At 40.6% G+C, this 288,358-nt stretch overlaps 4 protein-coding genes and 2 long non-coding RNA genes across 8 annotated transcripts; 5 read left to right on the top strand and 1 right to left on the bottom strand.

Annotated features, from left to right (window-relative positions):
• The first annotated feature begins 10,861 nt into the window (after positions 1-10,861).
• Positions 10,862-13,946, top strand: LOC307162875. Its single transcript, XR_013821984.1, has 3 exons — positions 10,862-10,940; positions 12,683-12,880; positions 13,841-13,946. It is a non-coding gene; the product is annotated as an uncharacterized lncRNA (long non-coding RNA).
• Positions 13,947-13,953: 7 nt separating this feature from the next.
• On the top strand, positions 13,954-15,479 carry LOC307162876. The gene is made up of 4 exons (XR_013821985.1): positions 13,954-14,000; positions 14,075-14,170; positions 14,936-15,257; positions 15,327-15,479. It is a non-coding gene; the product is annotated as an uncharacterized lncRNA (long non-coding RNA).
• A 13,522-nt stretch (positions 15,480-29,001) lies between these two features.
• Positions 29,002-38,229, top strand: LOC307162951 (uncharacterized protein; the record flags this gene model as incomplete). Its single annotated transcript, XM_079878721.1, has 13 exons — positions 29,002-29,078; positions 33,463-33,536; positions 35,657-35,858; positions 35,966-36,274; positions 36,367-36,426; positions 36,520-36,570; positions 36,675-36,746; positions 36,850-36,927; positions 37,019-37,138; positions 37,222-37,305; positions 37,447-37,667; positions 37,835-37,994; positions 38,084-38,229. The coding sequence occupies exons 3-13, from the start codon at positions 35,657-35,659 to the stop codon at positions 38,227-38,229; spliced, it is 1,503 nt and encodes a 500-aa protein (XP_079734847.1). The 5' UTR covers positions 29,002-29,078; positions 33,463-33,536.
• Positions 38,230-55,110: 16,881 nt separating this feature from the next.
• On the top strand, positions 55,111-256,939 carry LOC307163116 (cytosolic 5'-nucleotidase 3-like). 3 transcript variants are annotated; one of them, XR_013822019.1, is made up of 10 exons: positions 55,111-55,260; positions 130,547-130,645; positions 152,634-152,703; positions 153,937-153,983; positions 202,507-202,592; positions 224,979-225,068; positions 225,342-225,504; positions 249,309-249,509; positions 249,595-249,912; positions 249,987-256,939. XR_013822019.1 is itself a non-coding variant. In XM_079878998.1 (9 exons), exons 1-9 carry the CDS (start codon positions 55,258-55,260, stop codon positions 249,700-249,702), a joined length of 867 nt encoding a protein of 288 aa, XP_079735124.1. In that variant the 5' UTR covers positions 55,111-55,257; the 3' UTR covers positions 249,703-256,939. The 3 variants fall into 3 exon arrangements, 2 of the variants coding, with proteins under 2 accessions (XP_079735124.1, XP_079735125.1); XM_079878998.1 differs by having other exon boundaries at positions 249,595-256,939; XM_079878999.1 differs by lacking the exons at positions 152,634-152,703; positions 153,937-153,983 and having other exon boundaries at positions 55,144-55,260; positions 249,595-256,939.
• Positions 159,293-164,250, top strand: LOC307163108 (uncharacterized protein). Its single transcript, XM_079878974.1, has 2 exons — positions 159,293-161,480; positions 161,675-164,250. Exons 1-2 carry the CDS (start codon positions 159,578-159,580, stop codon positions 161,695-161,697), a joined length of 1,926 nt encoding a protein of 641 aa, XP_079735100.1. The 5' UTR covers positions 159,293-159,577; the 3' UTR covers positions 161,698-164,250.
• On the bottom strand, positions 225,965-238,776 carry LOC307163114 (uncharacterized protein). The gene is made up of 2 exons (XM_079878996.1): positions 237,032-238,776; positions 225,965-231,339 (listed from the first exon to the last, which is right to left on the bottom strand). The coding sequence occupies exon 2, from the start codon at positions 230,564-230,566 to the stop codon at positions 229,562-229,564; it is 1,005 nt and encodes a 334-aa protein (XP_079735122.1). The 5' UTR covers positions 230,567-231,339; positions 237,032-238,776; the 3' UTR covers positions 225,965-229,561.
• Positions 256,940-288,358: the final 31,419 nt, after the last annotated feature.

The following is a 288,358-nucleotide window of genomic DNA, read 5'->3' as shown; positions in this document are numbered from 1 at the left end:
CGATCTGAAGTACAGAAAAGGCCCCGATCTCCCTGCTGCACTTCCTTAAATAGACTAACCTTTTCACCTGGTACCATGTGCTAACAATAGAAATTTGCATTCAGAGGTACACTGTAGCACCTCTTGGGGGTGCGTGACCATTTGCTTGAGAGACCAACCCCTCCTTGTATGCTAGTTATCCATAAACCTTCAAAAACCTTATTACCTTGTGTTTTACTTATTCTGGAAATAGGACATTTGTACCAGTCGCACTGTGACATTTTAAATGATACCAAACATGAAAATACTCTGTGATAATCATTTACATTAAACTATACATTTTCTTGGGAGAAATCAGGTGATCATCTGAGCATAAGAGAGAGGGGGTGAGGGGAGAGGGAAAGATATGTAGATTAGGATGATTCGGAGGTGAGACTTTCGTCTCAATGGTGCACGAGGGCCAGTTCGAATGGTAATCTCCAGAGAGGTCCTTTTGTTCTCTCAGGGTCTGGTCACCCCCAAAACAGACTGTCTGGAATTTCCTAATTTATCAATTCTTACACTGTCGACTACTTTGGGTTCTTTGATGGCTGATTGCAGATTATTGCAATGAAATGAGGTTGTTGGGAGAAATGTTAAACCTGCCAAAAAACCTTGAATGAGTCCAGTTATTAAATAATGCACAAAACAGCGATTGGGATGCTTTTTTAAAGCTTTGTCAAGTTCCGGAACGTTGACAGGTGTTGAAGGCTTTATTTTTTCTTTTTTAATATATGCATTCTCCGAGGACACACGGACTTGGGATGACCGTCTCCGCAATAACTGCAAGCGTGAATAAACTTACAATTAGAAAATCTACACACATTTTCATTGAAGTTAAAGCACATAGGGGTATGAATCACTGGGGTAACCTTTTCGGCTGCTTCGTCTTTGGGAACACGGCCTGTCTGAGTTTTAGCACTTCTCGGGCACAGAGAAGAGGTATGCGCTAAAGAGCCGCACAATGAACAAGATAAAGCGCGGTGACCTGTAAAATGCCTACTGTCTGAGTTTTAGCACTTCTCGGGCACAGAGAAGAGGTATGCGCTAAAGAGCCGCACAATGAACAAGATAAAGCGCGGTGACCTGTAAAATGCCGACTGTTCGGACGCTCTTGCTTACTGCTCCGCGCTTTGCTCTATCGCTTTAACATTTTATCTCCTATATTTTTATATTTTATTTCCTTTTATCACCTAATTTTAACTTCAGCAAACAGCACAGTGCTCAGACAACAAAGTTTGGATTACTACAAAAACGCAGAATTCTTTTACCCGACCAGCTTACATTCCGGGAAAGGAAAACAAAACTGCCTACATTCATACGGATAAGAGAGAAAATGCCTCTTCAGGTTCAAGAATCTACTTGCTGCACTAACTGCCACAGACTTTTACAAAGGATTGCAGTTCTCGAAACAAAGTTACTTACGGGACCATCAAACCAGACGGAGCACACAACAGAGCTTCGTCATGGACACCCTCAGCATACCGGTGAGTCCCATGAAACTAGTGCTCCTCGACAGGTAGAGAAACAAGCCGATCGACTTACTAATCGATGGCACAAACAGGGAGCGAGACCAAAAGGCACTCGAGACATCAGATTGTCACGACCATCACATATTGCCGCAGTAGCATCCTCTACCCCAGATACAGCTCTGACAAGGATTGCAAACACCGGTCTTCTACCACCGCCTATACATCTTGAGAACAGATTTGAAGTGCTAATGAATGTAAATGAGGAATCCCCAAATGTGATGAATGTGATCGAACACAGACTGAATGGGCCAGTAGCTAACACTGATGCTAACTGGCGCTCAAGGTCGAGCAGACAGCGGCACTCAGCTCAGAGCGCAGCCGAGCCCAGGACTCTGATAGTGGGGGACTCCATAATTAGAAACATTAGCGGCAGGGATACAACTACATGCTGCCTTCCACAAGCAACAACTTCTGATATAAACAGGGAACTTCAGAACATTCTGATGAAACATAAGACTGCAAATCGACTCATCATTCATGTGGGGAAGAATGATATTCATAAAGAGCAGTCAGAACTCCTTAAGAAGGATTTCAATGAACTTTTTGAAACACTTAAAAGACTGAAAGTTCAAACATTCATCAGTGGACCACTCCCAGCAAGAGGAACAAACAGGTTTTCACGGCTGCTTGGGCTAAATACATGGCTGCAAAAAACCTGCAATATAAAAGGAGTAAACTTCATTGACAATTTCAATCTTTTCTGGAGTCAGAGACAACTGTTTCATCGGGATGGCCATCACCCAAACAAACTTGGTTCAAGAGTGTTAAAGGACAATTTCTACTTCTCCCTCAATCATCCTTCTGCAGTTTGTGCCAATCCACTCAATCTGAGCGGCACACACACACCTGGACACAGTATGAATGACCACGGGACTTCACTTCAGCAGCAAAATGGACATGCGGTTGACATATCACACAAGGACAATGATAACACCACTCCGCCACAACAACCTCTGCTCACGGACACAATCTCAGCTGAGCCCTGCCCACAGAGAGACATATCAGAACTGCTTGAAGTTTCAGCACCCAAGGACGACTTCCTGGAAAACAGCCAGGGAAGCCAGGACAGCATATCACAGCCTCCTATAACACCAGAGCAACAGCCCCTTTCACCAGACACGCTATCCCTCTCTCCAGCCTCGCCTCTTCTGTGTTTCTCACAGAAAATGGAAGAACTGGTGTATGCTGGAACCAAACTATCCCACTCTTTTGCTGCAAGCCCCCAGATACCAACCAAAAAACGACAGGCACCATTACCACCCGCACCAAAGCCTGCGGGCCCAGCTCGCCCTCCCCCTCCTGTGAGAGCTCTTCGGCCTCTGCCACAACGCCAGGGCCCACACCCACCTCCATCTGCTCGAGGTGAACCAAAAACAACTGATACCAGCTCTCAGTGATGTGTTTTGGGTCCCCGCTCTGATAACAGTAACTTTCTCAAATGTTTACAGAACAAGCGGGAACCCAGTGTGCCTGTATCTTTCTCTATTGCTGTTTTATTACAAGATAGAAAATCTAAGGCCTTCAATAGCCGTGCAGCAAACCTAACTAATCTGGTGCCTATTACACGTCAAAGTAAGATTGATGTGGGGACAAAAAGTAAGACTGTTAAGTTAGCACTTTTAAACATTCGTTCACTTAAAAATAAATCACTTCTAGTCAACGATTTAATAACCACAAACAACCTGGATTTTATGCTTCTAAATGAAACCTGGCTAGAAGACAGCTTTAGTGCAACAATCCTCAATGAAGCAGCCCCTCCTAACTTTACTTTTATGAGTGTCTGCAGAGCTGTTAAGAGAGGTGGGGGTCTAGCTGCTCTTTTTAAAGATATCTATCAATGTAAGCAAATATCATTTGGGAATTACCCTTCTTTCGAATATCTGGGTATTGTGTTAAAAGGTGCTCCACGCATTTCACTTATCATTATTTACAGGCCTCCAAAATACTCTCCAGCCTTTGCTGAGGACTTTACAGAACTGTTATCAGCAATTACCTCAGAGTTTGACTGTTTTGCCATTGCTGGAGATTTTAACATCCACATAGATAGTGCAGAAAACAATATGGCAAAAGAAATCAAAAGTGTTTTAAAAACTTTTGATCTGACTCAGCATGTACATGGACCCACACACAATCGTGGACACACTCTAGATTTACTTATCAGTAAGGGTCTAAACATTTCATCGATTGTTATTAAGGATGTAGCACTGTCTGATCATTTCTGTATTTTCTTTGATATATTGATCTCTCCTGCCACTGAAGCTAGATCTGTGTCTGTCAAGAAGAGATGCTTAAATGAGAACACTAGTGTACTATTTATGAAGGCTATATCCTTAACACCAAGCATATCTGCAGACTCTGTTGATTTTCTCCTTGATTCTTTTAACTCAAAAGTTAAAGGTATAATTGATGATATTGCTCCTGTGAAAGTCAGGAAGAAGAGTGGCAGACAAAAAGCACCTTGGAGAAACTCAACAGCAGTGCAAACTATGAAAAGACAATGCAGAAAAGCGCTCTGCATGTGGCGGAAGACTAAACTTGTAGTCCATTATAACATCTACAAAGACAGCCTTCATGCTTTCAATATGGAACTAGGCAAAGCTAGACAGACTTTCTTCTCAAATATTATAAACAGCAATTTAAACAACACACGCACTCTTTTTGCTACTGTAGAGAGACTGACAAACCCCCCAAGCCAGATTCCCAGTGAAATGCTCTCAGAGAACAAGTGTAGTGAGTTTGCTTCTTTCTTCTCTGAGAAAATCAGTAATATCAGAAAGGTGATCAGCACATCCTTGAGTTGCACTGAGGTCAGACAGATCAAACCACCTGAGAAAGTAGTTACTATGTCTGATTTCAAAGAAATTGATGGCAAAATTTTGGAAGAAACTGTACAGCACCTTAAAACATCAACATGCGCTCTTGACACACTTCCCACATCATTTTTCAAAAGTGTGTTAAACAGTTTAGAAGCAGATCTTCTAGAAGTGGTAAATGTCTCAGTTCTCTCTGGGAGTTTTCCAAACTCCCTGAAAACTGCAGTTGTCAAGCCCCTCCTGAAAAAGAGCAATCTGGATAAGACCATATTAAGCAACTATAGACCGATCTCAAATCTTCCTTTCATAGGCAAGATCATTGAAAAAGTTGTCTTCAATCAGCTGAACAAATTCTTAAGCTCGAATGGATCCTTTGACAATTTTCAATCTGGTTTCCGACCGCACCACAGCACAGAGACAGCGCTCATAAAGATAATAAACGATATTCGCTTAAATACTGATTCAGGCAAACTATCAGTGCTAGTGCTACTCGACCTCAGTGCTGCATTTGACACTGTCGATCATAACATACTTCTTGACAGGCTGGAAAACTGGGTGGGGCTTTCTGGGATAGTCCTAAAATGGTTCAGGTCATACTTAGATGGGAGAGGTTATTATGTGAGTATAGGAGACCATAAGTCTGAGTGGACATCCATGACATGCGGAGTCCCTCAAGGCTCAATTCTTGCGCCACTCCTGTTCAACCTGTATATGCTCCCAATGAGCCAAATAATGAGAAAGAACCAAATTGCTTACCATAGCTATGCAGACGACACACAGCTCTACTTAGCCCTATCGCCTAACGACTACAGCCCCATTGACTCCCTGTGCCAATGCATTGATGAAGTCAAAAGTTGGATGTGTCAAAACTTTCTTCAGTTAAACATAGACAAAACTGAAGTCATTGCATTTGGAAACAAAGATGAAGTTCTCAAGGTGAATGCATACCTTCACTCTAGGGGTCAAACAACTAAAAATCAAGTCAGGAATCTTGGTGTGACACTAGAGTCAGACCTTAGTTTCAGTAGTCATGTCAAAGCAATAACTAAATCAGCATACTATCATCTGAAAAATATTGCAAGAATTAGATGCTTTGTTTCCAGACAAGACTTAGAGAAACTTGTGCATGCTTTCATCACCAGCAGGGTGGATTACTGTAACGGACTCCTCACTGGCCTTCCCAAAAAGACCATAAGACAGTTGCAGCTCATACAGAACGCTGCCGCCAGGATTCTGAGCAGAACTAGAAAATATGAACATATCACACCAGTCCTCAGGTCTTTACACTGGCTCCCAGTTAAATTTAGGATTGATTTTAAAGTATTATTACTGGTATATAAATCATTCAATGGCCTAGGACCTCAATACATTGCAGATATGCTCACTGAATATAAACCCAACAGATCACTCAGATCATTAGGATCATATCAGGTAGAAATACCAAGGGTTCACTCAAAGCATGGTGAATCTGCTTTTAGCTATTATGCCAGCCGCAGCTGGAACCAGCTTCCAGAGGAGATCAGATGTGCTCCTACTGTAGTCACATTCAAATCTAGACTCAAAACACATCTGTTTAGCTATGCATTTACTGAATGAGCACTGTGCCAATGTTCGTCCGACTGTTTGTACTGTACTGTATTTTATTTTTTTATTTTTCTTAACTGTTTTAATTATTCTTATTTCTTTTTATTATTTTAATTTCTTTTATGTAAAGCACTTTGAATTGCCATTGTGTATGAAATGTGCTATATAAATAAACTTGCCTTGCCTTGCCTTGCCTACTTATTAAAGCCAAATCTACTACCGACCAGTCCAGTCTTTGGTTGAACCGTTGAATGTACATTGCTGCCTTAGCAGAGAAAGATTTATGGTACTCGTAGAAAAGAGTCCCACCGTAGGTCATAGCGAGGTCTGAGATAATGGCTAAATAAGTGTCTAGTTCTAATCTGCGCTCTGGATTGACTTCACATATAATGTCTCTGAAAACTCCGAAAGCCACGTTAAACTCAGGCATGGTTAGACAATTAGACAGCCGCTGGTCATTATCTTTTAACATGACAGATACATCTCCGCAGTCAACAATGCGCTTATCTTGGTTCTCTGAACACAGCAGGATTTTGACCAGATTGATATCGTTACCTGCGAGGAAATGGGCGCACAGCTGGGAAGAGATAGCAGCGGCCGGTGGAAAAAAAGGAGTTCCGGTGGTGGATGCTGGAAGAGCCGTGGCTAGGGATCTGCGCGGTAGTAGGAGGTCAGCAGGTCCAGTGAATGATGCTAAAAGAGAGCTGCATCTGCAGCAGCAACGGGAGCCACGGGAGCAGCAGGCACTGATGAAGTTGAAGGCTGATTTTCCAAGGCTTGGATCCTAGTGTCTAAGCTAGTGAGGGAAATTTGAATGTTCTGAAGCGCTGAAAGCACGGGATCCTCTGTAGATGCGGTGTTGCTGGAACTCTGATCCATCCTTTTCTTCTGGGCCTGTGGGTTGGTGGAACGAGAGGGGTGCTTTCGTTTGGCAGTAGCTTTCCTGAATCCAGAGGGTGTTGGAGTCGATGGGGTTTTCCAGGAAGAATTGGAAGAGTTCTTCATGACTGATTCCAAGAGGAGACTGAATGTTGTGGTTGTACAGCGTCGTGAGAATTTTTTCAACAGGCCAGTCGGCTATAACGAGCAGAGGAGTAGTTTTGTTGGCCAGACGCGAACTTCTCCGTATACTCGGGGCGTTGTCCGGATCTAAATCCTCGCTGGCGTTTTCTAAGAAAACTTGTTCTTCGTCTGAATCCAGATCAGACATGGTGAGTAATGTAACTACAAATGCTAAAAATAGCAGTTTCCTCATTGCCGAAGTTTTTATTTTAATTTGCAGCCATGCAAGTTTAGATGCGAGCAGCAAGCTATGTGGGAAATGCTGAAGGAGTGTGAGATTTATGTGTGCCGCTGAGATAGATGTCAACACCGGATTGGACCACGTCATGAACAGCTGGCTAACAGCTGATGCGGGCTTGGCTGACGTGGCCTGCCTGAACTAACGCGATGCTTGATATCTGTCAGTCCATCCTGCCAGAGCACAAGGCCAAATTCCCTGATGTTATTGACTCAGTGCACCGTCTTGGCCAACTAAAGAAAGGTGCCACCAAGCCTCGAGGGATAATTCTACAGTTTGGTGCTCGTATTTACGGCGACACTGTCTGGAAGGCTGCAAAGAAGTCCACCTTCCTGCAAAACAACAAGCTAAGTTTAGCCGAAGACCTGTCCCCAGCAGTCAAAGAGCGAAGGATGCAACTGTGGTCACTGGTGGCTAAAGTGCGAGAACAAGGGAAAGCTGCTTACTTCGTGGGAGGTCGAGCCTTTGCCAACGGGGCTGAACTGTTTCCAGATACCTGAAAGTGGTAAACGTCACACCTGTCAACATGTGCCTTAAGCCAAGTTAAGCTATAATTTCCTAAATGCTTTTCATTCACTGTGTGTATGTTTTTTTTCCTGAGAAACGCTATATTTTTCAATTATTTGTATAAGGGTTGTTGAGCACTTTAAAGGGGGGGTGAATTGCTGTTTCATGCATACTGAGTTTTTTACACTGTTAAAGAGTTGGATTCCCATGCTAAACATGGACAAAGTTTCAAAAGTTAAGTTGTACGTTTGAAGGAGTATTTGTGTTCCAAAAATACTCCTTCCGGTTTGTCACAAGTTTCGGAAAGTTTTTTTCGAGTATGGCTCTGTCTTACGTAAGATAGAGCGGAATTTCCTTATATGGGTCCTAAGGGCACTTCTCCGCGGCCGCGCGCGCACTCGCAGACCAGAGAGAGAAGAGAGCGAAAGCAGTACGTTACCTCAAAGCGCTATGCTCGGCTTTTAGGGAAGTCAATGTCACCAAAGAAGTGGGTTTTTGGTTGGCAGGGCAAGACAACCCTGCACAGATTCCCAAAGAACCCAGCGCTAAGGGACCAGTGGATGGAGTTTGTTTTTTCGAAGCATCAACGGAGGTTGTGCACGACTCTTTGTTCCCTGCATTTCGACGATGATTGTTTTATAAACAAAGCCCAGATCGACTTATTTGCAGATCGTCTAATGCTTAAGGATCGAGCAGTAACGGTGAGTAAACTACTTCAAATGTCTCTCTGTGTTGTTGTTAGATCAGTTAGCACAGCTATAGCACACCGCCCACACGGCCCGCCCCCAGCCGCTCGGTTTTTTCCGGAAAGACTCGGTACAGCCAATCTTTAACTTATAAATATAATAAAACTAAAGACGTTTTGGAGATATGAAGGATGCAATACTACTCTATAGGTACTCAAGATTAACAGGAGATTGAGTGAAAATGAGCATTTCACCCCCCCTTTAATGACACTCAACTGAATATGTTTACAAGACAACTTCTATTACATCCTGTTCAATTATTTGCAATGGCTAGCATTTTATGTCTGTTAATTGCTAATAACTGGTATGTGTTAAGCTGTCGACTGAGAACCTAGGTATCTCCTTAGTTTTCACTGTTTCACTAAGTTTCGCTATGCACCTTTTATTTAAGTTAATTGGTGCAGCTCCTTTCAGTAAGGTTAAAATCTAATTTCATCCGAACTTTACTTCTTACATTGTTCTATCTGTTGTTGTTACGTCTGTTACGTCTATCTGTTGTTGTTACGTCTTACGTCTTAAATACGTCTTTATCTATCATTACTCTCAATGCCAGGGGGATAAGGAATATTGTTAAGCGCAAGATGTTATTTTTGTTTGTCAAGCAGCACAAATCTAAATTTCTTTTTCATTCAAGAGTCACAATCAGTTCCAGACGATGGTAGATTATGGAGATCCCAATGGGGAAATGATCTGTGGCAGGCTCATGGGTCTGAACATTCTGCTGGTGTTGCGACTCTAAAATATAATTTTCCAGGGACTATCCTTTTATCTGTCAGTGATACATCAGGTCATCTTCAACACGATGAGGTTAAATCAGAAATAAAAAATCTAATACTGAAGTTTTGGAATAAAGCAAAGTCCGAGGATGCTTTTGGTAGCAATTGGGAACTTCTGAAATTTGAAACTGGCCAATACTTGAGGAATTATGGTAGTATCTTATGCAAAATCATAAATTGGAGGAAGAAAAAGTGGTCTCTAAAATAATTTCCTGGTACCAGAAGGACCCTGCAGATATATCAGAAGAGGAATGACTAACTTTAAAGGGGCTATATGCTTTTTTCTGAAATTTAAACTCGCGACTGACACCTGTGGCCAAAAAACGGAACTGCTCTTCCTTTCTGCTCGCTCTCGTACGTGCACACTTCACAAGTCATCCGCTGCAAAGAAGTCAACATTATGTTTACAGAGGTAAGAACAGTCAAATACATATATTGTTTGAGAAACTAAGTTTGTTTGCTGACTAGCGGTGGTGGCAGAGTGATCTGAAACGTTTAACATGAACGCGCTTGACATCACATCCGGAGACAGCGCGCGAAAAATCCGACCCGACAGAAAATAGGAAAAATAGGATACAGGCTTATAGGTGCACCCACTGTGAGCTGACAAGGTGTCAGTATGCTCATCAGGAGATGTTTGAGTCATACATGGTCAAATAAAAAGGCTATTGTTACGTTTATTTTGGGGAAAAAGTTGCATATAGCCCCTTTAATTTCAGAACAACTTAAACTAAATGAGATTTACTCCAACAAAGCAAAAGGTGCCTTTATAAGGTCAAGAAAAAGGTGGATTGAAGAAGGGGAGCATAACTGTCATGATTCTCGTAGAAGCAGAGACGGTAGTCGGATCTAAATGCAGCAGTAGACTTTAATTGACTCAGAACAGGATAAACTCAGAATTGACTCAGAACAGGATAATCTCAGAACGGGCAACAGGTACACACAGAACCTACATGCAACCACTGAAAGCAACTACAAACAATCACTGACCAGGAACAAGAGCAAACACAGGGTTTAAATACACAGAGGGAATCAGGGAAACGAGACACAGCTGGGGCAAATGAGAACAACGAAAGGAATCATACAAACTAACAAGACAACACACCTGAAACCAGGAAACTAATGATTAAACAAACTAGGGATAATTAAATACAATCAACACCGACAGAATCAAGAAGACTGAAAGAAATAAAACAAAATCCAAACACAAACAAACACATGACAAAACAGACCCTGGTCATCACAATAACTCTGCCTATTTTTTCGGCTTAGAAAGATATCATGGGAAATTTAATTTAATCCAGCAACTTAATATTAACGATACTGTAACTGATAATTCAAAGAGCATGTAAAATGTAATTGATGAGCTTACTAAAATGATTAAGTAAACTTAACTTACTTTATTAAGTTTGTTGACATTACTTAGTTTAACTAAGTAATTCCAACTTTTTCCCCACACAAAGTGCTTAAACTCAACTTGTTCATTTAGCTCAACTTAAAAGTTTAAGTATTGTGAATGCACCAGATATACAGTAGGTGGCGGTAATAATCCAAAGGAGTGAGAGCTCATTAATTGGACGAAGAAGAAGACTACACATGCTTAGTTACTTGGTTCAGATAGCCGGTTCATTAATTTGCACGTGGCTGGATGAGAGCATGATGAGGTGAGTCTCTTTTTTTATAGTTTAACTGCTACATTTTCATTACAAAATAACAATATACCAATCAAAGTTCATAAACAGTAGTATTTGTTAAAATATTGATATAAAATCGATGGATGACGTTGGATTGCTCTTAGCAATCTAACAATTGGTAATCGTCTCGCTTTAAAGTAGGGTTGCCAACTGTCCCGAATTAGGCGGGACGTCCCGTATTTTGGGCCTAATTTATTTGTCCCGTGCGTGACCTCCCGTGTCCCGTTTTTTGACAAGCTGATCTAACCACTGACTGATACAACAGCAACAGCAGCAGTGCTGACCACGACACTTGAGAATGATCACCGACACCTGTCATCATCCAATCACAGCTTTTTTTAATCACTGTTTTGAGACAAATCATTGTTTGATTTGCGAACATAATCCTCTGCCGTCTGGTCGCTTCCGCTTCAAGCCGGACTCGTCTCGCGCTAACGGTAATTTCCTTTTACTGTCCACGTTTTGATTTCGGCAAAACAATTTTGGCGAATGCAAACAACGTTATTATTGTTCATTAGTCTAACATCCAGCCACGCAAGAAAACATGTAATCTACCTGAAGGAATAATATGCTCAAAAAACATTTCTGATTATTATTAATGTTTAAAAAAAGCCTTAGAAAGTAAATAGAAAGCTTTTGTAACATTATAAATGTCTTTACTGTCACTTTTGATTAATGTAATGCATCCTTGCTGAATAAAAGTAGGCAATTACTTTCTTTAATTTTTTTCCCAAAAAAATAATCTCCCAAACTTTTGAACTGTAAGCCTATATAATGTTAAAAAGCTTTCTATTTTAGATAAATGCTGCTATTTTGAATGATGGTTTGTTTGTAATGTGACATTTTTTTATGTATGACATTAAAATTATTTTTAGAATTAAATACATAAATAGGTAAAGCAATACAAATGTGTTTATGTCTGATAACCTTTTAAACACATATTTAACTGCAGACACTGAAATGACGTACAGTTTTGAGTGTCCCTCATTTTCCTATAAATAACCACGATTGTCCCGTATTTTCCTTTTCTGAAGTTGGCAACCCTACTTTTAAGATAAACGTGTTTTAGGTCAACAGACAAGTTACAGAGGTGGATAGAGTAACAAAAACTTGTGTAAATTATTAGTTGAAGTTACAGTCTTAATAATTACTTGAGTAAAAGGAAAAGGTATGCAATGGAAAAGTAACAAGTTTATAATTAGTGTTGATGTTTATATATATAAACAACTCTTTTCAGATTAGTGATGGACGAGTGAAGCTCTTTACATGAGTAACGTTACTCATACCTGCAATTGAACATTTGAGCATAGTATACAGGATTTTTGCCTTCTGTTCTAAAATACATACAATAACGTGTAAGGTTATATAGGCCTATTCTGTAAGCACGTGTGTCTAAGCGACATTGTTTTTGTTTTTTCTTAAGACTAAAAACTCATTCTGATTTTAAACACCTCACGTGCCTTCAGACCATACTGAACAAATTAGTGATTCGTGAGCCAGTTTAGATCGCCTTTCTCTGTTTTCAAACGAATCAACCCAAAAACCATTAATTCAATGCCTTAAAATGCAAAAGAATGTTAAATAAGAGATGTGCTGCAAAGAAACCAATATTTTATGCAAGTTTTTAAAGTGGATGCTAAAAATAATGTTTTTACAAATTGCTTGTTACCATTAATCCATATACTTTGTTAACTCGGTTATCTTTTTTGCAGAAGTTTGTTTCTTTGAAGAGTGCAGTGGACATGCAGTGGAAGTGTAAGTTCTGTGTTTATTTCTGTGAAAAGAGTTCTACACTGATAGCACAGTACATGGACATAACTTTTTCGCTAAGAAGAAAAGAGTTGGTTGAAAAGGAGCCTTCAGTAAAAGAGACTTTACAAAGATGGCCAGCACTCTTCAGAGAAAGTCAGGTAATTAAGACACATTTTATCTAGGGCATGTAAAATGTTTTAAGTCTTAGGGCCCTATCTTGCACCCAGCGCAATTGACTTTGTACACCGACGCATGTATCATTCCTATTTTGCACCCGCGCAAAGCGCGTTTTTTCCTCCACAGAAGCACGTCGCTAAACTAGGGAATGAACTTGCGCTCCCTGGGCGGTTCAGCGCAAAAAAGGAGGCGTGTTCCAGCGCAAACGTTCCTTCATGCTATTTTGCAGGTTTAGAAAACAGTTGCGCCACTAACCAGGAAAAAATGGTTTAAAGTCAGTGGCGCGTTGCGCATGTTATTCATATGCTATTTTAAGGGCGCATGCTTGGCCATAATCAATGTAGCGTGTGCACAACGCGCATACACTTTGATTCTCTCATCTACACAGAAGCAGCAGTTTTCATTTTTGCAAATCATACATTATTACGATAGATAGATAGATAGATAGATAGATCATTTATTATAAAAGCATACATCTAGCTTACACATTTACCCAAATTATCATACGCCTTTTTAACCGAAGTTAATTTGGGTGGGTTTCTCCATCCCCAACGTCCCTGACGAGAGCGTTGCTCTCCTCGGCTGTGAACCGCTCCTCGCGTGCGTCTGGCAAACCCGCCGTTATAATAGGAATCCGCTTTAGAACAAGCGCGCCTGCTCTTAAAGGGAATGTGAGATGACGCTCTGATTGGTTTATTTCACGTTACGCCCAAACTGGTTTATTTCACGTTACGCCCAAACCACACCTATGAATAATGAAGCTCTTCAGACCAACCCATTTTAGATTTGCGCCTGGCGCAAGAGTCATTTATCCCGCCGGGAAAATAGCAACAGCGCCAAGACCCGCCCACAAAGTTACTTGCGCTTTGCGCGTTGACACTTGCGTTTCAGATCGTTAAAATAGGGCCCTTAATGTGCTTCTTTTGTTCTCCTTTTCGTAGATTATTGCTGAGTTCAACCGGATCACAAGCAAAAACCTCAAGCAAGAATTCTTCTCAGCCCTTGATAAACATACTTCTCGTTTTCTGGAAGTTTTCGAATCAAAGAAAGGTACAGCTGGAAAAAAAGCTCTCGGAGTTTCTAATGCAAATGAAGTCTGCAGTAAGTGTTTTTTGTCAAGTTTAAAGTGATCTGTTTTCACTGCTGAGCTTGATGTTTTATGTATTATTTCTTAGAACATCACTGATGTCACTGCTCGACGGACAGCAGTTCTCCGTGGTCTTGCGGTCCTTCTTGGGGAAGACACTACAGACTTCTTCCATACATGCTTTGTAAGTATTCTTCTAATTTAATATCTGTAAAAAGTGCTACAAGAAGAATGTCCCAATTTTTGTGTCAGCATTACGTTTATTTAAGAGATCTTATATAAAGCACATAGAAGATAGATAAAATGCAAGTAAAATATATTCTTTGTTTTCCATAACATTTGATCAAATAAATCTTAATGTGGATGAAACCGTTTTCAAAGTATAAAAATCTCATATAGAATAGTGTCTTGAATTTTTCCAATTCAATTTCAATCCAACTACTCAGCGCAAAGAGGTCTGTATATATAGCCATTCTTTACCTATGTCCCGTGACAGTTTTAGCAGCATCCCTTCTCCACCCTATCGCCTCACTCTGCTGGTACAGACGGTTTAAGCAGTAACAACAAAAATGCCTTTCGATGACCAATAATTAGTGTTAAATAAGTTAAACATTAAAAGGATAGGGAAAGGATCTCATTTTGTTACAAACCTGTATAAATTTCTTTGTTCTGATGAACACGAAGGAAGATATTTTGAGGAATGTTTGAAACCAAACCGATCATGGGATGGATGTAAATGTTTTACTAAAGACATTGCTATTAAATGTTTCAATGATTCTTTTGCTGAAAAGATCCAAATTATCACTGACAATTCCCACTGAAGCCCTGTTACAAATTTGCTAGTTACTTAACAGCACCTTAAGCAGTTTAAATTTTTAAAAGGAACATGCACTTGTTTGCGTTTGGAATATAAGAATGTATTTTAATATTGCTTTTCTGTCTTTCTTAGGACATTGATATTGTTGCACCTCAAGTATCAATAGGAATTCTCACTGTGGTGCCAGAGGACAGCCCCATGTCTCCACAAGGTTTGCCATTGGAGGTCACTGATACAGCAATAATTTTGGAGGGTGTTATAGCAATGGATGGACTTGAGAATGTTCCACATGCCATGTGTTTTGTTTTTGGGCTGATCTATGCTTTAAATATGGAGTACCCTTCACAGCTTAAAAACACTTTTGAGTTCATTCAAAGGGTTTTTCTTTCCCTGGGGCACAAATCTCTCAAGCCAAAACTGCAATCACTAAAAAACCTACTGTTTTAATGTATTTGTTTGTTTCTGATGGCAGAAACAAGACCATGTTACTGTAGGTCTGTTGTTGCATTTTTTTTTTTTTTAGTTTTAATCAGTCACCTGCTAACCTAGATACAAAACCAAAACTCCAGTCACTAAAAGCTTTGTAGTCAAGAATTTGTTCAATATGTTTTTAATAGCAGAAACAAGACTGCCTTAGGTCTATTGTTGCCTTTTGGGTGTTGTATCCAGATTGATGGGTGACTGATTAAAAATCTCACAAGACCGTGTTGCAGTAGGTCTGTTGTTGCATTTTTTGGTGTAGTTTTAATCAGACACCTACCAACCTGAATGCAAAACCAAAAACTTTATTTAGTCAAGATGTGTTTGTTAGTAATAACAGAAAGATTTAGTCTTGTGTCTGTTATTGGATTTTGGGTGTTGTATCCAGGTTGATAGGTGACTGATTAAAACAAATCCAACTAAAAAAACATCTGTTGTTTTAATCAGATTTGAGCTGATTGCAGAAACAAGACTGTTGTTGTAGGTCTGTTTTTACACTTTGGATGTATAATTTTGTCATCCTGGATACAAATCCTAAAAAGCAAAACTGTAATTGTTGCAATTCTGACGTAATTTGTGAGTTTTATTTAATCAACTGTCAGCCTGGATACAAAAACCAAAACTGCAGTAACGAAACTTGTTTTTCATATGTTTGTAATAGCAGAAACAAGACTGTCTTAGGTCTATATTTGCATTTTGGGTGTTGTATCCAGATTGATGGGTGACAAATCCCTATACCCACAACAAAAATGTCTGTTTTAATCAGTTATCTGTGTGTTTGCAGTAACACAAATGTTTTATTGTAGGGTTGATTAATTGGTTGTTTTAATCACTCACCATCAACCCTTTTTGCTTTAAAAATGCTTTCTTAAAAATGTGAGGCAATCGGTTTCCTTAAATTTACTAGTAAAGTGAACACTAATAATAAGTTACCTCAACTAATGCTTTTGAGTCACCAGTACTTAATTGTACTCGATGATTAAGTTTAGTCTACAAATACTATTTAGTTTTGCCAACTTAAAATGGATACTATACTATACTTAATGAATATGTTTAATTTACAAATACTATTTAGTTTTACCAACTCAAAAGAAATGCATTACTTTACTTACAAATTTAAGGCAATCGGTTTCCTCACTTTTTTAAAGGAGTCATAACCTAGTATTACCTTGTATACCTACTGCTGTATTATAGTCTTTCAGGCCCTTCTAAAAAAGAAAAGTGGAAAAAAAATAAACACAGAGCTCCTCAGACCCTTATTTCTGAAGACGTTATTGTCTCGCGAGATCTGATGCGATATTTTGGCTGTCGTGGACGGTCATTTTAATAATGCAAATGAGGGGTGCGTTGATTGGTTGCAGGAAGGAGGGGGGTTGACACCGCAGGTAATGCTTTAGCATATCATTCCAAAATGACATCATGGTGCAAGTTGTGAATGAACCCGACCTGGCCGCGACCGGCTTCCCGGCCAGTGTACAATAATAGCCGAGTTCATGATGATCTCAGTCATTTGTTTTTTGCAAAGTATGTTAGCAGCCATTCCCCATGTTTACCTCGAAGCTAATACTCCCGCCAGTGTTGTGCCTGAACGCGTTCATTGAACGATAGTTCATGAACTCGTTCATATTTTGGGCGAACGTGAACTGAACGCATTACTGCCTGATGAACGTTACTGTGAACTCATTCATTCTGGTGTCTGAACGCCACGCTCTCTCAGTTTAACTTCGTTCAGTAGGATGCCGGATTTCTATAAAGCCTTCCAGGCGAAAACACACCTAAAACACACCGTAAACCGGCCTCAATATGTACCGGAAAAACACCCAATCTGGCAACACCAGCCACCAGTGTCCATTGACTCTCTTGTTCGATATCGTTCATCAAAATGAACAAATCTTTTTTCGAGTCATTTCGTTCATTTAAGGGGCTTTAAATGTTACTATTAACTGGCAAATTCCCCGAACACATCAACCTACGCAATCTTGATCATATTCTGAATTAAGAAATCATTATAATGCAGTCAAAAATCGTTTACAGGGAACATAAATAATTACTTCACCTCGAGTCTTTCGTTTATTTGTCTAGTGACAGACGCAATAGCATACAATAGCCGCATTAGCAGTTAGCTGCTGTTTGTAACACACAGAAGAGCAATAAAAACAGTCTTACCGTTTCAATTGCAGGCAATTTTGTTGGAATGGTGCTTTTCCCGAGCTTCGATGACAACTTTGCCTGATATTGCCCCAAATTTGTGAAGGATTCCGGCGTACAATGTTTAGCACAGCACAAACACCTAACGATAAGCCAGTGGGAAGGGTTGAAGGAACCGCGTCATTAAAAATGAATTTAATCCACTGGTCCCTGATAGCTAGGTCCGTTCTTGGTAGAGAAAACACATTTACATGTTGATTCTGACAGTCAACAACAGAGCAACTCACGTGTGCACTACGTTTCTGCATCTTTCGCGACTGAATATGAGGGGGAGAGGGGAAGGGCGGGCTTCCTGCTGCGGTGTCCATATATGGTATATCCTGCCCCGTCTTGACGTCAAGACGGGGCAGAAATCAAAATCTCGTTTTTTAGTGCGCATGCACGTGGGCTATTTTACAAACCCTGAGGTAAACAAACGCTTCACTTTTAAATATCGGCTTCCCGGCCAGTGTATAATCATTATGCAATCATAACATACATTGATTCTCGTGGAAAAGTGAAAATTGCAGGTTATGACTCCTTTAAGTTAAGTTAACTCAACTCATTACATTTTACAGTGTAGCTGTTTTCTGTGGGGACTTCTATAGAAATTTATACAAGTCCAAATATTGCCATCAATCAACCACTACATTCTTGAACTCTCTTATCGTCACTCCAATCTCTCAAGATGATAGGAAACTCTGCGATGACCCTATAACCTTGCAGGAAATAACTTTTGCAATTGAACATTGTAAAACTAACAAATCTCCTGGTGTTGATGGTGCCAAGAGTTTTTGATGTACTCTGCAGAGTTTTATCAGGCTTTTACAAAAGATTTAGCTCCCTTTCTACTTGAATAATATTAGAAAGTGTTGGAAAAGGTTCTCTACCTCCTTCGCTGACCCAAGGCTTAATTACGTTAATCCCCAAACCCAAAAAGGATCCACTGTTTATAGATAATTGGCGACCTATTTCATTGCTGAACACCAGTGGTGGAAAGAGTACTAAATATGTCATGTATTGTCATGTCTTGTCATGTTATGTCTTGTTCTTGATCTTTCTCTCTACTCTGTCTCCCTCTGCTGGGGTTTTGACGTTACTGTTTCTTTTCGCTTCTCCCTTCCTCCAGCTGTTCCTCATCTTCTCTAACTACCTCGTTTACTCTCTTCCCACCTGTTTCCTCTCCCCTCTGATTAGATCCCTATTTCTCTGTCTGTTTCTGCTTCTTTCCTTGTCGGATTCTCACTTGATTTTCTCATGAAAGAAACGAACACAGTCCTGTCTGTCTTGTCCGAGTCCTGTCCTGTTGGCATCTGCCTGGTGAGCGCTATCTGTACCATAATAATCATCTTGATCTTTGTATTCTGTCCAGTTCATCTGATGCTGAAAGAGATCTGCTAACTACTGTAGTGATCTGAGCCTTGTCAACACTGAGAGACCCGCAGCCTTTCGCCGTTATCAGTCATCTCTGTCTGCCGTCAAAAGAGACTCTTATCTTCTCTGATTTTTCTTGCTCAAAAGTATTTTTGTTTTGTTTTTTATCGCCCTCTCTGCGGGTTGCCTGTTTTACCATTATCTCTCAAGAAGAGGATTTGTGTTCTACATTATTGCCACCCAGTGTTGCTACCCTGTGTTCTCATTAACCCTCTGAGGTCGGCAAACGCGCGGGCGCGTTTTGCTGGATTTTCTCCACATTGTAGCACTATAAACTTAAATTACTCCGTCATTTATGGTCATACAGAAAAAAGAAATATAAAAAAAGAATCTGTGATATTTCTACTTTTGTATGTGTCCACTTACAATCAAATCAAAACATTGTGCTTTTGTAAAATAAAGAAAATAAACAGGGTGTGCGTTCTGCCTCTCAGTCGCGGTGAACTTTTTTTTCTTAAGCACGTCTATAAACTGAAACAAAACTCAGCGAATACTTGTCACACATTTATGAGCCATACACCTTTATAAACATTTAAGTGTGTACTTTTAAATGATCTGGTTCAAAACGAAAACAAATATTTTCTGTTTAAGTAATTTGTATAAAACCAACAAGATGTCCAGCTTCTCAAACGCTTGCTCATTACAGTTAATTTGGCCACGCCTACTCGCGCAAAAGATATTCACATTCAAATCTCCACATGGAACGCGAACGCGCTCGTTAACTCAACAACAAAACACCAAAACACTTCACTTCACTTTTCGTCGAGTTTGAAAGACGCGCCTGAGCTTACATTGGATTTAGGCTACCTCAGAAGAAGAACGCGATTTGAAGACAAGAAAGATTTAAGGTAAGAAATTCTTACATATTAGTTTGTTATTGTTGCATAAATGTCACATTGCAGTTGAACTGTTGCTAGAAATATGGGGAATATTATAATGTTTAGACCCGTGTTTACTGTTAGGCCTACTGTGTTTGTGGATATCTGGTCAAACGTAGATATGTATGGTAACCATAATGTTTTATATTTGAGCGCGATCGCGTTTGAATGTATCAGATTTTGCAGCGCGATCGCGTTTGAATGTATCAGATTTTGCAGCGCGATCGCGTTTGAATGTATCATTTGAAAATTTGAAAAGCAAAACACACCAAACAGCTTAATGTTTTTACTATTATCTCATTTCATATCATCATAACGAATGGAAACATTTGAAGTAACATGATAATCAATATATTTTTCTCTAGCTTGGTTGTTACTGAAATATTTTGGAAGATTTATACTGCTATCTATTGTTATTATTATTTTACCCAGCACTGCACATAGCCTATGCCTACAAGGCACAACAAACCTGGTGTTCATTATATTGTTGGAAACATTTGTGTGTGTGTGTGTATTTTGTGAATTTTAAAAAGCAATTTTAACCAGAAAAATCTAATATTTATTTCCAAAATCATGCAGGCCTTTCTCTTGATATCAGTATGTTCACTTTTTTTTCAGGGCCCAGATGCCACTGAGTCCTGCCGACTTCAACATTCACATGAGTCTCTGGAACATGAACATGGTAAAGTGAAAATCAAACACCTTGGAAATTAAAGGTAGGCCTATGTACAACGTTTTTAGGAATGGCACAAAGGTCTCTGTCTTTCAATAAGTGCTTTTTTGCCATTTGTTGTGTCTATTTGGATTATGTTGTGTAAATAAATCCAAATAATCTAAAAGCCATTATTTTTTAAATCTCCTCATTTACAGTATTGTGCAAGGTTGCTCAGAATGATAGGGGCCTGATAGCTCCTAATAGGGCCGTTAGGGGAGGTTCTTTGTCTTTCTCAGGTGAGAAAAGCCATAACGTACACTAACCATGTTCCGTACACTAACCATGTTCCGTACAGATGACCTTTTACCGCCGATCGCTGATTAAATAATTCCGGTTCATACATAATATATATATGTGTGTCATCATCATTTCTCCCTCTTTCACCTCGGAACACGACAGAGACCCTCCCACCATTTGTTCTCGTGAGATTTCAGTAAGTTTGTTAGGTGCGCCCCCTGCGCTTTAAAATGGATGGTGGGCAAGCTAAACGTGAGGCTGCCGCTTGGGTGGGGAGACAACTAGAGCAGCGAAAATGTGCATTTCTATTTAATTGATGCTTCTCACAGCACTATAATCTTTATGAAATGAATGTTATGTTATCACAAATTGTTAAATAAATGACCTTTTGTTGAATAAATGCTTTGAAATGGGAATATTTAAACGTCAATTGTGGGCGATGACCACTTGGCGCCACCCTCCACCTGAGACGTGCAGCAGGCGCTGTTTGCCCATCATCCTGCGCAGAGATGATGTTTATATTCATAAAAGATCAATTAAGTTAGCGTTACTGCATTAATTTTGTTCTTTACATTTTTAATCGTCATGCTTTAATAAATTAAACGAACTTAGTTAAAACTCAATTGATTGTGTTATTTCTTTGCCAAAAGTTTTTAACATTAACAAAGTTACACACAAGGATAGGATATTCAGACATTCAAGTTATTTATTTAATAAGATTTCATACATCAAGTTATCTAATATAATAAAAATACTTTGTGAACATAATTTTATAAACAATCACTTGAAGTTAAGGTTAAATTAACATTACATGATTAACATAATATCATATTTCAAAGGAAAGTCAGTTACAACAAAAGAAAGATGTCAGGAAAGAAAAAACAGTACACCAAGGAGAAGTTACAGGAGGCAGTTGAGGAAGTAAAGGCAGGGGCAAGTCTAAGAGCAACAGCAAAAAAATTTGGCATTCCCCACACCACTCTTCAGGACTATACAAAAAATAAATATGTCCACAACCCTCATCCTAATTCGGCCCTGACACCTGGAGAGGAAGAGGCTCTTCTTTCTTTTATATTCTGGATGGCGGACCATGGCTTCCCAGTGACAAGATCCCTTGTCAAGGTGCTGGCTACTGGGATCATTAAGGAGAGTGGCAGAACAGAGACCACCACTGTAAACCTGGAGAAGGGGCCAAGTGATGTGTGGTGGTCCAGGTTCAAGGCCCGCCATCCAGAATTGGCCTCAAGGACGGCAGATTCCCTGGACCGAGCCAGAGTCCATGGTGCTACACCAGAGGCCATTGAAGGTTTCTTCAAACTATACGAGGCCCTTTATGAGAAGCACAGTTTGGAGGACAAGCCACATCTCATCTATAATTGTGATGAGACCGGCTTTGGAGACAAACCTCGGTCCAGGGAGAAGGTCCTATGCCAGACTGGGAGAAAACACATTTATCAGCAGCAGCAGACGACAAGGGAGCACATCACGGTCCACTGCTGTGTGAATGCAGCCGGGGACAGCATTCCACCCTTTGTCATTTACCCCGGCTGCCTCCCAAGCAACGCCTATAGGCTGGATGGGCCCCCCAACGCCCTCTATGGGATTCAGGAAAAGGATTACATGGACTCGGAGCTCTTCTTGAAATGGCTCCACCATTTTATCAGGTATGCTCCTGAGGAGAGACCACTAATTTTAATCATGGACCAACACGAAACGCATGTTTCCAGGGAAGTAATCATGTTCTGCAGAGAAAACAACGTTGAAATTCTCTGCCTACCTGCCCACACCACACACATACTACAGCCCCTGGATATTGCGGTTTTCAACCCACTGAAGACCGCTTTCTCCACCATGGCGTCCAGGATGGGTCTGGTGCGAGGGGACATCGTTGTGGGGAAGAGGCAGTTCCCTTTCAGTCGCTCACGTTCGACGTAACGTCGACGTGACAACGTAATTGGGATCACTTCAGGGAGCCCTATCAACTTCGAGTGTCTACAGAACGAGCCAATGAACGTTGGCGTGCGTGAATCGCGCCACGCGCCCCCGCCCCGCAGCGCGGGTATAAACAGGAAGCGGGCGCACGCACACATTGTCTTTCACTTCGGAGCCGAGTTTCTATGAGACTTTTTGTCTATCAGAATCAGCCTTTGAAGACTTCAAAAAGAGGATCATCTCTCTGTTCCTGTGTTGGTGTGACGGCGCGATCAGCGGTGGCCGCGAGCATTGCAGCTCTCAACTGCTGTTTTCACAGCACTGTGTTTGTGTTTGTGTGTGTGTGTGTCGGTTCGGTGGGCGTTTCCCCTGTGTGTGCATTCACACTGCGGCTACCCCTGGGTGCCTCAACACAAAAGAGAGTTTTCTAAATCCTTTTTTATTTTTACTAAAAGAGCAACACAAGCGTGACCCTGCGTCTTTTTCAAGATGTCATTCCGCTTGTGCGTTTCTGGATGCCGTCGTTCCCTGGCGCCAGCAGATGGCCACAGCAGTTGCCTCTCGTGTTTGGGCATTCAACACGCTGAGGCAGCTTTTGTGGATAGTTCATGTTCCCATTGCGGGAATATGACTATCGCAGCGCTGAGATCGAGACTCGCTTACCTCAAGGGAGGTGCAGTCCCCTCGCCTATGCCCCGATCTAGTGTCTATTCTGCCTCGCAGAATAGACCTACTTCGGTGCATGACCAGGGTGATCTGAGGATTACCGTGAGGGCTTCCCCGTCGAGTCATCCTCCGCGGGCCCCTCACGCCTCACAAGCGCTGTCGCCATTGGGGCTCCTTAGTGAACGTCTTGGTCCTTCTCCGGAACGGCCAACCGTTTCCTTTGGGGCTCCGGCTGACGATCAGATGTCGATCGCAGCATCGGAGGGGGAGCTGTCCTCTGGAAATGACGACTCGGCTGCGTTGCCCCCCTCGGGGTGTGTAGCGTTGTCCGAGCCAGATCCAGAATGGACTGCTATGCTTTCCCGGGCCGCCGAGAAGGTCGGGCTTGCGTGGAATCCTCCACCACGTCCCGAACCTTCTCGGTTGGACGATTGGTTTCTCGGGGCGGGCCGTGCTGGTTCTCAGTGCGCCGCCCCGGTACCTTTCTTTCTGGAAGTGCATGAGGAGCTCTCTAGGACGTGGAAGGCACCGTATAGTGCCCGAAGCCGTTCTAGTGGCTCCTCACCCCTCGCCACCCTCGACGGCGGGGCAGCTAAGGGGTATGTGGATATCCCCCCAGTGGAGCGGGCCGTCGCGATGCAGTTGTGTCCGGCGTCCGCTTCCTCTTGGCGGGGTAATCCACGCCTCCCGTCCAAGGCCTTTAAGTTTTCGTCCGGCTTAACGGCGAAGGCTTATAAGGCCTGTGGACAGGCTGCTTCCGCCCTCCATGCCATGGCGCTTTTGCAGGTCCACCAGGCCCAGGCGCTCATGGACATGAACGAGGGTGGTTCTGACCCAGAGCTCCTCCGGGAGCTCCGTGTGGCAACCGACCTCGCCCTCCGGGCGACGAAGGAAACCGCACGTTCGGTTGGTCAGGCGATGTCCACTCTGGTGGTCCAGGAACGCCACCTTTGGCTCAACCTGGCGGATATGAGGGACACCGATAAATATCGGTTCCTGGATGCCCCTCTTTCCCAGGTTGGGTTGTTCGGCGACGCGGTCGAGAGCTTTGCCCAACAGTTCTCGGCCGCACAGAAGCAGATGGAGGCCATCCGGCACATCCTGCCCCGGCGGACCCCTGCTGCTCCCACCCGTCCGCCGGCCGCAGACCCTCCGTCTACTCGTCGCCGTGGTCGGCCTTCTGCGGCGTCCTCCACTCCCGCCAAGCCCCAGCAGCAGCAGCCATCATCCAGGCCTCAGCGTGGAGCAAGCCGCAGGAAGCCGACCCCGCCCGTCCAGGCCGCTGCCAAACCAGGAGGCAAGCGACGGTGCAAACGACCCTGAGACGGGCGGCCCGGAGGTGGATCAAGTTGCTCTTCAGGAGATGGCGAAGGCGCCACTCCTTCCCCCGGTGGAGGGCCGGGCGGAGAATCTTTTGTTTCCTTTTCTTTTTGTTCCGCCACTGACCCACGGGTCAGTGGTACCCACATTTTCAAAAAAAGAGCAATTTCTGAAACCTCTGGGCCCCAAGAGGGCGCGCTTGGCAGTCGACGACGCCGCCATGCCTTGTCACTCCCGAGCCCCTCTTTCATCGCCAGCGAGCAGCAGTGGCTGTGTTCCGGACGTGCTGTCGCCTCCACACACTCACTCTGCCCTTCGACGGAAGCAGGTATGTGCTGCACCACACACTCAGACCCCACTTCGGGCCGCTGTGCCGTCCGAGTCGGGTCCCTGCATTCCGCCGTGCTGCCCCACCCCGGGTACGTCTGTTAGTCCCGCTTGCTCGGTCTCTGGGAGCCTGGTTAACGCTTCCCAGCCCGTCTCGCTGGCTCATCCGTACCATCAGACTCGGCTATGCGATTCAGTTCGCCCGGCGCCCCCCTGCTTTCAAGGGCATCCTGTTCACCCGTGTTCTGGCGGACAATGCCCCCGTGCTCAGGGCGGAGATCGCAGTCCTACTGGCGAAGGACGCGATCGAGCCGGTCCCTCCAGCCGATATGAAAACCGGCTTCTACAGCCCGTACTTCATTGTACCCAAGAAAGGTGGTGGGTTACGACCAATCTTGGACCTGCGCGTCCTGAACCGGTCCCTTCACAGGCTACCGTTCAAGATGCTTACGCAGAAACGCATTTTCAAATGCATCCGTCCCCAAGATTGGTTTGCAGCGATCGACCTGAAGGACGCGTACTTTCATGTCTCGATTCTCCCTCGACACAGACCGTTTCTCCGCTTTGCGTTCAAGGGACGGGCATATCAGTACAAGGTCTTACCCTTCGGGCTGGCCCTGTCACCCCGCGTCTTCACGAAAGTCGCGGAGGCGGCCATTGCTCCCATGTGCGAGCGTGGTGTTCGCATCCTCAACTACCTCGACGACTGGCTGATTCTGGCCCAGTCGAGAGAGCAGTTGTGCGAACACAGGGACATGGTGCTCAGTCACCTCAGCCACCTAGGGCTAAGAGCAAACTCACCCCCGGGCAGAGGATCTCTTTTCTTGGTATGGAGTTGGACTCGATCAACATGACGGCGCGCCTCACCGAGGCCCGTGTCCAGTCAGTGTTGAACTGCGTGAGCACGCTCAGACACAGAACAGCGGCACCACTGAAACTGTTTCAGAGGCTCCTGGGGCATATGGCATCTGCAGCCGCGGTTACGCCGCTCGGATTGCTTCATATGAGGCCGCTCCAACACTGGCTCCACGATCGAGTCCCGAGATGGGCGTGGCAGAGCGGCTCGTGCCGGGTCCAAGTGACTCCGCACTGTCGCCAAACTCTCAGCTTGTGGTCGGACCCTTCGTTCCTGCGGGCAGGTGTTCCCCTGGAACAAGTGTCCAGGCACTCTGTGGTCTCCACGGATGCCTCTACCACCGGCTGGGGGGCCACGTACAACGGGCATGCAGCTTCAGGTCTGTGGACGGGGCCTCAACTGCATTGGCACATCAACTGCCTCGAGTTGTTAGCAGTACGTCTTGCACTGAGCCGTTTCAAAACGCTGCTACTAGGCAAGCACGTACTGGTCCGTACGGACAGCACTGCGACCGTTGCGTACATCAACCGCCAAGGTGGTCTACGCTCCCGCCGCATGTCACAACTCGCCCGCCATCTCCTCCTTTGGAGTCAGAAGCATCTGAGGTCGCTTCGTGCCGTTTACATTCCGGGCCTGCTCAACCGTGCAGCCGACGAGCTCTCACGGCAGCAGGTGCTACCGGGAGAATGGCGACTCCATCCCCAGGTGGTCCAGCTGATTTTCAGGCGCTTCGGGACCGCTCAGGTAGATCTGTTTGCCGCCCCGGACACGTCTCATTGCCAGTTGTTCTATTCTCTGACCGAGGGGACCCTCGGCACGGATGCTCTGGCACACAGCTGGCCCCGGGGCCTTCGCAAGTATGCGTTTCCCCCAGTGAGCCTTCTTGCACAGACCTTGTGCAAAGTCAGGGAGGACGAGGAGCAGGTCTTGTTAGTTGCGCCGTATTGGCCCAACCGGACCTGGTTCCCGGAACTAGTGCTCCTCGCGACAGCCCCTCCCTGGCCCATCCCTCTGAGAGAGGACCTGCTCTCTCAGAGACGGGGCACCCTATGGCACCCGCGTCCAGACCTCTGGAAACTCCATGTCTGGTCCCTGGACGGGACGCGGAGGTTCTAAGTGACCTACCCCCTGCGGTAGTTGACACCATCACTTCCGCTAGAGCCCCCTCTACGAGGCGCCTCTATGCATTGAAGTGGAACCTGTTCGTTGACTGGTGCTCCTCTCATGAGGAGAACCCCCGATCTTGCTCGATCAGAGCCGTGCTTTCCTTCCTGCAAGAAGGGCTGGAGCGAAGGCTGTCTCCCTCCACCCTTAAAGTGTATGTTGCCGCTATTGCCGCACATCACGATGCTGTTGATGGTAAGTCTTTGGGAAAGCATGACCTGATCGTCAGGTTCCTGAGGGGAGCGAGGAGACTGAATCCTCCTCGCCCACTCTCTATACCCTCTTGGGACTTGTCTCTGGTCCTTTCGGCACTTCAGAGACCACCCTTTGAGCCTCTGCAATCAGCTGAGTTAAAAATTCTGTCCTGTAAGACAGTACTCCTGGTTGCATTGGCCTCTATCAAGAGGGTAGGGGACCTGCATGCATTTTCGGTCGACGAATCGTGCCTAGAATTCGGCCCGGATAACTCTCACGTCATCCTGAGACCCCGGCCCGGATACGTGCCCAAGGTTCCTACCACTCCCTTCCGGGACCAGGTAGTGAACCTGCAAGCGCTGCCTTCGGAGGAGGCAGACCCAGCCCTGGCTTTTCTCTGTCCCGTTCGCGCTCTGCGTCTGTACGTGGACAGAACGCAAAGCCTCAGGACCTCAGATCAGCTCTTCGTCTGTTACGGAGGCCAGCAGAAAGGGAAGGCTGTCTCCAAGCAGAGGATGGCCCACTGGATAGTGGATGCCATCGCCTTGGCTTACGAAGCCCAAGGCGTGCCCTGCCCGCCTGGGTTGAAAGCCCACTCCACTAGGAGTGTCGCTTCTTCCTGGGCGCTGGCTCACGGCGCCTCGCTGACAGACATCTGTAGAGCTGCGGGCTGGGCGACACCTAACACGTTCGCTAGGTTTTATAGCTTACGTGTTGAGCCGGTTTCTTCCTGTGTGCTCGCTTCTACTAGCCGGTAACACCGAAGTTCCCGCTCTAGTGTCGGCTTGCTGCGCCACTCCCTTCCTAGGAACGGATACGTGCGCTTTTTACTCCAGTCGAGTTCCCCATTGGCGAACCCTGTGAGTTCCTCCGCACCCCTTCGGCAGTCGGACGTTGCGGAGCGTCCGACGCCAGGCCTAGTGCTCGTATGCTTGTGTAACTTGTGCTAGGCTGGGTTCCATATGTGGTGATCCCTGCGGCGATCCCATATGTGTATTCTTCCACGACCAGTTCCCTGCGGTGAGCCCGTGTCTTCCCTTGGCAGAGTCTGCTCTGCCGTCACTGTCCGGTGTGTCTCCCCCTTCGGGTGGAGCCACCCCAGTGACATTCCATATGTCGCACTGCCCCTTCGGCCAGTCCATATGTGTATTCTCCACATGTTACCTCCCTTCGGGCAGGATGTGGCTCCGCAGCGTTCTTTCCCCTGGAGAGGTACGCTTTCCCAGTGTTATCCAAGAGTTCCGCTGTGTGGGGTATAATGGAACAGCAGTTGAACTCCCTCTACGCAGATCTTCCGCCCCAGCAGTTGGGGGTCTGAGAGTCTTGCGTAGGGCGCTGGATGTCGAGCGTAGGGCGCTGGATGTCTTGCGTAGGGCGTCGACGTTACGTCGAACGTGAGCGACTGAAAGGGAACGTCTCGGTTACTGATGTAACCCTCGTTCCCTGAAGGAGGGAACGGGAGACGTAACGTCCCGTCGCCACCGTTGCTGACCATCGCTGCATGGCCGTCACAAATCTCGGCTCCTCAGCGAAAAACAATGTGTGCGTGCGCCCGCTTCCTGTTTATACCCGCGCTGCGGGGCGGGGGCGGGGGCGCGTGACGCGATTCACGCACGCCAACGTTCATTGGCTCGTTCTGTAGACACTCGAAGTTGATAGGGCTCCCTGAAGTGATCCCAATTACGTCGTCACGTCGACGTTACGTAACCGAGACGTTTTTCACCATTGCTGTGTTCAGGATTTTTTTGGGCGGGGCTAAAACGGTGGCTCGATGACGCACTGGAGCCACTGAGCTCCTGGCCCCTCCCCAAACAACATAACTAGAGCACACAGTCGCATCAGTTCGCCGCTCAATCGCGCGTTTTGTGGACTACCATCGTTTAAGTAAGTACATGTTTCCTTTTTGTGTAACGCAATATTATGTTTACATTGTTTTTAGTTTATCTTTGTAAAATCTGTAGTCATCTTTGTTCTTGCCTTACTAGTCAAGCTAAAGTAAGGCTAAAGTAAGTTAGCCTTGTTTACAAAGTTGCCGCCATGTTACAATTAACTTTCTGTAATAGCTACTTTGTTTCTTCCAGGCGTTGAGTTTTTCTTTTCTTCTAAGATACGTATGTTTATACGAGTGTGAGTACGTATGTGTTTTAAGTTAGTTTTGGTCAGTCGAATTAACTACGTAAACAGTTACTTGTATGGACAATTATGCCGCCGCCCATGTGGTAATGTGGTTCCAGCTAGGGCTGGGACGGTTACCGCATTACCGCAATACCGCGGTCACGTGACGCCTACCGCGGGTCTGAGCTCGTCACCGTCATCACCGCCAAAAAAAAAAAAAAAAAAACACTGGCCTTCACATGTGTTCACGTTGTGTCTAATGACATGGATTCATTGATTCTAATGACATGGATTTTGTCTAATAACATTGTGTCTTACATGGATGGATTCAAGGTTTTCTAAACAAAACTTATCATCAAAAGATGGAGCAAATCCGACCTTTCGCAAGTTGTTTCATGACACATAATAACATTCCATTCGTAGGCTATTGACTATAACCCCTTATTTACACTCTGTGGCGTGTTACGGCTACCGGAGCTGCTCGCGCCCACTCTAGTCAATGCTTGTGTTTACAACAGCCACGACGCGGCGCGTTTCAGAAGCCTCTCTCCGCGCCGCTTCAATAAAGATAGGCGCCTATAGTCTATTTTCGACGGACGCCGCGTCCAAGCCGCACCGTAAATAAATAAAAAAAGTAAAAGCAGGACCTCAGCTTTTAATTGCACGTGCTTATTTAACAGAATTCTCTCACATGAAGACCGCATTTGTCAACCCTCGCGGAGTCGCGGCAAGTGCACACTCACAGCACCAGAGAGGAATCTTGATGGCACTTGCAAGAAAATGTAGTAGGCTACATAATCAAATTCACAAATATTACACCATTTAAACATTATTAAAAATACATAGGCTACTGAGTTACTAAAACAGTTACACTTGTATGTTCACAGTTTGAACGTCTTATTTCCATCTGTTTAATTTGAAGATCTGAGGTGAATTATCCATTGTTGCTTTTACAGCTACAAAGCTGGAGCACTAAACAATATTCAAAGTCACATTGCATGCTTTTAACATTAAATAAAGCACATAAACACTACCTGAGATTATCATTGACACACTTTGTTTGTTGTTCCAGCCGCAACGTCGCAAAAAAAAAAAAAAAACTGGGGGAGGGTGGGGAGGGGGTTGAGGTTTAAAGCGGTTTACCGCAATACCGCGGGAATTTCTTGCTTTTCAACCGCGGTAAGAAAAAATCCATACCGTCCCAGCCCTAGTTCCAGCAGTAGGTAGCAAAATCTACGACAAGACTGATCAGTATAACTTGTGTTGTTTTCTAACTAAACCGAATGATGATACCAGTAACGTTAGGTTGTTTTCATTTGTTTGTTCCGACATGCACGCTGCTAGTCAAGTTCAGAGTGTTAGCTAACACATGCTGTTTCGCCTTTTTTACACTGTTCAAGCATGTTGAAATGTGTCTAGCTTCAGTACGTAGCCAAAGCTTTACATCTAGAAAGACTAAGTTTAACTTATGGTGTTTTCTTACAAAACTAACGTTGTATATAGGTTGTTTAAATGATTTTGTTTGTCTGAACAAGTAGCTGCTAGTCCAGTAGCTAGAGTGGCTAGCAATTGTTAGCTAACACATCAGGGTTTTTCCTACATTGAAAATTTTTTGGCGGCCGCCAAAACGATTTTTTGTCCCGCCAAAGCCTTATTTGATCTGTAATTGGGTTTTGTGAGTGAAGCAGCTGCCTAAGCTACTGACGGAGTGACAGAGAGAACGATCACATCGCCCCACCTCCGCGCGGGCAAACACTCTCCGTCTTCAGTTCTGTCTTTGCTCTCTCCCTCGCATCAAAATCAACTGATCCTAAAGGTCGGAAGACTGAATCCATGTTTCACGCGGTGCATTCGGAGAATATTTTTGCTGAATTAGCGCTGGGTGTGAATTGCAGTCAAAAATGTTTTGCCTTATCTTCTTACAACTTGTGACAAGCATTCCGCACATGCAGCTGACATAACTTTAAATAAACGCAAAAAAAAAAAAAAGTTTGAAGTGTTTTTGTGTGTGTTGACAAATCTTTCGTGATGTCCTAACAGCCAGGATTCCCAATTTCCCACACAACACGTCCGCTAAAGTCCGATTCGCGACCTAATGACTCCTTTGAACCGAGGGACAGGACACTGCAGTTCACAAAGGTTCATAATTTGCATGTGCTTTAATGCCCTGTCGGTTAAACATTTAATTCGCGTGCTGATGCGCTGTTCTCAACGCGTGCGTTTCTCAGCGCGTGCATGTGAAGCTCACATGCACTAAAAGCCTGTCTACCAGCGCCTGGATACTGGACTAAGTTATCTTTCGAGTCTTATTGTGCTTATACTGTTAAATACACACAAGGTTTACATAAAGTCAGTTATGTCTAAATTGAAAGCAAACTTGAGAAAATTGAGTAAATCTGCTTGTCAAATGCTTAGACGCGTCGCGCGCAGCTCTTTTAAAGAGACAGTAGCATCAGTAAACAAGCTGCCACTTGTCCTTAAAGGGATAGTTCACCCAAAAATAAAACTTATCTCATCATTTACGCACTCTAATGTTGTCTTGTTCCAAACCTGTATTAATTTCCTTCTAATATTTTCTAATATTTTTCTAATATTAATATTTTGAAGAATGTGGCTAAACAGTAGCTGGTCCCCATTGACTTCCAAAGGAGAAAAATATACTATGGTAGTCACTGAGGTACATCAACTGTTTGGTTACCCACATTCTTCCAAATAACTTCTATTTTTAACAGAAGAAACAAGCTTATTCAAGTTTAAAACAACTTGAGAGAGTAAATTATGACAATTTGAATTTTTAGGAGAACTATTCCTTTAATGTTAATAAAACAACAAAATGCAAAGAGAAAATCACTCACTGCTATTGACTGATAACTTTAAGTAGCTTTAATAAGTATCAATGCATAATTTATACAGTGAAGTCTATGTTTTGTTTTATTTTCATATTTGTTCATTTAATTACTTTCTTCAATGCTACTGTTAAATACACCTACTGTAGCTGAAAACATAAAGCACTGTTTATTTAATTTGTATATTAAGTTGTGTATGTGTAATGTGTATCTTTGATCTTAATATTTAATAACAAAGAAAATAATGACAAATATTTTTATCTTTGCCCCTGTCTGTCATTTTGTTTTTTTGTTGTTACCTAAGGCTTTGTTTTTTAAAATATGGACATTAGTTTGGCTGTAATGCTCAGTCACAAAATAGTAAAAACAAAATATAAAAAGAATCGTGATAAAATCGTGAATCATGATTTTCCTGAAAAAAAAATTGTGATATGATATTTTTGGCATATCGCCCACCCCTATGATGCCCCCCCCAAAAAATAAAATAAAAAGAATGAACAACCAAATATTAACAACGAGGAACAAAAGAAACAAACATCAAGGTATAGATATAAAATAAGTTGTAATCGCTTTCTTTTACTAGCCTGACAGTGATCATTTTTCATGAATAAATAGGATAAGAAAAAAAAACACAAACTGTTTCTTTGTATTTATTTTAAATTTAACATTTATTGTCAATATTGGGCTTGCGGATCATGTGGGTACTAGGGTACTCTTTGCTGTGTGTGGATGACCATGTCGGTCAGCCACCACCGAAGACCAATTTTGACCCAGGAAAAACCCTGCACATGCTGTTTTGCCTTTGTTACAGTAACTTACACACTGAGGTTAAGCAATGTTGCTAGTTACGTTACATGTAGAAATGTAACTAGCTACAGTAGGTAGCCAAAGCTTTACATCTAGAAAGACTTAAGTATAACTTAAATTTGGTGTTTTCTAACAAAGCAATAGTATAGGTTGTTTAAATTATTTTGTTTGTCAGATCAAAGTATGCTGCTAGTTCAGTTCACAATGTAGCTACAGTGGCTAGCAAGTGTTAGCTAGCACGTGCTGTGTTGCTACTGTACTTCTAGGATTTAAGGGGATTATGATGAGTTATATTTATCTGAAGTGCTGTACTTTTTATGTTTGAGGACAGTGCTGTTAAGTTGAATCACTACACTGAATGAGTACATTTTATTTTTTAACAATTTCACTGTTCCACGTTTGGCTGATCTTTTTTTTTATTTTTATTTTTTTTTTTATACAGCATAGCTACTGTATATTCCTAACGTTAACAATGTGGTTTTGTTCTCATTTTCTTGCAGATACCTTGACCGGCGCATAACTGGTTAACTTCACACAAGAGACCTACTGTTGGACAATCGTTTTGGCTTTAAAGGTAAATGCATTGTTAGTTACAATGTCTAGTTACTGGGCCAAAAGGAGACGAATATTGAAAGGAGTTGAGAGGGACAAACAGGAAATTGCAGCTGCAAACGATGCTCTACTTGCTGTTATTCCTGACTTTGACCAAGTAAATCCTCCTGTTAATGAACATCAACATGGAATGGCTACAACAAGCCATGGACAAACTGTAACCCCTGAAGCACAGGAAATAACTGTTGATGAGGTGTATGAACCTGGTGAAATTTTTTCCTCAAGCACAGACGATAGTGAGGAGGAAGAGGATTGCCTAAGGACACAATTGGCAGGGTGGGCTATTGACAACATGATCCCCCATGTGGCACTGGGTAAGCTTTTAACCATTTTGTCCAAGGATCATCCAACCCTTCCTAAAGATCCAAGAACCCTTCTGAAAACAGTGACTTGTGTTAAAACAACAGAACTCTCAGGTGGTGTATACCATCACTCTGGAATTGAAAGTGGAATACTATCGCAGTTTTTAGTGTCTCCTGAATTGCAGAAGTTGACGTCAGTTTCAATGCAAGTTAATGTTGATGGACTTCCACTTTTCAAAAGCTCAAATGCCCAGTTCTGGCCAGTTCTTGGTTTAATTGAGCAATACGTGGGTAATGTCCAACAAAACAAACTTCCATTTGTCATTGGTCTCTATTATGGGAAGAAGAAGCCAAGCAGCCTTCACTTTTTGAATCCTTTTGTAGAAGAGGCACAGCGACTTGAAGCGGAAGGAGTTCTGTTTGAAAGGAGAGCACTTCCTTTCAAAATATCAACATTTATCTGTGACGCCCCTGCTCGTGCACTTGTTCGAAATGTGAAAGGTCACAGTGGATATTATGGGTGTGACAAGTGTGTTCAAAAGGGGGTCCACTACGAGAACAGGATGACCTTTCCTCAAACAGATTCTGCTCTAAGATTAGACCATGCAGTCCGTGACGAACTTTCTGATGACAGTCATCAGTGTGGAGAAACGCCATTGGCATTGTTGTCTGTTGGTTTGGTCACCCAGTTCCCACTGGATTATATGCATCTGGTATGCCTTGGAGTGACAAGAAAGTTGTTGCATCTTTGGCTAAAGGGACGGCGGCTGACAAGATTTTCGCCCAGCATGGTAAAAGAGCTCTCCAGAGTACTCCTGACCTTCACACCTCATGTTCCGTGCGAGTTCAACAGGAAGCAACGATCCATGGAAGATGTTGAGCGTTGGAAAGCTACAGAATTCAGGCAGTTCCTCTTGTACACTGGACCAGTCAGCTTAAAAGGCCTTGTACCAACTCAAGTGTACAACAACTTCATGCTGCTTTCAGTTGGCATCACCATCCTACTGAATGTGTCCCTGTGTGCTGACCTTGCAGACTATGCACACAGAATATTGGTTCTCTTTGTTGATCACTGCAGCAAGCTTTATGGAAAAGAACATGTGACATACAACATGCATGGATTGGTGCACCTCAGCCAAGATGCCAAAAAGTATGGTGTCCTTGATAACATCTCATGCTTCCCATTTGAAAACTTCCTTGGGCGTCTGAAGAAACTGTTGCGCAAGCCTACACAACCACTGGAGCAGGTTGTTCGCCGATTGTCGGAGAGAAGTCAGCACAGAAGAACAAACATCTCCAAAACAAGGTCCTTGAGAGAGCACAACCATGGACCACTCCTCAACGGTCTTTCTGTGAAAAAGCAGTATGAGGAGTAGTACTTTCTAGACTTTGTTGTGAAACGTTCAGAGGGAGACAACTGTGTCCTGTTGGAAAATGAGGACATAGTTGTTATACAGAATGTCGTCGTTGATGAAATGGACAACACTTTGGTCATCTACAAGAGGTTCCGGAACATGGTCGATTTCTTCACTTACCCTGTGGAATCTTCCAAGCTAGGCATTTTTCATTTATCTGGCCTATCAGATACACTCCGCTTTACCCATATAGCAAATGTGCAGAAGAAATATTATCTTCTTCCTTGCCCGGATGGAAAGGCTGGTTTTCCGTTGATCCACTTGTAAAAATGACTGCTTTTTTGAAGGGGTGAGAATTTAATTTTATTTATTTTGCCTTGAAATTAATAAATTTTTACTTTATGCACGTTTTTCTTCTATTTTAGATGCTGTTTGCCATTGTTCAGTTTATTGATGAGGAGGATCAGCCATTTGCAGTGGTTCCGCAAGTGTGGCTCAGCGAGGGCATGTGCTATTGGCCCCCATTTAACCTCCGCAAAAAAGACAAAGGCAACAATTTAGCCATCCGCTGCACGCCTCCACACAGCACCTGGGAGAAACATCATTTTACGTTTATGAAGGGAGCAGGTAAATGGGTCTGACTTGTGCATTTGATTTTCCTGCATTTCATCTGTGTATTTTCTTTGTCTGTTTATGGTGGATAACTGACTTTCATTCATTATTCCCTGCTCTAGAATCTTGGCAAGAGGCGATGAGATATTTGGTGCGCTTCCAAACAGGTTCTAGCGTTGAAACGACGGACGATGACAAGAAGAGAAAGAGAAAGAGAATCTCAAATTCCAAGTACAGACCCCAGGCCTCTTCTGATGAAGAGGAGTCTAGTCTTCCAGATGCACCAGCAGTGCTGTCGTTTGGACAACCTCTTTTGAGCTTTGAAAACATTGTTCCTGGTAACAAGGTTTCAGTGCTGCCCGATGCTCCAGAAGTTGCATCGATTCCAGAAAACCAGGAAAATGTTGTGCCATCTGTAGACTTCAGAGGTGGTATGTAAAATTGCTGTGATGCTTGATTTGTGATCCTGCCACTAAACTATACCCTTTGTTAGATTTTCAAATTTCTGTTTCCTCTTTCTCAGAACCAGGTTTCTCCCCAGAAATCCAGACTCCACTTCACAGAGCCAAGAGTTTGAGTACAAGTAAGTGATGTTATTTGTGACGTTTTTTGTCTTGGAAACTATTGCTTCTATTTAAGATAAGGAATCCTTTAATCATAATCTGTTTTTCATTAGGACACTTGACTGGTTACTCGCCGCAGCAGTTTCTGGATGAAAGGTGTCGAGGTGTGTTGTACATTCCATTAGCATTGTACAGTTCAATTATAGTTTCATTACTGAATATGCAATACTCTGCACTGAAATTAAAGCTGTTATGTTTGCTCTTCCAGCTCGTCAAGTACTAAGCTTTACACCCCCAGCAGCAAATTTACCCTGGCAGCATATGGGTGAAAACGCTGGAGGTATGTAATATGTTGCGCTAAACTAAGTGTTCCATTTTAAGTCCAATTCATTAAATGTATGCACTAACTTCAAACATATTTTTACGTCAATGATTATCAATAGGAGAAAGTCATCGCTCCGTAATTGGCCCTTGGACTCCCCTGGCATCTCGTGTACAGCATGAAGTTTTCAGCTATGAAGGTATATTCTAGGCCTATGTCTTAGTGTCCAGTGTTTTAAAAGTATTGAAAATAGTGCCTTTAGGTGTTTTTTGTTTTGTTTTTTAATGTAGATTTCCAGAGACTCCAGAATGAAAAACAAGCCGTGATGGATGAGAACCAAGCCCTTAGGGAGGAGAACCAAGCTCTGAGGGAGGAGAACCAAGCTCTGAGGGAAAGCACTGCACGAGCAGGTAAGAACATGCACAAAAAAGTCAAACTTAGGAAAGAGTACGTGATGTATGTCCAAAATTACCATATGCCTTTCATTTTGTAGCTTCGGATGACAGCGGCTCACTTCAAGAGCAGGTGAAGCAAGTTGGGACAATGTTGAAGACGTTTGCTCGCACTGGGCAATCAGGTACAACTTGCAAACAACACCTGTGGTTGTTGGTTTAATTCCCACTGGGGCCACCTATACATGTAGTAGACCTAGATATAAATGTCATAGTTTAGTAGTTGAGGGACCAGGACTGACTATTATTTTATTTAATCCCTGTAGGTGCAGATCAGACCTTAATGCTGCGACGTCTTGGAGAGTTTGGCGATGTTGTGCGTAGCATGGACAACAAAATGGACACTATGCTGCAACATTTCAGTGCCAATGTGTCTGTTGGAGAGTTATCCCTGCCAGGGGATCTGTTACTCCCCCTAGACTCCCAGGAAGATTTGGCGTTGCTTGACAACAGTTTGAGGCAGGATAAAGAGCTGCAGGAACGATTTGTAAGTGTGCTGATTTCGTTTATAACTCCATAGGGTAATCTAAAAAGTAGAATTAAGATTGTACACTGCATATTCTACAGTCTGAATCCACAGCCTGTCACATTTTATATTTATGTATGATAAGCTTCAGAGAAATGTAATTTGTAACACTTTTTTTGGATTTTCAGCTTCGGTTTTTAGCAATCAAATGTGGGAGGGACCTAAAGACAACCGTCTGGCGGATGCTTCAAAGTATCTTCTCTAATCACCTTTCCATCAATACAACCTGGACTGGAGTTGGGGATAAAGCATGTTTTAGAGACATGTTCCTGAAGACCATTGTTCAAAGTAAGTTGGATGTAAAAAAAAAAAATGTTTAGTAGATGTGTATGGCATTATGCCATTCAAATGGAATGACAGATCTGTATTTTCTACAGGAGCCATCCGGAAGAACCCGGCAACCCAGGATGCCACTGATGAAGCCGTCCAGGTTAACGTTACGCGTTACCTGAAAGGAGCATCTGACCGTGAAGGCGGAAAAAGGCGCCGCACAGCTGAGAGGGACCCACAGCCGACCCCTTAACCCTCTAAGCGCCAAAGTCGCAAAATTGCGACAAGACGTCATACTTAATAAAACAGGCTGTAGATCCTAATATGGTGTAATATCTCATTTGTATTCCCTACCACTAGATGGCAGACATGTAATACTTCGATTCAAGACCAAAATGACGTCATGTTCCTATTCAAAGTGTTGGAGGAAACAGCAGAGCAAGTGAGCGATCGTGTCATTGATGCGGAAGCAGTTCAGTTCAGAGCGTCTGAGTAAATTGTGAGATTTGTGAGAGAAAATGGCTAATAAAAACTTGTACCGTGGTCCGTGAGGATGTGTTCAAATGTTATTCGCCGATTCTGACTCTGAAGAGGAATATTTGCCTTTCGGAAATGACGATCGGCCGTCTAATGATCGCGCTTCTCCTGGTACATCTTTGCCGCGCAATGGTGCCGCCCGCGCTTCTCCCAGTACATCTTTGCCGCGCAATGGTGCCGCGCGCGCATCTCCCGGTACATCTTTGCCGCGCAACGTGCCGCGCGCGCATCTCCCGGTACATCTTTGCCGCGCAACGTGCCGCGCGCGCATCTCCCGGTACATCTTTGCCGCGCAATGTTCACGAAGCACAAGCAGATCATTTTGACCATTTGTCCAACGGGGATGGGGGTGGCGGGGGTGGACGTAAGCTTAGTGTACTCTTTTCCTGATCATTTGGAATGAGGATAAAAAGACAAAAAAAAAAAAAAAAAAAAAACACTCCATATATTTTTTTTCCTGAATATTACTGATGAACTGATCCAAAAGTAGGCTACTGTTCATGTGTTTTACTACTAAAGTATTGTAATATAGTAATAATTTAGTACTTTCTCCTATTTTATTGTTGGTTTCCTCTTATGTAAATAAATTCCAACATCAATTCAATATCTACTATTTCCTGAATATTACTGATGAACTGATCAAAAAGTAGGCTACTGTTCACATGCGTTTTACTATATAGTATAGTAATAATTTAGTACTTTCTCCTGTTATTGTTGGTTTCCTCTTTTCTCATCATTTGGAATGAGGATAAATAAAAATAAAACATGCAAATAAGTTCAAACATCAGTTCAATATCTACTATTTCCTGAATATTATGAAATTCAAGAGGGCCGCCCCCTGATGACGTCATAATATGCAAATTAGATTAGTATATTTACACCCCACATAAACTTTCAGTCATCCCCAACATTTTTCTAATTTACAGTAGATCTCTATATTTAAGCCCTTTCAAGCCACAAGCTTTTGAAATTTTGATGTCAAAATCCAGCATTTTTTCAAAAAAAAACTTGGCGCCTAAAGGGTTAAACCTAGGCTGACTACTGACACCCCAGCATCACTGACAACTGGAACCCTTTCTTTATCCTGCAGTCAGTAACATCAAGACCCCTAAAGAAGCCAGAAGTGTCAGACTGCATTCACCCAATCCACACTGTTCACTGTGGATATTATCATAGTGCTTAACTCTTATTATATTGTTAAATATAGCTTGTAAATCCATGTGCCACAGTTCAGCATTGCAGTTATTTCTGTTCTACTACTGTTTTTACCTCAGTATTTTTTATATATATGTGAAGATGTTTATCACAGATACAAGAGACATAGAACTTATTGCAGCACAGTGAAATCTTGTACCCCAGGTCAGCAATGCCATTATAATGGTCTATTCTACTCCAGAGCTTTATTCTAAATTATTACCACTTATCTTATTGTTAGAAATGGCTTGTAAATGTGATGTTATACCTGAATTTATTTGGTGTCCTGCACATTCTTTGGTACCAGATATACTCATTACTTATGTTTACTGGTAATTCTTTTCATCCCAGAGCTGACCTCTTTATATTATTAACAATTATTGTAAGTGTTATAATTTGCTTGTAAGCTAAGGCTGTTTTTTTTTTAAACAATTTAATTGGAAACCTGCATGTTCTTTTGTGTGTGTGTATATATATATATTTTTTTCTCTTTTTTTCTGTTATTTATATTTCAGTGATCAGACATGTTTCAATGACAGTTACTGTACTTTGAAATGTGGAATTAAAACGTCAAATGGAAATTTGTCTGGTTTGATCAATCATTATTCTTGATAAACTGCATGATAGATATATATATATATATATATATATATATATATATATATATATATATATATATATATATATATAATATATATGCATATATATGCGGCGACCGATCGCTCGAAAAAAGCGTTTGCCTCCGACGGGCCGCGGAAGGGCCGCCTTTGATATAACGGCGGCGGGACGGCGGTTGGCCCGCGGGCCGGCCGCGGAACGAAGGCGGTAGGAAGGCGGCTGCCGCTGGCGGTGCACCGTCAAACGTGTTTGCGATTACGCCATTCTGACGCTTCTACTGCCGCCGGAGCGCCGCCGGCGGTCCGCCGACTCATTGCTATCTGGGGTTGCAAGCATCAATCCGGTTCGTTTTTTTTTTTTTATATATAGACAGTACTTACAAAGGTATAACGATCAAGATTAACTTAAAAATTGCCCGGAGTTCTCCTTTAAGGGGATAAAACAATGTCTAAGAGAAAAGTGTAAATTGCCCAGCCCAATGAGAGGAACTAGTGAGTGAAATAACCTTAAGAAACCAAAAAAAAACAAAAAAAAAACAGCAAACACGTTACACCCACTTTGGATAGATCTGGCAAGCCGTCTGTCGAAACTGGTCAACACACCTAGGTCTGAGAAGAAAAAAAAAATGTTAGTGATTATATATAGCACATGGCAAACGATACTTATAAATAACATTGCACACACTTTTAAATTAAACATAAAATGAACTGTTTAGTAGATGAACGCAATTAGAAACTTAAAGGGATAGTTCACCCAAAAATGAAAATTACTCACTCTCATGTCGGTCCGAACCCGTAAGACCTTTGTTCATCTTCGTAACACAACTTAAGATATTTTTGATTAAATGAAATTAACAGCTATTTAATTAACACTTTGAAGGCCCAGAATGGTAGGTAAGACAGCGTTAAAATAGTCCATGTGACTACAGTGGTTCAACCTTAATTTTATGAAGCGCCGAAAATACATTTTGTGCGCAAAAAAACAACAAAATAACGACTTTATTCAACAATTTCTTCTCTTTTGTATCAGTCTCCGACCCACGTTCACAAGAGCACCATGGCACATGCATAACCTTGTAATCACATGGACTATTTTAACAATGTCTTTCCTACCTTTCTGGGCCTTCAAAGTGTTAATTAAATAGCTGTCAATGGAGCCCCCGCCCTGAGCCATCGGATTTCATCAAAAATATCTTAATTTGGGTTCCGAAGATGAACGAAAGTCGTACGGGTTTGGAATGACATGAGGTTGAGTAATTAATGACAGAATTTTAATTTTTGAGTGAACTATCCCTTTAAGTAAATAAATGAGGGTGTAGGTTTGTTACCGTAGAGAAAACAACAAAATATCATCCTAACAGAAACGGGGGCCAAGACATGACAGTTTAGCTGTGTGTAAAAGGAATTGATTTTCCAGTTAGCCAGAGAGGAGTGAATAATTAAGTGATTGAGTGCGTGTCTGTAAACTATGGGTGTATTCGGTATGCTACTGGAAACATGCATGTGAATTTGCATGTGCCTCACAAATGCATAAATGGTACTGCATGTCATGTGTGTGCACAAATTTTATACAGGACTCTGATCATACAAAATCGGAAATACATCCTATAAAAGAAAACCAAACCACTTGCAATATTACCTCTTTATATTGTTCCAGCTGTTCCAGGCAGGTCCAAGTAGTTCCAGGCATCTTGAGGATTTGGCTGCATTACAGTTCCATATCACGCCGCCAAACGATTTCAGTTATCTCAAAGGTCTTTAGGGCCTAGAACAGCAAAATAACCAAAACCCACAAAAAATGTATCAAGCAAATAAATATAACTAACAACAGGATAAAAATTACAAACCTTTTCATGTTTTATCATCTATGGAACACATACTCTCTTTCTCCCACTCTTTATCCCATACAAACGCACAAAGATATAATGCAAGCACACACTCGCACATAGACCATAAACGGTACATTTATAAATAAAATAGTTTTAAAATTAAAAAGCGTACCATTTCTCAGTTGCATAGTAATGTCGCTGTTCTTGAATCACTTATCTGTTATAGTCCGGTGGCGTAGTGAAAATACCGTTACCGAGGTGATAAAAGCACCAAATTTTGTATGGTGTTTCCTTAGGGTCTATAGTGTAATTTTGGCCTAGGAGCCCTCGGAAATAAATATTGTAACATGTCATATTAGAAGTATATCATTATCAATGAAATATGCTTAAAAACACAGAGATTTTCAAGTTCCTGCACAAGATAAAGTATTCAAATGAATCCCAAAGTTAACATTTTGATATGTTTATTTATGTTTATGAACTTTTACATAACTAAAGCTTCAATACATGTTCAAGTATTAGCAATATGGTCTTTATTGGCCCTGTAATTGATAATTATGAGTCGTTACAGTTGCATTTGCAAAGAGGTGAGCAGTCTAGACTTGCTTTACCACATTTGCAGGTGGAACAATCCCCCTTACAGCAACATTTGATAAGTTCTCTGGAGGCTGTGGGAACTTCTGGAAGTATCATCCAAACTGGTTCCCAAGACCCTGATTCCTTGGTCCATCCATAGTCCCTTGGAGAAGGAATACCTTGCTGTGAGAGTCTGCTGGTCGCCCAGATTCCAGTCTGGTAAACTGCCCGTCTGATGTGCTGCAGTAGAGTATCTTGGGTGGGTGGCAGTTTCTCCATTGTCCTACTCCCATGGCAGAAGAGTTCTTTCCTCTTCTGGACAATGGAGCTTGAAGGACTGGACTTGTCATACAAGATGACAGTCAGCCTCTCAAGCTTTTGGAACTGCCATGAAGCAGCATCTAATTTTTGGAATGGATTTCTGGCAAGGGAAGCAAATACTTTATCATAGGCTTGCCAGGCCTGCCAAACTGACTTTTTACCCTTCCCAGTGAAAGTAGATGTTATATCACACCCTGGATAGGCATGGAACATCAACAGTGCTTGAAACTTGTCCTTACCAAGACTTTTACATATGCTATTGATATGGTAAAATCTCTACTTTTTGCCCATGCCAAAAGCCACCCAGATGTCAGTCAAAGATTGAATCACAAGTAAATCATGGAATAGACCTTCAAGAATCACAATGACATCAGTGTCCACAGTACGCACATGGACAGTTTTTGCTCCTTGCTCCAGGGCATGCTGTATATGAACCACAGTCCAGGTGTCTGCCTCTTCATGATTGCAACTGCTCATGGTGCTGCTGGAACCAAAGGAAGATACAGCTTGCCCTGATGTGAGATATAGCCTGTGTCTTCTAAGATGAACTCTATTTTAGCTACAGATTCATCTGCACAGTTATGGCTGTCAAGAGTGACTAGATCTTTAAAATCATCCAAGAAAGGGTTGCTCATTCTTTTAATAGTTTCAGACAGGTTGGCCACATGTCTTTGAAATGTCTTCTGTGTGGAAAGACACTGTTCATGATGCTGGAAGTTCTTAGGATTATCTATGTCATTTTCAGGAAAAAATTCCTCTTCAAATTCTTTCAGCAATCTTCCCAACTCTGGTCCAGAGATCATCCATCGTCTGAAAGCATTTGGGTTTTCTGTGAGACCAACTGCACCACCGCAACCTTTCACAGTCGTATTCTCTTGTTTCAACATGAGCTTGGTCGAAAGGTATTGCAGAGAACTTGTTGTATGTCTTTGAGAGAACCCAGTGTGAATGCTCTTCAAACTCATCCTTGATGGTGCTGGGCAAAGACTTCATGTCCCTGATGTGGACAGACACCCATCTTGCATAGTGTGTATGGTCCAAGGCAAAAAATAGAGGGATGAGTTCTTCTAAAATTTCTACATATAGAAGGAAGTTCTTCTCACTGTGAGCTCTGACAAAAATGAGAATGAGGGTTTCATATCTTAGTATTAGATCCCAGTACATGAAAGTTGGACTCTTCTTCAGCATATCATTTCTCCTAATGATAAAGGTATCTTCATCTTTGGGTCCAGCAATAAGCCTAAAAGCTTTCTGCTGTAGATTGTGAAGTGAGAGTAGAGTGACTTGGTCTCCATGACTCGCACCATGCCTGGTGCGAGTTAGGTGTGCTGCTTTCATAAATGAGTCAGCCTTTCCAGAAGATGATACTTCTGCTTCAGTGAGTGCTGTCGTCCAACCAGAGCACTCTAAGAGGTCGCCAAGTGTATTCCAAGTGTATTCCTTAGTTGGACATTAAGCATAAAAGAACGAACGAATTCTGACCTGCAACACATCTACAATAGGCAACCAAAAACTGAAAGTACATCTAGCAATGTACTGTCACACACATATAGGATTTAATGTGATGTGATGAAGCCTAACACAAAACTAATGACCAAACTATGAACTCAGTAGATCACTATATGAATGACCTAGCCTGGGAAAACCCAGACAACTTCCGGCAAATTTAGATTTGCTCTGCCAGTAGTCTGGCAAAGAGCTCATTCAAGCCCATTTCCATGGCCTCGAAATCGTGGCACCAATCAGAAACGTTGAGGCGGGCTTTACAAGATGACGATCGCTCTGATTGATTTTAAGTCTAGCTGTTACGATCTGCTCCGAGACTCAAAGGGGAGATCCAAATGCAGCTTTATTAAGAGGCAATCCAGACACGTAATACAATAAACAGACAATGGGTCAAAACACAGGTAGGCAGTCCAAACAAACAAAACAAAACAAAACAAGACAGGCAGGGGTCAGAGGCAAGAGAATAGTCCACAGAACAGGCAAGAAATCCAAAAACCAAGAAACAGGAAACCAGGGAAAACGCTCAGAGATGCAGTGTGACACAAACAAAACTTTGCAGTGAGTGAAGGGGTGAACCAGGCTTATATGGGGTGAACTAAACAAGATAATGAGATACAGATGAATGTGATAGTGTTGATGGGTCTGGGCAGTGAGTTCTGAGAAATGTAGTTTGTGAGTGAACGTGAGAGTCTGGTGTGGAGTGCCCTCTGGTGGCTCTCAAGGGCACTCCAGCTGGTGACCGTTACACTAGCCTATCCAATTGCGCCCAGAGGCATTTGAGCTTTTAAACTATTAAACTTTTAAACAACTTTTAAATGCATTATTATATTCAAATTGCAAACACATGAGGACAGTCTCCATGAAAGACCCACTGGCAGATGAACGTGCTACTACATTTCTCTCTGAAACGGTAGGAAATTAAATTAAATTTAATAGAGGATTTTAACTGTGACAAGATGATTGACAGGGCAGTTTAAGTGACAGGGTGCACGCGACAGATCCGTCCGATAAAGATGACGAAGTAGTATGTCCCAAAGCTTGCCTACTTTTTTGCTACACATTCAAAAGTAAATACATTTTCTTCACAAAAAGAGTACATACTTTTATGGCGTAGTGTAACTTTGGGACACCGCATATGGCTTTACACGATGCCGATCGCTCTGATTGGTTTTAGGAGTTTTAGGTCTATCCAATTGCCCCAGAGGCATTGAGCGACGTCCGTTGGTGACGCCCCTTTGGAAATGAGTTATTAAAGGAGTTTGCCAGACCATTACTCAGTTACTACTGAGAATGGTCTGATTTTAACCAGGCTATGAATGACCTAGTTGAACTGAAAAATAAAAGAGAAAACCAAGATCTCTTAAAGGTCCCATTTTTCGTGTGTTTTTGAAGCTTTGATTGTGTTTACAGTGTGCAATATAACATGTGTTCATGTTTCGCGTGTAAAAAAACATTATTTTTCACACAATTTACTTATCTGTATACCGCTGTTTTCACTGTCCTAAGAACGGGCTGATGACTTCCTTGTTCTATGAAGTCCCTCCTTCAGAAATACGTAACGAGTTCTGATTGTGCCAGCAGTTCCTGTGTTGTGATTCGACAGCAGCTTAGCGCACGTTGCCCGGAAAGGTCACGCCTCTTACCATAACGTGGAGATACATGCGCTCAGTGTTATTGTAAACATGTCTTAAAGGGGGGGTGAAATGCTCATTTTCACTCAATCTCCTGTTAATCTTGAGTACCTATAGAGTAGTATTGCATCCTTCATATCTCCAAAAAGTCTTTAGTTTTATTATATTTATAAAAGAAAGATAGGCTGTACCGAGTCTTTCTGGAAAAAAACGAGTGGCTGGAGGTGGGCCGTGTGGGCGAAGCTAAAGCTGTGCTAACGCGCCGAGCTAACAACACAGAGACATTTGAAGCAGTTTTACTCACCGCCCGGTTCCAACCATGGCCGCGAACCTTTATCATTGCGACTTGCTCGATCCTTAAGCATTAGACGATCTGCAAATCCGTCGATCTGGGCTTTGTTTATAAAACAATCATCGTCGAAATGCAGGGAACAAACAGTCTTACACAACTCTGTTTATGCTCAGGAAAAACAAACTCCATCCACTGGTCCCTTAGCGCTGGGTTCTTTGGGAATCTGTGCAGGGTTGTCTTGCCCTGGCAACCAAAAACACACTTCTTTGGTGACATTGACTTCCCAAAAGCCGGGCAGGGCGCTTTGATGGCGAACTGCTTTCGCTCTCTTGCTCTGGTCGACGAGTGCGCGCGCGCCCGCGATCTTATCGGAGAAGTGCCCTTAGGACCCGTATAAGGAAATTCCGCTACATCTGACGTCACACAGACCCATACTCGAAAAAAACTTTCCGAAACTTGTGACAAACCGGAAGGACAATTTTTGGCACAGAAATACTCCTTCAAACGTACAATTTAATTTTTGAAACTTTGTCCATGTTTAGCATGGGAATCCAACTCTTTAACAGTGTAAAAAACTCAGTATGCATGAAATAGCATTTCACCCCCCCTTTAAATATTACCCTATCAATTTGAGCCGGAATCAGACCCGGAGAACATCTTCCTCTTCTCGGAGAAGAACATCTTCCTCTTCTCCGTGGGAGCGCAACAAGACCACGGCCCCTTTTTTTGTGTATTCCTGTGGGCGGAGGATAGTCAAAAAACTGTTCTAGTGACGTCATTAAAGAAGGAAGTAGAGGGATGTAGTCCAAACCGGCCGTTCGATGTAGGCGACTTCTGTTAAATAAAATATCTCGCTTGGCATTGAACTTTGAGCTTTATAATTTTACAGATATTATTTATACTCTAATAACAACATCACACACTAACTAAAGTTTGAAACATGGGATCACGAAGAACGGGACCTTTAACATTTAAGCATTTTTGCTGCCTTTTTTAATAATTCCGCCTATATTATACAGGGCTTTTTGAGGGGTTTTTTATGTATAAGGTGTCTTGGCACTCTGTTTTACACTTATAATTTGGAAGATCTACTGGCCTGAGCACAAATTAACGAAAGGAAGCTTATTCAGTGATCTTAAAAGGCCATTACCCTGAAAGTTTTACTTGAGAGGAAAAAAAACAAAAAATGTTTTTCATGAATATTGTTTTTTTAAGTGATTTGACACTAAATTTCAATATTTCAGCTGGGCTCCTAGGCTGAAATCATTTAGGAGGTCCTAAAGAAGCTTCATGTAAAATTTGGTGCTTTTATCACCTCGGTAACGGTATTATTTAATATGTGCACTACCCAACTGGACTATTAGCTCTAATGACGTTTTGAATTAGCAACTGAGGCTTGGTAGGTATCTGTTAATAAGAAATACCTTGAGGTGTGGTCACCGAGGAGGGATAAATATGACGAGCCGTTGAATTGCACTTCGAGTCGTGGCTGCCTGCATTACAACCTCGTATGTGCATTATTCAGTGTTTCCCCTACAATGTATTAAGCAGCGGCGCAGCGCCACCGCTGGATTTTCAGCGCCGCTGCAAAATCTTCACATGATCAATAATATCACGACATTCACTTACACACGTTGCCATAAAAGGGGCCGTTCACATTCACGTTCACATGCAAATATTTCAAATGTGGGCGCGCGGCAAGCGCGCTCATAATAGAAGCGACGCGGCGCGCACGTTTTCAGCATGGACAGATCAAAAGGTTTTCAGGCGCGCCTCTGTTCATGGTTGGCATAGCAACGACAGACGCCACGGGAGAGCGAGCAAGCGCTTGTGGCAAAGGAGAAAGCGGTACGAACTTTTCTCCGTTGAAGTCTATGGGGTCGCTGTGTCCATTTTTTTACTGTCTATGGAAAATATGCCGTCCCGCCCCTCCGTGTTCGGCGATAAGGTTTCATTCTCGCGCAGCTTGTTTTAGTAACTTCACATGCGAGTCTTTTCCGCTCCGTGTTTGCGCCGCGCTCTCGGTTCCGTGTGTGTGTGAATGTGTGTCGGCCCGCTGCGCTCTCTGCTCAATGTTCCACTCCGTGTTTGCGATGCGCATTCTGCTCTGTGGTTAACGGCCCAAACGCTCCAATCATGTACCGATCACGCACTGGAAAAGCAAAGTCCCGCTCAAATAACGTGAAATTTCTCAGTAGTAGACTTCTGTTTGCTGAGCTGGTATAGCCATGCATGGTAAAATTACCTGCTCTGATCACATACTCTGGTAATAATAGCTTTGTATGACTAGGCTATACTTTATTTTGATAATTAGTCAAAAAATAAATCTGTTAAATCTGAGTATGTTACATAGAACTGAATGAAGAATAATATATTGATGTTTTATATTTTAATATAGGGCTATTTTCTGTCCAATTTGTGTGGACATTTTTCTTTTTTCCCCCTTTTTTGTGTGTTTGATTTAATTAGTGATTCTACATTTAAATATTGATGATTACAAGTTTGGAGGAAATGCAATTAATTGCGATTAATCACAGCAAATTGTGCGATTAATTAGTTACTTTTTTAATCGATTCCCAGCCGTTATATATATATATAGGCTATTTTTTTTTTTTTTTTTTTTTTTACATAGTGCCCCTTTCTTACATTTGAGCCTCAAAATGTATGTCTCAAAATGTCCATTTCTATCCACAAAACTTGCCAGAAATCATGGTTTAAGGGGTTATTAAAAAAAAAAATCTTCCGGGGGTGCATGCCCCCGGACCCCCCCGCGAGCGGCTTGGTAACAACTTCCGGCACGTAACAGCACCGCTGCTGGAAAAATTTATAGGGGAAACACTGTTATTTTTCAAATAATTCAGCAGCCCTTCATCAATTATTCCCAAACCTAGAGTCATAATCTGATGGAGAAGAACACTGACTAGTGAAATGCCTCACCCAAGAACGATCTATCTGGCTGCAAACACGCGATTCGCGCCAAGTAACTTGACGTTGGTACAGTCAAAAAAAGGCGAAGTTGAGTGCAACATAGTAAAATAAAAACAAAGAAATAAACTTACCTTGAACAATTGCCGTCTTTAGACGCAGACGGTAAGAGTTTTGAAGAGATGCCGTTGACCGCTTTCTGCAGACGAGCCGAGAGAGCTCGTGCCTCGTGTCGTGTTGAAGTAGCCCCGCCCCCATTGCTGCTTTTTTACAGCGCACGACCGTTTTTCACAGAAACAAACTGGTTTACTGTTAAATGCTGTAAATTTACTGCAAGTGCTTAATTTAACGACCATTAGCTGTAAATTTACATAATTTAGCTGTTTATTGAAATAACAGTATTTTACTGTTGGAAATTGGCTGTATTTTTACAGCAATTTTTAACAGTGTAATTCTAGTATCCCAACTATTAAATGATAATGGATCATTGCTGAATTATTCTGAATTCCTTCACACTTTTGTGTGAAGGAAACCATCCCATCTGATATTTTAACTCTCTTAAAAGGGGCTGGAAACCAGATTGCCTACCAGATTTGGACCCTAAGTTGACCTCAGTTGGTAATATTTGTTTCGCAACCACAACGAGGAATAATAATCGTAATATTCGCACTTTATTCCAGAGAGATGTCACCAGCACCCCTAATGTTGTTCCCTATTGGTCTAAATTTGTTGACAACCTGAATTGGGGGAATATATGGAACCTTCCTTACAAATACCTCCTTAATAAAGTAAGAGAAGTCTCTTTCAAAATCATACATAGGTATTATCCTGCTACCCAGCTAACACAGTTACGTTGTGAAGACGTAACCGGACCGGACCATATTCGTCGTAGCGACGTGCCACATAACGTTCCAGCAACGTAACTTTGTGATTCCTGTATTCGTCGTGGCGACGTTATAGTGGAACGTCGCAAGAACGTGATGAGTACGTCTTTATGACCAAACTGGCACGTTGCGAGGACGTAACATTAAAGGACCATATAAGTCGTTGCGACGTGCCACATAACGTTCCAGCAACGTAACTTTGTGATTCCTGTATTCGTCGTGGCGACGTTATAGTGGTACGTCGCTGGAACGTGCCAGGTACTTCCTAACGACCAAAATACCACGTCCGCATTTATTTTTAATATACTTCTCACCTTTAGTCCTGGGAATTAAGATGTGCTTGATCGTAACCTTGAAATCCACATTGAACTGATAAATTCAAACATTTCATTCTCTGTAAAACCTTATAAATTCTAATAGGGAATTGTGTAGTTTTCTGTTAATACATTTAGGGATCAATACAGATAATGGAAACCAATACAAACCCCTATTAAATTCTAAATAGAAAATGCCCCAAAACCACACTGCATTAATTTATTAATCAGCATTTATTCAGTGTTTCTTTGTACAAACTAAGCCAATACATTTTGAACATTAACGATTTTTTAACCATGTTAACAAGTAATGAGTACATAAATGTAACATCAATTAATTAAGCAAAAAACATAATCAATGAATAATGTAACCAACTATTAAAATGTTTTATTCTTTTTACTGAAAAAAAGTGTTTGCTATTCTTATTGATACTGCTCTCTATAACTGCTCGCGGAAAAACAATAAAGACCTTAAAAAAAAGAAATGAAAAGATTCAAAATTTTCTTTATTATTAATTTTATTTGCAGAAATAGGTTCAATTGTTTCCTCTAGTGTCCTATGAGGCACCTGCTACAAATGCCTGGTGGTGATGTGCTTCATTGCTTCACTACCAGTAGCTAAACCTGAACAATGCGACAATTATCAAAGTCTATAGTCCTTGAGCTTCTCTGAAGACAAATAAAAAAAAAAAATTTTTTTAAAAAAAACATATCGTTCATAAAGAGTAAAGATATGTAAAAGGAACAATATAGATGTCTAGCATTTTTCCTATTATTTCACCCACCAAAATATACATAAAGAGTTTTTTGTTCATGAAAATGAGCATGATGACTGCGTCCCAGCTGTGGAAACCGCTCTTTCAGACAGTGTTGAGGAGGCAGAAGGAGATGATGGAGAGCTGTGGGAGAAGAGGAAGAGTTTCTTTCTTACCCCACCAGCGGAGGGCAGGGTCTTTTGAGACAAGGAGAGGAGGATGGTCTCTGTTGTCTAACTTACGTATTCCTCCTCCTCCTCCTCTTCCTTATCCCGAGCTGCACTGTCACCTCATCGTCCTTCTTAAGGTAGCTAAAAACAGAGGAGTACTTTATTAATGTTGCTAATCTACGGCTTTTAATGCAGTTTTTCGAAAATACAGTAAAAACTGTAATATTGTGAATATCATTCAAATGTAAAATAGCTGTTTTCTATTTTAATGTATTTTAAAATCTAATTTATTCCTGTGATCAAAGCTGAATTTTCAGCATCATTACTCCAGTCTTCAGTGTCACATGATCCTTCAGAAATCAGTAATATGATGATTTGATGCTCAAGAAACATTTATGATTATTATCAGTGTTGAAAACAGTTGTGCTGCTTAAGATTTTTTGTGTAAACCATGATGCCCTTTTCAGGATTCTTTGATCAATATAAAGTTCAAAGAAAAGTTTGAAAGTTAAATCTTATAACATTATAAAAGTCTTTACTGTCACTTTTGATCAATTTAATCCATTCTTGCTATTAATGTCTTCCAAAATCTTACTGACCCCTAACATTTGAATTGTAGTGTACACAAAAACATGAAACAGCATAACTGTTTTCAACATATTAGATAATAATCAGAAAAATGTATTGAGCATCAAATCATATTAGAGTGATTTCTGATGGATCATGTCACTGAAGACTGGAGTAATGATGCTGAAAATTCAGTGACGTCATCGATTAACAGCACATTTATGTTAAATATCAGTTTAAATAAATTAGTCAACTTCCAATCACCCATTGAACTGCCAGCAAAGCCTTTACAAAACGATCATAACCTCTTATCTACACAAAGATGTGATTATAAGCCCAAACTTTTGTAAACAAGAGCTAGGTTAGTTAGCCTACGTTAGCAGTGCCTCTTCTGAAAACGGTTGAGATGCTAACGGACTTTTTTGAAGACACTAAACCATTTCTATAAAGTAAATATTCAACAGATGTGTGTCAATACCACGTAAGAAAAGTGTCAGGAACAGTTGTGTATATTATGTGTGTGATTTTAGAGACTAAACTCACCTGAAAGCAATCGAAAACAACAGCAAGAGAGGGAGCTTTGCTGCTTATCAGGCATGTCGCTGCGCCGTTTCCATGGCAACTCTGCGCCGCTCCAGGGTTTGAAAGCTAACCCGCACGCTCATAAAACACGTCAGTCACGCAGCATTTACATAAATAAACATCTAGAATTAACATTAACAGAAGTAACATTACATAAATACAAATCTCATGAATTTAAAACTCATTTTGAAGTTATTCAAGTTTGAAGTTCAGTTTGAAGATTTTTTTTTTATTGTTGTTTTTACGAACACCCAACCTCCTTAATAATAATAATAATAATAATAATAGCAATAATAACGATTATATACAACGTTATGACAACGTTGTGAGGACGTCGTGGTAAAGTTCCATTTTTTAGAATCTTGGCTAACGTTCCAGAAACGTGGTGGGCACGTCCTCAAAAGACGTCGCTGGTTTATCCCATGGAGAACGTTGTAGAGACGTGGTCAACTGGTCTCCAGATAACTTTCCAGATAATTTCAATTATATAAATAAATGCATTACAAATATTATCCTAGTGATACTATGCCATTTGGATATTATATGGAACATTTATTTAATTCATCAAAGATTTTATTAAGTTATCTGGTGACCAGTTGACCACGTCTCTACAACGTTCTCCATGGGATAAACTAGCGACGTCTTTTGAGGACGTGCCCACAACGTTTCTGGAACGTTAGCCAAGATTCTAAAAAATGGAACTTTACCACGACGTCCTCACAACGTTGTCATAAAGTAATGTCACGCTAACCAAATGACGACTAACTGACGACGTCGTCACAACGTACTGTGTTAGCTGGGGCTAGGCATTATCTCCTTAGGTTTAAGCTTGACATATGTGTTAACTGTTCTTTATGTGTAATATGTCCAGAAACAATGGTACACCTGTTCTGGCAGTGTCCCTACACCATCACTTTCTGGAAAGATCTGTCCCGATACATTACTGTTAAACTTATTGCTGATTTTTCTTTCTTGTGGAAAGATGGACTGTTTGGTTTCCATGATAATAAAAGTAAATAACAGAAAGAAATATACCTAATTAATCTATTGATCATTTTAGGGAAATATCATATTCACAAAGCCAAATTTAGTAATTCTAAACCTTCTTTTATTGCTTTTGGTAAGGAGACGGAACAGTACATCAAATCCATCCATGATTCAAAAAATAAGAAGGCTGCTAAAACCATTCAGTTATGCTCTATCTTTAATGTATTTATTTGAAACTCCCCCTGGCTCTGCTCGTCTATATATACAGGTGCTGGTCATAAAATTAGAATATCATTAAAAAGTTGATTTATTTCAAGAATTCAACTTAACAGGTGAAACTAATATATTATATAGACTCATTGCATGCAAAGTGAGATATTTCAAGCCTTTATTTGTTATAATTTTGATGATTATGGCTTACAGCTTATGAAACCCACGAAATCAAAATCCCAGAAAATTAGAATATTACATGAAATCACACAGTAATTACACAGCATGGTCATTGAACCAGGTTTTGGTTCTTTTGGCAGTGTGGGCCGGTGCAAATCCTGCTGGAGAATGAAGTCAGCATCTCCATAAAGCTTGTCTGCTGAAGAAAGCATGAAGTGCTCTGGAAATGTCCTGGTAGACGGCTGCGTTGAGTGGACAGCACAGTGGACCAACACCAGCCGATGACATGGCTCCCCAAACCAACACAGACTGTGGAAACTTCACACTGGACTTCAAGCGTCTTGGATTGTGTGCCTCTCCATTCTTCCTCCAGACTCTGGGACCTTGGTTTCCAAATGAGATGCAAAATTTGCTCTCATCAGAAAAGAGGACTTTGGTCCACTGTGCTTTATTAAATCCAGAGTCAACGCAGTCGTCTACCAGGACATGTCCAGAGCACTTCATGCTTCCTTCATTTTCCAGCAAGATTTGCACCTGCCCACACTGCCAAAAGAACCAACACCTGGTTCAATGACCATGGTATCACTGTGTAATTACTGTGTGATTTCATGTAATATTCTAATTTTCTGGGATTTTGATTTTGTGGGTTTCATAAGCTGTAAGCCATAATCATCAAAATTTTAACAAATAAAGGCTTGAAATATCTCACTTTGCATGTAATGAGTCTATATAATATATTAGTTTCACCTGTTGAATTCTTGAAATAAATCAACTTTTTGATGATATTCTAATTTTATGACCAGCACCTGTATATATATATATTTTTTCTGTATTAATGACTCTATTTGTGTGTTCTTACTGCTTGTATCGTAAAGATTTAATAAAGATTTAAAAAAATAAAAATAAAATAAAATAAAATAAAAACACTGTGCACGAGCGTGAACCGCCCCTGCCCCTAGCAAGTTATCTGATTATGAGAGAAACAGAAAATAAGTATTTTTTTTACTTATTGAGGCCTATTTTTTTAGTCTATGATTGAGGCTCCTGACTCCAGTCCAGTCGGTGGCGGTAACGCAACCAAATATGTTTTGCCGACCGTCAATAAACACAAGAAGAAGAGTGAGCGGCGCGCGCATTTATGTCACATAGTAATTACATTATTTATTTAATTCAATAATAACCAAGATCACCACCGAGTCTTAACATGGTAAGTTATTACAGCATTACTGACAATTTTCTCTCAGTCACGAGGATTTGACAGTCTGCCACGAGTATTTGCGTATTTGCTAAACATGTTTACGGTTGAGAAATTGGTATAATTTATAATCCTTTTCACAACTCTATTGCATTGCTGACTTCTGTTTGCCTGTGTTTACTAATGCCTTCTTCAAGAGAACATCAAAAAGTTAATAGTATGCGTAAACACTTTAGGTGGGCGCAGTTTAATGATTACTGCTGTGGCATTTATGAACCAACCCAAAAAGCGCAGAATGTTTTGTCATAAAGAATGAAAGCTGAAGGCTCATACTACTAAACTAATAAACAATTAATTAACGGAACAAATCAACAATGAATCCGTTGCACATCAGTCAGTGATAAAGAAATGGTCATTTAGCAATGATTTATTCTAATAATCTGTAGCTTATAAATTTGATGTATACACATTTGGTGGGCTGTGTTTCCCTACAGCATCCTAAGCAGCATTGGTGCCAGTGGTTCGATGATTTTAGGAAACGCAATGAAACTTGTAAAGTTTAAACTGCAGAATATATCCTTTATTAACGAGCTGGTCTCTCCTGTACTCTTACAGATAGCTAGGATGGGTTAACGTTACATCTAGAATACAAAGCATTTATTCAGTAAAATAACACTTAATAGAACACACACACACACACACACATAAACTTTTACAAATGTTTACGCTATATCATGAGGCCTCCTGTTTTTACCCCATAAACTTTGTATACCATAATCTTCCTCTCTGCATCCCATAATTACTCTATGCAAGCAGATGTCTTTGGTAGTAAAATAGTTCTCCACTCCCTAGTCTCTCCCAGAACATAGCCTACTGGCCTTGACCAATGCTGGACAATGAGGACTGCCTGATGGCTCGCTCGGGGTCATTGTGAAAGATGCTTCAGACAGTTGACGGAATTTTCACTTTAAATGTCCGGTAACCAATGTGCAAAACCAATATTATTGCAGCGGCTTCTGATTTTGATCAATTTCACCTCTACAACAATAAAAAAACAAAAAAAACAAACAAAAAAAACCCAGCATGTTTTCTTATTTTCGTAGCAGCATCAACAATAATAGGCAGAATAATTAACAAAGTCTAATGTAGAGGATTCAATCCAAATTAATCACTTACTTTACTCTTCAAGGGAAAAGTAATTGAATTACAGTAATTAATTACTTAGTAATGCATGCATTACACCCAACACTGATTGGCAGCAGTGTTTCCCACAGGATTTTGTGAGACATGGGAGGTGGACCTCAGTCCTTCTAGGTCCCCCCCACCCCAACAAAAGTAAATTTTGTATTTTAAAGTTAAATTCATCAATCTGGTCCACCTTGAGAGTTAAAAAATAAGAGCTCCAACCCATGTTCAATGTGCAAAGAAGTACAAGGTGAACTGAACCTGAACTTAAAACTCTTTTTAGATGCGATGCAGTGTCTCAGTCTACATTACATTAAAACTGGTGCTTTAGGAAGCCAAACAAATATAATATGATAATATTATTATAATTATTCCTATGACAGTAATGGTCATATTGTAAAACAAATTAACTGTAAAATAAATGGAAATGAATAGCCTAGTTCATAATATATTATTTTACTTATACAGTAGTGAATTTACAATACTATACATGATCTATGTTGGAAATGATGTAAGTGTGAAAATAATGCATACTAAATGCATGCTAAACTCCAGTGTGCACTTCGCTTTGAAACACGCAGTGCAAACAGACTATAAGCTGTTTCTTGTTTTGATATATATGCGCACACACACACACACACACAAATGCGGTCATTCCGTGTCAACCAGACGTCCCCGGCTAAATGTTTTGATTTTGCTAATTTAAAGAAAAAAGCCAAAATATTAAATATTATGAATGTAAGTGGGCAATTTGCAAGATGAATGAATGAATGAGGCATTTATTTAGCGTTTTCATATGTACTAATGTACACCCAAAGCACTTTACAAACATATCAGGGAATCTCTCCTCAACCACCACCAGTGTGCAGCATCCACACTTGGATGATGCGACGGCAACAGTACAACGGCGCCAGTGCGCGCTCAACACAGGAGTGAGAGTGATAGAGCCAATTCAATAGAAAGGAATTATTAGGAGGCCATGATTGGCAAGGGCCAATTTTTAATGACCACAGAGAGTAAGGACCTCGGTTTAACGTCTCATCCGAAGGACGGATGGCAGCATCATTATTTTATTTTTACACATAGATTGGTAGTTCTATTAGTAAAGTCTGTTTACTTTAGCAATCTTTGTTGCATTATATGGCAACAGTTTGCCCTGAGTTTGCATGCCTGGCTGTAACTCAAGAAGTTACAAGCATTAAGGAATATACTTAATATCCTTTTAGATGCTAATTCTAAAAACAAGAATTTTCTATTCCTGAATAGAGGAATAGAAAAGAGAACTAGACTAATACATTTAGTCTAGTTTCAATGTTATTTGTTGTTCAGGGCTGGGTTTCCCGATAACGTTGTCTCTTAGCGTGCTATGAAGACTCTTAATGTTGACTCTTAACTTAACTAAGGTATAGCCTACCATTACTTGGTGTGTTCCCCGAACTATACCTTAGAAAGCTGCTATACCTTCTTACGTGCGATGTTACCAGGTGCTGTCCGTGGCGATGGTGCTGAATTGGTTGATATCCATGGCTCAAGAATCAATTATTCTCCCGTGCAGGGGCTGCTTCACTGCGTTATGTGAGAAAGTGGTGTTGTTTATAAAAGAAGAACTTCAGAAATAGTTGAAATTGCAGGACTCATGGGATATTATAAAAAATAATCCAAACTATAATAGCCTATAATAGCCTAGCCTACATACTTTAAAATTGTATCATATATTGCTACCACAAAAGCCATTTCAAAAATTTTACATGTTTTCATCTCTTTCCCATTTTTGTTCGCTGAGGTGGAGCTGCGATGCAATATTGTTCTTGTAAATACTTTAAAGCATTAAAAAGTAATAAAAGTGTACATCTTATATATGGTACTCGGTAGTGATCAAAAAGGATTTAAACAGTGAATTTTGAATCTCTTCTTGTAAACTCAGAGATGTGGATTCAGACGGCAATTAAATTCCCACACGACCTGTTTGTCAAAAAACAATTTGGCCAGGGATTTTTACGCGGGTTGGGTGAGAAAAAACACTGACATTATGGATTCGGACAGCAATAAAATCACTTACCCCTGAAAATGTTTAAAATACCGTGCGAGCCCATGATAAACAATTAGCGTCCGAATAGGACTTAACTGACAGTATGCTTTCACTGGCCTTTAAAAGCGCTCCGCGGACGGCGCTGTCTTTTAGAACAACTATTCGCTGTATCGCTGCCATGGTTTGAGCAAACTCATCACCACAATCATTCCCTTTAAATAGACTATTAAGCCTTTAATGGTTCGGCAGCTGATGTACCTTTGAATAATATTAAAAATCTAACAACAATCCGTATTATGACAATTTTATTCTTTGCATGAAAACACTTGAATTAGCCTAATTGAACACTGTTTGGGTGTATTAAAACTTCAGAATTATATTCGTATAGACCTGCAACAGTGATAAAGTAAAGCTAAGAGTGGTCCAGACCAACCTTCCGAAAGTATGACTTACAGAAGGTATACTTAACTAAGAACGTTTCGGGAAACGCGTATTAACGATAAGGTACAGCTTAAGGTGTAACTTAAGAACGACGTAGCGTTAAGAAGGTTTTGGGAAACCCAGCCCAGATGAACAACAAATAACGCTGAAACTAGAATAAATGTATATTTTTCTATCAACCCAATTGCATAGAATATGTAGGCTATATAGTCTGTATAGTCTGTATAGAAGATAGCCTAGTCTGAGTGCCATAAATATTCTTTTTCCAAAGTTTGTGTGCCTGTAACTCTACAAGTATTAAATATATCTTAATATCCTTCAAGATTCTAATTCTTAATAAACATTGGAATCTTAATTTTTAAGGCCCTATCCCCCAGTTTTACAGACAAGGGTCAAGCTTAGTCCCAGACTAAAATGGATGTTTGAGCTGTTTTAACTGAAAGCAACTTGCACTGTCATATCTTAAAATATTTACTGCCATTGTTTTGTCTCAAGATGCACTCCAGTAAGGTTTTTTTTTTTTCTAAGGCATGTTTATAAAAGCTACTTAAATGTCCTAATTGATCTAAGGCCTAACCTTGGCTTCTCCAAAGGTGGAGAAGGTCTGGCTTAAATACACTAAATCCTCACCAGTATAGGAACTGGGCTAAACCAACTCTGTAGCCAGGTAGCATAAAAAAAATAAAAAAATAAAAACATTGATCTGGGGCCGTATTCACAAAGAATTTTAAGCCTAAAAGTAGCTCCTAACTGGTGAATTTAGGAGCAACTCCTAAAAATAATGGGCGTGTCACTCGTAACTTTAGGACTCCTAATTTTTTTTGACTAAGAGTAATTCACAAAGCATTTTAGCCCTAAAAGTAGCACCTAAGCCTGGGACAGCTTAAAAGAAGTCGAGAGGACTCCTAACTCACTAAGACCTATTCACAAACCGCTTTTTGTGGCATTTCACGTTGCAATGTTTTGAAATACGTATGCGGCGGCTACAGGAGCTTCCAATCGCGAGGGAACAATTTTGCATTGTAGGCATAACTTGGGATGCAATAACGCCACCAACAACAACCAAAACTAGGCTACTCATTGCATGTAAACTAATTGTAATGTTTCATTGTGAATCAAATTAAAATGTTCTTCTCTTTGCAAACATAGGCAGAGGCATATAGTGACAGATTAATTCAATAATGTTGCGAAGATATTGCATCAATCCATATGTTTCATTAGGCTACTAGGCTATTTGTTTTGCCTTACTCTTTATTCATTTTGACTATTTATTCAGTTATTCATCATCTTCCGTCCTTCGCACTACTTGTGTAGCGCACGCATTCTCAGACCTGTCACCTGTCACTCATCATCGTAGGGGAGGTGTTTGGAATCATTCCCGCGTTACAATCATCAGCCAATCAAGGTGGTCACTTCAGTCAAGCTCGTGCATGAGTAATGACGTCATCCATAGCAACGAAGACTCACTCTTAGTTTAGGAGTTGTCATTTTTCTTTACTAAGAGTAGGTCTGAAAGGTGTTGTGAATAACTTTTAAGAGAAAACTCCTAGCTAAAATCTTTTAGTGCGATTTAGGAGTACTCCTAGTGGTAAGATAAAATGCTTTGTGAATACGGCCCCTGATGTTTAAAGAAGACAGAAAATAAACAGATACAGAATATGTAATTAATAAAGAATAGTTTAATAGTTTTATAGAACATAGCATAGCTAATAAAACGACAGAGGAGATAATCTTTGTTCATCAAACTTACAAATAAGCGGTATAGTAAAAAAACAAAAAAAAACAGAAGAAAACACAAATGTGTAATGTCCTTTTTTTATTGAAAACTGAAAGCCAGATTGGTAAATGAAGCGTGTTGTGATAATTCGTTGATATGTGCACCTATTACTGAAGATACATGTCTTCACTCCCAGTTAATACCCATGCAATCTTACCAAAACAACATAGCAAATGATAAAGACAATTAAACTGCTGCTGAGCAAACTAAGTCACCATGTAGCCTAATGGAAGTTAGGCCATCCTTAAAAATATTTTGGTTTGCAGTAACAGCAAAAAAAAAAAAAAAAAAAAAAAAAAAAGGGTCGTAAGGTAGGTCTAGGCTATTTTTTTTTTTTCAAGATTTAATGTAAAAAAAAATATTTTAACGAAGTACAATTTTGGTCATGGTTGGTGATTATGTAGGTATGAATTTGAACAAATTTGCACATCGTGACGTCACTGAAAGTTTTTCCAGAACTCCGTGCCAAGTTAAAGCGGTGTCGAGAGAAAAAAGAGAGAGATTTTGAGAAAAAATTATATTTATATTAAATAACCAGGGGTTTTCCTGGCTCAAAATGAGGCGGAGGTGGGAAAATATTAATAATGTATTTTAAAGGAGTCATAACCTAGTATTACCTTGGATACCTACTGCTGTATTATAGTCTTTCAGGCCCTTCTAAAAAAGAAAAGTGGAAAAAAAAAAAAACACAGAGCTCCTCAGACCCTTATTTCTGAAGGCATTATTGTCTCGCGAGATCTGATGCGATATTTTGGCTGTCGTGGACGGTCATTTTAATAATGCAAATGAGGGGCGCGTTGATTGGTTGCAGGAAGGAGGGGGGTTGAGACCGCAGGTGACGCTTTAGCATATCATTCCAAAATGACATCATGGCGCAAGTTGTGAATGAACCCGACCTGGCCGCGACCGGCTTCCCGGCCAGTGTATAAGCGTTAGGCAATCAATATACAACAATAGCCGAATTCATGATGATCTCAGTCATTTGTTTTTTGCAAAGTAACGTTAGCAGCCATTCCCCATGTTTACCTCGAAGCTAATACTCCCGCCAGTGTTGTGCCTGAACGCGTTCATTGAACGATGGTTCATGAACTCGTTCATATTTTGGGCGAACGTGAACTGAACGTACCGCATTACTGCCTGATGAACGTTACTGTGAACTCGTTCATTCTGGTGTCTGTGAACGCCACGCTCTCTCAGTTTAACTTCGTTCAGTAGGATGCCAGATTTCTATAAAGCCTTCCAGGCGAAAACCCACCTAAAACCCACCGTAAACCGGCCTTAATATGTAGCGGAAAAACACCCAATCTGGCAACACCAGCCACCAGTGTCTATTGACTCTCTTGTTCGATCTCGTTCATCAAAATGAACAAATCTTTTTTCGAGTCATTTCGTTCATTTAAGGGGCTTTAAATGTTACTATTAACTGGCAAATTCCCCGAACACATCCACCTACGCAATCTTTTATCATATTCTGAATTAAGAAATCATTATAATGCAGTCAAAAATCGTTTACAGGGAACATAAATAATTACTTCACCTCGAGTCTTTCGTTTATTTGTCTTGTGACAGACGCAATAGCATACAATAGCCGCATTAGCAGTTAGCTGCTGTTTGTTACACACAGTAGAGCAATAAAAACACAGTCTTACCGTTTCAATTGCAGGCAAGTGATTGTTGGAATGGCGCTTTTCCCGAGCTTCGATGCCAACTTCGCCTGATATTGCCCCAAATTTGTGAAGGATTCCGGCGTACAATGTTTAGCACAGCACAGACACCTAACGATAAGCCAGTGGGAAGGGTTGAAGGAACCGCGTCATTAAAAATGAATTTAATCCACTGGTCCCTGATAGCTAGGTCCATTCTTGGTAGAGAAAACACATTTACATGTTGATTCTGGCAGTCAACAACAGAGCAACTCACGTGTGCACTACGTTTCTGCATCTTTCTCGACTGAACTGAATATGAGGGGGAGAGGGGCAGGGCTTCCTGCAGCATAGGTCTGCGGTGTCTATATATGGTATATCCTGCCCCGTCTTGACGTCAAGACGGGGCAGAAATCAAAATCTCGTTTTTTAGTGCGCGTGCACGTGGGCTATTTTACAAACCCTGAGGTAAACAAACGCTTCACTTTTAAATATCGGCTTCCCGGCCAGTGTATAGGCTAATCATTATGCAATCATAACATACATTGATTCTCGTGGAAAAGTGAAAATTGCAGGTTATGACTCCTTTAATAAGGTGATTCAATTTGTATTTTTTGTAGATCATTTTTGTCTCCCACATTATTTTTGTGGGTGGGGCTTGGTACCTCTAGGGGGGTCCGGGGGCATGCCCCCCGTAAGAAAATGTTGTACATTTTAAAGATAAATTCATTAATCTGGTGCACTTTGAGTCACCCGAATCCACTGTTAAAAATAAATAATCCACCCGCAAACCGCCCATATTCTTTGATTTAGATATCTGCATCTGTTCATCACATTACAATTAGGCTATTCAAATTCTTAGTATTAAGCATGATAATATGGTAACATATCACACTGAAGTTGGCTGATTTAAAATGAACATTTATTTAAAATAAAAGTTCTTCTTTTTGCAAAATTACATTTCCTTAATAGCCTAAACAGAGGCTTTACTCCCTTCAAACTTAAATTGTCAATGTTTCATTACATCACTGTTTGAAAACACTATTTTTTATTTATTTATTCAGATTTATTCAGAATGAAGCAGTTTATGAATGGGTAATTGAATCTTTGACTCAACCAATTCGTTCAAAACACTGAATCATTCAGTAAAGCAACAAGTGTTGCTGTGAGATGCGCTATGGTTCTGCTGTGAACTTTGTTTGGAACTATTTTCGCTGCTGAAACAGAAAAAAAAACCTGTCATTGCATCTAAAATGTAAGTAACTTAATTTTAACTATTTGTTTATTGAACTGTTATGAAATCAGTCTCGGTTTCAATCTTGATGGCATTCAGGAAAACAGCTCTCTGGTCGTGTGTAGCCTAGGCTATATATTGTTTCTTAACCATAATATGTTATAAATAACTGCGCGTGCCTCAACAGCGCAACATTGTTACCGTCAGTACATTAGGTAGGCCTATATTATTATCAACTATAGGCTATCAATCGCCACTTACATTAAATGAAAAAAAAAACAGAATCTTCCTCACGTTTTTGGTGATTCCCTAGTTATTTTTTATTTTTATATTAAAAATTGTTTTATTCAGGGCATTTGCCGGTTGGGCAAGTAGTAGGCCTACAATTCTCTCTCACTTTTCCCTTCATAAAAAGAAAAAAAAATATGCCCTGATATGTTCTCTTACGAGAGGTCTCTCGTACTGCGTAATATCTTACGCTAGGGGAAAATCTCTTTTCCGCGAGATATTGAAGCCAAAAATTATCCTTAATTTTGAAATAATGTAAAACGCGTTGCAGCAGCATGCAGACCAGGGCTCCAGACTAACTTTTTTCACCTCCGTCCTGGAACCGTCCTTAAAAACAATTTGAACCGTCCTAAAGTGAATGTCAACCGTCCCAAAATAAACATGTTGTTTCTGTACTTTGTTATTATCATCTATAGTTGTTAGTCACATAATAAAAAACACCATTAAAATGTATATATATATATATATATATATATATATATATATATATATATATATATATATATATATATATATATATATTATATTATATTATATATATATATATATATATATATATATATATATATATATATATATATTATATTATTATATTTATTTAGCTCCATTCAAAGTAGTTATCTGTAAACAGGTAAAAAACAGATTTAATTAAAAATGACAGGAGTTCAATGATTTTTTGTATTCATGAAGAACAAATCTTTTTTTTTTAACTTTTTTTTTTTTTACATATACGAAAATTAAGAGAAAAAATACATACAGCTCAAAACGTTTTTGAGTTGGTTGGATTAAACAATAACAAATAAATACTGGTGACTACATATCTCAAAAATATCATTATTTATTCTTTCAAGCAGCAGTCATATTTATTTGTATGAATTAAATATAATGAATCCTTATTAAAGCTATTAACGAGCAGTGAATGCTTTTCTCTTTTTCTTTTGTTGCTTGATCAATATTAAGGACACAGACCGCATTAGTTTTATTACCCACTGTCACTTTAAGACATCAGATCATGTCCAATCACATGCGGATCCAATTGCACTGTCATGCACATCCGATACACTCAAAACTGTTTAAGACATAGCCTAACCAACATAGTTTACGTGAATACTCTCCAAAACTGACATTTCGACATAATGTTGTGTGTATTTGTCCATTCAGACACGAAAGAGAGCTCAATTCAGTACTCGCGCGCTGTATAGGTGTCTGTGCATGGCTGCACGCTTCGGGTCGGGTGTGTGCGCACAGAAAACCGTACCGAATAGAGCTTTTTTTGCGTCGTCACTCTTATTCAGATCTATATGTCTGCTCTACTCATTCTCCCATACGTTTACATTTTTTAACGTTTTATGAGACATGCGCTCGCATGTCAACCCGTGTGCCGCTGGGTAGATCAGCACGTTACAGTACAAATGTGCGCATCTAACGTTACCACAAACGCAGGACATCAGTTTTGACTGGATCGCTTCCCAAATCGTCACTATCTAACATTTTTGCCTAGTTCTTATTCGTTGACGAAAATGTCAATAGATTTTCATCATTGTTTTTGTCATTCAAAACTAGTTTTTATTTAGTTATCGTCTCGTTTTCGTCTGTGAAAATAAGTCTCCGGGTGAGTTGTCGGCCAGTGATAGTAACTATAGTAACAGCATGAGCAGACGCGCTCCGTTCGTAATCAGCGCTTGGTCGGTTAATTTTGGCATTTTCTAAGTTACCCTAATAGGCTAGTAATAAATTAACACACATACAAAAATGTCTTTCCTCCTGTAGGCGTCCTGGAGAATATTTCTGTTCGTCCTAAACACATTTTCTATCGTCCCCAGGACGATAGGACGCCGTTAGTCTCGAGCCCTGATGCAGACATAGGCGAGACGGCTCGCGCACCCATTGGCTGCCCTGCGGCAACTGCAGCAGCCTATCGAGAGAGGCCTCTCGTGACGTCAGATCCAATGGGGGCGCCACTATGTCACGTCCCACCGAAACAGGCGTGGCTTGGGCCTATAAATACAGCTCGACAGGGCTGATAGAATCTGATTTTTCATCTCTTCAGCGAAGCGATTCGGAGAGGAAGAAGCCGTGCCGTTCGAAAAAGCCTTCGGCGGGACAAGCCTTCGCATCTGAAGCCGCTGGAGGATGACAGCTGCTCTATCCTGGCGTCGTGTAGTGAGGATTGGTCGAGCTCTGTGGATCTCGCCCCCTCTGCTCGCGAGCCTTCCGGAAAAGGGCCAGCATTGAAGCAGAGCTGATGCGTCTGCTCACGCAGGCCGTAGCGAGCCTCGGCCTTGAGTGGTCGGTGCCCACGGAACCTGCGCACAACCGGCTGGATGGATGTTTCCTGCAAAAGGACCGCGTCTCGCAGTCTTCAAGACCCACGCCTTTTCTTCCTGAGCTTCACGAAGAAGTCGCGAAGTCCTGGAACGCTCCCTTCTCAGCTAGGGTCCGTACCTCTGTTTCAGCAGCATTCTCCGTGGTGGACGGTGCTAAACACAGAGGGTATCTTTCTCTTCCTCCGGTGGAAGAAGCTGTAGCGGCCCATCTTTGCCCGCCCTCTCCTGGACGGCGTGCCAAGACGGCGCTACCTTCTAAGGTGCTCCGCGTTCCTTGAGTGCTCCGCGTTCCTCGACGCCCCCATCTCTTCTGCCGGCCTTTTTGGATCATCCGTCAAGGATTTCGCGGATAGATTCGCTGAGGTGCAGAAAACGTCACAGGCCATGAAGCACTTTTTGCCTAAGCGCTCCAGCTCCGCAGCAGGCCGCTCTAGACAGCCGTCTGCTTGAAGCTCCCAGCCGTAGCCTCCGCCCGCCGCCGCTTCGCAGCGTCGACAGGCCCGGGACCCAAGACCACATTCTCGCTCTGCTGGCCGCCGCCCCCCGCTGCGTGGGCCCCGGCCTAAGATTGAGGTAAAGCCCGAGGCCTCAAAGTCTTCCTAGCCAGCCTAGGAAAACGACGGTGTTCAAGTCCCGCTGCGGCTAGACTTTCACCAAAACTTCTCGCTCGTTCAGTTCCAGAAAATGCGACTGTTCCAGTGTATTCTGCAGTAAACAAGCCGGTACCACAGCCCGTTTGCCTGCACACAAACGCCGTTTTTACGGCGACCCAGATAAATCCCATAAAGAGTGTATTTTCTGGTATTCCGGCCACGGCCGATGGTGTTATGACTGTAGTAAAAATGCCCACAACCCAGTGTTCATTCCTACACACAAGCACAGCCCGCCACACTCCAGGGCTCGCACACATAAAATCGACTCATGTCAATTTTGCATTAAAGGGGTGGTTCAGGATTTTCGACATCGGACCTCATTTTCAAGTGAGCCTGGTTGTTATTCATCAGTGGAGACAGTGTAGCAACAATGGGTTGTACATTAATATTAATATTAGCTCAAATGATCTATAGGGGATTTTAATAATTAATCATGAATATGATTAATATTTTGTATGTTACAGTTACATTAATTTATCGCAGCTGAACTAGATTGATATATGAACGATTACCATAACGGGTTATGGTTCGTCATTAATACATCAATTGTTCTTATTTCAGCTCGAAGTTATGGGATAACTTTAATGGAATTAATTTAGTTATCAAACAATCTGTTTGTCCAGCAAACATACGTAAGATTAACTTAACTCTCAAGGAAAATTATCCTTCTTACAAACACGAGAAAGAGTATCTTTTCGAGGCCTTGAAAAGACACTCTCGGTGTTTGTAGACTAAAATTAGGTTACTTAAATCGTAGCCTACCAAGATAAAGCATATAGCTAAGATCGAACATTTCAGGGACTAAGTAGCATGGGCAATTAAATCAGAGTCAGTCAAGGGCATATGGAATTTAATAATTGGACTAATACTACATCGAACTAAGGAATACAAGTTCTACAATTTACACGAGTAAATATGTATGTACAGGACACGTAAACAAAATACAAGACTAAACGGATAACAGATGAGAGAGGGAGAGGAAGGGAGAAAGTGAAACTAAAGTTTCAGGACGAGAGAGATCACCGAGATGATCTCAGCATGGCAAAATCACAGACAGTAACCCGTAAGAGACAACAAAGAAATTACATTGTAAGTTCAATTCAATAATCGATACTTGCATGGCACATGGTTCTCTTTGTATTTGCTGAAGAAGAGCTCCTTTAAGAGCGGGGCGTGTTTCCTCGTGTCTTCGGGGCGAGCAGACTCGCGCGCAGTTTAAAGGTTCACTGAAACGTGAAGTGGCCAGAAACATGATTCAGAGTTCAGTTCCCTTTGTGGAGGGAGTAACGAATATGAAAATAAAACTTAGTAAAGAAAATAAAACGGAGATGAGGACTAGGTCCCATGGAGCCAGGAATTTCCTCAGACGCAGTGCTCGTGCACGTCCTCAATGAAGAGGAGCGCGCGCCGCGGGATTTTCAACAGAGTCTTTTCCTTTGAGTTGAAGTTGTCGGCTGAAGTTCGAAGACGAAACAAAACTAAAAGACTTAAAGAAAATAAAATATAAAGCCCCCTAAACGGGAGCCATTGATGGTCTCCCTGATGAGGAGGGTTCGAACAAGCAGGAACAAACAAGACGAAAGAAAATACCGAACTCAACTGAACGGAACGCGGAGTGTTCCGCTTTTCTAGGGTAGCGAAAAATTCCTCCTCCCTGGCGCTTGGGCCAATTGGAACGCGAAATTCCAGGCGGGAGAAATTTCCTTTGTCTCACTTAGGAGTTCGATTTGCATGTTTTATGACAGTCTTAGGATCATGCCATTTCTACTTTAAACACTTATAACTGCAGTAAAATGCATTTTATCATAATTTGGTACCCATATCTTTCCTACGGGTATATGGAGGTTCAATTCAAGACCACATTTGGTATGTTTAAACGCTACGGCATAGAAATTACTTCTTATTCTGTAAAATAAGCATTAAGAGTTCTACTAACAATCTAGGAATAAGATTAACCCAAAATGTGATGTACATTTACAAATGGAAATGAAAATTGGAACGATACAGAAAAGATCCACATGGCATATCTATGATTGCAACAGGGTGCACATCTGAAACATTATTCCTTTAAGGTTTACAAGAATACAAAAACCCATCACAGAGAAGAACAATCGTGGAAAAGAGAAATTACATTCAGGTTTACATATTTCTTCAATGGTTATACATATAGAAAATGTAGGATTTAAGTAGGGTTAAAGATTAACACTAACTCTGCTCCTAAAATCTCTGTCGCTGGACATTCCATTAGGCAATAAAACACAGTTCAACACAGGGGGGAAGGGATTGCCAGAGAATGTTAGTGAACCTTCTCTAACTAAAACACTATTGATTAAAGAATACATTTCAAAACCACACCTCTAGAAAATCATAATTATATGATCAAACAAATTAATAAAACATGCATACAGGAAGGTCAAACCCTAATCTGAGTTACATACATTAAAACTATATTTCTATAGGAGGATGTTTGTGTGTGTGTGTGTGTCTGTGTGTAGAAAGTTTCAAGTTTCGTTATCTCTCTGTGGTCCAGAGAGGGGAAAGGGGGGGTTTGGAATGCAGACTTATCCTCCAAGGTGCAATAAGGTGTCGCGAAGGACCATTTATTGCCGACTAACTGGAGCCAACACAACTGATTTACCTTCGGGGGTTCAGAGTGGGACAGCAAGAAGGAATGTGCGTTTGTGTTCTGATTCAATGAGCCATGATTCATAGCCAATGTGGCTACAACAGTTTTCAAAAAAATTCATCCAGTCCTTACTTTTGGATAGTTCGCCTATGCTAGGCTAGCGCGAGTCAACGGTGCACGCGTTAGCCTGCCATAAAACAGTTTTACCCACTCCACAGTACACCAAAAGCAAATAAATTATAACGCCAGACTATCGATGTAAATGTCTGTTGAGAGAATAATGTTAGAAATCAAACTACCCTTTCATCACATTGTCTGCGGCAGGTAATACACTTGCGTGATTGTTATGTGGACCGGCTCTCTCGGTTTCCTAGGTAACCAAATATAACTCCACAGCTGCTGTAGACTGCTTATAAATACAGGGAACAAATTATAACTAATGCAATGTGATGAAAGGGTAGTTTGATTTCTAACATTACTCTCTCAACAGACATTTACATCGATAGTCTGGCGTTATAATTTATTTGCTTTTGGTGTACTGTGGAGTGGGTAAAACTGTTTTATGGCAGGCTAACGCGTGCACCGTTGACTCGCGCTAGCCTAGCATAGGCGAACTATCCAAAAGTAAGGACTGGATTAATTTTTTTGAAAACTGTCTCCACTGATGAATAACAACCAGGCTCACTTGAAAATGAGGTCCGATGTCGAAAATCCTGAACCACCCCTTTAAATGTAGTGAATGTGCCCACGACCCAGTGCGCACAAACTCTACACACTGCATGTCCCATGGTTTCTGTAAAAAACGAAACCAACACACATACAGTCAGCTCAAGCCGACAGTGTTTTCAGTGTAGTAAATGTGCCCGCTGTCCCGCGCCCACATTCACTCACAGACATGACAAGCCCTACGGGGTTCCCCCCGCTCGCTCTCCCTCGGGGACCCGCTATAGGAGAGTCGAGCGCGGGCAGGCTCAGAGCTCCTGGAACACAGGAGCATATTACTCGAACATCTCGAGAATCTAGGTCTCAAAGTCAATTGGGCGAAGAGTTCACTGTCTCCCAGTCAGAGAATATCTTTTCTGGGCACAGAACTGGACTCGCTGTCTATGACAGCACAACTATCGCCACAGCGCAGACTGAACATTCAGCGCATGACGAAATCCTTCCGCTGCGGCACTATAGTCCCTCTCAGAAGGTTTAAGAAAATGCTGGGTCTCATGGCCTCAGCATCATCAGTACTCCAGTTGGGTCTGCTTCGCATGCGCCCACTGCAGTTCTGGCTAAAAGCGCGAGTACCGCCTCGAGCGTGGGCCTCCGGTCTGTTTTGCCTCAGGGTCGAACAGAGATGCATCTCAGCTCTGAAATCTTGGAGAGCGACCGATTGTTACCGGTCAGGTGTAAGCCTGGGGACTTCCTCGAGTGTGAAGGTGGTGTCTACGGACGCCTCTACCTTGGGATGGGGAGCGCTGCTCGAGGGCAGACCGTTCTTCCGGCCAGTGGTCAGAACGGGAAAGGCTTCTACACATAAACTGCCTGGAAATGATGGCAGTCGACAACACGCTGAGGCGCTTTTGTCCCCAGATAAAAGGACACCACGTCTTGGTCCGTTCGGACAACATGTCGGTGGTGGCCTATATAAATCGCCAAGGAGATATCAGGTCCTGAAACCTTTACAGGCTGACAGAGCGCCTCCTGGTTTGGGCTCAGCACAATCTGCGCTCGCTGAGAGCAGCGCACGTGCCAGGCCACCTGAATCTGGGACCAGACAGACTGTCCAGAAACAATGTTCCGGCAGGAGAATGGTCCCTACACCCACAGACAGTCCAACTGCTGTGGCAGTCATTCGGCAGAGCAAAGATAGACCTGTTTGCGTCTCAAGAAAACGCTCACTGTCTGGAGTTTTTCTCCAAGAGCAGGGATGCGCTGGCCCACGTCTGGCCCGGCTGCCCGCTCTATGCTTTCCCCCTGTCACGCTCCTGCCTCAGGTATTAGAGCGAATCAGGGAAAACGGATGCTCGGTGCTACTTTTGGCTCCGTTCTGGAAGAACCAGGCTTGGTTCCCAGTTCTGATGCAGCTGACAAGCACTGCCCCATGGCCAATACCAGTGAGGAAGGACCTCCTCTCTCAGGCCAAGGGCTCAATCTGGCATCCTCGCCCAGAGCTGTGGTCCCTACATGCGTGGGCCATCATCGGGTACCCGCTAACCTCCTGGTGGGAGTGTTAAACACGATCACGCAGGCTAGGGCCCTGTCTACTAGACGGCTCTATTGTTTTCTAGCTGGTGCACAGCTCGTGGCATATCACCACCGGACTGCGGGGTGACAGGTTCTCTCCTTCCTGCAGGAGCTGCTGGATAAGGGCAGAATATAGCGGTGTTTACTAAACTGACGCTTGGCCAGTCACTTGGGAGAAACGATCTGGTCATCCGCTTCCTTAGAGGAGCTAGGAGGATGAATCCTCCCAGACCTCCCTCAGTCCCCATATGGGACCTTTCTACGGTTTTGGAAGCCCATGAAAGGTGCCCCATTCGAGCCAATCCATTCAATAGATATCAAACACTTGTCTTTCAAGACAGTGTTTCTTATGGCTCTCGCTTCGGTAAAGCGTGTAGGGGACTTGCAAGTGCTCTCAGTGAGCGCAACGTGTATGGAATTTGGGCCAAATGACTCGAAAGTCATACTCAAACCAAGGCACGGGTACGTTCCTAAATCCCTCAACACTCCGTTTAGGGCTCAGGTCATTTCCCTATCAGCCCTGCCGGTCTATAATGAGAAAAAGGACGCAAGCTTCCTTTGCCCGGTCAGGGCATTAAGGGCTTATGTGTCTCGCTCGACTGTCTTCACACAGACAGAGCAGCTCTTTGTTTCGTTCAGCGGACGTTCTAAGGGACTAGCTGCGTCGAAACAGAGTCTATCCAGGTGGATAGTTGACGCTATAGCGCTGGCTTACACTTCTAAGGGCCTGCAGTGCCCGTTGGGTGTCAGAGCGCACTCCACGAGAGGCATGGCCTCGTCGTGGGCTTGGTCTAGTGGGATTGCCTTGCAGGATATCTGTAGGTTTTGAAGGTTTTATAACCTAGAGGTTCCCGCTTTGGAGGCTAAGCTGCTTTCGGTCTAGTAAATCAGTAGTGTCTGCCCCGATGCTATCGGCCCAGAATACTGAAACTGCTTGAGCGTCGCTCGCTGATCGATTAAATAACTCTATGGGCAGGGTGTAAGACCCATAATATTCTTCAGTCCAGACTGAGTTTTTCGCCCTGACTGTGTGGAACACTGTTTATATGATTAGCTCCTTATAGGATGCTACTTATTACGGGAATGATGCTATTCTAGCCCGTCTTCCCGGACTCTCTGCGAGTCCCTGGTGATTATGCACTATATGAGCCCCGGGCACCTGCCCTTGGGACTTTGATGACGGATCTCAGCACGCACAGCGTTTTACACTGTGTTCCCCTAGCGTAAGATATTACGCAGTACGAGAGACCTCTCATAAAGAGAACGTACTCGGTTACTAACATAACCTCGGTTCTCTCTAGAAGAGGGAACGAGTACTGCGTATCTTTGCCGTGCCTGCAACACGCTCTGGTTCGCTTCGGTGATGAAAAAACAGATTCTATCAGCCTGTCGAGCTGTATTTATAGGCCCAAGCCACGCCTGTTTCGGCGGGATGTGACATAGTGGGCGCAAAGCGCCCCCATTGGATCTGACGTCACGAGGGGCCTCTCTCGATAGGCTGCTGCAGTTGCCGCAGGGCAGCCAATGGGCGTTTGTACTACGTTATAACGAGTCATTAATGTATTTTAACCTGTTAACCGTTGCCAGTGCGCCTGCGCACTGAAGCGTTTTTTTTTTTTTTTTTTAGTTCAAAGTTACTATCAGATTTAATGATATACCTTGACAAACTATACATCATTAAAAAGATATAAGACTCAAGTTTCAGTATTTGACCACTATTGTATTCTGAGAAACTTATAGCGACAGTTATTTCTTAATTTATGTCAGGAGTTATGAAATGAAAAAATGAGTCGATACCTTTAATATGAATTATGAGCGTCAGCCGCTCCCATTCAGATAAAAAATCTGTGCTGTTGTCATGAAAGCGATTCACAAAACAACGTCCCTCAGGGCTTTAGCTCAAAAATGTGCAGATTTGGAGAAATATTGATAGATTCTCATAGATTTACATCATATACATTAATGACTCGTTACATCAGACAGGAATAATATTTATTGAATTTATACCCAAATGCGTCAATGAAATCTTTATGAGCATTTGGTACTCTGATTTACTGTGTTTTCAATTCATACCAATAGCCTGAGGGCGCTATATGCACAGTAATAGTCCATATATGGAACATGAAGAAGAGCCATGATCATGTGACATTCCAGGAAGCCTCGAACACACACACAGCTAACAGAGATCGCTGTAACATGCAGATAGTATCTGATACAGATGTTTTGTAGACAATAAACATGATTGCAATGATATTTGATTTACCTGTGTTCTTCAAGCCATGCCAGGTATTTTCATAATAATAGATTATATTTATAATGTAATGCTAATCTATAGACTTTATCATCGTGCAGAATACTATAAAATAATATTTTCTGTCTGATTTTTTTATCTGAAGCCAAATTAGATCACAGAAGATTATTTAAAACACTCGACTTGCGTTATAAAGTAAGTTTGGAGCACAAACATGGTTTTAATCTCATATATTGTCGTGTATTGATGGTGTGCTAAGCTAACATGCTAGCTAACCCTAGGTGCACCTGCCACCTAACTTATTCTTATTCAAAAAAATGATTTTTTTCTAAATAGGAATGCTTACTGAAATGTTTCTTTATTCAAGAAGGGCATTGTATACAGTTAGATACAGTGAGAACTTTGATAAAAGAAATTAGGGATTGAAACCCTATGAATAGCCTGTGAATAGCCAGTCGTTAGTAACTATAATGCAGACAAAAGAAATGCATATTTAGAGCCATAACCAGGCTGGAGAGGTGTGAATGTGTGCATGGGGAGACTGACACTGAATGGGGCTCGTTTGCACCACAAAACAATAGAGACAAAAGACTGAATTGATGCTTAGATGATGACTAAACATCAGTAGCATTTTAGAGTCTAATCCAACTAAAGGCATATGACATGATCTTGAAAAACATTTAACTAAATACAGAGTTTTAGACTTACCATCTTCAGATTTTACATCTAACATTGTCAGACATGTGGCTTTAGCTGCAGTGCATTTCTAGATTGCTACAGTGCCAACTTCAATTTTATTTTCATGAGGATATTTCATAAAAATACATTTCTAATGTAATTCTACATTTACAATAAACTGCCAGGTGTCAGCTTTCAAATGAGATCATACTTGTGCTTTTAGTACAAAGGGTTCATGAACTGTATCTGTTTCAGTTTGGTTATGTCATTTCTGGGGATTTTTCAAAAGTGGGGTTGCAGCTTAACAGGTTAACTTATATGTTTCATATACTAGTATTTAACCGAAGCTATAGATTGTGAAATTAAATATTTCTCGTTGTTAGTGTGTTTTTTAGTTAGCTTAAATAGTAGCATAGCATACAGCTAACGTTATCCGATGATCGTGCTAGCTGAGCTTTACCTGAGCTTATACTGCCCTGATACTGCCTTACCGTATTCACAGCAATTCGTAATGCAATTATAAGTGTCATTATTTTTTATCGTAATAATCAGCGCAATATGTTACAAGTACACTTTGTTTTTTTAACTTTAATTTAATTTACACTTTAATTTTATTTTACATAAAATTATGTTTATTTGTGTATATTACTATTTTTCTTATTAACAGTGTAGACATTTAAATAAATGACAGAATGCTAGCTATGTTTTGTGGGTACTTAGTATAAATATTAATTGGTTGTCTAGCCTTGACTAAAGAACAGTATAATAAAATTAAAGCTGCAAGCAGCGATGAAAGGGCCCTCGCACCCGTGCCATCAACACTCGGTGGCTTTAGGAAGACAGAGCATGGTTGGGAAATGTACATTTAAGGAGGTATATATAGTAAGAGTATGTCAAAGTCAGTTACAAAATGTTTTGTATAATGGTAATAATAGCATGCTTCATGACTCAGCTAAGTGTTGCTAGCATGTTTAGTCTGTTTCTAGCATGCTTAGTACACAATAATTATGTGGTTAGTACTGCATTACTGTGTTAACCATGTCAGTTTCTGTTGCCAGTAGGCATTTTTTTATATGTTATTAGGAGTCAAGAACAGTGTTAAACGTCACTTCCTGTTGCCAGCAGGTGGCGCTATGACTATAACTAAATATGAGCATGGACATGTGTTCAAGAGATAACTCTTATCAAACGTGTGACGTTTGGGGTAGATTGTACATTGCCTTCTTGAGTAACAACAAAGTCCTGTTTCATTGAATTAGCATGCTTTAGCACTTAGCTAAGTATTGCTAGCATGTTTAGTCAGTTTCTAGCATGCTTATTACACAATAATTATGTGGTTAGTACTGCATTGCTGTGTTAACCATGTCAGTTTCTGTTGCCAGTAGGTGGCGTTATGACTATAACTGAATATGAGCATGGATGTGTGTTAAGGACAGAACTCTTATGAAACGTGTGAAGTTTGGTGCAAATTGGACATTGCCTTCTTGAGTAACAACAAAATCATGTTTCATTGAATTAGCATTCTTTTGCACTTAGCTAAGCATTGTTAGCATGTTTTAACATGTTTCTAGCATGTTTAGAACTCAATGGCATTTTTAACATGTTGCTAGAACGGCATCAACGTGTTAAACATGTCACTTCCTGTTGCCAGTAGGTGGCGCTATTACTATAACTGAACATTCTCATGTAGATGTGTTCAGGCCATGACTCTTATCAAAAGTGTGAAGTTTGGGGCAGATTGAACATTCCATGCCTGAGTTACAGCAAATTCCTATTTAATTGCAATAATAGCATGCTTTAGCACTTAGCTAAGAGTTTGCTAGCATGTTTTAGCATGTTTCTAGTATGTTGTTAGCATGTTTAACACTTGCTGGCACTTTTTTATATGTTATTAGGAGTCCATAACAGTGTTAAACATGTCACTTCCTGTTGCCAGCAGGTGGCGCTATGACTGTAACTGAATATAAGCATGGTCATGTGTTCAGGACAGAACGCTTATCAAAAGTGTGAAGTTTGGGGCAGATTGGACATTCCATGCCTGAGTTACAGCAAATTCATATTTAATTGCAGTAATATCATTCTTTAGCACTTAGCTAAGTGTTTGCTAGTATGTTTTAGCATGTCTCTAGTATGTTGGTAGGATGTTTAGCACCTACTGGCATTTTTTTATATGTTATTAGGAGTCAAGAACAGTGTTAAATGTCACTTCCTGTTGCCAGCAGGTGGCGCTATGACTATAACTAAATATGAGCATGGACATGTGTTCAAGAGATAACTCTTATCAAACGTGTGAAGTTTGGGGTAGATTGTACATTGCCTTCTTGAGTAACAACAAAGTCCTGTTTCATTGAATTAGCATGCTTTAGCACTTAGCTAAGTATTGCTAGCATGTTTTAACATGTTTCTAGCATGTTTAGAACTCAATGGCATTTTTAACATGTTGCTAGAACGGCATCAACGTGTTAAACATGTCACTTCCTGTTGCCAGTAGGTGGCGCTATTACTATAACTGAATATTCTCATGTAGATGTGTTCAGGACAGAACGCTTATCAAAAGTGTGAAGTTTGGGGCAGATTGGACATTCCATGCCTGAGTTACAGCAAATTCCTATTTATTTGCAATAATAGCATGCTTTAGCACTTAGCTAAGAGTTTGCTAGCATGTTTTAGCATGCTTCTAGTATGTTGTTAGCATGTTTAGCACTTGTTGGCACTTTTTTATATGTTATTAGGAGTCCATAACAGTGTTAAACATGTCACTTCCTGTTGCCAGCAGGTGGCGCTATGACTATAACTGAATATGAGCATGGTCATGTGTTCAGGACAGAACTCTTATCAAACATGTGAAGTTTGGGGCAGATTGGACATTCCATGCCTGAGTTACAGCAACTTCCTGTTTCATGGCGAAACATCGAAATTTGTCAGGCCGCCGAGGACCCGCCCTTCGACGAAAACTCAAGATCTTCGCAATTTAACGTCGCAAAGGCCTTAAGATTACACTCACCAAATTTGAAGATGATCAGATTAAAACTGTAGGAGGAGTTCGTTAAAGTACGAGGCCTGAAAATGGCAAAAACTGCACAAAAATCTGAGAGGAAGTTCAAAATGGATGACTTCCTGTTGTGTTTAGGGCTATGCTCCAAGAGACTTTTTTGTAGGTATTAGGTCATTACATGTATGTACCGAATTTCGTGCACGTACGTGGAACGTTGCGGGAGGCGCACTCCGTTGAACTTTTATAGGTGGCGCTATCGAGCCATTTTGCCCCGTCCAATTCTGAAACCTATATCAGATGTAAATTTTCGCCAGTTCTGACGCGTGTGCAAAGTTTTGTGAGTTTTCGAGCATGTTTAGGCCCTCAAAAATGCAATTAAATGCGGAGAAGAAGAATAATAATAATAATTAAAGCTGCAAGCAGCGATGAAAGGGCCCTCGCACCCGTGCCATCAACACTCGGTGGCTTTAGGAAGACAGAGCATGGTTGGGAAATGTACATTTAAGGAGGTATATATAGTAAGAGTATGTCAAAGTCAGTTACAAAATGTTTTGTATAATGGTGATAATAGCATGCTTCATGACTCAGCTAAGTGTTGCTAGCATGTTTAGTCTGTTCCTAGCATGCTTAGTACACAATAATTATGTGGTTAGTACTGCATTACTGTGTTAACCATGTCAGTTTCTGTTGCCAGTAGGTGGCGTTATGACTATAACTGAATATGAGCATGGATGTGTGTTCAGGACAGAACTCTTATCAAACGTGTGAAGTTTGGTGCAAATTGGACATTGCCTTCTTGAGTAACAACAAAGTCATGTTTCATTGAATTAGCATTCTTTAGCACTTAGCTAAGCATTGTTAGCATGTTTTAACATGTTTCTAGCATGTTTAGAACTCAATGGCATTTTTAACATGTTGCTAGAACGGCATCAACGTGTTAAACGTCACTTCCTGTTGCCAGTAGGTGGCGCTATTACTATAACTGAACATTCTCATGTAGATGTGTTCAGGCCATGACTCTTATCAAAAGTGTGAAGTTTGGGGCAGATTGGACATTCCATGCCTGAGTTACAGCAAATTCCTATTTAATTGCAATAATAGCATGCTTTAGCACTTAGCTAAGAGTTTGCTAGCATGTTTTAACATGTTTCTAGTATGTTGTTAGCATGTTTAACACTTGCTGGCACTTTTTTATATGTTATCAGGAGTCCATAACAGTGTTAAACATGTCACTTCCTGTTGCCAGCAGGTGGCACTATGACTGTAACTGAATATAAGCATGGTCATGTGTTCAGGACAGAACGCTTCTCAAAAGTGTGAAGTTTGGGGCAGATTGGACATTCCATGCCTGAGTTACAGCAAATTCATATTTAATTGCAGTAATATCATTCTTTAGCACTTAGCTAAGTGTATGCTAGTATGTTTTAGCATGTCTCTAATATGTTGGTAGGATGTTTAGCACCTGCTGGCATTTTTTTATATGTTATTAGGAGTCAAGAACAGTGTTAAACGTCACTTCCTGTTGCCAGCAGGTGGCGCTATGACTATAACTAAATATGAGCATGGGCATGTGTTCAAGAGATAACTCTTATCAAACGTGTGAAGTTTGGGGTAGATTGTACATTGCCTTCTTGAGCAACAACAAAGTCCTGTTTCATTGAATTAGCATGCTTTAGCACTTAGCTAAGTATTGCTAGCATGTTTTAATATGTTTCTAGCATGTTTAGAACTCAATGGCATTTTTAACATGTTGCTAGAACGGCATCAACGTGTTAAACATGTCACTTCCTGTTGCCAGTAGGTGGCGCTATTACTATAACTGAATTTGAGCATAGACATGTGTTCAGGCCATGATTCTTATCAAACGTGTGAAGTTTGGGGCAGATTGGACATTCCATGCCTGAGGTACAGCAAATTCCTATTTAATTGCAGTAATAGCATGCTTTAGCACTTAGCTAAGTGTTTGCTAGCATGTTTCTAGTATGTTGCTAACCTGTTTAGCACTTGCTGGCTCTTTTTTATATGTAATTAGGAGACCACAACAGTGTTAAACATGTCACTTCCTGTTGACAGCAGGTGGCGCTATTACTATAACTGAATATTCTCATGTAGATGTGTTCAGGCCATGACTCTTATCAAACGTGTGAAGTTTGGGGCAGATTGGACATTCCATGCCTGTGTTACAGCAAATTCCTATTTAATTGCAGCAATAGCATGCTTTAGCACTTAGCTAAGTGTTTGCTAGCATGTTTTAGCATGTTTCTAGTATGTTGTTAGCATGTTTAGCACTTGCTGGCACTTTTTTATATGTTTTTATATGTCCACAACAGTGTTTAACATGTCACTTCCTGTTGCCAGTAGGTGGCGCTATTACTATAACTGAATATTCTCATGTAGATGTGTTCAGGACAGAACGCTGTCAAAAGTGTGAAGTTTGGGGCAGATTGGACATTCCATGCCTGAGTTACAGCAAATTCCTATTTAATTGCAATAATAGCATGCTTTAGCACTTAGCTAAGAGTTTGCTAGCATGTTTTAGCATGCTTCTAGTATGTTGTTAGCATGTTTAGCACTTGCTGGCACTTTTTTATATGTTATTAGGAGTCCATAACAGTGTTAAACATGTCACTTCCTGTTGCCAGCAGGTGGCGCTATGACTATAACTGAATATGAGCATGGTCATGTGTTCAGGACAGAACTCTTATCAAACGTGTGAAGTTTGGGGCAGATTGGACATTCCATGCCTGAGTTACAGCAACTTCCTGTTTCATGGCGAAACATCGAAATTTGTCAGGCCGCCGAGGACCCGCCCTTCGACGAAAACTCAAGATCTTCGCAATTTAACGTCGCAAAGGCCTTAAGATTACACTCACCAAATTTGAAGATGATCAGATTAAAACTGTAGGAGGAGTTCGTTAAAGTACGAGGCCTGAAAATGGCAAAAACTGCACAAAAATCTGAGAGGAAGTTGAAAATGGCTGACTTCCTGTTGTGTTTAGGGCTATGCTCCAAGAGACTTTTTTTGTAGGTATTAGGTCAATACATGTATGTACCGAATTTCGTGCACGTACGTGGAACGTTGCGGGAGGCGCACTCCGTTGAACTTTTATAGGTGGCGCTATCGAGCCATTTTGCCCCGTCCTATTCTGAAACCTATATCAGATGTAAATTTTCGCCAGTTCTGACGCGTGTGCAAAGTTTTGTGAGTTTTCGAGCATGTTTAGGCCCTCAAAAATGCAATTAAATGCGGAGAAGAATAATAATAATAAACAGAGCAATTCCAAGAGGGTCCTCACACCATCGGTGCTCGGGCCCTAATAATAAACAGAGCAATTCCAAGAGGGTCCTCACACCATCGGTGCTCGGGCCCTAAATATAGCTGCGAGCAGCGATTGCGGGCCCAAGCCGGTGGCACCGCCACCCTGGTGCATTTAGTTGCACTAAAGGCACCGGGGTGGCGGTGTCATCGGCTTGGGCCCTCCATCGCTGCTCGCAGCTATATTTATATATATATATATATATATATATATATATATATATATATATATATATATATATATATATATATATATATATAAATGTAATATATATATATATATATATATATCGGACAAGTAATATTCTCTGTCTTGTCACTTTAAAATATATATATATATATAAAATTCAGAGGCCGATTTTGCAAATAAATCCACATTCAAACCAAAATATCTGACTTCCTGTTGGTCAGAGCTAATGACTGTAAATTAGAAACTTGTCCGGCTCGATGAGACCAATATATGTACTGATTTTTGTAACTGCGGGTAAAAGTAACCCCCCCATTTTGCCAAAAGTATTTTGAAAGTGACACAGTTCTTGTTGCCAGTTGGTGGCGCTATAACTTTGACTCACAATAGTTGCATCCATCTGACCGGCCTCTTACCATGAACACACTGCTGAAGTTTCATCAAGATCAGTTAATGTGTGCAGAAGTTATAACACTTCGTGTCTCTCTTTTCTCGCCATAAATTCGTTTCCTCGCCACGGCCAAACCGTTCGAGATATCAAAAATCCGTCCGCAATTTAGCATCCTCAATGTCTTGACTTCATGCACACCGAGTTTGGTGAGGATGGGATGAATTTTCTAGGAGGAGTATTTCACATTCCACAGCAAGCGTTTTCCAAACAACCCATATTAGCCGACTTCCTGTTGGGCTGGCGTGAAACTTGACAAAGGGAAAGTTGTTCGGCCCGAAGAGATCTATATGTGTACCGAGTTTCATATTAATTCATGCAAGCGTGTTTGATATATGGACCAAGTTTTCAGACCCCGTTCAAGGGGGCGCTGTTGAGCCCCCCTGCCACGCCCGGGTACCAGCTTCAGCCCGGCTCTGATGACCGTGGGTTCTGACCTGTGTGGAAAGTTTCAAGAGTTTTTGAGCACGTTAAGGGCCCCAAAAGCCCCTGAAACCTTGAAAAACAAAGATTAAATGGAATAGACAAATCCCCCCCCCCCCTCCCCCCCACACACACACATACACACAGACACAGAGAGAGAGAGAGAGAGAAAATTCTCCAGAAAATCCACATTCAAACCAAAATATCTGACTTCCTGTGGGTCTGAGGTTATGACTGTAAATTAGAAAGGTGTCCTGCTTGATGAGAACAATACACCTACCAAGTTTTGTGATTCTAGGAAAAACTAAGCCCCCATTTTTGACTAAAGGTGGCGCTACTGAGCCATTCCACCACACCCGTTTCTGAAACTTTGCACATGTCTACTGGATAATAAATGTGATGTGTCTGTCGAGTTTCATGCATTTTCAAGCATGTGAAGAGTCTCAAAAGCATCCGAAAAGAATATTAATGTTTGATGCGTTGCCACGGCAACAGTATCTAAGATATCAATAATCCTTTCACAGGTCTACATCTGCCGTGTGTCTACATTATACACATAAAGTTTTAAGCAAATCGGGTAAAAATAAGAAAGTGATTTCAAAGCATTTTGAAAGTGACACACTTCCTGCTGCCAGTTGGTGGCGCTATAACTTTGACTCACAATAATCACATCCTTGTGTTCGGCCTCTGAAAACGAACACACTGCTGAAGTTTCATCAAGATCAGATAATGTATGCTGAAGTTATAACACACTTCCTGTGTCCCTTATTCGCCATAAATTCGTTTCCTTGCCACGGCCAAACCGTTCGAGATATCAAAAATCCGTCCGCAATTTAGCATCCTCAATGTCTTGACTTCATGCTGACCGAGTTTGGAGGCGATTGGATGAATTCTCTAGGAGGAGTACATTAAATTCCACAGCATGCGTTTCAAAACAACCCATAATAGCCGACTTCCTGTTGGGCTGGCGTAAAAAGTAAAAGTACGAAAGTTGTTCGGCCCGATGAGATCTATATGTGTACCGAGTTTCATATTATTACATGCAAGCGTGTCTGATTTATGGACCAAGTTTTCGGACCCCGTTCAAGGGGGCGCTGTCGAGCCACCCTGCCACGCGCGGGTACCAGCTTCAGCCCAGCCCTGATGGCCACGGGTTCTGACCCGTGTGCAAAGTTTCAAGAGTTTTTGAGCACGTTAAGGGTCTCAAAAGTGCCCGAAAGGTTGACAGAAAAATAAGAATAATAATAAATATAGCTGCGAGCAGCGATTACGGGCCCAAGCCGGTGGCACCGCAACCCCGGTGCCTTTAGTTAACTAAAGGCACCGGGGTGGCGGTGCCCCCAGCTTTGGCCCTTCATCGCTGCTCGCAGCTATATTTATATATATATATATATATATATATATATATATATATATATATATATATATATATATATATATATATAATGTATTTTTATCATGTTGAAAAAGTTTGGTGTGAATAAATAAACCACTTAGGAGGAGTAGCTAAAAACTCAGAGTCTGACATATCCAAAAAATCCACATTCAAACCAAAATATCTGACTTCCTGTTGCTCAGAGCTAATGACTGTAAATTAGAAAGTTGTCCGGCTCGATGAGACCAATATACGTACTGATTTTTGTAATTGTGGGTAAAACTAACCCCCCCACTTTTGTCAAAAACATTTTGAAAGTGACACACTTCCTGCTGCCAGTTGGTGGCGCTATAACTTTGACTCACAATAGTCACATCCATCTGATCGGCCTCTTACCACGAACACACTGCTGAAGTTTCATCAAGATCAGTTAATGTGTGCAGAAGTTATAACACTTCGTGTTTCTCTTTTCTCGCCATAAATTCGTGTCCTCGCCACGGCCAAACCGTTTGAGATATCAAAAATCCGTCCGCAATTTAGCATCCTCAATGTCTTGACTTCATGCACACCGAGTTTGGTGGCGATTTAATTAATTCTCTAGGAGAAGTGTTTCAAATTCCACAGCAAGCGTTCTCCAAACAACCCATAATTGCCGACTTCCTGTTGGGCTGGCGTAAAATTTAGAGCACGAAAGTTGTTCGGCCCGATGAGATCTATATGTGTACCGAGTTTCATATCATTACATGCAAGTGTGTTTGATTTATGGACAAGTGTTCGGATCCCGTTCCAGGGGGCGCTGTTGAGCCCCCCTGCCACGCCCGGGTACCAGCTTCAGCCCGGCCCTGATGGCCGCGGGTTCTGACCTGTGTGCAAAGTTTCAAGAGTTTTTGAGCACGTTAAAGGCCCCAAAAGCCCCTGAAACCTTGAAAAACAGGAATTTTAAACAAATCTCACTCAAAAGACAAATCCCCCCACCCCTCACACACACAGAGACGCAGAGGCAGAGAGAGAGAGGGAGAGAATTCTCCAAAAAATCACATTCAAACCAAAATATCTCACTTCCTGTTGGTCACAGCTTATGACTATAAATTAGAAAGTTGTCCGGCTTGATGAGAACAATATACATAACGATTTTTGTGACTCTTCTTAAAACTAAGCCCCCATTTTTGACTAAAGGTGGCGCTACTGAGCCCCTCACCACGCCCGTTTCTGAAACTTTGCACATGTCTACTGGATAATAAATGTGATGTGTCTGTCGAGTTTCATCCAATTTCAAGTATGTTAAGAGTCTCAAAAGCATCCGAAAAGAATATTAAAGTTTGATGCGTTGCCACGGCAACAGTATCTAAGATATAAATAATCCTTTCACAGGTCTACATCTGCCGTGTGTCTACATTATACACATAAAGTTTTAAGCAAATCGGGTAAAAATAAGAGGGTGATTTCAAACCATTTTGAAAGTGACACATTTTCTGTTGCCAGTTGGTGGCGCTATAACTTTGACTCACAATAGTCACATCCATGTGATTGGCCTCTTACAACGAACACACTGCTGAAGTTTCATCAAGATCAGTTAATGTATGCAGAAGTTATAACACACGTCCTGTGTCCCATTATTCGCCATAAATTCGTTTCCTCGCCACGGCCAAACCGTTCGAGATATCAAAAATCCGTTCGCAATTTAGCATCCTCAATGTCTTGACTTCATTCACACCGAGTTTGGTGGTGATCGGATGAATTCCCTAGGAGGAGTATTTCACATTCCATTATATGCGTTTTCCAAACAACGTATAATATCCGACTTCCTGTTGGGCTGGTGTAAAACTTAGAGCACGAAAGTTGTTCGGCCCGATGAGATCTATATGTGTACTGAGTTTCATATTATTACATGCAAGCGTGTTTGATTTATGGACCAAGTTTTCAGACACCATTGCAGGGGGCGCTGTCGAGCCCCCTTGCCACGCCCGGGTACCAGCTTCAGTCCGGCCCTGATGGCCGCGGGTTCTGACGTGTGTGCAAAATTTCAAGAGTTTTTGAGCATGTTAAGGGCCCCAAAAGTGCCCGAGAAGTAGAAAAAAAAATAAAAAATAATAATAATAATAATAATAATAATAATAATAAACAATAATCCTACCGAAAACAATAGGGCCTTCGCCCTTTCAGGGCTTGGGCCCTAATAATAATAATAAATAATCCTACCGAAAACAATAGGGCCTTCGCCCTTTCAGGGCTTGGGCCCTAATAATAAACAGAGCAATTCCAAGAGGGTCCTCACACCATCGGTGCTCGGGCCCTAATGACGGAATCACAAATCTTCATGTAATCAATCAAACCCCTTAATTCATATAATAATCTTTTATTTTTATCCTGATTAATGAAATCCATAACATTTTTAGGTATGTTTTAAGTTATTTGTTATTAAGCAATAGGGCATAATATACTTTTTTTATTACAAGCATGTCATTTGTGTGCTAATGCATATGATTTATGTCATAATTAATTCTTAAAACAGAACATCATACAATACAATAACATTTAATGTAATAAAAGTAGTGAACCAAAACTTACACATTAAATTAAATTACACAATACAATACATAATGAATTCAACTGAATTATGATATGTAATGTATGTAATTTTTTTATTAACACAAAACTACAAGCGAAATGCACATTATTTTAGGACATTTATAGAGCTTTTTAAAATACACATCAATACAAAGCAGCTTTAAACAGACATACTGTAGTATGTCTTTAATTTCCTAAATACTTCTGTGATAGTGCTCTGGCTATACATTGTGAAGATTAAAAAACAATTAATGTTGAGTTAGCTGTGTTAAAATATTTAATGAACTGTAAGGTTAAAGTTTTTTTAGGTCCATCCTGCATATGCTGCCATTGATGATGCGTGATATCTTCTCAGATGCCACAGATCTTCTCCCTGTATCACCTCGTTTTTCATAGAGGTTAATTTGTCCCTCACCTTCATTTCTGTCATCTAATCCAATAAACACAGTTGATAAAGTAATGTAGATGTAATACACAAACAAATATAAAAATAAAAGCATTTATTTAACTTACTGTACAAACCAAAACCCCACAGTTGTTAGAGTCAGCCAGCCTCCACTGTTCTGGGTACTCAACAGTCCATTTTCCCAAGTCCCAAGTATTTCGGAATGCATTGCTTTTGTAAAAAAAAAAAAAAAAATTATTAAATGTACATTAGTAAATAAAGATAACAATTTTGTCATTTACAATGCACAAAATACCATAGTATAGCCAGGTCCATCTCAGAAATTGACTTGAAGTTGCTGCAAATCTGTCCCCTGACCCTGAGATTTATTTTATAGATTTTCATTTACCTAAAAGATCTAAAAGATAACTTCTAATTTAAAAGAAATAGTAGATTGCAATAAAATGTTGTTGAATAATATAAGAAGTACATGGGTCAGTGACGTTTTAGAATTTCAAAACAGTAAAAAAATAAAAATGAAAAGACAAATTAAATATAGCATTTTTTGTGTAAATCTATGTGTATATTTTTTGTTTTTATTAGTGCCCTTTATAAAAAATAACAATATATGACATTTTAATGTGTTTCTTTGTATACAGTCCTTGAAAATGTCATACGATAAAACGAAGTGATTTTTAGAAATAAATTCAATTTGATATTCATGACATGGTTAAATACAACCAAGAATGTAATAGTTGATCTGTAAGTATTCTATAACAATTTGCAAAATATAAACACCTACACCACAAATACTAGATATTTTGTTTTTTAACGACTACAGCATGTCATCTATGGACATTTGTTCTATTTCTTTGCTAGAAATTAGTCAAAAATGCCTTGAAGTTATATATATATATAGATCATACTAGCTCTCCTCCATTATTTTCATGAACCATGTAAACAAACAAAGTATTTATTTTTATTTATTTAAAAATTCAATGTTTTACCATATGACATATTTTGTTTTACCGTATGACATAGTACAATTTCAATGTTTCATTGCATTTTTAATGTAATAAATTGATGTAGGCCAATTCAGAATGATTTCAAAGAAACACAAGGCATCTCAAGTGAACCTTTTATTAACAGTAGAATATATTTCCCAACACTTGAACATTTCTTTTAGTCAACTCAACTCTCTTTCAGTACAAGGAACACATAGGACGTGCCATATGTAATACATGACAATATCAGTCAGATTTACAACAGTAAGACGAGTGAGACGAGTACATCTGAGACGAGTACATCTGAGACGAGTATGCCAGACAATTATTTCTGAGACGAGTATATCTGAGACGAGTATATCTGAGACGAGTATATCTGAGACGAGTATATCTGAAACGAGTATATCTCAGACGAGTATTTCTGAGACGAGTATATCTGAAATGAGTATGCCAGACAATTATTTCTGAGACGAGTATTTCCGAGACAAGTATATCTGAGACGAGTATATCTGAGACAAGTATGCCAGACAATTATTTCTGAGACGAGTATATATCTGAGACGAGTATTTCTGAGACGAGTATATCTCAGACGAGTATATCTGAGACGAGTATTTCTGAGACAAGTATTTCTGAGATGAGTACATCTGAGACGAGTATTTCTGAGACGAGTATATCTGAGACGAGTATATCTGAGACGAGTATATCTGAGACGAGTATACCTGAGACGAGTATTTCTGAGACGAGTATATCTCAGACGAGTATGTCTGAGATGAGTATGCCAGACAATTATTTCTGAGACGAGTATTTCCAAGACGAGTATTTCTGAGACGAGTATATCTGAGACGAGTATATCTGAAACGAGGATGCCAGACAATTATTTCTGAGACGAGTATTTCCGAGACAAGTATATCTGAGACGAGAATATCTGAGACAAGTATGCCAGACAATTATTTCTGAGACGAGTATATCTGAGACGAGTGTATCTGAGACGAGTATTTCTGAGACGAGTATTTCTGAGAAGAGTATATCTGAAACGAGTATGCCAGACAATTATTTCTGAGACGAGTATTTCCGAGACAAGTATATCTGAGACGATTATATCTGAGACAAGTATGCCAGACAATTATTTCTGAGACGAGTATATCTGAGACGAGTACATCTGAGACGAGTACATCTGAGACGAGTACATCTGAGACGAGTACATCTGAGACGAGTATGCCAGACAATTATTTCTGAGACGAGTATTTCCGAGACAAGTATATCTGAGACGATTATATCTGAGACAAGTATGCCAGACAATTATTTATGAGACGAGCATTTCTGAGACGAGTATATCTGAGACGAGTATGCCAGACAATTATTTCTGAGACGAGTATATCTGAGACGAGTAGGCTATATCTGAGACGAGTATATCTGAGACGAGTATATCTCAGACGAGTATGTCTGAGACGAGTATATCTGAGACGTATCATATACTCTCAGTTATACCTTTCCCTACTCTTGGCTAGGTTCTCCTCTCTAGCTGCAGGATCTGCCCTTAGCTTTGCACAGAAACGTGCACCCCTCTCCTTACTAAAAAGAGGCATCTGTAATAATGTGAAAAAATGCTTGAAATAGGCAGAAATATATTATATATGTTAATATTAATTCATAGTAGTTGTACAAACTATGTATGTGATAAAACAATTAAGAAATAACTAAATAATTCAGTGAAATGCTCTGTGTCATATGGTATAACAACATGTCATACGGTAAAATCGTTTGTCCGTATGCCATTTTTTGTTTGCCCTTATGACAGTTTCATGCTTTGTCATTTATAACAGGCAGTTGCTTGGCCACCTCCTTCCACCTTTACCCTTGACCTTGACTTTTAAACTTTATATTTCACCTGTAAGTCAATATTTTTTTCAAATTTTTAATGTATTAAACCCTTTTTTGACGTTTGACCATATGACACCTAGGCCTGGGGCGGTATTGATTTTTTCTTACCGCGGTTGAAAAGCAAGAAATTCCCGCGGTATTGCAATAGAGGCAATTGAATATAAGGAACAGGTTTATTTCACTTTTTTTTATTTACATTTAGAACATGAACATTTAGAACAAAAATGGAATAATATCTGAAATAAACATTATGCAAAACAAAATAATAGGCGAGGCAATGATACCTTAGCCTTCATATTTTTTGGGGGCGATATCAGATCAAATCGCAATTCACAACAGAGATCTGAAGATAGAACAGCATAATTAAAGAGAAACAAACACATTTTTATTTATCGTATTGATCAGTAGGCTAATAGATATTAATTTGCATGTTTAATTTGCATATTTTTACTTTCAGATTAAAGTCGTCGTCATCAAACAATCACTTAAACTATAACGACTTTTGCGCACACACCAGAGGCTAAGGCAATTGAGCATAAGGAACACATTTAGTTCACATTTATTATTTCACAGAATAAGAACATTTAGAACAGAAATTATGTCTGAAAAAAAAGTGCTGGCAAAACGAAATATAAGCTATGGTTGACATCCCAGCCTTCATATTTTTTGCTAGAAAAACTAGCATGTTCACTTTGTCAGGTTTAAGGGAGGCCCTGAAAGACGTAACGACGTTACCTGCAGCACTGAACACACGTTCTGAGGGAATGCTTGTAGCGCAAATGGTCATATATTTTCGGGCTACTTTGGAAAGCAGAGGGAATCGGACACTATTGTCCCGCCACCAGACAAGAGGGTCTGCGTGGGAATCCAGGGCTTCCTCCTGCAAATACCTTCTGATCTCTGTGTCTACACGAATTCTCTTGGGGGTCGGAGTAGATGTTTTTTCTTTTTTTTCCCCAAGTAAGTCAGCCAGATTCGTTTTTTTGGGAGGGTTGGGTGCGCTTGCTCCCTTTCCATCACCGTCATCACGCTGCTCGTCGGGGACATTCATCATCTCCTCCATGAGCTCATCCTTCACCTCGTCAGAAATGTCAATGTCCTTATACCTAGGGTCGACAAACGCGGTTTTCGCCAATAGCTGTTGAGTTGAGGGTGCACTGTATTTTTCCATCAAAACGGCAGACATTTTTTCTTTCAGTTTGCGCGTCAATTGGGTGTCCTCCTCAGCGGGGAGCAGCAGATCCTCGGTGACTAGCTGCAGCACCGGTTTCAAAGAGGATGCAGTCACTGCTCGCTCAGAAGACAGTGCATCCGTGAAATCGGCAACCTTTTTCAGGGCTGCATTCACCGATTCCATGACCTCCATGTCCTGCCACGTTGGAATTAGGTGTTGTGTGCGCCGGTCATCCAAAACCCTCCGAATGGCAGGGCCTTGTTCAAGAATGCGCGCAATCATTTTTTGCTTTGTTCCCCACCTGGTGGGGCAATCCTGTGAACAAATTAAAACACCTTTAGGATAGACTTTGCTTTTTTTAACATTATTTAAATTTACATGTTTTTATATTACTTATATATAATATAATATAGTAATTTGCCTATATTTAATATGATTAATATTTTTATATTTTATATTACATATTTGTACATGTTTATATTATTATTTATATAGCCTAGATATTACGTTTGCGCTTTTTGTCTCAGTGGTTAATGAAGGCTATTTAACGAAGGCATATAGATTAATATAAATATGTAGACATATAGGCTAAATTAATATAAATATGTAAAAATATATAATGTATATAAATATTATTTATATTATATATGTTTACATATTTATATTAATTTAGCCTATATCTCGTGTGCGCTTTGGTCTCAGTGTGGTTCAAGGCTATAATTTAACGAATGCTATTTAATTTAACAAATTGTCTCTGCTTACAATACAGTGATTGTTTTTTTTAACTTATAAATAAGATAAATATAAATAATATTTATATGTTAAAAACAATCACGGTATTGTGAGCAGAGACACTTTGTTAAATTAAATAGCATTCGTTAAATTATAGCCTTGAACCACACTGAGACCAAAGCGCACACGAGATATATAGGCTAAATTAATATAAATATTTAAAAATATATAATATAAATAATATTTATATACATTATAGATTTTTACATATTTATATTAATTTATAGGCCTATGTTTCGTGTGAGCTTTGGTCTCAGTGTGATACAAGGCTATATTTTAACGAATGCTATTTAATTTAACAAAGTGTCGCACACTGCGTGATTGTAAGCCTGGATATCTTTTTCGATGGCCTTTTAATGAAATTGGAATTTCAGAATCACATACTTAAATGTTTAATTGCCTACTACAATAGATTATTTATTGATTATATTGAATTAAATTTCGCAGGCCTAGCCTATTGGCCTAGTTGGAAGAGAGTTAAAACTTACCAGTACTAAGGAGTGCTGAGGCAGGTTCAGCTCAGTTTGTTCTTTCTGAAGCCGTTGCTTCTTTTGCCAGCTATGGGAGAAAGCGGTCACCAGCGTTCGACACAAACCCATGGCCCGGGCAGTGCGTTCTTTTTCTCCGTTCATGGAGTTAGTGACGGCTAAATGGAGGTTGTGGCCGAAGCATGGTAGCCATCCCCATCCAAGTTTCCTCACCGCAGCCACAATGTTTGCTCCGTTATCACTAGTGACACAAGCCAACCTCTTCTCATCCAGAGACCATTCTTTAAGAGCTGATTGCAGAGCCTCGGACAGGTTATCACTTGTGTGACTTTCTGGCATGAAGGATGTCTCCAAACACCTTGACTTCAGCTCCCAGTTGGTGTTCAGGTAATGAATTGTCACGCTCATATAGGGCATCATGTTAACGCTTGACCACAAATCTGTTGTGATAGAAAAATGGTCAGCGTCCTTTAACTCGCGTGTCAAACTGTCCTTCATTTTTATATACTTTTCTGGTACTGCCTTTTTTGAAAAGTATTTTCTGTCAGGGGGGACATATTGTTTGTCGAAGGCCTGTAGCATCGCTTTAAAGGCTGGCTTCTCGACTAAGTTAAATGGCAACTTTTCCTCCACGAGGAGGCGGGTCACACTATCCGTCAGGGTTCGCCACTGATGGCTGTCGCGTTGGTACTTAGTCCCTTTAGCAAACGAGTCTGCGATGCCCAGCTGTCGTCCCTGGCCTGAGGTTGTGGGCCGATCTTCAGACGAAGCACTTGTGGTGCTCCCAAGGGCAGCAAATGTTGCCGGATGATGGATTTGAAGATGCGTCCTCAGGTTGGACGTATTTGAACGTGATACCGGTATCTTTTTGTAGCAAATTCTGCAAATGGGCTCATTCAAATTGTCTGGAAGTCCTTTTTCATCAGGTTCAAAGCCAAAATGTGCCCATAATGTCGACGTGACATTTGGCTTTGCCACCAAGTTAGCCCTCTCTGCCATGTTTCGATGGAATAGTAGCTTATATGCGCAATTGTCGGCTGCGCAACAACGTGAGAGAATTGTGTTAAGCAGAATAAGCACGTGCAATTAAAAACTAAGGTCCTTCTTTTGGGGGCTTTCTCGTGATTCATCCGCCTGTATTTTATGCTGTAGTAAAATTAATTGAAATTCAATTTATAGGCTAGGCCTACAAGACAGTACACAGGTACTCTAGCCCTAATAGTCAATACAAATGGAATGCTATTAGCCCCTTTTAGAGGGGTGGGCATAGATACAATTTTTAAACTAGATTAATCTCACTGTAATCCTCGAATTAATCTAGATTAAAATGGCTCAATTGAATTCTGCCGAAGGCATTCAGATGTGCAGGCCAATTTTTTTTTTTTTTTTGCGGTGATGACGGTTACCCATTCAGACCCGCGGTAGGCGTCACGTGACCGCGGTATTGCGGTAATGCGGTAACCGTCCCAGCCCTAATGACACCCAAATCTGTGACACGTGATAACACACTTGGAAAAGGTGAAATTACCTGAAATTTAGGAGCAAAATCTTAAACTTACCTTCAACTTGGCTGGTCTTCAGGGGTCCTCTGAGTGATGTCATCACATGTCACATGACTTAAGTCATTAATATTCAGTTCCAAAATGGTTTCCAAACTTTGTTTTTCCATATGACATAGGGAAAATGTGTCTTTGCGGAACAATTTGTTTTAGATACTAATGACATTTCTTAAAGGTCTATCTTACTGATACTTTAATATGCTTATCTTAAGACTTGAAAAAATATGCCAAATGAAAAATTTGATCATTTTTAAACATTTTTAATCATTTTAAATGCAATTGTCTTAAATAAATTTAAGTGAATTCCGTTTGACCGTATGACATTTGACCACATTAATAGTCTAAAAGTTACCTATTTTTGAATTTTTCACACAATTATGAACAGTGAGGAGGACAAATGATGTGAGATTAAAGCATATATATAATTTTAAACCTATTTTATATAAATATATAATATTTATTGCTTCTGGAAGTGCAAATCAGTGCGGCACGTCACTGACCCACATATAGGAGGTTCATGTACAAACGGCCATACAAATAAGCTGCCATTAGACGCATAATGACTCAGAGGAATTGGGATAACAGATGCCTGTTATTTAATGGTCATTCGGGCCTTTTGCGATCATACTTGCCGGCTCCCCTGAGTCCGTAGCACTAAGTTTCATCCCAAAATTCCTCCAATCTTGCTCTCATCTCTATGTCTCAGCACCCTCTAACAGAGTCCAAGGTTTGGAATTTTGTGAAGAAACTTGGCGCTACACACTCTGGGGGGCCTGCTGAGTGCAGTAAAATATATTTTTTTCATGACAGGAACTTTAAAGGAGACATCATGCTTTTAAATCGTTCCTTTTTACATATAAATCATACATTTGTGGTCTATATAAAGCGGAACTGCAATGCTTGGGTCTGAATTCCTCATTATTATAGCTCCACAGGCCCCTTTTCTACCCCTTTTCTGATGTGCGTCTGAGAGCAACTCGTTTTGGTGCGGTCTTTTTAAATGCAAATGAGACACGTCATACCCTGCCCCCTCTCCTGGTTGTAGAGGTGACACTCGGTTCAACTCCACCCCGTTCGGCCATTTTTGTAGTTTGATAGCAGAGATACGATTATCTAGCGGCACAGAAACTTTTGGACATCCAAGATTTGTGTCAACACAGAAAACATTTCATCATTGGATAGTTTTTTCGTTTTATTAAAGTGTTGTTTTATGTGAGCTTAATGCCCGGAACGCTTTTCAGAAAAGATAAGGCAACTTATTTAGCACAATTCACACGGTAATTCAGGAAAAAAATATCTCCGAATGCTCCACATTCAACTTTGGTCTTCCGACCTTTTACCACCGTGTCGATTTATTTTGATTAATATGTGCGAGGGAGAGAGAGCAAGACAGCGCCTAGTTTGGAGACGGTGAAAGTCTTGTTTACACTTTCACCTGGCTCGGAAGAGAGAGAGAGCGCGTGCGCGACCGGGTCTCTCTCTCTGCTCGTTCTTTCAGTTAAACATGCGCCCTGTCACAAGCGCAGCAGTTCATCTACATTACTCACCGATCAAATAAGACTTTGGCGGGACAAAAAAATCGCTTTGGCGGGCGCTAAAACAAGTTCAATGCAGGAAAAACCCTGTTGTTACTGAAGTAGTTATCCTTGAAGTGCGTCGCGTTCGCGCACACAAAAATGACTTTATGGGTAGCCTACATTTCCGTTAAAAATAAAACTCAACCAGGCACTTCGAAGAGGTTCTGATGCTGGGAGACGGTGTAATGAAGCGTGTGGGTTACTACATCCAACAACCTAACATTTTGACTTACCCTCTCGTAAGTTCTGCATCTTTGAGCTTGGACTACAAAATCGTAGCGAGAAATAAAAAGGGCGGATTGCTCGAAGTGTTGAGCCGGTAGTCGATGTCCTTATTTGTCAGTTCCGCTGCAAATACTGTGACGTAATTGTTCACAAAACGTCATAGAGAATAGAAAAATCGGAACAGGTTGAAAAATAAGGCCAAAACAGAATATAAAGATATCAACGAAACACCTGAAGAGACTAATTTCAAATTTTCTATACTTCTAAACACTAACAATATATAACAAAATGCATTTAAGGACTAAAAAAGTGGATTTAGCATTATATGTCCCCTTTAATTAAAATGTCTACCACATTTCAAAGACAGCTCGATCATGCAGGTTTGCACTGCACAACATCAGGAAGATCAGACCTTTCCTAACTGAGCATGCAACACAACTTCTCGTCCAGGCCATGGTCATATCTAGGCTTGATTAGTGCAATGCTCTTCTGGCTGGACTTCCATCATGTACAACTAAACCTCTTCAAATGATTCAGAATGCAGCAGCTCGTCTTGTCTACAACGAGCCAAAAAGGGCCCACGTCACTCCTCTGTTCATCTCTCTGCACTGGCTACCACTCGCTGCTATTGATCTTTATTGAAAGTGGGTCATATATGTAGTCGAAATGTAAAATAAATTTCGAATTTGGTGCCTTCTTGACCGAAAAAAGACATATGCGGCGAACACTTCACTGCTTTAGACTATGACCCTGGAGACATGCATCGGTTCAGTATGGGTTTTAAACGCCGGGTACGACTTATTTCCTTATTTCGGAAATAATTAATAAGTCGGGTAGGCCTACGACTTATTTCCGATGCAATTCCTTCACGTCATTCCTTCAGTGATGAATTAAATAACTAAATTGTAAACGTACTCGTGTGTGCTGGCTTCAAGAGGACCGTGATACTCTCCTGAAATGAGAGTAAGCTATTCGCAAAACAAACGGGTTCAGGCAGCATGCGTCAAAACGTGAGGCACGTCAGATCTGCCGGTCACGGATTGAGCTGCTCCACTAAACTCCAAAACGCGTTCACCTCACGGCAGCACATACTCTCCACTGCTGATTCCATTGGGTGGCATAGCCCACACAAACACCTGTCAAACACAGCGATAGGGACATCGATCTCTCTTTTTCTTTCTGACAATGAGCATTGCTAATTAGTTGCGTTTTAGCACAGGCAATATCGTGTTCTGTCAGCAGATGCCGGCTACTCCCTCTTATGACGTCATCACCCAGTTACTGTAAAAAACACACAACCTTTGAAGAAACCCCAATAAATGTTATTTAAACGCATTTTAAGATGGAAATGTTTAAATATATACATATTGAGCACTTTAATTTACACATTAATTGGTTGTGGTGGTTAACCTGCAATTTACACTAAACAACTACATTCTCGACTGAAAAACTCTTAAAACTACATTTAGTGCCACAATAACAGTAGTATTTTTTAATTTTGCGGTCTTTCTCCTCTGCCATTGACGCAACTTGAGATTTTAAAATATTAGCTATAGAATATATACAATTTGCATATACAATTTAATTTAATCTTACCTTGCATATAGCAGCGGGATTTAGCATTTGTAGTGTCTGGACCAATCAGACACACACAAATTATTCATTTATTTAATGAATAATCCAGCAAACTCACTCTCCCAACAAATACCTGTGAAACTTCCCCCAAAAACTAACATCCCAAATGAAGCTAACACACTGGCAAAATGCGGTGTCTTGTTACAGGACATACTGAGACTGATAAGAGTTTTACGACCAAAAGGAATTTCCAGAGAGCCGCAACTCTCACTTAAATTCTTGTAGAGGAAGAGAAATAAACCCTGTAATCCTATATATTCTATATATAACCACTTGAGAAATGTGTAAACATGTACAGTATCTAATTTTCCCATCTCATGATTTTCCTTTTATGTGGTGTGGCTTTTGTACTCTTGTAAACTCTATTGGGTTAATGTTTCAGACATTACATATTATGGTTAACCAAAATCATATGTGTGGCATGTTTGGTCTCTATAAAATCCAATCTTCGTCTCCGATTTGTTAATTTACATTACATTTTGCTAACTTTGTGACGCATTAGTATTATAAGAATCTTAAAGATTATTTTCTTAAACACCCAATGAAAGTACATATTCAAATGCCCTGCTAGAACACAATGGGTCTTAAAATTTTCCTCCAAAGGGAAATCTTCTCATTGGCTCACACACTTCCAGAGGTTGTGCCATCTTCACGCTTTAAAGTCACTGATCAGCTCTTAGCTCTCGCTTAGTCCCTTTCTGAAATGCTGATGTGAAGATGATGCTGAACTAGAAGCTTCTAAGGACCCACCAAGCTTGTGCCAGGCTGCGGCCTTGTCTTTCCATTCACCAAAGATACTCTGACTACCGCTGGTTCTTTCTCATCAAGACCACATCAGCAAAGATCAACTGGAGCCTCAACAAATTGCTTCAGGACAGTCTAATTCAAATGGGCGAGACATGCAAGTATCAAACTTAGTCTCATTATTTGATGCATTGAGTATCCTTACCCCTTTTAAAGAAGGGCGTGTTAGAACTAAACTGATGGTTTGCTCAAGGCTGTTGATCTGCTGAATTTCAAACAATGCTATAACTTCTTGCTTTCCTGTATTCTGCTTCAGCTCTCTTTCCCTTGGTAAACTGTATGCATATATGTGTGTGTATGTTAGAGTAGTTTAAGTGTTTAGACTAGTTAATAAAATCTTGTTCATGTCACACGTAAAGTTGTCCGTGTCTCAAGCTCATAATTGGCGTCACTAATCATATAGATTTTTGCTACTGCTCTTAGTAGTACTGTAAATTAAGAAAGACATTTCCCATGCCCCGGAAATGTACATTTCTTAGAGTTAATAAACAATTAATCCTGAGTGTTCACGGGACAAACAGGTTAATTGATTGTATTATTAATTTATGACAGTAAGTTAATTATATTAACTGATCCAAATATTCATAATCAATTATAACCAGTTATAATTGATTATTAATATTTCATAGAGCTAATTTGCTACACATTCTACATAAAGCTACCACATATTAACACTAAAACAGCTCACGTTAGCTACACGTTATCGCGAGAACAGATTTAGATCAGGCATACTACTGGCATACTAATGGGGTCCTAAGCTCGGACTCATCTCTTCAATCGGACTCATTTGTTCACCACAGCGGCACAAAATTTGACAGAGGCGGCCACCTCATAATTCTCTATGGAGAAAAAACCCTGATAACATTTGAAAAACCTGTATAAACTGAACACCAAAGAACAATATTAACTATTGAGCGATGGTGATGCGTTCATGAAACATGTAAGGGTGGCACTGCCAATAACGCACCTAAAAGCTGTCACAAAGAACCGGCAAAAGTAATGATTATGAATATGTCAAATATAGCAAGGAGACATTTCAATTGTTTATTAATAAACAAGTGTTCCCCTTCGAGGGAACTCGCACTGCGTCGTCGTCGTGACGACACTTTGGGGAACACCCTTAGCGTAGCGTATCTGAAGCATGAATGAAATCTGTCCAATCCTGATTGGTGCTGCGTCATGACGTAGTAGATGATGGCATAACCGGAAGATACAAAGGGACGCTGGCACAAACACACGTTAGCTTTTTTGCTCTTCAGCTAAAGCGCTCTGTGTGAATTGTCCGTCCTATTTAGTGTTGTTTGTCGTCATATAATCAGTTACACAAGCAATAATGTCTAGCGAGCAGTTCAGACCATGTGTGCACCCGTGCCCGATCCGCTATTTATCGGGCACGGACACACACCAGCTGTGTGTGCATTGCCTGGGTGTGCAGCACGCTAGGGCGGCTCTCGAGGGAGCCGCCTGTAGCGAATGTGATAAGCTGCCGCTCAGGGTGTTGCGCTCACGGCTGGCCGTGTTTGATGAAAGTGCCCAAGCTCGCGAGCCCCGCGGTTCTGGGCCCGCCGTTGCCGAGGCAGCGCGGCGCCGCAGATCGTGGGGCTCACAGATGGATCTTTCAACGGGACACGGGACTGCTTCGGCATCTTCCCGGTCCTCGTCTGAAGATTCGGATGTTCTCCCGCCTTGTGTGGAAGCCCGCGATGCGGCTTCTTCCCGCAAGGTGGAGGAACCGATGCTTCAGCTATCTGGCTCTGAGGAGTCAGATGCTTTAAGCATCGAGGCGGGTGATGTGGAGTTCGATCCTCCGCTTCACGCACACGCTCAAGAGGAGCTGGTGGAGGTTTTGACCCTCACTGTGGCCAAATTAAGAATTGATTGGCCACAAGAAGAACCAGAAATCCAGCCGCCCAGTAAGCTGGATGAAAGGTTTTATAAGCGCCGGTCTCAACCTCCACGCCGGGGCCTTCTGCTTTTCCCCGACTTGCACAATGAGTTGTGCAAGTCGTGGGAAAAACCATATTCAGCCAGGCTCTCCAACCCCCCAGTGCTTGATTTTTCTAATGTGCTGGGGGCGGCTGAGCGTGGCTATGGGAAAATGCCTCGGGTGGAGGAAGCTCTCGCGAGCTATCTTTCTCCCGAGGCCGCATCGTCCCTTAAGGCCCCGGTTCTGCCCACCAAGCCATGCCGCGATACATCTTCGCTGGTGGGCAGAACTTATATGGTGGCTGGGTGGGCTGGTAGTTGCCTGCATACTATGGCGGTGTTGCAGGTCTATCAGGCCGACCTCCTCAAGGAGCTTGATGAGGGCGAGGGTCCCTCTCCAAATGACATCATGGAGTTGAGGAAAGCCACCGACTTGTCTCTCCGCATCACCAAGGAGACGGCCTGTGCCATCGGCCGCTCCATGGCTGGTATGGTGTGTGTGGAGAGACATCTTTGGTTAAATTTGTTGGGGATGAAGGAGAGAAAAAAACATTTTCTTCTTGACTCCGCGATTTCGCCTTCTGGCCTCTTCGGCGGCGCAGTTAGTTCCGTAGTCGAGAGGTTTCAGGAGGTGAAAAAGCAGTCGGCGGCTTTCCATCAATACCTCCCTCGCCGCTCTGGCTCCTCGGGGAAGGCTGCCTCAAATGGGCAGCCTCGGCCGTCTGCCAGCTCCTCGCACCGACAGGTGCAAAAAGAGAGTGTCGCCGCCCGCGCCCCTCCCGAGGGAGCCTGGCAAAGGAGGCGGCGCTCTCGAGGCAAGCCTTCTGAGCCTAAGGTCGATCAGAGGACCGTCCTTCAGGCAAAGAAGGCTTCCTCCAAGCGGTCCTAGTTGCGGCCAGACCGCTGAGAGCTGTCCCCCCCGGGGTGGAGCGATCGAGGTCGCCTCCCTCCCAGAACTCTCGGGAAATCAGTGCTGTGTTCCTGCCGTCCAGTACGCTTCGGGCCTCACTGATTTCCCGCGCACGCGCGCCGCTCCAGCCACCTCTAGAAAGACCTGGAGGATCTTCCTTTAGTAGATTATCTCGGCGCATGGTCATGCCTGCCGAATATATCTGCGTGGGCCCTGCGTACTGTAGAGCTGGGTTACAGGCTACAGTTCAGCTCCCCTCCCCCGAAGTTCAACGGGGTGGTCTGCACTGTGGTCGGCCCAGAGCAGGTTCGGGTTATGGAACAGGAAGTTCAATCCCTGTTGGTCAAGGAGGCCATAGAACGTGTTCCTCTGCCAGACAGGGAGTCCGGGTTCTACAGCCGGTACTTCATAGTTCCCAAGAAGGATGGGGGGTTGCGTCCAATAATAGATCTCAGGCACTTGAATCGTTCTCTGAGGAGATTCAGGTTCAAGATGCTCACAAATCGTGAGTCAGATCCAGTTCGAGGACTGGTTCGTCACGATAGATCTAAAGGACGCATACTTCCATATATCCATCCTTCCATGTCACAGGAAGTTCCTGAGGTTCGCTTTCGGGGGCGAAGCGTACCAATATCGGGTTCTTCCCTTTGGCCTAGCTCTCTCCCCTCGCACCTTCACCAAGTGCATGGATGCAGCGCTGGCTCCGCTGAGACTCCAGGGCATCCGTGTACTCAACTATATCGACGACTGGCTAATATTGGCCAAGTTGCGCGAGATGGCAGTTTGGCATCGAGATGTCGTTCTGGCCCCTATCAGGTGCCTGGGGCTGAGACTCAACACAAAAAAGAGTGTGTTGACGCCCTCCCAGAGGACTACGTTCCTGGGAGTTGTATGGGACTCCACGACAATGCGGGCACAAATGTCTCCCGCATGCGTGGAGTCCATACGGGCACAAATGTCTCCCGCGCGCGTGGAGTCCATACGGGCACAAATGTCTCCCGCGCGGGTGGAGTCCATACGGGCGATGGTCTCCAGAGCGAAGCTAGGCAACAACCTCACTGTGAAGCAGTTTCAGAGACTGCTGGGGCTCATGGCAGCAGCGTCCAACGTCATACCTTTTGGCCTGCTACACATGAGACCCCTACAGTGGTGGTTGAGAGCCAAGGGGTTTTCCCCGAGGGGAAATCTGTTCCGTATGATCAGGGTAACGCGCAGATGCCTTCGTTCTCTTGTCATATGGAGGAAACCTTGGTTCCTGTCCCAGGGACCGGTGCTAGGAGCATCATGTTGCCGGAAAACCGTTTCAACAGATGCCTCTCTCACTGGTTGGGGCGCGGTCATGGACGCCCGCTTTGCGAGAGGTCTGTGGGAGACCCGGCATTCTTCCTGGCACATCAACTGCCTGGAAATGCTGGCGGTCTACAAAGCTCTGAGGAGCTTTTTCCCGGACCTCCGCGGCCACCATGTCCTGATACGCTCGGAAAACACATCTGTAGTCGCGTATCTGAATCATCAGGGGGGTCTGAGGTCGTACCCTCTATGCAGACTGGCACACCAGTGTAGCAAATTAGCCCTATATGAAATATTAATAATCAATAATAACTGGTTATAATAGATTATGAATATTTGGATCAGTTAATATAATTAACTTACTGTCGTAAATTAATAATACAATCAATTAACCTGTTTGTCCCGTGAACACTCAGGATTAATTGTTTATTAACTCTAAGAAATGTACATTTCCGGGGCATGGGAAATGTCTTTCTTAATTTACAGTACTACTAAGAGAAGTAGCAAAAATCTAAATGATTAGTGACTCCAGTTATGAGCTTGAGACACGGACAACTTTACGTGTGACATGAACAAGATTTTATTAACTAGTCTAAACACTTAAACTTAACATACACACACATACATGCATACAGTTTACCAAGGGAAAAAGAGCTGAAGCAGAATACAGGAAAGCAAGAAGTTATAGCATTGTTTGAAATTCAGCAGATCAACAGCCTTGAGCAAACCATCAGTTTAGTTCTAACACACCCTTCTTTAAAGGGGTAAGGATACTTAATGTATCAAATAATGAGACTAAGTTTGATACTTGCATGTCTCACCCATTTGAATTAAACTGTCCTGATGCAATTTGTTGAGGCTCCAGTTGATCTTTGCTGATGTGGTCTTGATGAGAGAGAACCAGTGGTAGTCAGAGTATCTTTGGTGAATGGAAAGACAAGGCCGCAGCCTGGCACAAGCTTGGTGGGTCCTTAGAGGCTTCTAGTTCAGCATCATCTTCACGTCAGCATTTCAGAAAGGGAGTAAGAGAGAGCTAAAAGCTGATCAGTGACTTTAAAGCGTGAAGATGGCACAACCTCTGGAAGTGTGTGAGCCAATGAGAAGATTTCCCTTTGGAGGGAAATTTTACGACCCATTGTGTTCTAGCAGGGCATTTGAATATGTACTTTCATTTGGTGTTTAAGAAAATAATCTTTAAGATTCTTATAATACTAATGCGTCACAAAGTTAGCAAAATGTAATGTAAATTAACAAATCGGAGACGAAGATTGGATTTTTTAGAGACCAAACATGCCGCACATATAATGTTGGTTAACCATAATATGCAAAGTCTGAAACATTAACCCAATTGAGTTTACAAGAATACAAACGCCACATAAAAGGGAAAATCATGAGATGGGAAAATTAGATACATGTTTACACATTTATCAAGTGGTTATATATAGAATATATATATATAGGATTAACAGGGTTTTTATTTCTCTTCCTCTGCAAGAATTTAAAGGGGACCTATTATGCAAAATTCACTTTTGTATGGTGTTTGGGCATAAATGTGTGTTGGCAGTGTGTGTACACAACCACCCTACAGCGATAAAAATCCACTCACTCCTTTTTTTTTAATCCCCATAAATCATAAGCAGTCTCTCCAAACGACCTGTTTTCAGAATGTGGCTTTAGTGACATCACTAAAGCCACAGGCCCTGCCCACGAGTGTTGACTGACATACCATTATAACTTAGACCCGCCCTGATCGAGTTCACTGCGAGTTGTACACATCAGCCATTGCTGCAGCAATGCACTCACGAGAAGCGTCGAAGCATCTCCCAAGCGTTGATCGTGTTGTAGCTGGATGTATTCATTCACATAGCTCTCTCTATTTACTCTTGAAATCTGCCAGCCACTGAAGTCGAGGTGGATTCATTTTGTTTTCAAAGAAAATGCTCCCTCAACTCTACAGAAATGTATGCAAGTTACTTATGCACTTCTTATACTGTTTACTCAGCTCTAACAGTGATTTTCTGAAGAAAAACTGATGCTTCATCTTTTGTGTGACATACAGTAAACTTTATTAAACTCATCAGTATATTTTGTGTCATCATTCAGACAATTCAGATCGTCAGACGGAGTCCGACAGCAGGCTTGCATTAATAGTGTATACAAGCAATGCCAAATAGGTTATAATCGTAATTAAACTAAACTATACCTTTTCTAACTCCATACAGCATATATTCTCTGACTCTGTAGGCATTTTTATGGTCGAAATGAACACCATTACTGTGACTGTCTGTTTTATTATTATCATCTTCCCTGTTCTGGCTCTGATCGTGGCTGCTTAGGCTCCGCCCCCTGTGCCGTGAACCAGCAGCTCATTAGCATTAAAGGAGAAGCACTAAAACAGTGCGGTTTTCACAGACCCAAAAAATTATGATTTAAACGTGCTGTAAATAAAATTCTGTTGGGTATTTTGAGCTAAAACTTCACATACACACTCTGGGGACATCAGAGACTTATTTTACATCTTGTGAAAAGGGGCATAATAGGTCCCCTTTAAGTGAGAGTCACAGCTCTCAGGACATTCTTTTCGATCGTAAAACTCAGTCTCAGTGTGTGTTCTGTAACAAGACACTGCGTCCTGCAAGTGTGTTAGCTTCATTTGGGGAACGTTTCACAGGCCTTATTTGGGAGAGTGAGTTTGCTGGATTATTCATTAAATAAATTAATAATTTGTGTGTGTCTGATTGGTCCAGACGCTACACCAGATCCTTCTGTGGTCCCAGGGGAAACTGTCGTCTCTCAGAGCAATGTATGTCCCCGGGGACCAAAATCAGGGAGCAGACGTCCTGTCAAGACGGGCTGAGATCGCTCTGCTCCCGTGAGTCTTGGAGCGGGTCTGCCGGGAGGGGATCAGCCTACTTTTAGTAGCACCCCGCTGGCCGACCCGGGTAAGGTTCTCGGACATTGTAGCACTGCAGGACGGCCTCCCGTGGCAGGTCCCTCTGAGGAGGGATCTGCTGTCGCAGGCAGGGGGCACAATATTTCACCCTCGGCCAGAGCTGTGGAACCTCTGGGTCTGGCCCCTGAGGGGGCTCGGTACCTAGAGGCTGGCCTGTCAGCAGGTGTTGTCGAGACCCTACTCAGCTCAAGGGCTCCTTCTACCAGGAGACTGTACAGCCTGAAGTGGAATGTGTTTTCCACTTGGTGTAGAGAGCGTGAGGTGGACCCAGTTAACTGCCCAGTGGCTTCAGTGCTGGAGTTCCTCCAAGGTCGGTTCTCTGCCGATCTTACCCCGTCCACACTTAAGGTGTATGTGGCTGCCATTGCGGCTTTCCACTCGCCTGTAGGTGATGGGCCTTTGGGAAAACACCATCTGGTTGTATGTTTCCTCCGTGGGGCTCGGAGAATGAGGCCTGCGGCTCACTCCAGAGTCCCAACTTGGGACCTGGCGGTGGTACTTGAAGGGTTGGCTGAGGCCCCCTTCGAGCCACTGGAGTCGGCTGAGGCAAAGAACCTGACCTTCAAGGTGGCCTTTCTCCTTGCTATCACCTCTCTGAGGAGAGTGGGGGATCTCCAGGCCTTGGCTATAACGCCAACTTGCCTGGAGTTTGCCCCTGGCGGAGTTAAGGCCATCTTACATCCTAGACCGGGCTATGTGCCCAAGGTGCCGTCTAGTGTGGCACGGTCAGTGGTTCTTCAGGCCTTCCATCCTCCACCTCACGTGACGGCAGAAGAGGGGAGACTTCACCTGCTCTGCCCAGTCAGAGCCCTAAGGGTTTACTTGGAGAAGTCTTCTCAGTGGAGGAAGTCAGACCAGTTGTTGGTGTGCTTTGGTTCACCCAAGAAAGGGCTGCCTGCATCTAAACAGACAATCAGCAATTGGATTGTCCAGGCTATAGCCACGGCTTATCAGGTGCGCAATTTGCCTTCACCTATGACCGTGAGGGCTCATTCCACCAGGGGCATGGCCTCCCCTGTGGCCCTCCTTTCTGGGGTCTCGCTTCAGGAGATTTGCGAGGCGGCTGGGTGGGCCACCCCGCACACCTTCATACGTTTCTACAGTCTGCAACTCCCTGTGACGCCTGGCGCCAGAGTGCTCGCGTCCTAGGTATGCCTGGTCTTCCAGCTTCATACTAGGGCGGGCGTGATTACGGTGTGGCATAGTGGGCATTACGTTCCCCAAAGTGTCGTCACGACGACGACGCAGTGCGAGTTCCCTCGAAGGGGAACGTCTCGGGTTACGACTGTAACCCTTGTTCCCCGATGAGGGAAACGAGACACTGTGTCTCGTCGCCACACCTATCACGGGCAGAGTGCTTGCTTCATCGCAAAGGAGCTAACGTGTGTTTGTGCCAGCGTCCCTTTGTATCTTCCGGTTATGTCGTCATCTACTACGTCATGACGCAGCACCAATCAGAATTGGACAGATTTCATTCATGCTTCAGATAAGGGCGTTCCCCAAAGTGTCGTCACGACGACGACGCAGTGTCTCGTTCCCTTCTCAGGGAACAAGGGTTACAGTCGTAACCCGAGACGTTTTCTGTGTCAGCGTCGGCTGCAAAGATGAAGTTAACAATGCTGACTCGAGATCGCAGTGAACGCGCCAGAGAGAAACATTTCATACGGATTACATAAGCAGAGAGCAGTCTGTTTCCTTTAGTTTTGAATTGTTTTGTTTAAAAGTACACATTTCAAGCTTTCTATATTCCTCTGGTCTGTGAGGCAAGTAGCTTATACGCTGGGTTTCTGTTCATTTATGAGACGAGCTCCAGTTCACGTGCCTGATTATATTGCCTGTTATATTTACTTCTATTTATTAAATCCAGGCAATTGGTTGATGAAACATTGATTACAATTAAGATACAATTAATACAAAACGAAATTAACTTTAAAGAAAAGCTTTCTACAAAAATAAACTTAATGAAGTGGTCAAAATCATGTCTGCCCACTTCATTTGTCTCCCGATACATTGCGCATCTTATGATCTTTCTTATGGTTTCACTTTTCATATAATCAACAGATAAAAAAAAATATATATATATATATATATATATATAGATTTATTTATTTATTTTTTAACCCTCATGTGTTGTTCGGGTGAAGTTCGGAGAAGATTATCTTTTTCCCGAAAATACTAGTTAATGTTATCACTTTGGACTGAAACTTAGTGACTTTGTTCACAAATGGTATAACTACTTCTAAAATGTTTTTTTTTTTGACAATTTTCTTACATTTTTAGGGGGAGTTTTGTCACCTTGTTACACTTGTGCTGTTCCCGGTCAAAAATGACCGGACTACAAAAAATAGCTTATAAATCACTTGTTATGCTATATTTTAACCAAATATTGGATTCAATCTTTTTGTAAACTTGTTCTCTTTCAAGTAGGACTTCAAGTAGGACTATTTCTATTTGCATCTGATTAATCGTAGGCCTCATTTATTTGATAGTAGGCATCTCATTTTTTAAGTAAAAAAAAACATTTTTTAATAATTTTGGAAATATTAAATAAAATCTGAAGAAAATTGGCACTGTTGATCATACTAGTCTACTTTAATTTTTCACCAGTAATTTTGTTTTGAAAAACTTTTATTTTGTACAAAATGGCACAGAGTTACACTTGTGGTGTTCCCGGTCAATTTTGTACAAAATGGCACAGAGTTACACTTGTGGTGTTGCCGGTCAAAAATGACCGGCCTACAAAAAATAGCTTATATATCACTTTTTATGCTATATTATCACCCAATATTGGATTCAATCTTTTTGTCCACTTGTTCTTTTTCAATTAGGAATTTTTTTTTCCGAATAGAATTATTTTCTATTTGCATCTGATTGATTCATCCAGCTCAGGAAACATCTCCACATTACCTTGTTCAACTCGCTCAGCCCATCTTTCCAGCTTTTTCACAAATGCATACATTTTCTCATTCATTGTCAGGATGTTTGTGTTTGGACCTTGTAATGAAAAATTAAGCATGTTAAGCCTTTCGAATATATACAGGCCAAATAAGCAAGTTTTGACAACCAATCTGGATCTACCAGATGATGCGCGAATTCAGATTTAGATTCTTTCAACAACGAGTGCACTTCCTCACACAGTTCGTAAAGCAGTTCATTTTTGACTGAGTGCCTTCCCGCGAGATAACCACCGGACTTCGGTCTGAAACAGCAGCAGTCTACTGTTTACTGGACGTGATTTTATATGATTTACAATTTTGATTGTACCTTTGAGAACACTGTTACGCTCACTGTCAAGTGCTCTGCTTGCAAGAGACTCGCCGTGAAAGATGCAGTGCGTAAACTTAACATGAGGAGCCACATCTAAAACCTTTGCCTTGAGTCCCTTGTTTTTACCTACCATTGCACCTGCGCCGTCAGTACACCAACACAGTTGTCCCATGAAAGTTGCATCTCTTTTAGTCTGGTGTCCAGCTTGTTGAAAATGTCACTTCCGGTACAAATCCTCTCCAGCACTGAGCAGTAGAGCATTTCCTCATGCAGTTTTCCATCAAATGTGTATCTGATGAATGCCAGCAACTGAGAAGAATTAGAAACATCAGTAGATTCGTCAACCTGTAACGCAAATTTCTTTCCATTTAACCTATCAATCAATTGACTCTTATTGTCTTTTGAAATATTATGAATACGGCAAGCTATTGTGTCATTCGACAATGGGACAGTCATAAGCTCACTTGCAATTTTCTCGCCATGCATGGCCCAACACATAGCCTGTCACAATAACGAGTTCCAGATCCAAATGCAAGTAGCTCAAGTTTATTAGACAGAGAAAGTACTCAGATCAGACAAGATGCAGGAGACTGATGAAACTTGACAGACGATACCATAATAGGAATACTCAGGGTGCACTACAAGAGACTGGTCGATGTAAATTCCCGAACTGGTAATCCAGTGCCACACAGGACTCAGAGGAGAATGCGGGGATCAAACACAGCAAGCAGTTCTGATTAGGTAACTGGCAACGAGAACAAGACATGAGTGACGAACCGACACCCATCATAACTCACTCCAGCTAGATATAGGCAGTAACTAGCTGCAGCTGAAGTGACTGGTTGGAGTGATGAGCTGGTCACTAGGCAACAAACAAGCAACACATACATAGACCCAACACCTAACAACACACCAACAGATCCACAAAATGAACACAAGGATTTGTGAACCGTGACAGTACCCCCTCCCCTAAGAGTATCTCCTGGCACTCCCAGGAGAACCTACCTGGCGATTGTAATCATCGATAAGGGAGTGATCCAGAATGTCCCTAGCAGGAACCCAACTTCTCTCCTCCGGACCGTAACCCTCCCAGTCCACCAGGTACTGGAATCCGCGTCCCCTCCGTCTCGAGTCCAGAATACGATTGACCGAATACGTAGATTCCCCGTCTATGAGTCGCGGCGGTGGGGGAACCGGGGCTGGCGGATTAAGGTGAGAACGAAAAACAGGCTTCAATTTGGAGACATGAAAGGCGGGGTGAATTCTCCTGTACGCCGGAGGAAGTTTGAGGCGGACTGTCACCGGACTAATGATCTTGTTGACTGTGAACGGGCCGATGAATTTGGGAGCTAGCTTATTAGACACGGAGCGGAGTGGAATGTTCTTGGTAGAAAGCCACACTTTTTGACCCACGACGTATACGGGAGGCTTTGACCGGTGGCAATCGGCCTTAGCCTTAGTGCGCGCCCCCACCTGGAGCAGAATCTCACGGGCTCTGGTCCATGTGTGGTGACACCTCTGGACGAACGCGTGAGCAGAGGGGACCGCAACTTCGGATTCCAGACTGGGAAAAATAGGTGGCTGGTACCCTACACTACACTCAAATGGAGATAGGCCCGTGGATGACACTGGTAATGAGTTATGTGCGTACTCAACCCACGAGAGTTTCTAACTCCAGGAGGAAGGATTCTGAGAGACCAAACATCGCAACACTCTTTCTAAATCTTGGTTGGCACGCTCTGTCTTGGAATGTGTGACTGAGGGTAATAGTTGACCATTAAGTGAAATGACCGAGATAGGTTGAGAGAGTGTCATCTCCGGTATCATGAGCTTAAGAGCCAGGGTAATGTCTAAAAAATTACCCTCCGCTCCTGAGTCAACCAGAGCCTCACAATCAAAACTCTGAGAAGGTAATCTCAAACTCACAGAAAGGTGAGTAGCTGAAAAAGAGGATTTGTCTAACGTGCCTTCGGAGTATCTGGACCTGAAGGGAGTGTTCAGTAAGTCTTGGGCTGCTTCTATACCTCCGTATCGTCCCTATGACTGTGCTATAGATTTACTGTCAGGTATGTCTCCGCCTAAGGGCAAGCTATACTCACTTTCTGCCCCAGAAAGGGAGGCCATGGAGAAATATATTTCTGATTCTCTGACATCTGGTTTCATCCACCCTTCTTCTTCTCCAGCGGGGGCAGGGTTCTTTTTGTGGGTAAGAAGGATGGTTCTCTGCGACCGTGTATTGACTACCGAGGATTGAACAACATCACGGTAAAGAATACCTATCCTTTGCCGTTGATGTCTTCAGCTTTCGAGCGGTTGCAGGGAGCATCCGTCTTCACAAAATGAACACAAGGATTTGTGAACCGTGGCAGTGCCACAACTGCGGGCTTTATCAAGGTTTCTCCGATCGTGTGTGGCTTTTTGGACTGTGCTATCAGGTATGCAACTTCATAAGATGCCTTCAGAGCATTAGCAGTAATTTGGGTTTGTTGTGCGAGTGTGCATTTTTGAATCTGTAATTCCTTCTCTTTTCTGCGAAAAAAGTCTATAGGTTTTTCAACACAAGTAGGGTGTCTTCTCTCCAAATGTCTCTGCATTTTTCCATGCTTCATACTTTCATGGGCAAGCACTTCTGTACAGATTACACACTGAGAGTGATGTATTGTATGCTTGCAAGTTTTGCATATGAGACAGTAGAGATTCCGTAGTTATAGTGCTGGGAATGTTGGAAAATGTTCGGGAACGCGCGTTTGAAACACAGAGTAAAGTTGTGGTCAAAAGACAGACATTCCGTCTCACGTAGGCATGTGCCGGTATCAAATTTTCATGCTGCGATTAATTGATTGAGCTTTTATCACGGTATACGGTATTATCACGATATTTTAATTGCTCAAGATAAACGGATGGATTGGGGGGGGGGGGGGGATGTAGAAAAAACAACTTGCATCACAATAGGTGTAGGCTAATTGTGATTGTCAAAACATTTGTTAACTAAACAGAATTTTACACAATTTTCACAATTTCAATTCAATTCTTGAGATTTGATTTCAATCTTGATTCAATATTGACTCTTTGGATAAATATTAGGTAGGCTACAGTAGATAGCCTACATGTTAATTTTTCTCAAGAAAAAATATATCTCACATAATGCTGTAAACATACAGAGAGCCCTGTCAGCTGGTATTATTATGACCGCCGCTAGCGTAGCTAGCGAAAGCGGTCATATAGGGATTGTCAAAGTTTTTTTTTTTTTTTTTTTTCGTCATCTACTGAATTTTTTCGTCAACGATACCAGGGACACCGAAACACCGGGGAACATGAAATTTGGTGGGCGTGTAGCCCCACTAGACTTTTACGGAAAAATTTCGTTTGGTCCCCGGGGGCCACTCCCCCCCCGCGCTGGGCCCCCCCAAACCCAAAAAATGCAGTTTTTCCTACATAACTACCTGAACCGTGGCACCGAGGATGAAGAAATTTTTATGGGATGTTGCTCTTAAGGGCCCACATCAACCTAGCCCATAATCACTCATTTGTGATTTGCGCCCCTCCCATAAAAAATGAAAATGCAATATTATTCTGCTTTAATCGCCCCTATCTTCAGTTGAGATGTTCAGAACTGCACCATATTTCATGTGTATGATTAACTTGACATCCTCTGGGGGTATGCTAAGTTTCGTAGAATTTCATCCATGGGGGGGTATAAAATAAATTCATTTATGTGCACATTTAGTGACTGTACACTCATCGGCCTGTAGATGGTGCTGTTGAGCGAAGGGTTGCTGGTTTAGGATGATACTGACACACACACATGCAGGAATACAAACAAACGCAAGCATGCACACACACTGACATCCACACGCACAAACACACACACAAACACACACGCGCACACACATGTACGCACGCATACATACACGCACAGACACACACACACACAGACACACACATACACAAACACAAACACACACACATACACACACACACACACAGACAGACATGCACATAATACTACTTTTTTTAGGTATCAGCCATATACCCGATTTACCAATACCCAATGTGTTATGCTTGGGCAGTATACTAATGAGGTGGGTGGGACATGTTTCATGCCATGTTAGATGCCATGTCATATAGGGATTGTCAAGTTTTTTTTTTTTCTTTTTTTTTTCGTCATCTACTGAATTTTTCGTCAACGATACCAGGGACACCGAAACACTGGGGAACATGAAATTTGGTGGGCATGTAGCCCCACTAGACTTTTACGGAAAAATTTCGTTTGGTCCCCGGGGGCCACTCCCCCCCCGCGCTGGGCCTTCCCAAACCCAAAAAATGCAGTTTTTCCTAAATAACTACCTGAACCGTGGCACCGAGGATGAAGAAATTTTTATGGTATGTTGGTCTTAAGGGCCCACATCAACCTAGCCCATAATCGATTGTCAAAGGTTTTTTTTTTTTTTTTCCCGTCATCTACTGAATTTTTTCGTCAACGATACCAGGGACACCGAAACACCGGGGAACATGAAATTTGGTGGGCATGTAGCCCCACTAGACTTTTACGGAAAAATTTCGTTTGGTCCCCGGGGGCCACTCCCCCCCCCGCGCTGGTCCCCCCCAAACCCAAAAAATGCAGTTTTTCCTAAATAACTACCTGAACCGTGGCACCGAGGATGAAGAAATTTTTATGGTATGTTGCTCTTAAGGGCCCACATCAACCTAGCCCATAATCACTCATTTGTGATTTGCGCCCCTCCCATAAAAAATGAAAATGCAATATTATTCTGCTTTAATCGCCCCTATCTTCAGTTGAGATGTTCAGAACTGCACCATATTTCATGTGTATGATTAACTTGACATCCTCTGGGGGTATGCTAAGTTTCGTAGAATTTCATCCATGGGGGGGGGTATAAAATAAATTCATTTATGTGCACATTTAGTGACTGTACACTCATCGGCCTGTAGATGGTGGTGTTGAGCGAAGGGTTGCTGGTTTAGGATGATACTGTCACTAGGTTGCCAACTGTCCCGAATTAGGCGGGACGTCCCGTATTTTGGGCCTAATTTATTTGTCCCGTGCGTGACCTCCCGTGTCCCGTTTTTTGACAAGCTGATAAACCACTGACTGATACAACAGCAACAGCAGCAGTGCTGACCACGACACTTGAGAATGATCACCGACACCTGTCATCATCCAATCACAGCTTTTTTTAATCACTGTTTTGAGACAAATCATTGTTTGATTTGCGAACATCCTCTGCCGTCTGGTCGCTTCCGCTTCAAGCCGGACTCGTCTCGCGCTAACGGTAATTTCCTTTCACTGTCCACGTTTTGATTTCGGCTAATCAATTTTGGCGAATGCAAACAACGTGATTATTGTTCATGAGTCTAACATCCAGCCACGCAAGAAAACATGTAATCTACCTGAGGGAATAATATGCTCAAAAAAACATTTCTGATTATTATTAATGTTTTAAAGCTTTTAGAAAGTAAATAGAAAGCTTTTGTAACATTATCTTAACTGTCACTTTTGATTAATGTAATGCATCCTTGCTGAATAAAAGTAGGCAATTACTTTCTTTATTTTTTTTCCCAAAAAATAATCTTACTAACCCCAAACTTTTGAACTGTAAGCCTAGTGTATAATGTTAAAAAAGCTTTCTATTTTAGATAAATGCTGTTATTTTGAACTATGGTTTGTTTGTAATGTGACTTTTTTCATGTATGACATTAAAATTATTTTTTAGAATTAAATACATAAATAGGTTAAGCAATACAAATGTGTTTATGTCTGATAACCTTTTAAACACAAACTTAACTGCAGACACTGAAATGACGTACACTGTGTGATACAGTACAAATATTTTGAGTGTCCCTCATTTTCCTATAAATAACCACGATTGTCCCGCATTTTCCTTTTCTGAAGTTGGCAACCCTAACTGTCACACACACACATGCAGGAATACAAACAAACGCAAGCATGCACACACACTGACATCCACACGCACAGACACACACCCATACACACACATACAAATCCACATGCACAGACACACACACACAAACACACACGCGTACACACATGTACGCACGCATACATACACGCACAGACACACACATACACAAACACACACACACACATACACACACACACACAGACAGACATGCACATACTACTACTTTTTTTAGGTATATACATAAACACGCAATACAGCCAAATTGCTCCACGTCATTTATTTTTGTGGAAAGCCAGTGCAGGCCTGAGCGGCGGTCATATTTTGTACCGCCATGCGGTACATCTAGTTAAACGTTAAAAATTAACAAATTAAATTAAATATAATTTGGTTTTCATTATAATAACAATTATGACACAAGTCATGAGGTGATGTTGATTGATAGGCGCGAAGATGGCGGCGCGCGACTGTGCAGCGGCTCCTAGCTCTTCTGTCAGGTGTTTATTTATGTTTCTCGTTTGTGTTCTTTGTAATGTTCCCATGTCGAGGTCTTAAGTATAGCCGCACTGACCTAATCAGGATTGGTATACAATATAATACAGCTGTTACGAGAGCCTTCCAGGACGCTAATAACATCGCGGAGGATATAGCCAGACCATCGGGCGCTCCGTGGATTGTTATCGGCAGCATCAGGCGACGAAGGCGGAGACGGGAGAGGAAGCAAAAGCGAGGATGCCGGTCGGGCCTGCTAACCCGGTTAAGGAAACTACCACACAGACCTCCGCTGCCAAGCCTTCTACTCACAAACGCAAGATCCATTGCGCACAAAATGGACGAGTTGGAACTTAGTATAGCAACTAACAATTACATACGGAACTGCTGCGTAATGATTATTACTGAAACCTGGCTGAATCCCCTCATTCCAGACGCTGCCGTGCAGCTAGCAGGCCGATCTAGCTACCGACAGGATCGAGACACGAACTCCGGTAAGACAAGAGGAGGAGGACTCTGTATTTTTGTGCATAATGAATGGTGTACAAACAGCAGGATCATTGCTCAGCACTACTCACCTGATCTGGAAGCCCTTTCGGTAATATGTAGACCATTTTATTTACCAAGAGAGTACACCGTAGTGACTGTTACTGCTGTTTACATAGCCCCCGATGCTAATGTTAGCACAGGTTTAGCTCACCTGCTAACCATAGCAAACAAACTGCAGCGCGATCACCCAGGGGGAATACATGTTATAGCAGGGGACTTTAATAAGGCATCTTTAAAGACTGTACTCCCCAGTTTTTATCAGCATGTTGATTGTGCTACTAGAGGGAAAAACATATTAGACCATGTATACTCTAACATCAAGAAAGCATACAAAACTGCTCCTCTCCCTCACCTTGGCCAGTCAGATCACTTACAACTGTTTTTAATACCTAAATATATCCCTGTCAGGAGGGCTATAAAGCCAAGTAGTATGACCATTAAAATCTGGCCTGACACCACCCTATCCCAGCTCCAGGACTGCTTCCAACATACTGAATGGGACCTTTTCTTTAATGGCGACTTGGATGGTGACACAGAGGCTGTACTAAATTACATCACTTTTTGTATGGACAATGTTACGATCGAACGTTGCATCAGGACATATCCCAACCAGAAAGCCTGGATGACGAGAGAAGTTAAGAGACTTTTGAGGAAACGTAACATCGCCTTCAGGTCAGGAGATAAAGAACAGTACAGCTCTGCTAGAGCTGACCTGAAGAGGGGTATCAAGGTGGCAAAGCAGGCGTATAAGAGGAGGATGGAGGACCACCTAGCGAACAACGATCAGCGCAGAGTGTGGCAGGGAATACAACAACTGACTAATTATAAAGGCAGTACTGTCAGTAGGACCACCAACATTGACACCTCACTGGCTGAGGAGCTGAACCACTTCTTTGCCAGGTTTGAGGTTGAAAGATCTGAAACAGATCTACTGTCTCTACCAGCTATCACCAGTCAGACTCTCACTTTGCAGGAACATGAAGTGAGATGTTCACTAAAGACCATCAACCCACGAAAGGCTACTGGACCTGATGGAGTGCCGGGCAAAGTCCTCAACTCCTGTGCTGACCAGCTAGCAGGAGTCTTCACCAGAATTTTCAACAGCTCACTGTCAAAGGCCATCGTTCCAGCTTGTCTAAAATCAGCAACCATTATCCCCGTGCCAAAAAAGCCAGCTCCAGAGGACCTTAACAGCTACAGGCCAGTTGCACTGACACCAGTTATTATGAAATGCCTGGAGAAATTGGTTTTACGACACATTAAATCTAGCTTGCCAGCCTCTTTTGATCCACATCAGTTTGCATATTGTTCTAATAGGGCCACAGAGGATGCTGTTGCCATAGCAACACACATGGCTTTGAACCATTTAGAACACCAAAACACCTACGTGAGGATGCTCTTTGTGGATTTTACCTCTGCATTTAATACCATCATTCCGGACATCCTCATCAACAAGCTGCTCCATCTGGGCCTCTCAACCCCCATCTGCACTTGGATAAGAGATTTCCTCACTAACCGCTCACAAGTTGTCCGACTGGGCCCCCACCTCTCCTCCATCATCAAACTCAGCACAGGGGCACCGCAAGGGTGCGTTCTCAGCCCCCTGCTATACTCTCTGTACACCAGTGACTGTTCCCCAGCTCATCCAACCAACACCATCATCAAATTTGCAGATGATATTACAGTTATCGGCCAAATTGTAAGGGGAGACGAGACGCATTATAGGACCGAGATAGAGAGGTTAACAGGATGGTGCCATAATAACAACCTCAAGCTTAATACATTAAAGACCAAAGAACTGATCCTGGACTTTAGGAGAAAGCGACAGATGGACCCACCGCCACTCCTCATAGCAGGGGCTAGTGTCGAGAGGGTCAACACCTTCAAATACCTTGGAGTCCATATCAACAATGATCTGTCCTGGTCCGTTAACACAACCACCACAAAAGAGCACAGCAGCGTCTCTACTTCCTGAGACTGCTAAAGAGAAACAACTTAAGTGAGACGCTGCTGGTGGGCTTTTATCGCTCTGCCATAGAGAGCACACTGACGTACTGCATCACAGTGTGGTATACAAGCTGCACTGTGGCACAGAAAAAATCCCTTCAAAGGGTTATCCGTACAGCGGAAAAAAATCATTGGCTGCTCTCTACTCACATTGGACAGTATTGCCTCATCACGCTACCTCAGCAGGGCAAAAAATATAATCAACGACTCCACCCACCCAGGCCACGAACACTTTCAATTACTCCCCTCCGGAAGACGTTACAGGTCGGTCAGAACACGCACATCCAGATTCAGAGACAGTTTTTTTCCCACAGCCATCACAACTTTAAATACTCGCTTACTGAAATAGGACTATTTCATGATGAATGGTTGTATTATTTATTTGCACTGCATTTGCACTTTATACCATGTGACCTGTCTTATTATGTGTATGTGTTGGTATGATTCTGTGTGAGAGTATGACTTGAGGAAGTGTATGAATGTATTTTTTATATATGCACCAGGAGTAGCACTTTTAATTTAGTTTGTAATAACGTTTTTACAATGTTTTTTACGATGACAAATAAATGACTTGACTTGACAAGTAAAAATATAATACAAATGCAATATAGTGCACATATTTAGCAAAATACTCCTCTCTATAGCAATTTTTTTCTAGTCAACTAACGTGTTTAGTTGGTCATTAAATGGCTTTCCTGAGGTAAATGTAACGTTCTGTGACATAATTGTTCACCTGCAGTTTTATTGACCTCTTTCCGTGGCTGAAAAACACTGATTGATCGATATATGAGGCATAAATACCTTTCGGTAAGTTGTACTGTATCTTTAAATAAAAAGTAACAGATGATCTGTTTACTTGAACTGAGGCGCTACAGCGATCGGTCACGTCACATTTACAGTACAAGCGCCAAAACTGTATTTATTGTCTGAATTTCGTAATAAAATGGACAGAACCTGAGAGCTGAGAATTTTTTTCATATCAAAAGTAACCTGCTCTGTCTAGTCTGTCGGTGTCAGTGTCCTCTTTGCTCCGCGATTTTTCTCTGCGTGAGAAAATGGATGTGTGGCGCAAGAGCGTGTGAAAATGTGTAAATTGTGTGAGTCTCACGCTGAATGCGTAGACCGTAGAGTTGGCAGCTCTGCTTTTAGAAGGGGGATAAATTGTCGGCAGCGTCTTTCCGCCATGCTTCTTCTCCATGTGAGGATTGTTTACATTAGACTAGAGTGCGCACTGCGCACATGCACACAGTGCTTCTACATGTGGGGATTGTTTACATCAGAGTGTGCACGTGTTTCGCGCAGCATATACGCAGTGTTTGTTTAAGCGGTTGATGGAAAATAAGCTAATGCGCGTTCTATAAATATAAATTCTGGTCTATTATTTTTACGGTATTTTGAAGTGCCCGCGATAACAATATCGTGCATATTCATTACCGCGATTTATCGCATTACTGAATACCGGCACATGTCTAGTCTCACGTGTATTCTTTTGAATAGATACATCACAGAAAAATTGGCGACGAGGATAAAGTTTTGCTCACATTATGGCGCTTATTGGAAATATAAGCGAGTTTGTTCCGAAAGTAGAGTCTGGGTCGGTCACAATGTCTTACAAACACATTGTGGACACTTTAAAGAATCATTTTGAGCCAAAGCCGTTGCTGATTGCAGAAAGATTCCATTTTAATCCTTGCAATCAAAGAGCTGATGAGATGGTGAAGGAATATGCAGCGGAGCTGAAACAGTGCGCTGTGAGTTGTGAGTTCTGTAAGAAAAAATGATGTGGACGTCGAAGATCTCAAAAATGAAGTTTATTACAGCATAGCAGTGGCAAGGCACACAAAGCACCTTGGGTTCACCGGCGTCAGAATGAACCCAGAACATCCAAATCTTAAACCTTTTATCCTGTTCTTAATGTAAATTAAGTTGATCTTGTTGCAACAGCTGTGGTCTGTATGTTAATGAAGTTGAGACACCCCATTGTCTGAGAAAGTTCTCTGTGTCCCACACCCAGTCCCATTCTACAATTGACTACCATTTGCTCAGGATGTAATCAACCCAAATGGTCAAGAAACAATAGAACTTGACTGCCTTAATCTCTATGATAATTAAGCCATTTTGGGGATGAGCTTATTCTAAAATATATTTAGGAGTGGAATCTAGGTCGAGGCAGACTACAATTTCTTACAGTTCTGAGCAACGCTGGACGAGGCATTGCGTGACCATTTCGTAAGTGGAATCCGCAATGAAGCCTGCCAACAGCGACTGTTGTCAGAATCTAATCTGACGTTTGCACGTGCATTTGAGATCGCATTGAGTATGAAGACGGCGTAGAATGACACACAGCAGCTGAGAGGGCTTGACTGTGTTGGCAATGTTGGCAGCGCAACATTCCGATCACAGAGGGAAAAAGTGTTATAGATGTCATGGCAAAGATCACAACCCTCAGGTATGTCATTTCAAGGATGCAAAATGCCATAATTGTGGGAAAACTAGCAACAACAAAAGAGCTTGCAGAGGAAAAATGGAAGCTGGGAAAAGTAAACATTATGTGGAGAAAAACACTAAGTATGTGGGGGTAGAGGAAGCTGAGTTGCCCATATTTTCGCTACTAAGTGATGAGAACGGCAAAAAGTTATTCATAGAGGCATTTAAAGTAAATGGCAAAGAAATTATGATGGAAATTGATACCGGCGCGGCCGTGAGTATCATATATGAGAAACTATTTCAGGCTGCGTTCTCAAAAGAGCCACTAGAGGTTGCCGGAGTCAAGCTTAAAACGTACACAGGAGAGATTATGCCTGTGTTGGGACAGTTTCAAGCTAATGTGAGCTATGAAAAACAATGTGACTTGCTACCTGTAACAGTAGTAAAAGGGGAGGGGCCAGCTCTGTGTGGCAGAGATTGGCTACAAAAGCTCACCTTAAACTGGAAAAAATTAAACCTGTTAGTCAAGTGCATCAAGCAAAGTCCCTTGAAGAGGTGCTCCAGGAGAATGGCTTGAGAGTGAAAAAGTCAAAATGTGAGTTTGGGAAAAAGCTAATTGAATATCTATGATTTGTGCTAGACAGCCAGGGCCTTCATCCATCTCCAGACAGTTGCTGCAATCCGGGATGCACCAGCATCCACCTGTGTGAAGGAGCTGAGAGCATTTCTGGGTTTGGTCAACTATTATGGACGTTTTTTGCCCAACTAAAGTACAGTGGCAGCTCCCCTCTACAGACTGTTGAGAGATAATGTACCATGGGAACGGAAGCAGTAAGAGCAAAGAGCTTTTGAAAAATGTAAAGACTTGCTTACGAACGAAAGGGTTCTGGTACATTATGATCCAAGTCCTACCACTCACCTTTGCTTGCGATTCTTCAGCCCATGAGATTGGAGCAACACACCATGCCCACTGGAGAGGAACGTCCTGTGGCTTATGCCTCACGAATGCTGGCGCCGGCGGAGAAAAAGTATTCGCAAATAGAAAAAGAGGGGTTGGCGCTCATCTTCGGGGTAAAAAAAATTTACAAAATATTTGTGGGGAAGGAAATTCAAGCTGGTGACTGACCATAAACCTTTGTTGACTTTGTTCAGAGAGCATAAAAGTCTACCCACCATGGCAGTGGCCAGGATTCAAAGATGGGCAATCATCCTTTCAGCTTATGACTACCATATTGAATTCTGTCCCTCAGAGAAACACAGTAATGTAGACGGCCTTTCGCATGTTCCCCTGCCAGACACGACTGATGTGGGCACAGCCGCCTTGTCAGAAAATATTCATGCACTAATAGCTGAACACTTCGAACAAGCTCCCTTGAATGCGGACCAGGTGGCACGTGTAACACGCAGAGTCAAGGTGTTATCCAAAGTCCTGAAGTATGTCATGGAGGGTTGGCCGATGGATGTGGATGAAAGTTTGAAAGCTTACCACTCACGCAGATATGAATTGTCTGCGGAGAGAGGATGCGTGCTCTGGGGCACCAGGGTGATAATACCTTATAAACTGAGAAAGTGTGCTGAAAGAACTGCATGTCGGTCATCAAGGGATAGTCACAAATATGTATGGTGGCCTAAAGTGGATGCAAATCTGGAGCAGGTTAGCAGAGCCTGTGAGCCGTGCCAGATAGAACAAAAGGCTCCACGTCAGGTTCCGTTACACCCTTGGGAGTTTCCAGGTCAAAGCTGGAAAAGACTACACATAGACTTTGCAGGTTCTTTTCTAGGACACACATTTATGATACTTGTGGATGCATACTCAAAGTGGCTGGAGGTGTTTAGAATGCCTAACCTCACCTCACAAGCTACCATCGCAAGACTGAGGAGGTTGTTTGCGGCATACGGACTTCCGGAGCAAATTGTCACAGACAATGGAACTAGAGTTCTCAACGGGCCTGAAAATTACAACCCGACCCGACCCGGCCCGTGGCTTTTAAAGCCCGGACCCGATGTAACCCGACACAAAAACATGAATTATCTGCCCGAACCCGGCCCGCGGCCCGACGCCGCGTCGGATTTTTTTTTCTCTCATACACGTATTATCATGACCAGCAGATGGGAATTCAAATCAACCTTTAATGTTCATGCCTTTTAACAATACAAACAACTGAAACAATAAACTTTAAATATATAAATAGGCTGTAGTAGCGACGGTGAATTCACCTGTGGCAAGTTTACTTCTCACCAACTCCATCTTCTCCAGACTAAAGGCGTGCACGCAGCGGCGTCAGGTCTGCCGCCGCCCCTCTCCATGATGCACGTTACACGCAGCAGCAAGACTTTCTTTACGGTGAACAGCAGCGATGATTAATAAATGGGTTTTTTTTGTTGTTGTTGTTTTTTTTTACTGAGCGGAAAAGATTAAGCCCGAGGTCCGACCCGACCCGAGTCATTTGATTATATTTTCGACCCGAACCCGGCCCGAACCCGCGGGTCCCGTCGGGTTTGTCGGGCCGACCCGACCCGTTGAGAACTCTAAATGGAACACAATTTACGTCTGAGGAGTTCTAAAACTTCATGCAGCTAAATGGCATTATTCATTCAACGAGTGCACCAGGTCATCCCGCTACCTACGGCTTTGCAGAAAGGTAAGTGCAGACATTTAAAAGCGGAATAAAGAAACTTGCACACTTGACAATGGACTTGGAAGACAAGATCTCTCTTTTCCTAATGCAGTATCGCTTTACTCCAAACTGCACTACAGGTTAATCGCCAGCAGATCTTTTTCTTAATAGACGTGCGCACTCGCCTGGACTTTGTTCATCCAGATGTCACTGTTCGCAGGAAGCAATACCTGCAGAAGTTATATTATGACCAATATTCTGTGGAGAGGTATTTTTCTGCAAAGGATGCAGTGTACCTCCGTAACACCACAGGAGGGGGGAACAAATTGATTCCAGGTGTGATAGTAAAGCAGACCGGGCCAGTGTCTTACAAGGTTCAGTGACGAGACACACATGTCACTTTCAGGAGACATGGTGACTATTTGAGACCCCGGGTTGTAGAGGATGAGCTTGTTAAAGAGACTGATTGTTCAGGGACTGACACTCCGATTTAACCCTGTGCACCAGAGGAAATACAAGCAGTCCCTGAGCCTTCTCAAGAGGACTGTGGAGGGGTTACAGGGGTGGCTCTGAGTTCACGCCGCTCATCCAGAAGTAGAAAACCACCAAAACATGTTTTGACCTGTAATACATGAAACATACACCCATTGCAATAGCACTACGGTATAGGACTGTTATGGTCTTATATATAAATACAAAGCTTATTTTGTTCTATGATGTTTTTTGGAGAAAAAAAAGTAACTGTTATGTTGTTGGTAAAACCAATAATGTTTTGTGCCATGCGCGGATTTCAGTGTGAATCTGAATGTAACTTTGTTTAAAAAGGGGGGTAATGTGATGTATTGTATGCTTGCAAGTTTTGCATTTGAGACTGTAGAGATTCCATAGTTTTCAGTGTGATTTCAGTGTGAATCTGAATGTAACTTTGTTTAAAAAGGGGGGTAATGTGATGTATTGTATGCTTGCAAGTTTTGCATTTGAGACTGTAGAGATTCCATAGTTATAGTGCTGGGAATGTTGGGAAATGTTTGGGGGCACGCGTTTGCGCAGATAAAATACACAGAGTAAAGTTGTGGTCAAAAGACAGACATTCCGTCTCATGTAGGGTTGCACGATTAATCGTATTTTAATTGCGATAACGATACCTCTCTCGATTAATTTTTAAAAACCGTCGCGATATTTGCCCGCTCGTTTTTTATACTGAAAATGCTTTAGTATTATCTTGCATTGTTAACAAGTTCCCACTAGCATTGATGTTTGTGGTTGCCAGATCTAAATAGCTTTAAGGCGAGACACTACAGGTGAATAGGGTAACATTTTTAACTAGCAGATATCACCATGAAACTTTCCCAGAAAATGTCCTACATTAAGATGAGAAAAAAATATATTACAAGTTTTCTGTAATTTAATGTTTAAATATGCAAATTAGGCAATATCTAATTAAATATGCGCTAATTTGCATATATTTTAAAAAACTAAATCTGAGTATTGGATAAAGCCAGGTTCAAAATTATTTTTTCATTGTGTTCACATATTAGATGGGAAACAAATTACAGAGGGATTTATGGATATCTACTTTTGTTATCCTGTAAATCAGAAAATACTGTAAATAGCCTTAAAAAAATGATTTTCACCATGTTTTTTGGAGTAAAATGTTATATAAATCAGGCTAGGAATAATATATTTACAAATCCCTCCGTAAATGTCTTCATTATATAACTAGGTACAAGACTGGAAAGTTTGGTGTATATAGGTGCTACTGAAGTGGAGATTTCGGACTTGGAGAATGAGAGAAAAGTCATTTTGAGAAAACGGGCTTTAAAGATTTATCATCAGCCAATGAGATTGCGCATTCAGCCCTTTTACTTTCACGATTGGTTGCTGATAAAAAGGAAATGACCATATTTGGATCCGACAGGATTGTACAGAAGAGAGAGAGAGCTTCCTAACGGTGTGTGATGACAGGGTGCCGGCAGAGATCGCGGAGTAGCATGTTGATTAAGAACGCAAACTTTTGTTGAATTTATGAGAAATCTACAGACGCAAACAGACAAAGTGTAATAAAATAAAGACCTAAATATGTATTTTGGACTTTTTTTCACCACAATTCTGAAAGAAGACGTTATTGAAGACAAATATCCAAAAATCTCAAAATTGACCAGTAAAAAAAAACAAAAAAAACAAAAAAACGATGTTTTTGCCTGCTGTGTCTCGCCTTAATCTCCCAAATTCCCCAAACTGAGGTTTTCTCTTACATTTTATGCCCAGTGTTTTACGTAATCGGTGCAATCTGTCAACCCTCTCTACACATTTTTCCCTCTCTTCCGCTCTACACTGCGGAAAAACCACTGATCTTCTGTTTGCATGAAATTGTTTTACAGCCAGTCTGTTTCTTCACAAGCTACTTGTGCTGTTTGTGTGACTAAATCTGTTTCACTGTTCTATTTTAAGTTTAAGTTTTTACCAGTTTTCATGATGTGAATCAGTTGAAAATGACAGCCACTGACCGTTTTCAGTGTGTATCAATAAGTAGACTATTTTTCTTTGCAGTATGAATTTGCTGAGCGATCTGGATCTGTACTTTGTCTCATTTGCAACCGAAATGTGTTGCTTAGAAGATCTAATGTGAAGACGCATCACAAAGCGCTCATCTAACGTTAAATCATGCCATTTGTATTGACTTGCTGTCTGAGGAAGTTGTCATAGTTGGTTAAATGAAGTCTGATGGTTTGAAATTAACACCCGCCAACCCGCCAAATTGAGCTAAAAATTAACTTTGGCGGGTAAAACGCTGTCAAATCACTGGCCAATTTGGCATGTTATTACGTTTACTCACTTTGCTGGGGAAATTCGTGTAAGCCAAATCTGCGCGGATTTTGCACAAATACTTGTGAGTCATCATGATCTATACAGTGTATTGCGCAGAATCTGCGCATTTCTGGCTAACTTGAACACACGTCACTACACAACAAATAAAGGTGCGCTTGTTCACTTGCATTGAAGCAATAGCGTAGATTAAAAAGCATTTGATTAACAGAAAAGACATTGATATTTTACAACATCCTACATGTTCTTTGTATTGTATTGATCTGTCCACCTAAAACACATTTTTGGTAAAAAAGATGATAATGAATGAGGAAGGGAGGAGATATCTGGATGACAGGATTTTGTTTGAATAAGAAATGAATGTATGAAATCCAAATTTGAATATAGCCTTAAATAAATAAGCTGTGAAATTTCTTTTTTTTTTTTTGGCTAGTAGAATAATAATAATAATAATAATTCATTACATTTATATAGCGTTTTTCTCGGCACTCAAAGCGCTTTAAATGGAAGGGGGGAATCACCTCAAGTAGAAGTTCTGAATGGCCCGTAACTTAAATTTTGGAACCAAAGTGGCCGGTGGGTGACAGTTAATTTCAAACCCTGTTTTTTATATATATATATATATATATATAAACCATTAACGGTCTCTTCTCTTTCTCTGTGGTTTCTCAAATGAGAATAATCGTGATTAATTATCGCGATTATAATTTTGAGCAAAATAATCGTGATTATCAGTTTAACCATTATCGTGCAGCCCTAGTCTCATGTGTATTCTTTTGAATAGATACATCACACTGAGGATGTTCCACGTCGTTGACAGTAAAGCAAGTGAATCCATACTTTATGAATTCCTCTTGATATTTCTGATGTTTCCTACATTGGTCAGAAGGGGTCTTGCTCTTGTGTTTAGTAGAGGTAGGCCACTGTGTAGGCGATTCAGGCAGACTGTCCACAATTTCCTCAATTTTTGACTTTGCGAATTACAAATTTATCCATTCTTGCAGTTGCAGTTTCCACGTGCAGTTGCGTGCTGTATTGATAACTAGCGATCAGTCGCCTCGTGGTGACGTCATATCTTAGAGTCAAGAAATAGGAAAGAAATCCTATAATTTAAAAAAAAATTTAAATCCTCTAATCACTTCTGTCTTTAGAAATCAGAAAATATTTATTTGTAATCTTAACTTTTAACATTGAAAAATATTTATTGTAATCAGAAAATACAGAAATTTTTCAAACCAACTTCCGAGGGGTCACGACCCCCAGTTTGAGAACCACGGGCCTACAGTACAGAGAAATTTAATGTCGGATTTGAGCGAACGCCGTCTTACCATTGAGCATGTGGGGGGAGAGGTACGATTTTCGAACAATCATCGAATATTATTTTGCTTGATATGCCAATCCTTAACCCTCTGAGGTCGGCAAACGCGCCGGCGCGTTTTGCCGTATTTTCTTCACATTGTAGCACTATAAACTTAAATTTCTCCGTCATTTATGGTCATACAGAAAAAAGAGATATAAAAAAATAATCTGTGATATTTTTACTTTTGTAGGTGTCCACTTACAATCAAATCAAAACATTGTGCTTTTGTAAAATAAAGAAAATAAACAGGGTGTGCGTTCTGCCTCTCCGTCGCGGTGAACTTTTTTTTCTTGAGCATGTCTATAAACTGAAACAAAACTCAGCGAATACTTGTCACACATTTATGACCCATATACCTTTATAAACATTTAAGTGTGCACTTTTAAATGATCGGATTCAAACTGAAAACAAATATTCTCTGTTTAAGTAATTTGTATAAAACCAACAAGATGTCCAGCTTCTCAAAAGCTTCCTAATTATTTTTTAATTTGAACACGCCCACTCGCGCAAAAGATATTCACATGCAAATCTCCACATGGAACGCGAACGCGCTCGTTACCTCAGAAACAAAACACCAAAACACTTCACAAGTCTCTACTTTTCGTGGAGTTTGAAAGACACGCCGTGAGCTTACATTGGAATTACCTCAGAAGAAGAAGAACGCGATTTGAAGACAAGAAAGATGTAAGGTAAGAAATTCTTACATATTAGTTTGTTATTGTTGCATAAATTTCACATTGCAGTTGAACTGTTGCTAGATAGGCTATATGGTGAATATTATAATATTTAGACCCGTGTTTACTGTTACTGTGTTTGTGGATATCTGCTCAAATGTAGATATGTATATGGTAAGTTAACCAATGCCATAATGTTTTATATTTGAGCGCGATCGCGTTTGAATGTATCATATTTGGATCGCAATCGCGTTTGAAAAGCACCAAACGGCTTCATGTTTTTACTATTATCTCATTTCATATCATCATAACGAATGGAAACATTAGAAGTAACATGATAATCAATATATTTTTCTCTAGCTTAGTTGTTACTGAAATATTTTGGAAGATTTATAGGCTGATATGGTTATTGTTATTATTATTTTATGCAGCACTGTGCATAGCCTATGCCTACAAGGCACAACAAACCTGGTGTTCATTATATTATATATTGTTGGAAACATTTATGTGTGTGTGTATGTGTGTATTCTGTGAATTTTAAAAAGCAATTTTAACCAGAAAAATCTCAAATTTATTCCCAAAATCGTGCAGGCCAATAGTTTCTCTTGATATCAGTTTGTTCACTTTTTTTTTTTTTTCTTTCAGGGCCCAGATGCCACTCCTGCTGACTTCAACATTCACATGAGTTTGTACATGAACATGGTAAAGTGAAAATCCAAAACCTTGGAAATGAAAGGTATGTACAATGTTTTTAGGAATGGCACAAAGGTCTCTGTCTTTGGATAATTGTTTTCAATGAGTGCTTTTTTGTCATTTGTTTTGTATCTTTGGATTATGTTGTGTTGTAAATAAATCCAAAAAAATTAAAAAATCTAAAAGCCATTCTTTTTTAAATCTCCTCATTCTTTGTGCAAGGTTGCTCAGAATGATAGGGGCCTGATAGCTCCTAATAGGGCCGTTAGGGGAGGTTCTTTGTCTTTCTCAGGTGTCAAAAGCTTACATATTAATGAGCTCCCGCATAAAGCTTTTTCACACAAAACACGTCGTAAAATTTGTAAATCAATATATTGTCTTATCTGAATGAGCAGTCAGGGTGATTTTCACATAGTTTTGGAGCAAATATTCTAGGCTATGTCATACAATTTTCAAAAGTCTTGTGAAGAAATAATCAGTATGGGTTTCATGACCTTATTTCAGTGAGAATTTTTTTTTTGTATTTTCACAAACCACGCATAAATGTCATTATCTCAAAACTACAAACTTTTACATACATGCTGCTGATATATTATTGTAGCAGAGTTTGTGCTGAATACAGTGTAATTAGACTTTAGCCATGAAAATGTCACAAGTAACAGAAATAAGCACAAATGTCAGAGCATGTCAGAACACCTCCAGGACCCAGAAAACAGCTCAGACCTCAGAGGGTTAATATTTGGTGTTTTAAATGCCTGTTTGAGGTCTCTGTGAAAGTTTTAAAGCAGTCTTTTAGTGCCGCTTTCAGAGCGCTCACGTCCGTAACATTGTTTTTTCCTCATAAATGCGAACACGAAAAATAAAATAAAATGAATATTTTATGTTCTATGGAGAGCCAACCCTTCTTCATCCGGTGGGTATTACTTTTGGTTTGCGCAGTGTAATTCACAGAATTACGCAAAAATAATTTGCCACCTAAAAGCTAAAGTTTTTTGTGTCAAGTAAATTCAATAAATTCAACATGTATTGGGGTCTGAAAATACAAAAATGCACCTGTTTTCTCTACATTTTGCATTTTGTGTGGGTTTTATTATATGACAGGTGGTTGGCTATAGACCTTGGTCAGGGTAGATGCCATATTGAATTTTACTTGGATGAAAACGAGGCTGTGAAGGACAGACCTAGAATCCTTAAAGTGGCATGCAGTGTGTATAAAGGTCATAGGTCGAAATAACTTTCAAAACTGTTTTGGAGTTTTTGTCTATTGAATGTTTTTTGGAAAGATGAGCTGAGCCATTGTACAGTCCATTGAACACACTGTACTTGTATCACTATACAGCCTCGTTTTTCATGTTGAATATTTTGTGGATGAAATATTCATGGATGAATAGTTTGTTTTGGGTCTTCCCTGCCTGCCACACCTGCATAAACCTGCTACACAAGCCACACCTGCATAAACCATATTTCCATATGTAAATTTACCATAGTAAAAAGCTATAGCAATAATCATTATATAAATAAAAGAAAAATAAATAAGTATTATTTTTCACAGTGTGGACATGGGCTCTGGACTCAACACTAAGTTTTTACTAACCCCACCACGTGTGAAGTTAAGTACTGCTTCGAAAAAGTTAGAAACATTATTATTCTTTTGGTCTTGAAATTTGATGGGGCTGTCACTTTACGTTCGAAAATCGTTTGCACAATCGATCGGACCAACCAACACAAGTTTTGAAAACGAAAATAGGGAATCGATTTAAACGGCCTTCTCGGAGCGCGTCCAGCTTGTCACGATACACCTGCAGTGAACGCACGTCTCACATCAACTGCAGACTCTGACAAACACACATAACAGCAAATTATACTTCTGCATAATGTGTCTCTTTTTACTACAAAAATGTGAATTCTGCCGGTATTCAGACAGTCTCATGCATACAGATACAGATTCGGGCTACGGGCTACAATCGCCTACATAGGCGAAATTTGTTTGACATTTATAATCGTAAACACAGCCATGTTGAAGCCTGCAGTAATGTTTTTCATTGATTTTATGGCAGTCCACTCTGCTTATTGTTTTTCGAGAATGTTGCACTCCTGTTTGTCATTGTGCACAAAACTTCACGCCAATAAATCATCGGAAAAATTGCTGACTTGTGTCTCAAGCACCCTCTTTACATTCGTCCTAATGCCTGTTAGTTGTCCGTGGATTTGCCTATATTTGGCATTTAAAATGGAAACGTCTTTAGACATGGAAAATCGATTTTACAATCGATTCAGTGAACACTTATGTCTCAAAAATCCAACAGCCCTATTGCCACCATGTTTTTTTTTTAAAAAATCATTACTTTCATTACCACAGCAAGAAAAGTAGCCTAATGTGAGACTTCTCACAAACTTCTCAAGCTTACTTAAGACAGTTGCCAATTACAAGCAATAGGACAAATAAATACAATAGATCAAAGATACTAATTAAATGAAACGGTGCTTTAGGTTTTTCAGTTAGGTTTATACTAATGAAATACTACTAGATTTAATAAAGTAAAAATGTGCATCGATTCTTATCCACCATTTTCCTAATGAGCCTTGCATTTAAATGCATTCTATGCATTTTAGATTGTAAGTTTTAGATTGAAGTTCCACTTAAAAAGACGGAAACAAATCATTTCAAATTATAAGGTTTGGCTACAAATAATCCTTTTCCATCAGTTCAAACGAGACTGTATTATAAGGATCTGTATTATAATAATCAAGCTTTAGTGGTTATTCATGGTCCGTTGTAGTAATTTGTTAATACTTTTATACTTTTAAATTTCCTTTTAATATTCGATGGTTGAAGTGTGAGTAATGTCATCTCATTGTACCCAGTTTTTGAAAATGCTTATTTGCTTTCATAGAGCGAACATTTCGCTGATTGCTTAGTTTAACGGCAGTTACTCCTATAATTCACACAAGCGTTATGTGGCATAGGAAAGAGGTGGATTAAAGCTACTAAATTATTCAGTCAAGAGCAGTTTGGGATTTCCTCTGTTTTTTATTGTTGTTGTAATTTTATAATCTTAAGGCAGAATAAAACTTAAAACTTTCATCAGTTGCCTCCTTTTTTTAAAAACCTTCTTGAATGGCTTGATAATGCTTAGATTTTTTAATTCACAATTTCACAGATTCCTGAGTTAACAAAAAATTCAGTGAGCATGAGGGACCCGAAGAGGGTGGAACAGATATTGACATCCATGAGAAATGCTGGATCCAGCACACTACAGGTAATTATGGCTTCTTTATAATTGATGGATGCTTTTATGTTTCAATAAATGATATGTCAAATATTGGTAAGGTCAAAGCCAGGCATGAAGGATAAATGACTGGGTAACAACAATGGCAGTGCAACAATGGACGTTAAAAAGACGCTTTTCCACTGTCAGGCTCTCTTTGCTTTATCATTCCATTCCATGCTAATATGGCCCAGCCGGTACTGAGATGCCCAATAGCCCATAAATGTCACATTTAAAATTTTCCTCCACTGTATTTATCATTAAGACACCCTACAAAATCTTTGGATTCTCTTTTAGCGTGCTTAAATTATATTAAAAACTGGATGGCAAACAGAGGTCATTGTTTTCGGCCAGCCAAATGACTGTACTAAGGTCCTTTTAGATATGATCCCATTGTTTTGGCCAGCCAAATGACTGTCATAAGGTTCTTTTAGATACAAGCCCATTTGCATCTTACTTTAAAACGTCTGTAAGAGATTTAGGCTTCCTAATAGATAGGGGTGGAAAGGATCGTAGTTGATCCTTACGGACCAGGCCCCATGGTTCCATGTGATTCGCGGATTAACTGCTAAATGTAACCATCATAGAGTGTAAATTTATAATTTGGACGTGCTTTGTCTTGCCAATTTACACATTCAAACAATTTTAAATGTGGAAGAGGCGAAAATCGGGACTCGCGCGTTATCTTTGCGCACACTCGAAGCCGCGCGTGCAACAAAGACTGTAAAAAAATATGGACGTAGTGTCCGTGACGTCACCCGTAGGTTTCTGAAGACCGTTTTTGAAGCCTAAAGTGGGCGTGGCCGACCATCGCCATCTTGGCAGCGCGTCACTCCCGAATTTATTTATTTTTACAGTCAGACAATGAGCTGAGGTGATGTGACGGCTAACAGGCAGACAAATGGCTAATGATGACTAATGACCACAGCAGCGGGAATCCACCTGTCACTCAAAAGTGGACACCCTTAATTATGCAGAACTTTAAGGCTTAATATAATGTAAACGGATGAGTTATAAAAAAATTCACCCCCCTCACAGTTGTCATGAAGGGAAAAATAAGCTAAAATAAGCCAAAGCCACTTTTTGCACCACGTGTTTTTTTTCTGCTGTAAAGTTGGGTATTTTAACATGAGGGAGATACAGATTTGACTCACTTCTGCACCCAGCCTCAAGCGGCCAGTCGATGAATTGCCATTGAATTCACTTCCGTGTTGGTTTCAAGAGAGAGACAGGGAGGTTGCCGCTTGGCGTGCACACAGAGAGGGAGAGGGGGAGAGAGGCGCGTTTCAGATAGCTTTCGAACACCGTATTGATTCCTCTTTCGCGTTTCCTTGCCCTTGAACGGACACAAACACAAAATTATGTCAAAATACCCGTCTTGGCAAGTATTCTCTCGTTTATATCATAAGTGAACAGTTGAGAAAGTAATGTTTGGATGTTTGTCAGTTTTGTTCGGTCTGTGCAGTCGTTCTTAAAAGTGACAGCAGACACCTAATATTCCTACTGTTTTCTGTGTCATTAATGTTAATAACATGACAAATTTACAGCTTTAACAAAGATAAAACTATATTTAATTTCTACAGTGTTATTTTACATTTTGGCTTAATTATTCATTTCTGTACCTGAATACTATTGTTAGACTTTAAATTTGTTATTTAGTATTCATCTCTGCTTGTAATGTGTGTATTTCTTCTTATTTTGTTCACTTGTTTTAAATAATGTGTGAACTTTATCAGTTAGGCTAGTAGTTTTAGTATCGAAGAACTTCAAGTGAGCTTTAATTAATAAATGAAAAGTAAAGTTACTAACCCCCCCCCCCCCCCCCCAAATATATATATATATAGTTTCCCGTTTCAAGATTTTTTAAAGACAAGATCACAAAAGTTGATAAGGACAAAGGAGCAAGTTTTGAAAGTGCAAGACAGACAGAAACAACAACATGAAAGACTGCTTGTGCCAATTAATAATTGCCGGCGATCTACTGCTCATCAGCTGGGTTTTTTTTTTATTGTTCTGCATTCCAACTGCCTCGGGATTAACAAAATACCCTTGACAAAATACCTGACAGCATTCCGTTTCCTGGTGCTATTTTGCAGTTTTAGAAAACAATTCCGTCACAGACCAGGAAAAACCTAGTCTAAAGTCAGTGGCGAATTATTCAGATGCTATTTTAAGGGTGCATGCTTGGCCATAATGTAGGCATAAATCTAGCTTACAAATTTACCCAAATTATTATACGCCTGTTAAAACGAAGCTAATTTGGATGGGTTTCTCCCATCCCCAGACAGTGTCACTTCTCTTTCTTTTACGGCCCTGACGAGAACGTTGGTCTTCTCGGCTGTGAACTGCTCCTGGCCTGCGCCTGGCAAATCCGCCATTATAATAGCAATCCGCCATGGAACAAGCGCACCTGCTTTTAAAGGAAATGTGAGATGACGCTCTGATTGGTTTATTTCACGTTACGCCCAAACCACACCTATGAGTAATGTAGCTACTTCAGACCAACCCATTTTAGATTTGCGTTGGGCCCAAGAGTCATTTATCCCACCGGTATAATAGCAACAGCGCCCACAAGATCCCACAAAGTTACTTGCGTTTCGCATTTGATACTTGCGTTTCAGATCGTTAAAATAGGGCCCTTACATTTTGTGTTTGCTCCATCCATGCAATAAATGTGTGCCCTTGAATAAGCAGGGTTTTACTTTAACTGCTCAGTAATGTCAATGGTATGACCCATTTCCTTAAAACTTCAGTTAATTATCTTATTGAAAATAATGGCAATGAAAGCGTATTATTTCAACACAGCAGGAGTGATCACGCAATGTCTTGGAAGCTTTATCAATGGCTTGAGCGGTTTGACTCAGCACTATCTGTCTCGATAGAGAGCTTTCATCTGCACATATGAATAGCAGTGGCCGTCCTGAGGAGAGCACAAACGTGGGCTTCTCAAAAATGTCAATGAGAGCTATGGATGGAGCACAACGCAATCCAGTGAAAGGCAGTAAAGAGTGCAGCGCTGCACATAGAATCTGTGATTGATAATTGATTGAAATCAACGATGTACGATTCAAAAATACGTTTCAAGATTGATGCATATGCATTGTCAAGATTTATAATTGAGAAAACGAGTGAATAAAACCGCTAGTCAAGATGAATTGACAAGTTTGATTAGGCCCAATCCCAATTCTAATTTGTATCCCTCGCCTACACTTACCAATTCCCCTTGCTCCTTGAAACAGAGTGGCAAAAGAGTAGGGATGAAAATATTCCCCTAAGAAATGGGAGTCAAGTCAAGTCAAGTCATGTTCATTTATATAGCGCTTTTAACAACGTAGATTGTTTCAAAGCAGCTTTACAGAGATAAGCGTATAATTTAAGGTAACAGAGATTGTTTTGGCTTTATAGCTGTTCTTTAAGTTATTTTCTAGATAAAGTTAGTTTTGATTGATTCGCTTCCGTCGCAACGATCATTTGTTATTAGGGGCCGCTAAGACGACACCATTCTCTCTACATAGACTTTAAAGTCCCCGTGAACCGGAAGTTGCAAACGACTTTTCTCCAGTGTTATGACGTATTTCCAAGTGAAACGGAATATTGAACAGAGGGCAGGGTTTTACTCTAGCGCTCCTCCTCTCCATCTCTGCTCATAGCAGACTAACGGTTTGAGGGGAGTGGTTAAGTGTTTTCAAACCAAGCCGTCAAACCTACGTCATCAGAAAAAGACGCCATTCCAGACCCGGAAGTAACTTTTCAGATTTTGATTAAAGATTAGCATGGTAAATTATTATTTTTTTTTATATATATTTACTTGCACGGATTAATTGTTCACCACAAGACTAGTAATATGCGCTAACAAAGTAAATAGGGTCATTTTGATTTCATGGGGACTTTAACCCCCTGGGGTCGGCGGTATCGCCGGCGATACCAGCTCGCTTTTTTTTTATCAGTTCAAAAGAGATTCATTTTGCTCTGTTGACTTTGATATTACAAACAAGTTTCATACATAAATTGATTCTGTTAAGTGTGTATTATTTTTGTGTATACTCACAATAAAAACAAAGTGTTGTGCTTTTTGCCAAATAAAGAAAAATAAATATGATGCGAGTTCTGATTTCTCTCTGTCAGTGTAGTTCATTCTGAAACGCGTCTGAAAATTAACAATAACTCAGCGAATACTCAGTCAAACAGACATACAGACACACAGGCATGAAGCTTGAATTCTCTTCTTTTAAATGAAGTAATTTATATAAAAAACAAATATTCTCAGTTCATGTAATCTGTAAGAAAAGAGCGAGATGTCAGTCGTTCTCATCTCATCTAATTATTTTTAATGTGACCCTGCCCACGGAGAGCGCACGCTATTCAAACGCAAATGACTGAGGCAATCCACGCAAACCTGTGAACGCCCCCATATCAGCTCGAGAAAACACATTGTACTTGTTTACTCCGTCTCGCAGCGCTGTGAGGAATGATACTATCGTAATAATAATAATGGAAAATGTACCTCAGAAGTGCTGGTATTTCGAGGAGCAACGGATGCCGCTGAGCTGAGGAATACTGTAGTAAGTTTTTTTTCCTTCTCAAGTGAATCGCGTTTCTGTGTGTGAATGAATGAACGGCAGAGATGCACGCTGTTTACCACAGCTCGCAAAAAGACAGTTTAAATTTGAATCGCGTTTCTGTATGTGAATGAATGATGATGTTTTAGCAAACTGTATTGCTATACTGAGATGAGTAAAAATCGACTGAAATATGTTGAAATAAAATGTAGGCTATTTGTATAAGCTACGTATTAAACTGCAAATTAACATTTATATGCCCTAATATTTCATAAAAACAACGTTACAGTCAGGCGAAATATGAAACACAACATTTTGTTGACTAGATTTGGGTACAGTTTTTACTGTAGAATATACTGCCACATCAAATAAGCTTTTGTTTAGCAATTTCTGCTCATATGTTATATATATATATATATATATATTAGGGCTGGGGGAATTAACGCGCTAATCTTTGCGATTAATTTGAAATGTTTAACGCGTAAAAAAAAAATAACGCAATTAACGCAGCACTTTTTTTTGCCTCGTTTTAATGATTTCCTGTTGCGGATGCTATTGAAAAGGCCGAAATATGCCGTCCCGCCTCTCCGTGTTCGGCGATCAGGTTTCATTCTCGCGCAGCTTTCATGAGCGGGTCTTTTCCGCTCCGTGTGTGCGCCACGCTCTGTGTTCCGTGTGTGTGTGTGTGTCGGCGGCTCTGTCGTTAACGGCCCAAACGCTTCAATCATGTACCGAGCACTCTGTCGTTAACGGCCCAGCAGCGCGCTCTCCGTTCCGTGTGTGTGTGTGTGTCGGCGGCTCTGTCGTTAACGGCCCAAACGCTTAAATCATGTACCGAGCACTGGAAAAGTAAAGTCCACTCAAATAACGTGAAATAACGCTGGTATAGTCATGCTGGGCAACAATGGTAAAATGACCTGCTCTGATCACATGCTCTGGTAATAATAGCTTTGTAGGACTATATTTTATTTTGATAATTAGTAAAAAAAAAAAAAAAAAAAATAATAATAATAATAATAATCTGTTAAATTGATTATGTTGATTGATTATTGAAAAAGAATAATATATTGATATATTGATGTTTAATATTTTAATATAGGCCTAGGGCTATTTTCTGTTCCTTTTTTTCCCTGTGTTGTTTAATTAGGTGATTCTAAGTTTAAATATTGATGATTACAAGCTTGGGGGAAACGCAATTAATTGCAATTAATTACAGCAAATTGTGCAATTAATTAGTTTTTTTTTTTTTTATCGATTCCCAGCCCTAATATATATATATATATATATATATATATATATATAAAATACTATTTTTGTCAAAAATAAAGTCATCAACTAAGATGTTAGCTGTTCCAGTGTTGGCTATATTCAAACTAATGAATACATATGATAAAATGTAGGCCTATAATCATTTTTTTACAAACAAAGAGTACAGTTGAAATATTTTTGAAATTGTAATTATTGTTGTAATTGTAACCTTTTTAATAAAATAGCAAAACATATTTACAAGATAGATGTAAGCAAAATCTTAAATGGTCAATATAAGTCTTCTTCTAAATATATATTTTGTCCTTGCATTCATTCTTGGCTCAGTCAGTGTCACACCTGAATGAATGGCTCATTATGCAGAGTCATTACGCATAATGGGTGGGACATTGTATTCTCAGGTGTAAACCACTCCTCGTTCACGCCCCCCTCGCATATTTGCTTTCCAAGCAAAACCTGTCTTACACAATTTAAATCAATGTATTGTTTTATGTGAACGATTAGGCAGGATGATTTTCACATCATTTTGAAGCCAGAACTCGAAGCGACAAGTGAAAAGTCTTGTGGACACATATTTAGTATGTGTTTTGTGGTCTTATTTCAGCAACTTTCATTTTTATTTTTTTCAATAACCTCGCATAAACATTATTCTCTTAAAAATTCAAGTCAAGTCACGTCAAGTCATCTTCATTTATATAGTGCTTTTAACAATGTAGATTGTTTCAAAGCAGCTTTACAGAGATAAACGGATAATTTAAGGTAAGATTGTTTTGGCTTTATAGTGGTTCTTTAATAAAGTTATTTTCCATCTAAAGTTAGTTTTGATTGATTCGCTTCCGTCACAACGATCATTTGTTATTAAATTAGGGGCCGCCAAGACGACACCATTCTCTCTACACAGACTTTAAACGCGATCCTGTGAGAAACGCTGATGGCGTTCACATGCGCATTAAGAATTGGTTCTATAGTTATGTGCGTTTGAATATATGTGCGCAGGTTTGTAATTCCCTACAAACCAGGCCTAAACAAATTACTGGTGTTTCCTTATAGTTTTGATTAAGAATTTAATTTTATTTTATTTAATCAATTCGGGGTAGATAGGCAAATTGAGTTTTCCCGACGATGCTTTATCTGTCGAGTGGGAAAGGGATCCTCCATAGGGAGAGACTAGTTGGCACTTCAGCACTGCGTTGTCATCGGGTCCAGGCGAAGGTCCTTCGTCAGATCTGGATACGGCCTGGATCCGGCAGGCTGCGGGAAGACCTCGGGATAAACAAAGACACTAAAATTAGCGTAGATGCCATTCTTCTCATGATGTAACAAGTACATCAGGATTTATGGGAAGTGTTCCCGGTTCCAGCTGACCTAATCTATGCAGCCTAACATTGAATTATAGAAGTCTATAATGTATTATGTGAATGCTATGTCAAAGAGATGTGTCTTTAATCTAGCTTTGAACTGACAGAGTGTGTCTGCTTCCCGGACAATGTTAGGAAGATTGTTCCAAAGTTTTGGTGCTAAATAGGAGAAGGATCTACCGCCAGCAGTCGATTTTGATATTCTAGGTATTATTAACTGGCCGGAATTTTGAGATCACAATAGACGTGAAGGACTATAATGCGTTAAGAGCTCGCTCAAGTACTGCGGAGCTAAACCATTTAGTGCTTTGTAAGTAATCAGCAATATTTTAAAATTGAGCGATGTTTAATAGGGAGCCAGTGCAGTTTTGACAGAACTGGGCTAATATGGTCATACTTCCTGGTTCTAGTAAGAACTCGAGCTGCTGCGTTTTGAACTAGCTGTAGTTTGTTTATTAAGCGTGCAGGGCAACCACCCAGTAGAGCATTACAACAATCTAGCCTTGATGTCATGAAAGCATGAACTAATTGTTCCGCATTTGTCAATGAGAGCATATGACGTAATTTAGATATATTTTTAAGATGGAAAAATGCGGTTTTACAGATACTAGACACGTGACTTTCAAATGAAAGATTGGTATCAAAGAGCACACCCAGGTTCCTAACCGACGACGAAGACTTAACAGAGCAGCCATCAAATGTTAGACAGTATTCTAGGTTATTACGTGAGTAAGTTTTTTGTCCAATAATTAGAATCTCTGTTTTTTCAGAATTTAGAAGTAGGAAATTACGAGTCATCCAATTTTTTATATCAGCTATGCATTCTGTTAATTTAGTGAATTGGTAAGTTTCGTTAGGTTTTGAAGAAATATAGAGCTGAGTATCGTCGGCATAACAGTGGAAGCTAATTCCATGTTTCCTAATGATATCTCCTAATGGTAGCATGTACAGAGTGAACTGCAGCGGTCCTAGTACTGAGCCTTGTGGTACACCATACTGAACTTGTGATCGATGAGACATCTCTTCATTTACTGCTACAAATTGATAACGGTCAGATAAGTATGATTTAAACCATGCTAGTGCAATTCCACTAATGCCAGCATAGTTTTCTAGTCTATTTAAAAGAATGTTGTGGTCAATGGTGTCAAACACAGCACTAAGATTGAGTAAAACTAATAGCGAGATACAACCACGATCGGATGATAAGAGCAAATCATTTGTGACTCTAACGAGAGCAGTCTCAGTACTATGGTACGGTCTAAATCCGGACTGAAAATCCTCGCATATATCATTTCTTTCTAAAAAAGGAACACAGTTGTGAAGATACCGCCTTTTCTAGTATCTTTGACAGAAAAGGCAGATTCGAGATCGGCCTGTAATTGACTAATTCTGTAGGATCAAGTTGCGTTTTTTTAACAAGCGGTTTAATCATAGCCAGCTTAAAGTTTTTTGGTACGTATCCTAGAGACAAAGACGAATTAATAATATTAAGAAGAGGATCTATGACCTCTGGAAGCATCTCTTTCAGTAGCTTAGTCGGTATTGGGTCTAACATACATGTTGTCGATTTAGATGATTTAACGAGTTTAGTAAATTCTTCCTCTCCTATAGCAACGAATGAATCAAAGTTTCCTCAGGGAGACTACAATGCACTGCCTGATGAGATACTGTAGTAGACGGTTGCATAGTTATAATTTTGTCTCTGATATTATCAATCTTATAAGTGAAGAAGTTCATAAAGTCATTACTGCTGTGCTGCTTGGAAACTTTTGTGTTTGAAGCTTTCTTTTTCGTTAGTTTAGCCACTGTTTCAAATAAATACCTAGGATTATGTTTATTTTCTTCTAATAGGGTTGAAAAATAAGCAGCTCTAGCAGCTTTTAAAGCCTCTCTGTATGCAATCGAGCTCTCTTTCCATGAAATGCGAAATACCTCTAGTTTTGTTTTCTTCCAGTTGCGCTCCATTTTTCTGGCTGCTCTCTTAAGGGCCCGAGTGTGCTCGTTGTACCACGGCGTTGGATTATTTTCTTTAATCTTCTTTAAGCACAACAGAGCAACTGTGTCTAAAGTGCTGGAAAAGAGAGAGTTAAAAGTTTCTGTTGCAATATCAAGTTCTTCTAAGCTATCCGGGATGCTGAGATGATGAAACTGATTAGGAAGATTATTGATAAAGCAATCTTTAGTTTTATTTTTATTTTTTATTTTTTTTTATTTAACCTTTATTTATCCAGGTAAACTGTTTGAGAACCACTTCTCATTTACAAACATGATTTACTGCTTTAGTGGCAGAAGTGATAGGTCTAACATATTTGAAACACGGAGTCGGCTTTGCAGCCTTGGCTAAATGTAATTTACACGACACTAGATAATGATCTGAGATGTCATCACTCTGCTGCAGAATTTCAACGGCATCAACATCTATTCCATGTGATAATATTAGATCTAGAGTATGATTACGACAATGAGTAGGTCCTGACACGTGTTGTCTAACTCCAATTGAGTTTACAATGTCTTTAAATGCCAAACCCAATGCATCTTTTTCATTATCGATGTGTATATTAAAATCACCAACAATTAGTACTTTATCTGCTGCCAATACTAACTCTGATAGAAAGTCCACAAATTATTTGATAAAGTCTGTATGGTGCCCTGGTGGCCTGTATACAGTAGCCAGCACAAATCTCAAACGTGATTTATCATTTATACTATATATCTTTACATTAAGCACTAACACTTCAATAGAATTATATTTAAAACTTGATTTCTTAGTGGTTTTGAAAATATTACTATAAATTACAGCAACTCCTCCCCCTTTGCCCTTCAGACGAGGCTCATGTTTATAACAGTAATCTTGTGGGGTGGACTCATTTAAAGTAATGTAATCGTTTGGTTTTAGCCAGGTTTCTGTCAAACACAGCACATCTAGGTTATTATCTGAAATCATATCATTAACAATGAGTGCTTTTGAAGTAAGCGATCGAATATTCAGCAACCCAAGCTTTAGCATTTGCTCATCTGTATTATAGCTGTTTTTTATTAGTTGAACATCAATTACATTTTTACCCTTAGATGGGTTTGGACGTTTTTTGGATTTCCAAATTCAAGGAACAGACACAGTCTCTATATGATGATAGCTAGGTGAATGAGGCTCTATGTGATGGGATTTATCTGACCTGGGTGACGCGAGGCCGCTAGCAGACGGTCGGTTTAGCCAGTCTGTCTGCTTCCTGACCTGGTGCCCAATTTGTCATGTTTGAGCTCTAAGACTATGAGCCATATTACTAGAGAGAAGAGCAGCACCCTCCCAGGAGGGATGAATACCATCTCTTTTCAACAGGTCAGGTTTGCCCCAAAAACTTTTCCAATTGTCTATGAATTCTATATTATTACGCGGACACCACTTAGACAGCCAGCGATTCAGTGAACACAATCTACTAACTATCTCATCACTCCTGCGAACAGGAAGGGGGCCAGAGCAAATTACAGTGCTTGACATCGTACTTGCGAGTTCACACACCTCTTTAATATTAATTTTGGTGATCTCCGACTGGCGGAGTCGAACATCATTAGTGCCGACGTGAATAATAATCTTAGACAATTTACGATTAGCATTAGCCAGCACTTTTAAATTTGCTTTGATGTCAGGCGCTCTGGCTCCCCGGCAAACATGTGACTATGGTCGCTGGTGTCTCTATTTTCACGTTCCGTGTGATCGAATCACCAATTACTAGGGCACAATCAACAGAATTCTCAGTGGGTGTTTCACTGAGCGGGGCAAATCGATTTGTTATGGTAATCGGAAGGGAAGAGTGGTTTTTAGATCCGCGACTAGAGCGATCCCTCACTGTCACCCATTTGCCTGGCTGCTCAGGCACTACTTCAGCTGGAACCGCACCATCCAAAATAGTATCTAAAGCTCTAGCACTCTTACTATCCTCAATTAAAGTTTGGATGCGTGTCTCTAGTTCTGAAATCTTCTCTGTCAGCCTAACTGACTCCTTGCATTTATCACATATAAATCCTATATTGCCAACAGAGAAGGCTATGCTAAACATGTGACATGAAGTGCAGGGGACAATAACAGGACAAGACATTACTCACCATGTTTGTGGACTGATTCTTACTCACCTGAGCTTTTTATGAACTCAAAGGTGCGGGCGCGCGAGAGAAAAATAAATAAATAAAAATAGCTGAGCGCACGGGTGGCGCGTTAACAGGCTAGCAGTAGCGAATTACTAGCATGTTGTGCTAGTAGTAACGGAAGCTAGCGATGTCAGGTTAATCTGAGATGTTGGGTAAGCAGTAAGCTGTATTTAGTACAAACAACTACAAATTGTTGTAAATGATGGTTCAAAACAAAGAAATACGAGGCTAAGACGGAGCTTACAGCACCGAAGCAAACAAACTCACAGCAGGCAGAGAGGCAGACAGGAGCAATCGATCCAATTTAAACATATATATGCACGTTGATCACATATTATGGTAGCCCTGTTTGTGCTATATAGAGTGAATTTGCACCTTTGCCATTAACATGTTTATAAATAACTGAAAAAAGCACAAATGTCAGAGCATGTCAGAACACCTCCAGGGCCCAGAAAACCCCTCAGACCCCAGAGGGTTAAACGCGATGCGCATTAAAGGGGGGGTGAAACACTCAGTTTCAGTCAATCTCATGTTAATCTTGAGTACCTATAGAGTAGTATTGCATCCTTCATATCTCCAAAAAGTCTTTAGTTTTATTATATTTATAAAAGAAAGATAGGCTGTACCGAGTCTTTCCGGAAAAAAACGAGTGGCTGGAGGCGTGCCTTGTGGGCGGAGCGAAAGAATCACAAATGTTGTTTACTTGCTGTGCTTATGCGATAGCTAACGACACACAGACATTTGAAGCAGTTTTACTCAACGCCTGCGGTTCCAACGCACGACCGTGAACCTTTATCGTTGGGACTGCTCCATCCTTAAGCATTAGAAGATCTGCAAATCCGGCATCGAACTGGGCAGCGCAGCCGATGATTTCCCTAAAGCCGAGCACAGCGCTTTGATGGGCATACTGCTTTCGCTCTCTCACTCTGGTGCGCGCGCGCCGTTCCGGTAGAAGTGCCCTTAGGACCCAAATAAGGAAATTCCGCCCCATCTGACGTCACACAGGCCCATACTCAAAAAAAACTTTACGATACTTGTGACAAACCATGGTCTCGCCATGGTCTCGTCAGCCATGGTCTCGTTCACTCCGGCTCCAACACGCCACCACGAAGCCTGGATGATTCCGCAGCGGAAGACGCGAGTCAGGTCTAGACCAAGACTCTCTCCGACCCTCCCGGTTTTCGAGATATCCACCTAAAATCGTTTCTCCCCTCTTCGCGAAACAGAACGCGATGCTGTCATCATCGGCGATTCCATCGTTCGGCACGTACACGCTACGTCAGGTAAAAGTAAGGTGCACAGTCACTGCTTTCCTGGTACTCGTGTTTCTGAAATCGCTGCTCACGTTCCCGAGATTCTGAATGGTGACGAGCGCGTCGGAACTGTGATCCTGCACGCGGGAGTGAACGACATCAGGCTGCGCCAGATGGAGGTTCTGAAGAAAGACTTCAGGACTCTGATCGATACGGTACGCAGCACATCGCCTGAAACAACGATCATTGTGTCAGGACCGCTTCCCACGTACCGACTAGGACATGAAAAGTTTAGTAGATTATTCGCGCTAAATGAATGGTTAATGTCATGGTGCAATGAGCAGAAACTGCTCTTTGTAAATAATTGGAATATGTTTTGGGAGCGTCCTAGGCTTTTCCGTGCTGATGGCTTACACCCAAGCAGATTCGGAGCGGATCTTCTGTCAGATAACATCTCCAAAATGTTAAATACCTTTTGACTAGTAACCAAAAGTCCAAATCACAGTCTCTGCTGCACCAATTTAACTGATATAAATACTAGTGTAGAAAATTGCATAGAAACTGTGTCTATTCCTCGTTTAGTGAGATCAAATAATAAATCTACTGCAGGATCTAGGAAAAATCTAATTGTTATTAAAACAGAAAATGTTGCTATTAGTAAACAAAAACAATTTCTAAAGCTAGGTCTTCTAAACATTAGATCACTCACACCTAAGGCAGTTATTGTAAATGAAATAGTCACAGATAATAGCTTCGATGTACTTTGCCTTACTGAAACCTGGCTTAAACCAAATGATTATTTCGGTCTAAATGAGTCTACTCCATCAGGATACTCCTATAAGCATGAGCGCCGTCTGATTGGTCGTGGCGGCGGTGTTGCAACAATCTATAGAGATATTCTCAATGTTACTCAGAAAACGGGTTATAAGTTTATTTCGTTTGAAGTACTTGTACTAAATGTTACACTCTTAGATGTTAGAAAAACATCCCTATTATCTCTAGCCTTGGCTACCGTATATAGACCGCCTGGGCCTTACGCTGATTTCCTAAAAGAGTTTGCAGATTTTCTCTCAGACCTATTAGTTAATGTCGATAAAGCATTAATTGTTGGAGATTTTAACATACACGTAGATAATCCAAACGCGTTAGGGGCTGCGTTTACAGATTTATTAAACTCCTTTGGGGTCAAGCAAAACGTTACCGGACCAACTCATCGTTTTAATCATACACTCGATTTAATTATATCACATGGAACCGATCCAACCGATATAGACATCATTCCACAAAGTGATGATGTCACTGACCATTACATGGTAACTTGCATATTATGTATTCCTGTAATATGTCATGCTGCGCCGCGTTATCGATCAGGCAGAACAATCCTTCCATCCACCATAGATAATTTTTCAAATAGCTTATATGATCTGTCTCAGCTGCTCAGTGAACCCAAACAAATAGATGAACTAGAGGAATTAACTAGCACTATGAGCACCATTCTTTCTGGAAAATTGGATATTGTTGCACCCATTAGATTAAAAAAGGTCAGAGAGAAAAGTAAAGCACCCTGGTACAACAATACTACGCATGTTCTAAAGAGAGAAACCCGTAGTTTGGAGCGTAGATGGAAGCAAACTAATTTGGAGGTCTTTAGAATCGCGTGGAAAGACAGTATGTCACGTTATAAAAAGGCCCTAAAATCGGCCAGGGCTGAGCACCTCCGCAAACTAATAGAAAACAACCAAAACAATCCTAGGTTTTTATTTAACCCCCTGGGGTCGGCTATCGCGCCGGCGCGATAGGCTCGTTTTTTTTTCCGTATGAGTGCAAAAAAAATATATAAATTTTTATCTTATATGCTTGTGTTATACATCAATCGATCCTGTTTAGTGTGTATTTTTTTTGTGTATGCTCATAATAAAAACAAAGTGTTGTGCTTTTCGCTAAATAAAGAAAAATAAACATGATGCGAGTTCTGCCTACTCTCCGTCAGTGAAGTCAATTCTGAAACGCGTCCGAAAATGAACTGTAACTCAGCGAATACTCAGTCAAACAGGCATACAGACACACAGGCATGAAGCTTGAATTATCGTCTTTTAAATGAAGTAATTTTTATAAAAAACAAATATTCACAGTTTATATAATATGTATGTAAAGAGAGAGATGTCAGTCGTTCTCATCTCAGCTAATTAAGTTTTAATGTGACTCCGCCTACGGAGACCGCGCTATTCAAACGCAAATGTGAGGCGATCCATACAAACCTGTGAAACGCCCACATCCTCTGGAGAAGGCCGGTGAAACACTGGATGCGTGGCGTAAGCGTCTCAGCTGCGTGGCGTGTCCGTTTTTTTTTCGGCTCCCATGTTAACAGTTTAGAGTTTGCACACTGCCTGTGTGAGACGCGCGTCTCAGGTGCGGCACGAGCCGCGTGGAAAACGCGTGCATTCTAGAAATAGAACCGACGCCTATTTTTCACGCGACACGCAAGCGTCTTGGAAGCGTTTCCATGCAAAATTGAATAGGAAAATCTGTTTATTTGTCATTTTGACACGAATACATATTAATAAATGTGTATTTTGATGTTTAAAAGTGTCTAGGTTTTGACATAAATGCAAATATAAATGTAATTTTACAAAATATGATCGATTTTCAAATACTGCTGTATTGAATGAACAGCTTTTAGCAAACTCTATTGCTATACTGAGATGAGGAATATATACTGTATGTGTTTTGTCAAAAATAAAGTCATCAACTAACTAATGAATCCTTTACTTTGAAATACGTATGATAAAATGTATACTTTAGTTTTGAAAGATGTTGACTAGTTTTGAAAAGATTATAAAGTATGTATGTGCATGCATATATATATGTGTGTGTGTATATGAAGAGTTCAGATGCAAAAGCCTCTAAATGCCATCTGAAATTTTCTCCTAGAATGATCATTTTCATGAAGCTTGTATATTTAAGTTAGCTATAGGTGACACACCTGAATGAATGGCTCATTAAGTATGCAGGGACGTAGTCTCACCAGGTGTGAACTACTAAATATGCATGATGCTGTTGGAGCGTTTACGCCCCATCCGCATATTGGCTTTCCAAACTAAAAGTGTTTCACAAAACTAAAATCAATGTATCGTTTTATGTGAATGATTAGGCAGGATGATTTTCATATCATTTTGAAGAAAAAACACTAGGCGATGACATCCATTAGTCAAAAGTCTTATTGCCACATATTTAGTATGTGTTTTGTGGCCTTATTTCAGAAAATTTTAATTTTTAGTTTTTTCGATAACCATGCATAAACATTATTCTCTCAAAAATGAAAACATGTACATACATGTGGCTCACATATTATGGAAGTCCTGTTTGTGCTATATAGAGTGAATTTACACCTTTGCCATTAATATGTTTATAAGCAACTGAAAAAAGCACAAATGTCAGGGCATGTCAGAACATCTCAAGGACCCCAAAAACACCCCAGATCCCAGAGGGTTAACACCATGGCTAGACTAACAAATAAACAGATGTCACCTGAACAAAATATTCTGTTACAGTTTAGTAGCAATGATTTCATGAAGTTCTTCACTGAGAAAATAGAAAACATCAGAACCACAATTGTAAACGTTCAGTCCTCAATCGCGCCTTATAATTCAGCCTCAACTATCACCCCGCAAGAACAATTACAGTGCTTTACAACTATAGAACAAAAAGAGTTAAATAAACTTATCACTTCATCTAAAACAACAACATGTTTATTAGATCCTATACCCACTAAACTACTGAAAGAAGTGTTACCTGTAGTGGAAGACCTCTCCTCAATATTATTAACTCATCTTTATCTTTAGGTCATGTTCCAAGAACATTTAAATTGGCAGTTATAAAACCACTCATTAAGAAACCACAATTAGATCATAATAACCTAGCAAATTATAGACCCATTTCAAATCTTCCTTTTATGTCTAAAATACTAGAAAAAGTTGTATCCGCCCAACTGGGCTCTTTCTTGCAAGAAAATGACATCTATGAAAAGTTTCAGTCTGAATTCAGACCGCATTATAGCACTGAAACTGTGCTCGTTAAAATCACAAATGATTTACTATTAGCTTCTGACCAAGGCTGTATCTCAATACTAGTTTTACTTGATCTTAGTGCTGCGTTCGATACTATAGATCACACAATACTCTTAGATCGACTACAAAATTATACTGGTGTTCAAGGACAAGCATTAAGCTGGTTCAGCAATTTTCTTTTATTAAATCCAGACAAGACAGAGGTACTAATCATCGGTTCAAAAAACCGCCCACAAAACCTTTCACACTACAACTTTAACATAGTAGGATGTCCTGTTACTTTATCCTCTACAGTAAAAGACCTGGGTGTTATACTAGACTGCAACCTGTCTTTTGAAAATCATATTTCATATGTTACAAGAACAGCCCTTTTCCACCTTAGAAACATTGCTAAGCTACGTAACATGCTATCAGTTTCTGATGCAGAAAAGTTAGTTCATGCATTCATGACATCGAGACTAGATTACTGTAATGCTTTATTAGCCGGTTGTCCTGCATCCTCAATAAACAAGCTACAGTTAATCCAAAATGCCGCCGCTAGAGTTCTTACTAGATCAAGAAAATATGATCATATAACACCGATTTTATCATCACTACATTGGTTACCTATAAAGTTCCGCATTAATTACAAGGTATTGCTACTGACTTGCCCTAAACGGCTTAGCTCCAGTCTATTTAACTGACCTTCTATCGCCCTATAATCCATCGCGCTCTTTAAGATCACTAAATTCGAGGCTTTTGGTCATACCTAGGATATCTAGGTCCACCAAAGGAGGGAGAGCATTTTCACATTTAGCTCCAAAACTCTGGAATAGTCTTCCAGATACTGTTCGTTGCTCAGACTCGCTCTCCCAGTTTAGAACTAGATTAAAGACGCATCTCTTCAGCCAGGCATTCATATAATACTTTTAATCTTACAGTTAAATCCGACCTCTAGTTCATAGACGCCAGAGGAGAACTGGCCCCCGACTGAGCCCGGGTTCTCCCAAGGTTTTTTTTTTTTTTTTCTCCATCAGGTCACCTGATGGAGTTTTTTTTCGGTTCCTTGCCACTGTTGCCTTTGGCTGGGCTCAGTTGGGGATATTTAATTTAATTAATCAATCAATCAACAATACTATTGATCAGCATTACCAAACGTGGACGTTTTCCACTAGAAACAAACATTGATGTATTATTTTAATTTAATACTGTGAAGCAGCTTTGATACAATCTGTATTGTGAAAAGCGCTATATAAATAAACTTGACTTGACTTGACTTGACTTGACAAACCGGAAGGAGTATTTTTGGCACAGAAATACTCCATCAAACGTACAACGTAATTTTTGAAACTTTGTCCATGTTTAGTATGGGAATCCAACTCTTTATCAGTGTAAAAAACTCAGTATGCATGAAATAGCATTTCACCCCCCCCTTTAAGAATTGGTTCTATAGTAATGTGCGTTTGAATATATGTGTGCAGATTTGTAATTCCCTACAAACCAAGCCTAAACAAAGTACTGGTCTTTCCTTATAAATTTTGATACAGAATTTTATTTTATTTTGTCACTTCGGGGTAGGAACGCGAAACGAATTTTCCCGACCATGCTTCATCTGTAGAGTGATAAAGGGATCCTCCATAGGGACGCCACAACTACTCCAACTACTTTCAAAGGAGCAAACTTCCAAAATGCCGTTAATTCTGACATGGTATGCTGTCAAAGTTACCGGGTATGAGATATGAACTTATGTTGTGGGACTATCGTGCATTCAGTTTAACGGTGTAATATTAGCAAACTTAAGCGATATATTTTTTATTTTTTTTTGCAAACGTTTCTTTGAAGAACATGATTGTAAATATGAACACAACATTGAATGTAACATAAACAATTATTTGTTGTTAAAGTCCTTATTAATGCCAAAATACATTTCTGGGTCTCCTTTTTCACTTCGGGAGCCATGTTGCCACTGTAGCCAATGCATTTCTCATACCCCTTCGTTTGCGGGGGGGGTCTGAAAAACTTCAGTTTAATTCTAATATTTAGCTTATGTTAAAGGAGATGTTGAGGTGCTCATTTGATTTAACCGAATTCTCATCACAATGCAGATATCAGTTTTTTATTTTTTATTTATTTTTTATTCTTGTGTTTTCTATTGTAAGCCCGACTCACTTGGCCCAATGGAGGCATCTGGTCAGCGGGTAAAGGTTTTTGCGTGTTACTGTCTCTCCTCGTGGCAAAATAATTTGATTAAATGAAATACTTTTTGTATTTTCTCGTTAGTGATATCTGTGCATCATTAATGTGAGCGAATGTTTGACTATTCTTTTTAACTCTTAACTGAAAATAATGTCTGAGTCCATTAGAATAAAATCAGATGTTTAAAATGTATCATGTCAGGTAAGAGTATCATGCCAATTACATAATCATGTAACAACATTGGCTATCGAATCATTCGTCGTTGGTTTGAATTAACAAATTCAAATACTCTGTGTTGCTAAAAACATTTCTTCCTGAATACAAAAGCTGGTGCACTTTGAACTCGTGAGTGCAAATCAGGCTTTGGCTCCAGCTAGTCGGCCAATTGACTTTTACCTCAGAGACATTCCGAACCCCCCCCTTTCCCCTCTCTGGACCACAGAGAGATAACGAAACTTGAAACTTTCTACACACAGACACACACACACACACACACAAACATCCTCCTATAGAAATATAGTTTTAATGTATGTAACTCAGATTTGGGTTTGACCTTCCTGTATGCATGTTAGTAATTTGTTTGATCATATAATTATGATTTTCTAGAGGTGTGGTTTTGAAATGTATTCTTTAATCAATAGTGTTTTAGTTAGAGAAGGTTCACTAACATTCTCTGGCAATCCCTTCCCCCATGTGTTGAACTGTGTTTTATTGCCTAAAGGAATGTCCAGCAACAAAGATTTTAGGAGTGGAGCAGTGTTAATCTTTAACCCTACTTAAATCCTACATTTTCTATATGTATAACCATTGAAGAAATATGTAAACCTGAATGTAATTTCTCTTTTCCACGATTGTTCTTCTCTGTGATGGGTTGTTGTATTCTTGTAAACCTTAAAGGAATAATGTTTCAGATGTGCACCCTGTTACAATCATAGATATGCCATGTGGATCTTTTTTAAAAAAAAGTCCAATTTTCATTCCCACTTGTAAATGCACATCACATTTTAGGTTAGTCTTATTCCCAGTTTGTTAATCGAACTTTTAATACTTATCTTACAGAGTAAGAAGGTACTTCTAGGCCGTAGCTTTTAAACATACCAAATTTGGTCTTGAATTAAACCTCCATATACCCGTAGGAAAGATATGGATACCAAATTATGATAAAATGCATTTTACTGCAGTTATAATTGTTTAACGTAGAAATGGCATGATCCTAAGACTGCCATAAAACATGCAAATCAAACTCATAGTGAGACAAAGAACTTTTCTCCCGCCTGGAATTTCGCATTCCAATTGGCTCAAGCCCCAGGGAGGAGTGAAATTCCTGTGCCCTAGAAAAGCGGTTACACTCCGCGTTCCGTTCAGTTGAGTCCGGTATTTTCTTTCGTCTTGTTTGTTCCTGCTTGTTCGAACCCTCCTCATCAGGAAGACCATCAATGGCTCCCGTTTAGGGGGCTTTATATTTTATTTTCTTTAAGTCTTATCTTTATTTTCGTCTTCGGACTCAGCGAAGCACACGCAGCAAGCAACTCCAACTTTAAAGAGACTTGAACATCCCGCGGCCGCGCTCACCGAAGCAAGCCCTGTTTTCTTAAAGAAACACAGCACGCGCACGTCTCCCCTCAGACGACTCGCGCTGCTCCCGAAGACACGAGGAAACACGCCCCGCTCTTAAAGGAGCTCTTCAGCAAATACAAAGAGAACCGTGTGCCATGCAAGTATCGATTATTGAATTGAACTTACAATGTGATTTCTTTGTTGTCTCTTACGGGTTACTGTCTGTGATTTTGCCATGCTGAGATCATCTCGGTGATCTCTCTCGTCCTGAAACTTTAGTTTCACTTTCTCCCTTCCTCTCCCTCTCTCATCTGTTATCCGTTTAGTCTTGTATTTTGTTTACGTGTCCTGTACATACATATTTACTCGTGTAAATTGTAGAACTTGTATTCCTTAGTTTGATGTAGTATTAGTCCAAGTATTAAATTCCATATGCCCTTGACTGACTCTGATTTAATTGCCCATGTTACTTAGTCCCTGAAATGTTCGATCTTAGCTATATGCTTTATCTTGGTAGGCTACGATTTAAGTAACCTAATTTTAGTCTACAGACACCGAGAGTGTCTTTTCAAGGCCTGGAAAAGATACTCTTTCTCGTGTTTGTAAGAAGGATAATTTTCCTTGAGAGTTAATTTAATCTTACGTACAATCTGTTCGCTGGACAAACAGATTGTTTGATAACTAAATTAATTCCATTAAAGTTATCCCATAACTTCGAGCTGAAATAAGAACAATTGATGTATTAATGACGAACCATAACCCGTTATGGTAATCGTTCATATATCAATCTAGTTCAGCTGCGATAAATTAATGTAACTGTAACATACAAAATATTAATCATATTCATGATTAATTATTAAAATTCCCTATAGATCATTTGAGCTAATATTAATATTAATGTACGACCCATTGTTCTTACAATCAGTTCAAAGATAATCAATACAAAACATCAAATGCTATGGAATAAAGAAAAGAGATGCAAACACGACATTAGAAAGTACATGACACTGAGAGTCTCGGCCGCTCTCAACATCACGGGCATATAGACAGACACTTTTTTTCACATGGAAACATTTGCTAACAATGAGAATTTGCATTCGGAGTTTACACCTTTCGAGAGCAGGAGGCCATTTGCCTGGAAGACCCACCCTACTTTGTGTGACAAGTATTTCTAAACTCTTAAATACCTTATTACCTTTTGATTTACTTCTTTGGGAATTAGACATTTGAACCAGTCGCACTGAGACATTTCAAATGATACCAAACATGTGCAATACTGTATGATAATTATTCACATTAAACCATATCGATTTTTGGGTGAATTTCAGGTGATCTCAACATGATAGAAAGGGGGAATGAGGGGTCAAGGGAAAAAGATGTAGATTAGGATTGCTTAGGTGAGACTTGCATCTCGAATGATGGTGCTAGTTTCACAAGAGAGACTTCAAATGTTAATTTCAAAAAAGGTAATTTGTCTTCTCAGTGAGTGGTCATTCCTCAAGTAGACTACCTGGCATTTATCTAATTTCTTACACTATTGAGTACAGTGCTTGAATGTAATGACATGGGAATTTGATGGGTTTTTGTTGTTTATGTTGTAGGTGATCTCAGATTTTGATATGACTCTTACCAGGTTTGCCTACAATGGCAAACGCTGTCCTACCTGCCATAGTGAGTACAACCATCACTAATACTTATTTTATTGTTATATGTCTAGGTTCCAGATTTACTAAACAGGGCAAATTAGCGTGAGAACACAAAAACAAAAAAGCGCAGATGGGAGTGGAAAGTTCTGTGTGTGATCTACTGACTACATGCAAATTAAAGGACACAGACACAGTCAGATCTTTTCCATAGTGACCAACACAATCTAACAAGAGCAGCACAAATTATCATCTGGTTAAGACAGGTTTTTTTGGCGGTAAATAATGGCGCAAATACCAGTAAATTGACTTGTGCAAACCTTAGTAAATCACCTTGCGTGATGCATTTAAATACTCTTCTCCCATAAACTTTGCATCTGAAAGGGAAACTCCTACAAATACAAATGCAATAAGGTCAGCTGCTAAAATAACCCTGTCCACACCTTTTCAGCGCTAACTTTTCACTTTGTGTCTTTAGTAAATCCTGACAGTAGTTTTTTAACGCAGTTTTTTAACGTTGGTGCAAGCTGGTTAGTAAATCTGGCCCTAACAGTCAACTAGTCAGTTAGTGAGGTTGAGTAGTTTTAGAATTGTTTTCTTATTTATTGTTGACACTACAGCATGCTAGATGCTTTAGCTATTAGACTATTTGCTCAGTAAAACACTCGGTGTAAAGTTGTCTCTTTAAATTCATAATTTTTAACCACTGGTGCTTCAGCCATACACATTCAGACAAATGTCTTTGGCCTTAAGTTTTGACTCCTGTGTTCACTCTATGCTCCAACCAACTATTTGAAAAATGTGTAAAAAATGTGAAACCATGCATCCTTTTTTTTTTTTTTTTTAAATGTACTTTTTCACATTCCTATTACTAATGCACAATCACAGAAAATGTACGTTGACATGCAAACATTTTTTTAGCTAAGCAAAATTCTTGTCACGTGCATCTCTCATTCGCTCTAAATATATGGTTAAGTGATAAAACATTAAGCACAGTATGCTAGATTAAGGCTGCAAGACTTTAAACACTGGCAAAATGTTCTCTGGACAGTTTTTCTCACTGTCTTGTCTGCTCTTTTTTTGTTTTTTTTTGTTATAATTTCAGTAAAATTTCTCATTTGATGTTTTGTATAAATACATGTCAAATCTAACATTAATGTTAACACTGTAAATAAACTTTAGACAATGAATGTTAAATCATTTAATGTTGCATGGATTGCCCCTCTGTTGATAAAATAGATAATAAATTATCTGCTTTCAGATATATTGGAGAATAGTAAACTCATCAGTGAAGACTGCAAAGACAAGGTGAGAAAGCAGATCTTTTTCAAAATTAACATTTTGAGCAAACATTCAGTTTTCACTTGGAAATTTTTGTGTAATTATAACTTGATTTAACTGTTATGTGTTTGATGTGAGAATTAAGGACATCAGTATAATCCCAAGGGAATTAGAGGCTACGTTGTCATATTTATTTGTTTTAGTCATGTGACTTTCCCCCCACTAATCTGATGTGTTTATGAACATCAAAGTAATAGAAGTAAATGCAAAAACACATGATTATTGATTTTAGTCCATACTAGGTCTCAGAATTTTTTTATATGTATTATTTATTCCGTCCTTCGGAAGAGACGTTAAACCGAGGTCCTGACTCTCTGTGGTCATTAAAAATCCCATTGCACTTCTCGTAAACGAGTAGGGGTGAAACTCTGGTGTCCTGGCCAAATTCCCTTTTGGCCTTTATCAATCATGGACTCCTAATAATCCCCATCCACTGAATTGGCTCAATCACAGTCTCGTATAGGCGGTGTGTGGTGAGCGCACTGGGGTCGTTGTAATGTGACTGCCGCTGCATCATCCAAGTCAGTGGATGCTAGGTGGTGGTGGTTGAGGAGAGACCTCTGATATGATTGTAAAGCGCGATATTATATATATATATATATATATATATATATATATATATATATATATATATATATATATATATATATATATATATAGTGCTGTCAATAACGCGTTAACGCAAAATCATTCATATTAACGGCACTAATTTATTTTCAACGCGCGATTAACGCAGCGCATATTTTCTGTTTGACCCATGGCCCAACCCCTAGTTGTAGAAATGGAAGATACACAGTGTTGCCAACTTAGCGACATTGCAGACCCCTTTAGCGATTTTTTTCCCTTCAAAAAAGCGCCCAAACCTTATTTAGTTCGAAATAAGATTCGCCGGTACTGCCGGTACAGCAGGTACTGCTCTCCCAGCACGTGCGCACACCTGTCTCTCTCTCTCTCTCTCTCTCTCTCTCTCTCTCTCTCTCTCTCTCTCTCTCTCTCTCTCTGCGTCTTGCGCGGCAGAGAGGAGCAGCGCTTTAATTCAGTTAAACACAGATATTATGTTGCTTCTCTAATTTTACATGCAAGTATAGCCGAAATCACAGCACAGATATTGTCTTTATCTTATGTGTATTTAATTTCATCAGACGACGGCTCGATTATCAGGATTTTTGTCCAGATTAACATCTTGGAACTGGAAGGGAGAGCTGGTTATGTTGTAATGGGTCGCGTTTCAGTTACTATTTCATATTCATTCTGTTGTTTGACAACAGAAACAAAATATACAAAATATAAAATATACCAATGAAAACAGTTTTACTGAGAATTTAGCTTCATCAAAATGGGCACAGAGAGAGACAAACTAATGTAATAATACATAATAAATGTACATTTAGCATTTTCAGAAGAGCTGCCCTGTCATGCAAAAATCTAAACATGTTTGTGTTAGTAAATTGCTCAGTGCAAAGAAAGAGAAGTAATGGGAACCTGGTATTTCTTTGTTCTTTCTTCATGTGTCTAATAGACATGAACAAGTTCTTTGAAAAACATCTATGACCTTTGAAACATGTCTCATCTTCATGCTCTATGATGACTATGGTTTCAATAATAAACATACATTTGCATAAAGCATCCATATTTATCCATGCCCATGTTGATTAGAGTATTACAAACTTGAAAAGTATTCATTTAAGGTACATTTAGAACAAATAAAAAATGTGCGATTAATTGCGAGTTAACTCATGACAATCTTGCGATTAATTTTTTTAATCGATTGGCAGCCCTAATATTTTTACATTAAGCACCAACACTTCAAAAGAAGCATATTTAAAACTTGATTTCTTAGTGGTTTTGAAAATATGACTGTAAATTACAGCAACACCTCACCCTTTGCGTTTCAGACGAGGTTCATGTTTATAACTGTAATCTTGTGGGGTGGACTCATTTAAAGTAATGTAATCGTTTGGTTTTAGCCAGGTTTCTGTCAATCACATCTAAGTTATTATCTGAAATCATATCATTAACAATGAGTGCTTTTGGAGTAAGGGATCGAATATTCAGCAACCCAAGCTTTAGCATTTGCTCATCTGTATTATATCTGTTTTTTATTTGTTGAACATCAATTGAAATTTTTAACCTTAGATGGGTTTGGACGTTTTTTGGATTTCCAAATTCGGGGAACAGACACAGTCTCTATATGATGATATCTAGGTGAAAGAGGCTCTATGTGATTGGATTTATTTGACCTTGATGATGCGAGGCCGCTAGCAGAAAGTCGGTTAAGCCAGTCTGTCTGCTTTTTAGCTCTAAGACTATGAGCCAAATTACTAGATAGAAGAGCAGCACCATCCCAGGACGGATGAATACCATCTCTTTTCAACAGGTCAGGTCCGCCCCAAAAACTTTTTCAATTGTCTATGAATTCTATATTATTAAGCGGACACCAATTAGACAGCCAGCCATTGAGTGAACACAATCTACTAACTATCTCATCACTCCTGCGAACAGGAAGTGGGCCAGAGCAAATTACAGTGCTTGACATCGTACTTGCGAGTTCACACACCTCTTTAATATTAATTTTGGTGATCTCCGACTGGCGGAGTCAAACATCATTAGTGCCGACGTGAATAATGAACTTAGAGAATTTACGATTAGCATTAGCCAGCACTTTTACATTTACTTTGATGTCAGGCGCTCTGGCTCCTGGCAAACATGTGACTATGGTGGCTGGTGTCTCTATTTTCACGTTCCGTGTGATCGAATCACCAATTACTAGGGCACAATCAACAGAATTCTCAGTGGGTGTTTCACTGAGCGGGGCAAATCGATTTGTTATGGTAATCGGAACGGAAGAGTGTTTTTTTTATCCGCGACTAGAGCGATCCCTCACTGTCACCCATTTGCCTTGCTGCACAGGCACTAATTCAGCCGGAACCGAATCATGTAAAGAGTTCAATTCAATTCAATTCAATAAATTTATTGCCATGTCAACAAGTTGATAGGAATTTGTCTTGGTACAACTCTCAGACGTAAATAACCTAAAAGTATGCTAGGCACATCCAAAATAGTATCTAAAGCTCTTGCACTCTTACTATCCTCAATTAAAGTTTGGATGCGTGTCTCTAGTTCTGAAATCTTCTCCATCAGCCTGACTGTCTCCTTGCATTTATCACATATAAATCCTTTATTGCCGACAGAGAAGGCTATACTAAACATGTGACATGAAGTGCAGGTGACAATAACAGGACAAGACATTACTCACAGTGTTTGTTGACTGATTCTTACTCACCTGGGCTTTTATGAACTCAAAGGCGTGGGCGCACGAGAGAAAATAAATAAATAACTGAGCGCACGGTTGGCGCGTTAACAGGCTAGCGAATTACTAGCATGTTGTGCTAATAATAACGGAAGCTAGCGATGTTAGGTTAATCTGAGATGTTGGGTAAGCTGTATTTAGTAGTATAAACAACTAGAAATGATAGTAAATGATGGTTCAAAACAGAAAGAAATACAAGGCTAAGACGGAGATTACAGCACCGAAGCAAATAAACTCACAGCAGGCAGCGAGGCAGACAGGAGCAATCGATCAGCGATCAGACTCTGACTCTGGTTTGTGCATGAGAGGGGAGGATGGGCTACAAGTTAGGCTAGTTGAGCCACAGTCGGGCCAAGGACCAGGGGTCTCATTTATAAAACTGTGAGTAGGATTCTTACTAAAAGTGTATGTGTGCCCGAAAGCCAAAAATGGTGTACGGCAAAAAATATTCAGACTAAATTATTCATTTATAAAACCGTTCGTATGCCAGAACCTGCGCAGAATTCACTTTATAAATCCCAGTCAGCGGAAGATTGTGCGCACATGCGTGTCCGCCCCGAAATAACCATATATGGAGCTTACAATGCCTAGTTTTACTATGCAGATCCTCATCTGCATATCGTTTGCATATGATTATTCATCCACGTGATAGCGTTTAACGGTACAAGACATTAGGAAAATATGAAATACGGATGTGCCGTCACATTACATTAATAAAAATCATGTAGTAGCCTATCCTTGCCTTGTTTTTGAATACATAAATCAAATAGTGTAAAATACATTTCAGAGGAAGTTTTTCTCAATCTTTTCCACTGGCCAAATTGTATTTTTAATTGATTTATATTTTTAATGGAAACAGATAGGCCTTGCGCATTATTTGCACGAAACCTTTTTCTCAGACAATCTGATATTATCATGATAAGCAATTATCTCTGTGGTTAAAACATTAAAACACAGCACACCACAGGAAAAGTGTTCAAAAACATCGCATCCACAACAAATATTTCTATTGATTGAATATACAAATGTTGTAACTTCTCAGTAATGATTTCATGTTTAAGTGTTTAACTCCATTAATTTGAATGGCATATTTAATCTAAATGTTTATATCTAGTTTATATCAGGAGAGATCAGCAGTCTGTGAGTGTTTACTTTTCCCAGTAGATTTTAGCGCGGCTGTGTTGCTAGGAAGTGTGTTTTACCGTGTTTTTACTATGGTAAAAACGCACGTGTGACTTTGTTTGTGCGTCGTGACTGGTTAGTTTCGCTTGACTAAACAGGAGGGCGGGACCTAAGCCAGTTAAAGTATTTATTCTAAGAAACTGCTAGTACTTATCAGAAGAAGCAGTCGAACAACAGGAGAGATCAGCAGTCTGTGAGTGTTTACTTTTCCCAGTAGATTTTAGCGCGGCTGTGTTGCTAGGAAGTGTGTTTTACCGTGTTTTTACTATGGTAAAAACGCACGTGTGACTTTGTTTGTGCGTCGTGACTGGTTAGTTTCGCTTGACTAAACAGGAGGGCGGGACCTAAGCCAGTTAAAGTATTTATTCTAAGAAACTGCTAGTACTTATCAGAAGAAGCAGTCGAACAACAGGAGAGATCAGCAGTCTGTGAGTGTTTACTTTTCCCAGTAGATTTTAGCGCGGCTGTGTTGCTAGGAAGTGTGTTTTACCGTGTTTTTACTATGGTAAAAACGCACGTGTGACTTTGTTTGTGCGTCGTGACTGGTTAGTTTCGCTTGACTAAACAGGAGGGCGGGACCTAAGCCAGTTAAAGTATTTATTCTAAGAAACTGCTAGTACTTATCAGAAGAAGCAGTCGAACAACAGGAGAGATCAGCAGTCTGTGAGTGTTTACTTTTCCCAGTAGATTTTAGCGCGGCTGTGTTGCTAGGAAGTGTGTTTTACCGTGTTTTTACTATGGTAAAAACGCACGTGTGACTTTGTTTGTGCGTCGTGACTGGTTAGTTTCGCTTGACTAAACAGGAGGGCGGGACCTGCTGTATTCAATAAAGAGGTATTAGGTGTGTATAAAATTGGTTAGTGCACCGCGGCAGCGGTCGCGGCAGCCCTCGTGTGAAGCCCTCATCGTGTTAAGACCGAAGAGTGTAAAGACCAACGACTCTACCTGTGCGACTCCACCGAGCAAGGACACCGACAAGGCACTTGAGTATTAATTTTTCCTATTTATTCCTTTACTTTCTCGTCTACACAACTTTTTCATCTGATCTATTTGTTTGTGACCTTACACTATGTGTTTTCAAATCCCTACTATTACTAACACACGTAAATCAAATGTCACACGTCAGAGGCAGTCCAATCCTAACAACCTGCGTACTTTTCCGGTGTCTTCTAGTACTATATTCTCTTTTCCTATTGGTCTCTGGAATTGCCAGTCCGCTGTAAACAAAGCTGATTTCATTACATCTATTTCTAGTCATTTGGGTCTCAGTCTACTGGCCCTGACTGAGACCTGGATCAGACCAGAGGACACTGCCACACCAGCTGCCCTCTCCACTAAATTCACTTTCTCACACACCCCTCGCCTGACTGGAAGGGGTGGTGGTACTGGTCTGCTCATCTCAAACGATTGGAAATTTGATCATTTACTAACTCTGTGTGACAACAGCTCTTTTGAATCACATTCAATTACTATCACTAGCCCTATTAATATCCATTTTGTAGTTGTATATCGTCCCCCAGGGCAGCTCGGCAGTTTCTTGGAAGAGCTTGATGTGCTACTCTCGTCCTTCCCTGAGGATGGTACTCCTCTCGTTGTTCTTGGAGACTTCAACATCCACCTAGAAAAACCTCAGGCTGCTGATTTCCACACTCTGCTTGCCTCATTTGACCTCAAGCGAGTATCTACTGCGACTACTCACAGATCAGGTAATATATTGGACCTTATCTACACACGCTACTGCTCCACTGACCATACACTGGTCACTCCACTGCACACCTCAGATCACTTCCTCCTCACTCTCAACATCAACCTGCCACGGAACACAACACACACTCCTCCACAGGTCACTTTTCGGCGAAACCTACGCTCACTCTCACCCTCTCGTCTATCCTCTCTGGTCTCATCCACACTTCCTCCACCTGATCAGCTTTCAACACTAGATACTAACAGTGCAACTGATAATCTTTTCTCCACTTTAACATCCTGCTTGGACACCTTCTGCCCCCTTTCCTCCAGGCCAGCCCGCGCCACACCCTCTGCCCCCTGGTTATCTGATGTTCTCCGGGAACATCGTTCGAAACTTAGGGGTGCAGAGAGGAAGTGGCGCAAATCAAAAGATCCTACTGATCTTGGTCTTTATCAGTCCCTCCTCTCTTCCTTCTCTGATAATATCTCTACTGCTAAAATGACTTACTATCACAACAAAATTAACAATTCTTCAGACTCTCGCATGCTTTTCAAAACCTTCTCCTCTCTTCTCAACCCTCCTCCTCCTCCTCCTTCATCAACACTAAATGCTGACGATTTTGCTACATTCTTTATAAATAAAACAACCTCCATCAGCGGCCAATTTAGCAATCCACAAATTGACACACACACTTTTCCAGCTAACACGCACTCTCTACCCTCCTTCTCTCTACTCTCAGAGACAGAAGTCTCCAATCTCCTCCTTTCCAATCGCCCTACCACCTGTCCGCTTGATCCTATTCCCACTAACCTACTTCAAGCCATTTCATCCTCAGTTGTACCCACACTCACACACATCATAAACACCTCTCTTCACACTGGTACCTTTCCCACAGCATTTAAGCAGGCTCGTGTAACCCCACTGCTTAAGAAACCCACTCTAAATCCAGCACATCTGGAGAATTACAGACCAGTATCTCTCCTTCCATTCGTCGCGAAAACACTTGAGCGAGTTGTTTTCAACCAGATCTCTTCCTTCCTTACACAGAACAACCTCTTGGACAACAATCAATCTGGTTTCAAAAGCGGACACTCAACTGAGACGGCCCTGCTCTCAGTAATTGAAGCTCTGAGACTGGCAAGAGCAGCCTCCAAATCCTCAGTTCTCATCCTGCTGGATCTGTCTGCTGCCTTTGACACAGTTAACCACCAGATCCTCCTGTCAATCCTAAAGACGAAGGGCATCTCGGGAACCGCACTCCAATGGTTCAAGTCATACCTCTCAGGTAGGTCCTTTAGGGTTTCGTGGAGGGGTGAGGTGTCTAAGACACAACATCTAGCTACTGGAGTGCCTCAGGGCTCAGTGCTTGGACCACTTCTCTTCTCCATCTACATGACATCACTAGGATCTGTGATTCAGAAACATGGTTTTTCCTATCACTGCTACGCTGATGACACACAACTCTACCTCTCATTCCAGCCCGACGATCCGACGGTAGCTGATCGTATCTCAGCCTGCCTGACAGACATTTCTGGCTGGATGAAGGACCACCACCTTCAACTAAACCTTGCGAAGACAGAGCTACTCGTGGTCCCGGCCAACCCAACACTTCACCACAACTTCACCATTCAGCTAGACTCATCATCCATAACTCCATCTAGATCAGCCAGGAACCTTGGTGTGGTAATTGATGATCAATTGAACTTCACAGACCACATTGCAAGAACTGCCCGGTCATGTAGATTTGCCTTGTACAACATTAGGAGGATCAGACCCTTCCTATCAGAACATGCTACTCAACTCCTTGTCCAAGCGCTTGTTTTATCCAGACTTGACTATTGCAACGCTCTCCTGGCTGGTCTTCCAGCTTGCACAGTCAAACCTCTGCAACTGATCCAGAACGCCGCAGCTAGAGTGGTCTTTAACGAGCCGAAAAGGGCACATGTCACTCCTCTCCTCACAAAATTGCACTGGTTGCCAGTAGAGATGTGACGGTGATAATATTCTCCCACCGGTTAATCGACTTGTGACAACACCGGTATTACCGGTTTCATCGTGGGGGTGGGGGGCGTTAGAGTGATGTATTTTTTTTTTTTTTTTTACATGGCGTCAATTCATCATTCGTATTGAGTTTGATTGACATGCGATCTGACCAATCAAATTCCACCATTTTTGTGCGATAAAGCAGTCAGAAGAGTTATTGATAAACTTCGGTGGATTTGAACTTGCTTTAACTGAGGCAATCTGTCACGACACATTAAAGAGCCAAAAAACGGTAGGCCTATTTTATTTTTGTTTGACTGACCAAATTTGAAAGTTGAGACTTTGTTTCATATTAAATATTACCTGCTCGGTCCTGTCTTTCAGCGCGTTGTCCGTGTCCTCTATTTTTCACTGCTTGAGATTATGTTGAGAACAATAACGCCCTATTTGAGTGTATAGGGCGCGATTTCGGATTCAACCACAGTGTTTGAATGGTGGGTTCGTTATTATGAAAAACGCATGTTATTATTTCAGCACTTCGCGAATGGACAGCGACTCTTAAGTATCACGAATGCGTTCTCGCGCATTCATGTTAAGTGCATTTTTTGGAAACGCGCGTGGAATTGCGGCGTGTGACGAGCGTAACCTTGCACATAGAGAACGCTCTTAAGATCCAAGATGCATCGTTATCGGGAAACCCGGCCCTGGTCTCCGCACTAGCCTAACTGAAAACTATGAAAGCCGTGTGGCCAACCGGTAAAAAAAAAACTAAAAGAAAAAAATACATTAAAGAAACTATTCCCTCTGATTTTGTTTCATTAATAAAGTTTGACTAATTGCAGCAGTCTCACATTCGTTTAGAGCTCGTGTGAATTGCACGTATAAAATGAAGTTAACGAACAACCTCGTTCCATCAGGAAACGCCACATGAATTTCACTGCGCTTTATGAAGAGTTTTTCTTTTGCGTGAAGAAGCCGTTCGCCGGAGATGTGTTAAAAGATTCATTCATGCACACAAGAGAGTGTATTCATGATTATTAGGCTACCGGTATACTAATTCTCCTGGCGCCGGGTTGAGTGAGTAATTTACTCTCTTACATTTGTTCTTTGATTAACATTAATGACACTCTCATTAATGATTTCTCACAAATCTCTACATTCATTTATGATATTATTTAAATCATTTGCTCTTATGAGAACACTCGACAAAACGGACATTTTGGCATAATTTGTGTGTGTTATGTTTTGTTCAAGGCCGAAAAGAGAACTCGATACTGACGCGCGTCTTTTCCGTGTGTGCGTGTGTGTGTAATAGGCAGGACTTACAGCGCGGTCTCTTGTTTTGTCGCGCTTGAATGGTTGAGCGTGATCATACAACGCTAGTCAACTGGTGACAGAAAATACGGATACTGCGTAGCCTAATTGCTTAAAAAAAAATTTTTTTTTGCGGTGCTGCGGTGGGCAAGTGATGCAACCGGTGTTGCGACTGAACACCGTGTAACACCGGTAACACCGACTATCGCGCCAAGCCTAGTTGCCAGTTGCCGCTCGCATCAAATTCAAGTCACTGACGTTTGCCTACAGAACAACCACTGGTTCTGCTCCCTTTTACTTTAACTCTTTACTTCAGACTTATGTGCCTTCCAGGAACTTGCGCTCTGCAAGTGAACGGCGTCTTGTGGTGCCATCTCAAAGAGGCACAAAATCTCTTTCTCGGACCTTTACCATGACTGTTCCCTGCTGGTGGAATGATCTGCCGAACTCAACCAGAGCGGCTGAGTCCATAGCCACTTTTAAGAAACGACTGAAGACACTTCTTTTTCGACAGCACTTGATCCAGTAATACTAACACTTTCTCTCTACTACTCTATTCTGTTCTATTAAAAAAAAAAAAAAAAAAAAAAAAATGCGTTGATTTAAACTGAGAAGGGTCATAGCACTTGCATTTTGTTGTCCTACTGCTAGTTTAACTGCTTCTATTGTTCTCATTTGTAAGTCGCTTTGGATAAAAGCGTCTGCTAAATGAATAAATGTAAATGTAAATGTAATATCAGAAGTAAAACATAGTTTAAATCATTATTTTATTTATTTAAACTGTGTCAGTTTCACTAAACGGCCCAACGCGCTCGCTGGCGTGGACATTTAAGAATGGATATATACTTCAAGTGATAGGCTTGGTGAGTGAAATTATATTTGTATTATATTTCTGTATATGTATAATTTTCTTTAGATTTGTCTAAAAGTGACCAAAAAGACATGAACTCCAGCTCACCATCAGTGTCGCCGAACTGCTCCATCTCCAAAACGTTCATACGCATGGGTCAGTTTTTGCATGCATGTGCACAAATTTTCCTCTCAAGTTTGTTTTTATAAATCACAACTCATCCATTGGAAGTGGCGTACGCCTCTTTCAGGGCCTGTTTTGTGAGTACGCAACGGTTATAAATGAGGCCCCTGAGCTTGTGCAGCTAAAATACTGTAAGGTGCGAATGTCTGATATGAGGCATCATTGTCAGAGGCTTGATCCTCAAGGCTAGATCTGATGTCTTGTTTTCTGCTCTCAGCATGTTTTATTTATGTTTTGTACAGTCTATTTTGAGTATTTTTGATGATTTGTTTTGTTTATTTTTAACTTTATTTGGAGCATGTGTTCAGAGACAGCTGTCATAATAATTCACTTGGACTTTAATGATTCCCTATGTTGTTCTCAACTCATCAACTTCCATCTTTTCCTTTGCCTGTCGGCAAAACAAATTCACATTACAACTCAGGGTAACTGTATACAACCAGCCATCTGACACCTGGCCGTTGCATTTTTTCGACACAAGATGGCAGTGGTTGTAACTGAGGCCACCAGTTCATCTCCAGCGCACAATGAAATGACTTCAGGTAGTACGTCAGAGCAGATGGCCACAATGCTACAAACTTTTCTACATAGTCAGCAGCAAAGAGAGGAACGGCTGGAAAAGGAAGCGTAACGTCACGAGCACAAATATCAGATACTTATTTGAAAGCTATAAAGACAAGAATGACTTGTCAACAGGAACGTCAGTGGTGAGTGAAACACCAGAGGCTACATATTTGATTTCAGATTCAAATGTGCGTCCTAGGTGACAACAGCGATGACATCAGCAGCTGCAGATGAAGCTGCACCGGGAAGACAAGGTTATGGTTCATCAAGCTTTAACAGCCCAAGGATGCTGCCTTTGGTCAAGTGATGAGGACATTGAGCATTATTTAATGACTTTTGAACGTATTGCTCAAGCGTTCAATTGGCCTAGTCATGACTGGATGTTACATCTCTTACCACTGCTAACAGACAAGGACAAGGGAAGCTTATTTGGCTATGGAGCCTGATAATTCAATGAACTATGACTGTGTTAAACAGATGATACTTGACAAGTTTAAAATTAACCCAGAAACCTTCCGTCAGCATTTCAGAGCGTACAGTTTAGGAGATGAAACGCCACGTGAACTGTATGTAAGACTGAAAGATCTGTACGAAAAGTGGATGGTCCCTTCACGACGAACTAAACAAGAGATTGGCGATCAAATAGTGCTGGAACAGTTTCTCAAATTGCTGAATCCAGAAGCAAGAACATGGGTGAAGCAGAATGGCCCTACTTCATGTAAGCAAGCTGCAGAACTGGCAGAGACGTTCATGGCTGCAAGGCGATCGCTGTATCAGCCGAGATGATGGCGAGGCATCAACCACAGCCCATCCGGTAAGTCTGGGGATGTTAAGGGTAGTGGTCTGAGAAATTTTGAGGCTGATAGACGAACATTGCAAAACAGTTCTACTCTGAGTAACAGTGTGCGGGCATGTGGAGTTAGTCAGTACAACAGAAGGTCTGTGATTTATGTGTCATACATCCTGCCTGGCAGGGCATAAAAAAGCTGATTGTCCAGTGCAAAATATGACTACTACTCGCCTGTGTAACGAGTTAAGATCTTCATTGAAGCTTAACAAGATCGAACTGAACACGGACACAACAGTGGAGGTGATGATTGGAAACACTTTGTTTAAAGCATTGGTCGATTCAGGTTCAAGCCAGACATTAGTGAGACCAGAATATTTGGGAAAGTCAAATGTGCTGAAACATGATAAGCTGAGAATCTGTTGTATTCATGGCGATGAAAAAGAGTATCCTAAAATTGAGACTGTAATTGAAATTGAAGGCCAAGCCTATAAGTTATCAGTTGGAGTAATTGACATATCACCTTATCCAGTGATATTAGGCAGAGATGTACCTGTGTTGGTGGATTTGTTGCAGAGTGATAAAAACGTAGCAGATGCTATGGTCGTAACAAGAGCACAGGCTAATCAAGATGATTTTGAAATAAACAGATAAACAGATTTTGCACGATTTATCGTTTAATGTGGTTTCTAAAAACAGGAAATCTAGGAGGGAGAAACATCACGATAAAGTTATGGGTACTGAAGTAATTGAAAATGTGACAAAACCGAAACACAGACTTTCTTGAGCTAGTACTGTGGGCAGGATTTTTAGGCCAGCAGAAAACAGTCTAGAATCGCTAGTAAGTTTTATTGGCCTAGGCTCTATACAGATGTTGTGGATTTTTCTAAATCATGCCCAGAATGTCAGCTGGTGAAACCAGCTAAAAAGAGTGACAGAGCACCTCTTGTAAGTTTACCTATTATTGACATACCAATTTCTCGTATTGCAATGGACATCATAGGACCTTTGGAAAGGAGTAGATCAGGTAATAAGTACATTTTGGTTGTTGCTGTTTACGCTACACGTTATCCAGAAGTTTTTCCTCTCAGAAACATCAAGACAAAAGGCAGGTTGTGAAGTAGGATTGCCTAAAGAGATAATCACAGACCAGGGCACTAACTTTACGTCTAAGTTAATGAAACAAGTTTGCTCAATGTTACACATACATCCTATACAGACCACTCCTTATCACCCTCAGACTGATGGTATGGTGGAGAGATTTAATCAGACATTGAAGTCAATGTTACGATAGTTTGTGTCTGATACAGGTACTGATTGGGACCAATGGTTGCCGTATTTGATGTTCGCTTATCGTGAAGTTCCACAGTCATCAACAGGCTTCTTACCATTTGAGATGCTATATGGACGTCAGGTTCGTGGACCGTTGGATGTGCTAAAAGAGGCTTGGGAAGGAGGTAGTGCACATGAGCAAACAAACATTCTGTCATATGTTATGAAGATAAGAGAGAAAATGGACTCAATGACAGAGGTTGTGAGGGCTAACATGACAAAAGTACAGCAGCAACAGAAACACTGGTATGACCAGTCAAGTAGGAAAAGAACGCTGACTCCAGGGCAGAAGGTACTGTTATTACTTCCTACTACTGAAAGTTCACTTTTGGCTAAATGGCAAGGGGCATATGAAGTGCTTAAAAAGCTAAGTCCCACAAATTATGAGATTGCTGTACCTGACCGTAAGAAAAAGTCTCATATTTTCCATATTAATCTTTTGAGGCATTGGAAGGAGAGAAAATGCTCAGGGCCAGAGCAGCTGTGAGCAAGGAAAGTGGAGGATGAAGAGGAATTGGAGGAACAATATTTTCCTGTTAATTCAAAGTCAACTTTCCCACTAATAGATCATCTAGCACCTAAACAGCAAAAAGAGTTACAGAATCTAGTACCAGGGGGACAGCTTTGCAGCAGTGTACATTGACAATTGTCATCTGGAACACCTGGCAAAGATGTTTGAAAGAACACAAAGGAATGCCAGATCGCTAAACAGGAAGTTTCGGTGTGAAGTTTAGTCATTTAGGAGTAAGATCGCGTGGGTGTTTGAATCTTTTAAAGATTAATCGTGCAGCTCCACAGTCTTTATACTCTCTCTATGCGTTGATATCTGACACAAAACGTTTATGAGTAGTGCGAGGGCTTTTCAGTGCATTCATTACTATTTTAATATTTATGAGGTGAGACATCGCTTTAAAGGATAAGCTCCAAGTGCTCGCCCACACAGAACTGTTTTCGGAAACGAAACTTAGGAATTCCGCACGGTTTTTTGGTATTTTTCAAAAACACTAACAGTTCTTGATAAGAACCGATTCTCGGTTCCCAACCCTAGTTACAACTCAGGGTAACTGTATACAACCAGCCATCTGACACCTGGCCGTTGCGGCTTTCCGACACAAGGCGGCAGTGGTTGTAACAGCATCCCAACACATAGACAGACTGAAATTCTGTTATTTTCTCTGATGAAGCACTCTTCCAACTGTGTGGGACATCTGGAAAATTGATTATCCAGAGAAGAAAAGGTATACAATGAAGTTTTGGGTGAAAGGACTTTCAATGAAGGGAATGTTCATTGATGTTCAATCTTAAGTTCTAATACATTATTGCTTACATAAGACTCAACATTGAAGTATATGCATATTATTACACCACTTTTAATTGGTGAAACTTCCTGGTAACCAAACACGTGTATTATACCAGGTGAAACACACATGTATGGTGGCGTGGTAGCACACAGCGGCCACTTTGGGTCCACTAATATGGTGCATGTTAAGTGAAGCTTACACCAATTTGGAAACGTTTTTAAATAGATGCACATCGTTAGTACTTGTGAACATGTCTACCATTTCCAAATACAGCTGAACACTGGAGAACAAAGCTCAGGATGAATAAACGATGGACTGCGAGACGAGCTACGCAACCTCTGGCTACTACGCAAACCAGGCCCTGGGACCAGGGTATTGTTTGATGCTGCTGGCCGGAAGAGAGGGAATCGGACACAGTGTGCGAGGCTGCAGAAGCGTGGAAAGTGGGCCAGCATCCGTACTAAGCTAAAAGCTAACCCAAGCCGTCCAGCTTTACCATCCATTCTGCTCTCCAATGTCCGCTCTTTCAATAATAAAATGGACTTGCTCCAACTACAGCGAACTGCCCAGCGTGAAATCAGGGACTGTAGTGTTTTAATTCTCACGGAAACATGGCTCAACGACAGCATTCTGGACGCAGCCATTCAGCTAGTCGTGGTAACTGCACATCGCACCGACAGGATAGCAGCACTGTCCGATAAGACTCGCGGGGGTGGTCTGTGTGTTTATAGAAACAATGAATGGTGCAGGAATGCAGTTGTGTTATCAAGCTACTGTTTGTCTCTGGTGGAGTTTATGACCGTGAAATGCCACACATATTACTTGCCCAGAGAATTTACCACGTGCTTATGGTTGCAGTGTACATTCCACACGGCGGTAAGTGATCTCTACAAGGGCTATCAGTAACCTACTGACAGCACACCCCGATTTATTTTTCATTGTCGCCATTTTCAGATTTAACCATGCAAATCTGAAATCACTGCTTTCAAAGTTCCACCAGCATGTTGATTTTGCAACCCGTGGTAAAAACACTTTGTAACTTGTTTACACCAACATTCATAGTGCTTACAAGGCTGCACCCCGCCCCCAAATCGGCGGCTCGGATCAATTTTCTGTTATGCTATACCCAGAATATAGACCACTTCTGAAACGTGACAAACCGCTTCTGAAAGAGGTGAGAACCTGGTCTGAGGGTGCCATCTCAGCACTTCTGGACTGCTTTGAGCACACAGACTGGAATATGTTCAGAGAGGCTGCTATGAAGGTAATATGATGCCATAAAGAATCGCATGCACAGTGTAAGATTTGTGAAAGTGCACATAAGATTGTAAGTGTAAATCAAATTTGCACATGCAAGAGAAGATTTGTAAAGGTGTACATCGCCTTTCAAGTGTAAGAAACAAAATTTGCAGCATTTTACAGTTATTCGTAAGTGTAATGCATGTATTGTGAAACATATCATGCTATCATGCTAACGCAAAATAAATAGGATCTGTATTCTTCTGACTTCCATTTTTCCGCGCTTACACCAAATTTACCACATTTGTTTTGTATTGGTTCAATAAACACGCCAGTCGCCAGAACACATCTTTATCTTCATTTGGCTCAGCATCGTTCTCGTTGCCGAAATGATACTTTGCACACATACATTAAAATAAATAATGTACGTTAAATAAATAAATAAATAAATCATGATTGCTTTATAAGCTGTGCACCATTAGGCTGACCATATGAGTTCATATTGAATTTCGAGCTGGTGTGTTAAGAAAGAAAATTTATGTCAGTGCATGTATCCTGCTCATCATCATCTTCAGTGGGTCATATTAGTTTGTAGTAGTGGGCAGATCGAGGCTTCGTGGAACACTGAAACAGTTGAAGCAAATGTGCCATATTGTGTCGAGACTTCAAAACAATCCGACACCCGTCTCCACGGTGACTCCTAGTGGCCAGAACAGTGTAAATGCAACAAAAACCCAGGCCAAACATGCATAAAAACACTTTTTACAAATCTTTTGCAAATTTATTTTTAAACTTTATTTTTTATTGCCGACAAGTCACATTACATGTCTCCATTGGGAATTTGTACAAGCAAATTATTATTTTATTTTTTTTCAAATAAACAAAGCATATGAATGAACAAATGAACGAAACAACAAGACAGCACGGGGCATTTTAAATGATATACATAAAGCGAAAAAGTACTAACAGGGATAGAAATAAGCATACTTGCAGGTATAACTGCAGTCGAATTTAAACAAGACTAAAAGAAAAAATAAACAGATAATAATAAAATAATAATAAAAAAATAAAATAAAAAAAAAGCTACATAGTGAAATAAATAATATTCCTGGTCAAGATAACAAAAGCTCTAGTCTGCTCCGTGCAATCAGCTGGTTAGTCATCCAAAGACTGAGCGGAGTTAACATAGGAAAGGAAGGGGCCCCAGTGTTTGGTGAATAGGTCTGAGCGTTTTCTCAAGCTGTATTTAATTTTCTCTAGGTGAAGGAAAGACAATAGGTCTTTTAGCCAGGAATTAGATGTAGGAGGTTTTGGGTCTTCCCAATGGAGTAAAATGCATCTGCGGGCCACGAGGGAGGCAAAAGCAATAATGTCCAATTCTCCACGAGAGAAGTAGCTGGACATAGCTGGACTGGGAGTCAGAGGTCGATTAAGAGCTTTTGACAATGTGTCATAAAAAGGAGACAGAGCACCTGTCGCAAATGTCGCTTGTATTGAACATCTTTTTAAGCTTAACTTTAGAAAGGTGTATTCTGTGGACGACCTTAAATTGTATTAATGTTAGGCTAGCGCAAGGGGAAGTGGTGTTGACCCTTTCTAAGGTCTCGTTCCACCATTCAGTTTCGAAGGAGGAACCCAGCTCTTTTTCCCAGGTACTTCTGACCACTAAGGAGGATGAGAAAGATGTAATTAATCTCATAGCTGCTGAAATAAATTTATGGTCCGTAGGAAATGACAAAATAATCTCAGTAAAGGAATCAGGTGGTAAATAGGGAAAGTTGGGTAGATTGTGGAGTGCGAAATTACGAACCTGGAAGTATCTAAATAAATGAGATTGGGGTAAGTCAAATGTAGTTTTCAGACTGTTAAAAGAAGCAAAGGTCTTATCAATGAAAAGTTGTTTAAAGCAGAATATGCCCTTATCCCTCCACAGGGCAAAAGCTGAGTCAACTGATGAGGGAAAGAATAGGTGGTTGTCACATATAGGTATCAGCGGGGAGGTGGAAGAGATTTTAAAATCACGCCTGAACTGCCTCCAAATTTTCACAGTGGATAGAACAACTGGATTAGAGGTGTAGTTTGAAGGGTAAGAATTCAAAGGAGCACAAGTCAGAGTACCTAATGAGACAGAGTTACAAGACCGTGCTTCCATCTGACACCAACTGGTATTAGGGAAGTTGTACCATGTGTAAATTTTTTGGATATTGGCTGACCAATAATAAGCCAATAAGTTTGGGAGTCCAAGACCTCCTTCCCTCCTTGGTCTTTGTAGAGTGGCTAAATTAGCCCTGGGGTTCTTTCCTGCCCAAATAAAAGATGAAAAATGCTGGTTAAGATCTTTGAAAAAAGTCTTTGGAAGGTACAGTGGTAGACACTGAAAGAGAAATAAGAATCTTGGGAGTACATTCATTTTTATTGTGTTCACTCTTCCTAAAAGGGACAAGGGGAGGGCGTGCCAGCGCTTGAGGTCGGACTTGATTTGATTAACCAACTTTAAAATGTTATCTTTATAAATAGACGACAAATTATTTGAGATGTTAATACCTAAATAACAAAAACGGTGGTTAAACGAAACAGTAACGCTTGGGTCGGGATTCTTTTAAAGCTTTATGCATTAATATGTAAGCTTTTCACACCTGAGAAAGACAAAGAACCTCCCCTAACGGCCCTATTAGGAGCTATCAGGCCCTGTCATTCTGAGCAACCTTGCATAATACTGTAAATGAGGAGATTTAAAAAAGAATGGCTTTTAAATTGTTTGGATTTATTTACAATACAACATAATCCAAAGATACACAACAAATGCCAAAAAAGCACTTCAAAGACAGAGACCTTTGTGCCAATCCTAAAAACATTGTACATACCTTTCATTTCCAAGATTTTCACTTTACCATGTTGACGTACAGAGACTCATGTGAATGTTGAAGTCCTCAGTGGCATCTGGGCCCTGAAAAAAAAAAAGTGAACATACTGATATCAAGAGAAAGGCCTGCACGATTTTGGAAATAAATATTAGATTTTTCTGGTTAAAATTGCTTTTTAAAATTCCTTTTTAAAATTCACAGAATACACACACACACACACACACACACACACACACACAAATGTTTCCAACAATATATAATATAATGAACACCAGGTTTGTTGTGCCTTGTAGGCATAAGGTATATGCGCAGTGCTGGATAAAATAATAATAACAATAAATAACCTATAGCAGTATAAATCTTCCAAAAGATTTCAGTAACAACTAAGCTAGAGAAAAATATATTGATTATTAGGGATGTAACGATATCAAAATCTCACGGTACGATACAATTTCGATATTAACCTCACGGTACGATATTTATTGCGATATTGTGGAAAAGCTCACGGTATTGTTAAATAGCTCACGATAGTGTTTGTGATGATAATAGTGAAAAAATACTGACATTTATTCTGCTTTTGCCAGTCAACAGGCAATTTATTGTTGTATTTATGGATCATGACAACATAAAACGCTGATCACATAGTGCTTTTAAAGTGCAAGTTGTAGTCAGGAACATCAATATTCTGTATAGTAATATTTGGTTGCATAACTGATTCTTCTGTGCAATGTTCAAGTTAAGAAGCAACTAGAACAATTGTAAACAATAGGGAATTCCCTTTAAGTGCAAACAAAGATCAAGTTAAGTCAAGTTTAAATGTGCAAGGCAAATAAAAGCAGCCTTTTAAAACTGGTATTTAGGAGGAACATAACTTAAACTTAAATAAAAGAGTCAGTCAAAAAGCCTTTTAAAAAAACACTGACCTATCATTTAGCTTATGTTCACGTTTTTCATCAGAAAGATCAAAATATCTACATTGCAAGGGAGAAGGAAAAAAAAACAGTAAAAAAAAATCCTTAAACAGTCTGGCAAAAAGCCTTCTGAAAAACACTGAACTATCCTTTAGCTAATGTTTAAGTTTTTCTTTAGAAAGATCAAAAGATCTACATTGCAAGGGAGAAGAAGAGACCTCTGGGCATTTACAATGTCCCCTGCTGTTGAAAATACCCTTTCACTGGGCACCGAGGTAGCGGGTATACACAGGTAGGTCTTTGCTAATGAAGACAGAATAGGATACCGCCCTGCATTGTCTCTCCACCACTTAAGAGGGCAAGCAGACAGAGAAACTAATGCTTCTTTGCAGTAAGAGTCAATTTCTGCCTGAATTCCACCTGTGACTTGATTACTGCTAAAAGAAGAGCCAAGGAGGTCCTCAAGGGCATGCTTCTTAAGAGGAGGCACAAAGCTTGCGCTGCTGTCGTCCAGATCTGCTGGATGTGGGCTCCTGGGCAGCACATCTTGGTCCTGGTTCATAAATGATAAAAAGACATTATATTAGCATTTTGTTACATTTTATTGTATTTCTCTAAATTTTCTCTATGGCACAGCGTTAACATTTTTTACCTGTTGTTGCATCTGTGATGCTTTGAACTTTATTCTTTCAAAGACGTCCTCTCTCTCTCCACTGCCTAGATGTTGCAAGGTCCGAAAGCGTGGATCCAAAGCACTGCTCTCTAGGGTTGGGCATCGTTTTGATTTGAACGATTCTGATTCCGATTCCGATTCTTCATTTCGATTTCGGTTCTTTTCGATTCTCGATTCCGATTCTTTGAGGGGTGGAGTCAAAACCTGTCACAGGCTCATTTCACAGAGGAAAATTTTATTTTGATTTAGTTTTAATTTTGGGAGCTGCAGCCCATGTGGGAGAAAATTAGGAATGCCTCTGCACCAGACCAAAAAACAGATTTATATATGCAGAACTTGCAACCTGGTCTGGACTCTCTGGACATGTATAAACTAACTCAATGTAGCCTATAAAAGCTCACTTTAAAACACCATATTCCGGTCGTGGTTTAAAATAGTTTTAAGTCAAAAAAAGATGTTGAAATATGTTATATTTAGCATTTTATATGCAGCTAATAGCTACCTTGCTTAGCAAGTTTACTATAAATATTCTCTATTCATATGAAAATACCTCAAATCGCATTGGTCTACGTGAGATGATTAACAGCTGTACAGCGAATGAGAGAGCGCTGATATCATAAACTGACGCGAATCAGGAAGAGCAGAGACAGAGCTCGATGTGTTCGCTGTTTGAGCTCTTCAGATCGCATAATGCAGTGGGAAATGAATAGTAATGTTATTCTGTATGACGAAATATTTTACAAACATGTGATGATAAATCATTATTTCTCCAAATATGCGCACCATTGGATTAAGAGCCCTGGTGGATACTGTATGTGAACACAAATAAACCGGAGAAGACGTGAATGACTGCTTTATGAGTGATGATTTCTATTCAAAATAACAAACATTACAGATGAATTATTTTGCACTCCTGGCAACGTTACTAACGTTGGTCGCGCAGGGTTGCCCGAGGAGGACGAGACAGTGGACCGCGCAGCATGTCAAAAACGCTACACTTAATTTTGTACACCATGCAGGCGTAGGTGTTTAGTCATATTTGTAGTGCACCCGCCCGTGCAAGAAATACGTTTGTCACCTGTGTTGCACTCTGCCGACCCAGGCTTTTTTAAGGTGAAATAAAGCCACACTATTGAGCACCACTTACCGTGCTCCATTGCTGCAACAGAACAAGCGGGCGCGGCAAGCACTTCCGGAAATTCAAACGTGCGCGTTTGGAACCGATGATCGGAATCGAAAACAAATTTTCGAAACGATTCCAATGGTATCGTTATTTTTTAAACGGTTCCCAGTTGGAACCGGTTCTCGATGCCCAACCCTACTGCTCTCCTGCATGAACTTTTCATCCTCTCCTTGGTATCTGTCAGCAAGATCCTTCAGAATGGCTGCCTTCATCTGAGCAATGGCATTTGAGTCGTGATTATCTGTGACCATGCTGTCTTGAATCATTTGTTTTAGTGGTGAAATGAGAGATATTGTTGGTTGCGACTCATCACAGAGAACAGTTGTGGCCTTTTTTATTGGTAAAAGAATCTTCACAAGATCCTCTGCATTTGCAATGTCAGATGTGTCCAAAGTGTCAATTTCACGTGACTTGTGTCTCAGTTCATCACTCAGTAGGGCTGCAGCAACAGCTTGTTGTTGTTCAATGTAGCGCTCCACCATGTCCAGAGAGCTATTCCATCTTGTCACTACATCAATAATGAGTTTATGTACAGGGAGATTGAGTAGTTTTTGTTTGGTGGTCAGCACGGCTGTGGCTGTAGAACTGCGGTGAAAAAAACTTGCTACACGTCTGACTCTACCGAGGAGGCGGCTCACTGCGTTGACCTTTAAACCTGCTTGGGAGGCCAGGTTTAGTGTGTGCGCAAAGCACCGTATGTGAGGGGACAGTTCGGCTTCCTTTACTGCTACTCGCATGTTGCTTGCGTTGTCAGTAACAACAGCGATCCTTGTTCCAATCTTGTCCAGCCCCCACTCTTTGACTGCAGATTTAAGGACTTCGGCTATGTTTACGCCAGTGTGTGATTCGCTAAGCTGTCTAGTTTGTAAAACGTAACTCTGCATTTCCCATTCACTCGTCAAAACATGTGCCGTAATAGTGATGTAACTGTGAGTCGCTCTGGAAGTCCACCCATCAGTGGTAATAGCAATGCACTCAGACTGTTTAAGGTTCAACATGACACGTTCTTTTGTCTCACGGTAAAGAGCAGGGAACACAGTTTGACTAAAATGAGCCCGCGACGGCATTTGATACTTCGGCTCAAGCTTGGCCACTAACCTTTTAAATCCTTTGCCATCTACTGCAGAAAAGGGACGTAAATCACACGCTATGTATTCCGCGATGTACCTCGTGATTTCTTGAGCCCTTGCGCTGTTGTGTGGCATAGTTGTTGAAAATGCCTCCTTCAGGGTTTTTTGACCGGACAGGACATTCTTTGTGAGAGAACTTTTCGGGATGATGGGTCGTCAGATGACTTCGCATATTGCTTGTGTTTCCCGTGTTGTATCGCAGTTTACTGTGGCAGTGCTTGCACATAGACCATTGTCTGTCCACCACCTTATCTTCTTTTGCGTTTTTTGACACGGCGAAACCAAAATGTTTCCAGACATCTGATTTAAAAGCTGCAGGGGCTGGCACAATCTCAACTTCGGGGTTGTTGTTTTCATCCTTACAAGTATCGCTGTCGGCCATGCTGGCTTGCTGTGAGCTTGTGTGGACAGCGTGCAGCGTGCAATCCTATTGGCTTAACAACGGTTGTTGTGACGACGCAGCGCAAAGGATCATGGTCTATGTAGTTAACAATGATTTGTTCCGCGGTACTGTGTTTATTCCTCTTGCTTTTTGACGGACACCTGTCCTTTTAATATTGTAACCCAACCACGACGATATCGAGACACGTTTACCACCGCGATAGCGCGGTATCGTCAATATCGTTACATCCCTATTGATTATCATGTTACTTCAAATGTTTCCATCCATTATGATGATATGAAATGAGATAATAATAAAAACATGAAGCCGTTTGGTGCGTTTTGCTTTCATCCAAAATATGATACAGTACATTCAAACGCGATCGCTATCCAAAATATGATACATTCAAACGCGATCGCGCTGCAAAATATGATACATTCAAACGCGATCGCTATCCAAAATATGATACATTCAAACTAGGGGTGTCGCAATATACCGGTATTGACGATAATCGTGATATTCAAAGCATGAAATATCGACATCGTGTTAATTTAGAGCAATACAATATACCGGTATTGGCGATATTGGCGTTTTCTAGACGCAGCGCTCGTCCGCGCCCGAGCAGCAAGAGTGAAACACTCTGTCCACACCCGAAAAAAGTAAGCTGAGCTCGCCAGTATTAACAACAGAGTTCTTCGGCTTCAAAGAAAACAGCACCTTATAGGTGGTCGCACACTGGACGAGAAGCGCAGCGCCACGTCTTTAAAATTCGAACACATTCTGTATGAGTGTACACACACCGGACGAGAAGCACAGCGCGGTTCTATTCGGCGTCTGTCCGCGGCGCCCAGCAACGGCTCAGGACCGTGTTCAAAATCCTGACGCGACACAGAGCGCAGAAAAAAGTGTTCAGACTCAGCAACTATTGTATTTAATTGTACAGTATAATCATAACATAGTACAGACATTATCTCAATTCCATAATGTCCTTAAACATAATGATATTGCTGGCCATAAACTGAGAAAGTGCGTGTCCGGTGTGCAATACCTCGAGTTGTCATAGACGCGACGCGGATATTATTTTACTAGTCATCATGGAATGGGAAACGTGACATTAACTGTTAACAGGGGGTTTCTGTGTTCATATATGTAATAAAGGGTGATTATTAAAATGAAGAACCCCGTTTTCTTTACTCATCTTATTTTTGTATTTGTATTTGCACTTGATTTTTTTATTCAAATCTGCTATCTGCATGACTTTATTGGCACCAGTGCAACAACAGGTTTAAGAGCTTTTCAGTTCTTCAGGAAACCTTCAGACAGTGTTTGGCTTCAGTTTGAAACCAGATAAACTTCACATGCTTGTCTTCCTTCACAAAAATTTGCCATAGATTGAGTAGGCCTACGCAAGAAGTAAAAATGCACGTGCCTTGTGTTTATCAGTATCCTTATGTTTGTTGGGTAAAAAAGAAAAACTATATAAACAAAGTAAAAATTAATTTGACTGATAACTACCCGCTCCCCCCCCCCCATAGATTCTATAGATATCGCGATATATCGATATCGTGAATTCTTTTGGCCACAATAACCGTGGTGTGAAAAATCTAACATCGTGACAGCCCTAATTCAAACGCGATCGCGCTCAAATATAAAACATTATGGTTACCATATACATATCTACGTTTGAGCAGATATCCACAAACACAGTAACAGTAAACACGGGTCTAAATATTATAATATTCCCCATATATCTAGCAACAGTTCAACTGCAACGTGACATTTATGCAACAATAACAAACTAATATGTAAGAATTTCTTACCTTACATCTTTCTTGTCTTCAAATCGCGTTCTTCTTCTTCTGAGGTAGCCTAAATCCAATGTAAGCTCAGGCACGTCTTTCAAACTCGACGAAAAGTGAAGTGAAGTGAAGTGTTTTGTTGTTGAGGTAATGAGCGAGTTCGCGTTCCATGTGGAGATTTGCATGTGAATATCTTTTGCGCGAGTGGGCGTGGCCAAATGAACTGTAATGAGCAAGCGTTTAAGAAGCTGGACATCTTGTTGGTTTTATACAAATTACTTAAACAGAGAATATTTGTTTTCGTTTTGAATCCGATCATTTAAAAGTACACACTTAAATGTTTATAAAGGTATATGGCTCATAAATGTGTGACAAGTATTCGCTGAGTTTTGTTTCAGTTTGTAGACGTGCTCAAGAAAAAAAAGTTCACCGCGACGGAGAGGCAAAACGCACACCCTGTTTATTTTCTTTATTTTACAAAAGCACAATGTTTTGATTTGATTGTAAGTGGACACATACAAAAGGAGAAATATCACAGATTCTTTTTTTATATTTCTTTTTTCTGTATGACCATAAATGACGGAGTAATTTAAGTTTATAGTGCTACAATGTGGAGAATATCCAGCAAAACGCGCCCGCGCGTTTGTCGACCTCAGAGGGTTAAAACCTGAGTGAAAAGTTTGGCCAACCCAGGGCTTCCGCAGTCTGGTGTGGTCACTAATACGTAGATGAGTTTCTTGGAGAAATATTACTACAGAAAAAAAAAAAAAAAATGTATATAAAATATTTGTGTATAAATATATACACACATATATATATATATATATATATATATATGTGTGTGTGTGTGTGTGTGTGTGTGTGTGTGTGTGTGTGTGTGTGTGTGTGTGTGTGAAGAGTTCAGATGCAAAAGCCTCTAAATGCCATCTGAAATTTTCTTCTAGAATGATCATTTTTATGAAGCTTGTATATTTAAGTTAGCTATAGGTGACACACCTGAATGAATGGCTCATTAAGTATGCAGGGGCATTGTCTCATCAGGTGTGAACTACTAAATATGCATGATCGTTTACGCCCCATCCGCATATTGCCTTTCCAAACTAAAAGTGTTTTGCAAAACTTAAATCAATGTATCGTTTTATGTGAATGATTAGGCAGGATGATTTTCACATCATTTTGAAGAAAAAACTCTAGGCGACGAGTCTTATTGACATATATTTAGTATGTGTTTTGTGGCCTTATTTCAGAAACTTTCATTTTTATTTTTTTCAATAACCATGCATAAACATTATTCTCTCAAAAATGAAAACATGTACATACATGTGGCTCACATATCATGGTAGTCCTGTTTGTGATAAATAGAGTGTAATTTTTTTTTGCCATTGATATGTTTATAAGCAACTGAAAAAAGCACAAATGTCAGGACATGTCAGAACATCTCAAGGACCCCAAAAACACCCCAGACCCCAGAGGGTTAAGCTCTTTAGGTGTGAAAATACTCTTGCCCTCTTTATAGGACCACCTAGCCCCCTTACATTCCAGCTTGTAAACCTAATGGATCCTAGTCTCACCACTTGATCTGAGGTCGCCATCTATGATAAGACTGCATGGAAACACTCGGGATGACAGGTAAAAAAAAAAAAAACAATTGTATCAACCGACTGGGTTGCATAGAGCAACGCAAAGATTGCTGTAAATATCCATAAAAATAATAAAATAATCAAGTACATGAGTAGGTAAATCGATAAAAACGCTGCCCCATGAGTTTGAACTACAACAGAAGCCTGAACTAGCTTCAACTGCGTAAGACAAAAAAAAAAGAAAACTTTGGAACATAAATATCCTTAACCCATCCCACCATGCAGGAGAGTACGCAGGAGGTAACTTCTCAACGGATTCCTAGGCAGAGGGTGCTTCCCTTAAACATGTAACATATGTGCACCAGTAAAAGAAAAGGGAGGAATAAAAAAAAAAAAAAAATTATAAATAAAAAACAAAAATAATAATAATAATAAAATAAAATAAAATAAGTAAAACACCTTTTAAATTGCTGCTCCTCTGATACAGAGTAAACATTCTAAGCCACCATAGTTATTTTCCAATTGTCCTCGCACCATGCAGTAAACCGGGCTGTCCGTCTGCAAGGTCCATATTATGTCACTTACTCTTAAAGTTCTGGTAGAAAAGTTCTGCGTCCTCCGCCGAGTCGAAAGTGCGAGTCTGTCCGTTGATAGTGACCCGCAGCCGAGCCGGGTAGACCATACCGAAGCGTATGCCGTCAATGTAGAGCAGGGATTTCACTTTGTTGAACTTGGCCCGTTTCTTGGCGAGCGTGGCGCTAAAGTCCTCAAAGATCCTGATAGACTGGCCACGGAACGAGATGTCCCTGTTCTTCTTGGCCCACAAAAGCACGCGCTCTTTATGAATATACTTGCGAAAACGGATGATAAAGGGACGGCAGCCTTCTGATGGTCTCGGGGTCAGGCCACGGTGTGCGCGTTCCAGCTCCAGGTCCTGTTGTGTGTCGCCGGTTAACTCTTTGAGCAGCTTGGACATAAACAGTCGAGCGTCACTCCCCTCCGCTCCTTCAGGAATACCGATAATACGGAGATTCTTGCGTTTGGAGCGGGAAATTAGGTCTTCGACTGCCAATTGTAATGCTTCATTCGCCTGCATCGTAGACTCCAACTTCGATTTCAGTGAAGATACTTTGTTGTCCAGAGTGGGTAGTCCGTCTGAATGGGCAGTGAGAGCAGTTTCCATTTCAGAAATGGTGTTGGCGTGGGCCGCTACCGTGTCAGTTATAGACTGAAGTGAGGCATTGATTGGAGCCAGCGCTGTGTGCAGAGAGTTGGTGAGTTCACCGGTTACACTTTTACGTAGTTTCTCTAATTCTCCGACTAGCATTTCGAGGGTTAGCTGCCCCGTGCTACCTGCTGTTGTAGAAGCGGCCCCGCTAGCTTCCTTGCTCGGCGTCGGCGAGTTGAAGTGCTGAGTAAGTTGAGGCTGGTTTTTACTGCGACCACCGTGGGATTTGCTCATTTTGTCGTCCAGGAATGAAAGATTAGGCTTTCGGCGGCTTTGGATAGCAAGGAGGCTTCAAAGGGTTTGGTGCAATCTAGAGAAAAGTTTTATGTATTCGGGAGGCAAACTTCACGCGTTCGTTCACAGCGCCGCCATCTTAGGACCCCTGCAAATTTATTTTTGAAAGTAAAATCTTTCAAATGCAATTATCTAATCAGCTATACTATTATCAAGTGTCTATATGTTATTTTATCAATTGTCAGGTTTTTGTTTTGTTTGTTTTATGAATGGCTCAGCTAAACAGGCCAATAAGAGACTATTACCTACTATTATTCTTTTTAATTATACTAATGTCTAATTAAAACGTCTACAAATGTATAAAACTGATCAGAGATCGGTAAAACCCACAGACACTTGTTCATTGGTTTTCAGTTACTCCTCATAATTCATGGGTTGACAGAGATAATTGCCCCCACCCCCAGTGATGAACTAGAGATGGTCTTATATTAGGGAGATGAGAGGGTCTGTATCTCTTACCATTGGAGAAAGCGTAACGGCTAACCTGGATCACATGAGGCGCCTCAGCCTATCGTGTAATGTGAGTGACGTCAGTACACACAGTTAAACATTTTATGACAGTTAGTTACAGTTTACGTTAACCCTCTGGGGACCAAGGTGTTTTTGGGGCCCTTGAGATGTTCTGACATGCCTTGACATTTGTGGTTTTTTCAGTTATTTATAAACATGTTAATGGCTAAGGTGTAAATTCACTCTATATAGCACAAACAGGGCTACCATAATATGCAAGCAACGTGTATGTAGATGTTTGTATTTTTAAGAGAATAATGTTTATGCGTGGTTATTGGAAAAAACAAAAATGAAAGTTGCTGAATTAAGACCACAAAACACATATTAAATATGTGTCCACAAGACTTTTGACTAATGGATGTTGTCCCTTTGAGTTCTAGCTTCAAAATTATGTGAAAATAGTCTTGCTTTATCGTTCACAAAAAAAAAAAATTGATTTAAATGGTGTAAAACAGGTTTTGCTTGGAAAGCCATTATGCGAGGGGGGCGTGGAGCAGGAGTAGTTTGTCCCACCCACTCTGCATAATGACTCTGCCTAATGCCCATTCATTCAGGTGTGACACTGACTGAGCCACAATGCAAGGACAAAAGATGTATTTAGAAGAAGACTTATATTGACCATTTAAGATTTCGCTTACATCTCTCTTGTAAATATGTTTTGCTATTTTATTAAAAATGTTACAATTACAACAATAATTACAATTTCAACAATATTTCAAGTGTACTCTTTCTTTGTAAAAAAAAAAAAAAAAAAAAAGATTATAGGCCTACATTTTATCATATGTATTCATTAGTTTGAATATAGCCAACATTGGAACATCTAACATCTTAGTCTATGACTTTATTTTTGACAAAAATAGTATATATATATATATATATATATATTATATTATTTATTATATATATATAACGTTAGATATGAGCAGAAATTGCTAAACAAAAGCTTTTTTGATGTGGCGGTATATTCAGTAAAAAGCCATACAGTAGCCTAAAAACTGTACCCTAGTCTAGTCAACAAAATGTTGTCTTTCATACTTCGCCTGACTGTAATGTTGTTTTTATGAAATATTAGGGCATATAAATGCTAATTTGCAGTTTAATACGTTGCTTATACAAATACATTTTATTTCAACATATTCCAGTCGATTTTTACTCATCTCAGTAGGCTATAGCAAAGCAGTTTATTATTTTACACACAGACGCGCGATTCATATTTAGGCTAAACAGTCTTTACAAATATGTCCCCTTCATTCATCTCACAGAAAGGCGAGTCATATTATAGAAATGGGATTCATCTTTTTGCGGTTTACATAGGCCTACACTAACGTTATTCCACACGTGAGAAAAGAAAACAGCCTACCTCACTCCTCAGCGGAATCTGCTCCTCATTTCAGGAGATATTGCTCCTCATCAGCACTGTTCTGAGGAATCGTTTCTCCATAAGGTAGGCTATAATGTCTCACTCGCGAGGAGTCGCGACGCGCTTTGTTTACAGCTGATGTGGGCGTTTCACAGCTCTGAAATGGTTCTCAGAATTTGCGTTTGAATAGCACGCGCTCTCCGGGGCGTGGTCACATTACTGTGAATCATCTCGTAATGAGGTCGACTGGAGTCGCTCTCTTTTTATACAGATTACAGAAGCTGAGAATATTTGTTTTTTATATAAATGACTTCATTTAAAAGATGCGATCTCAAGCTTTATGCCCGTGGGTCTGTTTGCCTGTTTGACTGAATTTTCGCGGAGTTATAGATCATTTTCGAACGCGTTTCAAATGGGAGTTTACTGACAGAGAGAAGGCAGAAATCGCATCATGTTAATTTTTCTTTATTTGTCAAAAAGCAAAACACTTTATTTTTATTGTGAGTATACAGAAAAAAAATAGACACTGAACAGGATCGATTGATGTATTACACGAAAATGAAAGATCAAAATTAACAGAGCATTTAGTGTTTATTTTCATTGCTAAAAAAAAAAAAAACGAGCAAAACGCGCGTTTTTGGTCCCCAGAGGGTTAATCAGTTTCATGTGGATTATTAGCGCATGGTTTCGATCTTGTGAATAAATTTTCTATATTTGTTGTTATCGCTAGTAAAGATTCATAGGCGGCTGCATATATTTAAAAAAAAAACACCTAACCCTAAAAAAATTATATCAAAAGGTTTCTCAGCTGTTTTTTTGTAGTATAAGGTGTCCTTAATAACATACTAAAAGTTTACCAAAGTTTGACCACTAGAAAGGTGTAATTTTCAAGATGGTGTCCAAGATGGGCAGGAAGACCTTAACCCTCTGAGGTCTGAGCTGTTTTCTGGGCCCTGGAGGTGTTCTGACATGCTCTGACATTTCTGGTTATTTCTGTTACTTGTGACATTTTCATGGCTAAAGTCTAATTACACTGTATTCAGCACAAACTCTGCTACAGTAATATATCAGCAGCATGTATGTAAAAGTTTGTAGTTTTGAGATAATGACATTTATGCGTGGTTTGTGAAAATACAAAAAAAAATTCTCACTGAAATAAGGTCATGAAACCCATATTGATTATTTCTTCACAAGACTTTTGAAAATTGTATGACGTAGCCTAGAATATTTGCTCTAAAACGATGTGAAAATCACCCTGACTGCTCATTCAGATAAGACAATATATTGATTTAAAAATTGTACGACGTGTTTTGTGCCACAAAGCTTTATGCGGGAGCTCATTAATATGTAAGCTTTTCACACCTGAGAAAGACAAAGACCCTCCTCTAACTGCCCTATTAGGAGCTATCAGGCCCCTGTCATTCTGAGCAACCTTGCACAAAGAATGAGGAGATTTAAAAAAGAATGGCTTTTAGATTGTTTGATTTATTTACAACACAACATAATCCAAAGATAACCAATGATCCCAAGACAGAGACCTTTGTGCCATTCCTAAAAACATTGTACATACCTTTCATTTCCAAGGTGTTTGATTTTCACTTTACCATGTTCATGTACAGAGACTCGTGTGAATGTTGAAGTCAGCAGGACTCAGTGGCATCTGGGCCCTGAAAAAAAAAAAATTAAACATACTGATATCAAGAGAAAGGCCTGCACGATTTTGGGAATACATTTTAGATTTTTCTGGTTAAAATTGTTTTTTAAAATTCACAGAATACACACACACACAAATGTTTCCAACAATAATATAATGAACACCAGGTTTGTTGTGCTGCATAAAATAATAATAACAATAATCATAGCAGCCTATAAATCTTCCAAAATATTTCAGTTACAACTAAGCTAGAGAAAAATATATTGATTATCATGTTACTTCAAATGTTTCCATTCGTTATGATGATATGAAATGAGATAATAGTAAAAACATGAAGCCGTTTGGTGCGTTTTGCTTTTCGAATGTATCAAATATGATACATTCAAACGCGATCGCACTCAAATATGAAACATTATGGTTACCATATACATATCTACGTTTGAGCAGATATCCACAAACACAGTAACAGTAAACACGGGTCTAAATATTATAATATTCACCATATATCTAGCAACAGTTCAACTGCAATGTGAAATTTATGCAACAATAACAAACTAATATGTAAGAACTTCTTACCTTATATCTTTCTTGTCTTCAAATCACATTCTTCTTCTTCTGAGGTAGCCTAAATCCAATGTAAGCTCACGGTGCACCTTTCAAACTCGACGAAAAGCAGAGACTTGTGAAGTGTTTTTGTGTTTTGTTTTTGAGGTAATGAGCGTGATCGCGTTCCATGTGGAGATTTGCATGTGAACGTCTTTTGCGCGAGTGGGCGTGTTCAAATTAAAAGTAATTAGGAAGCGTTTGAGAAGCTGGACATCTTGTTGGTTTTATACAAATTACTTAAACAGAGAATATTTGTTTTCAGTTTGAATCCGATCATTTAAAAGTACACACTTAAATGTTTATAAAGGTATATGGCTCATAAATGTGTGACAAGTATTCGCTGAGTTTTGTTTCAGTTTATAGACGTGCTCAAGAAAAAAAAGTTCACCGCGACGGAGAGGCAGAACGCACACCCTATTTATTTTCTTTATTTTACAAAAGCACAATGTTTTGATTTGATTGTAAGTGGACACATACAAAAGGAGAAATATCACAGATTCTTTTTTTATATTTCTTTTTTCTGTATGACCATAAATGACGGAGTAATTTAAGTTTATAGTTCTACAATGTGAAGAAAATCCAGCAAAACGCGCGGGCGCGTTTGCCAACCTCAGAGGGTTAAAATGTCCTAACTCCTTCATTATTTGACCTAGTCAAGTAATCTTGGTGCCTAACTCCATGTTTTCCGGGTCTATGAATTGCACTGACATGATTACATACTTATGGAATACATGACTTTGTGAGATTACTGTAAGTTTTTATCTTTGTTTGGGGTGAACCAGAGATGTAAACGATTGAGCCTATGTCATGTTAAAACACAGACTTGACATTCAATGTGAAAGTTATTGCACCCAAAAGTAACTTAAATTGGAGTTGTATAACTTTGATCATAAGCAACTCTAAAACCCTGAACAGAGGCCTGTGTGTGAACCCTCTAAAATTGTCACTCATTTCAATTTGAATAAGGTAATACATAATGCATCCTCTATAAATGTTTTTGAGTATAAAGGTGACCTCAGGTTTAGCAAAATTCAGGTAAACCTTCAGACTTGAACTGCGGTTTCTTCAGCCGCTACTTCCTCATCCCAAAGAAGGATGGATCAGGTTGAATGCTCAGAAGATTGTTCTGACTTCTTCTTAGCAGACCACTTTCCTGGGTGTCTAACTCGATTTTCTCTCGATGCAGCCCCGTCTGGCCCCTGCTCGAGTTTCCAGTCTCTGTGCGTGCTTGGCCAATTTTCACGCTCGGCAATCATGTAGCGGTGGGCATATGTCGCAGGTCTCTGGGGCTCATGGCAGCAGCCTCGCCTGTGCTGTTTTTGGGTCTCCTTCATATGAGACCATTCCTGTGGTGGATGAAACTCAGGGGCATCCGCCATTCTTGGTCTGCCTTCCGCCTGCTGAGAGTGTCGCGCAGTTGCCTTTGCGCTCTTTGGAGGTGGAGGTGCCCCCTTTATACTTCAGGGGGTCAAGATGGGTGTAGTTTGCCGTCGCCAGGTTGTCACGACGGATGCCTCTTTGACTGGTTGCGGTGCGGTCTTCGAGGGCAGACAGGCGAGCTTGTCTCGTGGCACATACATTGCCTCCTGTGGTTTTCCCTGTCTCATCCGACGCCTCTGGGGATAGATGTCCTTGCTCATCTGTGGCCGGAGTTGAGACTGTATGCATTCCCTCCGGTCAAGCTAATCCCTGCAGTCCTTTGCAGAGTGAGGGAGTGTGGAATCCGCCTCCTTCTGGTAGCCCCATTCTGGTCATCCTAGACGTGGTTCTCGGAACTGAGCTTTATTGGAATCAAAAGAATGGTTATGAACCACAGAAACCACCAACACTAGGCAAAACGATATGAGAAAGGAGAAATATGCAATTACTTAAGGGAAATTGTACTTTTTTTTGCATAAATATGCTTGTAACTAATTGCTTTAATATGTAATTTTACTTGTAATCACTTATCCATCATGCAAATATGCCAAATTAAATATTACATCGCCCAAACATGTATCAGGTACCAGTATTCCTGGTCTAGGAGGAATTAAAAAGAGGTATTGGTCATTTTAAGGACCTGACGGCCACCATTTTGAAAACGGGGCCTTTCTTGGAGTCAAACTTTGGTAATATAAACATACAAATATGTATGTTTTGAAGTACATCTGATACTACTGTAAACCACTGAGAAACCTTTTGTTAGAATTGTTTTGGGGTCAAGCCATATTTGCAGCTGACTAGCAGTAGGACTGCATTGTTTGTGGAATGTGCTTTAATGCGGAAAAAAACATGATTGTGTCTATTAGCTACAAAGTACTAGTCACTGCAGGGCGCAAAATAACTACATTTAAGATTACAGTAAAAACTTAATTGTAATTTAATACATATTTAATTCATTAAATGTATTATTTACCGTTAATTATTAAAAAGCGTTATATCATCATCATTAGGCACACAGTAGTTGACAAAACACTTTGTTTTATTTTAATTAAACAACATACAATATAACACACTATTTATAATTAAATTAATAATTTTGTATTTATTCATTAATATCAGCGTCATATCATATGTATACATGCAGTTATAATAGTCATTACAATTCAAGTCTTATAATAACTGGTAAAACCTGAAAACCAAAGGAAAAAAATATAGGTATTTTTTACTTTCTTTAGACAATATAAAATATCACTCAATAATACTGTTAAATACTATGGTTATGCCGTAAACGAGTCATACCTGTCGTGACATTCCCTTCTCAGCCTTCTCTTATAAAATAACCTTTTTATCATAGTAAAATCTATGGTTCCCAGCAAAAGTATTGTTTAGCGTAATACATGTTGAAGATTAGCATACAGGCTCTCGATTACTTAAATGAAAAGGTGTTTACTCACAAAAGCGGTTTATTCGTTGTAGTGAAGCCTCCTCTCCATTGACATCCATTCATAAAAAAAAAAACAGCCTCTGCTGCTCTACTTTCCTGCGTACCAGCGTTAATTCTGAATTATACCTCTGCATCAGACCTATGCCAGAGCCTCTACGCTGTCGGCTATGTGTTGGTTTTCTTTTATACTTTTGCGCCGTTGTCCGCATTGACACGAAATTACACATTCAGAGGAAGCATGTGAAACCCGAGGGAGGGGTTATAGCAGACCAATCACAGCGCTTGTGTCCGTGTAGAATTAAAGCGTTGTTATATTTTTGGAGAAGTGCACGTTATACGCATACTACATAACACATAACATAACACTACATAACATAATCCGCAGCCTGCCGGATCCAGGCCGTATCCAGATCTGACAAAGGCCCTTCGCCTGGACCCGATGACAACGCAGTGCTGAAGTGCCAACTAGTCTCTCCCTATGGAGGATCCCTTTACCACTCTACAGATAAAGCGTCGTCGGGAAAACTCAATTTGCGTATCTACCCCGAATTGATAAAATAAAATAAAATTCTGAATCAAAACTATAAGGAAACACCAGTAATTTGTTTAGGCTTTGTTTGTAGGGAATAACAAACCTGCACACATATATTCAAACGCACATAACTATAGAACCAATTCTTAATGCGCATGTGAACGCCATCAGCGTTTCTTACAGGATCGCGTTTAAAGTTTGTGTAAAGAGAATGGTGTCTTCTTGGCGGCCCCTAATTTAATAACAAATGATCGTTGCGACAGAAGCGAATCAATCAAAACTAACTTTAGCTGTAAAATAACTTTATTAAAGAACCGCTATAAAGCCAAAACATTCTCTGTTACCTTAAATTATACGTTTATTTCTGTAAAGCTGCTTTGAAACAATCTACATTGTTAAAAGCGCTATATAAATGAAGATGACTTGACTTGACTTGACTACACACAGCCTACAACGTAGCTATGGTGCGAGTTTGACGCAGAAGTATAAATTGGGCTTTAGCATTAGCCGTTACGCTTTTTTGGCTAAAGGTTGCAGGCTTGTCATCTAGTGGCTTTGTGGTGAACCATTGAAATTTGTAAGTGTTTTGAAACCTTTCAAAACATCCATCCATCCATCCATCTTCTTCCGCTTATCCGGGACCGGGTCGCGGGGGCAGCAGTCTAAGCAGGGATGCCCAGACTTCCCTCTCCCTAGATACTTCCTCCAGCTCTTCCGGGGGGACACCGAGGCGTTCCCAGGCCAGCCGGGAGACATAGTCCCTCCAGCGTGTCCTAGGTCTTCCCCGGGGTCTCCTCCCGGTGGGACATGCCCGGAGTCCAGGAGGCATCCGGAAAAGATGCCCGAGCCACCTCAGCTGACCCCTCTCGATGTGGAGGAGCAGCGGCTCTACTCTGAGCTCCTCCCGAGTGACCGAGCTTCTCACCCTATCTCTAAGGGATCGCCCAGCCACCCTGCAGAGAAAGCTCATTTCGGACGCTTGTATCCGGGATCTTGTCCTTTCGGTCATGACCCACAGCTCATGACCATAGGTGAGGGTAGGAACGTAGATTGACCAGTAAATCGAGAGCTTCGCCTTGCGGCTCAGCTCCTTCTTCACCACGACAGACCGGTACAGCGACCGCATTACTGCAGAAGCTGCACCGATCCATCTGTCAATCTCCCGTTCCATCCTTCCCTCACTCGTGAACAAGACCCCAAGATACTTGAACTCCTCCACTTGAGGCAGGAACTCTCCACCAACCTGAAGCGGGCAAACCACCCTTTTCCGACTGAGAACCATGGCCTCGGATTTGGAGGTGCTGATTCTCATCCCAGCCACTTCACACCGTCCCAGTGCATGCTGGAGGTCCTGGTTTGATGAGGCCAGCACGACAACATCATCCGCAAAGAGCAGAGATGAAATCGCGTGGTCCCCAAACCCGACCCCCTCCGGCCCCTGGCTGCGCCTAGAAATTCTGTCCATAAAAATTATGAACAGAACCGGCGACAAAGGGCAGCCCTGCCGGAGTCCAACATGCACCGGGAACAAGTCTGACTTACTGCCGGCAATGCGAACCAAGCTCCTGCTCCGGTCGTACAGGGACCGGATAGCCCCTAGCAAAGGGCCCCGAACCCCATACTCCCAGAGCACCGTCCACAAGATGCCGCGAGGGTCACAGTCGAATGCCTTCTCCAAATCCACAAAGCACATGTGGATTGGTTGGGCAAACTCCCATGAACCCTCCAGCACCCTGTAGAGGGTATAGAGCTGGTCCAGTGTTCCACGACCGGGACGAAAACCACACTGTTCCTCCTGAATCCGAGGTTCTACTATCGGCCGGATTCTCCTCTCCAGTACCCTGGCATAGACTTTTCTGGGGAGGCTGAGAAGTGTGATCCCCCTATAGTTGGAGCACACCCTCCGGTCCCTCTTCTTAAAAAGAGGGACCACCACCCCGGTCTGCCAGTCCAAAGGCACTGTCCCCGACCGCCACGCGATGCTGCAGAGGCGTGTCAGCCAAGACAGCCCCACAACATCCAGAGTGTAAAAGTTTATACGATTAAATACCGTTCCAAATTATTTTACATCCTATCAGGACATATAAATAATCCCGCGGTATCTAAAGAGCCTATCCTTTAGTCGTACTTTTAAGAGTTAGGTGAACAGTCTCTACAAATTCGTATTTTATTATAAAGATAATAAGAATTATAAATATAATAAATCTCCCCTTCGTAGTATAAATCTACCTTTTTAGGTACTCTTCAACCGTGTTTGCTATACAACAATAACCCTGTTATAAGTTGTTTCTTTAGCTAGGCGTATCAATCAATCAAACAGTGCATACTGATTATTCACATATCAGAATTCATGCTCACCCTCCTTAGTTTTCCCCCCGGGTGGAGATCATCCTGATCCAGGAAAGAAAAGGTGAAGCGTACTCAAAAATTCCAAGTTCCAGTCAGATGATTTAGAATAAATGTTTAACAATATTTATTAAAAGAATCAAAATGAAAAGAATACTTGTTACAGAATATAATAGAGTACTTAGACTAACAGAGTAATATTAGCTAAGCTTTTACAGCTTCTTGCATTCAGGCACTGCTGGCTTCCTGAACTGGAGATTGCAAGGATGAGCAGCTTATCCGTCTCCAGTTTCTTTCTTTTATAATCCAGATTCGAATACCTTTCGTCATATTTACTGTAAGGCAAATCACATGTACAAATGCTGATCCCAGCAAATGTCTTAACACTCTTATCAGTAGTTGCGTGATTGTCCAGTCAACGGAAATCCCCCAGGAGATACAATAGCTTCTCTGTATGTGTGGACAAAGACCCATGTCACTGCTCTCTCATGTGACTTTGAGAATAGCAGCGATGGACAGAAAAACTTTTCATACAAAACAATTATCATTGAACAGTCATGTGTTCAAAACGACCAAGAATTGCATCTGCAGCATTATTGGGTACAGGCTTTTTATTATGGCCCTTTCTGCGTTGTCGGCGAGTTTGAGGTATGGGTGAAGTGAATGAAATGCCGCTCTCAGGTGGAGCCTCGTGACTTGACTTCACAAGAGACTTGAGGTACTCAGGGCGGATCTCATCCACCCCCGGTGCCTTGCCACCGAGGAGTTTCTTGACTACCTCGGTGACTTCAGCTCGGGTGATGGACGAGTCCGCCTCCGAGCCCTCAGCCTCTGCTTCCTCAATGGAAGACGTGACGGCGGGATTGAGGAGATCCTCGAAGTATTCCTTCCACCGTCCGGTGATATCCCCAGTCGAGGTCAACAGCTGCCCACCTCCACTGTAAACAGCGTTGGTAGGGCACTGCTTCCCCCTCCTGAGGCACCGGACGGTTTGCCAGAATCTCTTCGAGGCCGACCGATAGTCCTTCTCCATGGCCTCACCGAACTCCTCCCAGGCCCGAGTTTTTGCCTCCACAACCACCACTGCAGTCCGCTTGGCCCGTCGATACCCGTCAGCTGCCTCAGGAGTCCCACAAGCCAACCAGGCCCGATAGGACTCCTTCTTCAGCTTGACAGCATTCCTTACTTCCGGTGTCCACCAACGGGTTCGGGGATTGCCGCCTCGACAGGCACCGGAGACCTTACGGCCACAGCTCAGAGTGGCCGCGTTGACAATGGAGGTGGAGAACATGGTCCACTCGGACTCAATATCTCCAGACTCCCTCGGGATCTGGTCGAAGCTCTGTCGGAGGTGGGAGTTGAAGATCTCTCTGACAGGGGATTCGGCCAAACGTTCCCAACAGACCCTCACAGTACGTTTGGGTCTGCTGAGTCTGTCCAGCTTCTTCTCCCGCCATCGGATCCAACTCACCACCAGGTGGTGATCAGTTGACAGCTCCGCCCCTCTCTTCACCCGTGTAGCGTTTATACGCCCGTATAAATATAATTAATTATTATTCATAACGGATTATGATCAATAATTAATAATTTAATTATTTTCAGAATTTACTGTAGCAGAATCAATAGTATGATAATTTTATCAGTTCATCCAATGAACAGAAAGCATAAACAATTATTAACTCTAGGAAATATAATATCTTCCCGGCCAAGAAAGAATAATCCCCAGCTAACAGTAAATTAAGAAATAAATCAAGGGTAAAAGCATAGGTAACTTAGATCACAGTTCAAGACAATAAATTCGTAAGCACATAACACAAGTACTTCTCTTTTCAAATACAAACAAGACTTTATTGATTATTCTAAGACATAAAACTAGTATCTAACACAAACACACGCACACACACATTCATACGAGTTGCAGAAAGGAAGAGAGTGAGGAAAGAGTGAGATGATGAGTGAGATGATGAAATCCCAAGTTTCTATATGCACTTATAAGACATGACCTGGAACGAACCATCAAACATTAATTAACCCTTCTATCGTTTCTTAGACAGGTTATTAAATTTATATCAATACACCAGTTCAGCTTTTAGTCTGGAGGTTACTTGCTTGTCTTTTGCTTTTGGGGATTCCCTTCGACGTGAAAGGGGTTTCTCAGGTCCGTTGGTTGGCTGGTCTCCTCGTGCTTGAATAGATGGGGCGGCCAGTCACGTGGTGTGCTGGCGGATGAATGAAAAGTCTTTGAAGTTGAAAGCGTGCGTTGCAGCCGTGAATCGTAGACCGAAACTTTGCAGCAAAACTTAACTTAAAACCGAGACTTTCAATCAGAAAAGAAAGGACAACTCAGAAAAGAAAGAAAATTGAGATGAGAGTAGTGAGATGGCTTGAATAAAGCTGTTGAACCCATTCTTCTGATCTTAATTTGGGTTCTTTCGTCTGCGCGTTTACATGGTTACTTTTTCTTGAGAGAGAGCCTTCTTGAGAGCGAGAACAGAGAGAGAGAGAGAGAGCTTTGTTTCGGGTCTAAGATTTTAAACTCAAAGTTTGTCCAACCTCCAGGATGAGTTCTGGCCAATTAGACACTGGCTAAATTTAGGAGGTGGCATTCTTTTCAGTTCTGATCGTAATTTATCTTATCTGGGGGGGTGTCTGTTCTCTAGCTCTTAAGCAGAGAGAACAGAGGCCACAGTTTAGACATGATTTCTAATTAAAAGAAGATCAAAACATATTACACAGATTTCATTCCAGCCAACTTACTAGTTTTGAACAGACAATCAAACAGCCATGAAACGAGACACACTTTCATTCAAACATCTAATAGTTATAACAATTACATGACTTGTATGTGATCTAAGCGTGCATAGACACATATATAGATTGTAGACAACAAAGAATGATGTAGATGTTTGATTATAGGTCAGTCAAGAATTGTTCTGGGATGAGTTTTATGGATTTTGATATGTAAAGTCTTTTTGGTGTGTAAAGTTTATGGGGTTTAGATATTCCAATCTGAGGTCATGGATAGTTCCTGCTGAAAAGAGGTTTTGTTCATCTCTCATGGGACCTTGGTCCTTAAGAAAGATGGGGTCTGGTAGTCGCAGGGTCAGGTGACCTCTTGGTAGGGCCCTGAGCAGTACCATCTCTGAACCGATCCGTCTTGCAAAACTATCAAACGTTGACCAGTTCTTTCTTAGTTAACCAATAAAAGTCTTTGGTTACAGACTCTCTGGAGCCTGGGTGATTTATGGCTCTGGGTTTGGTGATTTGAGTCTGGAATGTGAAGACTCTTTGTGGGATTATGTATGAACAAAATCACCTAAAAGCTTCAATTGTGTTTGGTTCATTCTCGTAGTTGTTACACCCGAGTGTCCAAGACATACGGCCGGAGGTCGGATGAAACGACCACAAAGTCGATCATCGACCTCCGGCCTAGGGTGTCCTGGTGCCATGTGCACTGATGGACACCCTTATGCTTGAACAGGGTGTTCATTATGGACAAGCTGTAACTAGCACAGAAGTCCAATAACAGAACACCACTCGGGTTCAGATCAGGGGGGCCGTTGCTCCCAATCACGCCCCTCCAGGTGTCACTGTCGCTGCCCACGTGGGCGTTGAAGTCCCCCAGTAGAACGACGGAGTCCCCAGTCGGAGCACTTTCCAGCACCCCTCCCAGAGACTCCAAGAAGGTCGGGTACTCTGCACTGCCGTTTGGCCCGTAGGCACAAACGACAGTGAGAGACCTACCCCCGACCCGAAGGCGCAGGGAAGCGACCCTCTCGTTCACCGGGGTGAACTCCAACACATGGCGGCTGAGCTGGGGGGCTATAAGCAAACCCACACCAGCCCACCGCCTCTCACCATGGGCAACTCCAGAGTGGTGAAGAGTCCATCCTCTCTCAAGGAGTGTGGTTCCAGAGCCCAAGCCGTGCGTAGAGGTGATCCCAACTATCTCTAGTCGGAATCTCTGAACCTCACGCACAATCTCAGGCTCCTTCCCTGCCAGAGAGGTGACGTTCCATGTCCCTAGAGCTAGATTCCGCGTCCAGGGATCGGGTTGTCTAGGCCCCCGCCTTCGACTGCCGCCCGATCCACTTAGCACCGGCCCTTTACGGTCCCTCCTGCAGGTGGTGGGTCCACGGGAGGGTTGAGCCCGGCCGGACCCCATGGGGGAGGCCCGACCACCAGGCGCTCGCATACGAGCCCCAACCCCGGGCCTGGCTCCAGGGTGGGGCCCCGGCTGCGCCATGCCGGGCGACGTCACGGTCCTTGAATTTATATGCATCATAAGGGTTTTTGAACCGCTCTTAGTCTGACCCGTCACCTAGGACCTGTTTGCCTTGGGAGACCCTACCAGGGGCATATAGCCCCAGACAACATAGCTCCTAGGGTCATTCGGGTACTCAAACGCCTCCACCACGGTAAGGTGGCAGTTCAAGGAGGGGAGTTATGACGTAATTAAAAGTTTACTAAAATCACGTGACTGGCAGTTTGATACACGCTCCGAACCACTGATTCGGAAAAAAAGATTAGTAAAAGCTTCATTAATCAGTGTTTTGAAATTGCCATCACTATTAGTTTGTAATCTTGATGCTGCTGAAAGTAGGCCTAAATACTTTCATAGTGCAGTATCTGCACTATAGTAGTGCAGTATCTGCACTACTGCATGCATAATTTCACCTGTCTACTGTTCAGGGGTGATTCCAGAATTATTATTATTATACTAAAATGGGTTACAATAATATTTTTCCCCTTTTACATGTATTTTAAGGACATCTCTAAATTATGCACCATTTATCACCTGCATATTCCATTGTGTAACCACTAGATGGTTGTATAGCCCTTTATATAAACATATCAAGATGCTGTGTATTCTCTGGATGCTGGGTTTTTATTGAAATAATTAGTGACTTTGCATTTGATTTTGCATTTGGCTATGTATATTTATTCAGACAATATTAAAGACAAATTTTTGTCAAAGTTGAGGTTATGTTGGAAAGAAAAAAATGTCCAGGGTGCTCAAGGAGTTCAAAAGTTTTTGAAGGTGCTCTTTGGGGTCGGGAATTCAATTAAATGTAGTCGAAGGAAATCCAAGGCACTCTTCTTCAGAAATTTTTTAAAAGCCTTTATTTGACTGGCTATCTCATAATAGATTATTTAAAAATTTAAAAGACATGGGGGAAAAAACAACCCACGCGTAGCGGCACAAACAGCCTTCTTCAGGGTATGCTTTCCAATCAAACAATTTCCTCTTTTATAGGTGCTAATTAGAAACACCTGAATGACAAAATACATGCACATACAGAGAAGGTCCACTAGGTGGTTACATTGCAAATTGAATAAAAGAACACACACACACACACACACATATATATATATATATATTAGAGGTGGGCATAGATTAATTTTTTTAATCTAGATTAATCTAGATTAATTTTGAAATTAATCTAGATTAATCTAGATTAAAATGGCTCATTTGAATTCTGCCGAAGGCATTCAGAGTATGTGTGCTACCCAAATAATGACTATAAAAGTAAGTCTTTGAGAACGGGTTTCTCAAGCCAGGTGGCGCATTAGACCAGGTGCTCATCTCCTGTTTCCAAAATGCATCACAAACTGCTTGAGAAAGCTGTTCTACTCATAGACTGTAAAAGGTTACTACTGTACTGTTACCGTCCGTAGGCAACATTAGGTAGGCCTATGTTATTATCAACTAATAGGCTATCAATTAGGGATGGGCGATATGGCCTAAAATCCATATTGTGATATACATTGCAGCCTCTTGCGATAACGATATTATAATAAAACCATTTCAGAACAGGTTACACAGACCCTGCTAAACAACTGCTAAATGTTTTTTTTTTTTTTTTTTTTTTTTTTTTTTTTGAAAGGGTGTATGTAGTTTTGAGAACATATATTGTGCAAAACTGTAAGTATACAACATAATTTTGCAGATAAATAAAATGTAAGTACACTAGCTGCAGAGACTTAAGTAGGTCTAATGTTTATTATGGCTTGGAGCTTATGAAACCCCAAATTTAAAATTAGAATATTGTCTAACTGATGTATTTTCAGTTAAAAAGAAACACAACAACGATTCTTAAAATCGGGCGCTTTTAATAAAAAGAGATTATGTGCTACACCACTCACTAAGATATATTGGGAATAATACGCGCGCGCTGCTATTCAGTGATATGTTTCGTTTTGAATTTGAGGTGGTAGAACGGATTAGTCGTGTGTTAACTTACCGAACTGTTACACCATACAGTCTACGTCGGACGGCTTAAATACAAACCAAGTCCAAATAATGGATGTTGCACGGATCTTTTACACCAGCTTTCACTTTCAGCCGTGTTTACTTAAGATGACGACGAATATGATGCGTTGCAGCCGGGTGTTCCTCGCGGCCGCGGGTAGATTGCGTCATCATAGCTTGTGTAGCTTGAGCCAGCTCCCAACGCTCCCAACCCAACTTGGAGAATAGATTAACGGCGATATTTTTTTTATCGCGCGATAAGAGTCTCGCGTTAACGCAGCGCGTTAACGCCGATAACGGCCCACCACTAATATATATATATATATATATATATATATATATATATATAAAATAATTTTATTAAAAAATAAATAAAAAAAAGGATGAAAGACAAAAGAAGTCAGAAAGTAGACAGAAAGCATATATCACAAAAAAGTACTGAAATCTATTTCTTCATTCAACCCAGGGTATACTGTGGCCTGTAGCTCATATATATAGAATGTTTCTCTCTGTAAAAGTAATTTTAATCGGTCACCACCCCGAATACTCTTTTTGATCGTTTCTAAATCCTCAACCATTAGGCCTTCTGGATTACTATTGTGCACATTTTGGAAGTGTTTTGCCATAGGGTAATCTAAATTAGCTTTTCTAATGGCATGCTCCGATACTCTGTCTTTGAGACATCTCTTGGTCTGGCCTACATAAAAGCATCCACATTTGCATGATAACCTGTATACCACAAAAGTAGTATTGCAATTAATGAATGCCTTTGTTGTACATCTTATCGGTCTTGAAATTACAGAATTCTTTGCATTCTTTAATACTAGAACAATGGTTACAAAACCCACATAATTTTATATATATTTTTTTCTATATGTATATGTGTGTATATATATGTATATGTATGTATATGTGTATATGTGTTTTTTTGTTTGTTTTGTTTTTTATTCAATTTTATTCAATGTAACCACTTAGTGGACCTTCTCTGTATGTGCATGTATTTTGTCATTCAGGTGTTTCTAATTAGCACCTATAAAAGAGGAAATTGTTTGGTTGGAAAGCATACCCTGAAGAAGGCTGTTTGTGCCGCTACGCGTGGGTTGTTTTTTCCCCCATGTCTTTTAAATTTTCTATTATGAGATAGCCAGTCAAATAAAGGCTTTTTAAAAATTCCTGAAGAAGAGTGCCTTGGATTTCCTTCGACTACATTTAATTGAGGTTATATTGATTTGAAGTATCAGTTTTACATTACAGTCAAATCTGGACATAGAGAAAGCATATTGTTATTCATACTAGCTACATATCATAGCTTGATCCGCGCAGCTAAAAGAAAGCTGAGAACTGTCCAAATCGGGTTATTTCGGGTTATAACTTTTTTGCCCCATGTACACAAAAAGTCATTTATACATTTGCAACAGTTTATTTTTTTACACAAAGGTTGGTTTTACGTGATCAATCTGTTTTACGGTTCCTGATTCTGTTGTTTTCGCTTGGAAATTGCTGTTCACAGGCCTGCAATACTTTTGGCTGTATTTGTGCAAAAACAAAAATGTGCCAAAGGTGTGAGCGTGGAAAAATGGAAGTCAGAAGAATACAGATCCTATTTATTTTGCGTTAGCATGAGGCTGCAGTTTCTCAATACATGCATCACACTTACAAATAACAGTAAAATGGTACCAAAAAAAGCCATCACAGACTACAAAGATGACGACACCTAACTCCCAAATACCCTGTATGATTTCTATGCCCGATTTGAAGCACAAACAACATGCCAGCGAGGAAGACCACTCCAACTCCTACCGATCATTTACTTCGCCTGTCTGCAGTAGACGTTAGGAATATTCTATCCTGAGTTAACCCACGGAAAGCTGCAGGTCCTGACAATATACCTGGCAGGGTGCTCAGAGAATATGCTGATCAGCTTGCAGATGTCCTCACGGACCTCTTCAACATTTCCCTGAGCCAGAGAGTTGTTCCTGTGTGCTTCAAGACGACTACCATCATCCCTGTGCCAAATAAACATCTGTGTCCTGTCTGAATGGCTACCGGCCTGTTGCACTTACACCTTCGAGCGGCTAGTCATGAAACACAAAGAACAGTCTTCCCACCACACTGTACCCATTTCAGTACACACATCATCCTAACCGTTCAACAGAGGGTGCCAAATCTGCTATCATACATCTGACTCATCTAGATAAAAAAGATAATTACGTAAGGATGCTGTTCATAGACTTTAGTTCAGCATTCAACACAATCATCCCACAACAACTGACAACAAAGCTGAGCCTGTTGGGTTTAAACACCTCCCTCTGCAACTAGATCCTGGACTTTTTGACTGGGCGACCCCAGTCTTTCAAGATCGACAACTCCACCTCCTGCACCATCACACCAACACCGGTGTCCCCAAGTGTTGTGTGCTTAGTCCTCTGCTGTTCACCCTGCTGACCCATGACTGTGCTGACTGTGCTACTAAGTTTATTTCTAATCACATCATCAAGTTTGCTGACGATAATACAGTTGTGGGCCTCATCAGCATAACGATGAGTCAGCGTATAGGTGACTATATAGCTCGCAGTATGGTGTAGAGACAACAATATATCTCTTAATGTTGATAAGACTAAAGAGATGATTGTCGACTTCAGGAGAACCCAAGCAGACCACTCACCACTGCACATCAATGGAACAAATGTGAAAAGCTCCAAGTTTCTTGGTGTGCATATGACAGAGGACCTCTCCTGAACTCTTAAAGGAGTCATAACCTAGTATTACCTTGGATACCCACACTCTATTATAGTCTTTCAGGCCCTTCTAAAAAAGAAAAGTGGAAAAAAAATAAACACAGAGCTCCTCTGACCCTTATTTCTAAAGGCATTATTGTCTCGCGAGATCTGATGCGATATTTTGGCTGTCGTGGACGGTCATTTTAATAATGCAAATGAGGGGCGCGTTGATTGGTGGCAGGAAGGAGGGGGGTTGACACCGCAGGTAACGCTTCAGCATATCATTCCAAAATGACATCATGGCGCAAGTTTTTTCTGATTTCTCATTACTATGACTGCCATGCTCAGTTAGCGTAACTTTAAATGTAACTGCAATCTCAGTCATTTGTTGTTTGCAAAGTAGCAGCCATTCCCCATGTTTACCTCGAAGCTAACGTTAATACTCCCGCTAGCATACAATAGCCGCATTAGCAGTTAGCTGCTGTTTGTTACACACAGTAGAGCAATAAAAACACAGTCTTACCGTTTCAATTGCAGGCAAGTCTCTGATTGTTGGAATGGCCCCTTTTTCCAAACGGAGCTTCGATGCCAACTTCGCCTGATATTGCTCCAAATTTGTGAACGATTCCGGCGTAAAATGTTTAGCACAGACACCTAACGTTAACGTTAAGCCAGTGGGAAGGGTTGTAGGAACCGCGTCATTAAAAATGAATTTAATCCACTGGTCCCTGATAGCTTGGTCCGTTCTTGGGAGAGAAAACACATTTACATGTTGATTCTGGCAGTCAACAACAGAGCAACTCACGTGTGCACTACGTTTCTGCATCTTTCTCGACTGAATATGAGGGGGAGAGGGGCAGGGCGGGCTTCCTGCAGCATAGGTCTGCGGTGTCCATATATGGTATATCCTGCCCCGTCTTGACGTCACGTCGGGGCAGAAATTAAAATCTCATATTTGAGTGCGCGTGCACGTGGGCTGTTTTACGAACCCAGGGGTAAACAAACGCTTCACTTTTAAATATCGGCTTCCCGGCCAGTGTATAATCGTTAGGCAATCATAACATACATTGATTCTCGTGGAAAAGTGAAAATTACAGGTTATGACTCCTTTAACACCACCTGCCTCGTCAAGAAGGCCCAGCAGCGTATCTACTTTATGCGGAGGCTGAAGAGAGCCAAACTTTATCAACCCTCTGTAGAAGGAGGTGAGAATGGGAGGAGAGAGAGCATCCTGACCAGCTGTTTTACTGTGTGGTACGGGAACTGCACAGCCTCTGACCACAAGACTACAGCGGATTGTGAGGACAGCGGAAAAGATCATCAGGATCTCTTTACCCACTATAGATACCTCATTCAACAACCACTGCATCCGCAGAGCCATGCATATTTGCTGAAGACCCCTTCACCCCTTTCATGGACTGTTCACCCTTCTGCCATCTGGCAGAAGGTACAGGAGCGTCTGTGTCACCACTAGCAGACTTTGCAACAGTTTTTTTCCCTCAGGCAGTCAGATTACTCAACACCCGGCTGCCTCCCAATACTCACCTGGGTTAGTCTGCTATGCCATAAAATAACTATAGTCCATGTTTACATGATTACAATTTACGGTCCATATTCAGTGTATCTGTTTTTCGAGAATATTTATTGTCTTGTACATTTTTTTTAATTGTTGTTCATTGTGTATTTGCACTGTATTTATATACAGTATATATGCAATATTTATCTTTGACACATTATATGGTGTGCAGAAAACAGAACACTGCTATTTCTCGACATCAAAGTTTTATCTAGTCTGTTATATTTCTGTTCATATTTTTTGAGCAGAAATATTTGTATAAATGTTTTGTTTTTTTTTGTTTTTCTACAGCTGCAGAATCTTCTGGACACATACTACCCTATAGAGATCGATTCCACATGCTCCGTGGAAGAGAAGTTACCACTCATGGTTGAATGGTAAGACACATCTACTCATTACACAGCTAAGCTCTCAACAACAAACAGGAGTGCCTGTGATTTTCATTTTTCAACATATTGGCCACATCTATGGGGAGACATCTAGTAAAACAATTGTTTATACAAATTATGTTGTTTGTATAAGAATTTGAATGAATAATACGTATGTGTAGGATATTTGTAATTTGTAGTGATTACAATTTAGCTCAAAGGAATTATTAATTAATTTATTGGGAATTCAAAAGAGTCACTTATTACAACCGAGCAAATGACTCGTTCGCGGTTCATTTGAACTGGCTGTAACTATCAACTCTGCAACGGATATAAATATCCGAACTATAGTGAAACACTATATAGTTAGCAAGGTAACTTAGATCAGAAGTTTAAGACATTAAATTTGTAAGCAAAATAACACAAGTAATATTTCTCTTTAGAATACAAACAAGACTTTATTGATTATTCTAACACATAAAACTAATATCTAACACAAACACACACATACACATTCAAACGCGTTGCAGAAAGAAAAGAGTAAGGAAAGATTAAGTTTTAAGAGTGAGTTTAAGAGTGAGATGATGTAATCCCAAGTTTCTATGCACTTATAAGACACAACCTGAATGAACCATCAATCATTAGTTTAACCTATCGTTTCCTAGGTTATTAAATCTGTATCAAATACACCAGTTCAGCTTAAGAGTCTGGAGGCAGTACTTGCTTGTCTTTGCTTTTGGGGATTCCCTTTTGTTGCGTGAAAGGGGTTTTCCCGGTCGTTCTTGGCTGGTCTCCTCGTGCCTGATGTCTGGGTCACGTGGTCAGTCACGTGGCGTGCTGGCGGAATGAAAGTCTTTGTTTGAAGCTGGCTTTGCAGAAGAAACGTGGCTCGAAATCTTGTCGCAAAACTTAACTTAGAACCGAGACTCACAACGGAAAAGAAAGGAAACTAAGAAAAGAAAGGAAATTGAGAGGAGTAGATGGTGGCTTGAATGAAGCTGTTTAACCCATGTTCTTCAGATCTTGATTTGGGTTATTTCGTCTGCGCGTTTACATGGTTCCTAGTCTGAGAGAGCGAGAGCAGAGAGAGCTTTGTTTCTGTCTAAGATTTTTAAACTCAAAGTTCGTCCTACCTCCTGAAGAGATTGGACCAATTAGAAACTGTCTTTATTTAGGAGGTGGCGTTCTCTTCACTTCTTATCATAAGTCAAGCTTATCTGTGCTCTCCTTACTAGCAGAGAGAACAGAGGCTACAGTAAGACATTATTACTATTATAAGAATACGAACATTTTACACAGATTTCAATCAAGTCATCTTTTGAATCATGAGCATACGATCATATTGATATGAAACACAACACACTTTCATTCAAACATCTAGGCTAACAGTTATAACAATTACATGAATTGTATGGCATCTAAGCATATCAGATGCACCCATCTATTGTAGGAACAATATAGAATCATGTCGTTGCATGATGCTTGATCTATAAGTCCATTGAAAATTGTTCTTGAATGATTTTATGTATGTTATAGGTAAAATCTCAGTTCTGTGGTTTGAAACGATTTTACACCCTGAGGTCTATCAGAGGTCCTTAAGGAGGAGGGGGTCTGGAATGTTGTGGGCTCGAGCAGCTTCCGCTGTTATCTTGATCGGGCTGAATTGTTCCATCTCTGAGCCAATCATTCTTTTCCAAGCTATCTCACATTGACCAGTTCTTCCTTTAGTTGGGCTCATCTTCTTTGAAGATTGCATGGCCATAAAGTTCTTAGCTGGGGGTTTTCGTTGGTCAGTGGAGACTGGCTGGCTGGAGCCTTCTTTTATGGCTCTGGGGTTGGTGATTTGGTGTCTGGAATGTTCAGTTCTGTGAGAAATTATGTTTGCACAATTCACCTGGAAGATTCATTTGTGTTTGATTCGCACTCAATCCTACATATCCCCTCTTCGTTCGGCGATGTGTTGAGATGAAGACATCGGTGAACGCTGGAGAAACACGGGTAGAAGAAGCAAACACATACACAGCAAACAACAAGACAACACCTCCATGACTGGTCACTGTACTGGTGCAGGGCATTAGATTACTTAAGTATTAAAAGTTCAAGTTAATTCTCTAAATATGGATCTATTATATTGAATAGAGTGTAAATTTTGGGATTGTTATTCTAATTTGTTTCGGTACGGTGATTCTTTGATCAAATTCAAACGTTTTTTCAAACGTGATTACGTTTGTTTGTTATCTTCTCTTCTAAGTTGTTCTACGTTAAGACGTTTTACCTTTATTTTCTGGTGACATAATTTGTGGTAACAATTATGTGACCCATCATGCATGGAGCTCTCTGGCTCACATTCGTTTTAAGGCGGCTTACAAGTGTCAGGCGTGGTGCGTCAATCCTACTACCATGACCTTGACCCTTAAGGGGGTAGACATGCATTTTACCTAATAAAGGAAGAAGGAAAGTTAAGGAAGAGGTAAAACAAAACAGAGCAGTTGTATGGCTTATAACTACTGTTGCGCAGCTAAGGTGTCAGGTATCACAGTGTAATGAGAGGTGTTCTACTTGTTGGATGGATAGCTACCATGTTTCCTATGATAAGTGTAGCTAAGTCGTTAAGCTAGTTTCTGAAGTTAGTTTCTACTTGTGGGGAAAACATGTTTGCTGAATGTTTTCCATGGTAGATGTGGTTAACCTCTACGTGTTAGTGAGCATGTTAGTGGCGTAGTGTAGTGCATGTATGTATGTATGTATGTATGTAGGCATGTATGTATGTATGTGTGTATGGTCAGATCTGACTCAGTCTGTTTTGCTCCCCCCTTTTCTTGAAGGCTTGCCCACGTGCTTCTTGGCTTAGCTTTGATGAGCTTAGATGAAGATTGGCTTGTTGCATCTTTGCCTTAGAAAAGGGATCTTCTATGATCTGCTGGGGGTCAGTCTAGTAAGGCAGGAAGTTCTCTGGCAGACATTGGGAGGCAGTTTGGCATGGAAGCGTGACGCTGTGGTGCAAAACTTTGTCTCCGTTGTTGCATTCCTCTTCTGATGCCTTCTGGTTGTGACAGACTTTCTGACCTTCTGTGCTTACCGTGGTTACTGTAGCACACACGTGGTTCTTGAGTTTGGAGCTTGTGTGATGGTTTCTTTGTGAGTGATGGGAAGCCAGTGTGGTGTTTTCTGGTACCTCTGGGTGTTTGTCAGTGGTTGACTTTGAGAGACCCCTCTGTTCTGTGTTGTTGTAGAACAGGTGGTCGTCATCTTCATTATGAAGGTGTACCAGATGATCATTGGTCTTCCGTTCCATCGCTAGTCATAGCGAATTTGACTCATCTTGTTGGTCATTCGTGTTCAGCTTGTTTTCTATGAACACTTTCATTTGCCTCATTAGTTGCTCCATGTCTTCTGAGGGTAAACTGTCTTATTCTTGGGCACACTCAGTGTTGTGTTTGACTGAGTGGTGCCGAGGTGAGTTTCGTCGTCGATTACTCACATTGAATGCTTTTGGATGCGTTGGATGACAGCCTTTGGACGTCCAGTTAGGATTCCAGTTGTTTCCTTCTTGTTGGTTCATTGAGAAATGTGGCTGGTCCCATGGCTTTTCCATGCGGTTGGTGTGGTAGCTGTCATTGGCCTGGGGGTCACGTTCTCTGTGCACCTTGCGAAGGACTGTGGTGTTGTCCTGCCACTGGGTGTCTTCCAGTGCATAGCTTGTGTCTTGGCTGAAGGAGTTTGACACTGTGGATGTTTTCAAACCTTTCTTTGAGGACATCTTTTGTTTGATGTAGGCTTTGTGCGTCAGGTCACGTAGCTGTTGAATTGTCATTGTGTCTGCGCAGGCCTCGAGACCAAGATGATGACTTAATCCGGGGTGCAGGTTTCTCAGGAAGAGGGTTTTGAAATTCACATCCTCTTCATGTTCAGGTGAGTTATGTGCACCAAAGAAAGCTTGTCGAAAACGGTGGTAGTAGGCTTGGGGAGTCTCATGTCGACCTTGTTTGGTTTCCAAAGCGATTAACACACCGTGTTCCGACTCTGGGCCTGTGAATTCCTTAATCAGTGTCTCACATAGCAGCTGGAAGTTTGACTTGACATGAGCAGGTTGTCGGTCTAGGAAGCTTTGTACCTCTGGACCGGATGTGGATCGGAGGAGGTATAACCTGTCTCTGTCAGTCACATGTGGTCTCACCTCTAGGTGGAAGTTGATATCTCGGATGTAGGCTTCAATGTCTTGGCCCTCCGTGGAGTTCGGGTTGAACTGAGTGATATTCTTAACCAGCTGGTTGAGATCTTTAAAGGTCATCCCCTGTGCAGGTTTGGAGTCTGCCTGGATGAGCTCTCGTTGTTTGTTGGCAGTGAACAGTTCTGTGGTGAAGGCTGGTGATGTTTTGGGTTGCGGCCATTCACCTTTTCTGTTGTATGGCAGTTCTTGGATGGAGGACTCTGTTCTGCTCAGCAGTGGTGATGCTGAGGGAGGTCTCTCCCTTCTTGGCTCTGGTTTCTGTTGGAAAATGTGCTGGAGTTCATCTCTGACTGCGTAGAGCTCGTCGTTGGCGTCATCTCGCTGTTGGGTCAGATGATCAATGTCAGCACTGCACCTTTCCAGGTGGTCTTTCATAGCATTAATTTTAGAGTTCTTATCTTTAATGTCAGCTTTAGCTTTCTCTAGCTGATGTTCAGCAGCCTGGAGTTGGTTTACCAGGTGCTTCTGGACAGTCTTTAATTCTTGTTTGTCACGTTCAGTGACTGCAAGGGCTTCTTGGAGCTTGTCAACTTGCTTCTTTGTTTCTTGCTCCACTACATCAGGCATGAGTTTGTCTTGAGCTTTCGTTTTGAGCTGGTCTGTGCAGCGTTGGGTGTGCATCAGCTCTCTCAGGAACTCAGTGGTCTGACGCTTGAAGTCGTCCTGGACTTTCACATCAAGCTTGTCTATGCGGCTCTGAGCACGTGTCAGCTCCTCCTGAAGGTGGGTGATGTGCTGGTCGCTTAGTTTCAGCTGGGCTGTGAAGGCGTGGCTTAGGGAACAGGTGATCTTGGTTAGTTCCACGTGGTTGTGGTTTTGGCTTGAATCATTTGTCAGGAATCTTCTCAGCGTTATCATTATTATTAAAAATAATAACAGTTCAATTGTCTTTGGTGTGAGGCAGTCTGTAATGCCTCTTAGCCAGGCGTCCACGTCAGTGGGGTTTGTTGTCCGCGACATGTTGGCACGCTGGGGTGAAGAGACTGACACAGATCTGTGTGGGGTGTAAGCCTATGTGGTTGAACAGCTAAGTGTCGTTTCAGTGACTGTACAACAACAGTGAAGTGTGGTAATGTCTAAGTGTTGGTCTCAGTGTAGACAGGTAGGCTAGTGAAGTGGAAACTTTGTCACTCAACTAAGCGAGGGAAAGAGAGAGAAAAAGGTTAAAACAAATCTCAAGTGAAAGGGAAAGTTTTTTTTTTTTTTTTTCAATGGGAGAAATATTTTTATAAATATTTCCTATCAATGAAAAGCTGGTTTAAACTCATGATGTGTCACTCAACTGAGTAAGGGAAGAAGAGAGCGAGGTTAAACCAATTTCAATAAAAAACAAGAAAGAAAATTCTTAACTAGGATAAATATTATTTTTCTCGTAAATGTTTCCTATCAAAGAGAATCTGTTTCCAGAAAGGTAAACAATATTATTGTTTATGTTTACAAGGAAAAATAATACAATAATAATGCTGATACCTTTTTTCTAAGTTTGACAGGATTGACACACCTTCAGTTTGGACCGCTTACAGCTCTGCTGGGATGCTTTGAAGGCAACGGTTGCTCAACACTTGTCTCTGTTAATTGATCTTGGATAAGATGTCAAATTGTAAATTGCGTTTACAGATGCAGGGAGAGTATGGAGAACAAGAGAGGGTTTGATTACAAATCAAATACCTAATAATTGTTTCCTTTGGAAAAATTATCTTTCTCTTTCTTTAGACTCGATTGATGGTTCTTCCAGGTTTGTTTCCTACAAATGTGAAGGATGGAAAAGCAGGACAGAACAGGAAGGATGTAAGAAGGAAAGGAGGGAAGGAGATTGGATCCACAAATGGCTCTGGAGCCTTTGTTGAACTACGAGTATAGAATTGATAGTTGCCAACAACTAAACATTCAAAAATAAAACTTTGTAAGAGAGGGTTATCTCTGATTTATTTGAAACTTGTAGTGAGATACCAATGTCTCCTATTGAGGCTCAGGTGTGTTACTCCCGAGCTAGAAATAAAAAGAAAAGAAAAAGGTAATAAAGATGAAAGAAAGTAAAAATGTACTGGACAAAATAAGAAAAAGGGAAATTAAATAAAGAGGTAAATGAGTAAATCAAATAGACTGGTTAAGTTTATAACCGTAACAAAAAGAAAGGAGAAACGGGGGATACAACGCAATAACAATAAATGAGCAAGTATGAGACTAACAATATTTTGTAATAGGGAAAATGTTGGTGGAATAAGTTCTTAACTTTTACCGTTCAAGACTCATTCACCTGAAGTGATTGGATCTAAAAGAGAATTTTAGAAATTATGAAAATTATGAAATTAGAATTATTAAAAATAAATCTAGAAATCATTAGAAATTACCTGTTTAGAAAAATAGAATTTAAATTTTAATTTAATATTTCCCTTTTTAAATCAAATTAGAATTTGACAATTAATAATCATAAACCAGTATTTTCTTTTTCAAGTAAAATGCAGGTAAACAAAATATGAGACAGGTAAAATAGGAAAGAAGAGAAGACCAACAGGTGTAACAGTCGAGGTGTTTAAATGGTTAAATCACTTTAACGTTGTTCAAACAGACACGGTATTTAACCACTGATGTTAATATTAATGATAACCGTAAATAATGCTTAAGGCTTTAGCATAGGTTAGGCCTCAATGGTCAACAACTACTTAGCTTAGCTTTAGCTTAGCTAGCCTAGCCACCAAAGGGTTCGTTGGGGTCAGAGTTCTCCCGGAAGCGTTGGTTAAGACTTCCGTGTCACGATTGTAACTATGGCGACAAAACAAACAATAGTGGGCAAACATGTGAATTGCAACAGTTTGTGAGCAGTTACGCCTGTTACATGAAATGTCGGCGCATTTCAACAATGTTCAAAGAAATATGCACGTACAGTTGATAATATTACGTGAAATGTCGGCGCATTTCAAACTGTACAAATGGGACGCCACTCGTAGCTGTTTTACGACGTGGGGCTTCACTCAGTTTTTCTTTTTTTTCTTTTTTCTTTTTTTTAGAGTGAGTTTTAACTTTAAAGGAAGCAACAGTAGCTTTGCGCTGTATAATAGATGGAATAACGATCTCAGCGGATCGTCTCTGTGCAATGTTATCTGAGCACACAAAAGCAACAGGGTTTTTAACTGTTGGTTGAGTTTCAACGTCAAGCTTTACTTGAACACAACTTTAAATAATTCCTATTCAACTACACTCGGACATACGCAGTGTTTACACGAGAATGAATTTAACAGACACAGATAAGTTTATAGTTTATCACGGGGATTGCCGTGGGACACGCACAGACAACCTGAGAAACAAAGACTAATCTGTGAGGAGAATATTCGTCCCAGTGGAACACGCACTGAGTGACGATCAGATAAATAAGGACTAACGTTCACGTTAGACGAGGAACACGCTCGTCCGTCCTTTACATGGTTATTTTAATTACTGCAGTTTTAATTTCATTCAGCTCTCTGACTGATACAAACACACATAACGTTATAGCTATTTGAAAGACTCTGGAACACATTTCAGAATCGAGGGACACGCTCAATTGTTACCTTATCGTTGCGTGGGATCTTATATCTTGGGTTATTTTACTGCAGTTTGAATAAAATAACAAATAAAAAGAATAAAATGGGGAGGCAGACTAGACTAGAGTAACAGCTCAGACATTCATTCAAACAGAGCGCGCGGCGCGCGCTGCATACGTCATACACACAGACTCGGAGGTTCGGATCTCTCCTCCGCATAGGCTACTATGAAAATATAATTACTTCGTATATGCTTACAATTTTAGGTTAAACTTCCCGCATTATTCTCCACCAATATAATGTAGGATATTTGTAATTTGTAGTGATTACAATTTAGCTCAAAGGAATTATTAATTAATTTATAGGGAATTCAAAAGAGTCACTTATTACAACCGAGCAAATGACTCGTTCACGGTTCATTTGAACTGGCTGTAACTATCAACTCTGCAACGGATATAAATATCCGAACTATAGTGAAACACTATATAGTTAGCAAGGTAACTTAGATCAGAAGTTTAAGACATTAAATTTGTAAGCAAAATAACACAAGTAATATTTCTCTTTAGAATACAAACAAGACTTTATTGATTATTCTAACACATAAAACTAATATCTAACACAAACACACACATACACATTCAAACGCGTTGCAGAAAGAAAAGAGTAAGGAAAGATTAAGTTTTAAGAGTGAGTTTAAGAGTGAGATGATGTAATCCCAAGTTTCTATGCACTTATAAGACACAACCTGAATGAACCATCAATCATTAGTTTAACCTATCGTTTCCTAGGTTATTAAATCTGTATCAAATACACCAGTTCAGTTTAAGAGTCTGGAGGCAGTACTTGCTTGTCTTTGCTTTTGGGGATTCCCTTTTGTTGCGTGAAAGGGGTTTTCCCGGTCGTTCTTGGCTGGTCTCCTCGTGCCTGATGTCTGGGTCACGTGGTCAGTCACGTGGCGTGCTGGCGGAATGAAAGTCTTTGTTTGAAGCTGGCTTTGCAGAAGAAACGTGGCTCGAAATCTTGTCGCAAAACTTAACTTAGAACCGAGACTCACAACGGAAAAGAAAGGAAACTAAGAAAAGAAAGGAAATTGAGAGGAGTAGATGGTGGCTTGAATGAAGCTGTTTAACCCATGTTCTTCAGATCTTGATTTGGGTTATTTCGTCTGCGCGTTTACATGGTTCCTAGTCTGAGAGAGCGAGAGCAGAGAGAGCTTTGTTTCTGTCTAAGATTTTTAAACTCAAAGTTTGTCCTACCTCCTGAAGAGATTGGACCAATTAGAAACTGTCTTTATTTAGGAGGTGGCGTTCTCTTCACTTCTTATCATAAGTCAAGCTTATCTGTGCTCTCCTTACTAGCAGAGAGAACAGAGGCTACAGTAAGACATTATTACTATTATAAGAATACGAACATTTTACACAGATTTCAATCAAGTCATCTTTTGAATCATGAGCATACGATCATATTGATATGAAACACAACACACTTTCATTCAAACATCTAGGCTAACAGTTATAACAATTACATGAATTGTATGGCATCTAAGCATATCAGATGCACCCATATTGTAGGAACAATATAGAATCATGTCGTTGCATGATGCTTGATCTATAAGTCCATTGAAAATTGTTCTTGAATGATTTTATGTATGTTATAGGTAAAATCTCAGTTCTGTGGTTTGAAACGATTTTACACCCTGAGGTCTATCAGAGGTCCTTAAGGAGGAGGGGGTCTGGAATGTTGTGGGCTCGAGCAGCTTCCGCTGTTATCTTGATCGGGCTGAATTGTTCCATCTCTGAGCCAATCATTCTTTTCCAAGCTATCTCACATTGACCAGTTCTTCCTTTAGTTGGGCTCATCTTCTTTGAAGATTGCATGGCCATAAAGTTCTTAGCTGGGGGTTTTCGTTGGTCAGTGGAGACTGGCTGGCTGGAGCCTTCTTTTATGGCTCTGGGGTTGGTGATTTGGTGTCTGGAATGTTCAGTTCTGTGAGAAATTATGTTTGCACAATTCACCTGGAAGATTCATTTGTGTTTGATTCGCACTCAATCCTACATATGTATAATACGTACTCTGTACCTGCTGGTTACACATGCATACACAAATGCACATTGATTTCTTTTTGCACTAATTTTGTCCACAAGGTGGCAACAGTGTGTTAAATAAGGTAGTCAAAGAAAAACTCCTATATATATATATATATATATATATATATATATATATATATATATATATATATTAGGGGTGTAACGGTACGCAAAAATCACGGTTCGGTACGTACCTCGGTTTTAAAGTCACGGTTCGGTTTATTTTCGGTACAGTAAGGAAAAGAAATGCAAACATTAAACTGCAGGTTGTTTATTACTATAAACTTTTTTAACAATTTGTTTACACTTTTTTAAACACTTTTTAATATAATAAAATATATATAAAATATAAGAAATAAAATACTGCTGCAAAGTTCTCCACTAAATAAAATACTCTGTCTCAAACCAATATCACATAATAAATTTAATGAAAAATATAAATAAATAACTATGATTACAGTTTAGCATTACCAATCCCAGCTTGTAGGCCTGCTCATATTTAAAAATTAAGACTGGGAAAAAAAATGAACTTTAATTGCACAATTTGCTGTAATTAATTGCAATTCCTCCAAGCTTGTAATCATCAATAATTAAACTTATAATCACCTAATTAAATGAAACACCGGGGAAAAAAAGGAACAGAAAATAGCCCTATATTAAAATAATATTAAACATATATATCAATGTATTATTATTTTTCAATAATCAATCAACAATCAATTTAAGATTTTTTTTTTTCTTTTTCTTTTTTTTTTTTTTTACTAATTATCAAAATAAAATATATTCCTACAAAGCTATTATTACCAGAGCATGTGATCAGAGCAGGTCATTTTATCATTGTTGCCAGCATGACTATACCAGCTCAGCAAACAGAAGTCCACTAGTACTGAGAAATTTCACCTTATTTGAGCGGACTTTGCTTTTCCAGTGTGTGATCGGTACATGATTGGAGTGTTTGGGCCGTTAACGACAGAGCAGAACGCGCAGCGCAAACACGGAGTCGAACATTGAACATTGAGCAGAGAGCGCAGCGCGCAGACCATGGCGCAGACACACACACACACACGCGCGCGCGGAACGGAGAGTGCGGCGGCGCACACGGAGCGGAAAAACTTTTTTTTCGCCCTGCAGTCGATTTCATTGGTTTAGGTTAGAGTGACGACGGGTAAAACTGGTAAACCTTTAGAATCAGCTGCAGGGCGGGATTTGCGCTGAACGCGGAGACTTCCGCCACTTAATATGTTCGTGTGGAAACACGAAAATGTACCTATGTTCCGCACACAAAATATTGCATTTGGTCATTCGGTACACACGTGCACCGAACCGAAAGCCCTGTACCGAAACGGTTCGGTACGAATACACGTACCGTTACACCCCTAATATATATATATATATATATATATATATATATATATACATATTATGGCAAGCCGTTCAGGAAATAATTATATTTATAATATGAAGTCTGAATATATAGAATGAAAGTCTGAATATATATATAATGAAAGTCTGAATATATATAGAATGAAAGTCTGAATATATATATATATAGAATGAAAGATATAGAATGAAAGTCTGAATATATAGAATGAATGTCTGAAAATATAAAATGAAAGTCTGAATATATATAGAATGAATGTCTGAATATATAGAATGAAAGTCTGAATATATATAGAATGAATGTCTGAATATATAAAATGAAAGTCTGAATATATAGAATGAATGTCTGAAAATATCAAATGAAAGTCTGAATATATATAGAATGAATGTCTGAATATATAGAATGAAAGTCTGAATATATATAGAATGAATGTCTGAATATATAAAATGAAAGTCTGAATATATATAGAATGAATGTCTGAATATATAGAATGAAAGTCTGAATATATATAGAATGAAAGTCTGAATATATATATAGAATGAAAGTCTGAATATATATATAGAATGAAAGTCTGAATATATAGAATGAAAGTCTGAATATTTTTGGAATGAAAGTCTAAATGTACTGTATGTGAAAGTGTGAATATGTGAAAAGAAAGTGTACATTTGACAATTCTCACTGAATAATGTGTAGCTTGGTTTAGCCTTTTGAATTGTGATTCATTTAAAAATGTCATTCCCTGAAATTGTCCAATACTTTGGTGAGCTACAAGACTTTTTTGCAACAGTTGGTCAGTTGGCTCCAAACAACATAAACAATGTGGAGTCTACATCACGTCATCTCGAGGATCATATTTCCATTCTTGCAACATTCTTAGCGCTTATGGGCAGTCATGTTCAACAAAATGTTGCTGAAAGAACATTATGCATCATTCTCGAAGGAATTTATGAATCTTATGAATTCACCGCATTCGCTCTTCCGCGATGAAATAGCGAATTAATTTCTTTATCAGTAGAACGATGTTGAGTACGGTTGCCAGTATTTTGGCCCGTACACGCTTTCGCCAGGGTGTTAATTTGATGATCGTTACTTAAAATTGCTGCTACTAAATTTCGTGCGGACTCGCTCATTGTTCAAAATGTGTATAAAAAATAGTAGATGAATAACACAAGATGGCGCTGATAACATCAGATTTTCATTCCATATATTCAGACATTCGTTTTATATATTCAGACTTTCATTCTATATATATTCAGACTTTCATTCTACAGTCCCTGACAAAAGTCTTGTCGCTTATCTATTTTGTAGAAACACCTGCTATTAACCTGACTTTTAATTAATCAATTGGTGTTAGAAATAGCTCATATGAAAAGCTAAAACCCTCCCAAATGATGTTTAATGCACTGAAATAAATTAGTTTCACTGAAAAAATATTTATCATTTAATCAAGACAGAAAGGTCAAATTTTGGCAAGACAAAAGTTTTGTCGCCTATACAGAAATTGAACAAATTTACTGCAAATACAAAAATATGTCAGCAAATTAAGTAGTGGTGCTGTGAGATCCAAATTTAATATCTTGTATGACTTCCATGAGCTTGAAGGACTGCATCCATGCGGTTTGGCAAGGATTCATACAATTTATTGATGAAGTCATCAGGAATAGCAAAGAAAGCAGTCTTGCATGCCTCCCAGAGTTCATCAATATTCTTCGGTTGCGTCTTCCATGCTTCCTCTTTCATCCTACCCCACATATGCTCAATGATGTTCATGTCTGGTGACTGGGCTGGCCAATCCTGGAGCATCTTGATCTTCTTCGCCTTGAGGAACTTTGATGTGGAGATGGAAGTATGCGATGGAGCACCATCCTGCTGCAGAATTTGGCCTCTTTTATGGTTGGGAATATAAGAGGTAGCTAAGATTTCTTGGTATTTTAGACTATTGATGTTGCCTTCCACCCTGCAGATCTCTCGCACACCCCCATACTGGATGTAACCCCAGACCATGATTTTTCCACCACCAAACTTCACAGTTTTCTGGGTGAATCTCGGATCCATGCGGGCTCCAGTAGGTCTCCTGCAATATTTGCGGCGACTGTGGTGTAATTCAACAGAAGATTCATCTGAAAAATCCACCTTCTTCCACTATTCCAGCGTCCATCCTTTTAGCAGGCTGTGGGCCTTGGCAAATGCCACACGGTTTTTCAATTGTCTTTTGTTTAGTGCTGGCTTCTGGGCACTGATTCGACCATGGAGGCCATTTCGAGACAGAATCCGACAAACTGTTCTGGTTGACACAGGGACTTCAGGTGACCAGGTCTTGTGGAGCTCTGCTGCAGTGGAAAATGGGCTGGCCTTGGATTTTCGAGCCAACAAACGGTCCTCTCGAGCAGTTGTCTTGCGGGGTCTGCCTGACCTGGGCTTGTCAAAAACATCTCCCGTGTCTTCAAATGTTTTTTTTATCCTCTGTACTTGACGCTGAGACACATTGAAGGTGTCTGCCACATCAGCAGTGGATCTGGTCTTCAGCCTCTTGATAATCAAAACTTTAGTCTCAGGGTGAATCTTAGGCATGTTTGCAGAGGTCTAGTTGCAGTTGATGTGAAGGTCTAGTGTACTGGGGTTGTTTTTATACACACCTGAGACCTAATTGATCCATTATTAGTCACAGGTGAAGCTCAAATGACAAGGCGACAACACTTATGTCTTTGCAAAAATTGACTCAATGGGCTTTACCAAGCTGTGAATATTAGAATACTTTTTGACAGTTTCGTTTTGCACTGAAACATTATTACAAAAGCTGTTGGGATTAAAATGAGCCATTTCTTGTAAAAAAATCTTGATTAGAAATATATTTCAGCGGCACTTCAGGTCAATTTGTACACAAGCGACAAGACTTTTGTCAGGGACTGTATATATATTCAGACTTTCATTCTATATATATATATATATATATATATATATATATTCAGACTTTCATTCTATATATATTCAGACTTTCATTCTATATATATATTCAGACTTTCATTCCATATATTCAGACTTTCATTTTATATATTCAGACATTCATTCTCTCTCTCTCTCTATATATATATATATTCAGACTTTCATTCTATATATATATATATTCAGACTTTCATTTTATATATTCAGACATTCATTCTATATATATTCAGACTTTCATTCTATATATTCAGACTTTCATTCTATATATTCAGATTTTCATTCTATATATATTCAGACTTTCATTCTATATATATTCAGACTTTCATTCTATATATATTCAGACTTTCATTCCATATATATTCAGACATTCATTATATATATATATATATATATATATATATATATATATATATATATATATATATATATATATATATATTCAGACTTTCATTCTATATATTCAGACTTCATATTATAAATATAATTATTTCCTGAACGGCTTGCCATAAAATATATATATATATATATATATATATAAAAATATATGTATATGTATGTATAAAATACAAATAAATTATAGTGCCATTCATTACAAACAACATTTATTTTAAATGCCAAGCCTATAATAAACTGCCTTTTTAAAATCGAAACTGAGCCCTGCAGTGTGTTCACGTACCTCTCATTTGGCATGAATCGTTAGTCGCAGTGTAACATTTGGTTGCTAAACTATTATTTAAGATAAGATAATGTACTTAAGAAATGTAATTCTGTAATAGCTTTTGTCCTAAATGAGGTTCTAACTGAAATTGCCATGGTTACCAAACAGATAAGATGGGATTCTAAAGTTAGGATCTTTCTGTAATATGCTCCGCGATGAACAAATGTATAAAACTCAGTTTGCTGAATATCAGATCCCTTTCTATAAAAGCACTTATTTTAAATTATATAATCACAGATCATAACCGAGATGTGCTGTGTTTGACAGAAACCTGGCTAAAACCAGACAGTTACATTACTTTTACCCCCAGTTAACCCTCCCCCCCAAGATATAAACATGAGCCTCAGAGGTCTAATTTCAAGTATAATTGTTTTGATGATGCTTCATGTAACATTATCTACTGTATGTGATAAATTCTGTTTGACATATCAAAAACTTTAAAGCTTGTTGTTATTAAAGGAACACACCGACTTTTTGTGACTTTAGCTTATTCACCTTATCCCCCAGAGTTAGATAAGTCCATACATACCTTTTTCATCTCCGTGCGTGCTGTAACTCTGTCTGACACACCCATCGCTAGCCTAGCTTAGCACAAAGACTGGAAGTAAATGGCTCTAGCTAGCATACTGCTCCTAATAAGTGACAAAATAACGCCAACATTTTCCTATTTACATGTTGTGATTTGTATAGTCACAGCGTGTACAAATAACAAGGTCACATGAGACACAACCATCTTCTAACCGTATACATACCGGGAACTATATTCTCAGAAGACGAAGCACTGCTACTTCTGGGGAGTGATTTACTCCAATTCTGAGCGAACTCTGCTCCTCACCACAGGGCTTCTCAAGTGCTGCGAGCAAATCACTCCGCCCAAGTAGCAGTGCTTCGCCTTCTGAGAATATGTGACCATGTTATTTGTACACGCTGTGACTATACAAATCACAACATGTAAATAGGAAAATGTTGGCGTTATTTTGTCACTTATTGGGAGCAGTCGGTCAATTTTTTATTTTATTTTTTATTTTACAGATTGGGCTTTGGTCGGACTCGGGCTCATTTAGCTTTTCTCCTTTCATCGTGCCCATAAAATACGTGCAGAGCGCAGGCTACTGTATGAAATATTGTTATATTGATAATATTATAAATATGCAACGCAATATGTGATCATGCGAGTATCGCGACGCGCGTGCAATGCATTAGGTGACAGTTGACCATGCAGAGCATCAGGGAGAAGTTGGAGCTTAAGGAGTTACTAAAAGTTCCCAATACTTAAGGAAAAGCTGCATTTTGAAAGAGTTTTGATTTGATTACCGAGCCTGAAGCCTTCAACAGTGGATGCTATTCTTTTTCTTCACAACACTCGCGAATAAACAGTGAATGAGCCTACTCATTTATGGGCAGTCATGGCCTAGTGGTTAGGGAGTTGAACTGGTGACCCAAAGGTTGCTGGTTCGATTCCAGAACCGGTGGGAAATGACTGAGGTGCCCATGAGCAAGGCACCTAACCCCTAATCGCTCCCCGGGCGCCACACAAGGCTGCCCGCTGCTCTGGGTGTGTGTATCCACGTTTGCAGTGTGTGTGTGTTAACTACTACACATTAAATGCAGAGGTCAAATTCCAAGTATGGGTTACCATACTTGGCCGTCACGTGTCACTTTCACTTTCACTTTCACTACTCAGTTCAACAGATTTTTTTTTTCTTTATTATATTTTAATTATTATTTAACGTTAGCCAGTTGGCGAAGAGTTCTTTGAAACGTTGTTCTTCAATAAAGTTACTTGACATCAAAAAAAGGTAGGCCGTAAATCTTTATTTACTGCTGGATCACATTTGGCTATATAATATTCTCTACTGCATGCTTATGCGTCTCTGTAATGGACAGTCTGTATTAATATTTGTGGGCATAATTGTTGGTGGTGGTAGTTATGTTTGAGGCCTATAATAAAATTGTACCTAGTAGCGTGTGTAGTGTGTGCGTCTATCAGAGACAGCGCGCATCAGAGAGAGCTCAAAGTGATATTGATGTTGGTCTCGGGTCGGGTTCGGGCTGACAAATTGCAGACGTTTTCGGGCTGTGGCCGGATTAGGGCTTGAACACCAAGGGCCAGGTCTCGGTTAGGGCTGGATGTTTTGCCCCGTGCTGGGCTCTAGGCAGTATGCTAGCTGGAGCCGTTTACTTCCAGTCTTTGTGCTAAGCTAGGCTAGCAGTGGGTGCGTCAGACAGAGTTACAGCACGCACGGAAATGAAAATGGTATGTATGGACTTATCTAACTCTGGGGGATACGGTGAATAAGCTAAAGTCCCAAAAAGTCGGCGTGTTCCTTTAAACCTCTCATTAAAAAAACACAACTTGATCCTAGAGAATTAGTTCATTACAAAACTATCTTGAATCTCCCTTTTCTGTCAAAAATACTAGAAAAGGCAGTCTCCTCACAACTATGTTCCTTTTTAGAAAGAAATTATGTCTGCAAGGATTTCCAGTCAGGATTTAGACCTTACTGAGACTACTCTCATTAGAGTTGCAAATGATTTTCTCTTATCATCCGATCATAGTTGTATCTCTCTATTAGTGTTACTGGATCTTAGTGCTGCATTTGGTACTATCGACCACAACATTCTTTTTAATAGACTTGAAAATGATGTTGCCATTAGTGGAATTACATTGGCATGGTTTAAATCATACTCATCTGTCCATTATCAATTTGTAGCAGTAAATTAAGATGTGTCATATCTAAGGCTGCAACTAATTATAATTTTGATAATCAATTAATGTGTCGATGTGTCGGATGAAACATTGTTATACATTTAAGGGCCCTATTTTAACGATCTGAAACGCAAGTATCAAACGTGAAACGCAAGTAATTTTGTGGGCGGATCTCGATGCAAATCTAAAATGGTTTGGTCTGAAGTAGCTACATTACTCATAGGTGTGGTTTGGGCATAACGTGAAATAAACCAATCAGAGCATCATCTCACATTCCCTTTAAAAGCAGGCGCGCTTGTTCCATGGCAGATTGTTGTTATAATGGTGGATTTGCCAGGCGCACACCAGGAGCGGTTCTCATTAGGGCCGTAAAAGACAGAGAAGTTACATTTTATGGGGATGGGAGAAACCCACCCAAATAAGCTTCGGTTAAACAGGCGTATAATAATTTGGGTAAATGTGTTAGCTAGATTTATGCCTATTTTTTCACATCTTCATGGACACCACAATGCTTTCCCTCATGTGGAATATTTTTCTTTGTAATTATGTATGGTTTGAAAAAAAAAAACTGCTGCGTCTGTGTAGATGAGAGAAGCAAAGTGTATGCACATTGTGCACACGCTACATTATGGCCAAGCATGCGCCCTTAAAATAGCATCTAAATAATGCGCCACTGACTTTTGACTAGTTTTTTCCTGGTCTGTGGCAGAATTGTTTTTTGGAACTGCAAAATAGAACCAGGGAACGTTTGCGCCGGAACACGTAAACGCGGACAACGACGCAGAAGTATAAATGAAAACCGACACAGAGTCTACAGCATACAGGATACGGCGTAGGTCAGACGCAGAAGTATAAATCAGCCTTTATGCTTGAATAGCGTTAAAAGCATGTGGAGTCCTAAGCGCGAACCTCAGGTTTCTGTTGAAACCAGCACTTCTAACGGCAGCTGCAGTGACGTTTAACAAGTGAAGTTTAACAAGACTCGCTTGTTGTCAGAATATGCAAAATGGAAATACTCACGGGACTTTCTAACATTTACAGATAAGGATATAACCATAAAATGTACGTTTTGCACTGAGAAAAACATGTCAGAGGCTTTGAACTGCACACTGTAATGCGTGTTCATAAATGTGTTATAAATATAAATTCTTATTGTTTCAGACAACTTGGATCATGTACCTTTCCTGCAGCCTCAGTCTGTGTCCTCTGCTATTTTACATATGTGTTTTGCCCATAGAAATGGGTTATTCACTACTGTAAAGCACGTGACTGACGGACTGACTGATGTTTCTGAGCACAGACACAACAAATCGATAATTAAATTCATGGTTGATTATTTTCATTCTCGATAATAATCAATTTTATCAATTAGTTGTTGCAGCCCTACTCATATTGATCACAAGTTCAGTATAGAGTACCGCAAGGGTCAGTACTAGGACAGTTGCTTTTCACCCTGAACATGCTACCTTTGGGAGATATCATTAGGAAGCATGTCGGTGGTTTTCACTGTTACGCTAATGATACTTAGCTCTATATTTCTTCGCGCCCTGACGAAACATACTAATTCACGAAATTAACAGAATACATAGTTGATATAAGCATGAGCATGCCCTCATTCAACTTGTGAACTATATTTCTTCAGGTCTTGACAATAAAAAAATTGCTCTTGGAGTCTTCCTGGACCTGAGTAAGGCATTCGATACGGTCAGTCACAATATTTTGATTGCCAAACTTAGCAGATACGGAGTGGAGGATGTTGCCTTGAGATGGTTTAGAAGCTACTTAGCTAACAGAGAGCAATATGTATACCTGGAAGGCTATACCTCCATGAAGTCACAAATTATGATTGGTGTCCCTCAAGGATCAATTTTGGGGCCTCTTCTATTTTTAATTTATATTAATGACATGGCCACGACTTGTACCAAACTCCTCCCAGTACTATTTGCAGATGATACAAATCTTGTAGCTTCTCACCAAGACTTTAATATTTTAATCAAAACGGTCAATGAGGAACTATCTTCCATTGTGGAATGGTTTCAATGGAACAAACTTAACCTCAATATAAAAAAATTTAACTTTATGATTTTTTGTAATACTAACAAACATTACCCTATAGAATTATCTAAAATCTTTATTAATAACACTCAAATCGAATTGGTTCAGCATACCAAATTTTTGGGAGTCATTATAGATAGTGGTCTTAAATAGTCTAACCATATCAACTTCGTATCTAAGAGGTCAGCTAAAATGTTGGGTATATTGAGGAGGGTTTGTCCTTTAGTTCATTCCTCAGCTTTTTTAACCTTATATTATAGTTTTTTGTTCCCATTCATTAATTATTGCAACATTGTTTGGGCAGCTACCTATCTTACCTACCTGAAGAAATTAATAGTCATACAGAAGAAATATCTTAGATTTATTTCTCATTCAAATAGATATGCACCCTCGGCACCCCTTTATAACAAATTCAAAGTTCTCCCTATTGATAAGGTAAATATTTATCAAACATATCTATTTATGCATGTTTATATATAGGAAACAAGATCTTCCAGACTCCTTTCAGAATTTGTTTATCCCCATCTCACATGTACACTCATTTCAAACTAGACACAGCAATAATACTTTACTCTTACCTTACACACGAACTACAAGACATCAATTTAATATTTCTTTTAGAGGTCCTAAGCTCTGGAGTGATTTAAGTCCATCGTTGCGATCAATGTCCTCTTATTCTGCTTTCAAAAAGCATTTGAAGAGACTACTATTGCCAGCCTGACGCCTTTATGTAGTCCTTTCTAGGTATTGCTTGCTCTTTCTGCATTTTTACCTAGATTAATCATCTTTTATGTTATTGAATTGTTGTTTTGTGTTGTTATTTTTTTATTTATTTTTTTTCTGCTTATGCTTTTGCTTTGTTTCGTTTGTTGTTGTTGTTTTTTTTTGTTTTTTTTTTTAGTGTTTAGTCTGCATGTCTCATGAGTTAATATGAGCAGGAGTGGAACTCTGTACAAGCCTAGAGTGGCTTCGTTCCCTCCTTGCATAGTTTTGTACTTGTACTGAAACATGTGCTAAACAAATAAACTAAACATATAAAAAAAGGATGACTAGTAATTTCCTACTACTAAATTCTGAATTAAGGTATAAATTATTGGACAAAAAACCTCAGCACTTAATAACCTGGAATACTGTCTAACATTGATGGCTGCTCTATCAAGTCTTCATTGTCAGTTAGGAACCTCTTTGATACCAGTCTTCAATTTAAAACCTAGCATCTATATAACCGCATTTTTCTAGCATCTATATAACTGCATTTTTCCATCTAAATTACGACATATGCTCTCAATTATAAATGCAGAAAAGTTAGTTTGGCCTTTTATTGTGGCCAGCCTAGTACACCTGTGTAATAATCATGCTGTCTAATCAGCATCTTGATATGCCATACCTGTGAGGTGGATGGATTATCTTGGCAAAGGAGAAGTGCTCATTAACACAGATTTAGACAGATTTGTGAACAATATTTGAGAGAAATAGGCCTTTTGTGTACATAGAAAAAGTCTTACATCTTTGAGTTCAGGTCATGAAAAATGAAGTTCAGCCACCGGAAATGACAACATAGGACGTAGTCTGGCAATGTTTCTAAGATGAAAAAAATATGTTTTGACTGTATTCTGGATATGAGGATCAAAAGTTAAATTAGCATCAAATATCACCCCCAAATTTTAGTCTGCCATATTAGTCTGTCTCATCCTTATACCAAAGTTACTGTAGTCAGCCGTATCCTTGCCGCATCCAGATCAGATGATGGACCTGCACCTAAACAGGTCCGCAGAACTGCTTTATAGATGTGTAATAAAGTTCAAAGCTCAGGAAACGAGGAGGCTGGAACCGGCAAACGATCAGCATAAAGTTTTAATCATAGAATAAACAAACAGCAAAACAAAAGTGAAACATAAAACAACATAAAGGTCCCAGGCCTGGTTCTCTCTCATTTTGCACCGTCGTCACTCTTCCTTTCATCCATCCAGAGCTCCTCTATGGGACTCTAGATCGCTCTGTTCCCACGGCTCTCAGCCCCGCCACAAGATGAAATGAACTAATTTAATAATTGATGATCATTAAACTGGAACTGAATCAACACTAAACTGACTTCAGCTGAACAATGACACTTTTCTTTTTAGAGCTGCATTACATGAAGATCAAGAAGAGCTCTGTTTGCATCATTGAAGTATTTTCCTGTTATTACTGTAAAGCTGCTTTGAAACAATCTGTATTGTGTAAAGCGATATGTAAATAACAGTGACTTGGCTTGATCTTAATTAGACTTTTGTTGTCAAATGTGATCTTCCAGTTTTATTTACAATTCCATATTTGACATTACAAAAAAAAGACAGTACTAAAGCCGTTATTGTAAGCTGCTGTGTGAACCTGACATTTCAAGAATCACATCAGTAAGTAAATGCGGTTGTCAGTCTCAAACACTAGACATAAAAAGTCCAAACATACTATGTGCGTAGTAATCCACAAAAGGAAAAAAAGATATTATAAGGTTGAATGAAGCAAAAAATACCACATTCATGTTGTGACTGAAAGGTTTGTCTTTTTTTTTTTTTTTTTTTTTCAGTAAAGCTGTGGTACAGTCAAATTTTTTTATTTTTTGTTTTAAATAATTTATTTTTGCTTGCTTCTTTTACCCTTATAATTTGTGGGCAATATTTGTTTTATTTATTTTTTTTGTTTGTTTTTTTGCGTATGCACTTTTTTTTATGCGCACTGTAAGTGTGTGTGTGTATGTGTGTGTGTGCAGGTGGACTAAAGCTCATGAGCTCCTTGTGGAGCAGAAGATCAGTAAGGATCATTTGGTTCGAGCTGTGAAAGAGTCTGAAGCCATGCTGAGGTCAGACCGTTAAGGGAAACACTAACAAGCATTTGGAAGTGTTGTGATTAACAGTTCTTGACTAGTCAAATAAAAAATTGCTCTGAAAATAGATTTCTCAAACTTGAATTAACAGAAATGATTATTGTAATCAGTATTTTCTATACTTAATACTAAATGCATGCCCTCTATATGCACAAACTGTAAGAGACTACATTGATTTTGACAATGATGTCTCGTTAGAAGATGATTACACATGTATGTCAGTAATAATATTGATAATGTGTTTATCAGGGATGGATACAAGCAGTTCTTTGATCATCTCCATCAGATGTCTGTTCCTCTGCTGATCTTCTCTGCTGGGATTGGGGATGTGTTAGAGGAAGTGATCAGACAAGCTGGTGTCTTCCATCCTAATGTCAAAGTCTTCTCCAACTATATGGACTTTGATGATTCTGTGAGTCTTCCATCTTTTTATTTAAAGAACAGTAACCCTTCTAGAGATTTCAGGTACTACGTAGATTTTCCACCAAATAAATTAAATTGCAGAAAGAAAGAAAAAAAAAAACTATTCTGTGGTAGCTTGTTTCCGCCATGTAATAAAAAATAAAAAAGGTAATTGCGACATTTTATCTCTCAATTCTACCTTTTGTCATGACTTTTTGTCCATTTTTACATACAGAAAAAATGGTGACTTTTAAGTAGTATAAAGTCAGAATTGGGTAATTATCTTTTTTTTTTTTTTTTTTTTTTTGGGCAGAAACAAGCTTCCATGTTCTTCAGTGCACATTGTTCTTAATGAAAAAAATCTTCATAATAAATATAATCATCATAAAAATAAAAAAATAGGAATATAATCATTAACTATTAACCGCCATTTATAATAATAATAATAATAATAATAATACATTTTATTTGTATTGCACTTTTACATTACAGCAATCTCAAAGTGCTAGAGCATATAGAAATACAGTTAAAAAAATCAAGGTCAATAAATAGTTGAAAGAAAAACCTATAAAATAAACTATCAAAAAGTGAAAAGCTTTTTTAAAAAAGATATGTTTTTAGGTTTCGTTTAAAAACATCTGTAGGGCATTCCACAGCCTCAGAGCAGCCGATGAAAAGGCCCTATCACCCATGCTGCAGAGCTTGGTTCTGGGGGCTTGGAGGGTGTTTGTGTTTGCAGACCAGAGGGTGCGTGAGGATGTCTGGTGGGTGAGGAGTTCCTAAAGGTAAAGGGGGGCATGTCCGTGAATGCATTGGTGGGTGAGGAGTAGGCTTACTACGATAGTCGGTGTTACCAGTGTTACAGGGTATTCAGTTGCAACACCGGTTTCATCACTTGCCCACCACGGGCACCGCAAAAAAAAAAAGTTTAAAGCGTTAAAAATTTTTAAAGCAATTACGCAGTATCCGTTTTTTCTGTCACCCCTTGACTAGCATTGTATGATCACGCTCTTATTAATGTGAATGCTTTTAAAGCATTCAAGCACGACAAGACTAACGGTGCGTGTCCACTGGCACGGTGCGAGTGGAGCGGAGCGAGCGTTTTCAATTCATTCCTATGGAAGTCGAGCTTCACGCTCGCGCAATGCATTTTGGGATTGACAGCGGACCGGAGAAAGCGTTGAGAGCGACCGAGGCAAAAGGTTGGGCAGTTCTCGACTTTATGAAAATATCAAGCGAAAAACGTGGTCGACAGCCAATTGCTGTGAGGTTCGGGATGTGACGTCTGTTTTGAGAGTTTAAAATATGCAAATTGTGCCGGAGTTTATGCTGGATTTAGTGCGTAAATCATTTTGTTTACAAATTAGACGCTTGGTTAGAAGGGAATTATTTCTTTAATGTATTTTTATTTTTTTACCGGTTGGCCGGTCACACGGCTTTCATATTTTTCAGTTACTGACTGGTGCGGAGACCTGGAGTGTTATTTTTTATTTTTTTTATTTAGTTTTGTTCAAATTTTGATTTTGAATTAGTTTTATTTTTAAACTTTCGGATTCAACCCATGTTCTCAAGCAGTGAAAAATAGAGGACACTGACAACGCGCTGACAGACAGGACCGAGCAAGTAATATAAAACAAAGTCTCAACTTTCAAATTTGGGCAGTCAAAGAAAATTAAACAATAAATAGGTCTACCGTTTTGTGGCTCTTTAATGTGTCGTGACAGATTGCCTCAGTTAAAGCCAAGTTCAAATCCACCGACATTAATCTATAACTCTCCTGACTGCTTTGTCTGATTTTGATTGGTCAGACTCAGATCGCATGTCAATCAAACTCCCTGCCAAGGATGAATTGACGCTAATTTAAGCACCAGCTTTGAGTATGACATTGAGTATTGGACGGAGTTTGGCGATGTTCTTGAGGTGGTTGAATGATGTCTTACAGAGGTCAAGTCAAGTCATCTTCATTTATATAGTGCTTTTAACAATGTACAGGGTGGGCCATTTATATGGATACACCGTAATAACATGGGAATGGTTGGTGATATTAAAGTCCTGTTTGTGGCACATTAGTATATGTCATGGTCACCACCCATCTTGAGGAGTTTGCCCCCTCACATATACTAATGTGCCACAAACAGGACTTTAATATCACCAACCATTCCCATGTTATTACGGTGTATCCATATAAATGGCCCACCCTGTAGATTGTTTCAAAGCAGCTTTACAGAGATAAACATATAATTTAAGGTAACAGAGATTGTTTTGGCTTTATAGCGGTTCTTTAATAAAGTTATTTTCCAGCTAAAGTTATTGTTGATTGTAGTTGATTAATTCGCTTCCGTCGCAACGATCATTTGTTATTAAATTAGGGGCCGCTAAGACGACACCATTCTCTCTACACAGACTTTAAACATGAACCTGTGATAAACGCTGATGGCGTTCACATGCGCATTAAGAATTGGTTCTATAGTTATGTGCGTTTGAATATATGTGCGCAGGTTTGTAATTCCCTACAAACCAAGCCTAAACAAAGTACTGTTTTTTTCTTATAAATTTTGATACAGAATTTTATTTTATTTTGTCACTTCGGGGTAGGTACGCGAAACGAATTTTCCCGACAGCGCTTTATCTGTAGAGTGGGAAAGGGATCCTCCATAGGGAGAGACTAGTTGGCACTTCAGCACTGCGTTGTCATCGGGTCCAGGCGAAGGTCCTTCGTCAGATCTGGATACGGCCTGTATACGGCCTGGATCCGGCAGGCTGCAGGAAAACCTCGGGATAAACAAAGACACTAAAATTAGCGTAGATGCCATTATTCTTATGATGTAACGAGTACATCAGGATTTATGGGAAGTGTTCCTGGTTCCGGCTGACCTAATCTATGCAGCCTAACATTGACCTAGCATTCACAGAATACATTATAGACTTCTATAATTCAAAGAGATGTGTCTTTAATCTAGCTTTGAACTGACAGAGTGTGTCTGCTTCCCGGACAATGTTAGGAAGACTGTTCCAAAGTTTTGGTGCTAAATAGGAAAAGGATCTACCGCCAACTGTCGATTTTGATATTCTAGGTATTATTAACTGGCCGGAATTTTGAGATCACAATAGACGTGAAGGACTATAATGTGTTAAAAGGTGTTTGATGTGGGTGTCAAAGGTGAGTTGAGAGTCCATTTTAACACCCAAATTGGGGACAGATGTGGAAAGGGAGATGTTTTGTCCAGAGAAAGTGATACTGGTGATGGTGGAAAAGCGGAGCTGATGTGGTGTGCCAACTATGATGGCATCTGTTTTGGAACTGTTCAGCTGAAGGAAGTTGAGCTTCATCCATGCCTCTATCTCCTCCAGGCAGGTGGTTAGTGTGGATGTTGGCAAGGGAGCAAAAGTTGTGGGGGTTGTCCTGAGATAAATCTGTGTGTCATCAGCATAACAGTGGAATGATATACCATGTCTGCTAATGACTTTGCCAAGGGGGAGCATGTAAATGGAGAAGAGTTTGGGACCCAGCACAGAGCCCTGAGGGACGCCGCAGTTGACGTTGTGGGTGTGTGATTTGGCTTTGTCCAGGGCAACGTGCTCGGTTCTGCCTGTTAGGTATGAGATAAACCAGTTGTGACCAGTACCAGTATCTGAACCAGTATCTGCTGCCATCAGGAGGTTGTTGGTGATCCTGACCAAGGCTGTTTCTATGCTATGGCTAGGGTGGAAACCTGACTGGAACTTTTCAAACCGGTCATTGTGTTTGAGGTGAACAAAGTTGTGCTGCAACAATTTTTTCCAGAACCTTTGATATGAATGGAAGTTTGGAAATGGCCCTGTAGTTGGAGAGAACTTCCAGTAGGGCTGCACGATTAATCGCAATAAAACCGCACGCGATTTGGCAAAGGCTGCGATTAATTTATGCGCAGCTTGTCAGTGGAGTGCAGATGATTGGTAGTAAATACTGCTCCATCTAGGCCCTCCCACAACGGCTCTAGTTTGCCGGAGGAATCTCTGGTAACACTGGGGAGAAGTGAATCCGGATACCAGCCTGGATGTCCTTGGGTCGGTGACGCCATTCCTCCCTAGGTCCTAAAGCACCCAGCATTCCTGGCACGCCACTCACCCCAGCCTTTCCTCCTATCCGGCTTGAAGGTCCCTTTCGGTGATGATGCACTATGATGATGGTGAGGTGGTTTCTTGTTCTGGTTGAAGACAGCACACTCTTTGATCTCCACACCACAGGACTTGCAGTCCTTGATGAACCTCCAGGTGTCACTGCGGATAGCGGGCCACCAGGTAACTTCCAGGATCAGCAGGAGGGTCTTCAGCCGCCCATGTTGTCTTTCTGCTGTCCTCTGATGGAAGTGCTGTACCATCTGCTGGACCAGGACCTTGGGAACGACAAGATGGATCTTCAGTTTGTCGCCTTCCTCCTGGATCTGCCGATACAGCACGGCCTGGTGTTCCCGTATTTCGACCCGGTTGGTTGGTTGAGTGGTGGGAGAGAGGGTAAGTCCCTGGAGCGTGTCATCCTCACCCTGGGCACTGGTGAGCTGCTCTCTGGAGAATGGTAGGAGGTGGAAGATGGTGTCCAATTCTGGCCCTGTTGAAGTGCTGGCGCAGACTTTTCCATCGACCGCCCTGTTGTAGGTAGGTGAAGTGTTTGAGGTAGTGGGAATGCTGGTTGGAGGAAAGCTAGGGGTCAACGTGGAAGGCACTGGGGAGCTGGTTGCAGTGTAAGGTGAGAGAGCGGTTTCTGGAGCCTTTATTTGTTCCAGCTGTTTTGTCCACTTCTTGTCCCTCCTCTTTAAACACTCGATGACCTCTCTATCCAGTGTTCCAATGGCATCCTTTATAGATTCCTCCATTTTATCCAATTTTAAATCCACAGCCTCTCTAAAATACACTTCACGATTAAGCGAACTTTCAACTGATTCTTTAAAATCCTTCTCCAGTTTTAAAACAATGTCTTTAAGAACAACCACCTCAGCGCGTAGCTGTTTACAGTTACATTGTTGTAAAAAACGTTCATCATTAAAACCAGCTGATGTATTAAAAGCAGCAGCATTAACTGGTTTTGTCTTCATCTTTAAAACTCTCTTCTCAACACAGTATGTAAAATCTTTACACGTTCCCCGTACGGGCCACCATATGTAACGTTCAGACTTCTCGGTTGAATTACATTAACTAAAATGAACTACATTAAGATTAAACTGTGAGAGTTTGTGAAGTGTTTTAAAAGATGAGACAACAGATATAACCGGAATAAAAGTGTATTAAACAATATTCACAAGGAACTTAAAACAACACAATAAATACAAGAAAACTAAGTCTGTTGAAAGCGTGGAGTCCGTGGCACCATACCATAAAACAGTCCTGGTGAATTGCTTGTCCCAAAGTGAATGTGATTAATGTCCACCGGTGTATATACAAAGTCCACAGAAGTGATAATCCAAAGTGCTAGAAAGGTAAGTCCACTGAAGTAACTCCACAGTCCAGTTTGCTGGTGATCACCTGGTCATCTAGTGAGCAACGACCTCGAATTGTTTGGCATGCTGCCTGCTTTATATGGTCTTGTTCCTGTTTCCTGTCATGTGATTACTCACGTGACAGGCAGACCAATAATAATTTAAAGACATTGTTAGGATCCTGAGATATTTTGTGTGTTTGTATCAATTGTCCTTGTGTGTGGGTGTGTCCTGCTTGCCTTCTCTTTGTGTGTACACAAGCGTGTGTTTCAGATGGGCGTTGCCTCTGTTAATCTGTGGAAGACTGTGATTGGACCAGCTATGCACCTGACCTGGATATAAGGACCGCCCCTGACACACCATGGTTGCCTTTGAGCCTCGCTGACTTTGTGCTTTATGCCTTTGTACTTTGCGGTCGTACCTTTTTAATTGTGTTTCTCTTCAGCTTTGTTCGTTTCACTATTATTTAATTAAGAGTGTCATGCCAGAGAGATAGTGTTTAGTGAAAATGTGATTGAAGTGTTGTGCCCAAAGAGATAGTGTTTAGAGATAGTGTTTGGTGAAACTTTGAGTGTTTGTTGAATGTAACTACTGCTGGTTATCTCCTATATCTGACTATTGCCTGTTTAACTACTCCTTGGATTACGATTCTAACTTGTCAACCTGATACTTCTTAAATAAGCTTGTAATTATTCTTGTATATAATGTGACCATATTAAGGGATGTAGGGGGTTAGATGCCATTTTATTTGTATTGCTTTTTCACTTTGGTTATGGGTAAGGGAGTTAGGTAAGTTAAACTGTATTTTCATTTTTTTTATTTTGTTTAAGGTCATTTAGATTATAAAAAGAAGATTGTTTTGTTTGTTATTTTGGCCTTGTCTGCCCCTGACGCTAACCCTTCATGGTCAATAAAATTCATATTACAAGTCATCTCTCTGGTAGTGTGACTCTCTTCCTTTTCCTGTTGCGGCTGACCCCTAGAGGTCGTAACAGAAATTGGGGGCTCGTCTTAAAAAAAATAATAATTTTATTGTAAAAATCAATTGGAGTTTCGTCATTGCGTGTTAGAGAAAGACTCATGAAATTTGCTTTGTATATTGTTGTTTGGCTAGTGGTTTTCACTTTGAGGGGGAGGGAATTCGGAATGTCTTTAAAGTTTGCACTGGAAAAATTTGCGATTCAGCCTACGTCTGAACAGTTAGATATTTGCCGTAAAGATGATCTGTTCATGATTGCGGATTTTTATCAAATCACAGTTCCTCGTGGTGCAGTGAAACAGGAGATTAAGGAGGTAATTCATAGACACTTGATGGAGCACGGAGTTTTGCCAGAACGGAGTGAGTCGGCGGGTGTTGCATTTCAGTTACCAGTTTTCGCGGGTGAGGGTGAGCAACCCAAACTTGAGGAGCTGGCCAGCATAGATCCCGTCGACCTAGTTTCTCCGCGAGATCCTTTACTGGCGATCAGATTGAAGGAGTTAGAGGTGGAGCTGGGCAGACAGCGTTATGAGAGTCAGCTGTTGCATGTACGCACAGTTGAGCTTGAAACCAAGCGAGATATCAAGCTCAAGGAGCTGGAACTGGAGCTCAAAACTAAATCACCTGTTCACCTCTCAGCTGTTGATGCGCCTGGCATGAACGTGAATGTGCCGTCACCCATGATTGCTTCCACTCCGAGTCCTATTCCTGCACCTCGACGCAACCCACAAGTAAGTCAACCTGAATTTGATATTAGTCGTCAAATATCACTTGTCCCACTTTTTCGAGAGACCGAGGTTGACACTTATTTCACTGTGTTTGAGAGAATCGCCGGCACGTTGAAATGGCCGCGGAATGTTTGGCCGCTGTTGTTACAATGTAAACTCGTGGGTAAAGCCCAAGAAGTCTGCTCCGCGTTAACGCTTGAACAGAGCTTGGACTATGAAGTAATGAAAAATGCCGTTTTGCGTGCGTATGAATTAGTCCCCGAAGCATATCGGCAAAAGTTCCGTAATCATGTGAAAACCCCTAGTCAAACATATGTTGAGTTCGCTAGAGACAAAGCAAGTTTGTTTGAGAAGTGGTGCGCCGCAAATAAAATAGTCACGTTTGAGCAGCTTAAAGAACTAATACTTTTAGAGGAGTTTAAGAATTGTTTACCAGAGAAAATCGTGGTTTACTTAAATGAGCAGAAAGTGTCCTCTCTTTCTGCCGCTGCAGTTTTTTCAGACGAGTTCGTACTTACACACAGAGTAGTGTTTTCACCCACAAAACGTAATTTCCCTGATCGTGTTCGCAGTTCTAAGGATGCTCCAGTGGCACCTAAGAATGTTTTGAGAGTAGATTCTACTGAAAACCGTGAATGTTTTTACTGTCATGAGGTGGGACATCTCATTTCCGCCTGCCCCGTTCTGAAACGTAAAGCTGGCAAGAAAGCAAACACTTCCAAAAGCGTTGCGTTAGTTGAGCGACATGTCTTTTCCCCCGAGCCGGTATCTCTGGAAACGGCCGCTGAATCTGCTTTTAAGCCGTTCATTTTTGATGGTGTTGTGTCGTTTAACGAAGCAGACTCTGAAACAAAACGCGTTTGTATGCTCCGTGATACTGGCGCTGCGCAATCTTTTATTTTAGAGAGTGTGTTGCCTTTTTCTGAACATTCAAACTGTGGTTCCAGTGTGCTAGTGCAGGGCATTGATCTCACTGTAGTTAAAGTTCCTTTGCACAATGTTTATTTACGTTCTGGGATTATTTCAGGGAACGTTAAACTGGCAGTTCGGGCTGAATTACCTGTTAAAGGTGTATCGCTCATTTTAGGAAACGATCTGGCCGGTGACAAAGTTTTCTGTTTGCCAGAAGTGATAGACGTTCCTGATGCGCACAATGAAGATGCATTACATAAAGAATTTCCTAATGTATTTAGTACGTGTGTAGTGACTCGAGCTCAAGCTCAGAAATCTAAAGACTCTGTCGATCTGTCAAAAACCTTTTTGTGTGCTGATAATTCTGTTGAGACAGAGGAAAAAGTTGATGCAGTTGAGTTAAAAATGTGTGCACTTCCCAATGTTGACTTCCCATTTGGAAAAACTAAGTTAATTGAGGCACAACGTGCTGATCAAACTTTGTGTCACTGTGTTGCAGCTGTTGTTGAGCCGACCGTTTTGCCAGAGTGTCCAGTGGGTTACTTCTTTGAAGACGGCGTTCTCATGCGTAAGTGGTCTCCAGGTCATGCTAAGGATGACTGGGGCACTGTTGTTCAAGTTGTCGTTCCAAAACCCTACCGCGAACAAGTGTTAAGTGTGGCACATGACCATGAACTTTCTGGTCATGTAGGAGTTCGAAAAACGTATGATAATCTGTTGAAACATTTCTTTTGGCCTTCCATGAAATCAGACGTTTCTAAATTCTGTCAATCTTGTCATGCGTGTCAGTTATCCGGTAAACCCAATCAAGTCATTCCTCCAGCTCCATTGAGGCCGATACCTGTGCTTGGTGAACCATTCGAGCGTATTTTGATTGATTGCGTTGGGCCATTACCCAAAACAAAATCTGGAAATTCCTACTTGTTGACATTAATGTGTACGTCGACCAGGTATCCTGAAGCGATACCACTACGCTCTCTTAAAGCTCATGGAGTTGTCAAAGCAATCGTTAAATTCTGTACCACTTTTGGCGTACCGAAATACATTCAGTCCGATCAAGGAACCAATTTTATGTCTAAAGTGTTCACCAAAGTAATAAAAAAATTAAACATCAAACATCAGGTATCTAGTGCCTATCACCCTCAGTCACAGGGGGCAATCGAAAGATTTCATCAAACTCTCAAGTCCATGCTCCGAACTTTCTGCGTTGATCAACAGAAAGAATGGGATGAGGAAATCCTACTATTGTTGTTCGCAATTCGTACCACGACACAAGCTTCTCTCGGTTTCAGTCCTGCTGAATTGATCTTTGGGCACACCGTGCGTGGACCCTTGAAAATTTTGCAGGAGCAGATCCTTTCCTCCGATCGTCCGTCTCTCACAACGAATGTCCTAGATTACATTAGCTCGTTTCGTGAGCGACTTCATAAAGTTTGGAAGCTGGCAAAACGCTCTCTTGATTCTGTCCAAGACCAAATGAAAACTCGTTACGATCAAAAAGCTGTACAGCGCTCATTCCAAATTGGAGAGAAAGTTCTCGTTTTACTTCCTGTGCCTGGTTCGGCAATTAAGGCTAAATTTACTGGGCCCTATGATATTAAAGAGAAACTGAGTGTCACTGATTATGTTGTTGACACCCCAAATCGTAAGAAAAAGTCACGCGTCTGTCATATCAATATGCTGAAGGCATATGTGACTCGCTCTAACTCTGAGACTAAGATCCCTGTTGTCATTGTCGCTCCAGTAAATGTATCACCCTCAGAATATTCACCAGAAATTGATGGTTTGAAGATGAACAGTGCTGCGTTCTCAACCGCTCGGTTGCCCAATTCAGAAACTCTGTTAAACTTTGCAACAAAATTGTCACACCTGTCTTTATCTGCCCAAGCTGACATTCTAAATTTGGTAAAGAGGTATCCGACTTTGTTCAGTGACTCGCCTACGACTACTCACGTGCTAAAACACGACATTGATGTTGGTTCACATGCGCCTGTTAAACAAAGTGCTTATCGAGTAAATCCACTTAAGAAAGAACTGATGAAGCAAGAAACTCAGTATTTACTTAAACACAACCTGGCAGCCCCTAGTTCTAGTCCATGGTGTTCACCATGTCTTCTTGTCCCCAAGCCCGACGGTACTTCAAGGTTCTGTACAGATTACAGAAAAGTTAATGCGTTAACTAAGGCTGACTCCTTTCCACTTCCACGAATGGAAGATTGTGTAGATCGTGTGGGTAATGCCAAATTTGTGACTAAACTCGACCTGCTGAAAGGTTATTGGCAGGTGCCGCTCACAGAGCGAGCGTCTGAAATTTCTGCCTTCGCCACCCCTGAAGTATTTCTACAATACCGGGTCATGCCTTTTGGCCTTCGAAATGCTGGAGCCACCTTTCAGCGGTTAATGTCTATTGTGTTATCCAACTTATCTAATTGTGAGGTTTATTTAGATGATGTTGTGTGTCATGCTAGCACTTGGGGAGAACATCTTAAAATTTTAGAGGAAGTCTTCAAACGCCTTAGAGATGCTAATCTTACCTTGAATCTGGCTAAGTGCGAATTTGGTTGTGCTACTGTCACATATTTGGGTAAGGAGGTCGGTAGCGGTCAGATTTGCCCTTTGAACTCAAAGATTCAAGCTGTTCTTGATTTTCCCATCCCGAATAATAGAAGAGATCTCCGTCGATTTCTTGGAATGACGGGTTATTATCGCTGTTTTTGTAAGAACTTCTCATCTGTAGCCAGTCCTCTTACGGAATTACTGCGTAAAGCAGTCTCTTTCAAGTGGACTTCTGAGTGTCAATCCGCTTTTGAAGCGTTGAAAACTCTGCTCTGTAGTGCTCCTGTACTTGTTGCCCCCCGTTTTGAAAAACCGTTCCTGATAGAAGTTGATGCTAGCGGTACTGGTGTCGGTGCGGTTTTATTGCAGACCGGTGAAGATGATTTGAATCATCCGATCAGTTTCTTCTCGAAAAAGTTTCTCAAACATCAAATGAACTACAGTACGATAGAGAAAGAGGCTCTTGCATTAATTCTCGCCTTGCAACACTTTGAAGTGTATATTGGTTCGAGTGTACAACCTGTTACCATTTTCACTGATCATAATCCTCTTACGTTTCTCCAACAAATGTCTAATAGCAATCATCGGTTAATGCGATGGTCTCTGATTTGTCAAAGCTACAATATGAAAATTTGTCATAAAAAAGGTATCGAAAATGTCATTGCTGACTCACTATCCTGTGTCAACCAGTAAAACAATGTTTTATTTTATGGGTGGGGGTGTTAGGATCCTGAGATATTTTGTGTGTTTGTATCAATTGTCCTTGTGTGTGGGTGTGTCCTGCTTGCCTTCTCTTTGTGTGTACACAAGCGTGTGTTTCAGATGGGCGTTGCCTCTGTTAATCTGTGGAAGACTGTGATTGGACCAGCTATGCACCTGACCTGGATATAAGGACCGCCCCTGACACACCATGGTTGCCTTTGAGCCTCGCTGACTTTGTGCTTTATGCCTTTGTACTTTGCGGTCGTACCTTTTTAATTGTGTTTCTCTTCAGCTTTGTTCGTTTCACTATTATTTAATTAAGAGTGTCATGCCAGAGAGATAGTGTTTAGTGAAAATGTGATTGAAGTGTTGTGCCCAAAGAGATAGTGTTTAGAGATAGTGTTTGGTGAAACTTTGAGTGTTTGTTGAATGTAACTACTGCTGGTTATCTCCTATATCTGACTATTGCCTGTTTAACTACTCCTTGGATTACGATTCTAACTTGTCAACCTGATACTTCTTAAATAAGCTTGTAATTATTCTTGTATATAATGTGACCATATTAAGGGATGTAGGGGGTTAGATGCCATTTTATTTGTATTGCTTTTTCACTTTGGTTATGGGTAAGGGAGTTAGGTAAGTTAAACTGTATTTTCATTTTTTTTATTTTGTTTAAGGTCATTTAGATTATAAAAAGAAGATTGTTTTGTTTGTTATTTTGGCCTTGTCTGCCCCTGACGCTAACCCTTCATGGTCAATAAAATTCATATTACAAGTCATCTCTCTGGTAGTGTGACTCTCTTCCTTTTCCTGTTGCGGCTGACCCCTAGAGGTCGTAACAGACATACACACAAACAAAAGATAAAAGGAATAAAATGGACTAAAATGACTAAGACAACATGTAAACCTATTAAAACTCTAATATACATAAAATCATTATAATACATAGAGTGGTTAAAACATGTGTCATGTGGGACAGTGTCACATGACAACGACCCGCCGAAACACACAGCCAGGGCAACTAAAGAGTGGCTCCTTAAGAAGCATCTCAAGGTCCTGGAGTGGCCCAGACCTGATTCCAGACCTGAACCTAATAGAAAATCTTTGGAGGGAACTGAAAGTCTGTATTGCCCAGCGACAGCCCCGAAACCTGAAGGATTTGGAGAAGGTATGGCAGGGTTTTTCCTGCATAGAGAATTATGAGGCGGCCGCCTCCGTCAAATTTCGTGCCGCCTCCGGCTCTCGACAAAACTCGGACAGACAGTCATGGCCAGATACACTTTTTCCACCGTGACAGTTCTGTTGCGGTTACCGCTTGTGTCCATTCTCAAACCGTATAGTGCTGCTGCTGCGCGCAGTGCGCGGATAAGTAATAAAAACATTCCATTCCAATTAATCGAGGGTGGATGACAGATAAATCATTATAATGTGTTGAGTTTAATAAAGACACGGAACTCTCATCATGGTAAAACGCAATGAACGTTCGTCACTTTACTTTCGTTTTCAACAACGTAATTCCCTTCATGGAAAACCAATCAAGGAAAACATATCAGGAGGACTCGACAATAACGCTTGTCTGGGACCATATACTTTGTCCGGGACACGTGTGTTTTTTTCTTTCTTTCTTTTTTGAAGGGAAAAGTGAGAGAGAATTGTAGCCCATCCGGACAAATGCCCTGATTAAAAAAAAAAATGAATATAAAAATATTCCGAATCACCGAAAACGTGAGGATGATTCTGTTTAATTAATTTAATGTAAGTGGCGATTGATAGCCTATAGTTGATAATAATATAGGCTGTATAGGCTGACGGTAACAAAGTTGCGCTGTTGAGGCTCGTGCTGTTATTTATAACATATTATAGTTAAGAAACAATATATAACCTAGGCTACACACGACCAGAGTGATGTTTTCCTGAATGCCATCAAGATTGAAACCGAGACTGATTTCATAACAGTTGAATAAACAAATAGTTGAAATTAAGTCACTTACATTTTAGACGCAATGACTGCTTTTGTTCTGTTTCTGCAGCGAAAATAGTTCCAAACAAAGATCACCGCAGAACCATCGCGCATCTCACAGCAACACTCAGCCGTGTTTCATTACTGAATGATTCAGCATTTTGAACTAATCGATTGAGTCAAAGATTCAATTACCTATTCATAAACTGCCTCATTCTGAATGAATCAGCCTTTTGAACGAATCGTTTGAATGAATGACTCAATGACTCGCTCATTAAGACGGTTGCCTGCCGCCTCCTACTGGCGGTTTAGTTTCAAACATTTTCAACATTCCTTATTTGTATATTCAAAAATATTTAAAATAATCTAATTTAATACAGTTATAATTTTTCAATGTAAATTATTTAACTTGATTGGAAACAGCCTAATGTCTTATTATTTTAATTGAATATATTGATCAAATTTAAGAATTTGAAATGAAAGATGGAGCAAACATTTAATAAAATAAAACCTTATAAAGGTACAAAAAATTCTGTTTTCAAACAGTGATGTAATGAAAAATTGACAATTTAAGTTTGAATGGAGTAAAGCCTCTGTTAAGGCTATTAAGGAAATGTAATTTTGCCAAAAGAAGAACTTTTATTTTAAATAAATGTTAATTTTTAATTAGCCATCTTCAGTGTGATATGTTACCATATTATCATGCTTAACACTGAAAATTTGAATAATTGTGATGATCAGATGCAGATATCTAAATCAAAGAATATGGGTGGTTTGCGGGTGGATTTTTTTATTTTTAACAGTGGATTTGGGTGACTCAAAGTGCACCAGATTAATGAATTTATCTTTAAAATGTACAAACATTTCTTCCGGGGGGGGCAAAAACATAAATTAATTACTTAAAAATCATACAATGTGATTTTCTGGATTTATATATATATATAAATATAATATATATATATTAGTGCAAGGAAAGGTACTCCTCCGAGAAAACGTACAAATAAAGATACTTTTAGATGTTTAATTTCTATTTAGAGCATTGGGATTGCTAGACAAGGGCTTAATGAACTCGTTTTTGTGAAAACCTCGAAATCGACCAAAATCTAAATTTTGCACTTGTTTTGCCTGTAGCTCGAAATTATCCCGTGCGCATTCTGACTCCTTTTGCCAGCATGGGTCATATGATATCACTCTATTTATTTTAAAGGTACACTATGTAATTTTTGGCATTTTTACATAGGGATGTGCCCGAAGCCTAATTCCCAATTCGGAGTTAGGCACGATAAAAGGCACAGAAAATTAATAAAGTTGATCTTCTACGGAGATCAGTTAAAGGAATAGTTCACCAAAAAAAAAAAATTATGTCATTTACTCACCCTCAAGTTGTTCTAAACCTGTATGAATTTCTTTCTTCTGCTGAACACAAAAGAAGACATTTAGAATAATGTCGGAAACCAAACAGTTGATGGGCCCCATTGACTTCCAGAGTATTTTTTTCCATACCATCAACTGTTTGATTACCCATATTCTTCAAAATATCTTCTTTTGTGTTATTTGCTTTTGAGCAGTTTAGGGCCTTATACAGTAGGTCTTAACCCTCTGAGGTCTGAGCTGTTTTCTGGGCCCTGGAGGTGTTCTGACATGCTCTGACATTTCTGGTTATTTCTGTTACTTGTGACATTTTCATGGCTAAAGTCTAATTACACTGTATTCAGCACAAACTCTGCTACAATAATATATCAGCAGCATGTATGTAAAAGTTTGTAGTTTTGAGATAATGACATTTATGCGTGGTTTGTGAAAATACAAAAAAAAAATTCTCACTGAAATAAGGCCATGAAACCCATACTGATTATTTCTTCACAAGACTTTTGAAAATTGTATGAAGTAGCCTAGAATATTTGCTGCAAAACTATGTGAAAATCACCCTGACTGCTCATTCAGATAAGACAATATATTGATTTAAAAATGTTACGACGTGTTTTGTGTGAAAAAGCTTTATGCAAGAGCTCATTAATATGTAAGCTTTTCACACCTGAGAAAGACAAAGAACCTCCCCTAACGGCCCTATTAGGAGCTATCAGGCCCTGTCATGCTGAGCAACCTTGCACTGTAAATGAGGAGATTTAAAAAAGAATGGCTTTTAAATTGTTTGGATTTATTTACAACACAACATAATCCAAAGATACACAACAAATGCCAAAAAAGCACTTCAAAGACAGAGACCTTTGTGCCATTCCTAAAAACATTGTACATACCTTTCATTTCCAAGATTTTCACTTTACCATGTTCACGTACAGAGACTCATGTGAATGTTGAAGTCCTCAGTGGCATCTGGGCCCTGAAAAAATACTGATATCAAGAGAAAGGCCTGCACGATTTTGGAAATAAATATTAGATTTTTCTGGTTAAAATTGCTTTTTAAAATTCCTTTTTAAAATTCACAGAATACACACACACACACACACAAATGTTTCCAACAATATATAATATAATGAACACCAGGTTTGTTGTGCCTTGTAGGCATAAGGAATATGCGCAGTGCCGGATAAAATAATAATAATAAATAACCTATAGCAGTATAAATCTTCCAAAAGATTTCAGTAACAACTAAGCTAGAGAAAAATATATTGATTATCATGTTACTTCAAATGTTTCCATCCTTTATGATGATATGAAATGAGATAATAATAAAAACATGAAGCCGTTTGGTGCGTTTTGCTTTCATCCAAAATATGATGCAGTACATTCAAACGCGATCGCGCTACAAAATATGATACATTCAAACGCGATCGCGCTGCAAAATATGAAACATTATGGTTACCATATACATATCTATGTTTGAGCAGATATCCACAAACACAGTAACAGTAAACACGGGTCTAAATATTATAATATTCCCCATATATCTAGCAACAGTTCAACTGCAACGTGACATTTATGCAACAATAACAAACTAATATGTAAGAATTTCTTACCTTACATCTTTCTTGTCTTCAAATCGCGTTCTTCTTCTTCTGAGGTAGCCTAAATCCAATGTAAGCTCAGGCACGTCTTTCAAACTCGACGAAAAGTGAAGTGAAGTGTTTTGTTTTTGAGGTAACGAGCGCGTTTGCGTTCCATGTGGAGATTTGCATGTGAATATTTTTTTGCGCGAGTGGGCGTGGCCAAATTAACTGTAATGAGCAAGCGTTTGAGAAGCTGGACATCTTGTTGGTTTTATACAAATTACTTAAACAGAGAATATTTGTTTTCGTTTTGAATCCGATCATTTAAAAGTACACACTTAAATGTTTATAAAGGTATATGGCTCATAAATGTGTGACAAGTATTCGCTGAGTTTTGTTTCAGTTTATAGACGTGCTCAAGAAAAAAAAGTTCACCGCGACGGAGAGGCAGAACGCACACCCTGTTTATTTTCTTTATTTTACAAAAGCACAATGTTTTGATTTGATTGTAAGTGGACACATACAAAAGGAGAAATATCACAGATTCTTTTTTTATATTTCTTTTTTCTGTATGACCATAAATGACGGAGTAATTTAAGTTTATAGTTCTACAATGTGGAGAAAATCCAGCAAAACGCGCCCGCGCGTTTGTCGACCTCAGAGGGTTAACTTAATAGGTAACCAGTGTAGAGTAGGGCTGCCAAAATGGCTGCAAATCTAAATTAGAATTTTATTTCTTAAATATTAGCAAAATTCAAATTATATTCCAATTCTAAAGACAATACTTAATGTTAGAGGAAAAAAGTATTGTATTGTCTCCTATGCCCACAAGAGGGCACAAGCGAGCGCGATAAGCAAATATCAACCAAATCAAGCATTGCATTTTTATTGAAATTAAATGACATTCACTTTTTAAAATACATTAACTTTTCAAACAATTGTTCTTAAATAAAATAAAATTTCATTAATGTGCATGCAAGAAACATTTTATGTGCATGCAAAAAAAAAAAACTTTAGGTTACTTACGTAACCCCGGTTCTCTGATAACATGAGTGAGGTATCTCACTATGGGAAACGCCTCTGGGCGTGACAGGTCCTGGAAGCATCAATCACACCACGTCTGTCAGTTGACAGACCAATCACGACAGTGATGCGGGAGTCCCGTCTCCCTAATATACATACCACTGCCGGTGGTCCATACTTCATTCTCTGCATATTCTCTTCTCTGTGCACTGCAAAGAGGGAAGTGTGGTGAGATACCTCACTCATGTTATCAGAGAACTGGGGTTATGAAAGTAACCTAAAGTTATCTTTCAACCATTTGCTCGTTATCTCACTATGGGATATAGACAACTCCCGTATTGCAGATATGCTGTCCGAAGCAGGCATGTCAACCAACTCATTGATGTATGTAACAAAGGTTTTTTTTTTTTTTTTTTACACACTTAGGACGGAATGAGCCAAATGACAAATGTGTGAGGCGAAGCCCAACTTGCTGCTGCACATATGTCCTGAACTGAAACACCCTTAAATAGTGCTCATAAGGTAGCCAAACCTCTGGTAGAATGAGCGCTCAACCCTTCCGGAGGACAGAGACCCATGTCATAATAACCTAATATAATAGCTTCCACTACCCAGTGGGACAGGCGCTGACGTGAAAAAGGTTTCCCTTTATGAGAATCAGCCCATGAAACAAATAACTGATTACTCTTCCTTAGTGCTTTCGTTCTGTCCTCATTGTGATGCATGCACGGACAGGTCATTCCATGTCGAGGAAAAAGGCTGCGGATGGAAAGCCAGTAAATCCACCTCTTTACAGACGAGAGCTGACTCGCTAACTTTAGGCACAAACGCTGGATTAGTTTTGAGAGTTACTCTCGAGTTATCCATAGCGAACTGCATACAGGAGTTATGAACCAATAATGCGTGAAGTTCACTAACACGCTTTGCGGTCGTAAGAGCCAATAATAAAGCAGCCTTTAGCGAAAGGAGCTTTAATTCAACACTCTCTATAGGCTCAAAAGGGGGCTGAGATAGTTTGTTAAGGACCACAGACAGATCCCATGGCGGAATCAATGGCTTTGAAACCCTGTTCAAACGCTGTGCACCTCTCATAAACATACAGTAACAATCATGAAATATTTTGAATGGGACTCGAGTGGACTCGGGAATAAGTCCGAGTCCAAATATGTTCGAGTACGAGTCAATTCCGAGTCAAAATGCACACGAGTCCATGACAAGACCGAGACCATCAAAATATGATCTCGAGACCGAGTCCGAGACCGAGTCCGAGTCTCGAGTACACAACACTGGTTTCCGTGCCACTAATAACTGCCAGCTTGAACGTTCTTAGGACATTACCCAGAGATAGAGAGTTCATAATATTGAGAAGAGGCTCTTCTGCTACATATAACAACTCTTTCAGTAATTTAGTGGGTATTGGATCTAATAAAATGTTGTTGGTTTAGATGTAATAAGTTTATTCAGCTCTCCCTGTCCTATAGTTGTAAAGCACTGCAATTGATCTTGAGGGGTCATAATTGAGACTGAATTATAAAACGCTGTATGTTTACATTTACAATTGTATTTCTGATGCTTTCGATTTTCTCAGTGAAGAAATTCATAAAGTCATTACTACTAAACTGTGATGGAATATTCAGTTCAGGTGACGTATGTTTATTTGTTAATCTAGCCACTGCACAAAATAAAAATCTTGGATTGTTTTGGTTATTTTCTATAAGTTTGCAAAGATGCTCGGCCCTGGCTTCTTTTAAAGCCTTTTTATAGCAGGACAAACTGTCTCTCCACGCAATTCTAAAGACTTCTAAAGGAGGTCAGATATAAAATACATCAGATTTCAATTGTCATGTGAAGATATTAAGGAGATGACTGACGGGACGATGTTAGAGAATTTGGTGTGCAACAGATCCTGAGCGTTGACAAGTAGACAATTATCTTGTAAAATGTGTGGTCCTTACCGCCGCTTCCTACACAAAGAGTTCGCATAATCGCAAATTGGAAAGTGAAAGTAAAAAGCAAGCGTGTGTTTAAAAGCAATTTTAATTCCCCGGATATTGATAGCAGCTCCCTGATGCCCGCAAATTATATGCAATATAATTACACAACTATATAACTGCGAAAGAACACAAAAGCATTGAAATATATATTTTTTCCTTCCATCTCTTATTTTTTCATCACCATCTCCTTTTAGGGCAGTGATTCTGAACCTTTTGGGTCAGCGCCCCCCTACCCATTATCTAGGTCCCTTACCGCTCCCCATCAAATAAAATGTTGTCTAATTGTCTTCCCTGAATATTTGCCACGGTCAGGTGGCTGTAGAAACGAAGCATATGGTTTGAAATACACAGTCTTTTAATATAAGAGCAAATGCAGGAAGGATATTCATGCACAACACAACAATAACCAACAAAGGACAGAACAGAAGAGGGAGAATAAATACACAGTAAATGAGAACACTAAAAGCAGAGACTAACGAGAATGAATACAGACAAGACAGAAACTGAACTAAACAACATAATTGTGACAATATTAATGTTGATTATTATTTTGTGTTTATTTATTATGATTTTGGGGTGTAGGGAGCTCTGGGTAGAGGTAGTGCCTTTGTTTCCTGATAGCTGTACTCAACTATTGAGTGGACGGACACACTGGTCCTCATCCATTTCCTAAATCCTCTCACATCTGGCTCTTGGTGCCACACCCCGGTACACCGCTTCAGCTGGCAGGCTAAACGACGTGAGGGGGTGATGTTTCCACACTGCATCATTGGGTGAATGAACTCCCATGACGGGGTCACCAGCCACCTAGCAGCTATGGTTTCAAATAGCAGGGAAGGCAGATCTCTTCAGCCTTGGCTGGCCATCTGCCTAGGAGAGGGAAACTCTGATGTAATACCTACGGCCCGAGGACCTCGCTGTCACCATCCCAGATTGCTAGGCCATGGCAGTTGAAGCCTGGGCTTAAAGGGTGGGGTCAGTTCTGCGCACACTGCACTCCACTTGAAAACTATTCTGCGCAGGCAAGAAGGAAATATCCGTCTACAACCCACCCCAGTCCCAAACTAAGTCCTGTAGCGATGGGAAAAGGGCAAATCGGCTGGTGTAAGATGACACTGGAAGCCACAGTCTCGATCCTGCATGCAGGCGGCTCAGGCACTAGTGGTCATCTGATGATGACCTGGAGACGACATCATCACTTGGCAGCACCCTGAGCCTTTTATAGGGAAAGCACTGCTTGCTCCACATGGAGAGGGGCCTAGAAAAGGTGGCCTAAACAAAGCTTGTCTCCCCATCTCCCAGTTGGCTAACCGCAGTCAACGGGCATCTTCTTATGCGGTCAAACTAAATCAATGAAACAGTGGCGCATCCCACTCACCTTAAAAGGTGGGAAAGGACTCAAACTCGCATGCTGGAACATCAGAACCATGCTAGACTCGAGACTCGACCCGAGCAACGATCTGCTTTAATTGCACATGAACTTGCTATGCTGGATGTTGACATCGCCGCACTCAGTGAAATCCGCTTTTCAGAGAAAGGAAGTCTAAGGGTGCATGGCGCAGGTTACACCCTCTACTGGTCAGGCAAACCAGCGATAGAGAGACGTCTTTCTGGTGTCGGCTTCATGATCAGGGACTCCATCGCTACCAAGCTTGCAAGCTTGCCAACTGGCCACTCTGATCGTATCATCTCAATGCACTTTGTGCCCGGCAACACGCCACACTGTTCAGTGTGTATGCCCCAACTCTCCAGGCAGAACCTGCAGACAAAGACAAGCTTTACTCTGATCTACGCAGCCTTCTTCAGGATGTCCCAGCAAATGACAAGATTGTCATCCTTGGTGACTTCAATGCCAGAGTGGACAGAGATTCAGAAACCTGGAAAGGTGTACTTGGAAGGCATGGTGTGAGCAGCTGCAATAGCCGCGTTTCCACTGTCGGGCCAGGGCCGGGCCGTGCTAGTGCGTGCCAGGGCCAGTCGCGTTTCCACTGTCACTTCCGGGGCTTGCTCAGGGCCAACGGCCAGGATTTCTGGCCCGTCGAATACCTTGGGCCAAAGCGGGCCAGCTCGGGCTAGAGGAGTGGTTACGAACAGGGGCGGAGTTTACCTGAGTCTGGAGAGCTTCCTCTGTTTCTCTGACTGAAAATATCTGTATGGGAGTCGAGAGAGTGCTAAAGCTCCTCAGGTCGTATTTTTGGTGCCATATATTTGTAGAAATTATCATTCTTTCTAAATGTGATGTATTATGTCCTGTAACTACCAGATAAACAGAAACAGAAGAAGTAAGTGTGTCCTCTTTCTTTTGTGAAATATACCTAACGGTAATTTATTTCTGAGTGACTAATGTGCAGTTTTGACATAAATTAATTCATTATGATCAATGTATCACGTTTTATTGTAAACCTGAGGTAAAACATCGATGCTTGGGTTTTAAATATTCAAGTAAACAAAAATGCCAGCAAACGGCCGCTTTTATCATGTTTGTTTTCAACGCTGTTTCCAGTGATTTCTGATTAGTTTTCTGATAAAACTTCTATTTGTTGGTGAAATGATGGGTTAGTGTGGCGTTGTTCCAGAGAGGCGTGTTACGGGCGTGTTTTAGTGAAGCGCTGTGGAGCTTCTGGCCCGACAGTGGAAACGCAGGCCCAGTGCTATTAGCCCGAGGCTATTTGGCCCGGCACGGCCCGTTTAAAGCCCTGGCTCGCACTGGCTATTGATAATGGACGCTTGTTACTCGAACTCTGCACTGAACAGCAATGCACAGCAGTGCTCTCTCACTAATGCATTCATATAAATGTTTACTGTGCTACTTCATCTGTATCTGATTTAGAACGAGACAAAATATAACGACTCAAAAACAAAAGAACTGATAAAAATAAGCTATAATGTAGGAGCGCAGTGTCATATGGCAAAGCTGTGCAAAAGGCTACCCGCATTCGAGTCTCAGCTTGAGGTTTAGGCTTATTTGTTCATTAATAACGTCATCAGCGACTTGTCGACGTCGACTCAGCTCATATAAATGTCGTTCAATAGGTCGTTCAACCCCTATTATTAACATATTATCCCCCCTTTAAATATATATTTCCTTCATTTGAGCTTTAAAAATGTAAAAGATAAGGAATTGTCTCCTGATGGAGACCAGAAACTTTAAAGGGGTCATATAATGCCATTTTTGTACAAGCTAATATGATTCTTTAGGGTCTAAATTAAAAGTTTGTAATTGTGGCGAGGGGGGCGTGGTTCCGCGAGGTCTGTACAGAAAGAGAGAGGAGCGAGACGAGCAGCGCATAAGTAGGTCAAGTGCAAATGACGAACACCTGTGTCTTGTTGCAGTAATCGGCGTGGGGAGACCGGATATAAGCCGACGGGGAGTGAGAGAGAGAGAGAGAGGAGGACTGGAGACTCGTATGCAGCGTGACAGTTACAAGTGAAAGCTGACGACAGCGGGAAGAGTTTGCGTGAGCCAGAGAAAGCTGATGACAGTGGGAAGAGTTTATGTGAACCAGAGAAAGCTGATGCAGTGGGAAGAGCTTGTGTGAACTGTCAATTAATTTTATTTTGTGCTGTAGTGAAGAGCTACGGTGAACGCGCAGTGGGCGCACCTTTTGTTTATTTTTCTTTTGCTTTAAATAAAGCGCTGTACGAGTCCCAGTCACGCCGACCCTGTCTTCTTCCTTCTCACACACACTGAACCTCATCACACTGGTGCCGAAACCCGGGAAGGAAGAAGAGGGCCCGCCGCCATCATGCAATCACCGCCAGGATCGCCATTTGCGGATGTTATACAATCGCTTGCGAGTCTGCATAGAGAACATCATGAAGCGCTGCTGGCCTTGAGGGAAGACCAGGAGCGACGGTTCCATGCCCTCATTCAGGCCCAGCAGGCAGACCGCGAGCAGTTCCGGAGCTGGATTGACCGGGAGGTTCCAGCTACTTAATCCGACCAGCCTGCTCACGTGCCTCTCAATAAGATGGGTCCGCAGGACGACCCAGAGGCATTCCTAGACCTGAGGCTGAGGCATGTGGGTGGGCAAAAGCGGACTGGTCAGTGTGGCTAATCCCTCTGCTCTCCAGAAAGACAGAGGTGTTCATCATTTGCACTTGACCTACTTATGCGCCGCTCGTCTCGCTCCTCTCTCTCCCGCTACAGAACTCGACGCCATTCTGCTCATAGACAGTGCTCTAGCGTATCAACAATGACTATGATTGACAGCTCGCTCACGAGCGAGGGCGGGTCTGTGTTAACGCTGCTGTCAATCAGCAATCGTGGGAGGGTCACAAAATCGACGTCAAAAAATCGAACGGCTTGATTTGAGACACGGGAAAACATATAAGAAGATTTAACAAAAAAAACACTGGATGGATTTTTTTCATTTTATGATGATTGTGTACAGGCACTGCTAACACACATTTCAGTACAATCAACTTGTAAAAGTGCATGTACCATTATATGACCCCTTTAAGGTATTTGCTTCTGAAAATTACAGCATAAACCGCAAAACACCACACCACATTATTAGAGGAATGTTCATCAGTGTGACTAACTGTGGGCTTTGCAGGGTGTTTTGCGAGCATTTAAAGGAGAGCTAATTCACATCTACAACAAACGGGAAGGAGCTGTGCTAAATGTTGAACACTTCAAAGAGCTCCAGAGCCGCTGTAATGTCCTGCTGCTCGGAGACTCTCTCGGGGATCTCAACATGGCTGATGGAGTCATGGAATTACAAAACATCCTGAAGATCGGATACCTCAATGATAAGGTAATAAAAAATGGAATAGAACTTTAAGAAAAAAAGGGGGAAACACATGAATGTGGTTTTTTTTTTCTGTTTTTTTTTTTCTTAGGTGGATGAGAGGAGACAGTCTTACATTAACACCTATGATATCATCCTGGAGAAAGACGAAACCATGGATGTTCCCAATGCCATTCTGCTATACATCACAGGACAATGAACTTAGAACTATATTGTTCAGATCTCCAAGAAAAGGACAGACTTATCTTGATTTTCTTGGTGTCTCCATTATGTTAAACACGTTAACAGGGTTACACTTTATTTCGATAGTCCACTTTAGACATTCTACTATCTATAAGTAACTTTTCAACTACATGTCAACTAACTCCCATTAGAGTATTAGTAGGCTGTAGTAGACTGTCAGTAGACTGTTAGGTATGGTTATGGTTATGGTTAGGTGTTAGGTTTCCGGTTAGGAGAATAAGTTGAGTTGTAGTTCCCAAGTTCCTTATAGTAGGTAGAATGTCTGTTGGAGGAGCATCAAAATAAAGTGTTAGCAGATATTAAGCAGACAGTCTACTGATACTCTAATGACAGTACATCATCTGTCTCGGAAATCTGAAACAATAAAACTACATAATATATGTTTAAAACAAAACAGATGTCTCCTATATTTGCACGTCATTACATTATCATCATCATCAGTTGAATCTTGTTGAAGATTTTATTATTTAGAAAATAAGTATTTTAACTACACATTGTACACTATTATTTCCTTTCTGTCTGTGTATGACTTTGGGTAACTTTGGAACCTGAGAGATGTGTTGTTACAGCAGAGAATTCTATTTCAGTAATGTCACATGGTACAAAACTATTTCTCAAAATACCTATAGAATGTATTACCATGTTTGGGACAAGGAGAGGGTATATACGTTTGCTGGGAAATCTTTCTGGAGGGTCTTTTCTGCAGAGGGGCACTCGGCTTTGTTTGTTAATAAAGTCTAATTTTTTCTGATGTCAAATATCTTTGAAGTCATTCCCCTGAAAAGAATTGTACCACAACAAATGGCGCCCGAACAGGGACGTGGCTTAGGAGCTGAAGGAGCCACGAAGGGATCGCTGGTGACTGACACAGACAACAGTGGCCGCTGTACTTTGAGGTGAGCAGTTTTTGCTTTTGAATAAGGTATGTGTTAGTCACCAGTGGCCCGGATGTGGTAAGACAAGCTTCTCCAAATTTAAAGAACTTAAAAAGTGGGATGTTTGATGTCAGAAAAAACTACATGTATTGTCTTTGTATGTCAAGTAGTTGGTAAAAGCGCGGGGGAGCTCCCAATAGTGTTTGCTAGTGCTTGTTTAATCCTGAGTGGATTCTATAACTACTGGTGATGCTGATTTAGCGCAAAGAGTTTTGACGTACGTACGTAAGATTCTGTGTTTGTTCATCAAGAGGGCCTTGAAGGATGATGAGCAAAAAGCATGTACACAGAGGATTTATAAGGATATAAGTTAATTTGTATTTACTTGTCAAGAGGGCCTTGAGGATGGCAAGTGTACTGATAAGGATATCAGTGGTTTATCTGTGTTTACTTTGAGAAGTATAGCATGTGCACAGATGGTTAGCTCACGGTTACCGTTTTGTTAAACAAAGTTTTAACAAGAGTCTGCTCAGGTGAAGCTGGAAAATAGAGGTTTTAAAAGTCTATAGGTTTAGAGTAACGGTTACCGCCTCGAATGCATGTAGCGAGGGACTGCTCGGGTTTCTAAAATCATTTGGAATAGGATAGTTAAAAGTGTTACTGTGTTGATGAGTGAATCTGTTAATGTATTGTTCAGATCTGACAGGGAGTACAGAATAGTGTGTGTGTAAGTGTTTGAGGGATCCTGTGTCTTGTGTGACTATGCCTGTGGTTGAAAATAAGTGACCTCTGACCCTGGTTGCTTGAAGGGACAGAGAATGTGTGAATGACCTTTAGGGACATGAAATGAGGGTATTAAAAAAAAGAAAGAAAGAAAAGTAAGGGAAAACAATTGTTTCAAGATATTAGCTTAGCAGAATATTGTAGTATAAAATAAGTTAAAATAATAAGATATATTTAATCAATAAATGTAATGATAAATATTAATAGATGAATACAAATATGATTGCACGTGCTTAATATATTATATATTATATCTGAAGACGTCTAAAATTTGTATCTCATTATCCCTGACGACAGAGTGGAAAAAGTATTCCATTGCAGATTAATAAGTTTGTGTTAAGAGAAAAATAACTGGTGCAGTGTGCTGAAGGTTAGCAAGATTGAGTGACCAAGTTTCAAAAGTCAAAAATACTTTACAGAAGTTGATGAGAGTAAAAAATAAGAAGAATTCCTTGATGATTGTTGAGAAACATACTAGATTATTGTGAACGCAGCATGCAAATATAGAAGAAAGATTGAAGCCTAAATTTATGATAGGGAAAATTATTCAACTGTATTATTCTCAGATAATCAAAGTTAGAATTATTGCTGATATTGCTTTTTCCTGCAATGAAGAACTGCTTACTAATAGAATGAGGGAAATGCTATGGTCAACCAGTGAGATTTTTATATAAAAGAAATAGTGAAAAGATGCAGGTTAAAAAAGTGGCATGTAGATAAAGAGCTAATAGCTTATATGTAAAAGTTCAATTTGATTCATGCAGATCTCTGAGTGTTCAAATTGCAGATGGCTTCAGTGTCCTGTGGAAGCAACAAGAGGGCAAAGGGCAAAGACATGAATGCAGAGACAAGAATGCAGAAAGAAGAAGAGAGAAGTGGGTGAGGGGTTCTCAGCTCCCCTCCTGAAGTTCAAAAAGACTCAGAAAGACTGAAATAATGTTGGAAAAGGTGAAACTTTCACTTGAGACTTTTCCTGAAAACAAAGACAAATCCTGAGATGCAAAACGGTTACAGGATTGATCAAAAGCCCAAACTAAGAAGAGGCAGAGAAACAACAGAGTCTATGTTCCACTCTGCAATGGCTTTTGAGTGACAGCTATGCTGGCAAAACATGCAGAGCAACAACCAAGCTAAAAAAAGAAGAACAGACCCTTACGGCACCACAGGTGTGACAAACCTTATGAACACTCTAGAGACTGCTTCAAATTTAGTTCATCATTATATTAACATTATTCATTCTGATTATTCACTGGTCTCATGGCAATTCTTTATATTCTCTGCTAAACTAACCCTCTCTGCTTTTTCAATAGGTACAAGTCCAGCTCTATAAGAAAAGAAAATACAGAGAAGTGGGTGTTCAACTCACTACATAGTTAAAACTGAGGCTGGATTTGGTATAGTGAGGCTATTATATTAGACTATAGGGTTAAAGGCATGATAGAATTATTCTCTGGCAAAGAAAAAGATAGACACAAAATGTCAAAGAATGATTATTTTTGTTTGCAAAACAATGATACTGGTCACTCCATCTTGTTTTAATAATTGTTTTATAGAGATAGATTGGAGAAGGATACATAACTCCAAAAGTCCAAAAATTATGAAATTAAAAATGCTGTCAAAACTGGGATAATGAGATGGAAATGTTATTGGCCATGGATCCAAGATTGAGTAAAGATCTCCAATGTTCTTCTTAAAGCAGCTCATGAGCAAAAAACAAAAAGAATATGAAAAAGTAGACCAAACAAATGACAAAATGCATTTGAGAAATTACAATTGGCTGTCTTACTCTCAACTGCACCATACTAAGGCCTATTATTCTGAAATATTTAATCTATTAGAGTTTGTAAAAAGAAAAATTGGTTTATAACAACGGTGGTAAACTAAGCATTAAGATCACTGACACTTCTGAATAGTGTTTGAATAGCTGTTGTGACGGTGTCTGTCAGACCATTGGAATTCCACAGCTAAATTTGTAAGTTCCGCATTTAGAGCACAACCTGCGGAAGAAGAATGTGTGATGGCCAATGAGTGACTGAGTATGAATGGAGTGAGAGATGGTGTACACTAAGGCAAAACAATTATTTTGCCTACAGCTGTATCTAAATTTCATATGTGGGCCCACAGGGCATATTCTGCCCAATAAAATAATGACCATGGATGGATTTGGTTAATTTCCTGGTCGAAACTGTAGTAACAATAGAAAAAGAAAATGGGAAAAAAAAATTGTAAAAGAAAACAAAACAGTACTATATTTTGCGCAGCGCCTAACACATCTGACTTTCCTTTCAGAATATCATGATGGAGCATAACACATCTGATTTTCTTTTCAGCATATCATGAAGGAGCTGACGTTTTGTCAAAAGTATGAAATATTGTCTTGTAACTTTTGTCTTTTAGTAAAGTGGGTTGAGTGTTGTCTAAGATGTCTAATAACTAGTATGCTTATAGTGGGACTCAAAACAATGAGAAAACTGAGCTGAATTGAATAATTGTAAAAAGTAGTATAGGGGTAAAGCCCTACTGCTAATGAGCAGAAAACACACAAAAGGGGACAGAACACCACTCAGCCCACATGACCATTTTACAGGTGACACCAAGAAGGACAATGGGCCAGATGAGCAGATGATCTAATATGTTGTTGTCACTAACAGAACTAACAGAAATAATGAAGTTTCATTCACAGATGAGAACAGTTCAGTTCCAGGAAGGTTTCTGGGACGATTCAAACAAAAAGAACCAGTGACTGCTTTGTCATCTCAGAAGAGGCTTGAACATTGATCAGCAAAGTGACATTTGAGTCCATGCCTCTCAATTTAAAATACACCAACAAGCCTCTACTCTCCACAACAGGAAGTGAGGGATCAAGAGGGCTTGTGCTAGTAACAGCCCCCCTCGCCTCCGAGGGAAGTCCATGCAACGGCTCGTAAAGAGTCACCCTGGTGAAACATGTAATGACTGTTAAGACGGCTAACAGAATGATCAACATGAATGGAAAAAGAAGCAAATGACAAGAAGAACTTTAAATGAAAAGTTGCAGAATGTGGGAAAGCTCACAAGGAGTTGTGCAAAGAAGAGAGAATCAACAGAGATGAGTACAAGTTCAAATAATAGTCAACATCACCTAAATTTAATGTTAAAGCCCTTGAATATTCTAGCAACTTAATAATAACCCCACAAGAAGAGAAAATTATTGAATTAAAGAATTTATCAAAAACAATGTAGAAACGATAATGAAAAATCAGAAAAGAAACAAAATAATGAATGATAAGCGACTAATTCAAATAATTGTCATAGCACATTGAGAATTAAGACAAGTCATGACGGAAAATAGAACCAATTGACATTTTAAAATAGATGATAATGAAAAATCTAATGTAATTTGTCAATAAAGGGGCATAAGTAATTAATTTACCAGAGGAGGGTAAGAATGACAGGTTATTGCACAAAAACATACTTTTTGAATATTCTCAATCCAGATGCGCATGGTATTCACCTGTGCGCAAGGGGGGAGTAAGGAGGGATTAAAAGAATAAGGAAGGAGAATAATTAAAAGGCTAAACTAAGAATAAGGAAAAAGAATAAGGAAAATTAAATAAAAGGCATTTTTTGCAATTTTTAGATAATGGGTCAGCAGTCATTCCAGAAAAAATTGAAGATTAAAATTAATTGTGTGCAGAAACTTAAATTACAGAAAGGAAGTTTTAACAATAATTAAGTTATAATGCTTTATGTTTGAAATGGTTGAGAAAAAATACAGAAACATAAATGACCGTACAATGAATATGCAAGATAGTATAAAAAGTTATTTACGATTGTTATTTTTTCTAAATGTCTAGTGAGTTTATTGAATGACTTTTATGAAGTAAATGTAACATTGCTCTTAAAGCTTTCTTAGTTTGAGTGATTACATGTGACATAATTAAGTTAATTCATGATAGTTCATTTAGAAATTAGTAGAAAGGAAGAAAAGGTATTCAGTTATGCTTGAACTGTGGAGCTATAATGAGAAGGAGCTGCAACACGTGAGATTAAACATTTTAAAAATGGTATTTATTGTTTAAATTTGGTAATAAAGTAGACAGAATTTGAAATGTAAAACATTATAACAAAGAAAATTGTGATTTAATGTAGCTGCACTACAGTGTTATGGTTGTTCATCAACTAAAACATGACTGACTAAAAGATTGATTCTTCAAATTTAAGAATTGATATTCCTTCATAAAATTAAGAAGCGAATAAAAAAGAGAAAAAGTTATTTTTACCCACTTCTATATTAAATCAAAATTCATATGGATTATGCGAAATAAACATGCAAACTAAATCAATTATTCTACTATAATTAGCAGAGATTTTTATAATGATTTGCCTTTATTATAATGAAAACAATTACATGAAAAAGTAGAATGACTTATGTTTGGAGATTAATTACGATTGAGTCAAAAAGTTAACGAAAATTGATTTAAAGAATTAGGAATGTTTTTTGGAGTTGCAATATTGAAAGGGGGTTATTATTCTGTTGTTTACTTCCCATATTAAGAAGATAATGAAAACTAATATTAGAGGGCAACTAAATCATATATTATTAAGACTGGGCTTATAACCCAAATTGAGATTTACAATCATTGGACATTGATTGAAGTACCTCGAATAAGGATGAAGAAGAAAATGAATAAGCCAGATCCTGGGTGTCTGGGTCGAAGAGGATATCTACACCACAAGAGAACTTTTAACTGTATAAGGGATTTTTTTGTTTGACATATTCTACATAACTGTGACAATAAGACAATGCTGAACCAATTTCATCCACACACTTGTAACAATGTTTGATGTTTGATTGGGGAGGATTCGAGTCTTTTACTTTCTCCATTGAAAAAGAAAAAACAACTGAAAGAAAGAAAAATGTATGGAGAAAGATGTTTGGCTTGATTGCTCCTCCGGAGTGTGGTGGCATAATTTCAGTCATTGGAAATAAGAATGAGTGACATAATTTAGTCACTAAGGTAGTATAACGGAGGGGACTGGATTTTGAAACTACACTCTGGAAAAGGATAGCGAATGTGGGGCTTAAATAAGCCCCAGAGGAGGGAATGTTGAAGATTTTATTATTTAGAAAATAAGTATTTTAACTACACATTGTACACTATTATTTCCTTTCTGTCTGTGTATGACTTTGGGTAACTTTGGAACCTGAGAGATGTGTTGTTACAGCAGAGAATTCTATTTCAGTAATGTCACATGGTACAAAACTATTTCTCAAAATACCTACAGAATGTATTACCATGTTTGGGACAAGGAGAGGGTATATACGTTTGCTGGGAAATCTTTCTGGAGGGTCTTTTCTGCAGAGGGGCACTCGGCTTTGTTTGTTAATAAAGTCTATTTTTTTCTGATGTCAAATATCTTTGAAGTCATTCCCCTGAAAAGAATTGTACCACAACAATCTGTGGTGGACAGGACATGAAAATCCATCAATACTAAAAATAAATGTTTATGTTCACATATGGACTAAACAGCAGTTAATAAACTATTGCTTCAACTGATCTCAAACTTTTTAATTTAACATTTAACTTAACATCAACTTAACATTTTGAAATGTGTGAAGTGTATTTTGTGAATATATATTAAAAAAAAATTCACGCACGCATTTTTTTTTGTGTACGTGAATTAGGTTTCCTGCATGTGAAATTGTTTATGCATGTGTGAATCATGTTTTTTTGCGTGAATTATATTAGAGACTAATCCGCTTCTATAATGGAGGCATTCAAGAAACTGTACAGTGCAGAATTTGTGACCAGAATTATGACCAACATGTAATTTTTGCTTCTTGTGCAGCAGGAATGATGGGTCTGATTGCAGAAGCCAATACACAGGTCCGGTATAACTTTGTTTGCAAGGTTATCCAAAATAATGATTTGTTTAGAGGATGCTGCAAGTTGGCTGTTGGCATCATCTTTTCTGACACTGACTCTCCTATGTAGTGTAGTTGTTCTTTATGGTCAATATTTTCACATATTTTAAGTCACATGTGCTGATATAGTCACCTGATATAGCCATCAGGCAACATAGTATGTGTCCACCACTTACAAACTTTGTCCTTACATGACATTAATAATAATAATAATAATAATAATAATACATTTATTTTTTATAGCGCTTTTCATGACACTCAAAGACGCTTTACAGTTAATTGGTTTACATTGAAAGAAAAACTAAAACAGAAAACAAACAAGGTATATAGACAGGGTTACATGGATAACACAAGAAAATAAGAAGAAACTAAAAAACACATAGGACCAAGGACAAGCAGAAGCAAAGTAAGAGAGGGGGCGATGTAAGGGATGACGATGAAGAACTGGGAAAGTCTGTTAACAGGGAAAAGCAAGCTAAAAGAGGTGAGTTTTGAGGGCCTGTTTGTAGGATGTTAAGGTGCTTGACTGTTTGATGTGGTCGGGGAGGGCGTTCCAGAGGGTAGGTGCAGCAGCGGAGAAGGCTCTGTCTCCCCGGGTCCGGCGCTTAGTTCTGATGGTCTTGAGTGTGTCAGCACCAACGGACCTGAGGAGGCGGGCGTGAGTGTGGCAGGTTAGTAGGAAGGAGAGGTATGGAGGGGCAAGGTTGTTAAGGGCTTTGTATGTGAGGAGCAGTATTTTGAAGTTGATCCTGTATTTGACTGGGAGCCAGTGGAGGTTATAGAGGACAGGGGTGATATGATCGCGGCGGCGGGTGGAGGTGAGAAGGCGGGCAGCTGAGTTCTGTACATATTGAAGTTTATCGATGGTTTTGTTTGGTAGTCCGTAAAGAATGCTGTTGCAATAGTCCAATCTGGAGGTGATAAGGGCATGGATGAGTGTTTTAGCTGCAGTGGTAGACAGAGAGGGACTTGGCCGTGCAATGTTACGAAGGTGAAAGAAGGCAATTTTGGTGATGTGGTTGACGTGTGGTACAAAGGAGAGGGTAGGATCGAAGATGGTTCCAAGGTTGCGGATGTAGGTGGAAGTGGTGACATTGGAGCCGTCGATGTTGAGGGAAAAGGTCTGGGCATGTTGGGTGAGGGAGTTAGGACCAATTATGAGAATCTCTGATTTATTGCAGTTGAGTTGGAGAAAGTTTTCTTGCATCCATGATTTAATGTCAGTGAGGCAGGCTGTAAGGGTTGAGTGGGTGGAGGCTGTGATGGTCTTTGAGGAGAGATAGAGTTGGGTGTCATCAGCATAGCAGTGGAAGTGGAGACCATGTTGACGGAGGATCTGTCCAAGGGGGAGCATGTACAGGATGAAGAGGAGGGGGCCAAGAACTGAACCCTGGGGGACACCATGAGTGACTGGAGTGGTAGAAGACGTGCAGTATTTATAGAGATATAATGGTGTCTGTCAGAGAGATAAGAGGTGAACCAGGTTAGGACGGAGCCAGTTATTCCAATTAGGTGCTGAAGGCGTGAAAGGAGGATGGAGTGTTTGATGGTGTCAAAGTCTGCACTGAGGTCTAGGAGGATGAGGATGGTGAGGAGACCAGAGTCGGCAGCAAGCAGAATGTCGTTGGTGATTTTGAGGAGGGCAGTTTCGGTGCTGTGTTTAGAGCGGAAGCCAGATTGGAATGGTTCATATAGATTATTGGAGTTGAGGTATGTTTGAAGTTGAGTTGCAACAGCGCGCTCCAGGATTTTGGACAGAAATGGGAGGTTTGAGATGGGACAGTAACTGTTGGGAATGTCTGGGTCCAAACCAGGTTTTTTCAATATGGGGGTGATGGCAGCAAGCTTGAGAGGTGAGGGGACAATACCAGAGGCCAGAGAGGAGTTGATTATGTTGGTGATGAGGGGGGAAAGTGAGGGGAGGCAAACCTTGATAAGAAATGTGGGAATAGGATCAAGCGGAGAGGTTGAGGACTTCATGCTGGAGATTACGGTTGATACTTCAGTTTCAGTGATTGGAGAGAATGAAGAGAGAGAGTGGGATGGAGGGGAGGGTGGTGGAGGTCCAGGGGTTGGGTAGGGGGTGCTATGGGCTAGTTGATTATGGATGATGTCGATCTTGGTTTTAAAGAAGGAGAGGAACAAATCACACTTAGTGGTGGTGAAGGAGTTGGAGATTGTGTTCATGGGTTTCAGAAGTTTGTTGATTGTAGAGAAGAGGGTCTTGGGACTATTGGAGCTACATTCACTTTTATGGTCTAAGTATCTAAGTATCACATTCTAAGTATCATGCAGAAGTCAGCTTCAAGACTTACAAGGAGTTTGCAGGGTACCCTAGATAGGCAGATGGATGTATTGACACCTGTTAAAGAAGTCCATACTTCATTTCTGGAAGCCGGGCTAAATGAGCAAAATACTGTATATCTGTAGTACCCAATACCCAAGGTCTGAAAATGACGTAACACGACGAATGGGGTTCCCAGTCTTATCACACCACCTCGGCTGTCTTCCAGTGCCCTGCGTAAGTCTGAGTTCCCTTTCGTGAGACTGGGACACTTATGACCCGAGAGCGGGCTGCATATGGAGAAACACTGGGGTGTCCAGCCCACAGGGTGGAATGTTTGAACCCCAGCTTGCCCACCATAACAGACAAAGAGCTGGTCTGAGGTCCTGAAACACTGTGTTCTGTCTACATAAGCACAGAGGGTGCGTACTGGACAGAGCAGTGCCAAGGCTGGGTCTGAATCCTCCATGGGGAGCGCTTGCAGGTTCACCACCTGGTCTCGAAAGGGAGTGGTGGGAACCTTGGGCACGTATCCAGGCCGGGGTCTCAGGATCACGTGAGAGCAGGCCGGCCCGAATTCCAGGCACGCTTCGTCAACCGAAAATGCCTGCAGTTCCCCTTCACTCTTGATGGAGGCCAAATGCAACCAGGAGCGCTATCTTCATTGACAGGAACTTAAGCTCCACTGTTTGTAAAGACTCAAAGGGAGCACTCTGAAGGGCAGTTAGAACCACTGAGAGGTCCCAAGAGGGTACGAGAGGAGGGCGAGAAGGATTCAGTCTCCTCGCTCCTCTCAGGAACCTGATGATCAGGTCGTGCTTCCCCGCAATACCGGGTGGAGGGTGGAGGGAGACAGCCTTCGCTTCAACCCATCTTAGAGGAAGGAAAGCACGACACTAATCGGGCATTTTCTGGGGTCTTCTCTGCAAGAAGAGCACCAGGTGATGAAGAGGTTCCACTTCAACGCGTAGGCATGTCTCGTGGATGATGCTCTAGCAGGAGTTATCTATAAAAATTTCACACAGCAATCATGAGAACAGCAACATGAAAATAATTAAGAAGAACCCGTCAAAGTCTGGAACTCTTGAATAGTTTGATTGCATAATAACCCAATGGATGAATTGCAAAGCAAGTGCATATTTATTATCTGGAGGACAGGCTACACGAATAAACAAGGTATTCAAAGTGGCGAAATGAATCGCTGGGTCCTACCACCTTGGTGAAAACTTGTTGGGACCCAAGGGGTATATATGCCTCTTGTAAAGGCTTCAGCAGATACCATTGGGGAACAGGCTTTGACCCCATAGGTGATATCTTTTCCTTAGGTTTAGTCGCAGAACATCATTGGAACAGAACAATACATCCACACAGAGCAAACTTGAACTAATATAAACTTATACTTATGATTAAGTTTCACACAGAGCAAACTTGAACTAATATATACTTCCTCTAACGATTAATTTTCACACTTTTATCATATAGTGACCAGTGGTGTTGTAAATACCTAAAGATTTACATATGCCAAGTAAGTATACATGTAAGTGGCTACATGTGGTCTGATAGAACTTCAAGACCCTAGGCATAGTTGTCTATAAAAATCTCATACAGCAACATGAAAACAAATAAGAACCCGTCAAAGTCTAGATCTCTTGATTAGTTTGATTGCATAATAACCCAATGGATGAATTGCAAAGCAAGTGCATATTTATTTGGGCAGGCTACCCGAATAAACAATGTATGCAAAGTGGCGAAATGAATCACTGGGTCCTACCACCTTGGTGAAAACTTCCTGGGACCCAAGGGGTATATATGCCTCTTGTAAAGGCTTCAGCAGATACCATTGGGGAACAGGCTTCGACCCCATATAGGTGATATCTTTTCCCTTCAAGGTTTAGTCACAGAACATCACTGGAACAGAACAATACATCCACACAGAGCACACTTGAACTAATATAAACTTATTACGATTCATTTTCACACTTTTATCATATAGTGACCAGTGGAGTTGTAAATACCTAAAGAGTTACATATGCCAAGTAAGCATACATGTAAGTGGCTACATGTGGTGTGATAGAACTTCAGGACCCTTGGCATAGTTGTCTATAAAAATCTCATACAGCAATCATGAGAACAGCAACATGAAAACAATTAAGAAGAACCCGCCAAAGTCTATAACTTTTGATTAGTTTGATTCCATAATAACCAGAATGGATGAATTGCAAAGGAAGTGCATATTTATTATCTGGAGGGCAGGCTACACGAATAAATAAGGTATGCAAAGTGGCGCAATGGATCACTTGGTCCTACCACCTTGGTGAAAACTTGCTGTGACCCGACGGGTATATTTGCCTCTTGCAAAGGCTTCAGCAGATACCATTGGGGAACAGGCTTTGACCCCATAGGTGATATCTTTTTTTTCTTTCAAGGTTTAGTCATAGAACATCACTGGAACAGAACAATACATCTACACAGAGCAAACTTGAACTAATATAATCTTATACTTAACAGTAATTTTCACACAGAGCAAACTTGAACTAATATAAACTTCTTCTTACGATTAATTTTCACACTTTTATCATATAGTGACCAGTGGTGTTGTAAATACCTAAAGAGTTACATATGCCAAGTAAACATACATGTAAGTGGCTTCTCTTTTTCTTCTGTCCAAAGAGTCCTTAAACATTACATACATACTCACAGACTCATTCTGATGTTTCATTAGCCAAACAGTAGTCTATATTTAACTTATTGAACATATTTTTGGCGAAAGAATCCTCGAACACTTACTATGAGATCATAGTTAACAGTGAGATCACACTCTTAGACTCCTTCTGATGTTACCTCAGACCATATTTGTAGTGGATTATAGTACATAGTAATATAGTAATTATAGTTATACATAGTAAGTTATGTATTATAGTAGCCCATATTTGATATATTGACATATTTTTGGCCAAAGAGCCCTCTGACATTAACTTGCAATCCATATTGATAAGTGACTGCTGAAAGTTTAGCTGATAATCACAGACTATGTCTGATGTTACATTAGCCAGACAGTAGTCCATCTCTGACCTTTTGAACATGAACTTGCTATACATAATCATGACTCCTTGCTATCTTGTGTGCACAAAGTCCAAACTTCTCAAAAATGTGTACATATTAGCGAACACATCCCTCTGTGCAAACATGCTTAGTTTCATGAATGTATGATGCTCAGGAGACTAACAGCAAATTCGAAACTATCAGTCATTTACTAAAAGATGAAGGCTGTGATATTAATGTTACCCACTAGAAGGAGCCACAGGATAAGGAATCTTTTACAGTTTTTCTAAATTGCTAAAACATTTCTCGAAACCATCACCCACTTTCTCAAAACCTTAAACACAAAACCAAATCGTAAAACTACATTCAGAGAACCTCAGACTCTTCTGGAAAAATCAAACAATTGCCTCAAAACCATTTTATCTGTGCTCAAAATCATTTTATCTGTGCTCAAAATCAAATAAGGCTATCAGATCATACACACAGCAAGTCAATATTATAAATACTACGGATCATTCATTAGACATTACATCAAAAAATGGAGAACACAGAATCCAAAGCATGCAGTTACAAAAAAATATATATTGTACCAAAGTAAACAGATTTTGCAATTACGTAAAAAAGTAAGGTGAATAAATTGTAAACTGTATGCACTGGAAGTTTAGTGTTGTACTGAATATTGTATAGTAGGCCTATTGAATGTCTGTGTTTAGTACTTGCATACTGTGAAAATACAGTGACCCAAATGCAAAAGCCAAAACGTTAAAAAAACTCTAAATGAAAAGCATGTTATTGTTATTAGGGCCAAAGCCCTGAAAGGGCGAAGGCCCTATTGTTCCCTTTTGAAAGCTACAGTCGATGCTGCGCTGCTTAGCGCATTGGGAACGTCTTTAATCGTGACCAGCTGTGAATATAGTGTGTAAACGCGTCAATAGAATTGACCCGGAGGCAATATAGCCTCGGTCGGTGACGTCATCGGCACGCACCCGCGACACGAGGCTATAAATAGATGAGCCACAGGTGCATCGTCAGGTCTTTTGTTTTCAGACCACTCTGTGTATGTGTGTCAAGCAATCTCTCTCTCTACAAACTCACTTCAGATCTTTGTTAGGAGTTAGTGTTCAAAACTGGCAGTGTGCAGATTTCTCTCTTTCTCATCTCAACATACAAGTGAAAAGAGTCCAAGTTAAAAGAAATCAGCTGGTTTAAAAGTGTTCATGTTCTCGTTAGGGCTGGGGGAATTAACGCGTTAATCTTTGCGATTAATTTGAAATGTTTAACGCGTTAAAAAAAAATAACGCAATTAACGCAGCACTTTTTTTTTTTTGCCTCGTTTTAATGATTTCCTGTTGCGGCTTCTATTGAAAAGGCCGAAATATGCCGTCCCGCCCTTCCGTGTTCGGCGATCAGGTTTCATTCTCGCGCAGCTTTCATGAGCGGATCTTTTACGCTCCGTGTGTACACCGCGCTCTGTGTTTCGTGTGTGTGTGTCGGCGCGCTCTGTCGTTAACGGCCCAGCGGCCCGCTCTCCGTTCCGTGTGTGTGTATGTGTGTGTGTGTCGGCGGCTCTGTCGTTTACGGCCCAAACGCTTCAATCATGTACCGAGCACTGGAAAAGCAAAGTCCGCTCCAAAAACGTGAAATAACTCTGTAGTAGACTTCTGTTTGCTGAGCTGGTATAACAATGGTAAAATGACCTGCTCTGATCACATGCTCTGGTAATAGCTTTGTAGGACTATATTTTATTTTGATAATTAGTAAATAATAATAATAATAATAATAATAATCTGTTAAATTGATTATGTTGATTGATTATTGAAAAAGAATAATATATTGATATATTGATGTTTAATATTTTAATATAGGGCTATTTTCTGTTCCTTTTTTTCCCTGTGTTGTTTAATTAGGTGATTATAAGTTTAAATATTGATGATTACAAGCTTGGGGGAAACGAAATTAATTGCAATTAATTACAGCAAATTGTGCAATTAATTAGTTAATTTTTTTTTAATGATTCCCAGCCCTAGTTCTCGTACTATGTCAGAACTGGATACACACACTTACTGCTTTGTTTGTTTGGGGAAAGAACATGCTGCCCTTGCATTTGAGCATGATTGCGAGCACAGTGGAATGTTCACAGTTAAAAGTGCTTCGCGTTCGCTTTGCTTATTTCAAAGGGTGTCGATCTGGCTGAGAAGCGAGAGACGGTGCGTCCCTATCGCTCGCTCTCTCTCCAGATCCCGATGTCCTTTTGCCTGACTACCGAAGCGTGCCTCGGCGCTGCTTCGGCTCGGGCAGAGGACATTGACTCTCGTGAGTTTGCCGCCTCCGAGCGTTTCTCCCGTGATGATAAAAGGAGAACTGCTCGGGGCGATCGCTCGTGCAGTGGCCAGATTAATCTGATCACAACAAAAAGAGTCCCATAAAACACTCACAGTCTATAAATAAAGATTGTAAATATTTGTGTCTTGTGTCCTCGACATCGAGCCATTCTATCGCGAGTGCGAGGGCACGCGATTATATAATACTGCCTCAGTGGAGAGACGCTCGCGGGCTATCTCTCCCCTGGGATCACATTATCAGATGCATTTTCAGCGGTCAGGCTGGTACTGCGTTGTACACCATGGCTGTGTTAAAGGCATACCAGGCTGATCTTATGAAAGATTTAAACACAGCTATCATCCAGACTGTGTTTGCTTGTCTGATTGGGATGTGTTTATTGCTGAGGAACTGATATGTATTGTGTGTATATATATAATATTTTATATAATATAGTATATATGTATGTATTATATATATATATAGTATAATATTGTCTGGCTGTTCTTATTCTTATTATTCTGAGGAATTAAAGCTGCCTCCGAACACTTCTCTAGTTATGATAAAACGTTTGAGAGGTTCTCGAGGTGGTGACTCGTGTAATGGCCGGATTATAGCTAGACATTAATTAGTTCATGGGGAAACCTTATTCTTCGTGCATCTTTGTGCCCTCGACGTATTAAGACTATCAAGGGTGCAGGGGTGTGTGGTTACGATGATGGGCCATTCCGAAGAGACACTTCTTCTTTTTGCTCATCGTCATTTTTAGGAGGGTTCAAAAGCAGAGTGTAGCGGGTTGCGCTCCCCCTCAAAAACACTGGGGACCTGCTTGTTGCACTCAGCAGCCGCATAATAGACCTAAGACAAAATCCTGAGGGTTGTTTTGTCCCAGGTCTGTGGGGGTGTGCCCCGACGGAACGAGGCATGTAAATCAAACAGCTCCTACCTGACACCCTCACGAAACCACTGTACTTTCTCGCCACCTCTGGTGATTCGGGGGGCAGCGGTTTCCAGCGAAATGTTAGATGTTCTGTTGCTTCCTGCTGTCATCCAGGACACGGAACATCTAACATCCCCTCAAAAGGAAGTGCTAAATTGATACCACTCTCAGAGAGTCTGGCAGCGTGGAAACTTCTGCCAGGTTTTTCTGCGTGGGTATTAAGTACAGTACAAATATACAGAATCCAATTTATTAATCGTCCTCCGTGTTTCAACGGCGTGGTATCCACTTCCGTGAGACCGGAACTGGCACATGTACTGTCACAAGAGCTACAATCTCTGCTGAGCAAAGAGGCCATAGAACATGTTCCTCTTCCAGAGAGAGAGTCAGGCTATTACAGCAGATACTTCCTGGTCCCCAAGAAGAATGGGGGGTTGCGTCTAATCTCCGATCTTCAAGGCTTAAAACGTACGGTTAAAGCGCTCAAGTTCAAGACGTTAACTGTAAAGACGATCGTGTCGTAAATTCAACATCACGTTTGGTTCGTCATGATCGATCTGAAGGACATATACTTTGATATAGAAATATTGCCACAACACAGGAGGTTCCCAAGTTTGCTTTTGGGGGCAAAGCTTACCAATATCGGGTCCCTCCATTCGACCTAGCCATGTTACATAGACGATTGGCTGATACTGGCCCAGTCTTAAGAGCTTGCGCTTCGACACTGAGATCGATCTACGCTCAACTTCTCTCTAGGGGGCTGAGATGCAACGCCAAGAAGAGCGTACTCTCTCCCGCCCTGAGGGTAACATGCTTGGGGTTAAATGGGACTCTGTCGCCATCGGGGGCACAATTGTCTCCCGCTCGTGTCAAGACCAATTTTAACACCCTGAGCAACATCTGGCTAGGTCAGGACATTACATAGGTCTCATGGCAGCTGCGTCCACAGTGATTCCTCTGGGCCTTTTTGCACATGAGACCACTTCTTTTGTGGCTCAAAACAGGGGATTTCAACTATACAATCCCCAAGGGCAAATAAAGGCAAGAGCACTCGCTGAGTGCTTCGTGTCCTTTCTGAAAATCCATGTTTATGGTAAGTCACGCGCTGAACGCTTCATGCACTTTCTAAAATCCATGCTTAACCCCCTGAGGTCGGCTACCAGCTCGCTTTTTTTTTTTATCAGTGTAAAAGAAACTCATAAATACTCTGTTGACTTTGATTTTCCATAGGAGTTTCATACATCAATCGATTCTGTTAAATGTGTATTATTTTTGTGTATACTCACAATAAAAACAAAGTGTTGTGCTTTTTGCCAAATAAAGAAAAATAAACGTGATGCGAGTTCTGCCTTCTCTCTGTCAGTGTAGTCCATTCTGAAACGCGTCCGAAAATGAACAATAACTCAGCGAATACTCAGTCAAACAGGCATACAGACACACAGGCATGAAGCTTGAATTCTCTTCTTTTAAATGAAGTAATTTATATAAAAAACAAATATTCTCATCTTGTGAAATCTGTATTAAAAGAGAGCGATTCCAGATGAGCTCATTACAGCTGATTCAAATGTAATGTGACTCCGCCCACGGAGAGCGCGCGCTATTCAAACGCAAATGGCTGAGGCAATCCGCGCAATCCTGTGAACGCCCCCATATCAGCTCGAGAAACACAAGTTTATTCAGATCATTACTTGTTTACATCGTCTCGCAGCGCTGTGAGGAATAATAATAATGGAAAATGTACCTCAGAAGTGCGGGTATATCGAGGAGCGAGCTGAGGAATACTGTAAGTTTTTTTCCTTCTCACGTGAATCGGGTTTCTGTTTATGAATGAATGAACGGCAGAGATGCGCGCTGTTTACCACAGCTCGCAAAAAGACAGTTTAAATTTAAATCGCGTGTGTGAATGAATGATGATGTTTTAGCAAACTGTATTGCTATACTGAGATGAGTAAAAATCGACTGAAATATGTTGAAATAAAATGTAGGCTATTTGTATAAGCAACGTATTAAACTGCAAATTAACATTTATATGCCCTAATATTTCATAAAAACAACGTTACAGTCAGGCGAAATATGAAAGACAACATTTTGTTGACTAGATTTGGGTACAGTTTTTACTGTAGAATATACTGCCACATCAAATAAGCTTTTGTTTAGCAATTTCTATATATAAAATACTATTTTTGTCAAAAATAAAGTCATCAACTAAGATGTTAGCTGTTCCAATGTTGGCTATATTCAAACTAATGAATACATAGATAAAATGTAGGCCTATAATCAATTTTTTTTTACAAAGAAAGAGTACACTTGAAATATTGTTGAAATTGTAATTAGGGGTTCAAGCACGAAGTGCTGAAACCCTATTGTAATTGTACTGATTTTTATTAGGGGTTCAAGCACGAAGTACTGAAACCCTATTGTAATTGTACTGATTTTTATTAGGGGTTCAAGCACGAAGTGCTGAACACCTATTGTAATTGTACTGATTTTTAGGGGTTCAAGCACGAAGTGCTGAACACCTATTGTAATTGTACTGATTTTTAGGGATTCAAGCATGAAATGCTGAAACCCTATTGTAATTGTACTGATTAGGGGTTCAAGCATGAAATGCTGAAACCCTATTGTAATTGTGCTGATTTTTATTATTAGGGGTTCAAGCACGAAGTGCTGAAACCCTATTGTAATTGTACTGATTTTTAGGGGTTCAAGCACGAAGTGCTGAAACCCTATTGTAATTGTAAGGATTCGTAAAACGCATCGTGCAGGCCAAACCGTAAGGCCTAGAGACGTGAAACCTGGCCAGATGGTAGGGCCTCAATTTGGGGACAACCTATCAGAGTATGACCCCGAATGGCCCATAGGTGGCGCTACAGCAACCAAAAGTTCAAAATTGGTCATAACTCTTAGACCGTTTGTCCCAGGATCAAGTGCCCTATATCGTTGGAATCCTTGGCTCAAGGCGGACAAAATGGCTATCTCCGATTTGGATGTCGGCACGGAAAATTTTCTGCTATGTCGAATTTTGTCCAAAACCTACTTTTGCGAACTAGTCCCTGGTTTTTGGCCCGATCGGAACCAAACCAGTCTAGGACAATTCTCTGGACTCTTTAGATCAATAATTATCGAAAAAAAGTTGAACTTTTGCATTTGGGTGGCTGTAACAGGCTCGTTTAGAAAAGGGGCGTGGCAAAATACACTAAAAAGCCTATAAATCCCAAATGAAAACTCGGAACTTCACCAAAATTGATGAGCATATGTGTCAGAACATGGTGAGGAAGCATGCAGAGTTTCATGGAGATCGGACCATAGGTGGCGCTATAACTGTCAAAAAGCCTTCATTCTTATTAGGGGTTCAAGCATGAAATGCTGAAACCCTATTGTAATTGTAAGGATTCGTAAAACGCATCGCGCAGGACAAACCGTAAGGCCTAGAGACTTGAAACCTGGCCAGATGGTAGGCCTCAATTTGGGGACAACCTATCAGAGTATGACCCCGATTGGCCCATAGGTGGCGCTACAGCAACCAAAAGTTCAAAATCGCTCATAACTCTTAGACCGTTTGTCCCAGGATCAAGTGTCTTATATCGTTGGAATCCTTGGCTCAAGGTGGACAAAATGGCTATCTCCGATTTGGATGTAGGCAGGGACAATTTTCTGCTATGTCGAATTTTGTCCAAAACCTACTTTTGCGAACTAATCCCTGGTTTTTGGCCCGATCGGAACCAAACCAGTCTAGGACAATTCTCTGGACTCTCTAGATCAATAATTATCAAAAAAAAGTCAAACTTTGGGATTTGGGTGGCTGTAACAGGGTCATTTAGAAAAGGGGCGTGGCAAAATACACTCAAAAGCCTATAAATCCCAAAGGAAAACTCAGAACGTCGCAAAAATTGATGAGCATATGTGTCAGAACATGGTGAGGAAGCATGCAGAGTTTCATGGAGATCGGACCATAGGTGGCGCTATAACTGGCAAAAAGCCTTCATTCTTATTAGGGGTTCAAGCATGAAATGCTGAAACCCTATTGTAATTGTAAGGATTCGTAAAACGCATCGCGCAGGACAAACCATAAGGCCTAGAGACTTGAAACCTGGCCAGATGGTAGGCCTCAATTTGGGGACAACCTATCAGAGTATGACCCCGATTGGCCCATAGGTGGCGCTACAGCAACCAAAAGTTCAAAATCGCTCATAACTCTTAGACCGTTTTTCCCAGGATCAAGTGTCTTATATCGTTGGAATCGTTGGCTCAAGGCGGACAAAATGGCTATCTCCGATTTGGATGTAGGCAGGGAACATTTTCTGCTATGTCGAATTTTGTCCAAAACCTACTTTTGCGAACTAGTCCCTGGTTTTTGGCCCGATCGGAACCAAACCAGTCTAGGACAATTCTCTGGACTCTCTAGATCAATAATTATCAAAAAAAAAGTTGAACTTTGGCTTTTGGGTGGCTGGAACAGGGTCATTTAGAAAAGGGGCGTGGCAAAATACACTCAAAAGCCTATAAATCCCAAAGGAAAACTCAGAACGTCGCAAAAATTGATGAGCATATGTGTCAGAACATGGTGAGGAAGCATGCAGAGTTTCATGGAGATCGGACCATAGGTGGCGCTATAACTGTCAAAAAGCCTTCATTCTTATTAGGGGTTCAAGCATGAAATGCTGAAACCCTATTGTAATTGTAAGGATTCGTAAAACGCATCGCGCAGGACAAACCGTAAGGCCTAGAGACTTGAAACCTGGCCAGATGGTAGGCCTCAATTTGGGGACAACCTATCAGAGTATGACCCCGATTGGCCCATAGGTGGCGCTACAGCAACCAAAAGTTCAAAATCGCTCATAACTCTTAGACCGTTTGTCCCAGGATCAAGTGTCTTATATCGTTGGAATCCTTGGCTCAAGGCGGACAAAATGGCTATCTCCGATTTGGATGTAGGCAGGGACAATTTTCTGCTATGTCGAATTTTGTCCAAAACCTACTTTTGCGAACTAGTCCCTGGTTTTTGGCCCGATCGGAACCAAAACAGTCTAGGACAATTCTCTGGACTCTCTAGATCAATAATTATCAAAAAAAAGTTGAACTTTGGCATTTGGGTGGCTGTAACAGGGTCATTTAGAAAAGGGGCGTGGCAAAATACACTCAAAAGCCTATAAATCCCAAAGGAAAACTCAGAACGTCACAAAAATTGATGAGCATATGTGTCAGAACATGGTGAGGAAGCATGCAGAGTTTCATGGAGATCGGACCATAGGTGGCGCTATAACTGTCAAAAAGCCTTCATTCTTATTAGGGGTTCAAGCATGAAATGCTGAAACCCTATTGTAATTGTAAGGATTCGTAAAACGCATCGCGCAGGACAAACCGTAAGGCCTAGAGACTTGAAACCTGGCCAGATGGTAGGCCTCAATTTGGGGACAACCTATCAGAGTATGACCCCGATTGGCCCATAGGTGGCGCTACAGCAACCAAAAGTTCAAAATCGCTCATAACTCTTAGACCGTTTGTCCCAGGATCAAGTGTCTTATATCGTTGGAATCCTTGGCTCAAGGCGGACAAAATGGCTATCTCCGATTTGGATGTAGGCAGGGACAATTTTCTGCTATGTCGAATTTTGTCCAAAACCTACTTTTGCGAACTAGTCCCTGGTTTTTGGCCCGATCGGAACCAAACCAGTCTAGGACAATTCTCTGGACTCTCTAGATCAATAATTATCAAAAAAAAGTTGAACTTTGGCATTTGGGTGGCTGTAACAGGGTCATTTAGAAAAGGGGCGTGGCAAAATACACTCAAAAGCCTATAAATCCCAAAGGAAAACTCAGAACGTCACAAAAATTGATGAGCATATGTGTCAGAACATGGTGAGGAAGCATGCAGAGTTTCATGGAGATCGGACCATAGGTGGCGCTATAACTGGCAAAAAGCCTTCATTCTTATTAGGGGTTCAAGCATGAAATGCTGAAACCCTATTGTAATTGTAAGGATTCGTAAAACGCATCGCGCAGGACAAACCATAAGGCCTAGAGACTTGAAACCTGGCCAGATGGTAGGCCTCAATTTGGGGACAACCTATCAGAGTATGACCCCGATTGGCCAATAGGTGGCGCTACAGCAACCAAAAGTTCAAAATCGCTCATAACTCTTAGACCGTTTGTCCCAGGATCAAGTGTCTTATATCGTTGGAATCCTTGGCTCAAGGCGGACAAAATGGCTATCTCCGATTTGGATGTAGGCAGGGACAATTTTCTGCTATGTCGAATTTTGTCCAAAACCTACTTTTGCAAACTAGTCCCTGGTTTTTGGCCCGATCGGAACCAAACCAGTCTAGGACAATTCTCTGGACTCTCTAGATCAATAATTATCAAAAAAAAGTTGAACTTTGGCATTTGGGTGGCTGGAACAGGGTCATTTAGAAAAGGGGCGTGGCAAAATACACTCAAAAGCCTATAAATCCCAAAGGAAAACTCAGAACGTCACAAAAATTGATGAGCATATGTGTCAGAACATGGTGAGGAAGCATGCAGAGTTTCATGGAGATCGGACCATAGGTGGCGCTATAACTGGCAAAAAGCCTTCATTCTTATTAGGGGTTCAAGCATGAAATGCTGAAACCCTATTGTAATTGTAAGGATTCGTAAAACGCATCGCGCAGGACAAACCGTAAGGCCTAGAGACTTGAAACCTGGCCAGATGGTAGGCCTCAATTTGGGGACAACCTATCAGAGTATGACCCCGATTGGCCCATAGGTGGCGCTACAGCAACCAAAAGTTCAAAATCGCTCATAACTCTTAGACCGTTTGTCCCAGGATCAAGTGTCTTATATCGTTGGAATCCTTGGCTCAAGGCGGACAAAATGGCTATCTCCGATTTGGATGTAGGCAGGGACAATTTTCTGCTATGTCGAATTTTGTCCAAAACCTACTTTTGCGAACTAGTCCCTGGTTTTTGTCCCGATCGGAACCAAAACAGTCTAGGACAATTCTCTGGACTCTCTAGATCAATAATTATCAAAAAAAAGTTGAACTTTGGCATTTGGGTGGCTGTAACAGGGTCATTTAGAAAAGGGGCGTGGCAAAATACACTCAAAAGCCTATAAATCCCAAAGGAAAACTCAGAACGTCACAAAAATTGATGAGCATATGTGTCAGAACATGGTGAGGAAGCATGCAGAGTTTCATGGAGATCGGACCATAGGTGGCGCTATAACTGTCAAAAAGCCTTCATTCTTATTAGGGGTTCAAGCATGAAATGCTGAAACCCTATTGTAATTGTAAGGATTCGTAAAACGCATCGCGCAGGACAAACCGTAAGGCCTAGAGACTTGAAACCTGGCCAGATGGTAGGCCTCAATTTGGGGACAACCTATCAGAGTATGACCCCGATTGGCCCATAGGTGGCGCTACAGCAACCAAAAGTTCAAAATCGCTCATAACTCTTAGACCGTTTGTCCCAGGATCAAGTGTCTTATATCGTTGGAATCCTTGGCTCAAGGCGGACAAAATGGCTATCTCCGATTTGGATGTAGGCAGGGACAATTTTCTGCTATGTCGAATTTTGTCCAAAACCTACTTTTGCGAACTAGTCCCTGGTTTTTGGCCCGATCGGAACCAAACCAGTCTAGGACAATTCTCTGGACTCTCTAGATCAATAATTATCAAAAAAAAGTTGAACTTTGGCATTTGGGTGGCTGTAACAGGGTCATTTAGAAAAGGGGTGTGGCAAAATACACTCAAAAGCCTATAAATCCCAAAGGAAAACTCAGAACGTCACAAAAATTGATGAGCATATGTGTCAGAACATGGTGAGGAAGCATGCAGAGTTTCATGGAGATCGGACCATAGGTGGCGCTATAACTGGCAAAAAGCCTTCATTCTTATTAGGGGTTCAAGCATGAAATGCTGAAACCCTATTGTAATTGTAAGGATTCGTAAAACGCATCGCGCAGGACAAACCGTAAGGCCTAGAGACTTGAAACCTGGCCAGATGGTAGGCCTCAATTTGGGGACAACCTATCAGAGTATGACCCCGATTGGCCCATAGGTGGCGCTACAGCAACCAAAAGTTCAAAATCGCTCATAACTCTTAGACCGTTTGTCCCAGGATCAAGTGTCTTATATCGTTGGAATCCTTGGCTCAAGTCGGACAAAATGGCTATCTCCACATTTGGATGTAGGCAGGGACAATTTTCTGCTATGTAGAATTTTGTCCAAAACCTACTTTTGCGAACTAGTCCCTGGTTTTTGGCCCGATCGGAACCAAACCAGTCTAGGACAATTCTCTGGACTCTCTAGATCAATAATTATCACAAAAAAGTTGAACTTTGGCATTTGGGTGGCTGGAACAGGGTCATTTAGAAAAGGGGCGTGGCAAAATACACTCAAAAGCCTATAAATCCCAAAGGAAAACTCAGAACGTCACAAAAATTGATGAGCATATGTGTCAGAACATGGTCAGGAAGCATGCAGAGTTTCATGGAGATCGGACCATAGGTGGCGCTATAACTGGCAAAAAGCCTTCATTCTTATTAGGGGTTCAAGCATGAAATGCTGAAACCCTATTGTAATTGTAAGGATTCGTAAAACGCATCGCGCAGGACAAACCGTAAGGCCTAGAGACTTGAAACCTGGCCAGATGGTAGGCCTCAATTTGGGAACAACCTATCAGAGTATGACCCCGATTGGCCCATAGGTGGCGCTACAGCAACCAAAAGTTCAAAATCGCTCATAACTCTTAGACCGTTTGTCCCAGGATCAAGTGTCTTATATCGTTGGAATCGTTGGCTCAAGGCGGACAAAATGGCTATCTCCGATTTGGATGTAGGCAGGGAAAATTTTCTGCTATGTCGAATTTTGTCCAAAACCTACTTTTGCGAACTAGTCCCTGGTTTTTGGCCCGATCGGAACCAAACCAGTCTAGGACAATTCTCTGGACTCTCTAGATCAATAATTATCAAAAAAAAGTTGAACTTTGGCATTTGGGTGGCTGGAACAGGGTCATTTAGAAAAGGGGCGTGGCAAAATACACTCAAAAGCCTATAAATCCCAAAGGAAAACTCAGGACGTCGCAAAAATTGATGAGCATATGTGTCAGAACATGGTGAGGAAGCATGCAGAGTTTCATGGAGATCGGACCATAGGTGGCGCTATAACTGGCAAAAAGCCTTCATTCTTATTAGGGGTTCAAGCACGAAGTGCTGAAACCCTATTGTAATTGTACTGATTTTTATTAGGGGTTCAAGCACGAAGTGCTGAAACCCTATTGTAATTGTACTGATTTTTAGGGGTTCAAGCACGAAGTGCTGAAACCCTATTGTAATTGTGCTGATTTTTATTAGGGGTTCAAGCATGAAATGCTGAAACCCTATTGTAATTGTAAGGATTTGTAAAACGCATCGTGCAGGACAAACCGTAAGGCCTAGAGACTTGAAACCTGGCCAGATGGTAGGCCTCAATTTGGGGACAACCTATCAGAGTATGACCCCGATTGGCCCATAGGTGGCGCTACAGCAACCAAAATTTCAAAATCGCTCATAACTCTTAGACCGTTTGTCCCAGGATCAGGTGTCTTATATCGTTGGAATCCTTGGCTCAAGTTGGACAAAATGGCTATCTCCGATTTGGATGTAGTCAGGGAACATTTTCTGCTATGTCGAATTTTGTCCAAAACCTACTTTTGCGAACTAGTCCCTGGTTTTTCGCCCGATCGGAACCAAACCACTGCAAGAATATTCTCTGGAGTCTGACAATCAATAATCATCCAAAAAATTAAAAATTTCAATTAACGTTCGATAAGGGGAACCAAAATATTTGATGGCACCAGGGCCACTTTTACTAAAACGGTTATAAATTGTGAACGGAAAGAGATTTTTTTGCTAAACTTGGGATACATCTTCCTGAGCTCAACCTGAGATCACTTAAAAAAAATCGCAACAATTGGCCACTTGGTGGCACTATAAAACGGTTATAACTTGTGAACGGAAAGAGATATTTTTGCAAAACTTGGGACACATGTTCATGAGCTCATTCTGAGGTCACATGAAAAAAAATCATGACAATTGGCCACTTGGTGGCACTATAAAATGGTTATAACTTGTGAGCAGAAAGAGATATTTTCGCTAAACTTGGGACACATGGTCATAAGGTCAATCTGAGTTGACATGAAAAAAATCATGACAATTGGCCACTTGGTGGTGCTATAACAGTGAAAAAAATCATGGAAATAGCTATAAGCGCACCCAACTGTTGGTCTACTGAAAATTGGCACGCAGTGGCTGCGTTCGAAACCGCATACTCAATGAGTAGGTACTTAATTTCAATAAGTACTTACTTAATGAGCGCTAAAAGAGTAGGTACTTTATAGCAAGATCTCGTTGAGTATGAATGCGAGCCGGACATCTGCCATGTTGACGTTATCATGTGACCCACGACGCATTATCACAAGCGCAACAACTTAAAAGATTTGAACGACACGTTTAATTCATCCATCTGTAAATATCTTGATATTGATTAAACTTGCTCATTTTGTGGTCTTTTTGAAGAAACTGCTGCCCATTTATTTTGTGAATACATTTAGGGTTGATTTAAGTTCTTATATTTAACCCTACTAATGTGACCCACCGTTTTATCCTTAACGATATTATTTATTTTTATTACGAAATCTCAAAATTGTCATCTCTTGAATATGTTGCTAATTTCTTTATTTTATATCCAAACATTTTCAACCACAAGCAAAGGTGGCAATTACTGCTTTGTTGTCCTCTTTTTCTTGTTGAATTTAACTCTCTTTTCATCCCTCAGGCCTATAAATAACAAAATATGCATTTTTTTAAAATGTATTATAATGAATTATTTAAGAAAATATATATTAATATATTCAACCTTGTAGGTTATTTTTTTCCTGTGTATAAAATTTTTAAATTTCATACTATGTATGCAAACCCATGATATATATATATATATATATATATATATATATATATATATATATATATATATATATATATATATATATATATATCCTATACCTCATAACATCAGTAACTTGACAGCTCTACCTAGAATGGTTTTCCTCAGCATTTGTAATGTCTGCACAAAGGGCAGCTGTGCAAAAATTCGCCTTTGGAGAAAACTTTTGATTTTATATGCAAAAAATGTATCTTTGGTAAAGTATCATTAATATGTATGTCATATGAAATAGCTATGCATGAATACACTCTAGATGTGTATATAGTGAACATATCTACATTTTCATTCAAACAATAAAAAAAGTATTAATTAAATAATTATATTTTATTTACTGACAACAATGTTTTTACAATAAATTAGTAAAAGAATGAATCAAAGTCACCATCACACAATAAACAAATGCATATACAAGTCAACACATGAAACAAAGCTTTATTGAAACTACAATCATGTATGTAGGCTGAAGGCGCTGAGGTTGTTGCGTGATGTGTTGTGCTTCACAATCTGAGGCAATAAGGGCTGGTGGAGTGATGGAGGGACTCATAAGGGCAGGTGGAGTGATGGAGGGACTCATAAGGGCTGGTGGAGTGATGGAGGGACTCGTAAGGGCAGGTGGAGTGATGGAGGGTCTCGTGAGGGCAGGTGGAGTGATGGAGGGTCTCGTGAGGGCTGGTGGAGTGATGGAGGGACTCGTCCATGGCACCATCTCCAGGATTCAGCTCTGGGCTCCTCATCCTCAGTGCTCACACCAGCCTGCTGGCATTTCAGATCCTACAAAAATGCACAACAAAAACACAAAAGCAGTAATTTTAACACAAAAGCAGTAATTTTAACCGCACAATGTCATTTGATTTCGGTATTATTTAGAAGACAAAAACGCTTTTTTTCACAAACGCCGCCATCATCTTCCCTTGCAGGTCCTGCTCCACAAAAGCTCTGCAGCAAATGCACAGAAATCAAGAATCAGAAAAGTGCTGTAATAGCTCTGTTTGAAATTACAATAATTAAAATAAACTACAACTTAATATTTAAAAAGATTTTGTTATTCATTTCTGTAGTATACTCACTCAAAGCCTTCATGAGCCACTCTCCACCGGATAAACACACATCTGTTCATCTGTCCCTGTAACATCCAGACGAGATTCACATCACCTCTGTGATTTATGAGCTCAACACTACATTTAAATGTTGAGGTTGTTTTAACTTTTTATCCAACATAAATGTTCCTCAATATATCAACAGTACTAATGGACAAATAAAATAGATAACTTATGTTTAATTACTTTATTTGTTCTACATAATAGCACACATTCATCACTCAGATGTCTATTTCATGTTGTGATGTGCTCTTCTGCAATACTTATTGAAGATTTTCCTGTCAGATGTAAATAGACATTTAAAATAATCGTCTTTAAGATTTATATGGTTTATGTAAATTCACTTTAGAGATGCAAGTTAACTTACATGTCCTTACTGGAGCTCCCCTGTTAGCGATAACATTACATAATAAAACGTGTTTTTACAGCAAAATCACAACTATACTATACTGTAACGTCTTTACATCTCCAACAATTCAACAGTTTACTCTTCAGTAGTTCAAAACATGCAATTTTAACACAAGGAGCCGTGTTTACTCACATTTGAAAGCACCCGCGTCGCTGATCTCTGCGATGTTTAATAATGACGTATCCTCTCGCGTGGCCTCCTGGGATAGAAGAGTATCCATCGTTGGGCACTCAAAAATCTAGCCAGAAGCAGTAAGCCATCCGGGAACTTCTCGCCTACTCTTTTGTAAATACTGATGTTTCTAACGTACTGCTTCCTTCACGTACTGTTTTTGCCTACTATATAGTAGGAAAGTAGGCATATTCGAACGCACTTAAATCCGAATCTCGCGATAATTAGTACGTCACCCAGGTAATTCTCGCCTACTCTTTTGGATTCGTACATACTTTGAATTCGTACTCTTTTTCCCATACTAAATAGTAGGGAAGTATGCGGTTTCGAACGCAGCCCGTGTCTTTGTCCAGGGTGCCATGATAGTCTATGAGAACATTGGTGTATCTAAAAAAACTCAGTATATGTCATTGGCACAATGCCTTGAAGGAGCCTTAGAAGTTTCAAGCTAGTGTTTTTTCACAGGAGTGACCTCCTAACACTCCTGAATCCTTGCCGAGTCCAACAATACCAAACATGCCAGGTTTCGCCTTATGGTTTTTGTAAGTGTCATTTAGAGCTTTAAAAAATTGTGTTTATCTTCAAAGCCGTTAGTCCGATCGAGGCAACAACAAAAAAACAAAGGAAATTTGAAAACATAGGTAAATAGCTAAACAATAACGCCAAAATGTTAAAATTATGATAGGAACTGACAAAAAAATGAATCAATTTCACCCATGGATCATTTTGATACTCTCACATATTTGAAACAAACAATGATGGATTGTCATGAAATTTGTTTTGAATTGGGACTGGTGAATCCCCGTCCATACTGTCAATGACCATTCGCAAAGACCCGCCCACTTTAGTTACTGTTGCTATGTCTGACAAGCGACGCCACTCTCACACCACACCAAGTTCTCACGCAGTGAAAAATACATTGCGGATCAGAGGAGACTGCGCGCTGACAGACAAGTACTTTTGATATGAAACAAATGGTGCTTTTCCACTACACAGTACCAGCTCGCCTCAGGCTCACCTCGGCTCGGCTCGGCTCGACTCGACTCGACTCGGCTTTGTTTGGTTTTCCACTGTGTAAAAGTTGTACCTGTACCTGCTGCCAGGTACTTTTTTTCGTACCACCTCCGGCGAGGTTCTAAGCGAGCTGGGGCAAGCTGAGGCGATACTAAAATGTGACGTGAAAACACGGCAGACTGCTGATTGGTCAGAGAGAATCATCACTATTCACTGCGTCATCATTGCACGCGCCAGACGGAGTATCTTGAATAAAAAACAGCAAAAACAAAAACATCCAAAAACAGCATACACTCGATTTCCTCCATTGTCCATTGTGTGTGGCAGCGGATGTATCTCGCGTAGAAAATTAAGTCACGGCAGTTTCCTGCGGCGTAGCTATGACGACCAGGTACTATTGTGGAGGTACTATCTGCAATGGAAAACGGAGCGAAAAGCGAGCCGAGTCGAGTCGAGTCAAGTTGAGTTGAGCTGGTACTGGTAATGGAAAAGCGCCAAAAGTCTCACCTTTCAAATGTAGTCATTTTTTAGAGACATTTAAACAATAAATACCGTTTTGTGACTCTTTAATGTGTCTGACAGATCGCTGTAGACTCAAGGCTCAGTTAAAGCTGCTTGTGAACCGATCATCTCTTCCTTCTAGTTAATTTATAGCATTAAAATAAACATGAATGAACATAAAAGGAATGTTGTTTTAAAGTGCTAAGACGTCAGTACACTTTGTTTTTCAAATTTAAATCCTCCAAAGTAAATCTACTAACTCTCCTGACTGCTTTGTGGGACAAAATGGCGGATTATGATTAGTCAGATCGTCTGTCAATCAAACTCCCTGCGAAGGGTCAATTGAGAATGCCCGTGCGCACAATCCTGATCTAATCGACAACTTTGCAGTTGCATATAGGAAAGCCCGGAAAATCCTGCTATAATGTAAGAGAGCATCTTTTTTATGTATTTGGACCTAGGCCTAACAATGTGTTATGGTGCACTGTCACCAGTGTTTTTTTTGTTTGTTTTTTTTTGTTTTGTTTTTGGTGAGCGTAAGCTCCTCCTGATTTTGTTAGTCATCTCATCTCTTATATGCTGTGTATGATCATATCCTGCCCTATTTATGGTAGCCTACTCGCGGACATTGCGTCATCAATGTCATCAATTGCGTCATCAAGGGGCCCGCCTTGATAATCCTATTTAAGGGCCCGGTGTTGGCTCGTTACGCCACTGAATATAATTGTCTAAACTCCTTATCAAAATTACATATTTACAACAAATTTGACACATATATATGGGCACACTTTGAGTACTACTAATAAAAGTGGTGGAGATCAGGCAAGACTGTAAGAAGACTCAGGCAAAAAGGTGCTATAACTGTAAAAACGCTTTAAAACCATATATTTCCTATGGTAAACTGCCTGTATTGGCTGTAAATTGACTTTTTTTAATCTATGATGGCAGTTGTTAAATGCTTGCTAAATAAAACGTAATGTCTTTTGATGCTTGTGTGCTTAAAGGCCTTAAAGGCCTTAACTGCTTGAACCCCGATAAATGCTGCTTGCAGCTTTAATTAGGGGTTCAAGCACGAAGTGCTGAAACCCTATTGTAATTGTACTGATTTTTATTATTAGGGGTTCAAGCACGAAGTGCTGAAACCCTATTGTAATTGTCCTGATTTTTAGGGGTTCAAGCACGAAGTGCTGAAACCCTATTGTAATTGTGCTGATTTTTAGGGGTTCAAGCACGAAGTGCTGAAACCCTATTGTAATTGTACTGATTTTTAGGGGTTCAAGCACGAAGTGCTGAAACCCTATTGTAATTGTACTGATTTTTATTATTATTATTAGGGGTTCAAGCATGAAATGCTGAAACCCTATTGTAATTGTAAGGATTCGTAAAACGCATCGTGCAGGCCAAACCGTAAGGCCTAGAGTCTTGAAACCTGGCCAGATGGTAGGCCTCAATTTGCGGACAACCTATCAGAGTATGACCCCGATTGGCCCATAGGTGGCGCTACAGCAACCAAAAGTTCAAAATTGCTCATAACTCTTAGACCCTTTGTCCCAGGCTCAAGTGTCTTACATCGTTGGAATCCTTGGCTCAAGGCGGACAAAATGGCTATCTCCGATTTGGATGTAGGCAGGGGAAATTTTCTGCTATGTCGAATTTTGTCCAAAACCTACTTTTGCAAACTAGTCCCTGGTTTTTCGCCCGATCGGAACCAAACCAGTCTAGGACAATTCTCTGGACTCTCTAGATCAATAATTATCGAAAAAAAGTTGAACTTTGGCATTTGGGTGGCTGTAACAGGGTCATTTAGAAAAGGGGCGGGGCAAAATACACTAAAAAGCCTATAAATCCCAAATGAAAACTCAGAACTTCACAAAAATTGATGAGCATATGTGTCATAACATGATGAGGAAGCATGCTGAGTTTCATGCAGATCAGACCCTAGGTGACGCTATAAATGGCAAAAAGCTTCCATTCTTATTAGGGGTTCAAGCATGAAATGCTGAAACCCTATTGTAATTGTAAGGATTCGTAAAACGCATCGTGCAGGCCAAACCGTAAGGCCTAGAGTCTTGAAACCTGGCCAGATGGTAGGCCTCAATTTGGGGACAACCTTTCAGAGTATGACCCCGATTGGCCCATAGGTGGCGCTACAGCAACCAAAAGTTCAAAATTGCTCATAACTCTTAGACCCTTTGTCCCAGGCTCAAGTGTCTTACATCGTTGGAATCCTTGGCTCAAGGCGGACAAAATGGCTATCTCCGATTTGGATGTAGGCAGGGGAAATTTTCTGCTATGTCGAATTTTGTCCAAAACCTACTTTTGCAAACTAGTCCCTGGTTTTTCGCCCGATCGGTACCAAACCAGTCTAGGACAATTCTCTGGACTCTCTAGATCAATAATTATCGAAAAAAAGTTGAACTTTGGCATTTGGGTGGCTGTAACAGGGTCATTTAGAAAAGGGGCGGGGCAAAATACACTAAAAAGCCTATAAATCCCAAATGAAAACTCAGAACTTCACAAAAATTGATGAGCATATGTGTCATAACATGATGAGGAAGCATGCCGAGTTTCATGCAGATCGGACCCTAGGTGACGCTATAAATGGCTAAAAAAGCTTCCATTCTTATTAGGGGTTCAAGCATGAAATGCTGAAACCCTATTGTAATTGTAAGGATTCGTAAAACGCATCGTGCAGGCCAAACCGTAAGGCCTAGAGTCTTGAAACCTGGCCAGATGGTAGGCCTCAATTTGGGGACAACCTATCAGAGTATGACCCCGATTGGCCCATAGGTGGCGCTACAGCAACCAAAAGTTCAAAATTGCTCATAACTCTTAGACCCTTTGTCCCAGGCTCAAGTGTCTTACATCGTTGGAATCCTTGGCTCAAGGCGGACAAAATGGCTATCTCCGATTTTGATGTAGGCAGGGGAAATTTTCTGCTATGTCGAATTTTGTCCAAAACCTACTTTTGCGAACTAGTCCCTGGTTTTTCGCCCGATCGGAACCAAACCAGTCTAGGACATTTCTCTGGACTCTCTAGATCAATAATTATCGAAAAAAAGTTGAACTTTGGCATTTGGGTGGCTGTAACAGGGTCATTTAGAAAAGGGGCGGGGCAAAATACACTAAAAAGCCTATAAATCCCAAATGAAAACTCAGAACTTCACAAAAATTGATGAGCATATGTGTCATAACATGGTGAGGAAGCATGCCGAGTTTCATGCAGATCGGACCCTAGGTGACGCTATAAATGGCAAAAAGCTTCCATTCTTATTAGGGGTTCAAGCATGAAATGCTGAAACCCTATTGTAATTGTAAGGATGCGTAAAACGCATCGTGCAGGCCAAACCGTAAGGCCTAGAGTCTTGAAACCTGGCCAGATGGTAGGCCTCAATTTGGGGACAACCTATCAGAGTATGACCCCGATTGGCCCATAGGTGGCGCTACAGCAACCAAAAGTTCAAAATTGGTCATAACTCTTAGACCCTTTGTCCCAGGCTCAAGTGTCTTACATCGTTGGAATCCTTGGCTCATGGCGGACAAAATGGCTATCTCCGATTTTGATGTAGGCAGGGGAAATTTTCTGCTATGTCGAATTTTGTCCAAAACCTACTTTTGCGAACTAGTCCCTGGTTTTTCGCCCGATCGGAACCAAACCAGTCTAGGACATTTCTCTGGACTCTCTAGATCAATAATTATCGAAAAAAAGTTGAACTTTGGCATTTGGGTGGCTGTAACAGGGTCATTTAGAAAAGGGGCGGGGCAAAATACACTAAAAAGCCTATAAATCCCAAATGAAAACTCAGAACTTCACAAAAATTGATGAGCATATGTGTCATAACATGGTGAGGAAGCATGCCGAGTTTCATGCAGATCGGACCCTAGGTGACGCTATAAATGGCAAAAAGCTTCCATTCTTATTAGGGGTTCAAGCATGAAATGCTGAAACCCTATTGTAATTGTAAGGATGCGTAAAACGCATCGTGCAGGCCAAACCGTAAGGCCTAGAGTCTTGAAACCTGGCCAGATGGTAGGCCTCAATTTGGGGACAACCTATCAGAGTATGACCCCGATTGGCCCATAGGTGGCGCTACAGCAACCAAAAGTTCAAAATTGCTCATAACTCTTAGACCCTTTGTCCCAGGCTCAAGTGTCTTACATCGTTGGAATCCTTGGCTCAAGGCGGACAAAATGGCTATCTCCGATTTTGATGTAGGCAGGGGAAATTTTCTGCTATGTCGAATTTTGTCCAAAACCTACTTTTGCGAACTAGTCCCTGGTTTTTCGCCCGATCGGAACCAAACCAGTCTAGGACATTTCTCTGGACTCTCTAGATCAATAATTATCGAAAAAAAGTTGAACTTTGGCATTTGGGTGGCTGTAACAGGGTCATTTAGAAAAGGGGCGGGGCAAAATACACTAAAAAGCCTATAAATCCCAAATGAAAACTCAGAACTTCACAAAAATTGATGAGCATATGTGTCATAACATGGTGAGGAAGCATGCCGAGTTTCATGCAGATCGGACCCTAGGTGACGCTATAAATGGCAAAAAGCTTCCATTCTTATTAGGGGTTCAAGCATGAAATGCTGAAACCCTATTGTAATTGTAAGGATGCGTAAAACGCATCGTGCAGGCCAAACCGTAAGGCCTAGAGTCTTGAAACCTGGCCAGATGGTAGGCCTCAATTTGGGGACAACCTATCAGAGTATGACCCCGATTGGCCCATAGGTGGCGCTACAGCAACCAAAAGTTCAAAATTGCTCATAACTCTTAGACCCTTTGTCCCAGGCTCAAGTGTCTTACATCGTTGGAATCCTTGGCTCAAGGCGGACAAAATGGCTATCTCCGATTTTGATGTAGGCAGGGGAAATTTTCTGCTATGTCGAATTTTGTCCAAAACCTACTTTTGCGAACTAGTCCCTGGTTTTTCGCCCGATCGGAACCAAACCAGTCTAGGACATTTCTCTGGACTCTCTAGATCAATAATTATCGAAAAAAAGTTGAACTTTGGCATTTGGGTGGCTGTAACAGGGTCATTTAGAAAAGGGGCGGGGCAAAATACACTAAAAAGCCTATAAATCCCAAATGAAAACTCAGAACTTCACAAAAATTGATGAGCATATGTGTCATAACATGGTGAGGAAGCATGCCGAGTTTCATGCAGATCGGACCCTAGGTGACGCTATAAATGGCAAAAAGCTTCCATTCTTATTAGGGGTTCAAGCATGAAATGCTGAAACCCTATTGTAATTGTAAGGATGCGTAAAACGCATCGTGCAGGCCAAACCGTAAGGCCTAGAGTCTTGAAACCTGGCCAGATGGTAGGCCTCAATTTGGGGACAACCTATCAGAGTATGACCCCGATTGGCCCATAGGTGGCGCTACAGCAACCAAAAGTTCAAAATTGCTCATAACTCTTAGACCCTTTGTCCCAGGCTCAAGTGTCTTACATCGTTGGAATCCTTGGCTCAAGGCGGACAAAATGGCTATCTCCGATTTTGATGTAGGCAGGGGAAATTTTCTGCTATGTCGAATTTTGTCCAAAACCTACTTTTGCGAACTAGTCCCTGGTTTTTCGCCCGATCGGAACCAAACCAGTCTAGGACATTTCTCTGGACTCTCTAGATCAATAATTATCGAAAAAAAGTTGAACTTTGGCATTTGGGTGGCTGTAACAGGGTCATTTAGAAAAGGGGCGGGGCAAAATACACTAAAAAGCCTATAAATCCCAAATGAAAACTCAGAACTTCACAAAAATTGATGAGCATATGTGTCATAACATGGTGAGGAAGCATGCCGAGTTTCATGCAGATCGGACCCTAGGTGACGCTATAAATGGCAAAAAGCTTCCATTCTTATTAGGGGTTCAAGCATGAAATGCTGAAACCCTATTGTAATTGTAAGGATTCGTAAAACGCATCGTGCAGGCCAAACCGTAAGGCCTAGAGTCTTGAAACCTGGCCAGATGGTAGGCCTCAATTTGGGGACAACCTATCAGAGTATGACCCCGATTGGCCCATAGGTGGCGCTACAGCAACCAAAAGTTCAAAATTGGTCATAACTCTTAGACCCTTTGTCCCAGGCTCAAGTGTCTTACATCGTTGGAATCCTTGGCTCATGGCGGACAAAATGGCTATCTCCGATTTTGATGTAGGCAGGGGAAATTTTCTGCTATGTCGAATTTTGTCCAAAACCTACTTTTGCGAACTAGTCCCTGGTTTTTCGCCCGATCGGAACCAAACCAGTCTAGGACATTTCTCTGGACTCTCTAGATCAATAATTATCGAAAAAAAGTTGAACTTTGGCATTTGGGTGGCTGTAACAGGGTCATTTAGAAAAGGGGCGGGGCAAAATACACTAAAAGCCTATAAATCCCAAATGAAAACTCAGAACTTCACAAAAATTGATGAGCATATGTGTCATAACATGGTGAGGAAGCATGCCGAGTTTCATGCAGATCGGACCCTAGGTGACGCTATAAATGGCAAAAAGCTTCCATTCTTATTAGGGGTTCAAGCATGAAATGCTGATTAGGGGTTCAAGCATGAAATGCTGAAACCCTATTCTGCCCTACAAAGCAAAAAGGCAGTAACTACGCAGAGTGCAGAACTGAGAAAAATGACTTTAAAGTTATCCTGTCATCCAGCCTAAGTAGTTGTAGGTAGATTATTGGACATGTGGCTGTTTTGTTACTTTATGTTAGCTTATTCTTTGTACATATCAATCCTCATATTTAATTTGATATTTTACCCCTATTTTGCAGTTACTGTATTCTTGCTTTGTATTACTTACTAAAAACGTGGCACCATACCAAGGAAAAAAGCAGTAACTACAGATTCTCCAAAAACTATTTTGCCACAACTTGGGCTCTGGGTGTGTTAGATACACTGTATTTGAATTAATTGGAACCATTTGTTTTCCTGAACATGGATATACCAATCCCAAACTAATTTGACCATTTTAGGTCAATATTTTCCACCCGGAAGCTGTTCTGGTGCTGAAACGGCTGCTTAAAGTCGCACATTGCTAAGCTGTATCAAGGTCCAAATGGGGACCATTTATTTTAAAAAGGACCACATTATTATGTGTGAGTATTAGATTAATGTGTGTCTGGGGGTGTTTCTGTATCTGTAATGTAGTATCTGCTATACCTACAAATCACATTAATGTTAAAGCACTGCAAAACAACTTTTCTTTGGAGCAAAACAAAATCATTTTGCCTACGTGTTTCTAATTTGTGTGAAGTTAGAAGGGTGAAATCGCAAATGTTAAAACCGTCCCGTGAGTAGGCCTATGTCTCGATACCAAAATTCCAGTAGTCGGTACCGATACCATTCAAATTTCACGGTTCTCGGTACCAATTTCGGTACCACAGCAAAATCTGTTGAAATTTTTCTATTTTATTTAACTGTTTGGGAAAAAAAAATATTTATGACGGTGATCATAAGTAAATAATACATAAGCATTGAAGGCTACATGCTGTTTAAACGTAAATATTGCTTATAAAAAAATCAAGTGAAAATTAAGCAACCTTCTATGCACACATTATTTTTAGTAGTAGTAGTAGTATTTTTAATACATGGAGACGTGGCTAAATCTACTGTACAGTAGCCTAATATAATTATTTCTGTCAATTTCTTCAAGTTAAACCGAACTTTTATTTTGACGGGTTGCCGTGAAGACCTTTGAGTTTCTGTGTGTGTATGATATGACGATAGTTTTTCTCAAATTAAACGGTAAAATGCTCATGAAGTGACTCTCAGAGCGGCTCTGGATATGAATTTCATCATGCCATCATATCGTGAGGCAACAGAGACTGAAAACAGCGCGAGCGTCACTCATGCTTGTGTGTGTGTGTGTGTGTGTGAGAGAGAGAGAGAGAGAGAGAGAGAGAGAGAGAGAGAGAGAGAGAGAGAGAGAGAGGGGGGGGGGGTACCGTAAATACCGCGCGTCTGCGCCATTCATTCACAGAGACAAGCAGAACATGCAGGGTTAATGTTTAAATTGTCTTTTTGCGGTTTAATATATTATACACAGACACTATATCGTGGTATATGTCGGCTACGTCAATATGCACTTAGATAAACATAGAAGCAACTGCAGCTCCTATTACAGAAATGCTGGTATCGTCACATTTAAAAAATTTCAGTACCGAAGTACCGGTACTTTTGACAACACTACCCGTGAAGATGCCGCGAAATCAGCTGTGTGTGTTCACCATGGCAACAGTAACTTCACTGCGCAGCAACACGGTTATTTTTTTGTTAGGTAAAACATAACAAGAACACAGTAATGGATGTTACT

This window comes from Squalius cephalus, assembly GCF_949319135.1.
Source record: "Squalius cephalus genome assembly, chromosome: 8".
NCBI classification, from domain to species: domain Eukaryota; kingdom Metazoa; phylum Chordata; class Actinopteri; order Cypriniformes; family Leuciscidae; genus Squalius; species Squalius cephalus.
This window is presented reverse-complemented; position numbering and strand designations above follow the sequence as displayed.

Bases quoted from the DNA above. Each gene is read 5' to 3' on its own strand.
- LOC307163116 (XM_079878998.1), top strand. The intron at 225,069-225,341 runs GTCAGACCGTTA...TGTGTTTATCAG, and splicing joins GAGTCTGAAGCCATGCTGAG to GGATGGATACAAGCAGTTCT. The intron at 225,505-249,308 runs GTGAGTCTTCCA...TGGGCTTTGCAG, and splicing joins ATATGGACTTTGATGATTCT to GGTGTTTTGCGAGCATTTAA.
- LOC307163108 (XM_079878974.1), top strand. From the start codon at position 159,578: ATGTGTTTTCAAATCCCTACTATTACTAACACACGTAAATCAAATGTC. The intron at 161,481-161,674 runs GTAGGTCCTTTA...CTCTCATTCCAG, and splicing joins GTTCAAGTCATACCTCTCAG to CCCGACGATCCGACGGTAGC.
- LOC307163114 (XM_079878996.1), bottom strand. From the start codon at position 230,566: ATGAAGACAAAACCAGTTAATGCTGCTGCTTTTAATACATCAGCTGGT.